The sequence below is a fragment of the Balaenoptera borealis genome, assembly GCF_965194805.1.
Source record: "Balaenoptera borealis genome assembly, chromosome: 3".
In the NCBI taxonomy this organism is placed as follows: Eukaryota; Metazoa; Chordata; class Mammalia; order Artiodactyla; family Balaenopteridae; genus Balaenoptera; species Balaenoptera borealis.
The window spans coordinates 27140342-27420249 of record NC_138866.1 but is presented as its reverse complement, the minus strand read 5'-3'; the positions used below and the strand labels follow the sequence as shown (position 1 = coordinate 27420249).

Sequence of the window (279908 nt, the reverse complement as noted above, 5' to 3'; positions counted from 1 at the left end):
AAATGTGGTATATTCATATATTGAATTAATATTATTATTCAGCATTTTAAAGGAATGAAACAGAACTAAATCTATGTGTACGAACATGCAAGACCTGAAAAACATATTGTTGAGTAAAGACAGTCAGTTCCTAAGAGCTACCTGCCATATGATGCCATTTATATTTATATATTTTTTTATTTATGTATTTATTTTTTATAAATTTATTTATTTATTTTTGGCTGCATTGGGTCTTCGTTGCTGCGTGTGGGCTTTCTCTAGTTGCGGCGAGCGGGGACTACTCTTTGTTGTAGTGCGCGGGTTTCTCACTGCGGTGGCTTCTCTTGTTGTGGAGCACGGGCTCTAGGTGGGCGGGCTTCAGTAGCTGTGGTGAATGAGCTCAGTAGTTGTGGTTCACGGGCTCTAGAGCGCAGGCTCGGTAGTTGTGGCGCACGGGCTTAGTTGCTCCGCGGCATGTGGGATCCTCCCGGAAGAGGGATTGAACCCATGTCCCCTGCATTGGCGGGTGGGCTCTTAACCACTGCGCCACCAGGAAAGTCCTATATTTTCAATATTTATTTTTTATTTATTTTATTTTTTTGGTTACGTGGGGTCTTAGTTGCAGCATGCAGGCTCTTCTTTGTGGCGCACGGGCTTCTCTCTAGTTGTGGCACGCAGGCTCCAGAGCTTGAGGGCTCTTCGTTGCAGCACGTGGGCTCCAGAGTGTGTGGGCTCAGTAGCTGTGGCACGCGGGCTTAGTTGCCCCACAGCATGTGGGATCTTAGTTCCCCGACCAGGGATCAAACCTGGGTCCCCTGCATTGGAAGGTGGACTCTTAACCACTGGACCACCAGGGAAGTCCCTATATTTATATTTTTAAACTACACACACAAAAATACTATATACGATCTATATATTATAGAGTATTAGGATTCTCCAGAAAAACAGAACCAATAGTTTGGATAAACAATAGATAGATAGATAGATAGATAGATAGATAGATAGATAGATAGATAATAGGTGATAGATTTCTTACCGTAAGAAACTGACTCGTGCAATTATGGAGGCTGAGACGTCCCATGATCTGCTGATCTGATGTCTGCAAGCTGTAGACCTAGACAAGGCTGGCATAGTTCCAGTCTGAGTCTGAAGGCCTGAGAACCAGGAACACTGGGCATAAGTCTCAGATCAGAGTCCCAGCTCAGTCAGGCAGAGAGAGTGAATTTTCCCCTCTTTCACTTTTTTGTTCTATTCAGGCCCTCAGTGGATTGAATGATGCTCATCCACATTGGGGAGGGCAATCTGCTTTACTGAATCTATCAATACAAATGCGAATCTCATCTGGAAACACTCTCACAGACACATCCAGAAATAATGTTTAACCAAATATCTGGGCACCCCATGACCCAGTCAAGCTGACACATAAAATTAACTATCACATACAGTAATAGCTAACATCTATTCAGCACTTACTATGAGCCTGGCACTATCCCAATCACTTAACATGGAACATCTCATATAAATCTTAATCCTACACTATTAATTACTCTTATTAATCCATAGCTTACAGATGATAGAACTGAAGCAGAGAAAGGTTAAGTAACTTGCTTAAGGTTACATAGGAAGTAGGAGCAAGCACTGGGACTCAAATCTTAGCAGTTTGGCTCCAGAACCCAACCTCTGAGCCACTATGCTGATCACAGTAAGCTCATAACAGTGGTGTTATCCAGGAAGTGGGGGAAGGCAGGGAGCGAGATTTGGGGGAGGATCTGGGTAGTGGTCAAATAAAGCTCTACAATACCTGTAATGGTCTATGTTTTTAAAGGGCAAAGTAAACTCGTATATTATTTGTGATAATAAATTAATTTTTAAAAATTACATATGAAATATATATATACATGAAATTATATAATTATTTTTCAGGATATAGTGATTAATGTTACAAGGAAGTAGACAGTGCTCCATAGCCTTTAATGGTGGGCTAGACCTAGTTGGATGGGGAGGGATGTTTGGGAAACTTTCCTGAGGAAGTGTCTTTGAGCTGAGTTGTGGATGATGCATGTGTATTAGTCAGCAAGGGTAAGGAGTTGGGCGTGGGAGGGTGGAAAGATTTCCTGGCAGAAAAAACAGCATGAGCAAAGGCCCTGAGGGGAGCACCACAAATTCCCAGAACTAAGAAAAGGTAAGTGTGTTAGGCTTTAGAGAAAGAGGGGACATGGCTTGAGATGAGGTTGGGGAGGTGGACAGGGGTCTGACCTCATGGAGGCTTGTAGGCTGAGGAAAGGACTGAGAGTTTAACTCTCAGAATATTGTGTGCTGTTGGGTCAGATGAAAACTGGACACGCTGGTTGGCACCACGGAAATCGCTGGAGTCACTTTCGCAGGGCTGTGTTATGATAGTGAGTAGAAATGCCAAGAAAGAGACTGAAAATATAGACAAATCTCAAAACACATGGTTCTGAAGCACAACTCTGGGATAGGGAGGCCCCTGGAGGGTGAATGTGCCATTGAAGTCTGGGTTTAATTCCGGCTGCTGTTGTTATTTTTATGATGGGAAAGATTTTACACACAAAGACATATCCACAAGGACGTTCATCATAGCATTGTTTATTACAACAACAACAAAGAGAAACTAAATATCCAGCAACAGATCAAGTAATCAAATTACGGGATATCCAAGTGACGCAAAGCAATTCAGTGCTTAAAAAAGTATATCGTAGAAGAATATCTATTGTTGTGGGGAATGTCTACAACATATTAAGTTTAAGAAGCAAGTGATAACATAATGAGTATATTACGATCTCATTTTGGTATCAGAATGTCTCCTCCACCTCCTCCTTTCTCCCTGTCTTCATGCTTGGTGGTGGGAGGAGGAGGGGGTCTTTTGACATAATGCAACATGCCAAAAATTATGCCAAGGGAAGTGATCCACTTTATCAAAAGAGAGGTTCATTTGTCTTGTGGATGCTCGATGTGGGTCCAGGATGGAGCTGGAATGTTGGGGGAGGGCAGAGGGATAAGAAGGAAGGCACTTCTGGTCCCAGCTTCGGCCAAATTTATACCAAAGCTGAAAAAAATGTATTGCTCGTTCTCTGGATTTTGGAGGAATTTGTGATAGGTTATAGGAAATACCTGGGCGGGGGGCAAAGTTTTAAAGGAAGATGTGACCGCTCACTAACAGAAACAAGAGTCTTGAGTGTACTGCTTGCTTAAGAGAGCTGTACCTGCAAAGCCATCTCTGAGTAAGTCGGAGAGGTAATCTCATATAGGCTTTGGGGAAGCGTGGAGTTCAGCAATGGGTCAACTCTCAGAGTGTTTAGGAATGGTCGACCTTTGGCTCTAGAAGCACCGCCAATGGAGTGAGGCCACTGCTGACTGGTTATTCTCTGAAGGGCGGGCTATGACTGATGGAGCGCGTGGTTCCAGGAGCATGGTTACTGAAACAAGTGGTCATAGAAGCCGGGTGGATAACTGGTGCTAAGAGTTACTTGTTACTCTAGCCACATAACAATCCATCTTTTCCTAAGAGGATGGGAAGAGAAAGAAAGAGAAGGGAAGAGATGGCAGGGCATTCTACACATACATGAAGATGAAGGGTCTCAGTGAAACAGCCCAGGTGGAGCCTTTGTGCTGGAGCTAATCCTGATTGGCCAGGACTGGTTTCTAAAGAAGGATCCCAAAGGCACCCAGAGTTTCCTGGATTTGGACTCAGGACTTGGTTGTGAGAGAAGAGTCCTATCCTCTCCTTACCTCCGCAGGTCTGGTGAGAAGTTGTATTCCCAGTTGAGCCGGGGCGGGGGAGGCATAGCTCCCGGGCGCCCCCCTACCCTCAGGTTCCCCCCTACCCTCTGGTTCCGACTGGGCCCTCCCTCTTGAGTGATGACCTCCATGACCCCAAAGGGCTGGCCCGGGGTCCACGAGCCGATCAGAGCCTGCGAGGCCTCAGCTTCTGCCTCGCTGTGTGGCAGCCGCGGCCAGCTGTCAGCCCCCTGGACCCTCCAGAGACTCTGGGGCTGGAATTCCTCGGGCAGATTTCTCACCCTCTCAGTACTTCCTTCCAGCTTGTCTGGCAAATGAAAAGACTTCACAGGCTTCCAGAGAGGACTGTGGCAGGGACAGCTTTGGGAGGGATAAAGAGCTCAAGGAGGGGCGGATATTACCATCGTTACAGTCTAAACCTCAGACCCCCGCTGGGGGCGTCAGGCGGTTACATGTCTGTAAACAACCGGGGCTGCTGGCCTGGCTGTGTGAGCACAGAGGCTCCCGTTGCTGAGTGGCCCACACGATGACTCATGGGGGGCCCGGGCTGACTGCTGGGGGGCGGGGGGAGCCGGGGCCTTAGATGGGAGAGAAGAAGGGGAAGACCTAGAGATGGGGGCTTGGCGGTGGGGGACTCTCCTCTTCTGAGTCCAGTGAGGATAGGGGCTGATTCTCCAAAGTGCCTCGACGGAAGGTCAGTATGGCCGCAGGGCCCTCTGCCCGTCACCCAGGTAACACCCTCTCCGTGGGAGGAATGCGAGTGGGAGGGTGCCCAGCTCCGTGGGGAAGCTGTCACCCTCCTCCCCGCCGGACTGTCCTGCCTGGTGGTTGCCATGGTAAAAAGCTACCTCAGGGGCTAGAAACACACTATCTTTTTGGCCTGGAGCCCCACGGCCTGTGAGGTGGGATCCACAGATGGCTGGCAGGGACCAGGCCCTCATCTGCCTCAGTCACAGCCAGCATCGGGGGAGGGAGAGCACTCCAGGCTTCCCTCAGGAAAGGGTCAGCCTTCTCTAGGAAAACAGCTGCTGGGCTCCGGTGCTGACAGAGCCGTCTTTCCACACCAAGGCTCTGTCCTGTCACCGCCCTGTCTGGAGCCTTCGTTTCCCACCAGAGTGTGCGGAGGGGCCGTTCTGTGGACCCACCACGCAGATGTCTGGCCTGTTTCTTAGGTTTGGAGCAGACACAGTTCTCCTCCCCTCCTCTCCTCTGCGCTCCAGCCTGAGAAGAGATAATGCAGTGAGGGGTAGAGAGCACGGGTTTTGGATTCAGATCTGGATTCAATTCCATTCCTGTCACTAACTGGTCACTTGTGAAATTCTGACTCACTTAACTTCCATGGCTTTGGACGCACCTGGCCCTCAGCTTCTTCATTTGCAAAATGAGGATGTGGAAATGGATTATTTGTAAATTTTCTTTCAGCCTGGAATTCCAAGATCATGTCACCCTCCTGCCTAAAACATCTCCGTGCCTCCCACTGCTTCGCAAAGTCCTGACTCCCGAGGATGGCGTCCGGGGCCCAGCCCACCTTCTGGCCTTATCCATCACTCCTCTGCTGCACCTGCCTTAAGCATCAGCCACACTGAACCACTGGAAACCCCCCGGCTTTTACACCTCTGGGTCTTTGTTAGTGGGTTGCCTCCACCTAGAACACCTTCCCCAGCCATCTCCCCACACTCAGGCTTGCCTATTCCTCAATGTCACTGACTTTGCAAAGCTGGCCCTGATTTTCTCCATGGGCAAATCAGCTCAGCTCAGATTTCTTTAGTAGTACTCCATCTGCCTTTGCTGAAGCTACGTGGCCTTCTTTCCTTCTGTTGTGATCACCTGTGCGTATCTGATTCCTTTGACGAGTTTTTCTAGGAGCAGAGACAATGTCTTAGTTATCTCTGTGTAATCCTAGCTAATCCAGGTGTTTCACTGGGTTTGGTTTCTGCCTAAGAACATTAGGGCCTTCAACATTAGGGAAGTGTAGCAACATTCCCCAAACCCTTCCTTCGCTCTCCATGCTGTCTTAAATCATCAGAAGCTCCAAACAGAGCACCAAGCTCTTTCTCTAGCTCTGGCCCTGACATCTTTTATTTCTCTCTCAGAATCGTGCCTTCTGTCTCTTAGTTCTCAGGTAGACAACTTAGCCTTTCCAGCTAAGACCTCTCTCTTTATCCTTATTTCTTCCAGAATGGGATTTTCTTTAGTAAGTGGGGACACTGGAAAGACCTTCATGTGCTAACATATTTTGCCCCTTCACACATGTATCTGTTACAAAAATGCCTGGCCCTAGTAGACTCAAAAAATGTTCATGAATGAATGAATGATCGGGGTAACGAGCCCACATGCATAATTAAGACCAAACTCTACTTCTCTCCATCCCATGTGTTTCTTCCTAGACAAAGCCACCATAATTGGTTGTCTGGATTTGCTATAGCCTTCTAGGTAGTATTTGTACCTCCGGTCTTGTGCCCTTAGAGTCCATTCTCCGCATGGAAGGCAGAGTGATCTTTCAAAAATGTATGTAATATCACTTCATTCCCCTGCTTGAAACCCTCCAATGGTTTCCCTCCACATTACAACAAAATTCAAACTCCTTACCCTGCAAAGCCCTTCAGGATCTGCCTACCTCTAACATCACATCTCCTGGCCCTTCCTTCCTTACTCATCACTCTCTAGCCACACTGGGATTCCTTCTAGGCTTTTGCATCAGCTGTGTTTTCGGTTCAAAGGGTTCTTGTCCTGTTTTGGATTGATCTTCACATGACCATAACTTCACCATAAATGTCACCTCCACAGAGAGGCTTTCCGTGACCTCCTGGTCTAGAGAACCTTCCCCAGACGCTATCTCATCACATTTCCTTATTTTCCATTCAGCACCTATTGCTGCATAGCAAACTGCCCCCAGACACTTTGTTTTTATTACATCTCATAATTCTACGGATTAGGAAATCAAACAGGGCACAGTGGGTACAGCTTATCTCTCTCTTCTCTATGGGGTCTGGGGCTTCAGCTGAGATGACTGTAATGCCTGAGAGCTGGAGCAACTGGAGGCTGGCTGATACCCCTGCCTACATATTTATACATATCTATACATATCTATACATATCTATATTGCTAGCTTGGGCTTCCTTCCAACATGGTGACCTCACAATAGTTGGACTGCTTACATGGCAGCCCAGGGTTCCAAGAGACCAAGGCAGAAGCTGCCAGTGTTCTTTAAAGGACTTGGAACGATTATAAAGTCCCTTCTGCTATACTCTATTGATCAAAGCAGACCCAAGTCAACTCAGATTCAAAGGAAGGGCCATCTCTATGCCAGAACCGTATTCTGGCAATAAGACATTTTCTCATTAATTTCTCTGTTTACATGTATAAATTGCTTATTGAGAAAACCGTGGGAGTACAAACAAACCAGTTTCTTTCTCTCAACATTGCTTCTAGATTAACTATGTTGATTCTCCTTTTCCTGTTTCTTAATAGCATCTTGGGCAGATCTTCTAATGTTCCTGTCACTTTAATTTATTAAAGGTCCCGCCCCATCTAGGCTGGTCCATCCAATTTAAGACTAACCTCTTTCTCTCCCCTGGGCAGGGCCTGGACTTGGCTCAAGAGAGCAGGAAGAGGCATAGTCTTCCCCTGTACTCCTCTCTATTTTCCTCGCCAAAGTCCCTTTCTCTTTTTTCACAGGGTCGGGAAGGAGAAATCAGGGGAAAGTTTCTCTTAGCTGTGGCCATTTCTTGTCCAGCTATGAATGTGCCTCGTATGACAGGCATCTAGATGCCAGCTCTCATGTGGGTGCGCTGAAGGGTTACCCCACGCACTGCTCCATAGTGTGTTCCCTTTCCAGATCTATACCCGACACCCCCACTCAGCTATTGTCCCAACCCTACGTCCACAGCCTTGAGCCTCTGGGGTTTCCTCATCTGCACGTATCCCTCTGGGGAGAACACGGGAAAGGCGGCTCATGGCCATTCACCTACCCCCATGTCCCCCTGGAAACTCCTGCTGGAGGTCCTGAGGTGTCCCCTCTCCCCATCCTCTGTCACTCACTATTCAGTTCTCCATTCCTCCAACTCCCAGCCAGCTAGCACATGGGCTAATCTGAATGACAAATCCAGCTCCAGGGAGAGGAGGAGAAGGGGCCAGCAACCCAGGTCTCTGGTGACCTCCCCTCCCTCTCTCTCCTTTCCCCCTCCCTGGTCCTCCGCTTATGGAGACTGAGGAAGGGGATGCTGGGTGATGTTTGAGCCTAGCAGGATTACTTCAGCCATCTCTTAATAAATCCTGTAGGCGGATGTGTCCAGCCCCAAATCGCTTCTTCTTTGTTTTAGAGTGTGGGATACTCAAGACCCCTTTTTCCTAAGTTATGGTCCAGTCTCCAATTTGAAAAAGAATAAAGTTCACCCAACATCCTTAACCCACGATTATGGTCTGTCTCTCCACTAAATGCAAGATCCATGAGAGCAGGTCCTGGGAGTTTTATTTCCCACTGAGTCCTTGGTGCCTAGGACAGTGTCAGGTACACAGGTGGGGCTCCACAAATATATAAAGAGCAAAAGAAAAGGGCCTTCTAGGTCCTAAATGATCTGAAAGGACGGCCAGTGTAGTCAGCTGGACCAGTCAGCTCCTTTCCTACTGACTCCTGCTGTGAGGCTCTGCCCATGGATGCAGATTTTTGCGTCTGGCCTCTGGATGCTCCCCGGGTCTCCGTCTAGTTCTCTACAGAGGTGGCTGGTCTGGGTGGGGAGGCAGACCTCCATGCGGGTGACTTGTGAATCTGAGAGCCTTGGAGATGCTGCAAGGGCTGCGGTCGGGTCCCTGGGGCCACATCAGAACCTAAGGGGGAAGGGTGCTCTTCTCAGTTCTCAGTCCCTCAGAGGCAACGGCTCAGAATGCGTACAGCCCAAGAGTGGAGAAGCTGGAGAGAAAGTGTGTTTCTTCTGCAAAGCGTGTCCCCCGGGGCTGGCCCACCCCTACTCTGTGATCACCAGCCAGAAGCACATTCTGACCAGACTGTCCTAAAGGGGGGCCCAGGCCTCGGTGAACAGACCACCAAGGGCCTCAGCAGGGCCTCCCCACCCCACCTACCTCACTGGACCGTCCATGGCTTCCTTCCAAAGCCTGGGGCGGGCCCCTGCCCCCGGGCCTTGTGGCTTTGTCTGACCAGCCTGCAATTAGAGAGAACAGGGAGCTCCCCTTCCCAAAACACAGCGGGAAAACGAACACATCTTGTGGGTCAAAGGCAGAAGGGAATCAGAGAGTAAGTGTATGGGATTGAAAAAAGAAAAAAAAGCATTTTTTTCTCATTTCATGCCAAGGTGTTCAGGAGGAAGACAGAGAAAGACAGGAGGTCAAAGGAGGAAGAGATCAGGCGGCATCTGCCAATCCCTGCATTCAGCAGCCAGAGTGGTTTGGAGGTGGTGCAGTTCAGTCTCCCGGGGCCACAATCTGTGGCACCTGGGAGCCCCCATTCACTCAAGGTCCTGAGGGCCGGGCACTGGGCTGGGTATAGGGTGGCCCTGGGGGGAGAGGAAGGGGACTGGGCTCTAGAATTTGAGGGTGATCGGGGGGGCTGGGGTCAGGGCCTCCCAAGTTTGGGGCCAAGCCTCCATCCTGGGAACCCCTCATTATGGGAGGAGCGGGCCTCAGGGTTGTGCCTAAAGCACCTGGGAGAAGATGCCCAGGTTGCTGCAGGAGCAGGCTGGAGCTACCCCCGGGCAGCCTTGGAGCCCACGGTCCCTTTTACTTCTGTCCTGCTTCCATTTCCTGCTATTGCCCGCTGCTCTGGCAGACACACTCCCCTGGAAAGCTGTTTCCAGACTAGAATACTTTATTCAAGAGAATCTGGCTTGGCGGTCAAACAGCCACGCGGGGGCAGCTTGCTCCATGTCCAGCCTGGGGCCACTCTTGGCCTGTGTCCCTGGGAGGGGCAGGATGGTGACGCCTTAGCCGTAAAGAACAATGTCCCAGCACAAGCAGTGGCAAGATGTGAGGCCAGACCTAGGGGACAAGGAGTGGCCAAGGCCCCCAGGCAACCACTGTTCTCCAGAGCTGAACGTTCTGATCTCCAGGGGCAGAGCTGCTGCCTGCTCACCCTCCCAGCAGGGCCACTGGGAGCAAGCTCCCCCACTCCCACCCCGGCCGGGAGCGCCCCCAGCAAGGGCTGCTGGTCCGTGCAGAGCCCAAGGCCGGGGGGCAGGCGGTGGGTCTCCAGTCCTTCCCTCTCCAGCCCCCTGGAGACCCCCAGAGCCTCTGGGGCCTGGCCTGCCCCTCACAAAGCCACACATCTTGCTTCTTCCCAAGCTGAAGCCACATGGGTCTGTCTTCTGTCTTTCTCTCACGTTCTGTTTAAGGCACTGAATTCCTGAGGGTCCTGTCCCTCCCTGCCCCTCCTCTTGGAGGGAGTGAGTCATTCAGCAGGGATACAATTGGCTAATAAATAGAGGGCAGGTGCCAGCAGGGAGGTAACTGAGAGTGTGACGGTAATAAATACACGAGCCGGGTGTGGGGTCTCTCTCCTCCGAGGGGCTGGTTACCTCCGGGGAACAGCATCGCCGCACCTGCCAGAGACCAAACACAGAAAGGGGGTATCAGCCCAGTGTGGAGAGTGGGGTCCCTCCTATGGGAGGGGGGACAAACCCAGAGGGGAAGCTTGGACAGGGAGCACGGGAAGCTTGGACAGGGAGCACGAGAAGCCTGGATCTCTGCTTGCACAAGGCCAAGAAGCAGCTAGGAGCTACCCTTCACCAAGCACGCACCCAGGTGCCCAGCCCCGCGCTAAGCACTCTCTCATTTACCCTTAACAATAGCCCATGAGTAAGGCACTATCATCCTTTTGCAGATGAGGAAACTGAGGCTCAGAGAGGTTAAGAAACTTGCCCAAGGTCACACAGCTAGTCAGAGACGAAGTCTACTTTGAACACAATTTGGCTCCATGCACCAATGCCTTTGCATACTCTGGGACAGCAGTCTTCAAACGAGGATATGGGAACCCCTAGGTGTACATGAAGATTGTCCAAGGTGTATGTACTGATGGTTTTAAAGGAATTCGTTTTCAGCCTTCCCAAGTACTCTGCCTGAAAACTGTCTGCATGAGAGGTCTGCTTCCCCCATCTTCCCCACCTGAGGTCTGCTTCCCACCATCTTGTTCCCAGTTGCCCTTCTCCCTTAGGAAGGAAGGAAGCATCTTGTCCATTCTAAATCCTGTTACAGTAGTTTTCCCCAAGGTAAAAAGGATTCGAGGGGACACTGAATAAAATAACCATCTGAGACATTGTTGTAGGCGTTGAGAAAGGAAATATGGTGACTGGCTGGGTAACCAAGCGTGTTGCAAGTGGGGTGGTTTCCAAGTCTGCTTTCAACAAAATTGAAGAACAGCTTAACCGAATTGTCAGTTAATCTGTCATGAGAAGTAATTTTCGCAGCAGATCACCTTGAGGTTTTTGGCAAACAACTTGGAAGGAGTTCAAGTGATTGAGTGACATCCAGTCCCATTTACGTGTTTATGTGAACATGGTTTTTCAGTCTTTTCATCTATAAAAAACGATGCACAGGAATGGAATTACTATTGAATCCTGCCTCAGTCTGGCAGGAGGTAACATTCGTTACTGAGTTCATTAACTAATTGGAAAGAAATAGCTGCATCCATCTCATTGAGATGCATTCCCAGTAAGATTGATTGTACTTTTGCGTTTAGCATCTAGTAAAATATGATGTATTTGTGCTGTTTTGATCAATTGTTACTACTAATAATTATTGTGATAATTCATTCCAAGAGAAAATTTAATTTCGAGTTTTCTGCTCACAGGAAATTTAAAATAATTCAAACTTATATACCATTGTTGTGGCAGATAAATATGACAAGGTGATACATAAAAGACGTTTGAATATTTAAAAAATACTACATTAGGCTGAAATTCTGTGGGGAAAGTAAAATGGAAAGACAAGTTCAAGGAAAAAAGAAGCAATGGAAATATTCAACTATTAAAGGAGAGTGTTTTTTGTTGCTGTTGTTGTTGCCGTTGTTCATGTTTTTAAGAGTGGATGATGGTGAGTATTAAATTAGGATGGCTTATTCCACGGGATACATTTGGAGAGTGATATAATGGCTTTATATTAAAATATTAATATTCATGATAGGCCAGAAGTTACATCCTTTGCAACTATTTACAATTTTGATGAAAAAGTTCAATGTCAACTTAAAAGTGAACAAGGGAGCGCATGAGTTTTTGAATTTCTTTCAAGAGATTCCCGAATGAGACGTTTGAAGACTGCTGCCCTAGCAGATAGAGGACAGGACCCTTTCCATCTGGGGCTGCCCAGCTGGGGAGCCCCTCACTGACTTCACTGTCAGCTCCTCCCCCAGTCGCTGCTTGGGCCCAGAGGAGAAATTAGGGCCACGTGCCTGCAGGGGACCCACCCAGAATCCTCCCCAGCATTCCTATCTTCACAGAGTGGGGTGGAGGTCTCCGCTCGTGCAGGGGTGGGCTCATGGGGTAGGACTTGGTCAGCCCCAGTCCCATGGCATGAAATGATTTCCTGAGTCCTGTTGCTGGAAGGAGACAGGCCCTGAAGGAGAACCGTGGTGTGACTGAGTTACTGTGCATGTGGAATACTTTATTTTCACTCTTTACTCTCACAGATTTGGGTTTTCCCTTCTCTAATCCTGCTCTCCCAGCACTCAGGCTTGGACTCCAGCCTAGTCCTCCAGATGTGAAGCCAAATGGGCAGGTAACAAGGAGAGGGAAAGGGAAGCGAGTGGACCCCAAGGCTCCCTGGGAGGGTGGAAGAAATATTGGTCTGGGAGCCGGTGAGGGGCTACACCTTCCCCCGGGCCACCAGGAGGTAGCCCTGGCTGAGTTTTTGGACATTTTAGCACTAGAATGTAAGCCCTGTAAGAGCAGGAATCTTGTTGGTTTGCCCACTGACGTACCTGGCACACAGTAAGTGCTTAGTAAATGTAGACTGACTGAATGCTTGGTGGACCCCCCTGACCCCTCATTCTACACACAGAGAAAAACTTGGCTCAGAGAGGTGACGTGACCTGCTCAAGGCCACACAGAGACTTAGAGCTGAGCCAGGACGAGAAGCAAGGCTTCCTGGTTCTTGCCCTGGTTCACCTGAGGCTTCCTAGGCCCTAGAATCTCTAGGTTGTGGCCCCCGACCACTGGCTTTGTCCCTCCCCGACCACTGACCCTGCTGGCAGGGCTGGGCTCCCCTCTGGCCCAGCCTCCTTGCCATCCCTGGGCCCCCCGCGCACTCACAGGTGGCAGTCTGTGTGTCTCTGCTTCTCTCTCTTCCTCTTCCCCCTGCCCTTGGGTCTCCTCCTGTAATAAGCCAAAAGCGTCAGGACAGAGTGGCTGGGGGCCCCCATGCTAGGACAGGGGCTGGCAGGCCTGAGAACAGCCCGGTGCCCCAGCCAGGCTGCTTACCTTTCTGGCTTCATCTTCTCCCGCAGAGGCCTGGGAAAACAGAGAGGAGCAGGGGAGAATCAGGAAAGCAGTAAGCGGGGGCTCCCTGCCCGCCTAAGCCCCCCTCGGACATCACTGGCGTTGGTCCTGTAGTTGGCGCTGAAGCCACTAGGGGGTAGCATGGAGCTAGTTAGGGAGAGATGCCCAGAGGCCTGGGGGCTTCCGCTCCCACGCTAGCCTCTGGTGACCCCACCAAGAGAGGTGTGAATGCCCTCTTGGGGGTCCTCTCCACACCCTCTGCTCTCCTCTGCCTCTTGGCATCAAATCTGGGGAATGAGTCTGCTCTCTGCTGCCTTTCTCTGTTCACTTCCTTCCCTCACACCTGCCCTTCCTCCCAGGGTGCCCTCTGGGAGTTTCCTCGCTGACAGTGAATGAGGGGCAAGGCCACCTGTCAGATGGACATCGTGCCACCCCCCACCCTGGGGATGTGTGACGGTGTAGGCAACAGCAGGGGGCCAGGGTGAAGGGTGGGGTGAGGGGAGCTGATTGAAAGCCCCCCAGTCACCAGGCTTGTCCTGGCTCTGCCTCCGGAGGCTGTGGCTGTTGACCCAGAAGAGAGAAGAAAGGTGGCCCTGTTGCCCAGCCCTCTGGAAGGGGACAGGGCCTCAGTCTCCCCTGGGAGCCAGAGTGGGGGCATGGGGCAGCGCGGTGACAGCAAGCTTTGAGGTCCGGGAAGGCTCCCTAGGCTGGCCATCTCCCTTGGGAGCCAGGGCAGCGTACCAGCGCCTCCTGGGACTGCCTGCTCGTGTCTCTGCCATCTGGGACCAGTCAGAGACACTCTTGGACCCTCAGTCTTCTCATCTGCCTGCCCCAACAGAGAGGCTGTGAGGGCAAAGGTGATGTGGAAGGTGAAAGGTCACTCTCAAGCACTGTGCCCGTGAGGGTTTGTTACTGAACTGTTGTTATATGGCCAAGCCCTGGCAAGGGGGGACAGGAGGAAACAGATTGGGGCAGGGCCTCTAACAGTGGTACAGGTCCAAGAGGGGTGGCCAGAGCCCAGGACACTAGGAAGGACCAAGCCCAGGGCAGTACTGGGGCTCCTGGAGAGTGTGGTAACGGCCACGAGAGGTAGCAAGAAAAAGGGCAAGCTTAGGGGTTAGACAGGCTGGGGTCCACTCACTAGCTGTGGCAAATCACGTAACCATAGCAAGCCTCAGTTTCCTCATCCGTAAAATGGGATGACAATGGTACCTATCTCCTAGGGTTGTTAGGCGAGCTGGGACTTGGTCTATCTTGCTCACCACTGTATCCCAAGTATCTGGGACAGTGCCTAGCATACAGTTGGTGCTCAATGGATGTTTATTGAATAAATGAGAAAACACAGTCAGGTGCCTAGTGCGCGGCGAGGCACAGAGGAGATGCACCATAAATGGTGGTCCTCCCCCTCTTCCTGCCCCAGGACAGGGCTCAGGACCTCTTGCCTGGTGCCTTCGTCTATGGCCCAGGGGTACCAGGAGAGCACCTAAGCCCATTTCTCTCTTCCCTGAGCCTGGTTGGCAGTGCCAGGCCTGCTGCTCCTGGTAACTAATGCTCAGAGTGCCCTGGGCACCAGCAGCAAGATGTGCTGGTGACAGGCTCTGCCAGGTGGGGGAGCGACTTTAAAGAAAGCTCCTTCCCTCTGCCCCTTCCCTCCCACCAGGGCTTGTCCGTCTCTGCGCGCCTCAGCCAGTTGACCCCTCCCGTGGGCACCAGCCTGGCCTATAACTAAGTCCAGTCACTTCTTCCACGGCCGTGGCAGCTGCCTCCCAGTTTGAGGAGGGAGATGGCGTGCCCTGAGCCTGGCAAGTTTGGGAGAGACCCTGGCTCCCTCCATCCCTGTGGTTTCTCAGCAGCTGTGCTCCAGCTGCTGGGGCCAGCTCCCTGGGCAAAACCGGCTGATGGGGAGACACAAGCAGCCGCCACTGGTCGCCGATTTCCCTGGTCTCCCTCAACTAGGAAGCAGGGAAGGGCAGCCCCTGGCTGAAGCTGCCAGGCTCGTGGGGGCTGTCCCTGCCACACCCGAGGACCCACCTGCACTCGCAGCGCACATGCTGAGAGAACGTCAGCTCCACGTAGGAGGGCCGGTCCCCGGAGCGGATCTTCAGGAGCTGCGGGGAGAGGAAGGTTGGGTGACTGGATTGGGGGTGGCCTGTGGGTTTCCAATACTCCCTCCAGCCTTCCCTTGGATGAGGACCAGGCTCCCTACTTCCCACCAGCCTTTGGACTACACACCCTAATTCCGCTTTGAGTGTGGGGCAAATAGCCCTCCCGCCTCCATGTGGAGCTGAGGGAGGCCCCTGTCCCTCCCGTCCCAGGGCCACCAGCATAGCAATAGTGTAGGAAGGGGGCCCCTGCTCTGGAGGCAGCGAGATCTATGTTCAAAGCTTGGCTCTTGGGCTTCCCTGGTGGCGCAGTGGTTGAGAATCTGCCTGCCAATGCAGGGGACACGGGTTCGAGCCCTGGTCTGGGAAGATCCCACATGCCGCGGAGCAACTGGGCCCGTGAGCCACAACTACTGAGCCTGAGCGTCTGGAGCCTCTGCTCCGCAACAAGAGAGGCCGCGATAGTGACAGGCCCGCGCACCGCGATGAAGAGTGGCTCCCACTCGCCGCAACTGGAGAAAGCCCTCACACAGAAACGAAGACCCAACACAGCCAGAAATAAACATAATAAATAAATAATAAAAATTTAAAAAAAAAAAAAAAAAAAAAAAAAAAAAAGCTTGGCTCTTCCACCTGCTGAGCAAGTGAAATAACATCTCTGAACCTCAAGTTCCTCATCTGTGAAATGGGAATATCACTTGGCTCCAAGGATTGAATGTTGAGGTAACATTTCTGAAGCACCTAGCATAGTGCTTGGCATTATTCAACTAGTGCTCAAAAAACCATTGTGGGTGCGAGTGTGTAAGAAAGCTCAGGGCACCAAATTCTCCTGGTATAAACAGGGACATCTTGAATCCGAACAGATTTCTTTTCCAACCTCAACCAGATATCCTGGGTCCTGGGGCAGGGCTAAGCCAGAGGCTGAGAAAGCTGGTAAGAGAGGAGGTGAGGGGGCTCAAAGCTGGGGCAGGGGTTCAGGAAGGAGGGGCACTGTGGCAAGAGGATGGGCCTGGGCATAAGTTCCGGTCCTGTGACCCTGGCCTGCCCTCCTTCCCTCTCCAGGTCCCCACTCGGGGGCAGGGTCTGTGGCCCTCTGAGCAGCGCGTGGACAGAGGGGCAGGCCCGGACACGCGGAGGAGAGCCTCCTTACCTGCATGGTGACGTTGACCGTCTCCACTGGCACACAGTGCAGGTTCTCATCGCCACAGCAGCCCGTGCAGCGCAGCAGGGAGACGCAGGACGGGCTGAACATGTGCTCCACCTCGCTGGGGTACTCGGACACGATGTCCACCAGCCTCTCCAGGGCCCGGCAGTAGCTTCTGCCCCACACTTCCTGGAAGGGCACCACTGCGAGGAGGCACAGACAGGTGCGTCAGGCCAGGAGGGGCCTGCTCCTTGAAGCCCAGGCCCTGCAGGTCCTCCCAGGTTCAGCCCACACCGCCTCCTCCAGGAAGCCCCCAGCCTATGTGAGCTCCCCCTGCTCTGAACTCCTGATGTGATCCCTCTGGGATGACAGCTGGACCTCCAACTCGTCTGCCGGATGGAAATCCCAGTGGAACGGAATTTCTCAGTGTCTTGAGCTCTCAGCTCTATTCTCAACTCAGGGACCCGCATCTGCCTGGGTGCCTTGAAGCTTCAAGGAGTGTGCTCTGGCAGCTCCCCAGGCCCTCTGGATCTTTCTTAGCCCTGACCTGGTGCTTCCTCAGTCTTGGGGAATCGGCAGAAAACAGTCAGTTCTGCAAGTTCTGCGAGATTGGCTTGCAGAGTCCCACAGGGAGGGTTAGCCTTCCCCTTAGTCCTTGTTTCCTGCCCCACTCTGGGCCAGCTCCTCTGCCTGGTGGCCAAGACTGCAGCCAGCAACGTGCCCCATCCCCGTGCTCCATTTCGGTCAGGCCACCCTCGTGAGAGCTCGGGGCCGCATCACCCGAATTCCCACTTAAGGTCCATGCTCCTTGCCCCCTTCTCGTTTCTAACCAAATAAAGCCCACTACCCACTTCCCCAGGCCCGCCTCCCTTCCTCCTCTCCGAAGCCTTCTCCTACTTGTCCAGCATGAACAGATGTTCCTTTTTTGAGCATAACTCAGCCCCAAGGGCTTGCCTTATCTCCGTCACTGGTGGCTCTTATCTTTTTTACAAGCAAGTTGAGGCTCCTTGAAGACACGGACCCAAGCACCCAGTAAACACAGGCTAAGTAATTACTGATTGATTAGATGATAGTTCGCTGAAGATTATCAGGGACATCCCTGACCCCCACGATGTCCTGGTGGTCTTGACCAGGATCTTCTGGGGGCTGATCTGGAGTCTCTCAAAAGACGTTGCTCCTTCAGGGGAGGGCCTGGGGCCTGGCCCCAAACAGAGGCTCACAGGAAGTGAGTAGCCAGAGCCAGGAGACCTGGCTCCTAGTCCTGGCCCTACACTGGCTGTGTGACCTTGGGGAGGTCACTTCACCTTTCTGGGTATATCAGTTTCCTCAGCTGGGGAAAAAGAAGAAGGTTGGGAATAGATGGTTGCTAAGGACTCTCCCAGCTCTGACAGGCAGTCTGTGATTCTGTGCACACAACCCAGCCCAGCTGTGAGACCGTGAGCAGAGACACATCTCCAGTCCTGGGTCATCCTGCCCTGTACCTGATGGTCGTCCTCAGCTGGTGGGGGAGGACAGGGAAGCTGGGCCACCTGGGGACCCTGCAGCCTCTGCCCTAGAGCAATGGCCTCTCCTAGCAGCCTCTCACTACCTTCCATGTCCCTTCCTAGGAGGCAGAAGGGGCTGAAGTCCATTCTACTGAGCCTACGAGGACGTGAGTCTCAGGGTAATCTCAGAGGAAAAATAAACTTCAGCCCTAGCAGAGGCCCTCGGGAAAGGCTGCAAGCTGGTGGAAAATACCCAAGAGGCAGTGTGTCCACGTGGAGCTGGCTGAGGCGGCAACAGAGCAATAAACTGTGCTTATCTGGGCGTCTGCTGCTCCATTCTGCCCTGTCTGCTTAGGGGGCACTAGGGCTGGGCCCAGGGATGGGAGGGAGACCAGAGACCTCCCTGATCCTACCTCTCCAGGCCACTGGGTCACTCTCCCTGGACCCAAGTGGGAAACAAGGCCCTCTCCTCCAGGCAGCCCAAAGCCCCAGGGAAGCCAGCCTTTGCAGGGAGAGGTCAGAGGAGCACCTCCCTATTGTAACTCTGTGAGTGCATGTTTAGTCTAAAATCTTCATAAGCACTACACAACTCTGAACATTTAATCTCTGCCTTGGAAAACATAAATAACAGCAGAGGGATAGCCAGCTGCCAAAGTGCCACAGAAGGTTCAGGGTCCTGCCCCGGGACCAGCCATCAGGGAGGGGGAGAGCAGCAGAGAAGGGGCACCCCGTCCCCCTACCATCCCGCAAGCAAACTCCACCCAGCTGGGCCATGGGGCCACCGCCAGGTTAAGCAGAGCCGCAGGGAGGCAGAAGGGATTTCCTTTCCCCTCACCCACCATGCAGACTGCGGCAACAGGACCCAGGCTCCAGGGCCCTGAAGCCCACCGCTTTCTGGGCCTCATGGCGGACGGTGTGGGAGAGGGCTGAGAAGGAGGTGGGCTGGGCCTGGCTTACCTGGCAGCCACCAGGAAAGGGGGCAGCTCATTCCTGGGGCTGCTGTCGGGGCTTGTGGGAGAAACAAAGGGGGCTGGGCGAGGGGCTGGCTGAGGGAGTGCTGTGACCGCTCCCAGCTGTGGGCTGAGCCCCTCAGCAAAGAGCTCTGCTCAGCGGCTCCTGAGAGCACTTCCTTTGGCCCCAGACCTGCTCAGAGGCCGGGGTGGGGGGAGAGGAACGGGAGGCTGTGGCCGAGGCAGGCGCCTGGCCGCTCCCGGGGCCAAAAGTGGGCTCTCGGCTCTCTTGCCAGCCCTTGGGCGAGCCTCCCGTCTGGCTCCAGCTGCCTACCACCCAGGACAGAGGAGACCCCAGATGGGAAGTGTTTCATCCTGAGAGCAAGCTCCTGGGGGGGCCACTGGGAGGGTGGGGGGACCGGGCTGGGCAGAGCCACTGGCCACCAGCCCGAGCCCAGCAGGTATCCTCTTGGTGGTCACCGGCGGGGCACACACCCAGCCTGCGGCAGGGGACACCCTGCTCAACGCCTGCTCAGCTGTGAGCCGTGGGGAGGCTCGGTGCCACGCGCCCCAGCTCTGCCACATGTACTGAAGCGTGTCCAAGGCTTTAGGTGATCCCAAGGGCCTCTCTGAGCCTCAGAGCCTTCATCTATAAAACGTGGAGAATACGAGTGCCTTCCTAGTTCACAGCTTGTGGTCAGCACAGAGTTATAGTAAATGCCTGATAATATTACCATGAATAGTAATAGTAAAAAATCAACGTCTGTGGCTGCAAAGCACAGACCATTCTGTCTCTTGTCTGGTGTTAGGAGGGGATGGCATTTGCAGGATTTTGATAACTGGGGTCCAAAGCTCTTTCCCTGGTCATGATACAGGCTCCCTAGTTGATCAGGATGACAGGTGAGCTGCCCTAATGGATCGACACTTCCCGGGTCCCTCCTCACCCGGGTCCCTGGGCGATATATACTCCTGTGTCTCCTCCATGGAGTCAGAGAATCCTACAATCTGAGAAAAAGAACCTTAGATATCATGTAGTTTAATGCTCCCATTTTATAGATGATGAAACTGAGGCTCAGACTTCTTTGATAGCTGTTATCTGAAATATACTAAAAGCATCAAAAAGGCCATGGGGTGGAGATAGGTGATGGGTCTCTCTCCAAATCCCAGAGAGCATAATATTGTGCCAATCCCAGAGGGCAAGCAGGGGGAGGGAGAGGATATCAATGAAATCGATGTCTGCTACCACCCCCACCTTCTCAGTGCCCAAGGGGCCTGGGACTCAGCCGTCAGAGCATGGCCAGGCCCAGGAGAGGCTGGCTACGAGGCAGTAGAGGGAGGGTGTTCCCGGCTCACAGAGGTCACCACGCGTGTGCGTGTGCACGTCCCTACATGCTCCCTTTCTTCCGTGGGAAGTGGTGTGTGGCCTGGCTGCACGTCTCGGAGAGGCAGGGAGGGAGGAGCAAGGCAGGGGGCCTGGCATGGGCCTCCTGCCTTCTGCACGTATGTCTCTTTGGCAAATTGTCTCTCCCTTTGAAGATTCCCTCTTGATGCAACCCTGGGTGGGGAGTGGAGGGGCCAGGGAAGGCACAACTCATTCTGTCTGTTTATAATCAATGGAAAGGCCTCGTCAGATCCCTGAAGCTCCTCCAGGGCTGGCTGCTGGGAAGGTCCTCGTGCCCCTCCCTGGTCCTCCTGACTGCTGGCCTACTGCATCCAGCTCATAGACCCCCAGTCTGGCCCTTGGCACTCATTGCCTGCACTGCCCTCCAAGACCCCATCTGCCCCCTTACATCATGCTGGGAAGGGGCTCTGATGAACACCAACCTGACGAATCCTGGGTAGACGGGCCCCAGCCCTGCTCTCTGTGTGCCGGGTGACCCTGGCCCAGGAAGACACCTCTCTAGGCCTCTGGGTCACAATGAGGGGATCTCTCAGGCCCTGTCAACTCTGTCGGCCAGGGCATCAGCCAGCTTGCAGACTCTCCCCAACTTAGTATCAGCCTGCACCCACCTTTCATGCCAACCCTTCCCATCCTCTGCAGAGGCCCAGGAGGTGAGGACTGGGCGAGCCACGCACCCGCCCCTCCAGCCCCGCCCCCGCCCCCTGGGCCCAGGCAGCTTACCTTCCACCTCTGAGGAGCCGTTCGCAGCAGACAAGGCCCACTGCTGTGGACAGAAAGGTGCAGAGATGAGGGGACCACCTTGGGCCTCTGTGCTCTGGGGCCCAGTGTGTCGGTAAGATCACAGAGGCCCCTCTGACTCTGAGCTCCTTCCCACCCGCTGCACACACGCTGCCCTGTCTCAGAGCTGGCTCCTTCCAGGTGCAACGAAAAACTCAGGGGACCCTGGGTGGGCCCCACGTGGGCCCCACCCCCTCTCTGGCCTCAGTTTCCTCATTTGGAAAGGGTGGGAGGCTGGAAGCTTTTGGAGACCCTTTGTCTGCTCTGTCCCAAAGATCTGGCGATCCTTTGGGGTCTCCCTTCTACCCAGCCCCCGGGCAGCCCTGCTGGGCCCTGTGCAGCTCGCCTTGGCTGGGTGCCAGAGCCCAGGGGCAGGCGATCAGCTGGTGAGAGCCGAGGCGCTGGAGCGGGTAGCGCCAGGAGCCGGTGCTGCCGGTAAAGTGACACCTCTGACCAGCCCTGCAGCAGGCAAGCGGGCGGCGGGTGGTATGGCCCTTCCGCCCCGTGGAACTGCCCAGCCCACCCACTTCTGGGCTGGGGCTCGGGACTCCCAGGGCAGTGGGACAGCACAGTGGGAAGGGAGTTCATTGGCTTTGTCAGGATTTCACTGCCCAAGCTGGCTCACAGCCAGACTCACCCAGCTCCTGGGAAAAGGGCCCTGCTCACTTCCCCAGGCCCTGCACTCAGGACCTCCGGCTGCCCATCCGGGAAAGAGGGCACAGTGGGACCCTTGTCTTGCCCCCAGCCCACCCAGGAGCCCTGGGCTCAGCCTGGAGCCTCGGGAGGGCCCAGCCTCCCCACCAATAGTCTTTTCAGCCGGCTTTCCCTCCACCAGGCCAGGTCAGAGGTCCTGGGGACGCCTGCCTGGTCACAGGGCCTCGACCCTGACCACAAGGCCAGGGACCCGCCTGGGATTAGTGGAGAGATGCTTTTAGCAAAGCCACCAGGGCTCCAGGGGCCAGACAGGAAACCTCCCTCCCTTCCCTGTGGCTTCCCTGCCCCCGCCAAGACAGACCCCGGAGCTGAGGTCTGGGACAGCCCAGCCTGTGGACTCCTCCCAGACGACGTGGTCCAGCCTGGCTCCTGGGAAGTGTGTGGACATCCTTGGAGGTGCTGCTCCCGGGAGTGGGTCTGTGATTTCAGAGCCCCCTGTTCCCAGTGCTGGGGGTGGGAAGATCAGGGAAGCCAGGCTGGGGGGTGGGGGGTCTTACCTGGGGGGGCACAGCAGGCAGCGCCAGCCCAGCCAGGAGCTGCAGGAAGCAAGTGAACAGCCTCATGGCAGGCATCTTCTCAGACGTACCAAGCCAGGGGGCTCCAAGGGAAAACCACCATGCTCGTACCCGGGGGGAGCCCCTGGCACAGGAGGACAGGAGCTGAATGGGGGGCTGCGTGCCCCCCTCACTGCTGCCCCGAGGTCCCTGTCGGTGGCCCGAGCATCCTCTGGAAGCCCTGGGGATTCTGGAGCCCGCAGGTAAGGCTGCGGCTGGGGAACCTGGTGCGGAGGGCCCGGCAGGGCCGGGCGGCGTGGGGCAGGCGGGTCCCTGAGGAGGGTCCGTCGGGCGCCCAGCGCGACCCCAGGTCCTCTCGTGGCTGGCGAGTGAAGATGCAGTTTCTTCCTCAGACAGCAGCTCCCTTCTGGGACTGAAGCTTGTCGGCCGCTGGGTTTCAGGGGCCGCGAGTGGGGGCGGGGCTGCAGGCCCGCCCCGCCCACCGCCGACGAGGCTCCAGACCCGAGTCCTAGGGAGCGGCCGGGCGCCGAGCGGGGCCAGAGGCCGGCCGGGCGGCGCGGACCTGAGCGAGCTCGGCCGGCAGTGCGTGGAAGGGGCCCTCCCGACGCGGGCTTCACCGCCCGGCGGAGCCCAGCCCGCAGCTTCTCCCGGGACGCTCGGAGCCTGCTGCCCGGGGCGCCGGCTGAGCCAGGCAGCACCCAGTGCTGGCCCAGGATAGGGGCCCCCACCTTGGCTCCCGCTCTTCCAGGCCGGCCACCTTGGGCGGGGACAGCCAGGTGTGGAGCCCAACGCCTGCGAACAAGGCTCCTGACGTTAGGCCTCTGCAGAGATGCAGCTCCAGACCCCCAGGAAGGCAGCGATTTGGTCTGGTACTTCACAGTGCCACCTTATGCCATCCCCATAATCCTCAAGGGTGAAAGAATTATCAGCCCTATTCTATAGATGAAGAAACTGAGGTTCCAAGAGTGCCCCTCCCTGTATATGTTGTACATACATACATATGTACTCCTGAAAAGTGTGTGTGTGTGTGTGTGTGTGTGTGTGTGTGTTTAACTTACAGAGACAAAACCCATGCCATGTGGCTGTGTCTTCAGCCCATGCACCATCCTCCTGGCCAGGCACTCGGACGGCAGGCACCTGGCTGGGGCTTCAGCACTATTTCCTCTTGTGGCAAGCAGTTTTCCAGGCCCTGCCTGCAAGCCGGCCACATGTGGCTTGGAGAGTGGCCTACTAGTGCAGCATTTCCTCCTGGTCCCGGGAGGAGGAGGAAGTGCTCCAACATGGCAGGGGTCTGCCGGAAGGGGTCTGTGTGTGCGTGTCTCTGTGCCTGTGTGTGGGCATTTGTGTGTGGTTGTGAAGATCCACGTGTGCTATCAGTCTCTGTGTGGTCTGAATGTCTGTGTGCATCTGCTGTATGTGCAAATGTCGCTTTGTGAGCGTCTGGTCTCTCGGTATCTCTGTACGCCTGTGTGATTATGTGTGTGTGTGTATGTGTCTGATTTTTCTTCTGTTTGGAAGTGTGTCTGAATGTGCATTTCAGTGGGATTGTGAACTTGTATGCCTGCCTGTGTCTTTGTGTGTGTGTCTTCGTGGGGGAATATCTGGGCCAGCTTCTGTGTGTGACTGTGCATCTCTGTGTTATTTGTGTATGCCTCCCACGATCCTCAAGTGTTCATCACCACCACCACCCTCCGCGCACACTTCCTGGCTACAAGAACCTGGCAGGATTTGGGGTCATGGGTTTGCCTGGGCCTGGGGCTGGTGGGCGGCTGTGGGAGAGGAGGGGGGCCTGAGAGGCGGCCCCTACATCTCACATTCCAGCCAGGAAAAGAGAGGCCAGGGCAGCCCCAGCTCTCACCCCAGTGACCTCTGCGTCCGTTGCCTGCCCGCCCACCCACGAGGGGCTGCCGGAGATGCTGCCTCCTGCCTGGCCGGCCCCAAACCCGGAGGTCCAGGAGCCAGGGGCCAGTCACCAGCCAGCTAAGGGGTGGGCTGCAAAGAACTTTCTGACGAGCTCCAGCATGCTAAGGCTCATGGAGCAGACAGATGCCTTCCTGGGCCCAGGGTCTTGGTGGAGGATGTCTGGGCATCGCTGGGGTGAGTAGATGTGTGTTTGTGCATATCTGGATCATATATGCTTGCCCATGATATCTGTGTATACATATGCATGTGTTTATGTGTGTCTTTGTTTTGGATTTGGATTTGTGAATGTGGACATGGGTGTGTTTTGTGTATGAGTGTGTGTGTTTAAGTATCTGTTTTGTATATGCTTGTCTATAACTGAGTGTTTTGAGCACTTATGCATTGGGCACCTTTGCCTATAACAACTGTGTATGTATAAGGGTGCATAGACTGTGCATGTTGTGTGTGTTTGTTTTCATTTATCTGTCCTTTCATGCAACATGTATTGCTTCAGCCCTACTATGTTCTAGGCACTGGGCATGTGGTGTGGTGGTTCCCTTGAAGTTTACATTCACAGCCAGGGCCAAGGAGGGAGGTGGTGGGTAGGTACAGATGGGTGGGAATGCTGCAGCTCCCTTTCTACTCTCGGGAGTGAGCTTGATGCCTGGGCAGTGTCTGCGATTCCTACAAGTGCACCTCAGTCTTTTTGTCACTAAACTGGAGACCATATCCTTCTAAACTTGGCTTCTTGGGTTGTGAGATGAATTAGCTAGGGTAGGCTAGGGGAAACCAATTAGACTTTCAAAATGTCCGTGAGTCAGATAGAGGTTTACTGTTGCTCACATCCAGTCCAGGGCAGGTGTGCTGGGGCTCTGCTGTCCTGGATTGTGACTCCAGTCCTTACCAGCTGTATAACTTCAAGTAACTTCCTTTACTTCTCAGAGCCCAGACTTCCTCCATCTAAAGTGGGAATAATAACAGTGCTTACCTCATAGGTGAGGACTGCTAAAGCACCTGGGGTACAGGAAATGGTAGCTGTTAGGCATGATTTCTAATTCAACTTTAGATTCTTATTAGAGATATAAAGACATTGCAGAGTAGAGTCCTCACCATCCTGGACATGAGACAGAAAACGAAGAATCTTATGCTTCTGCCAAATGCAGAGGAGAAAAAGGATGCAGGGATTTGCGTGCGCGCGGATGTGCATGTGTGTATGCATGTACACACGCGCGCACACACAGACACACAGACACACACATGCAACTTCTCACCATCACCATCCAGGCAATCAGGCCCCAGCTGTCCCTGACACCTTCTGAGTAGATCCAGGTGCTGAGCAGATCCACTGGTAGCGTCAGTGTTCACAACTCAACATTTAGCTGTAGCATGGTGATCATTTGTTGTTGTTTCAGGGAGAGAACAAGTATTTTTTGAGCACTTATTATGTGTCAAGCAGTGTGCCTGGCGCTTTTAGCACTTCAACTCATTGAATTCTCCTAACAACCCTATGAGGTAGGTTTTAATTATTCCCATTTTGAAGATGGGAAAATGGAGGTGCAGGGAGTTTGAGTAATTGGCCCATAGACATTTTTTAAAAATTAATTTATTTATTTTTGGCTGTGTTGGGTCTTCGTTTCTGTGCAAGAGCTTTCTCCAGTTGCGGCCAGCGGGGGCCACTCTTCATCGCGGTGCGCGGGCCTCTCACTGTCGTGGCGTCTCCCGTTGCGGAGCACAGGCTCCAGACGCGCAGGCTCAGTAGTTGTGGCTCACGGGCCTAGCCGCTCCGCGGCATGTGGGATCTTCCCGGACCGGGGCACGAACCCATGTCCCCTGCATTGGCAGGCGGATTCCTAACCACTGCACCACCAGGGAAGCCCCTGGCCCATAGACATTTAGCTACCAGGGAAGGAACAGAGATGGGGATCAAGCTTAGGTCTTTCTCCAGAGCTCTTTCCAGTGAGCACAAGCTCTCTCTGCAAGCAGATAGCAAATACCTTGAAGGCAGAGCTGGTGTCCCAAAGCTTTTCTGGATCTTCCCTTTGCTGGAGCAGAGTGGCTGCTTGACAAGCTCTGAAGGTTGGTGTGTGGGAGAGAGAAACTGTCATCCCGGGCCTGGAATTGACCCTGTCACAGGTAAATACAGGTAAACACAAGGGTCTAGGCCATAGAGACACTGATTGGACCATGACAGTAGTCATCCTGAGCAGCCATGGGTTCTAGTTCTGCATGCTGGGCTGCCTTCCGAGGCTGCCCTAAAACACAGGGCTTCCCACACCTTGCATTAGTCATGGTCTTAGCCTGAAATACTTGCCTCAACCCATCCCTATTTCTTGGCTTTTAGCTTCCTGACTCACTTTCTTATTTTGGCCTGGCCTCTTCATAGTCTTGACCCTCTGATCTATTTCCCAACTATGATCTCTTCCTTCTGCCTTGATGACATTGAGCATCAGCCTCTGGAGTGGTATCTCAGGTGGCGCTAGAGAAGCACACTCCCTCTGACCTTGTCCCTGAGCCCCAGATCTGGATGTGGCCAGAGGTGGGTGAGAAGCAGAGCATGCAAGGACTAGAATCTCCTGTTTCCTGGCTGGCAGCGGGCAGCGTGGGCTGAAGGCCTTTCCGCTATAGGCTGGACATGCTGCAGCCACCAGCTAGCCAAAGTCACCAGCAAGGAGATGGCTGGTTGGCCTCTCTGCCTTCTCCTCCTGCCTTCTGGGCTGGGATTTCCTCAGCCTCAACCCTGAGCCTCTCTCCTTCTTTCCATGCACTTCATCCAGGCTCCAATGGCCTCCCTGGCTGCCACCACTGGGTGAGACACTCCTCACCTAGGCTCCCCCAGCACTTGGAATTTCCCTCCCATCACGGTGCCTGGCCCTCAGCATCATCACTGCCCAGATGCTGGTCTGTCTTTCCTCAGTCTGTAAGATCCGAGAGGGCAGACACTGGTTCACCCTTGGATCCCCAGCACCTTGTGCAGTGCCCGGCACACAGTAGGGGCTTACTTGTTGCTTGTTGAGGTGGGCCCATCCTCAGAGTGCTCTCTCCTCTCTCCACGGGGAAAACGTCCCGAGCCTGCTCATTCTTTACGCAGATGCCCTTCAGTCCCCAGAGGTGGCCCTTCTGGACCCCATGCTCAAGACAACTTGTGTGGGCCTCTCTGGTGGGGTAAGTGTGGGAAAACAACTTCCCGTTGCCATGTAATCACGCCCTGGGCTGGTCACCACAGCCCCGCCAGCCCCCAGGGGACAAGGCTCACGCCTCGGCCCAGACACCAGAACCCGGTGGGAGGCCTAGGGCGGGTCCGAGTTGGAAGGGAGACAAAAGCAGAGCCCACGGGAGACCCAGTGGTTCCCAGGGCTGGAGACTAAGATGGCACCCACCACGAGGCTGCGAACAAGGGCGGCCAGGCAAGGTGCCTGCGGCCTTGTCCCAGGCCTTTGGGGCAACGTGTCGTCACCAAAGGATCAGAAACCCGTACTTTGGGAACTTGGCAGCCGGGCCTGGGTTTTTTGTGTTTTCTGTAATTATTTCCCTCTTGTTCCCCCTTAGTATTTAGTAAAGCCCTTTGTGAAAATGCCAGCTGGTCTCAGCTGTGCTAAGTGGAATGACAAAGGGATACTCAGTGCATGCTTAGCCCTCTGCTTTCACGGAGGGATGTAGCTTAGTGGCGGCAGCAAAGTCAAGGGACACCAGGGGCACAGGGAGGCTCTGGGGCCACAGCCAGCACCTCGTGTCCAGCAGCCACACTGACACTGAACTTCCTTCCAGGCTCTTCCAGACTGGAAGAGCTTTATTGAAACCAGACGGGCTGGAGGGCCGGCCAGCTGCTTTGAGGGAGGGCATTTGTTCAGATCCCAGGGTGTCCACAGCTCTCGAGAAATCCAGAGGCGGGGCACCTGCTGTGCTCCGGCTACCCAATCAGGGGCTGTCCTCCCAAGCTGGGGGTCCTTGGCAAGCTGCTTTCCAGGAACTGAGCCTCTGAGCTGGTGCCATAGCTGCTTCCCCTTTCTGCCCTCACAACTCAGGACCCTTGCTAAGCCTTGGTGCCCTGCCTGCCTGCTGCCTACCAGGGTGGACACAGTGGGTCCCTTCCCAACTGCTGGGACCCTCCACATCCTATTTCCTGTGACTATTCCCCCTTTCTCCTCCTAGCCCCTCCTCTCTTTCCCATTGTGTCTCCCAGCTGCCCTGGTGAGAGGGGCCAGGGAGACTGTCCTCCTCAGGAACAATCTCCCCTTTCTCTCTGTTGTGTAAGTGATACAGGAGGAGAGGAAGCAATTTGTAACTAATCGGCTGTGATGTGGAACAGAGCTTTCTGAGAACTGGAGAGTCTGTGACAGCCCCGGGCTGTCCTGCCTCTGCAACAGCTGGGTGGCTTGGGTGGCAGGTCAACCTTCTCCTCCCCCACTCCACCAAGGAGGCCTGAGGGATGATGGTGGGTAGTAGCTCCCGCCTGTGTAGTACCTCTTGTGTGCCAGGCAAGCAGCAGAAGGGAGAGGGATGGGCAAGGACTAGCTGAGGCTGTACAAGGAAGCAGTGTCAGGCAGGGATTAAGAGCCTGTCTCTTTCTAGCTATGTGACCTTGGGCAAGTCTTTTCAGCTTTCTAACCCCATCTCAGAGACTGGTTGTGTGGCTTAAGTGAGAAAGTGGAAGTCGATCACATAGCAGAGTGTCTGGTACACTGTGAGTGTTTAATAACTTCAGCTGCTATAATCATTTCCTGGGGAGAGGGGAACGAGGTGGGCCAGATTACCCCCACTGAGCTTCAAGCAGACCTTGCCATGGTCACCGTGGTTACCACAGATGGCAGGAAAGCCATCCCAGAGGAGGCAAGGCTTCTGGGTTATTCTTCTGCCCTTCAAGGGGTGGAGCCAACCTCAGAGACCTCCTTCTCCATAGAGTGGGAGAGGATGGGAGAGGAGAGAGCACCCACATCCATCGGGCCCCTTCTCTGTGCCATTCGTCTAAGAGAACAGAGATGCTCCCAGGTCATAGACAACCACAGTTAATTATGAATTGGCCTCTGTAGAACCAGAGTCAAGGTGCAAAGTGCTACGGGAGCAGAAAGAGCGGGGAGAAGGTTGCTGGTGTGTGTGCGTGTGTGTGTAGGGAATGGGGGATCGAAATCAATATTGGATCTCCCTGGCCTGAGAATCCTGACCGTCCCTTCCCCCAGAGGAGGCACCCACCCAGAAGCTGGAAGGGGAAGGGAGATGGGCCCTAGAACCAGGGCCTAATGCTTCCTGGGGAAGGAGGTCTTAATGCCCCAGCCACGTCGTCAAGGTGGCAGTGTGACAAAAGTCTTCTGCAGGGACTCCCCCAAAGGAAAAACGTCATGCCTGCTTTCTGGGTAGTAACTGAAGGACTTCCTAGCACCTGATGGGGGAGGGGGCACTTGGGGAGAGGTAGAAGAAAATAGCAACCAAAGGCCCCATCCCCACGCCTCACCCTCAGAGCACCATGTCCAGAGGCTGCGGAGTCTGGGCCACCAGTCTGTCCTCCGTTCGGCCTCCCAGAGCTGGCAGGGGACGAAGGACCCAGAGTCTTGGCTCGGTGTTTCCCCAGTGTCGGGAGCCCAGGGGGTGGCAAGGGGTTTCTGTTCTCATCAGGAATGACGTGGTCTCTGTTATGGGGCGAAAGGTCAGTGGAGACAGTATAGACTAAACATCTCATAATTGGAACGGCGTGGATCTGGGTGAGGATTGCTGTGAGGGCCCGTATCTGTTCCATTTTAATGTCATCCCTTAGAGTGTTAGTCCTTGGTCAAGCTGTCATTCTGCACTTCGGAGGGAGGGGGCCAGGCCGGTGAATCGGCAGGGCTCTGAGCTACAATGGGAGAGAGAAGGAGCTGCGTCTTCTGTGGGTCCTTCGCTCATTCAGCCCTACTCAGTGCCAGCCCCTGGGCTCACTGCTGGGGACACCAAGACAGCGATGGTGCTGGAGGAGCTTCTGGTCCAGTGGGAAGGGCTTAATAATGCTGTCTTAAACAATCCTAAGTCTGTGCAAAGCAAAGCCTCCAAGGCCACTGCTGCAGACCCATGGTAGCACGCGGGTGGGCAGCTCTGAACCTTAGATGGCCGTCCTCTCGAGGGCATTCAGACATGTGAGAGAGTGTTCCAGAGACTTTCCATGAGGTCCACAGAGGACAGAAGTAAGGCTTCACGTGGAGAAGGTAATGCTTGTGTAGCATCTCACAAGATGAATGGAAGTTTATCAGGAATCGAAGGGTGGAAAGAGCATTGTAGTCAAGGGGAGTACCTTGGTGGGGTGCGGATCATTTGAGGGACGTAGAGGAATCTGGTGGGGCCGGACTGTGTGCAGGGTGCGGAGGGTGTGCCTCTGTACCTGGAGATGAGGCTGGAAGGGAAGTCTGCAGTCAGACTGTGAAGAGCTTTGCAGGCCATACTGGGAGCTTGTAGTTTATTCCAAGGGCTTCAAGGAGCCACTGCAGGTTCTTGAGCAAGGGAGTGATATGGCCAGATGTGGAGGGTTGGCCTGGAGGCAGGAAGACCAGATCTGTGCTTATCATAGAGTTGAGAGAGGCCTGAATCAGGACAGTGGCTGTGTGAGGAGACGGGATGGGACCCAATGCCACCCAGATAAAAGAGGTCACTTCCCAGCCATCTCTGGAGCTGGCAATGACCTTATGACTAAGTTCTGGCAATCCTTGCCCCTTAGGGCTTCTTAGACTTTTGGGTGTACGTGGAAGTTTGGGGTTTGACCTTTGGAAAGTCTCCTTAAAGGAAGAAGCATGTCTTACTTCTCTATCTGCCAAGCTTTTGCCTGGAACTTGAATACGATGGTAGGAGCCCTTGCAGTCATCTTGCACCTTGAAGATGAGTTGGAAGGAAACTGGGTCCCTGAAAGCTTTGCAGGGTCTTCATACCAGCCCTGGCCTATTTAACTCCAAAATTATTTCATGTGAGGAGAAAATAAATTTCCATCTTGTTTAAGTCACCATTATTTTGGAGTTTTCTGTTAACACATGTGCTATTCCACATTTTGCCTTATAAAGGTGAGAACATGAGTTCCACAGTTCTATATGAGTTCTGTGGAAAAAAGGCTGCTATCTTCCATGGCTTATCCTGGGGAGTGAGTCAGATCACTGCTTCCTGGGGAGAACTGGTGCTCTCCAATCCCCTCTCAGTTCGAAGCAGGAATGGGGAGGCCACGGTTAAGGATACAGATGTTGTGGGCCAGCTGAGCTGGACCTGCCTCCCCAGCCGCATCCCTCTTTTCCCAGCTCTCATCTTCTCCCAGAGAGCACAGGAAGGAAACTGTGCTGGGGGCAAGGGATGCAGAGGGGAGCCAGATTAGTTACTCTTATGGTTGGATTCCCAGGGGTAGAGGAGACAGAAAGTCTAGCAGAGCTTTCAGCAGACAAACAGTGGACCTCCAGCTGGCCCCTTGCGCCCCCGGCTCTCTTATGAGTCAAAGAACACTTGGCTGCTTCTCCAAAGATCCTCCTCTTCCTCCAGCTCCCCTCATCTTGGAGAATACCAGGGGCCTCGAATCTATAGCTCAAGAGACCCTAAGGGGCAGAATTGGCTCCTGCCTTGGGTGTTATGCAGTGAAGGTGGGAGATGGGAGTGGAGATGGAGCTGACAGCTGCACTTTTACTCTCTAACTTTCCAGCTCTAGCTTTAGACCAGAACAGCTTTGGGGAGTCCGATTCTCCCCAATTATGAATCAAATGATCCAGATAATGTCATATACTGTGAATCACTTCCTTATCTTTCTTCCAGGAACCTGCAGGAGTTCTCTGGAACCCACGTTTACTGAGCTTGCTATGTGTCGGGTCTCTTGTACACATGTGCGATCTCACTCCATCCTCACAATAGTCCTGAGAGTTGGCATTGCCCCGTTTTAGCGATGAGAATGATGAGGCACCAACAGGTTAAGTAACTTGCCTTAGGTCACCTAGCCAGTAAGTGACGGAGCTGGAACCTGTCATGTGATACTAGACACGTGGCTCCAAAGACCAGGGTTTTTGTGCTGGACAGTGCTGGAGAGCCCCAGTGGCAGGGAGGCCTATGCTCAAAGTCACAGAGGGCAGTTTCCAGGTATTCCCAGACCTAGATCAGGGTGTGAAGAAGGGTCCTTGGCATCCTCCCTTTCCAGCCCTCCTGCCTCTCACCCCATCTTACCACCCTCTTTTCCTCCAGGCTCATCTTCACGTCTCGTTTTCTGTATGCAAAAGGTTTTGAATGACACTGGATTTGTGATTCGGCCAATAATACTACTAATGAACCTTATGGAGATTTCCTGATTTCAAACCCCTTTCACATACTTAGTGTGCTGAAAACACTCCGTGAAGCAGCCAGATGAGGAGATGGAAGGGACTTGTCCAGGGCCACACAGCTATGAGCGTAGGGGTAAGGACCAGAACTCAGTTTCCCAGCTCCCAGTTGGTACTTGGATATGGCAAATACCATATGCCATATGCTCTGACCTCAGACCTCTTAGCCCTTTTTGAATGACATCTATCCTATTCCAGGCCCTGTACTAGGTAGTACTGGGGGAGATTCCGAGAACTAAGACACTTTCAGCCCCTGTGATGTTCAAAACCAGCACTAGGAGGAAAAGCTGAGGAGTCGCCCCTAAGACCAGAGCCAGTATAAGCAGCGATGGGTGAGGGGGTCTCAGAAGAGTCAATTGGAAGGATCACTCTCCGCAAGTGTGCCGTATCCCTCCAGGGACCAAAAATCTTCATAACCATGTGCCGCACTCTTGAAGCTTGCTGTATCCTAATACCACCTACACTAGTATTTGTTTGTTTAGATTGATTTTTTTAACTTAAAAAATTTTAAAAGGAAACTTTATATCACTACCTTAAATAGCAAAGTAATTGTAAAAATAAATTAAATTATAGCTGAATAATGCCAGTGAAGACTCTGAGCCTAAGGTCTGCTCTTTTTTGTTAAAAAGGACATTTAGCACGTGTTAATGAGGTGTTAGAGACACATTAGCCCCTAACTGAGGCTTTCTTTTTAACTCATTAGATGGATGGAAAGAGAATTGGAAAGGGGACAATTTTCTTACTCCATGACTCCGTACTATTAAAGGCTAGCTAAAATCATCTCAAACACACCCCAGATCATCTCATATGCTGTCTATACTTTGAGAACCAGTGGCATAGAAAAATGAACATTCCAATATCATAGTCAGGGTAGGTGTAATGTCTGGGGAGCAGATTCTCACTGGCAAGGAAGGCTCAAGTCATGTTCTCTCTGAAAAATAACAAAAAGGATAGGCAGGCTTCTCAGTTTGGGTACATGTTTTTCCAACTTGCAAAGAGTTGTGTGTTGTTTTTTTGTCTTTCCCCAAGCATATGAAGCTCACAGCCTTATGCAGCCCAAAAGATCTTTGGGTAATTTTCCTCTCTATTATGGCTGAGAAAACTCATGTAGAGAAGGTCACTGGGCCCATGCAAGGTCATCCAGCAGGTTACCCCACAAAATACTTTACAAATGCTTGATGGTCCTCTCTAGTCACCCCATCCTCAGGTAGGTGAACACAGCATCACTTTGTGTGGGAAGCCTGTCCTGCATTGTAGCAAACCCAGACCTTCAGAGGCTGGTCCTGGAAGAAGAGCTTCTGGAAGAGCCATCCTGTGAGTCTGATCTCTGCCCTGAAACAGGATTCACCTTCTCATGGGGGTCTCTCTGTTCCTGATGCCCTCTGCTCCCACCCTGTTGGTCCCAGTGGGTACTCAGGGGAAGGAAGGACAAAGGAGGTACAAACACTGAAAGAAGGGGAATGGGTCACTGTCCAGAGCCTGAGATGTCTGCCCTCCAGTGTCAATGGCCTGGGATGGGGGCCTCAGTTCCTGGCCTGCACCTGCCTCCATGAGGACAGCTCATCTGCAAGCCTACCACCTAGGGTTCCTCCTACACTTGCAGTCTCTCCCTGGTCCAGGTCCAAAGAACCCCATTCCCAGGCCTCTGCCTGGCCAGGCCTTTCAGCTCAGGGTTGGCTCTTGCACCAAGGGATGCAATTTTCATAACTGGTCTCAGCAATGCTTTCCCTTCCATTGAGACTCACCTCTTACATTCAGGGTGTGACCTAGGGGTATAAACAGTCACTTTGTTTTAATTAAACAGTATACAGTCAGCCCTCTGCATCTGAGGGTTCTGAATCCAAGGATTCAAATAACCACGGATTGAAAATATTCAGTAAAAAAAAATTCCAGAAAGTTCCAAAAAGCAAACTTGGGTTTGCTGCATACTGACAACTATTTACATAGCGTTTACATTGTATTAGGTATTGTAAGTAATCTAGTATTAGATAAAGTATATGGGAGGATGTGCGTAGGTTATATGCAAATACTATGCCATTTTATTTTATTTTATTTTTAAAAATATTCATTTATTTATTTTATTTATTTGGCTGCATGAGCCGGGTCTTAGTTGCGGCACGTGGGATATTCGTTGCCCCATGCGGGATCTTTTAGTTGCATCTTTTAGTTGCGGCATGGGGGCTCTCAGCTGAGGCATGCGGGATAGTTCCCTGACCAGGGATCGAACCTGGGCCTTGCACTGGAAGGGTGGAGTCTTAACCACTGGACCACCAGGGAAGCCATTTTATATAAGGGACTTGAGCATCTTCGGGGGGGTCCTGGAACCAATGCCTGGCAGATACCAAGAGATGACCATATATCCATTGTAGAAAATACGAATTAACATAAAGAATAAAATAAAAATCACCCAACCGCGTCACCCAGAGAAAACCTCTATTAACATTTTGTTTTATATTCTTCTAGATTTTTTTTCTATGCACGCATGTCTTTTATAAAAATGGCATCATATTGTTTGTAGCATGCTATTCTTCATTTTATCATACTTTGGTAATGTCTTTTCATATTAAAAATTCTTTTCATAAATAAAAATTCTACAGCCTTGCTGCTTGAAGTGTGGTCCAGGGACCAGCAACATCAGCGTCCCCTGGGAGCTTGTTGGAAATGCAGAATTTCAGGTATCACCCCAGACCTGTTGAATCAAAATATTCATTTTAACAAGATCCCAGGGATATTCTTGTGCACGTGAAAGTTTGAGAGCGCTGCTACTTGGCGTCATTTTTAATGGTTGTGGTCCCAGGGAAGACTTATCGCTGCGTGATTAAATTTTTCTTTTCAAATCTACCTATAGTTGGGCATTTAGGTAATATCAATGTTTTCTCCATTATTAACAGTGCTACAAGGAGCATGTCTACACATATTTGTTGCTCGCATCCCTTAAATTCCTAGAATTTCTGGGTCAAAGCCTTCTCTTTTTTTTTTAATTTTATTATTTTATTATTTATTTATTTATGGCTACATTGGGTCTTCGTTACTGCGCGCAGGCTTTCTCTAGTTGCGGCGAGCAGGGGCTACTCTTTGTTGCGGTGCACGGGCTTCTCATTGTGGTGGCTTCTCTTGTTGTGGAGCATGGGCTCTAGGCACGCGGGCTTCAGTAGTTGTGGCACGAGGGCTCAGTAGTTGTGGCTCGCGGGCTCTAGAGCACAGGCACAGTAGTTGTGGCGCACGGGCTTAGTTGCTGCACGGCATGTGGGATCTTCCCGGACCAGGGCTCGAACCCGTGTCCCCTGCACTGGCAGGCGGATTCCTAACCACTGTGCCACTAGGGAAGCCCTGGGTCAAAGCCTTCTGATGCTTATTGTCGAGTTCCAGTAAAGCTGTTCCATTCCTCCCTGCAATGTCCAGGATGATGAGACCCCTACACCTTGGCAGTCCTCAGTATCACCATTCTTTTACACCTTTACCATCAGATCTGAGAAAGTCATGTCTCAGGTTTGTTCTGGATACATTTCCTTGGTTACTGGGCAGTCGAGTGAGTTCTCCAAGTGAGTATTGGCTGTTTGCATTTGTTCTGGCTGAGTGTCTGCTGGGGTTTTTTATACCTCAAGCCCACCGAGATAGTGAGAGATGTTGCCAGTAAGGGCTGCAGGGACAGTGGCCCAAGTCCAGTCCTGGTGTAAAGTCCTGTGCGGACACTCCTGTTGCTGTTGCTAGAGAGCACAGTGGGCTAGGGCCAAACTCAGACCCCGCCTGGCTCTCCTGTGGGCCCCAGCCTCATGCTGTGTCCAGACCCCAGAGCAAATGCCCAGCCAAGCCCCTGCCTCCTGGCCTGGTGCGGGCTGGGGACTGGCTGCCACCCAGGATGATGTTCTCAGGCCTGGCTGGGCGCCCCACAGTTCCCCAGGCAGGCAGGCCTGCCAGGTGTGTGCTGGGGGGAGCCGGCGGCCAAGACAATTCAGGGAAGTGACCCTGCCGCGTTGCTGAGCGCCTGCCCCAGCAAGCATTGTGAGCCGCCCTCTGGCCACCATTGCTGAAGCTGCTGACGGGGGCAGCAGGAAATGGCGCTTACTCAGCCCCGGCTGCACGTTTGCTGCCTCCCTCCGCCCAGCCTTCCTCCCAGGCACAGCCTGCCCAGCCAACAGCTGGGGGAAGCAGGGCGTGGGGAGGAAGCTGGAGGGACCACCCCCCCGCCCCCCAGGCGGAGCACCTGCACTCTGCCGGCCCTGCCACCTGTTGCCTGGCTGGGCATGAGGCCTGCCTGGGGGCCTCTGTGGCCAGTCAGGCTCGGGGCTGGGACATAGGGTGGGTCCTGGCCCCGGGGCAGGCAAGCTTAGAGTGGGACCCCGCCTTGACATCTACTCACTCACTCCCCACAGCCACTGGGATGCATGTATTATTATTTCGCTCTGACAAACAAGGAAATCAGGCTCAGAAAATGAGAGTAACAATAGCCTAACCTAGAGATCGCTTGTTCGGTGCCAGAAACTCTGCTGAACACTTTGCAAATGTTAACTCATTCCATTCTCTCAAGAATCACGGGTACAACAGCAGACCCATTTTCACTGAGGAAAACGAGGCGTGGAGAGGTGAAGGCGCTTGCTCTAGGTCACATAGCCTGTGAATGCCAGATCTAAGTGTCTCACTCCAAAGCGCACACCCTTCACCACCCTAACCACCTGCCCACCAGGTGACCCCGCCGGAGCTCCAGACCTGGCGGTCAGTAGCAGTGGGGAAGCTGGGAGGGGCCAGCCCTTAATTAGATTGTTTCAGCACTGGCCCCGCCCCCCCACGGGAGCACCCACGAAGACCCTCATGTGGGCTGCTTAGTGGGAGTCGCCTGACCCTGGGCCTCTGTCTCGCCATCCTCTTCTGTGTCTTCTTCTGTCACCAGATGTCCTCAGGGACCGTCTCAGTGGCTGTGTCCTCTGGCTGTCTCTATCCTGCTTCTTGACCCTGACTCTGCGTTCATCTGGCTCCTCTCTCTGCAAAAGGAGCAGAGAGGGAATATGCATGGAACGTTGCAGACCAATTGTGGCACCAGATGCCATGGGCATCAGAAAAGCATCTGGCTGGGAGCTGAATGGATGGAGGATAAAGCAGAGGGAAGGGAGCGCAGAGCCTGCTCAGGGGCTGGGGACCCACGGGGCAGGTGTCTGGAGGATGAGAGGTGCCGGCTCCCCAGAACTAAGGAGGGTGCCGCAGCCCTGCACCGCACACGCCCAACCTCCTTTCACCTTCAGCAGGGGTGGTGGTGGCCCCAGGCTGCCCCGAGGGCTGCAGCAGCTGTTGCTGCTGATGCTGTCTGTTGGCTGAGGGTGGGGGTGGGAGATATGGAGGGCCAGGAGGAAGGAGGGAGTTGTTCTCAGAGTGAGGGTCTCTGCATAAGCCTGTTGACAAGCTTTCAAATCTGCAAGATGGGACTCTGGGTTCTCAACCAGATTCACTTCTGTCCCAAGTGGGGCTTAAAGACAGACCTCCAGGCCTTTGGCAATCAGGGTGGGGTCCAACCACCCGCTGTTATGGTAACCTGTATCACTTAGGACTGCGCAGAAAGGCCTAAAGCCTGCAGTCAGGGGGCCAGCAGCTCAGAAGTACGTGGCAATGGGCAAGCCCATGGGCGTGCCAGGGAGAACCCTACGGGGTAGGGCCCAGAAAGGGTTTGGCCCTGCAGCTTCCTTCCAGCCCTTGCCTCTTCCCAGCAGTGTCGCCTGGATCTGGCCTAAGTTGGATTTCAGCCAAGCTGGCTGGCCTCCAGGTGGATTTGGGTCAGACAGCTGGGATGTGGTGTTTCCCGCTCTGAAGAGATGGAGGCTGGAAATGGGGCCATGGTGGGGTTGGAGCCTGGAGTGCTGAGCCTCTCAGCCACAGATCTCAGCAGGATGGCGGGGTAACTGGTGGGTGGAGGTTGGCTAGAATGTCTGTAGCGAGGTTTCCAAGGGAGGGGACGTGTCAAAGGATCAGAGCCAGGTGGTCCCTATAACTCTACCCATTCTTTATCCGGATGACCCTGAGACATGAGTGGTCCCTTGGGAAGGCCAGCCAGCTGGCCCTGAAGGCTCCTCCTGTGTCCTCAACCCATGGCTCTCCCTCATTCAGGAGAATACTTCCTCTCCTCTCTGAGGTCAGGTCAGCCTGCCCCAGGGTAGCATCAGGCACTGTTCACTGGCCTCACTTTGCATGTCCCAGTAGACTTGGTCATAGCTGCCTGGACTCCTGATTCCAGCATAGATGGAATAGCTCAGTTCCTCAAGACAATCTGTGCTTGGCTCTACGGGGTGCATGTGAATAAGAGCACAGCCCTTCCCCCACCCCCAGCTGCCAGGTTCAGCTTCAGGCCTTCTTCCTGTCCTTCCTTGTCTGGATGACTGCTGTCCATCCTTGGAGGCCCATGCCAGATGTGAAGCTGTTCCTGCGCCTCCCCATCGGTACCAGGCAGAATCGCTCATCTCCCCACTCTGGGCTCCCACAGCACAAAGCACTGACTGAATGAAGCTACCTAAGGAGCCGCTCTGATCTTGATACTCTCCAGCTCAAACATTTGCCATGGCTCCCTGTTACAAAAGGCCTTTTGCACTTTTTGGCTGCATCATCCCCTAAGATGAACCCTCCAGAGAACCCTTCACTCCAATCAAGCCATCCCCAAGCCTTGCCCCAAACTTGGCCTGAAACTCCCCCTTCTCTACTCCCCTGCTCAGGCCAGACCCTCTTCCTGGTACACAGCTCCATGCCTACCTACTGAAATTCTACCCACTCTGCAAGGCCTGGGGTCTCCTGGTGCCCTGGGAGGCTGATGGCTCCCAAACGGGCATGAGAGAAACTTCCCTTGGGGGCCCAGGGTTCCTCTTCTACCCCCTCCCATGCTCTCCCGAGCCAATGGCTTTTGAACAACTTCCATCATATATTCCATAATGTAAATCAAGCAGCAGCTGAAAACCTTCCATTAATGTCCCATGTGAGTACACATGAAATATGTCATTGTATGCAGATGAATATACGTACATTCATGGGAAGATATAAGGCAGCATGTGCATGGGGAGCTGTGTGTGGGTTTGGAAATGTGTGGGAATGAATGTGCCTCTGCTTGTGTGAAAGTGGGTGTGTACAGGTGCGTGAACGTGTGTGCACATGAGCCTGTGCAGGAGACCTTGTGCTCATGTGCCAAAGCATGTGCTTTGTGGGTGTGTGTGTGTACAAGGCATGTGCTCACATCTGCAGGAGAATCTGTCTGTGCATGCAGGTGTCCGTGTCCTGGTGTGCTTCCTTCTGCCCTGCCCACGGGTACCGGGGAAGGCCAAGGCCAGGCAGTGTGCCTTCCACGCACCACCCACCCCCAACTTCCAGGGGCACGAGGAGGGGGCTGCACACCGCATCCTGACTTTTGACAGAGATAAATGAAGCATTCCTGTGCGGTTGCCCAGCCATAGCAATGAGCAGCTGTGAGTGGCAGGGGTCTGGCCCCATGGTGATCTGGCCCCTGGCCTCCAGCCCTCAGGAACCCCTGTCCCCCACATAGCCAGTAACCAGGACTAGGAGGGCTCAGGAAGGGTCCAGCAAGAGGTAATGGCTCTGTCCTTGTCCCAGGCAATGGGAACCCTCCCTGGGCCTGTGAGGAGCGGCATATATTGGATACTGGAGGTGGGGACAGTGACAGGGCCAGAGTACCCGGAGAATGCCAGGGCTATGGTCCTCTTTCCTCTGGGGAGTGAACTTTAGAGGAACGACGCAACAGGTTAATAATGCTGAGGGAGGGTCCATCTGTGTGAACCCACTTTAGGTGGAACGAGGAGCTACAGGTTTAAAATGCAGCAAGGAAGCTTAGGCTAGACCGAAAGAAAGAGCATCCTTCATTGACCAAGGCCACAAAATCTACGTCTGCAAAGATCCCCCAAACAGGATCCATATCCATCCACGGGGTGGTGGAGGGGATGGGAGGCAGGAGACTGGCCGGGTGTCCTCTGCAGCTCTGAGGGGGCCCAGAGGGGAGTGTGGGGAGAGGATAAGCCAGGCGCGCTTCTGGACACTGCCCCTGAGATCTCTCCCCTCCCCTTCTCCCGCCAAAACCTTCTTATCCTCCACTTCCTGTTGGCCTCCTCTCACCTCCAAGTGGCTGCCCCAGCCTTGCCCCCAGAGTGGCTTCCTCACCCCCTCCCTGCTGCTCCAGAATTCGGGAAACAAGCCACAGATTCTCCCAGCAGACCACCCCCAAAGGCCCAGCCCAGTCCCGCCTGCCTGGTCCCTGGAGTGTAGCCCTGGGCCTCCACCCACAGGAATAGTGTTTAGAGGCCCAAACTGGGAGGGGTGCCGCGGGAAGTCAGGGCGCCTTGGGAGGGCAGGGAGAGGGCAGGCGTCGGTGGGCACAGGCTCCCACCAGGGTGGTCCTGAGGGAGCCAAAGCCAACTGAACGTGAGGGTGTGCCCTGGGCCACCACTTCTGTGCTGGGTCCCCCTCCTCTGAGGGGCTTTGGGGCCCCTGCCTTGCCTTTCCTGGTGGCTTCCTCTTGCTCCTGAGGGAGTGGCTGTGGGACAGGACACGCAGAGGTGCTGGGGAGGGTGTGGAAGGAGGGTGAGTGCCCGCTACACCCTGGGCTCCCCCCTCCTCCTTCTGGAGCCCCCATGCTTTCCCTGGGAGGTCTGACCCAGGCGAGCTCAGGGATGTGGGGAGGAGGTCATTCATCATCGTTATTTATTATTTCTTATGTAACGGGTGTTATGAAACATGGGACCTTGTACCAGGCACGACTGGGAATGTGCGAAAGATGGTCCCTACCAATAAGAGCTCCCCGTGGGAATGAACAGGTGGGCCAGGAGCCATCAAGCTGGTTCCTACAGACCAGCCTGGAACAAGCGGCAGAGGCTGGGCTGGACTCAGGCAGGAGGTGGTCAGCCTGCCGTGATTGCCTGCTACCTCTGGGAGCCTCGAGGTAGGAAGGGAGCTGGGTTTGGGGCCCCCTGCACCACAGCAGGCTCGGATCAGCTCTGGCTCCAGGGTGGCCTGGGTCACAGCTGGAGTTGTCACAATATTGACCCAGGAGGAGATAACATCCAAAGGGCTTGGAGTCCCAGTCGGATAAGGAGGGGGATGTCGCCGGAAAAGATCCCTGGCCCCCAGGGGATCAAACTAAATGGGGCTTTAATAGGTCTCTTCCAGCTCAGATTTCATGGGTAATTGGAAGCAGGTCTTGAGTTGAGCAGAGTGGGCTGGCCTAGTGGCCTGCCGGGCGGGTGCCGCCTCCATGTCACCCCACACATCCCACTGAGGCCTCACTAGGGGCTTCTGGACTCCGTTTACTCTGCTTTGGAAGTGCTGCTGTTTTAACCCCTTCAGGAAAAGAAGGTGGATAAGTGGGGAGTCTGAGTTGGCTTGGCGGATGTGGGGGTGGGAGAAGCAGGTCCTGAGCCAGACACGCACCAGGCCTTCACCCATCATTCATTCATTCAACAAACGTACATTAACATTTAAAGCTGGCAATAGCCCTTTAAGTTAGAACCCTTACATTTTTTAATTACAAAAGAGGTACATACGTGGGGACTTCCCTGGCAGTCCAGTGGTTAAGACTCCGCGCTTCCACTGCAGGGGCCACAGGTTCGATCCCTGGTTGGAGAACTAAGATCCCCCATGCCATGTGGCATGGCCAGAAAAAAAAAAAAAAAAAAGAGGTACATACTTGTTGAAATAAAATTCAAGTAATATCAAGGTATATTAAGTAAAAATCGCACACTCACTGCTCTGTCCCTCCCTTAACTCCCACACTCCTGGATAACCTCTGTCTACAATTTATTGGATGTTCTTCCAGACCGTTTTCAATGCATTCTGTGCTACATCCTGCTGTTTTCATTCAACAATGCATCGTCAATATCCCTCTAAGGCAGTAAATACAGTGTGGATATTCCTCACTCCCATTTTAAAGATGAGAAAACTGAGGTCCAGAACAGTTTAATGGCTGTCCCAGGCTGCACAGCCAGGCCTCATTCTCATCCTGCCACAGCTTCCAGCCCCTTCACTGCAGAGAATGGATATGATGGAGCAGAGAGACTGGAAAACCCCTGAGGAAGGGCTGGGGTGGGAGAAAGGGGCTGGAGAATGAGAAGGAAGCAGCAGGCTAGGGAGGGGTACGGGGTCAGCTTGGAGTGCTGTGGTGCCTCTCCTCCAGTGTCCCCCAGGAGCCCATGCTGTACCCATGCTCAGGGTCTTGGGGTGCTGGAGGCCTGGGCTGGGCAGGGCTGGTCACCTGGCTGGGAAGGGGTTTTCAAACCAAACCTAGCAAGAGGGAAGGAAGGATTGTATTTCAGCCCCCAGTGTGCCTGGGGCACATACATTCCTAGGCTTGAAGGGACACTTCTCACCTGACACCATCGGTGGGTGCTGGCCACTGCCCCTGCCCACCGGTGCTGACCTGATGGGCCTCCCTCTAGGGCTCCAGCTACCTGGCCTCCAGCATATCGTCCCGTGGAGAGGGGGCTGCCCCTTATCCCAGCCAAGGCCCTGAGCAGCCAGGACCAGCTCCTACTCACAGATGGCTTGGGGCACCCCTCAGGGAGGGGACTGAGGGGACAGGCAGGTGGGAGGCCAGCCTGGCCTGTGCCTCAGGCTGAAGTGTAAATAAGACAGGCTCTGAAAAGGTCATGACCCAGAGGCCTCCACACCAGACACCTAGCTTTCCTCCTCCTTGCCTGGGACCTCCAAGGGAGGGAACACAGAGGATGTACAGGAAAGAAAATATCCAGTGTTCCTCCAGGGCAGCACACATACTCTCCCCCAGCCATATGCATGGACGTGCACACTTGTGCACACACACACTAATGCAAAAAGGAAGAACTTGGCCGAAGTGTAGCACAACGGCCCATCAGAGATGGCTTAAGGGATGCTGCCTGTAGAAGCAGGGGCAGGGCCGCTGGCCCAAGAGCTCTCTATTCCTCAGACTGTCTGGAAAAATGCTCCCACAAGGACCACCCAGACCTTGAAGGGGATCACATAGATTCTCCCACAAGGCGCTCAGACCAACTGGGGAAGAGGACACCGATCCACTCACTTTGCCAATATCCTTGGCAAACTTACTCTGTGCCAGGCACCATGCTGGGCCTGGGAGTGCAGAATGCACCTGCAAGGCTCGACTGGTACCAGGCACCAGTGGGCATATGGGGATGAGGGGCCCTACCAGCAAGAGATGAGCAGATCTCTCCACACGGGGTTGGCTGAGCAGTCACTGAGGGGCTGCAGAATACTCTTTGGCCAAGCTGAGGCCATACCTAGGATGCGGACCCTCGCCCTGCACCCTGCCCCAGCTGGTGCCTGAGTAAAAAGAGCTCCGGAAGACCCATGTCTCCTCCCTGTCCGCAACCCACCCACCCCCACAGTTCTGGCCCTGGCTGGGGCCCCAGAAAGAAAATCACCGAGGAGGATTGAATGTCAATTCACAAACTAATCCGATCAGTGCAAACAGCTATAGCACATGCTGTTCCCTGCGCCGTGGCCCCATCCCCTGCTCTGCAGACCCTGGCGGCTGCTGGCTGACAGGCCCGGCCCCTGCCTGGCTGCGAGGCCAATTACAGCAGCCTTAATCACCATGGTGGCGGTGCGTTAACAACTGTCTGCCCATCAGTCTCCTTCCCAGGGCGTCGAGGAGGGGGTGACCCCTCACAGCTCTCCTCGAAGGAGCAGGAGTGTGAAACTGGATCCCAGCAAGCCGGTGGCCGCCGTCCAGGGTAACGCCTGACTCCTCTCACTGTTTGCTGGTCTCCTGTGTGTTTGCCTGGCTCCTCCTGGCCCCGGGGTGGAGGGCCCACCAGGACAGGCCTGGAGACTGTGCATCCCCTGAGCACTAACGCCATCGCTCCCTCCCAGTCCCAGTGGTGCTGGGGAGGCGGGCGGTCCCAGCCAACCAGCGCAAATTAGGTGCCTGGACATTGAGGTCTGCTTGGCATTTCCTGTGTTGGCTTTGGCTGGTGAGGCCAGGCCAGTGGGCCGCCCTCTTGACCTGAGCCGAGTCAAACAGGCACGTCCGGAACTCTAGAGCCTACTGACTTCTGCTCTGCGCCCCACAGGGAATCCTGTTCCGGAAACAAAAGATCACCCCTCCCCGCCTGAGTTCCCACTGAGCTGCCTTCCCTTGCCTTGTAGGGTGCTGTGACCGCCCGAGGCCTGGCCGGCCCCCAACCGGCCTCATCTCAGTGCATGTTCCTCAGGCTGAGGGATGGAGCCCAGGGAATCTGTGGATCTCTGAGCCTTTTCCAGTGCCTCCTGGATGTGGTGAGGCCCCTCTGCCTGCAGGCCAAGGTTGGGGTTCAGTGGGGGGCTCCAAGCACCTCAGATCTCCTGCTCCCATCTGTCCGTGGAATAATTAATTTGCTTAGCTCAAGGCTTGTCCTTTGACTGGACCGCAAGGAGCCTGCTCTGGGTGTCAGCACCCAGGTTCCATCTTGAGAACCCGCAGGAGCTCCCTTGTCCAACCCCGGAAGGGCCAGCTTCACCTGCAGGCTTCAGCATTGCTGGCTCCGGTTCTTCAGTCCATGTTTTCTTTGGCTTTGGGTCTCTGGGACACCAGATTGTACAAAACAAGATGACTTCGTGATACTCATTTTCCCAAACAACAGAGGCTGCAACACAATCAGGTTCTTTGTGTGCAGTGTGGTCCCCAGCTGCTCCCTCTCCACTTGCCCCCATCCCTGCCCCACCCAGGTTCCCTTGGGGCATAGAGCACTCCCCATTCCCAGTGGCCAGGGGTCTCTGGTCTAGGATTTGACCAGGCTGGGCAGAGAGGGCAGACCCAAATCCCACCCACATAGACCATCACTGGTCCACAGCCCTTCCCTCTCTCTTCCTTTGGGTGCCAGCAGAGCCCTTGTGAGAAGAAGCAGGAAATGGGAATAGTCCAGAGCAGCGGTCCCCAACCTTTTTGGCACCAGGGACCAGTTTCGTGGAAGGCAATTTTTCTATGGACTGGTGGCGGGTTGGGGGGGGTTGGTTCAGGCGGTAATGTGAGCGATGGGCAGCAGCAGATGAAGTTTCCCTCGCTCACTGCTCACCTCCTGCCGTGCGGCCTGGTTCCTAACAGGCCGTGGACCGGTACCGGTCCATGGCCCGGGGGTTGGGGACCCCTGGTCTAGAGCACAGGGTCTAGAGTTAGACACCTGAGTACAAATCCCAGCTGTACTACACACCAGCTGTGTGCCCTGAACAAGGTACCAAATGACTGTGGAACTCACTTGCCTTGTCAGTAAAATGGAGACAATAGAGGTACCTATTGCCTAGGGTTTGTGAGAGGAGTCATTGGGCGTAGCCTATAGTAATCCCTCAGTAAATGGTTATCCTTTTGCGTGGGATTGGCTGAGCAGTCACTAAGGGGTCTGCCAAGTGGTCCTGGGCCAAACTTAGGCCACACCTAGGATGGAGACCCTGAACCCCTACCCCGTAGATGCTTCCTTGTTCCCAGGCCGGCTCTGCACTGCAGTCTCTCTGACTAGGCTCCAGACCTAGGCTGGCTCTCTCCTGAGTCACTCTACTGCATGGCCATTAACGACTTGTCACCTCAACTGGACAGACCAGCCCAGAGGGCACTCAAAGATGGTTGGGTACATGAATCCCTGCTAGTGGAGGCCTCCACCTTCCTCTAGGGCAAGAGGAGTCATGGACAAGCAGCCTTGGCTCCTCAGGGCCAGGCACATGAGTGCTCAGAAATGTGCTAAATGTGTGGTGAAGGAAGGAAAAGGCTCTGGACTTCCTACACTGCTCATGGGACAGAAAATAGAATGGTTGCCAGGGGCTGGGGGGAGTGGACAGTTAATGTCTAATGGTGCAGAGTTTCGATGTGAGAAGATAAAAAGTTCTGGAGATGGTAATGGTTGCACAAGAATATGAATATAGCGATTTCCTTGGTGGTGCAGTGGTTAAGAATCTGCTGCCAATGCAGGGGACACGGATTTGAGCCCTGGTCCAGGAAGATCCCACATGCCGCAGAGCAACAAAGCCCATACGCCACAACTACTGAGCCTGTGCTCTAGAGCCCGTGAGCCACAACTACTGAGCCTGTGCTCTAGAGCTCACGTGCCACAACTACTGAGCCTGTGAGCCACAACTAGTGAAGCCCGCGCACCTAGAGCCCGTGCTCCGCAACAAGAGAAGCCACTGCAGTGAGGCGCCTGCGCACCTCAACGAAGAGTAGGCCCCACTCGCCGCAACTGGAGAAAGCCTGCGCGCAACAGCAAAGACCCAATGAAAGCCAAAAATAAATAAATAAATAATTTTATAAATAAATAAATAAATTTATTTTTAAAAAGAATATGAATATACATTTAAAAACAAACTGTACTTTAAAAAATGGTTAAAATGGTGAATTTTATGTTATGTATATTTTACCACAATTAAAAAAAAAAAGAGGTCATAGGAAAATACATCAAAATGTTCTTAATAAATTTTTTTTTTTTTTTTTTTAATGAATATTTTTGAGTGAAGGGATTACGGGTTGATCTTTATTCTTTTTAGTTTCCGACATTTTGCCCCTAGTAAATGAGATTTTTTGTTTGTTTGCTGTTTGTTTTAAGGAAGCTTGCTCCAGCATCTGCCAGATGTGTGCGGGGGTGGGGTGGGGGAGAGGCTTGGTCCAGCTGCAGTTGGAAAAAATGAGGGGAGAAGCACAGCCTGCTGGGCGAGGGCTGGCTCAGAGAAGGCCCGGGGTCTCCCCTAAGCTCTTGCTCCCCCCGGGCTGGCCTCTTTCTCTGCCTTCCCTTCACACTCTGAGCCTTGCCCAGGGGCCTCTCTGTAGGAACAGTACAGTTGCTAGCCTGAAGGGGCTGTCCCAGCCCTAGTGGGAATGCGGGCTTGGGGCTTTCTCAGATGGTCGGTACCCGCGAAGCCTTCCCCGCTGCTGCTCCGCCCCAGCCCAGCTGCAAAAACAACAGCCCATACCCAAAGTTCTGTTATTGCAGCCCAGAGTGTTGCTTCAGTGTGCAGCAGCAGGAGTAGGGATGGGGCCAGTCAGCCCTAAAGAGACCTAGGGAGATGGGAGGTTCCCCTCCTGCTCCGCTGCGGGAAACCTGGCTCCAAGGTGTAGGGGGAAAGGGCTTTGGGAGGCCTGGGGACTGAGAGCCAACTCTGCCAGTGGCTTCCCTGGCCCCCTGGGGGCTGTGAGGGGTGGTGGTGGAGGGGGGCAGGAAGTCAAGCCACTTGGGAACCCGCTGAGCCAAGCCGTGGGCAGAAGGCGGCACCACCGTGGCTCCCAGGCAGGCCAGGGCCAAGGCTTTCCCACGGGGTGCGACTGGCCACTGGGCTCCAAGGCTGCATCCACCCCAGGCTAGGCTTGTGAGCCCTGGGAGGTTTCCATTCAGGTTTCCCTTCAGCGGGTAGGGGCTGGCAGGGAGATTCCCTTCCCCACCCCCAGCGCTCTCAGGTGTGCGCAGGGCGTCCTAGCAAGGCTGGGGCACAGCTCTCAGAGCACTGCCACTCAGCCTTCTCAGCATCAGCTCCGGTCTCATCCTTTGGCTCCTTATTCATGCGACAGGGTAGGGACACAGAGCTTTATATCCCCAACATCCTGAAGACCTCAGGGACTGGTGGGAGTCTGGCCCATTTGACCCGTAAAGACCATTCCTCCCACTAACATGAAGGGTATAGACGTTGTGGAATTAGGAGGCACTGTGGAAGTCACTGGAGAAGACAAACCTGGGTTAGAACCTAAGCTCTGTCTCATTGGCTATATGCCTGGGCATGGCATTTAACCTCTCTGAGCCTTGGTGCCCTCCAGTGTAAAATGAAGAAGTTAACATTTACCTTGTAGAGACTTGGACGGTTTCGTTGTAATTAATACATAGCCTCTGGCACAATGTAGGTGCTTAGTAAGTGGAGGACACTGTGATTCTTATTACTCAAGCCCTAAGAAGTGAAATTAGCTGAGATTAGAAAGAACTTTCTGGGACTTCCCTGGCAGTCCAGTGGTTAAGAATCCGCCTTCCAATGCAGGGGATGCGGGTTCGATCCCTGGTCAAGGAGCTAAGATCCCACATGCTGCGGGGCAACTAAGCCTGCGTGCCACAACTACTGAGCCCACGCGCCTCAACTAGAGAGCCCACGTGCCACAAACAACAGAGCCTGTGCGCCACAACTAGAGAGAAGCCAGAGTGTCACAAGAAGATCCCGCGTGCTGCAACTACGACCCGATGCAGCCAAAAATAAATAAATATTTTAAAAATAATAATTAAAAAAAAAAGAAAGAACCTTCTGATCTCAGTACTCAGTTCAGTTCCCCCATCTGCCACGTTCTGCACAATGTAGACAGCATGCTTGAGAAACCTCCTTGCCTCTCCTTTTTCCACTCTGGTCAGGAACCAGTTAATCAAACTACCCTCTGCAGTTAGACAATCACTGTCTGTTGTTAAGGATGTTCCTGGCCACAGGCCTCAAACCAGGGATAGAAACTATTCCAGGGAAAGAAGGAGGGGAGCCAGATGGGAGACGGTGGGCCTTGGGCCCCTGCAAGCCACCAGCAGCCTCTGCCCGTAGGTTAGTTGCTAAGTGTCATTTATGCCCCAAAAGTGGTAGGAAGTGCTGGCACCCAGGACCCAGGCTTCCTGACTGGGCTGCCCCATCATGCAAGGTCTGTAGCTGTTCTGAAATACTCTCAGGTAGTTACACTAACTGATTCATTCTTGAAGACAGGAGTTATAGAAATAAAAGCTAGCGTTATTTTTGTCTGGACTATCTGGTCTTCAAAATTCTAAGTACATCAGAATCACGTTTTACTGGAGATTTTAAAAAATTCTCTTGATTATGGGTATGGGTATCCAGACCTACTGCTTTAAAGATCAATAGTAGTACAATGTCTCTAAATCTTTAAGATCACTACCCTTTATCAAACGTCACTGTTATTATCATCTCCACTGACAGATAACATCACTCAGTTTGGGAGGGGCAGACCTAAGATTTCAACTGAGATTTACATGACTTCCAAGCCCAAGCATTTAAACATTTAACATTCCATTACGCTGCTACCATAGCTAAGAGGATAACTGTGGGCCTTGGTCTCCACATTTTTTCCCCCAGGATCACAGACTATTTGTTTTTGTCTATCTATGTGCTTGGTACAATTCTCACTTAGGATGGACCTGTCAATTGCGGAATAACTGATCTCTTGGCCAGAGCCAGCCCACTTCATAGGGCTCTTTAGAGACCAAAAGAGATAAGGAATACAAGTATCTTTAACTAAAAGGCAAGATCCTCTAAGTGTAAGGGATGCTGCTGCTTATTGAGTCTCCCCTGCTACAGGGGCTATTTTCCAATATGCAATTTGGTGCTTATATTTATTTATATGCTCAATAAAATTTGTTGCCTATTGAATATGTTGTTCTATGAAGAGCAAATGTTAATACAGTCTTAATAACAATAGTGGTAGTAGTTTTTTCTAATCACATGCTCTGGGACTACCACTGTGTCTGTCAGTAGAATTTCCCTCCAAATTCCTAGCAACGAACCACATTTAAGTGCCAGGGAATCTCAAGAACAGAGCCAGTTTCCAAAAAATATAAATCCACATTTAGACCAAGATTAGCTTCTAGTCTAGCAGAATCAATCAAATAATAATAAACTCCTACCTTAGCTGAGAATAGGGTTGGGTCCCTTGGAGGACAAAAGAGAAACATAGTCAAGGCTCTAGCAACTCAACAATTTAAGCCAAAGGGGAATGTGTTGAGAAGTCCAAGGGTGGCTCCACCTTCACGCTCCATTTGCTCTTTCCCCTCTCGCTCTAGGACTTGGCTCTGCTTGCTTCTGCTTCTCCTGGAGCAGCTGCCTGACTTTCTCCTTCAGACAAGCTTTTCTCCATGACGCAGGAAAGCTGGCCACACTGATAGTCCAAGCCAACTTCCCTAGAGCAGATGAGGAGGAGAGAAACCTGCTCTCTTCCAGGTCTGTATAGCAAATCACAGGGAAGAACTGAATGGCTTTGCAAAACCAGCCATCATGGAAGTGGGTGACTGACCAGACCTGGGTGGTGTGCCATCCCTGCGGTGAGGGGCCATGCTGGGCACCAGGAGACCCTGGGATTGACAGTTTCACCTGAATGACATGGGATGAGGAGGCGCAGTTCCCAAAGGAAAGGGGGTGCAGGGCAGACAAAAACAACAGGTGTCCACTACAATAGCACTTGTTCTCAGGTTGCGTAGAGACATGACTTATCCACCAAAACAATCAGAGAGGGATAAAAACAGTAGTGCATTCACATGCCCAAGCCTTGAGTCAAAGCCCTTCAGGAAAAGGAAGTGATCTGATGGCCTAAAGGAGATTCTTTAGAATAGGAGGAGAAAGACACAAATATTTTGGTCGGCTTCCCTCCCCCTTCTTGAGAATTATCATCATAATCACCTTATTCTCCAAATTAAGTTTGGAAACTGTGATTTGATAATTATGCAGACAATTAGCCAGAATGTTTGAGATTGGGATCCTTTGGGAAAACCTGGAAGATTTGGTCAACATAATCATACTCATTGAGAGAATGGGCCTGATGAAGGATTTTTTTTCTTTTTCTTACAAATAACTTTTCTTTCTGATTATAAATGGGTGTGTTTATTGCAGAAATTTTGGAAAATACAGAACAGTACACAATGAAAATAAAAACCACTCTTGTATTTGTTAGGACTGGGTGTGACTGCAAGTGAGAGGAACCCCAAGATAACAATGGCTTAAACAGGAGTGAAGTTTATTTTGCTCAAAGCTACATGAAGTCCAAAAGTCCAGGCTGGCATGGGAGTTCTGCTCCACAGAGGCCTCAGGATGCCCAGGCTCCTTCCAGTTCACTACTCTGCCATCCCTGCAGCGAGGCCTGCATCCTCATAATCTAAGCTAGCAGAGCAGAAAGGCAGCAAGAAGAGAAAAGGATAAAGAGGCCAAGGACCCATGATGGCTATCTCCTAGGGAAGGTTCTCAGAAGTAGCAACACAACACGTCCATACCATCCCATTGGTAAGAATGTAGTCACATGGCCACATCTACCTGCTGGGAAGACTGGGAAATGTAGTCTTTTTTCTGGGTGGCTATTTGCCCAGGTAAAACCCTATTACCATAGAACAATGGCTTTTGAGGCAACTAGGGGTCTCTGATAAACCTGTAACCATAATACCCAGAGATAACCACTGTTAACATCTTGGTATACGTCATTTATACACACATACAAAAACACACACACACCTGCATATAGAAAAATAGATATAGGTATATGTAGACATGTAGATAATGATACTTGGTGTATATGTGTGTGTGTGTGTATAGGTGTGTGTGTGTGTGTGTAAGTATATATGTGTGTGTATTTTTATAATTTATATGAATAACATATATAAATATTTTAAATGAAATTGAGATCCCACCAATTATACTATTTTCTCATCCCGCTTTTCTGAAAAATTGCAGACCTTAAATAAAGTCTCTTTTATTATCTATTTTAGCACTGAGTCATTTAACAATTAGAGTAATGTAATGCTTTATGATTTTCTTTTAAATACCTGTTTTTCCTTTATAAATCCTGGTTCATGAAGTTTTCGTTTATTTATTTTGAAATCACTGTAGATGCACAGGAGGTTGAAAGCAAGGTACACCAAGGCACATGCATTCTTCCCTTGCCTCCTCCAATGGTAACATCTTATACAGCAGTGGTACAGTATCAAAACCAAGATATTGACACTGGTACAGTCCATAGAGCTTATTTAGATTTCACTAGTTATACATGGACTCATGTGTAGCCTTACATAACCATCGCCACAATCAAGAAACTCAGTTCTACTATCCTTTGTGTCATGCCTTCAGAGCCACTCCCATCCCCCCACTCATCCCTAACTCTTGGCAACCATGAATCCACTCTTTATCTCCATAATTATGTTTTTTCATTAATGTTTCATTAATGTTACGCAAATGGAATTAGGTAGCATGTATACTTTTGAGATTGGCTTTTTTCACTCAGTGTAATTGTCTAGAGGTTCATCTAAGTTGTTGCATACACCAATAGTTCCTTTTTACTGCTGAGCTGTATTCCACGGTATGGATGTACTGCAGTTTGTTTAAACATTAACCAATCGGAGAACATTTATTTGGGTAGTTTTCAGTTCGGGGCTATCATGAATAAAGCTGCTAAGAACATTCATGTACAACTTCCTATTTGGACATAAGTGCTCATTTCTCTGGGATAAATGACCAAGAGTGTAATTGCTGGGTTGCATTATAAGTCCATTTTCAGTTTTGAAAGGAACTGCCAAACTATTTTCCAGAGTGACTGGAAACGTAACAATATGTTGTCAACAATTCTCCTTATCATTAAGCACTTCCTATGTCATTAAATATTCTTCTAAAACATGATATTCCATTGTATGGCCATACTATAATTTCCAAACAAGTTCCTAATTTTGAATTTTAGGAATATTCTTATTTTTGTGTTATAAATAATAAAGTGAAAAATATTGTGGATAAATCTTTGTGCCTTTCCTTAGGATAAATTTTTAGACATAAATATGCTGGTTTAAAGGGTATGAAAAAACATTTTAAAGTCTTTTGCTTTTTTTTTTTTTTTCAAACTGTCCTATTAAAGGTTTCAATTTACAATCCCACAGCAATATATGAGAATTGGGCAAAGTTTCTAAAAATACTAATATTTCAACATAAATTGCAGTCAAACAGTTGGTATCCTTAATATATAAATAGATCTTATAAGTCAACTAGAAAAAATAAATACCCAAAATCAAGATGCTTTGGGCTGCAAATGACAGAAAATTCCAATTAAAATTATATAAGCAATAGAGAAATTTATCACTTCATATAATAAGAAGTCTAAAGGCAGGGCAACTTCTGAATTTGTCGATTTCACACAACTTTAAAAAAAAAGGCACCACGATATATAGACTAATGGTGCAGGCTCTGAAGCTAGATTGTTGGGTTTACATCCCAACCCTTCCATTTACTGAGTGTGTGACACTGAGCAAGTTACTTATCTTATTTATGCCTTAGGTTCCTCTTTTGATAATGGTTATATTAATAGTATCTGTCTCAAAGGATTGTTTTAAGGATGAAGAGTTAATATATGTAAACTATCCATTAAGTATTGACATTATCAAGAGTCTAGGCTCTTTCTGTTTTTCTGTTCTGAAATCCTCAGAATGTTAACATTATCCTCAGTCTTAAGACCTCGTGGTCACAAGATAGCTGCATTAACTCTAGGAATCTCATCCAAGGAGTCCAGAAATAGAAGAGACTACGTAGTCTTCTCTGTTTCTTTCTTAAGAACAGGGAAACCTTTCCAGGAAGTCCTAAACAGATTTTCCTTACATCTCACTGACTAGAAAATGGGTTATTCTACACCAATCTGTAAAAAAAAAAGTAGAATGGAATTACTATGATTGGCTTAGACCAATCAGGATTTATTCATAAGCTAAAACCACCTTCCCTGTGGGTAGAAACCAAACAAAATCAGTTCTTTTTAACAAGGAAGAGAAAAAAGGATATTGAATGAACAACCAGAATGTCTGCTATACATCATATTAGAAAAATGGGCAAACCAAATGCACCAGTAATTCATAAGAGAAGCAATGCAAATGGTAAATAAACATGAAAAAGGCTCATCTTGATTAATGAGCAAAGGAATGAAAATTAAAAGGAGCTTCTGTATTTTCTCTATCAATTTGGCAATGATGAAAAAGAATGATAATCATCTACAATAGTGACAAATATATAAGATGCCTAGGAATAAATTTTATACACAAGATGTGCAAGACCTAAATGGAGAAAATTATAAAATTTTACTGGACAACATTAAAGAAGACCTAAATAAGAAGAGATATACACCATGTTCATGGATAGTAAGACTCAGTATCTTAAAGATGTCAATTGTCCTCAAATTGATATAGAGATTTAAAGCAATGTCTATCAAAATCTCAATAGAGTGGATTTTTTTTGAGAAATAGACAATTTATTTCTAAAATATATATGAAAGAGCAAAGGCCCAAAACTAGTCAGGACACTCTTAAAGAAAGGAATATGGTAAGGGAGTTTTTCTTACCAGAGAGCAAGACTTTTAAAAAAATAAGACAGTAGTAATTAAGATAATGTAATACTGGCTCAGGGATAAGCAAATTTAGCAATGGAACAAAATAGAGGGCCCCAAAACAGACTCACACAATATACAAACTTCACATAGTACAATGGTAGCACTGGAAATCACTGAAGAAAGAATGGAAAAAGAAAATAAAATTGGATCCCAGCTCTTACCCTACATAGAAAGTAATTCAAAATTATATGTAAAGGCAATTTTTAAAATACAGGAGATTATCTTTATGCCTTTAGATTAGGGAAGGATTTTCTAAATAAAACACAAAAAGCATTAACTATAAAAGACAAGATTGATACATTTAATCACATTAAAATCAAGAACTCTGTTCAAAGACATCTCAAAGTGAGTAAAAAGACAAGCCATAAACTAAGAAAAAAATTAGTATTCAGAATATATAAGGAACGCCTAAAAATCTATTAGAAAAAGTTTTTTTTTTTTAACCAAAAGAAAGTAGGTAAAAGACACAAGTAGATATTTCACAAAGGAGAAAAAACACACGGCCAATAAACATATGGAAAAAAAAAAAAGAACAACCTCATTAGTAATCAGGAAAACAAATTAAGATTCCAATGATATATCCTTTTATATCCACCTGATTCCACCCCTACCCCCCAAAATAGTTGATAATACCAAGTGTTGGTAAGCTAGAACTCTTTAAGCCCTACTGGAGGGAGCATACATTGATTTAACCACTTTGGAATACTAGCACTATTTGTAAAGTTGAATATTCACATAGCCTATGACCCAGCTGTTCCACTTGTAGGTATGCCAAGATATACAAAAGAATATTTATAGTTTATATTCTCTCACCCCCCAAAAAGATTGGAAACAACCCAAATATCTGTTGAAGGAAAATGAATACATAAATTGTGGTATAGTCACATGATGGAACATTACACAGCAGTGCAAACAAGAGAACTACAGATACATATAACAACATGGATAAATTTTAGCAATATCATACTAAGTAAAAAAAAGCAACTTGTAGAAGATTACATTATAATACCATTTGTAAAAAAACTCCAAAACAAGCAAAATTAATTACTATGTTGTTCAGGGATTGTAAATATAAATTATTTTTTCATAAAGCAAAGGAATATCAATCAAAATTTAGTTTAGTGGTTATCCTTGGGTGTGGTAGAAGGCAGGGAAATGGGTTAGGAGAATAGCACACACATTGATGTGATGGTACTGGCAGTATTCTAGGTGTTTTTTTAAAATATCACAAATTATTTTTTAAAATTGTGGTAAAATACACGCAACATAAAATTTACCATTTTAACCCTTAAGTGTGCAGTTCAGTGGCATTAAATGCACTTACATTGTTGTACAATATAAATGCACATCCATCATCAACCATTCATTTCTAGAATTCCTTTCATCTTGTACAACTGAAACTCTGAACATTAAACAATAAATAATCCCTCCCTCAAGCCTCTGACAACCACCATTCTATTTTCTGTGTCTATGAATTTGAGATTTTTAGTTTTCAAGTTGACAGATGGGCCCATGGGTGTTCATTTTGTTGTCAAGTTTCATAACTTGCATATACATACTATATACACATGCGCACATATTCTTTTGCATGTTTAAAATAGTACGTACCTTATTTTTTAATGGCTTTATACCTGGAAAAATAATGACAATATCCAAAATTGGCCAGAACATAAGTGCCAGCAAGCATGTAAACTCATAGAATTTTTTGGACATTTTAAACTTAACACACAGTAAAATTGACAAATATTTTATGGTTGGGAGCTACTATGTTTTCAATTTTGGTTTCTGATTATTCATCAATAGTATACAGAAATATGATAAATTTTTGTGTGTTGACCTTGTATCCTTGCTAAATTCACATATGAGTTCTAGGAGGTATTTTCTTATTATTGTTGATTCTTTGGGAATTTCTATGTAGACAATGATGTTTTCGGTTAATAAGGACAGTTTTCTTTCTTTCCAGTCTGTATGTTTTTAAAATTTCTTTTTCTTGCCTTATTGCACTGGCTAGATCTTTTGAGTATAATATTAAATAGGAGTAGTGACAGTGGACATCCTTGCCTTGTTCCTGATCTTAGAGAGAAAGTAGTCTTTCACCATAAAGTATGATGTTAGGTATAGGATTTTGTAGATGCCCCTTATCATGCTGAAGAATTTCCTTTCTACTGCTAGTTGTCTGAGAGGTTTTGTGTGTTTTTTTTTAATTCAATGGCTGTTGATTTTTGTCAAATGCTTCTTGCATCAATTGATATGATCCTGTGGTTTTACTTTTCAGAATATTAATATGGTTTCTCAAATTGATTTTCAAATACTGAAACAGCTTTGCATTCCAGGTTTAAATTCTACTTGATAATTATACATTAATCTTTTATGTACTGATGGATTTGGTTTGCTAATAATTTGTTGCAGATCTTTGTATCTGCATTCATGAGGGACAATGGTCTGTAATTTTCTTTTCTTGTACTATCTTTGTCTGATTTTCATATTGATATATTTTTTTGGAGGGCAATTTGTCAACTGTAACAACAGTCTTAGAAATGTGTGTGCCCAAGGACTTCACTTCTAAGGATTTATCTTAAGGAAATACTTAGAGATTCTCATTACACACAGACTTTGGGTTCAGACACACCTGGATTTAAATATAAACGCATCCCCTTACTAACTGCTTAAGTTCTGTGGCTCTGTTTCCTGATCTGTAAAATGAGGATAAGAGGACCTACCTCACAGAGATGCATTAGATGAGACAATTCACACACAGTGTGCAACACCTAGTAAGCTTTAAGTAAATGGTAGCTCTTGGTGTTATGTTATACTCTCTAGTCTCTGTAATCTGTCCAGATGGAAGGACATCATCTTTGCTCCCATATTAACTCCCACTTTGAATCTCCTTATTGGTGGGTATTCGATCTCCTCATCCCCGATTCCTCCGTCGTATATTATGCGTGCTAGATGTTGAAAAGGAAAAGGCAAACAAACAAAATATATATATATATTGTCCCTGCCTTCAGGGAGCTCAATCTATTAGAGAGACAGAGGCGCAAGCGAACCAGTAACACGCAGTGTAACAGCACTATAACGGGGCGTCGGCCCATGGGGTAGCTGACCCTGGACGCACACTCTGAGCGTCTGTGTCTGGAGGCTGGGCCGTCACCGGAGCTGAGGGAACGGGAAGGAGGGCGGCAACTTCTCCAGCGTAGCCTCGGGTAGTGGTGGGGGACGTTCAGACTGGCTGTTTCCACAACAACTGGTCTAGCCACCCTCCTGAGGCCTCACTTGCGAGGTCTTCTGCGTCTGAGGAGGCAGGAACGGTCACTTCCGCTCCTCCAACCTCGGAGGCGCCCGGGCGCTCGGCCGTAACTGAACAAATCGAGCTCCAAGTCTCTGATTGGCTCTGGCAGGTGGCGGGGCGGGATGTGGCAGCGAGGGGCGTGGCCCTGCCTTCTCCCAAATTGGAGTCTTCCTCCCAGAGCGGAAGCCGACCTCTCCTGCCCCGGAAGTGCAAGCCTGGAGGTCGTGCAGGTGTGGATTCCGCCGGCGAGGCGGCTCCTTTCGAGATGCCGGGGGCTGAGGCCAAGGACTCGGAGTTGTCCGAGAGGATCGAGAGTTTCGTGGAGGCACTGAAGCGGGGCGGCGGGCGGCACAGCTCCGAGGACATGGCCCGGGAGACCCTGGGGCTGCTGCGCCGGATCATCACGGACCACCGCTGGAGCAATGCAGGTGAGGCAGGCCTAGCTCCATCGCCTCCCTCGCCACTTTCCGTTTTCGATCCTCGGGCGGAAAGTCGCCCAGGCCCTACCGCGCCCTTGCCGCGCTTACCCTCTCTCTTTGGACGACAGGGGAGCTGATGGAATTGATCCGCAGAGAAGGCCGGCGGATGACGGCCGCTCAACCCTCGGAGACCACCGTGGGCAACATGGTGCGGAGAGTGCTCAGGATCATCCGGGAGGAGTATGGCAGGTCAGGCCCACGTCCTGGGCCGGGGGTTGGACCCAGTGACGCTTTTTGCATGGAGCCTTTATTGGAGCTGAGCAGCTGTTGTTGCCTTAATGACCACATCTCTTCCCCACCTCCCTCTTTGGGTCTTGTTGCCTCCATAGACTCCACGGACGCAGCGACGAGAGCGATCAGCAGGAGTCCCTGCACAAACTCTTGACATCCGGGGGCCTGAGCGAGGATTTCCGCTCCCATTATGCTCAACTCCAGTCCAACATCATTGAAGCAATTAATGAGCTGCTTGTGGAACTGGGTGAGTCCTGATCCCTAGGTGGACAGGACAGGTGGCAGGCAGATGAGGGAACAGAAGACCCTGGAAGTTGTTCATCAGCAGAGATGGGAGATAACCAGTCCTCTGGTTCTCGGAAGTTTGCCCTCATCCTGATTAGGAAGGGTTGGAATAGGTGGCAGACTAAGATAACCCTCTTTACATTTCCTTACAGACTAACCCCTTATCGACTGCAAATCCGCTGTGGCAGAGACTCTATTTGGGAAGAGCTTTATTTTTATTTTAAAGAAGATGAACCCCCGAAAACCACAGTTGATAGACTCTCCTTCACTAAACTTCCTCTTGAATTTTTATACAGACACACATACACATATACATATACATACACATACACACAGGCCACCTCCATCCCCCTTGTCTCTGTGACCCGGGAGAACTGCAGATACTTATTGCAATCAGCGTTCCCAGGGGAGGAAGAAGCCGGGTCTGTCTGTGCACTGAGCTGCTGCTTCCAAATTCCCCCCCCCCCCCAATTTTTCTGCCATGGCCTCCCTGTCAGGTGGAGGTGTTGTGGCCACCTTTTGGAGGAGTTCTTTTAGGGGGAAGCTCTGTTTACCCCATGCTCAGCACTTTAGAATTTGCCAAATTGGACCATTTCTTGCCTAAATTCATTGTCTTCAAAGTCAATTGTAAAGAGCTGGTGTTGGGACCCGGCAGGGGCGAGGGGAGTAAGTTGATGAATAGGGGTGCTGCTGGGCAAGAGGGTAGACTGAGAACTTGGGAGGTGGAAGATCATGGAGGAGCAGGGCTTTTAAGGAAAGGTGACATTCTACATTAAGTCCATTGACCACATGTTACCAGGGTCTGCTAGGTGGGCAGTCTAGAGAAGGGCGTACATCCCTTTCTGTTTTCTGACGTGTCTGTCTGTGTTGTAGCATGGCAGTGTCATATTTTCCTTGAAAAACTGGCTTCTTGCAGAAGGGACAACGGAGAACATCGCAGCCCAGGCTCTGGAGCACATCCACTCCAATGAGGTGATCATGACCATTGGCTTCTCCCGAACAGTGGAGGCCTTCCTCAAAGAGGCTGCCCGAAAGAGGAAATTCCATGTCATCGTGGCAGAGTGTGCGCCTTTTTGTCAGGTACGGGGACTGCTGGAGTTGCTAAGAAAAATTTAAAATGAGAGAATAAAGGAGGCGTAGGTGGGCTCCATGCCATCTTTGAATTGATAAGCAAGGCATAGTGAGAAGACAAAGTAAAACACTAAGGGAATTTTCAAGTTGTTCATCCTGTTAACATTCTTAAACATTGGTTTAGGAAAGTTAGGTGACATATTTTTCATACCATATAAAGAATGAAACCTTTGTTTTTAACCTTCAAGACCCAGTTTAGATATCATCTCCTCTGGGAAACTGTTTTTCACGGCTATTCTTCTCCCCCTTCTCCCCAACCCTTCCAATCGAAAATGAATCAATTCTAGCTCTATACTACTTCCTACTTCAGTACCTCTATTATTATATCTATTACTGAATGTTAGAGTTTTATATATATGCCTCTCCTAAAAACTCCTTGAGAGAGTCAGTGGTATTCACTTCTGTAAAATAAAGGCTCAATAAATGTTTTCATAGAACTGGGTAAAAAAAGAAAAAGAAAAAAAAGAAAGTTGGGTGAGCTGCTAGGCCCAAGAAAAGATAAATATTGGTTGTTTTAGGCATCAAAATAGGGTAAATTACCTGGAGGATGACTGATGCTTGGTCTAACCTCACTCAATCTTTAGGTAAATAGTAGGTCTCCAAAAAAGGAAATATGTAAGGATGCAAGGATGTTGTAAAATAATGAGCTAGGATCTGTCTTGTCAGCTCTGCTGGATTATGCAAGCAAGTCATATTTCCAGTTTTGTGGCTGTCCTAGTGCTGCTGGGGAGTAATAAACATTTATTAGAGTCCCCTGGGCTTCCTCCCGCTTCCCAGAGAATACCTACCAGATGAGTTAGTTATCTGTTGGAAGTTGCGCATTGGATATGTCCAGTATCACAGAATCCCCCAGAGCTCTTTCATTCTCTCTCACTCTTCCTCCCAGCATCAGCCTTTCTCTCCTATTGCAGGGTCATGAGATGGCAGTCAATTTGTCCAAAACAGGTATTGAGACAACTGTCATGACGGATGCTGCCATTTTTGCTGTTATGTCAAGAGTCAACAAGGTGGGTGTATTTGGGTTATAGTATGTCGAATTCATGAAGATTATACTTCTAAAATGTTGGTTCTCCACCCCCACCCCACCCCCAATATCCATGAGAAGAGAGGAAAGTTTCTAGCACCTTTTAAAAATACATACATGGGCCTTTTTAATCTATTAACTGATTTTGTTTCCCCCTTTATCTGAGTCATTGTTCCTCACTTGGAGGAGCCTCATTTTGGTTAAAGCATTGAAAAGAAATAAGTGGGACTAAGTTAAGTGTGTCAGCTGCTAGGGATCTGGTAAAGGGCTGCTCACTTCTGCTCAGAGAGCTTGGCGCTGGTGGATGGTGGAAGAAAGGCTCCCCGCTTCTCAGGAGGTATGACAGATAGATTTCCAGGAAAGACAGGGCTAATAACAGTAGATATTGCAGTTTCCTGTCCTGTACTATGTTCATTCTTCCCTTGCAAACCCACTTTTATGCTAGAACTTGTGGTCTGAGCCTAGACTCCCTTTCCCTTGGGTGTACCAGTGTGTGACCCCCCCAGTACACCAAGACTGAGGCTGAGCATTCAGGCTCTTGTGCCCAATGGCCTGTTTAAGGCTCTATTCCCAGGATGGCTCACATTTTCTTTCCTGTCCCAAAGGTGATCATTGGCACAAAGACCATCCTGGCCAACGGTGCCCTGAGAGCTGTGACAGGAACTCATACTCTAGCACTGGCAGCAAAACACCATTCCACCCCACTCATCGTCTGTGCACCTATGTTCAAGCTTTCCCCACAGGTATGTCTGTCCGTCTCCAGCTGGTCTCTCGTCTGTCTCTAGCCAACAGAAGGAAGTCAAGGTGTAGGTCTGAACTCTGGGCCTTCAACCTTCTCACTCTGGGGCTTCTCTTTGTCTGCATTTACTCAATGGATTAGACCCAGTTGAGGCTGGAAAAAGCCACAGAAGTCTTGATCCAGGAAAAGCCATTGATAGTTACAACCTGTGAGCTTCAGTAAGTCAAAATTGTAAGGTCAGGACAATACGCAGTTGGGGAAGGCCCTTTGTTTACATTGCCACCACTTGCTGACACCATTTCTGAAAGTGCCAAGTAAGTTGAAACTAGAAACATAGAATTGGTTTTATTTGTTCCAGGGACTGTCCTCTGTAGCCTGAATACAAGAAGTTACTAAGGTGAAAAGCAATTTCACCAGTGATAGAAGCTACTTGCTTTGAACATATCAGCCTATCTATAGGTGTTTACTTTTTTAAAAATTGAGGTGAAATTCACATAACATACAATTAACCATTTAAAATTGTATAGTTCAGTGGCATTTACTACATTCACAGCATTGTGCAACTACCACTCTCTAGCTTCAAAACTTTTTCATCATCCCAGAAAAACACTCTGTACCTATTGAGTAATCACTCCCTATTCCTCCTTCTCCCCCATCTCCTAGTAATTGCTAATCTGCTTTCTGTCTCTATGGATTTGCTTATTTTTGATATTTCACATAAAAGGAGTCATACAATATGGACCCTTTTGTTTCTGATTTCTTTCACTTAGCATAATGTTTTGGGGCGTCATCCGAGTTGTAGCACAGTACTTTGTTCCTTTTCGTGGCTGAATAGTATTCCATTGCATGGATATACTGCAATTTAATTATCCATTCATCTGTTGATAAGCATCTGCGTTATTTGTACCTTTTGGCTTTTGTGAGTAATGCTGCTGTAAGCCTTTGTAATCAAACGTCTGTGGATGTATGTTTTTTATTTCTCTTGGGTGTATACCTAAAAGTGGAAGTGTCAGATCTCTCTCTCTTTTTTTTTCTTTTTCCCTAATTCTTTTCCAGTTCCCCAATGAAGAAGATTCATTTCACAAGTTTGTGGCTCCTGAAGAAGTCCTGCCTTTCACAGAAGGTACAGAAGTTGCTTGAATGTATGTGGCACATGCGCTTGTGTGTTTTGGGTTTTTGTGTATGTGTGTTTCGGTTTTTGGTTTTGGTTTTGGTGGCCAATGGGATTGAATGCCGTCAGGTTATGTTTTTTTTTTATCATACTTCTTGTGGGGACTGTTCTCTTTAGCAGCTTAGAGTGCTTGGGGTCCTGATCTAATCCATGTTCATTTTCTTCTAAAACTAATATATTTTAGCTGAGTTATTGGGGCCATGGCGGGTTGGATCACCCAGCACTGACTGGGTTTGGCCTTGAAAGTTGTTTCAGACACAGGCGACAACCCAATGATAAAATGTTCTTGTTTTCGGCTGCTGCAGGGAGTCATTTTGGTACCGTAAGGTGACTGCCAAAGAAAGCAGGCTGTGAAATGTTACTTCTGAAACTCGCCTGTAGCCTGGACACCTTTGTGTGTTGGGGTCCATTTCTCTCACATATTCTGAAGGCAGCTTTGCTCAAAGAGCCTGCTGCCTCATCAACAGTTCGCATGGGCTTTAACACCCTCTTGGAGCAAAGCATAGTACTCGGGGTGCTGATTCTTCTTGGAAATTGAATAACTTCACCATTTATCCAAACATTCATTCTTTCAAGAAATATTTATGACTATTGAGTACCCACTGTGTATCCAACACTATTTCAGGCACTAGGGATATAACAGTGAATAACATAGATAGGCCCTGCTCCCCCAGAGTTTACATTATGTTTCAAAAGACAGACAAGAATATGTCAGGTCATGGGATGTTTTAGGAAGAAAACAAATACGAAGGATGAGCAAGAGAGAGAGTAATATGAACTATAATTAGTGTAGTGCGGTGGCGAGAGGCCAGATCTTGAAGGTTGCAATCCCAAATTTGAATATTACTCTAAGGGTTATCTATGGAAAGGCATTAGAGAGTTATAAGCATAGGGTGTATCATGATCTGAAGTCATCTCTTCTGGTTTGCATGTTGCTGCAGTTTCCCTTCCTTGGGGTGGCGAGTATACTTGCATTACTGAGCCTAGAATCTATAAGATATTTAATTATTAGAACAGGAGCCTTGGTTTTATCTTTTGCTCGTGTGATTACCTTTCAGGGGACATCTTGGAGAAGGTCAGTGTTCATTGCCCTGTGTTTGACTACGTCCCCCCAGAGCTCATTACCCTCTTTATCTCCAACATTGGTGGGAATGCACCTTCCTACATCTATCGCCTGATGAGTGAACTCTACCATCCTGATGATCATGTCCTATGACCACCACGCGTCCTAAGCAGAAGCTGCTTAGGCACACACAGAATGGAGTGGAGACTTCAGTGCCACGGCTGAAACACATCTTCCTTGTAATGGGGGAGTGATCTGGAGTCAAGCTGAGAAAACTTGATACTGATAATGTTCCCTGCCGTTTCAGTCATCCTATAACCAGGACGCACATCCAGGACTATTTTTTGCCTTTCAGGTCTCAGCAGAGCAGCAGGTCCAGGACTATTTTTTGCCTTTCTTGACCTATTGATTTTGGAGCCTCTTAGTGACTTGGGGCGTCTGTTTCAGGAACTTAAACTTTCTGGTTCAGTGGTGTGTTAAACACAACACTGAAGACCTTGCTGGGCTACAGCTTTTTGCTCAGAAATGACTGCCACGCCTTTTCTGAGGCTGTGCCAATAAAAGCTGCTCGAAGGTTCCTGAGTTGGTTTATTTATTGTCCTACTCTGACTGAAGTGCCTGCAACAGCAGCAGCAGAGCCCTTTGGTGTTTTCATAGCGGGCAATAATCAGAGGTAACAGCCTAAAACAGAAATGCAGATGAAAGTATTTATGATTCCTTTATAATTGACTGGAATTCATCCCAAACAACTTGTTAATAATCCAAGACAATGATTCCAAAATCACTGATCATCAGAATCATCTGGGAGTTTAAGAAAATATACAATCCCAGACCTACTGCATCTGATCTCTGGGATGGCACGTGGGAATCTGCTTAGAGTGCCCCAGAAAAGGACCCCCTCATGTACTGTTAATAGGATTGTAAATTGGTACAACCTTTTCCAGGGCAATTTTGAGTCTTCTAGAATTATTTTGATAAGCACACAAAGACACAGACAAGAGTATCCATTGTAGCAGCTGTAACGTCACAGCCTAAGTGTCCAGCAATATAGCATTTTGTATTCTGTTAGTTAAAAACAAGACAGGTGTTAAAATAAGTATGATGTACCATGGAACATTATGTATACACTGCAACAGAGGTTTCAAAGGGCGGCTTGAGACCAGTGTCCGGATTAGACATTTTGGCTGCTTCATCTAGTATTTAATTTGAATTATTTACCAGTATTTTAAAATCTGGAGGTTACACATTAAACAAATTCAGATTTCTTGCTTCTGAAGATTTGGCAACTCTGGGCCCACATTCCCAAATGGCAGCATTTGGCTATAGTTGAGTAGCTTCTAATTCCATTAAATGGAAAACCCCCAGTTTTCTGCAGTTCCAAGCCATGTCCACTAAACTCATTTATGTTGTCTGCCGAACCCTTGTAGGCATCTGAGTGGTGACCCTTGTGTTAATGAATGGGATAGATTTGTAAGCAAGTCTATTTTATATTCTGTATAAAACCAAAATCAAGCTGGGAAAACAAGATGCAGAGCAATCTGCATGACATGACCCTAACTTCCTTAAAACAAAATATATGCATGCATAGGATAAAAGTCTGGAAGAATAACACCAAACGGCAAGAAGGAGGACAGCTTCTAATTTTATTTAGTGTGTTTGTATATTGTTTCTCTTTTTTATGTGTACTACTTTAGTAATTCTGTTTTCAAAAAGTCTCCCCAGGTTATCGAGATTATCTGGATGCCATGTTTGGGAAGTTTGGTCCAAAACAGGGGTCCAAGGTCCACTGAGTGTGCAGGGGGAACCCCCTGGGATGCTTGTCACAAAGCCGGCCTCCTGCCTCTTGTAGCAGTGTCTATGAGGTACGGGAGGAAGTTCTAGGAATCTGCATGTTTAACAAGCAACCCAAGGGACTTTAACAGGGCATTTGATAACCTTGTTTTGATAAACACTGGCCAGAGGTAGACGATGAGGGAAAGGCCTCCACTCTCTGTTAGCTACTTGACATGGGCAGATCTTTTCCTTAGGACTCTTATCTTCCCTGAGACAGGGAAAAGGCAAGACTGAAGAGGGTCAGTCTAAAGGACTGACCTAAAAGCTCTCTGACACAGAAGAGCCTGGCTCACTTAGGTCTCTGTCAATTATTTCTTAAAGCATCTAAGACCCCACGCTTTCTCAGTGAAGTGGCTTATAGCTACCAATTTCGAGCGATTGTCTCCTCTGAAGGCACCAGTTCTTAACGGCAGCTCACTTGGGTACGACCATGTGCTCTGGAGTAAGAGCAGCAGTGAGTCAAGGAACTTAAATCTGTTTCTGGCTCCAAAAGTGCTTTATGATGCTTGTCCTTTGTGCATCTTGGTCTCTGGGTCTAAAATTAGCACCAACATCCTGCCCAGGCAGAACTGAGATGGACGAAGTTTACCAGGGTAGAGGCTGTCTCTTTGGTCAACACTACAGTGCCTAGAACAGAACTGCACAAATGCGTACTCTTTAGAACCTCAGTCAAGTAAATCCCACAAAGCTGTTTATATGTCTAGTTTTTCTATTTCTCTCTCTCCCTTTTCCCAGTTGAGGAAGAGTAAATATTGGAAAGGGAGAACCTGTTCTGAACAGGGAGAAGCTAAGGAGTTTGTGTCAGCTTCCTACCTTATCAGCCTTTGTTTGGGCTTACCTCCCACCCCTGCTTTTGCAGCAGAATCCAGAAGCTCATTTAAAAACTGTTGTAGCTTGGAGAATTAATAGAGGATTCCATGGATGTGGAGGTCTTCCTGAATATGCTAAATAAACCAAGTTAGATCACTTACTCAATACAGTTGTAAAGACACTTTTTCCCACGGTTTATGTCTTCCAATTTGGACGGAGGGCAGGAAAGGCACAATTCCTGGAACTCAAATAAGGAATAGAAATTCCCAACATAGCCTCTTAAGAGAAGTCTCTGAAAAATACTTTACCAAGAAAAACTGAAGTGTAAAGTGATACCTCAAAGAAAAAAATGCTGGTACTCGCAAGATCATAAGTTTCACAGCTGTGCTTCAAAACCACTTCTCAAAGTAATCTGTTGCAGCAGTCTTTGGGTTTATGAAGGCTGCCAGGCTCACAGTTCCACCATTGAGCTCCATGACTCTGTAATACCGCATATGTAGAACTCGGTACATCAGAATGCTTTGCCATAAAGATAGTACCAGATGGTGATGTAATTATTGTACAGGCCGTACACTATCCACCTGTCCTTGCAAAAACTCCCTCTGCAGACATGCATCTAGTTGACACAAAGGAGCTATTTTGAAATGTGGTTTGGAAGTGTTTTTTTATCTCGTCTACTTTGCTTTGGATTATCCTTTCATTCACCAAACAGTTGTTCCAGGATGTTGTGCAATGGCTAAGCGATTACAACCAATAAAGAGCTATAGTCTAAGCTTTCAGTCTTCACAACACACAGCAGAGGGCTGCCTTCAAGCCTAACCACACTTGAAACGACGATCGCCTAATGTTTAAATTAAATATTGTGCTGACGAGAAGAGGCCTTTCAGTAGTGTTTTTGCAGGCATGTTAGTTACATTTATTTATTTATTTTATAAATTTATTTATTATTTATTTTTGGCTGTGTTGGGTCTTCGTTGCTGTGCGTGGGCTTTCTCTAGTTGCAGCGAGCGGGGGCTACTCTTCATTGCAGTGCGCGGGCTTCTCATTGTGGTGGCTTCTCTTGGGGATCAAGGCTCTAGGCACGCGGGTTTCAGTAGTTGTGGCACGTGGGCTCAGTAGTTGTGGTGCACGGGCTCTAGAGTGCAGGCTCAGTAGTTGTGGCGCACGGGCTTAGTTGCTCCGCGTCACGTGGGATCTTCCTGGACCAGGGCTCGAACCCGTGTCTCCTACATTGGCAGGCGGATTCTTAACCACTGCACCACCAGGGAAGTCCCTAGTTACAGTTAGAATTAAGACCTGCCTAGAGAAGAAGGAAACTACTTAAAAACTTGACAAGGTTCCAAAGATTCATAATTTATATGTAAAATTCTGCAGCTAACTCCAAACTACCTTTTTTTTTTTTTTTTTGATCATGATTGGATGCTCCTTAGAGCAAGTTGTTTAGTCAGGCAAGTTGTACAGGGAAAGTCTGGCCAAATCCAGCTTCTTCACACCTCTACTTGAGTCATGCTAGCTTGCTGGCTCGATAGATTGCAATATGTAAGACACTCAGATTCCCACAGGCTTTGATCAGGTTGCCTGAACTTTATCAGATGTTTCTGGATAAGATTGAGTGCTCTATGACAAATGGGCATGGGATGAAAGTGATTCAAGGGCTTGAAAAATCCTAAACCATAAGATAACTTCTTTTTTCTTTATCTCTTCCACAGTTTCTGCCTCAATACATTTAGAAGGGACTCACTAAATGTTACTGAATGATAAATAAATGAATAAATGGAGAGATAGAAGGAAGGAAGGGTTTATTTGGTGCAGATTATCCAGATTTTTGGTTTCCCAGGCTTGCTTTTCCTCTCTTCTGAGCCCACCTTTTTGCCATCTCACTGTTGATGAGCAACTTCAGCTGAGAAGGGGTGAAAATTGGCACGATATACAGTGGCAAACATACCAGTCAGTTCTCATTGTTAACCTGCTTTTGTGAAGGGTTTTGATGGAAGGAGGTGCACTTCAGTGGAAAACAGGTAGGGAGAGTCTGGTTCTTTGTGCCAGAAACTGCTCTTCCCTTCCTTCAGATATGCCGGTACTGGCCCCCACCTGAAGCTCCGGCTGAGCCTGGTTGTCAGTGCCGTCTAGGAACTGATGGGCTGCATCTGTTCTTGCTTGGCATGGCTTCCGCAGCCCCCTGCACATCTCTAGAACTTGGCCTTGGGCCCCTTCCTGCTCTGACCTGTTTTGGTTGCCTTGTTCTTTTTACTATCTGTTAGGCTCAGATCCCAGCTGTTCATTTGTGTCTGACCTTTTGCCTTGCTCTGACGTCTGATTGCTAGACCCTCTCCGTTCTCAACTACTCATGGCGTTCCAGATCCCCAGGTGGGTTCTGGACTTTGCCCTAGCCCCCTCCCCAGACTCTCCTTTTCCTTCTAGCCTACACTCTAAGCTTTGCCTTAAGCTTTTCTGATACTAGCTCCTATTGCCATCTATATAGTCTTAATTCTGATGGTAGAATTGTTAATTTCCATTTATTTCAGTAATAAAGACATAGCTGTAACTCAGGGTGATTCCTACACTAGAGGAAGTTACCTAGTCTATCATTAGTTTCCTTGTCTCTCTCCCTGACTGAAGCTAAGCTTCTTGACGGTATGCACCTTTATTTCTCAATACAATTCTGATGAGTGTTTCTGACAAAGGAACTTGTTAAGAATGGCTTCATTACACATCTCATCTCTCAAGTTTTACTCTCAAGTTAACAAAGCCTCCGCTAACCAGAATCAAGTACAGTTAAACCACTAAGTTTACAAACTGATAAATCCCTAATAAATTAAAAAGATATAGGGCAGTGTGGGTAATAATGGGAATGTGTGCAGTGTGAAGTCCTACAGACCTGGGCTGGAATTCTCCCTCTCAGCAAACCGGTTAACATCTCTGAGGTTTAGTAGTCTAACGGCAAGAGAGAGATACTAGTTTCCTAAGAGAACTGTTGTAAGGATTAGAGATCATGTATACAAAGCATTTGGTATACAGTGAGCCCTCAGTAAATGGAAGCTAGTATCGGGACTTCCCTGGTGGTCCAGTGGTTAAGAATCCACCTTCCAATGCGGGGGACGCAGGTTCGATCCCTGGTCAGGAAACTAAGATCCCACATGGCGCGGGGCAATGGAGCCCATGTGCCGTGACCACTGAGCCTGCACGTTCTGGAGCCCACATGCCACAACTAGAGGAGCTCACGACGAAGAGCCCGTGTGCCACAACCCGGACCCGACACAGCCAAAGAAATAAATAAATATTAAAAATAAAATAAAATAAAATCTTAAAAAAAAATGGTAGCTAGTATTCTTGTTCTTGGAGCCAGAAAACTTGGATACCACTCTCCGCTTTACTTATTAGCTACGTGATCTTAGAGAATATTTTTCAGACTTACTTTCCCACTTTGTAAAATGGGGAGAATAATACCGCCTTATCTCATGGGTTGCCAAGAAATTCAAATAAGTTATGCAAATATTATTTGTAAACCTTAAAACACCATATAGGTGTTAATGATTACCGTCATGTGTTTGAAGATTAAATGTATCTCTGCTCTTATGGCACCTGAGTTAAAAAACAAAACAGAATGAAACAGAACCCTAACAGGCAATAAAGATAATGTTAGATATTTCTGGCTAATTGGTTGGTTTTATGCTGATACATGCTACTGAGTTCATAAATTATTAAGATAGGATAATTATCTCTTGCATTGCTAGAGTCAGGCTGGGCAGGATGATTGGTTACATGATTTCTGGAGAACTTTTTCTAGTCCTCTGCTGTTCTCAAGAACACAGGGGTTTGAGATTATTAGCAAGACCTTGTGAAATCGCACCCCATCACCCTAATATAAGAAGTATCGTAATGCTTTTTTTTAATCGTACAGATTGGTCTGACCTAAAAAGATTTTTAAAACTCCCAGGACAGGGCTTCCCTAGTGGTGCAGTGGTTGAGAATCAGCCTGCCAATGCAGGGGACACGGGTTCGAGCCCTGGTCTGGGAAGATCCCACATGCCACGGAGCAGCTGGGCCCGTGAGCCACAATTTCTGAGCCTGCGCGTCTGGAGCCTGTGCTCTGCAACAAGAGAGGCCGCAATAGTGAGAGGCCCGCGCACCGCGATGAAGAGTGGCCCCCGCTCGCCGCAACTGGAGAAAGCCCTCGCACAGAAACGAAGACCCAACACAGCAATAAATAAACAAACAAACAAACAAACAAACCTCCCAGGACAGCTGACCTCCATGTAGCTCTGGAGAGGGGAGACAGAGGTCCAGAGGCCACGGCACCCCACCGGGCCTGGAGGCTGAGCCCCTGAAAATACCCTCCTTTCTAAGGCTAGACCTCCCAGTCTATGAAACCACTTATACGTATTTAGAAGAATAAAGGCCAGTGGTGCCTATTCTTCAGCGTTCCAATTACGTAATTCTACAAGGATCTACGAGGCTCCCCTTGAAAACTAGTGAAGGCTTTCCCTAAACCTTCTGTGGATGCACTACTTCATCACTCCCGTAAGATTCACTGCAGGGCTGCCGGCAAACGAATTTTTCTCCCGTAAGCACAAATTTGTTTCCTGTATTAAAAAACGAAGAAAATCATTCCATTTGCTACAAAGGCCAGTGGGAGCAGGCTGGTCAGGAAATACAGAAGTAGATATTCTCATTGCAACATCTTTCTCATTGTATGGCATCCCAGATGCAAAAAACATTACCAGCTGTTTTTTTGCTTTTTCTTTTTTTCTTTTATAGGACTTCAGTCTTTTGAGTCTTATTAACCAGAAATCAAGTCATCTAAAAAGGTGGGGGAAGTACGGATTAAGAGTGGCATAACAAGCATCTGCAGAAAGATCAGTCCTGGTCCCAAATGAAATTACGAGGCCATTAGTTAGGCATATGTAATGAAACCAAGATACAATTGGAAAGGGACCAAAATAACATTTATCTCCTGAAAAAGTGTAGAGAATATATCTGGCTAGGTTGAAAGAATAAATGCTGCATTTTTGATATGAAGATTGCTTTCACATAGAGATACTTAAGTACAAAAAAATGTTTTCTAAAACAAGTGCATAGTACTTTCACCATTTTACTGGTTTGGGATATGAACAATATGTCTCTGAAAGGGGGTTTATTTTTTTGTCTTACATTCTTTTATTTTTTATATATATGCAAATATGTTTTATGTACAATAATTGGTTCTATCAAATGATCAGACCAAGACATTCTATTGGAAATCTTCCCCAAAATAGATTCAGGTGAAATCAGATATTTGTGCACTTCGTGGACTACCAGAACTTGAGACTTCATTATTGATTTCAGTTTTGAGATCACATACATAATTCAAAATATACATGAACTGGGTTAAGGTGATAAATGTGGGCTGAAAGAAACCACAGGATTCAGAACAATTAAACTGTGTATTTTGCTGGCATTTGAGCCACACTCTGAACAGAACACGTGGGTATCCCATAGCTCTTTTACTGTGGGAGAGGGGAAGCAAACAGCTGATACGACCTGGCAGAGGCTTCTTCGCCAAGGGCTCCTTTCTTCTCCGCCTCTGCCCCCTTGGGTTCTTGTTTCCCTGTGTCATTCTCCAGGGCGGCCTGGGCTGCACCTTCAGCCAGCAGGGAACAGTGCAGCCACAGGAGGAAGGAGAGTTCCTTGGCTATGCCCGTGGGTTTTTTTTTTTTTTAATTTATTTATTTATCTTATTTATTTAGTTTTGGTTGCGTTGGGTCTTTGTTGCTGCGCATGGGCTTTCTCTAGTTGCGGCGAGCGGGGGCTACTCTTCGTTGCCATTGCAGTGGCTTCTCTGGTTGCAGAGCACGGGCTCTAGGCGCACAGGCTTCAGTAGTTGTGGCTCGCGGGCTCTAGAGCGCAGGCTCAGTAGTTGTGGCGCACGGGCTTAGCTGCTCCGCGGCATGTGGGATCTTCCTGGACCAGGGCTCGAACCCGTGTCCCCTGCGTTGGCAGGTGGATTCTCAACCACTGCGCCACCAGGGAAGTCCCTATGTCCGTGTTTTGATGGTCAAGTCTTCCTCTGCCGGTTCCCTTTTACCCACGGGGTGGCTCACCGGCTGGAGGCAATTGGAACCACAGCCAAATCTTAAACCTGGTGTCCACGTTCATCCCCTTTTCATCCACTTGAATCTGGAATTTCATTATGTCACCACGTGTACAGCCCCCACAAATCCAGTCCCGACATGTTTAGATGTCTTGCCGAGGGACCCGTTTCTAGAATTTTCATATGATCAACACGCTTGTGACAGAGCGGGGCTGGAGCTGACAGCTCCCCTCTTGGGCAGGCGGAGGCTCCGGAGCTGTGGGCTGCCTGGGGCGCCAGCTCCAGCCACCGCCCCTTGTGGGCTTGCGCCTGCCTGAAGGGTTTTAAGGAGGCAATAAAACAAAGAACGAGGAGCAGTGCTTTACAGTTGCTCTATTCCATCCTGGTCCTTGCTTCTCTTTATCAGTCGTTTTTATCCTTAAAATAATCCAACTATAGGCCTGGTGGAAGACTACCCGGCACGTTTTTAATGAGCGTGGAGAAACTCTTTAAGGCTGAGATACAGAATGTAAAGCAGCAGCAGAGGGAAGTGGAGGAGGCTGGGGGGGAGGAGGGGCTGAGGGAGCAGGCTGTGGGAGGTCTAGGAAGGCAGGCTTGACCCCTGGGAGTTCAGCATCAGGTAGATCACATCAGCGCAAACTATGAGGCTGGAAAAAAATTGCAAAACAAAACCAAAAACCCCCATCCCACCCCCCAAAAACCCCACAAACAACCAGACAATCAGACAATTAATCATTAGATTTTATCCCCAAATAAATTACAAAAAGTAGATATTATAGGGCAACCTCCAGTGTCCATGGATGCCAATGAATGAACTGTCTTTAGGCTTGAATTCCATCTGGCTACTTAACTGGAGGGATCATCTGCTCAAGGAAGACGGAGATGCTGATTGGTGCCCTGGGCCCATTCAGTCAAGACCCTGCCAGTGCCTGCTGCTCACACTCTGCCCAGAGGCCTACAGCCAGCATCCCTTCGGTTCCTTAGAGACAATAATTCTGTTCTCATGGCAGCTCACAAGGAGGCGCGGATGCCTGCAGGCTTTGCCCTGTGTCACATCCTTCTGCTTTTCCAAAGAGATGCCAGGCCTGAGCCATTCTGCGAAGTTTAGCAAGATTGGGTTTAATCTATGGGAAGAAAGAGAATAACTCCAATTAGCAGTATGAAAAGCCAAGGAGCATATAAGTATTTCCTAATTATGGCTACTCAAATCAGTTTTGATTTCTAATTTCTGGATTCGGAAAAGATTATAGATTTCCTTAGGATAACTGGGACTGAAAACTCAGTCTAGGGGCACATCTGTTCGGGAATGGAAACAAAACTTTTTTCATTTTTTTCACTGTCATATGAAACAAAAAGTTCTTAATGGAGTAAAATGTACTAGATGAGTCAGAAAACATTAGTACCTAAAAACTCCATGCAAGAAAAGACTTTGTAGCCCTTGACAGGAAAGGTAAGCAAAATAAAAGATTTTGGAAAGCGGCAACGTAGACATTCCTATTATGCTCTCACGTTCTGTTTCATTTAAGATTATAACAAGGACAGAAAATGCTCTTTAGTTTAAACCACTCGGTGCCTTTATTGCATTATCCACATCATTGTTCCTGGACTGCTGAGCAATCAGGGTCAAAGCATAATGTGAAAATGTCCTAAGCTTGGTTTCCTGCCTGAAGGTCCTCAAATCATTACTCTAGAGATCCCTGGAGATGGCTACCATTTCCAGTAAGTACTATCAAGCAACTGGCTGTTTTGGCTACATTTGCCAGCAGTGAATTTGCTGTGTTTCTACCAACCTTCTGTGGCCCCAGAGAGAACTTCTGCATCTTATCAAACCTAGAGCCCGTAGGCAACAAATGTTCAGGATACATCAGTCTGTACATGTGGTAAACTTAAAAAATACAAAGGCATCATATGTAAAATGAGATAGTTCAGCCTAAAGTCCATTTTGAATTTGAGCTAGAAGATGAAATGGTGAGACTTCCAAGAAAACTTCCAATGCATATTTTCAAAACTCTCGTAATTGGGAAAGGATTAAGACAGATTACATCTGGTTAATAGGAACTAGTCTCCTGTTAGTCATTGCTCTACCTGTTTTTCCTGCTCCAAGTGGTCAATGTCAGCTAACGGCAGCATGGAGGGCCTGCCATGAGCACACTGGAACGGCAGCTGGCACCAGGACAGAGCTTCAATAAGGCGACAGCTCTCCTCTAGGCTCAGGTCATCATTAAACTTAATGGCCCCTAAACAAAAGACAGAAACAAGAGGGTATGGTGTGTATGGTGGGAAACCGGTGTTGGCCCTGGGTCAGAGCCAAATATCTGGGAAGAGCAACGTGGTTCTGAGGCTTCTTTCATGTGACTTTAATACTGCTTGAAATTGGCTTCAGGACCAGCCTGCACTCAGCTTTTCCTTATGGAGTCACTGTCTGTCTAATCCCTGTAGCAGGCATTCCTTAACTTGTTAGGATTTTGCCTTCAGAGTTTTTTCAAAGAGGCAAGAGCAATATTTTTGCCTACTTCTTAGGTTTGTGAAATCAAGGTCATCTTTCATCCAGAGCCAATCTATCACCAAGATCTCTAATTGTTTCCCTACAGTGTCCATTTTATTTGCTGGTTTTTTCTATTTCTAGCATAACTTCCTACTCTAAACTCTCATATTGTCAGAAACTGCCTTTATGCATACATTAATTCACTCAGTCAACAAATATTTATTAAGTATATACTCCGTGTTGGAGCTACGCCAGGCAGTGAATGAGATGGACGCCCTCCACCCTCATGATGCTGACAATCTAACAGGTGAGACAAACATTTAACAAATAGTTACACAAGAGTTTAAATTATAAGTACTATAAAATATAGAATATCAAAGAATATATAACTGGAAGGCCAAACCCAGTTTAGGAGGGTCAGGGAAGCCTTTCTTGACAAAATGATATTTAATCTGAGATCTTAGGTTAAGAAAAACATGGCTAATTGAAGAATGAGCAGAAGGGCATTTCAGACAGAGGAGAAAGGCAAGCGCAGAACTTAGCACACAAGACCAAGACCAAGGAAGCAGGCTGGAATGTGCAGGGCAAGGTGGAGAGTGATGTGAGAAGAAACTGGAGAGGCAGGCAGAGGCTGGACCATGAAGACCCCTGCAGGCCATGGTAAAGAATAAAATGTTCATCCTAAGAGCAATGGGTAGTCATTGTCAGGTTTTTGGTAGAAGAATGACATGCTCAGAGGAATGTTTCAAAAAGATTCCTCTGGGTGTTGAGGGAAGAATGGCTTGAAGGGGAGCCAGAATAGATGTGGGGAGACTAAGTCAGAGGACTCAACAGTGGCAAGAACTAGGGAGGCAGCAGTAGAAACTGATCACATCGGAGACATTTAAGATACACTCTGAAGGCAGAGATGATGAAATTGGGGATGGAGTAATACGAGGAGTAAAGATAGGATGAAGGGGGGAAGGAGTTTGTGATATTTATAGGAGACAAATTAATGAGGGACTGAGGTTACAAAGCCAGAAAAGACAGGAAGTGAAGAGAGGAGAAGGTTGATGGGGAGAGATCAAATGGAGGGAGGGTGTCTGGAGTGGACACCCCACCATGGTCAAATGATAGTTGCAGGGGATTCTTTGGCTGTCATGATCCCTGAAGTAAGTTCCTACAATACCCTTTTCTATATTTTATCATATTGCGCTACTCAAGAACCTTCAATGATTCTTGCCCTCTGTATAAAGTCTAAAGGCTTTGCTGTGACCTTCTAGGTTTCTATGCTTCCTCACCAGCTTAATTTCCTGATATTCTTTGCTGCTCCTCATATAACTAATTTGTTTCTGCCTTTGGATCTCTGCACAGGCTATTTCCTCCCCTGTAGTAAACTCTCCCTTCCTCTGAATCCATGTCCCTCAGCTCATTCAAAACTTGACTCAAAATGCAGTTACTCCTCCACTCATATAAGTCAGTCTGCATTATGGTCCAATATATATGGTGGTATTTTGCTTTGTAAAAGTAATTTTTTAGGGTTCATTTTTAGTGTATTGTTTCCTGATCTAAACTGAACCTGCCAAGAGGCAGGTGGTAATTGTGTCTTCTACTTCTTTCATAAATGCTGAACCCTGCCAGCGCACAGCATGCAAAGGCACTCGATAGCTGGTGTGTCGAGAGTCTTACCATGGCAGGCTTGGGATGCCAACACCTTCTGGACAGTCAGTGGCAAAGTCCCTTGGATGCCTCCTGTGGTCTGGAGTAGCTAATGCATAAACACATCCTTTGTTAATGGAAAAGCAAATGGGACAATGGAGCCTTCTGTGTGCGGTGTCTCTGTGTGAAACCCCAAAATAAGAGAAAAGCTTACCTCCACTTGTTCTTGAATAAATTCCTACAAGGAGAAAAAGGAAAACAGGCATTAATCGATTGCTATGTTATAATTGCCCTTTGATAATTTACAAAATATTCCAATTTTCTTCTTTAAAATATGCCTCTTGAAGAAAAGAGTTCCAGCAATATAGCACTTAGGTGCAAATAATTTATTTGTTGTAAGGCACTTTGAATACGAAATACCAAGACAACTGAAAGAATTCTTACTGAATGGAGAATGTATTTAGCTACTGAAGCTTTCTCCAGAGATAGCTCATCAACTCATGAGGTTATATAACTGGTAGCCTAATGCCTCAACTGAATATCAGGGAGGTTTCTCACTAAGAGGCTGTCTGTTTGCATTTATAATCTTAGCTAGAACATGTTTAATACTGCACATAAACAGAATAAATACACAACAATCGTCAATACAACTATGCACTCAGTAAAACACTTGTTTAAATATCATAAAAATAAGTAGTCACTTAGTTCCCACAGGCATTTTTTGTGTGTGACAATTCCCTTCAGGTCAAAAAGCTTACTCTCTGAGGCATTTTGTTGAGAAATTTCTCCTCCTTTGCATATCTCTGTCCCTAGGGTAGCCTTTTCAATAGTAACATCCCTGCAGATGTTAATATTTACAAAAGCACTAAAGAAATTTAAAGCAGACACTATTTCATGCTACTAATTTGTTTACCCTCTGGAGGTTAAAAACTGTTTTGAGATATGGCACATTTAATAATTTCTTTATAAGAAAACACAGGATTTCTTTACTCCTAGAAATGGCTATGTATAAATTAGCTTCCTGGGAATTCCCTCGTGGTCCAATGGTTAGGACTCAGAGCTTTCACTGCTGGGACCCGGATTCAATCCCTGGTTGGGGAACTAAGATCCCACAAGCCAAGCAGTGTGGAAAAAAAAAAAAAAAAAAAAAATTAGCTTCCTAAGATTACAACATGATAGACTTTTTTTAAACCACACTCAGAAAGTTCTCTTCCCGAAAACTTAGGAAAAACACTCTGACATAAACCACAGCAAGATCTCTTTTGACCCACCTCCTAGAGTAATGAAAATAAAAACAAAAATAAACAAATGAGACCTAATTAAACTTAAAAGCTTTTGTACAGCAAAGGAAACCATAAACAAGACAAAAAGACAACCCTCAGAATGGGAGAAAATATTTGCAAATGAAGCAACAGACAAAGGATTAATCTCCAAAATATACAGATAGCTCATGGAGCTCAGTATCAAAAAACAAACAACCCAATCAAAAAATGGGCAGAAGACCTAAATAGACATGCCACCAAAGAAGACATACAGATGGCCAAGAGGCACGTGAAAAGCTGCTCAACATCACTAATCATGAGAGAAATGCAAATCAAAACTACAATGAGGGACTTCCCCAGTGGCGCAGTGGTTAAGAATCCACCTGCCAATGCAGGGGACACAGGTTGGAGCCCTGGTCCGGTAAAATCCCACATGCCGTGGAGCAGCTAAGCCCATGTGCCACAACTACCGAGCCTGCACTCTAGAGCCCACAAGCCACAACTACTGAAGCCCGCATGCCTAGAGCCCATGCTCCACAACTAGAGAAGCCACTGCAGTGAGAAGCCTGCGCACCGCAACGAAGAGTATCCCCTGCTCGCCGCAATTAGAGAAAGCCTGCACGCAGCAACAAAGACCCAATGCAGCCAAAAATTAATAAATAAAAGTAAATTTAAAAAACTACAATGAGGTATCACTTTACACCAGTCAGAATGGCCATCATCAAAAAATCTACAAACAATTAATTCTGGAGAGGGTGTGGAGAAAAGGGAACCCTCTTGTACTGTTGGTGGGAATGTAAATTGATACAGCCACTATAGAGAACAGTATGGAGGTTCCTTAAAAAACTAAAAATAGAATCACCATATGACCCAGCAATCCCACTGCTGGGCATGTACCCTGAGAAACATAATTCAAAATGGGCAGGGTGGGATAGGGAGGGTGGGAGGGAGGCTCAAGAGGAAGGGGTTATGAGGATATGGGGATATATGTATACATATAGCTGATTCACTTTGTTATTCAGCAGAAACTAACACAACATTGTAAAGCTATTATACTCCAATAAAGATGTTTTAAAAAAAAAAAAAAGGACACATGTAACCCGAAGTTCATTGCAGCACTATTTACCATAGCCAGGACATGGAAACAACCGAAATGTCCAACAACAGATGAATGGATAAGGAAGATGTGGTATATATATACAATGGAATATTACTCAGCCATAAAAAGGAACGAAATTGGGTCATTTGTAGAGATATGGATGGACCTAAAGTCTGTCATACAGAGTGAAGTAAGCCAGAAAGAGAAAAACAAATATCGTATATTAACACATATATGTGGAATCTAGAAAAATGGTACAGATGAATCTATCTGCAGGGCAGGAATCGAGACACAGATGTAGAGAACGGACATATGGACACAGGGGGTGGGAAGGGGAGGGTGGGACAAACTGGGAGATTAGGATTGACATATATACACTGCCATGCATAAAATAGATAGCTAGTGGGAACATGCTATAAAGCACAGGAAGCTCAGCTTGGTGCTCTGTGATGACCTAGATGGGGGAGGGGGGTGGGAGGGAGGTCCAAGAGGGAGGGGATATAGGTATACATATAGCTGATTCATTTCATTGTACAGCAGAATACAACATTGTAAAGCAGTTATATTCAGATAAAAAAATAAAAATAAAAAATAAAAAGAATTTAAAAGTTTAAAACTTCAAAAAAAAAAAGAAAATTCTCTTCTCTGCCTCATTTACAGACGAGTCCACCATACTTATAAATGAGCACAGTTACCAAGAGCTAGTTGGTAGATACTATGTAGTTTTTAAAAGCCACATATTTCCCCAAACAAACCTAAATAGAAAGATGTCTCATAATACCTGACCCACTAACAAAGTTTAGTGTGGATACAGATCAAACCTAACTTCTTTGCTATTCTCTCTTGTGCTTATATATCTGGGACTTGTAAAACATCAGTCTGTAAGCATGCAGAAGGGGAAACGGATCTTATTCTCTATTCATTTCAAATTTCAAATTGAACATTAATGCTAGATAATTTAATATTTAAAAGGCTCATTCATTAGGCTAGAGGATAGAACTTCATAGAAAGATGTCTTAGTGATCTTTCAACTGCTAGATCCAAGTAACCACCTCTTCTTCAAGATACCAGAACTGTTCCAGCTTCTTTCAGAATCAACAAAATCTCTCCTGATCAGCCTGACTTAACATAATCAAGACTTGCTGAAACCATAAGCCTTGTTTCAGTTTGAGGTAAACTTCTTGCCAGTACTCTTTGAAGTCACTTTAGGAAAAGTTTTCATTATAATTTTCTCGTTAAATACTTAAGGATTGAATTACTATAAAAGATTCTAACAGATCCTATCTCTTGGATTTAAGACAATTTGGAGGAGGAGCCTTGGAGAAAATAAGCTCTGTTGGGAGAAAAGAGCGCTGCTGAAAGCCAAGCAGAGGTGGTCTGATCAAAGGGCAATTCTGGGAAGGGTAAAGTCAAGATGATCCCAAAGCTGGCACGTTAGCTGCCTCTTCCTCTCAAATGTCTTCTCACACTTAGACTACAAACATGCTCAAGTCTCTCCCATCTGAAAAGAAACAAAAACCTTTCCTCCACCTGTGTCCTGCCCCATACTTCCTGACACCCTTAACCTTTAGCTGTCGCCCCCATCTCTTCGGTATGTAGCCGAAGTCTGGGAAAGAGAGGGCTCCTTAGCTCCCCTTTCTCCCTTCCTGCATTCCTGACGCCCTGCCCACCCCTAGGAACAGATTCCACAAGGCAGGCAGTGTCCTCCCGACAGTCAAATCCAACTCCTCAGGCTTTACTCTCCGGCCACTGTTGACCATTCCCTTCTTGCTTAAAACTTCCCTTGGCTGTGGCAATATTACCTTTCCCTGCTTTTCCTCCTCCTTCTCTGACCAAATATTTTCAATCATCCTTTACAGTCTCTTCTTCTCAGCAGTAGCTTTCCGGACCTTTGCCAAAACATATACACCCTGAATGCTGGTGTTCCACAGCCTCCATGCTTGGCTCTCTTTTTATCCTCATATTCTCCCTGAACAATCGCACGTCTGTTAGACCCTTCTCCAGCTTCTGATATTATCAAAATATATACAGTTGACCCCTGAACAACACAGGAGTTAGGGACACCAACCCTCTGTGCGGTAGAAAATCTTTGTATAACCTTACAGTCAGCCCTCTGTAGACGCGGTTCCACATCTGGGAATTCAAACAATCGCAGATCCTGTAGTAGTGTAGTGTGTATTTTTTGAAAAAAATTCGAGTATAATTGGACCCGCACAGTTCAAACCCATGTTGTTCAAGGGCCAACTGTATACTGTTAACCCCCAAATAGATACTACAGCCCTGACTTCTTTCCCAAGTGCTAGATCTCAAAGTCTGTCCATCCACTGGACATCTCCATTTGAAGGCACATTCAATGTGTCTAACCTAAGGCTCATAATCTCACTCCCTAGCCAGGTGTACTTCTCCTCCTCTGTTTCCTTTTTCTGTCAACAGCACAATCCCTCTAAGTCATCTGAGTGAGAACCCTCAGAATCATTACTTATCTTTTCTCCTTTATCTCTTTTATATTCTCTTGCTCACCAGGTCCTCTTGATTCTACCTTCCAGATTATGTTTCAAATATGTCCCTCCTCTCCATTCCCACTGCTACTGACTTAGTCAAATCTTCATCCTGTCTTACTTGCACCAGTGCACTAGCCTCTCAACTGCTCTCTACCTCAAATCTTTCCTATATCCATGTATCCCACACTTTATCCACTAAATCTATCTTCTACTTTTTATTTTTAAATATTACTAAAGTAATTCAGATTTCTGGAAAAAATGATAGACTGAGTTGATGTGGATTTTCCTGTGCTCCAAACAGAAAGAGCTAAAGAAGGAGTTAAGAAACCACAATGAATAAAAAAGGACACCATGAAAAAAGAACAGATAGATCTGAGAAAGAGCCAAATAAAATTTCTGGAAAAAATAATAGTCATTGAAATAAAAAACCCAGTGGACAAGTTAAACAACTAATTAAATAGTAGATGAAGAGTGAACTTAGTTTACTGGAAGATAAATGAGGAAATTTCCCAGAATACATCACAGAGAGATAAAACCATGGGAAACATGAAAGAGAAGGCAAAAGACATGGAGAATAGAATGATAAGGTCCAGTAGACATCTGATAGCATTTCTAGGAGGCAAGAGAGAGAAGGGGGGAAGAAGCAATGTTTGAAGTGATAATAACTATATTTTCCAAACTGAATACGTAAGATGAATCTCAAGAAGGAAATCAAAATAAATCCACACAAAGATATATCATAGGGAAATGGCAGAACACCGAAGACAGAGAAATCTTAAAAGCAACCAGAGACAAAATCAGGTTACCTACAAAGTAATGATAATAAAATTGACAATGGACTTCAGTAGCAAAAATAGAATGTCAGAAGTAACAGAATATTTTTGAAATGCTTGAGGGATAAATAAGAATATGGAATTCTATTTTTAGCTAGACAATCATGCAAATGTGAAGGTGGAATAAAGATGTTTTCAAAGATATTTTATTCCTGGACTCTTAACAAAAGAACTTTTAAGAGATTTACTTCAGTGAAAAGAAAACTGAACACAAAGAATAAGTAGGATGCAAGAAGCAATAGTAAACAAAGAATGGAAAACATTTTGGTTAAGCTAAATAAACATTTACTATAAAATTAAGGTCTACCAGGGGGATTAAAGACAAGGTGGAATTAAAATAGGCAACAAAATGGAAGATGGGAGAAAAGTGGTACAAGAGAAAGGGTGGTAAGGTTTGTGTACGGTTTATGAAGAGAACAGAAGAACAAATTACCTTTAAACTGTGTTATATATGCAAGCTAAAATTCCCCTTCTAAACCAGTAGAGGGGAAAAAAAGAGAAATAAAGAAAACTCTAATAGAAAACAGGAAAGGAGGAAAGAAAAGACAACAAATACAAAATAAATTGTTTTAAAAAAATGAAACACGTAAGTAAAGTATTTAAAATGCAGTGCTAAAGTGTATTTTGCTCTTCTTCATTGGCTGCCTACAGGATGAAATGCAAACTATTCAGCTGAATATGCTAAATCCCTTTATGAGTTGGCCTTAACCACCTATCTAGCCTCATCTAGGCCCACCACTACCTTGTGTGTATCTTAATTCGAGCCATGTGTATTGGTAGTTCCCTAAGCACGGGATCTGCTTCAAGTCTCTGATATCTGTTATTCTGTCTAGAATGACCTTATCCCCTCTTCTGTACTTGGCAGGCTCCTACTGTTCTACAAGACTTTTCCTGAAACAAACAAACAAAAAAACAAATGCTTTTCTGTGATAGTTTCCATGACCTCCACCCTCCTGGGCACAGTAAATATTCTGTATTTCCATAGCACTTTTGAACATACCTCTGCTGGCCAAATTTCATTATAGTATAATTATTTAAATGTCCTTCTCCCTCACCTTGAGCTAATTCATCTTTGAATCTCTGGCACCTGGCACACAGCAGGTTATTTCATAAATGCTTGTTGAATAAAAGATGAATATAGAGAATTTCTAAACAAAGTAGGAGGTTATTAGCACTCAGCAGTTTTCTCAGCTTTTGCAGCTGTCTTACCTCCACAATGCTCTTGGTCACAGTAGATCTCCCTCTTCGAAGTTCACTGGCTTCTCTTTCCACAAAACAGAGTGGTACTTTTCCTACAAGGACCAGAGAATCACTAGTGTCTGGAAATATAATTTCAAGGCCCAGATCTTCCAGATTTTTGTGGTAACACCTAAAGAGATAACCTCAAATGTAAAAGAATTACTTCATTCACATTTCAGTATCAGTTCCAAATACTTGATAGTTTCTCAAAAGCTGCCACAAGCTTTAAAACTTACACTATTTTTCTCACACTTATGGTTGTTTATTTAGATTTTATTATCAAATTTCCTTTTTGATTTACAGTAACCTTTTTTTTCCCCCTCTTTTCCATTGAGAGAATCAATTTGTTTCTATGTCTTGTTCTTAAATTTTTTATTCTTCACTGAGGAATTGCTAACTTCTCCTTGCTGGCACTTAAAGAAGTCTGGCACAAATAAAAGGGCTAAGAATGTTTTGAATCAGCATTAAAAGCAGGGAGATAATTAACAGCCGGAGGAACTGAGAAGTGCTGATTAACGGGATGTAAATAAATGGATCTGCCTCTAATATAAATTATACCCTAGGGAAAATGATTTATTGGCAGTGGCATATTCCCAAACCTTAAATAAATTTAGAGACAATTCTCTCTTTTTTATTTCCAATAATTTGTGCCACCCCGAAGTAGGAAAATGTCCTATCATCTTGTGACTCATTATATGATTTGCCCCCTCCTTGTGGCCCGGTGTTTTACTTTCTTCCCAGTATGATTATGGTAACAAAAACTAAGAATCTAGAATGTACCAAGGCAAAGCAGAATGGAAGCAATTACTGCAGTAACTTCACTTTCAGAAACAGCACAGCATAAATATTGACCATTCCAAGAAATGGTAAGAGTACTCTAAGCCAACTGCTGGAAAAAATTATCAGGGAAACTCTATCCTATACTCAATAGCTGTGATATAGTGGAAAGAACAGCATTTGGAGTCAGACGACCTGCATCTGAGTGCCTGCTCCACCACTTAAAACTTGTTATGACCTTGAACAAGTCATGTAACCTCTCTTGGTCTCAGTGCCTCAACTGAGATAAGGAACAATGGTTATGCTTATACCCTAGCCAGAGAATGTACATTAGCAACATCACAACCTCATGGTGGTACTAACGATAAGAGTCTCCTTTGTTCCTCTGTCACTGTTATCTCTAGTGGAGGACTTATAGTGGAAGACAGTAATTTTTTTCGACCAGAGCCTTGTGGCTGTTGCTTCTCATAGGAACCTATTGAGAGAAAGATGAATGGGTTAAGAGCAGGAAGTGAAGTCTTCCAGATTCAGATAAAAATGAAGACACAGTCATGGAATTATTATAATGCTTAGCAGCATGTTCAATGTTCAGTTTTAGGCTTTGAATTTCCATTATTAAAGTCAAACTAGTAAATATCTAGTTTGTTTATTCATTTTAGCAGTATTTTCTTAAATAAGAAATATAAGACTTAATCTTACATTCAAATGAACAATGCGATGTTCCTGTAGATAGTCAACAAATGTGGTTTCAGTAACAGAGGCTGACTAATATGGATTACTGGGGAGATAAAAGGGGTTTACTTCACAACCCAGTGGCTCAAGAAGGCTCCCTCATTCTTCCAAAAGGATTTCCCAGGCTCTGAAGAGAATCAGTCAGTACTATTCTCAAATGGTCCAGGGCCTAGAGCAAGAAAGTTTTTCTAACACTTTTTATTGTATCTTTCCCAACTCTTAGGTCTTCATTTTATAAGGAAAAGTGAACATGGAAGTAACATCACTGCCATTCGTCCATGAAATACCTCCCTAGGTCCTCACCTAACTCTACAACATTTGGGGTTTTTATTACGTGACCACAGGAGTAAAGATTTTCCTGGTATTTTACACCTTGGGGAACAGACTGCCTCATATGAGAAAAATGGGTAGCAAAGATTAAAAAGCACATATTGACTTCGGAAGAATCCATAACACATTAGTGATACAGGTTGCCTCTGGGGAGAGAAACTAGGTTGGATGAAGGGCAAGGGTAGAAAAGAGACCTTATTTTATTCCCTTTTGTACCTTTCAGACTTGAGCCTATTGGATTATACTACCTATTCAAAAACAAATTAAATTTTAAAATAAAAACAATATATTGGGCCTTCTGAGCTGCTTGGTAGTCTCTGCCTGATGAACTGTGAAGGTAAACCAAGATCACATGGGCATGTGGAGGGGCATATCTTTGTGCTGAAAGTTGTAATAAAGTCGCCTAATCTTTAGGGTTGATGATAAGGATACAGCAAATATGCCTTTGACCATGTGTTAAGACCCACATCTTTGAATTAGTAAAGTGAACTACTACATTCTTTCAATTATAAAAGAAGCCATACCAGCAGGCTTCAGCTTCATTTTTTTTTTTAATAGTTTTTTTTTTTTCAGCTTCATTTTTTAAAACGTACAATTCATCTTTTTTCACAACAGTCACAGCTAGAAAAACTCTTTCAGGTGCATTAATTCTGCTGGGGAGTCTCGAATCGTTCCTAGTCCTCAGCAGATCCTTACCAATGGTCAGCTGCTCCAATCGGATGCGCTCGTGGGCAGCATGCTGGTCCACCAAGACTAGCAGGTTTCCACCTAGAAGACCAGCAAGCACCACCGGGTTTCAAATTCTCAGGTCAAGATTAAAATAATCATGTTGTGTTGAGGGAGAAAAAGCTTAATTCAAACTATTTAACAACGTGAGCGTAAGAGAAGCATACAAACTGAGCAGTAACAACTGTATCTTTGATATCCTAAAAAGTTAAAGTTATGGGAAAAACTACAACAAATGTATCCCTGATGAGAAACTCTTTAGTTCATTAGTATTTCATTTCTAAAACATGGTGAAAGCCCTACATTCTTAATGTTTAAATACTGATTTTGCTTTATTAATTCAAATTTGATACAATGAAGGATCATTAAACCACACATTTTATAATCAGCCGACCTTGATTTGCAAGCTACCCCAGAACCCATGAAGCATTCTACTACACTTTAGATCAGAGGTCAGCAATATTTTTCTGTGAAAGGCCAGACAGTAAATATTTTAGGCTTTTGGGACACATGGGTTTCTGTCACAACTACTCAAATATTCATTCTGAACCAAAGCTGCCATAGACATGTGAATATTGTAGCTGTGTTCCAATAAACTTTTTACAGACACTGAAATATTAATTTCATATAATTTTAATGTGTCGAAAAATATAACTCTTCCTTTGCTTTTTTTTTACTATTTAAAAATGTAGTATACCTGAAACTAATGTAACACAGTAAATTAACTACACATCAATTAAAAAAAAAAGTAAAAACCATTCTTATCTCCCTGGCTGTACAAAAACAGGTTATGGCTGGATCCGGCCCCCAGGCCACAGTTTGCCTTGCTTTAGACTCAGGCTTCGCAAACTTTGAACAGCAGACAAATCACCTGGGGATCTTTTTTTTTTTTTTTTTTTGTGATAACTTCTCAATTATATATATATATATATATTTTTTAACATCTTTAATGGAGTATAATTGCTTTACAATGGTGTGTTAGTTTCTGCTTTATAACAAAGTGAATCAGTTATACATATACATATGTTCCCATATCTCTTCCCTCTTGCATCTCCCTCCCTCCCGCCCTCCCTATCCCACATCTCTAGGTGGTCACAAAGCACAGAGCTGATCTCCCTGTGCTATGCAGTTGCTTCCCACTAGCTATTTTACGTTTGGTAGTGTATATATGTCCATGCCACTCTCCCTGGGGATCTTATAAAGATGCAGATTCTGATTCAGTAGGTTAGGGGTGGGACACAAGATTGTGCAAGTCTAACAAACTCCCAGGTGATGTTATTTACAGACCTTGATTTTGAGTAGCAAGGCTTTACACTCTCAGGTGCAAGAGAGAAGCAGAATGTCCTGACCCCAAAGCCAAACCTACAGGGAAATAAATCCCTTTCTCACTGACAGAAGGACTGATTCTCAATTACATTCGTACATCTTTTTAGCTTGTAATTTTATTACTTTTGGCCAAGGGGTTGAGGTTTATTGTTACTGATTATATTGAAATAAAAGTTCTCCTCTTGAATTTGATCAAACTAGATAATGCCTGTTTTTCCTATTTCTACGAAAGATTAAAAAAATTGTTTGTATGACACCATCAAATTCATGGCGTTAAGAGCTACTGACTTGAAAAATAAAAAGATTATAATTTTTCTGACAGCATGTTCAACCGCAGAACAGGCCCCAAAATGTTGAATTTTAAACTCCTTTGAGGATAGGAGGAGTTGCAGCTGGTTGTGATGAATACTGAACATCCTGTATTGGGCAGAACAATGGAATAAATAATAAATTATGAGGGAGTAACCTCAAACTCAAAACCTGAGCCAATGTGAATTACCAAGAGTCAGGGACCCTACGAAATCAATCCTGCACCTGACTCTGGAGGAATGATTTATAGTCTACAAAATGTTCATGACATTTTCCATTCCTTGAATGAAGCAGAATATATGAAGGTAATTTACTCATGTCAGAGCTGTATTTTTGATATTCCAAAATAACAGAATAGAAGCTTCATCAGGGCAAGGATTTTTGTCTGTTATATTCCTGGCATGTATAATAGCACCAGGCACATAACAGGCACTCAATAAATATTTACAGAATAAATGAATGAATCGTTATTCTTTTTTTTTTTTTAAATGTTAGGTTAATGCTTTTTTTTTTTTTTTTTTTGGCTGTGTTGGGTCTTCGTTTCTGTGTGAGGGCTTTCTCTAGTTGCGGCGAGCGGGGGCCACTCTTCATCACGGTGCGCGGGCCTCTCACTATCACGGCCTCTCTTGTTGCGGAGCACAGGCGCCAGATGCGCAGGCTCAGTAATTGTGGCTCACGGGCCCAGTTGCTCCGCGGCATGTGGGATCTTCCCAGACCAGGGCTTGAACCCGTGTCCCCTGCGTTGGCAGGCAGATTCTCAACCACTGCGCCACCAGGGAAGCCCTGAATCCTTATTCTTTAGAGGATCATAACTGAACAACTGAATTTTATTATAGGTGGAAACATGCAATAAAAAATGCCATTATATGGCATTAATTTCACAATAATTTAAAACAATAATATATTTAACCATTAAAAAAGATGTGCAAATATTAAAATAAAAGTAAGTCAATTATAGGAATAGGTTGCTTTTGGTATTTGTGAGCAACAATAAAAATACTTATATTTTGATTTAGAAAAAATTTTTTATATAAAAATACTCCTTGGTGGCAGCTAACCAATACAGTGACAATCCAGAATCCCAAGAGAAATTTAAATATCTGGAGATTTTGTGGCTACACCCATCTCAGGTGCCATTGGTAGAGATTTTGGTATTAAACAACAAAGAATTCCAGGTAATCAAAACTTTAGAAAACAATCTATTCACTTTCTAGTAGTAAGACTACTAGAATTTGACCTTCACTAATTCTATATTTATGATAATTACGACAAAACTTTTGGTTACTTTACCTTTGATCTGTGATGACATTTACTAAATAAACTTATACTGTAAACAAGATAAAAAAGAATATTTTAAAATACAAAGAGAATGAACTGCTTTCAAACTTTAGAAGCTCTCGTCTGCAGGTCTACCCATCGGGAACCAACTCCTCCAGTGGTGCTCAGGACTCAGCCACTCAGGCCTTTTCCAGAACCTGACAGGATCAAGCATTCCTTGTAAATGGCTCGAGAGTCTTCCAGTTAAAAAAAAAAAAAAAAAAAAGCCTTCTCGCACCCTCACTCTCCTTAGTCCCTCTTCCATGTCACAGATTTTGGAGTCTCTCCTGTCCTATGTCTTCTCTGAAACAGCTCTCATTTGAAGTCCCTGACCTCCACTGTCTGGAAATCTAACAGATATTTTTGGTCCTCATCTTAACCTCTCGGCAGCACTTAGTACAAAGTCTTGGCTTTGCAACACAACCTTTGCTTGTTTTCTTCCTATTTCTGTTCCTTCATAATCTCTCTTGCTGGTTCACCCTTTTCTACCCAGCTATTAAATGGCGGAATTACTCTAGATTCAGAATATCTCTTCCCCTCCTCACTCTTCACTCTTCTTCTAGGTGATAAAATTTATACACACGACTTCAGTGACCGACTTTATGCTGACAACTCAGATTTAGATCTCCATGTCAGAATGCTTCTCGCATCCTAGACCTGTAATATTCCTGACACATTCTTGAACATTTCAAAGGGATTTCAGACTGAACTCATGATTTTCACCCTTCTTGCCTGCTTCTTCTCCAGCCTCGTCCTGCAACATCATCCACTCAGTTACATAGGTCAGAAAACCAGGAGTCATCTATGATATACCTTCCCCATATCCAATCCATCACCAAGTCCTGCTGACTTCATCTCCTAAATATCTTTCTCTCTAGGTCACCCTGATCCCAGCTACCCATCATTTCTTAGATATTGCACCATCCTCCTAACAGTCTCTCTGCAGTTACTGGGACTCCATCTCCACACCCGCTCTAGGCTCCACACTGCAGCCAGAGCAGTATTTTCAAAATGCAAATGTGATGGGACTTGTGCCGCTGCGAAAACAAACAATACAAAAGAAAACAAAAAGCCTTCAGTTGTTTCCAATTGGTGCTGGGACGAAGACAAAGCTTGTAACTGGTCTTTAAGATCCGGCTGCAACCTACTTGTCTAGCCTGTCTCCTGCTCTCACAGAAGGAAGGGCTTGCCCTGCTTCCTATCACTGAAGGAGAGGAAAGCACAAATTGCATATTATTCCCTCTGCCCAGAATACTCCTCCCTCCTTTCCTTACCTAGTTAACTTATACTACATATCTCACTTTACCCACAAAACCTTCCCTGACCTCCCTACTAAATCAAATCTCCCAATATAGATTCTTACAGCATCTTGTTTCTCTCCTCCATAACACTAGAGTTAAAATTTTGTTTGTGTAACTATCTGTTTCTCTTGCATGTATATTTTCTCCCACCATTGTATCCCTAGCACAGTCCCTGGCATGCAATAGGCACTCAATCAATATTTGTTGAATGAGTTAATGTTATTATTTACAAATTGTTGTTGTTTTATTAAAGCAGGTCACCAAGAGGTTACATGTAACTCTTGATAAATCTATCAGAGTTCATCATATAAACTTTCTATTATTATAAAGGGAACACATTAAAACATTATTAAAAAGTCAAAGACTATAAAATATTTTAAAGAGTAAAAGATGAAATTTCCCCTCTGCCCATTTCCATTCTCACTCCCAAGGTAACCACTCTTAATAGTTTAACATGTATATACATGTCTATGTGTATGTATATAAAACTAAATGTACTTTAAAAGTGTTGTTTCATAATATTAATTTAGATTGGTTTTCCCTAATCTGTCCAAATCATTGAAACTGTATCGTATATAAAAAAATAACCTTAAAAGGAGGCTGTCAGAAGACCAGCTGGGGCTTCCCTGGTGGTGCAGTGGTTAAGAATCTGCCTGCCAATGCAAGGAACACGGGTTCGCGCTCTGGCCTGGGAAGATCCCACATGCCGTGGAGCAACTAAGCCCGTGCGCCACAACTACTGAGCCTGCGCTCAAGAGACCGCAAGCCACAACTATTGAGCCCATGTGCCACAACTACTGAAGCCCGCGCGCCTAGAGCCCGTGCTCCACTACAAGAGAAGCCACTGCAATGAGAAGCCCACACACCACAACGAAGAGTAGCCCCTGCTCACCACAACTAGAGAAAGCCTGCGCACAGCAACGAAGACCCAATGCAGCCAAAAATAAAAAAACCAAACAAATAAATAAATAAATTAAAAAAAAAAAAAAAAAAGAAGACCAGCTGGTTACTGAGGCTAAACCTCATTCTTACCTGCCTCACCATTCTCTTCAGTCTTAGTGCTCATTACACAGGCAATAAACTTGTTATCCACTTGCTGGAGAACCTGCCATACATTCAAATAAGTGATACAATACTAAATAAAGATTAACAAAGGCATATCTGCATAGAGAGAGACAAAACTGTACTTAATTTAAAGTTGTTTGCATTATAACATTCATATCTAAGACTGAGGACAGGTGCGGATGAACCTGAGGGAGTCATTAGGAAGGAAAAAAGAATAGGCAAGTAGAGTGATCAGAAGACAAAAGAAGAGACTACAAGGAAACAGATAATATGACCAGAGATTGCTAACAAATAGGTCTGAAAAAAATTTGGAAAATGTATGCAAAAGCAAGGAAACCCATTTTGTAGGAGCTAGTCCGTTAAAGCAGTAAGTTAAAAGCCACCGGTGGCTTCAGACCTTGGTGGCTCTGCTCTGCCTAGATCGGTCTAACCTCCTAATTTGTTTCCATACTGAAAATAAGGAGATGAAGACAGCCTGAGTGGTGTAGAGAGAGGGCAAACTAGAAAAGCAGATGAGAGAAGGGGTCGCTTCTGTTAATGGAACTCCTCAATCTGGGGTCTCCTAAGCCATATCATTTGTAGCCTCATACAATAGAGGGTCATTTAAAAAGGGGCATTGTTGCACAGTTAAGGACAATGTCTCTACATTACTTAGTCGATTTACAAATTATTGTCAATATAGAAAGTCAATATACAATCCTTGAAACTGTGAGCCTGAATCCATAATTCATCCCTCCAAACCTGCTCACACTAAAAAGGACACTTTTTTCTTTGAAATTATAATTAATCCTTCGCTTTTTCTTCTGATGATAAAAGTTTCAGAAAGATTAAAAAGAACACATGTGCCTTGACCAGGATGGTCTATATCATCAAATAAATCCAATTTCACAAGAGTTAGTCTAGCTTAGGTCTTTTATATATATATATATATATATTTTTTTTTTTTTTTTTTTAATGAGATTTTAAAGTCAATCTTTTACCTGCATCGAGTGAATCATTTCTTTGGTGAAACGGTAAGGATACAAGATGTTGTGAATTTTAACTGCTAGGCTCTCAGCCTGGCCGCTGCTAACGTCAACAGCAACCTAGAAAGACCCAGAACAAACGTCATTTACATTGTAATCTTTTATGTCTGCAGAACTGTTTTACCAAAGATCTCAAAGTGCTTTACAAACATTCATTTTCACAGAACCTATTAGAGGTGGGTTGAATTCAGGGAACTGATAAAAATTCAAAGGCTTTATGAATTATTACTCTTAAATAATAATTTTTGTTTATACACAAAATTACTGACAAACACCAATACTTTCAGAATAACAATTTGCCTGCGCTTCATGAGCAAGTCCTTAAAGACATCTTAACTGATGAATCAGTAACAAATGCTCATATACTCTACACCCGTATTACAACACACAAAGCACATTGTGTGATAACCCACTGAGGAGAGGATGCACACTCAGGTCCAATGGCGAACTGTTCCTCTAGCAGAAGATTCACTGCTTTATCTAATGATAACAGTTTTTATTACCACCACCCTAAATACTTTGCCAAAGCTGCAAGTCAGGGTTTCTGAGAGTGGTAAACACATTCACTATTCACACGGTGGTTACACATGTCTAATCCAAAGTGTCCGAGCTTCCAAACTGCTATGAATTCTGATTCCTCCTCTCTACAGTAAGTATTAATTTCCAAATAAATTATTTGGAAACATGCTCACTTGCCATTCATAATTACAAATGAATATAGTCATTCATGCCCATACCCAATTTAAATGAAATTCAAATTTTTAAATAACAAGCAAAGAAGAATTGCTGCAGACCTACCTCTGGATAACGGGCAAATACTGGGTTGTCCCATTCTGAGAACAAAGACTGAAGCGATTCGGGACCAACAGCATCGTCCCCAGTAGCTACAGCAAAAGGGGACAAGTAAAGTTGGCATCAAGAGCCTCAGAGAAGAGGGTGAATGGTGAATGGTGTCTCATGCTTGGTGTGGTGCAGCCTCAAGACCAAAGATCAGACACATTGTTCCCACATTCTGCAAATGTGCAGTGTTTGCTGTATCTCTAAGTTGTTTTGATCTGTTACTTTTTAAATGAAACTTGATGACTGTATCTTCTGGTATTATAGCTTTTTCTCCAAACTATTTTCACCAGATATTTCAGAATACAAGTCCAGAAGAAAAACCAGTTCAAATTAGTAGCCTCACTTCTTTTAGGTAAAAATATACCTTATCTATTTTTAGAAATGAAGAAAAGAAAAATGATAAATGTCTGTAGCTTTTTTCGCAGATCAGAATTTTGCTTATATAAAACTAATGCAATATGGACTCAGCTCCAATCTTTAAAAATAAGAAACATTTTCTCAATCACAAGACACCACAGACTGCATGATCACACAGTACTGACCTCCTCTGGAAAAGTAATTTCTGATCTAAATGCACGCACTGAATTACTTAGTTCTGCTGTTAAATAGGACCGTGGGGAATTCCTGGTTCCAGGAAGGCACAGCTGGCACTGATCAAGCTCAATAACACAACCATGCTTTGTTTTCTTTAAGCTAGGTGGCACAGTATGTACTAGGTGTTCTGGCAATCTCTGTTAATGCCCCTACCTCTGTTATTCTGTCTCATCACAGTCCTCTCTTCCCGAGCTCTAGGAAGGAAAGGAAGAACAAGGTCGCTTCTAAAAGGATGACACCTGTACTGAGATCCTAAATATAAAAAAGAAAAATCTAGACATTTGAATTCAAAAAATAAACTATTAAAAAATTAAGTTACGTAAAATCTCTTTCTGCACAAACTGAATTAAGACATAAGGCAGACTACTAAACAACAGATTGAGTCAGAAGTTCTTTAATGAAATTATTCTGCTAATTTAGGAATCTGCACTAATGCTTAGTCCTATTATCCATCTATACCAGACAGAATGAGGAAGAATAGATCCCCAATTTACATGCCTCTTATTCCCAATATATGTGTCTCTCTATATGTGTGTGTGCCCAGTATGTGTCTAACATTTATCTCATCATATTACAATTGTTTAGATGGCTGTCCTCTCTAATAGACTGTGGACTCTTGAAAGCAAAGCCAGTTAATCTGCAATGTGGCAGCTCCAAGCACAGTGTGAATGATCAGCAAATGAGTGAATAAATGAATAGATGAATGAATGAAAGGTTCTCAACTTAAATTCCAAAGTCCAGTAAGATCTGGCCCAAATTCTACCCTCCTATCTGAAGGATGATAAGATTTTTTGAGTTTTAGGAACAATGCTGAATTTGACAGTTTTGAACGGGGGCAAAACATGATGAAACCATTATTTCAAAAAGATAAATCTGTTGGACAAAAACTGGAGAGAGATAAATTCAGAAGGATAAAAGTAAAGTGTGAGGTGAAATAAGGTTGTGTCACTATTAACAGAAAGGACAGCGTTAAAGACATTTTAAAGAAAAAAACTACCAGGGCTTGGAGACTTGACACTATTCCTTAAAATTACCTTTATAGATCCTCTCCTCTGTGCAATTAAATTTACCTCTTAACAGTTCATCTCATGTGATGTTTTATGTGTGGTTCAACAAGTCCTATTGTTCTGCTACGCAACAGCCATTTCCAGAAAGGTAACTCTCCCTGTGAATGGAGGGTGCTCAGAAGCCATCTTTTCTTCGAACTAGTTTCTAGACCCTAACTACTTAATTTGTCATTATGAATCTCTGACTTAACATGACTCTCAAAAGTTCACCACAAGACTTGCTAACGCAGACGTTAAGCAGGTAGAAGTGTTTTACACATCTAGATTTGTTTAACAGGAGCAGGTGTTTAGGTTGAGTATGGCAGCCAAGATTGCCCCCCTTTGTTTTAGCAACAACCATCTCAGTTTAATGTGATCCAGTTATTTTTTGTCACCATATCAGAAGCAGTTGCGTTTCAGGAAGACGAGGTGCCAGTGCCTTAGATTTACCTCCGATAAGCATTCACTATAAATCAGGACACAAAACTACATACGTTGAAAAACACGTGTGTCTTTACGAGCCGCCTGCTAGTCTCAGGAGCAGTACTGAAGAAAAGGGTTTTCTTCTATTTAATACTTTGAAAGTTACTACAGTGATTATTTTTTTTCACAAGGAAAAAAACTGGAAACCAGTGAAAAATAAAAGTCTTATTTAACCTTAAATAAATCAGAGCCTCCTGTTAGAGATACTTATCCTAGGAAGAAATTACAAGTTAATTTGCAATTACCTTCATACTATTTACATTCTTTTGCAACATTCAAGACTTTTAATACAGATGAACATTTAATGTTTATCATCCTGATGCAAAACCAAGATTATTGCCAGATGGAAATCAGTTTTACCATCTCCCAACATCTGGCTCTCAACACGCTGCCAAAACAATGTCACTTTTAATGCTGACTGAGACCTGGGAACTCAGAGTCCTAGCCTAGGCTCCAATGTGGCCTTATGGTCTGATCTAAAAGCCACATTACTGTCTTTCTGAATAACAGCCACTTATACAGATGAAGATTATTAGCATATGTATTATAATAAAGTACATTTGAAAAGTATGATTATAAAAATACATACTTAAACTATATTCCCCAAAATTTACGGTCAAGTTTTTTTCTTTAAAAAAAAAAAGTTTATAAATATACTACTGTACTGAGCCATAGATTTTCCTGGGAAACCTAGGATGATTACAGGATCATTCTGGCCCTTTACCTGGGAGCTGCAGAGAGCAACTTCCAGAAAAATACCACGCTGGCATTGCAGGTGCCTTTAAAGACAAATTTCTTAGACAGCTGTGTGTTTGGGAGAGGGGAAAGTGGGGTAGGGAAACACTGTAGATCTTCTCAACGATCAATAGCACCATTTTCATTAAAAACTGTCTCACCGACAGTGGCATGGACATATATACACTACCAAATGTAAAACAGATAGCTAGTGGGAAGCAGCCGCATAGCACAGGGAGATCAGCTTGGTGCTTTGTGGCCACCTAGAGGGGTGGGATGGGGAGGGTGGGAGGGAGGGAGATGCAAGAGGGAAGAGATATGGGAACATATGTATATGTATAACTGATTCACTTTGTTATAAAGCAGAAACTAACACACCATTGTAAAGCAATTATACTCCAATAAAGATGTTTAAAAGAAAAAAAAAAAAAACTGTCTCACCCTCTTGCACATACCTACACCCATAGACACATATACATACACTTCCATTCTGTATCATTCTTTCACTGTATTTTTATGTTTAAATAATAATAGACCTGGAGAATTTTCACATACATTTTATAATTAAACTTCAAAATGTTCTATCTGCTGAGATAATCTCTTTGAACATGATTATCTTACTCCTCAGCCATTATTCCCACCTTCCAAAGCATCCATGCCAGTGAACACCATATACTTACCATTCTCAAGTAGAACATCCACAGCCATAGTTGTCAGGTCTTTAGTACAAGCAGCCCGAACATCCTCAGTAGGAGCAGTGAATGTGCTAAGTCCTGTTAGCTTGTTGATGTAAACCATTCTTCCCAGGGCTACATCAAAATGCTGCTGCCAATCCAAAGAACATGTGTTCGACTCTTCATTTTCAGAACAAGTTCTTGCTATAGACTCCTCACTCTGACAACAAGTTCCATTTTGGCCAGCTGTGGAATCTTCTCCGTGACTCACTAACATTCTACTCGGAGAGTCAGGACTTCCAATCTGTTGTTCTGAAGCCGTAAGAACATCTGAATCCCTACCGATAACTGTAGAATGATCATAGGGCAGTACTAAAGGAGTTTCTGACATCACAGAGTTCTCTGTTGTATTGTTGTTAGAATATGTTTCACTGTCTTTATTGAAGGGATTACCCTGTGTGACAGAGTCCGACATTGGGATGTTGCCACTTTCTGGTTTTTTATGCTCATTTTTAAATAACTTACAAGAATCTAGCGTTAACCCACTGGACAAGTCACTGTCTTTCCTACTGGAATCTGATTGTGGAAGTTCATTAAAATGACTCGTCATCTCCATTGTTTGAGTCTCTCTTTCGGAGCCTTTCAATCTGGATAATTTAGAGGCTAGTGATTCAGGTGACTTCTCAACATCCAAAGGCTTTCTGTTAAAATGAGATAACTCCTGTAGAGTCATAGGGCTTTCTCTTAAGCAAGGCATCTGTTCTTCCAAACAACTGTCTTCCTTGGAGAATGGTAACTTTTCTGAATAAAACATGTGACTTACTGGTTGACAACTACTATTTGAATCATCATGTTTCACAGTAGTGAGTTTACAAATACCAGAGTTGTCTAAGTGGTTTTTGTCTTTCCACAGAATGTCAGGTTCAACCTGAGGATTGAGATTGGTAGTGATTTCTAAAGTGATACTTTCCTCCACTTCTGTATTCAGAGGATTTTTAACCTTCCCATATTGCCTCTTAAACTTCTCTAAAGATCCTAGTTGTGAACTTAAGCTTAGCTTCTTATGAACTATGGGTTTGGCAGAACAAATCAACTTACCTGTTTTCTTAGTACCATTTGAAACATGTCTACCCCAAGAGAAAGAGGATGCGTCAGGTAGTAAGCAACCTGTGTGTGATTTTTTACTACTTTCCTGAAAAACAGCAAAATTTTTATAAGTTGCTATAGGTTTGTTCTCTAGCCCATAACTTATATTTGTTCTGCACAATCTTTTGTTGGGCAGTTGAGCAAATTCTTTACTTAAAGTGATGGTTAAATCTTTGGTGTTTGGAGTCTCAAATGAATGGCGTGTTCTATTTCCAAATGTTTCTTTGGCACTCACAGGACCAGGTTGAACATAATTTTTAAATAAATGTTCTGTTTCAGTTGATTTAGTTTGCTCATTTTGTACCACATGAGTTATGAAGCCAGTGGAACATAATTTAACTTGCCCATAACTAAAAACATTTATTCTTCCACAATTACTAGGTTCTTTTTTTCTTTTCTCTTCTTCTCTCTGAGCACCATGTGCTCCCGATAATGTCGTCTCAACAGGCAGAGGTTGGCATCCCATTTCAGTAGCATCTTTAAATCTCTCTGGTTGATTCTGAATTCTATTATTTTTCAGGATGTTGGCAGCCATGCCATCAGCAGTAGTACTTACTTTCTGTATTTCTAGACCTTCTCCACTCCCCTCAAAGTGATAAAGTGTCTGAAAAGGGCTTGCAAACATTTCTGAACTGGTTCCACATGGATTTTCTGAAGAGTTAAGTTCCAAGCAAGATTTTTTATGTTTCTCATTTGCTCCTGATTCTGATGCTTCAGCTGTCTCTTGTTCTAAGATCCTTGACTCTGAGCAAGCGCTAGCTTCGTTTTGTAAAGATGACTCCATTTTACTATGGGCTGGCCCATCGGATTTGTAAGTGTACAAAAATGAATCATTTGTCTTTTTTCTGATACCTTCTGAATCCCTAGAATTCTGTATGTTTATGTTTTCTACAGGAGCTTTTCTTTTCACAGCTTTTGATTGCAAATTAAACATTTCACAGGAATCCAAAATATTATTACATGCTTCTTGGAAATTGACCTGGTCACACTTCTCATCAGAGGACACTTGCTTCTGAAGAGTGGCACTAAATAAACTAAAATCATTTTCTTCACTAAATTCCTTAAGGTCTTCACTTGATAATTCCACAAATAATTTTTCTTTCTTTAAAAACATTTTTACTCCTTCCTGAATGCAAACCAGAACAGTATCCCAGTTCTGAAACTCAATCAGAGTTTTTGCTGGCTCCAGGCACACGTCATACTCACAGAAGTGGCACTGCATATTGATTACATATATACCATGGAGTTCTGGGTTAGACCGATGCCGAGGACTTGAATTCGTTTGCCTACTGGCAGAGCCGTTCTTTGGCTTGCATATAATGCTTTCTTTCCTTAATAAAAAGTCAATGAGTTTATGCAACTTTGTCCTTAAAACTAGCCTCTTGTTCACAAACAAAAACTGCATATTCTTATTATAATGTGCTTCAGAGCTGATATAGCCACTAAGCTCAAACTCCTTATATTTAAAATCTATTTCTCTTAACTTTTGGGACTTACCCAGTCCATAAATTTGACAAAATCGGGAACATATGTCTTTGGTTTTAGGGAGCTGAAGAACCATGGAACCAGAAACATCATTTCTCAAAGAGAAAGAAATGGAAGGGTGCATGAGTGAGAGAGCTTCTATCCTCTGCCTAACCTTCTCAAACTCCAGTCTAGGATCCATGCATTTCCTCCTTACAGGTAACTGATAAAATAGGTTATATACGGTGACTGTTGTCCCAGCACTTGGTCGAGTCAAGTCAGCTTCACAAGCTTTCAGGACTTTTCCATTCTGAAACAGCTTCACAAAAGTTTTCATTGACTTGTTTTTCTTGGATGAAATTTCCACAGCACTGGCCATGTCAGCTATACTGGCCAAGGCCTCCCCTCGGAAACCATAAAACCTTGGGTTCTCCAAGTCCTGTACAGAGTTGCATTTACTAGTGAAATAACGATTTCCCACATTGTCTACATCATCACTCCCCATCCCAAATCCATTGTCTATCACCTGAACTTGGAAGGTTTCCATGTTTACCCTGACAGCCACACATTTTGCTTCAGCATCAATACTATTGAGGGCAAGCTCCTCAACACATTGGCCTAAGGAGCATATAGCCAAACCAGAACGCAACCTGGCTTGTACTTCAACTGACAAGCACTTGATCATGGCAGGTAGAAAGCTGGTGAGAAAGCCAGGCACTGGTTCCCTTTTCTGACTGGAAATAATTGCCTATGGGAGGAAAAACAAAACAAAACACACACACACACATTTAAAGCTTCGGAGTTACACGCATCAACCATTTCTCTCAAGCTTTATAAAGAAATATTTGAGGTAAATGAAATCTCTTACTAAACCACATTGTAAAACAAAACAAAACAAATTATAGCTCTGATCTCTAGGCAGATCACACAGCTCTTGTTTGGTGCAGTGGATTTAACATCCAAAACAGCATTCATAATTTCATAATTTTTACTGCTCCTCTCTAAATCCCATATGCCCTAAAGTGAAATCAGAATCACACTTGAAGTTGACCTGCAAAGACATGTTCAAAATGCTAATCACTTCACCAAGAACAGATGCCTAAATTCCGCTAAGAAACATTAGCTAGAAATTACTCATGAAAAAAAAGTCCAAGCTAGTTTCATAACATTTATACATTACACAATAACCATGACTTTTAGAAAAAACTTATAATGAAGTGTTAAGACACTGTAATAACTAGGGTGAAGGAACAAGAGAAAATAAAATCAAATTATGTCAAGAAGAGATTAATAATTATTATTATTGGCTAAATGTAGTTATCTCAGGGGAAACAGACTAAGAATGGGAAAGGATAGGGCAGGAAAATTCCTTGTCATTATAAGCCGTTCTGCATTTGATTTTTAAATCTTGTTCATGTATTACTTTGGTAAGTTTTCAGAAGGCCCGTACTATTATTTTGTATTTTGGTCTTCACAGATGGCTTCAAACTACCTTGGCAATAATCATGATGGCAAGGGGCTGTTTAAACTTGATTTTAAGTTTTCTGGCAGGTAAAAAAAATAAGATTATAGTGCAATTAAAGGTCACCTCCCTTCACAGCTGAGAGCAGCATGGCGGGGGGAAACCTCTCGCAAGTGGTAGGGCTAGTTTTTCAAACCCGGTAAAATCAGAGCGATAATTGCCGATCTGATGATTTCTAACATCATGAACTTTGCAGCCGGCAAAAAATGAGAGGTAAACGTTTAATAAGTATTCCGACTGCTACCCAACTCAACGATTTCCTGATTATATCCCAGTCCTTTCAGGGCTCCTGGGACAAACGGGACGACTCCATCCGGGTTCTGAGCTAATAAGAAAGCTTCGGGGAGCAGGGCGGAGGCCGCCTACCCCGCCAGACCCAAGTTCCACCCCCATCCCCTCCCCCAGCTGGCAACCAGAAACCCCAGCCTGCCCAGGCTCGGGCGCCCAGCTGTAGGCAGGCCAGAGGGCCTCCCGGAGCCCCTGCGCAGCCGGTCCGTAAAGTTAGCCCGCAGCGGTCGCCAGGGCCCTTCTAGTGGTAGAAGAGCTCCCGGAATCATCCTTCCGTCGCGTGCTTTTCCCCAAGTCACCTCGTATGGCGCCTCAACAACTCCCTGACACCAACCGCCTCGGACGCCGGACGCGCGCACGTTGGCTCGCAAGGCTCGTGCACGCGAGGCTCATGCACGCGCGAGCCCGCGAGCATGCGCTTCTCAGCTACCCCGCCAAGAACACCCGCTCGTCCCTGACACCCCAATGCGCATGCGCACCAGGTGTTCCCGGCTTCGGTACTCATGTGTGCCGAGGTCTCTTCTCACTAGTACCCCGAATTCTCAATCCTTATCCCGTTTTAGCATGGCGTGAAAAGCTGTTTCTAGCAATTTTTACTTGTTTTTTCTTCTTTCCCCTTCTCTCATCTCTCCTTTGCACGTACTACCATTTAATTCAATATATATTTTATTTGCTTATCGTCTATCTTCTCTCACTAGAATGTAAGCTATATGAAGGTATGGATTTTGTCTATTTTTGTTTGCTGCTGTATCCCCATGGCAAGAACAGTGCCTGGCTTATGTTAGGTACTCAATTAATTAAAAATCCAAAGCCTTCCATTAGAGATCTATAGTATTATTTCAGAGCTGGAAAAGACCGAGAAACTATATAGCTCTATTCTTAATTTACAGATGAGGACAAGACTCCCTTCACTGACTTTTTTGGTATCTTCCCAATACCACCGCAGCTGTCTTTTCTAGTGGAACGAGAGTGGAACTCTAAGGGCATTGTGAGAATAGGTGTTTTGGGACTCGTTAACCAACCTTCAGTTTTTGCTTTGTCCTGTTTTCATTGAAACCTTGTATTTAAAAAAATTGGAATTTATGACAAACTTGTCAAACCCAATAAGCATTTGATATATACTTTTTTTAATGGCTGACTAAACCAAATCAGGAGATTATCTAAGTCTGATGAAGTAAAATGCTTATTGCTTGTATTAGTTTGCTAAGGCTGCCATATCAAAGTACCAAACTGGGTGGCTTGAACAACAGAAATTTATTTTGTCACAGTTCTGGAGGCTAGAAATCTGAGATCAAAGTGTTGAAATGATGATTTCTTCTGGGGCCTCTGTCCTTGGCTGGTAAAATTGCTGTCTTCTCCCTCTGTCTTCACACATGTTCTTTCCTCTGTGCACACAGGGCTGTGTCCAAATTTCCTCTTCTTATAAGAACACTGGGGCATAGTGGATTAGGGCCCACCCTAATGACCTCATTTAACCTTAATTACCTCTATAAAAGCCCTGTCTCCAAGTGTAGTCCCATACTGAGGTATCCAGAGTTAGGACTCAACATATGAATTTGGGGGGGGGGTGGATAATTTAGCCCATAACATCAATTTATGTGAATTCCTTACACAGAGGACAGGAATGACAGCAGAAACTCCAGAAAATGAAAAACAATTAGTCCAAAATATCATCTGAACAGCTAACAAATTGAACTTGTGGTATTTGTTCTTATTAGGTGCAATTTCCTGAAGAAAAGCTCATGGAAACTATTAAAAAGAAATGATTAAAAGTAACTGCTTTTTCTTTCAGACTTCTTTAAATTACCTCAAAATTCTCTTCCCAAAGATGTTTATTAAGTAAATACCTCTTATTTTGCCCACAATGAAGTTTACCAAAAAGAAAATAAGTATCCTACATGGAAGGTTCTGTGTTTTTATTGATTAGAATTGTGTACAGTTGTAATCCTTCCATCATACACATAATATACAGTAACTATCAAATATCTGATACTAAAATAACTTACTGACAAATTCTAATATTGAACACAATAATTCTATCTCTATTAAAAATAAAAAAACAAAACCACTGAGTATCTTGGAAAATTTAAATTCAGACCGTTATTTAACAATTTGGAAATCTGAGTAATCCAACTTTAAGATGACTTTCTCATTGTTGAAGCTTGCTCTGTCAATGTGTGATTTGGGACTTCCTCTTGTCTCAAGCCATTCCTGCATATGACGTACTTTGGAGGTGGGACCTTGCAATTGTCCTTGCACTGTGCCCTGGTCAGTGTTCTGGACCCAGCCTACTAATCCGAGCTTTTTACCCTCAGCCTAAGGGAAAGAAAAAGACAAGAGAGAGAAATCCAGTGAGATTGAACAAAACAAAATTAGACTACAATCTCTTGCCAGAATCTTGGCCTAGAATCAAGCCACTGAAACTAATTTGATATTGTCCAGAACAGTCAAAACAGAACTACAGCAAGGAAAATCTCATTGCTGATCTTAACATGCAGTGTTGACCACTTGACTCCATTTCCTTCTTCCACCCTATAAAACCAGAATTTTTCACTATGTCGTCAATCTGGTTAAGTACTAAAGATTTAAGACCAAATCAGATGCTTTCAAAATGATTCCCTAAGGCTGATTGTTGTTAGGATACTGGAGTATATCTTGTTCATTTTCCATCTCCTAATCAAGAATCTACTGGGTATATTAAATAGAAAAAGCATGAAGCTATTTGATCCTTCTTTTTTTCTTTAACCAAGACCACACCTAAATAAATCCAGATGATTAAGTGTCCAATATCTCTTTAAAGATCATTAGAGACTATTTTACAATTTCCTGGGCAACGCAATCCATTGTTCTCACTGTAAAGAAACTGTCTAACCCAAGGTCTTTATGTTGCATCCAAAGCCCACTTTCTCTCATCCTCCTAGAGAAGGAAAAAGCAGCTGGTGATCAGCCTCTAAACACCAAAGTTTCATGAGACTACATTAACTATTGTTTTCACTTGACTTTCTTCTGTCTAAATAATCACAATGTCTTTAATGTTGCATGAGTTTATGAAAATCATCTAATCACTGTAGTTGCTCTTTTCTTAGACTTTCCAATGTTCTTTCCTTTAAATCATTAACTGTGGAATGACTGAAAATTGGGGAAAGGTAGCAATGTTTTAGAAGCAATTTTATTTTTGTAAAATTTCCAATTAAGGATATTATAAAAGTTATTGATTGTTACATTCTATCTAAGGAGAAGGGGTTAGATTACAAAACAAAACTGGAGTTAACTTGATTACATGTCCAAATGCCAGACTAGTGACCTAGTAAATATGGGAAATTGCTGGAGTTGGCCAAAGAAAATGTTACGCATAGCAAAATTTGTTTGATGAGGAACTGAAGTATTCATCAAATCAGTTACGTTCAAAGCAAAGACATGTTTGCATAATGAACAAAAGAGACTTTGGTCAAATAAATAACAATTTAAAGGATACAGAGGAAATTAAGGAATGAAGAAAAATAAGAGATACCTACAGCATGATTGAGTGTTGTAGATTGTGGCATTAAAAAAGAACGCAGAGAATGGATTTGAATAAGACTCCACATCCAGCTGACTTTGTGTAACAACTGCACTCTTCTACTTCATATTAACCTAGGGGAATGGGCTATCCCTAGTTCTTAGTTACCTTATATGGTAAATAGCTATAGGAATGATTGTGTTGAGTTTTGAGCAGGAGGTTATAACAGTACTGCTCAAAACTAATTTATTTAAATTTTAAATTGCAATGTGATTTATCTGAACTCTGAGAGTGAACAAAACACTCCCAACTTTGGTGTTGAGAATGGGGATTTCCTATGGGTTTTATTTGTGCACTCGATTCTGTTATTTTATATATATATACACACACATATATATGTATATTTATTTATTTATTTGGTTGCACCAGGTCTTAGTTGTGGCAGGTGCGCTCCTTAGTTGCAGCTCACCAGCTCCTTAGTTGTGGCATGCGAACTCTTAGTTGTAGCATTAATGTGGGATCTAGTTTCCTGACCAGGGATCGAACCCAGGCCCCTTGTATTGGGAGCATGGAGTCTTATCCACTGTGCCATCAGGGAAGTCCCTGTTTTTATTTTTAAATGATAACATAATGTTGCTGAGTCACGTTCAGTTTTGAATATATATCTAAACAAGTAAGCAGTGTTTTCTCCTAAGAAAATTCCAAAAAGCTAATTCTCCTTCATAATAATATTTCTGCTTGGATGGTCATCTGGAAACATTTTAAAGAATATAATCACCAACTCTAGTCTCAATCTAAAAGGAAAGTACCCTCAAACTAATAACCTAGACTTCCACCTTAGGAAACTAGAAAGAGAAGAGCAAACCGAATCCAAAACAAGCAGAAAAAAGGAAATAATAAAGATTAGAGCAGGAGTTAATAGAGATAGAAAAAAGAAAGAAAAAAAGAAAGGAAGGAAGGAAGGAAAGCAGGAAGAAAGAAAAAATAAATGAAACCAAAAGTTGATTCTTTAAAAAGACCAACAAAGTTGTCAAAATTTAAGCTAGCCTGATCAATAAAAAAAAGAGAGAAGGCTCAAAGTAGTAAAATCAGAAATGAAAGAGGGGACATTACCACCAACCTTACAAAAAAAAAAAAGGATAATAAGGGAATAATATGAACAGTTGTATTCTAACAAATTAGATAACTTAGATTAAAAGAGCAGATACCTAGAAAGACTCAAAAACTACAGGAACTGAATTAAGAAGAAATAGAAAATCTGAATAGACCTATAACAAGAGATTGAATTAGTAATCAAAAACTGCCCATGATATGTCAATGGACATTTAGGTTGGTTCCATGTCCTGGCTATTGTAAATAGTGCTGCAATGAACACTGTGGTGCACGTCTCTTTTTGAATTATGGTTTTCTCAGGGTATATGCCCAGTAGTGGGATTGCTGGGTCATATGGTAGTTCTATTTTCAGTTTTTTAAGAACCTCCATACTGTTTTCCATAGATATGGCACATATATACAATGGAATATTACTCAGCCATAAAAAGAAATGAAATTGAGTTATTTGTAGTGAGGTGGATGGACCTAGAGTCTGCCATACAGAGTGAAGTAAATCAGAATGAGAAAAACAAATACCGTATGCTAATGCATATAGATGGAATCTAAAAAAACAATGGTACTGATGAACCTAGTTGCAGGACAGGAATAAAGAGGTAGGCATAGAGAATGGACTTGATGACATGGGATGGGAGGGCAAAGCTGGGGTGAAGTGAGAGTAGCATCGACGTATATACACTACGGAATGTTAAATAGTTGGCTGGTGGGAAGCAGCAGCATAGCACAGGGAGATCAGCTCAGTGCTTTGCGATGACCTAGAGGGTTGGGATAGGGAGGCTGGGAGGGAGGCTCAAGAGGGAGGGGATGTGGGGACGTGTGTATGGGTGTGGCTGATTCGCTTTGTTGTGCAAATGAAACTAACACGGTATTGTGAAGCAATTATATTCCAATAAAGATAGTATTAAAGGGCTTCCCTAGTGGTGCAGTGGTTAAGAATCCGCCTGCCAATGTAGGGGACACGGGTTCGAGCCCTGGTCTGGGAAGATCCCACATGCTGCGGAGCCCATGCGCCACAACTACTGAAGCCCACGTGCCACAACTACTGAAGCCCGTGCACCTAGAGCCTGTGCTCCGCAACAAGAAAAGCCACTGCAATGAGAAGCCCGTGCACCACAACAAAGAGTAGCCCCTGCTCACCACAGCTAGAGAAAGCCCACGTGCAGCAACTAAGACCCAAAGCAGCCAAAAATAAATAAATAAATTTATATTAAAAAAAAATGGGTAAAGGATTTGGAGACATTTCTCCAAAGAAGAAATATCTTCTTTCATGTGCCAATAAGCACATGAAAAGATGTTCAACATCATTAATCATTAGAAGACAAACAAAACCACAATGAGGGTATACACATACACCAGAATATTACAGAGCCTTAAAAAGGAAGGAAATTTGAACAGATGCTACAACATGGATGACTCTTAAGGATGTTATGCTAGCGAAATAAGCAAGTCAGGAAAAAAACCGAGTACTATATGATTCTACTTATATGAGTTACCTAGAGTAGTCAGATTCATAGAGACAGAAAGTAGAACTGTAACTGCCAGGGGCTAGGGGAGGGGGAATCAGGAGTTATTGTTTAATGAATACAGAGTTTCAGCTTTGCAAGATGAAAAGAGTTCTGTGGATGGATGATGGTGATGGTACCACAACAATATGAATGTACTTAAGGTCACTGAACTGTACACTCAAAATGGTTAAAATGGCAAATTTTACATTATTTTACCACAATTAAACAAAATGTGTTCTATAGTTTCCAAATATTTGGGAATTTTCCAGTTTTCTGTTATTGATGGCAGTTTAGTTTCATTATGGTCATAGGAGAACATGCTTTATATGACTGAAATCCTTTTAAATTCATTGATACCTCAAAACAAAACAACAAAAAACCACAATGAGATACCACTTCACACTCACCAGGATGGCTATAATAAAGAAGACAGACAATAACAATTGTTGACAATTCGGAGAAATTGGAATTCTCATGCATTGATAGTGGGACTGTAAAATGGTGCAGCTGCTTTGGAAAACTGCTTTGGCAGTTCCTCAAAAAGTTATACATGGAGTTATCATGTGACCCAGCAATCTACTCCTAGGTATCTATACCCAAGGGAATTGAAAACAATGTTTACATAAAAACAGGTACATAAATGTTCACAGCATCATTATTTATAACAGCTAAAAAGTAGAAACAACCTAAATGTCCATGAATTGATGACTGGATATATACAATGTGTTATATCCATACAGTGGAATATTTTTTAAACAATTATTTTATTATTTATTTATTTGGCCACACTGCAAGGCTTGTGGGATCTTAGTTCCCCAACCAGGGATTGAACCCAGGCCCTGGCAGTGAAAGTGCCGAGTCCTAACCACTGGACCGCCAGGGAATTCCCTATACAATGGAATATTACCCAGCCATAAAAAGAAATGAAGTACTGATATAAGCTACAACATGGATAAATCTTGAAAACATGTCAAGTGAAAGAAGCCAAACACAAAAGGCCACATATTGTATGATTCCATTTATATTAAATGTCCAGAATAGGCAAATCCATAGTGATAGAAATGAGGTTAGTGGTTGCCAGGGGCTGGGGGGATGAAGAGTGAGTTCTAATGGGTGTGGGGTTTCTTTTTGGGGTGATAAAATGTTCTGGAATTAGTGTACATCTTTATGAATACTAAAAAACCACTGTATTATACACTTTAAAAAAAATAAGTTTATTTATTATTTATTTATTTATTATTATTTCTGGCTGCGTTGGGTCTTCGGTGCTGTGTGTGGGCTTTCTCTAGTTGCAGCGAGCAGGGGCTACTCTTTGCTGCGGTGCGCAGGCTTCTCATTGCAGTGGCTTCTCCTGTTGTGGAGCACGGGCTCTAGGCACGCGGGCTTTGGTAGTTGTGGCTCGTGGGCTCTAGAGCACAGCCTCAGTAGTTGCAGTGCACAGGCTTAGTTGCTCTGCAGCATGTGGGATCTTCCCGGACCAGGGCTCGAACCTGTGTCCCCTGAATTGGCAGGTGGATTCTTAACCACTGCACCACCAGGGAAGACCTGTATTATACACTTTAAAAGGGTGAATTTTTAAAAAATATTTATTTATTTAATTAATTAATTAATTTATTTTTGGCTGCGTTGGGTCTTAGCTGCCTTAAGCGGGATCTTCGTTGCAGCGCAGGGGCTCTTCGTTGCGGTGCGCGGGCTTCTCTTTAGTTGTGGCGTGCGGGCTCCAGAGCACGTGGGCTCTGTAGTTGTGGTGCACGGGCTCAGTAGTTGCGGCGAGTGGGCTTAGTTGCCCCGCGGCATGTGGGATCTTAGTTCCCCGACCAGGGATCGAACCCATGTCTCCTGCATTGGAAGGTGGATTCTTAAACACTGGACCACCAGGGAAGTCCCAAAAGGGTGAATTTTATGGAATGTGAATTATATTCCAACTTTTTAAAAAAATCCCTTTAAGTATTCTCATCACTCATTCTAGGAGTGATGGAATTTAATTAAGAGGCTAGACGATATCAACACATAAAAAGACTGTAGCAGGGGCTTCCCTGGTGGCGCAGTGGTTGAGAATCTGCCTGCTAATGCAGGGGACACGGGTTCGAGCCCTGGTCTGGGAAGATCCCACATGCGGCGGAGCAACTAGGCCCGTGAGCCACAACTACTGAGCCTGCGCGTCTGGAGCCTGTGCTCCGCAACAAGAGAGGCCACGATAGTGAGAGGCCCGCGCACCCCGATGACGAGTGGCCCCCGCTTGCCGCAACTAGAGAGAGCCCTAGCACAGAAACGAAGACCCAACATAGCAATCAATCAATAAATAAATCTTAAAAAAAAAAAAAAGACTGTAGCAAAACAAAATAATTGTTAAAATGAACACATATAATAAAATGATTATAAGTAGTCAAGAATAAGCTACAAGTCTAATTAAGGGGAAAAAAGGATGACATTTTCCTTGCAGTTTTCCAAATCAATATTTGTTTTTCTGCATTCTTTTATTCTCTCTTTAAATTGAGGGGTGGGAGGCGCAGTAGAGAAAGATGGAGTATACTGCCATCTGGTCCTTTTCGCTCAACAACTTTAATTAATCTTTGAGGCTGCCACCTCCATTTACTAAATCACAGGAACTTACCATACATAATTGGTAGCAAAGCTAATTGGAACATAGCTCTTGCTATGACTTTCAGTAATTCTTTTTTTCCAACAGGCACTTTATATATGAGCATGAAACAGGAGGAAATGATTTGCAAGTAACTGCAAAAAGAGATAGTGATATTTAACATTCATATTTCAAAGATTCAGGTTTGAATTTTAAGTACCACAGTCCCAGGAATGTGACACGTGGCAAGTTCTGCAGTCTTAACTCAGTATCTTTGGGGTTGGAGATACATTGGGAAGGCAATAGCCTGATATCCCTCTATAGAAGACAGAAGGCAAACTGAGATTGCATCTGTGTGTGCCCACTGAGGGAGGATTAGTGATATTAAGACAGAGGCTGTCAATAGTTTGTTCATCCCCTCAACTACTCCCTAATATCAAATAGGAATACCAGGCTCCATGTTTAATGTTACCATTACTTACCCTGGAATGGATAAAGTATTTTCATTAGAAAAGCTTCACTTGGAAAAGGTAATTGTTCTTTAAAAGCTAAAATGAGTGGAAAGGAATTACATAGGGGAATGGGAGAGGTTGAAAAAGGAAAGAGGTCTGAAGAAAATGCAGCAGCTGCAGAGCAAGCAATTAAATGTCACAGGTTCACTTAAATGCCATCTCTTTGATCAATGTTAACTTTCCTACAAGAATTGTGACTTGGTTTGATGATGCCACAACAGGGAGAACTGGGGAAGCCCTCTATTCCCCTTTGGAAAAGAGAAGCTCATCCATATGTGTCTAGGTACTCAAGTACCACTGTTAGAAAAGACCAATAGTAACAGTAGACAAATTTTCCATTTGCATTGTGTTTTACCCACTGCAAAGCATTTTCATACCCATTGTTTTACAAACCACCTCTTTGCCAGCCAGCTACCAAATAGAAAGCTTCTCCAATGCATATTTTTCAGGAACATGTCTCTTGTTCCCATGCTCATAACCTAGGTATGTCCCCAAAGCCTGTAAGCCACATACCTGAGTGTACTTGCGGAAAAACACACCTTGCACTTTCCCAAAAACTTCATAATCCACTGATATCAGGGTGTCCCCTTCTGCCATACTCATGCTCAGACCTGTCAGAGACCATGAAAGCAGAAAAGTAAAGGGCTCATTATCCTATTCCCGGGCCCCCAATCCTGAGGCAGAAAGGGTCACACACACACCTCTCCATCGTTAACCACTGTGACCTCTCCCTGCCTGACCTTAAGGTGCCAGTACTTCGAAGTAAGCGGTCACGTGTAAGCGCGGGTGTGTGAAGTTAACAGGAAGACACCCGGGCAAGGGAGCCCACAGAGGCCTCTTTTGGGGCAATTACCTGCTTATCCAGTTACATCCCTACACCCATCCCCGGTCCCGCTCCCTCTCCATCCCTCCCTCTTCCCACGCGAACCTGGCTTCCGCGCCCCTACCAGAATGCCCTCCTATTAATATTTTAGGGCTAATCGAACTGATGGGCACGCCCCGGGGCCCTGTCCCAGGCTCACCCTCCTCGTCCTCCTCTCCGGTGGACTACCCCGGAGACCACCAGGCCAACGGTGCCCCCGGTTGCGTAACCGCCGCGCCCGGTAGCTTAGAACGCGGCTCCTCCTTCGCTGTCTCTCATGCCCATCACCTCCGCCGGCCAATCACGCACGGAGCGCTCAGCCCAGAGCCCGCCCAGAGGGTGGGATTTCGGGACGCCAGTGTCTAGTAGCTCCAGAGCCTCCGATTGGCAGGGGGGCGGGATCTGTCCAGGGTCTCGGCTATGGTACTGCAGACCGAGCCCTCACCCCACCTCGGTCACTAAGCGCACGCCTTTTTTCATTTTCTCGCGGGGATAAAGACAAAGACGAAGAAACACTTGAGATAAATCCAATCATTCTGTAAATATTTACTGAGAGCCTCTGTGTGCCAGGCACAGTTCTAGGTGGTTGACATACGTTAATGAACAAAAAGGATCCCTGGACCGGAGGAGATTAAATTCTGGAGACAGATGATAAACACTAAACATCATAAACAAACAAACAAACAAACAAATTAAATAGAAGACATACAACTTTTCTGCCCTTTTTCTCAGTTCGCCTCCAATTCTGAGTCATGCCTAAGTCTGGAATTGGTAGCAGCGGAGATAAGTGTATAGGAGGTCCCAGTGGAGGTTATTTCTCCCTTTGTGATTCTGGAAGCGGCCCACCAGAGTCTACATTACTAAGAAAACTACAAACAATGCTTATCTAAAGCAATCAATCCATCAATCACAAGCACAAGCAAAATAACCCATAATCACAACTGAATCAGTCAATCTAAGCCAAGTGACCAAGTTGCATGAATTTCTTTTGGGAGAAGGGAATTGTCAAGGGGAGTTGTGGGTGATGATTGTTAAAAATAGGGTCACCTTGCACCTATGGTCAACTAATCTATGACAAAGGAGGCAAAGATATACAATGGAGAAAACACAGTCTCTTCAATAAGTGGTGCTGGGAAAACTGGACAGCTACATGTAAAACAATGAAATTAGAACACTCCTTAACACCATACACAAAAATGAACTCAAAATGGATTCGAGACCTAAATGTAAGACCAGACACTATAAAACTCTTAGAGGAAAACATAGGAAGAACACTCTTTGACATAAATCACAGCAAGATCTTTTTCCATCCACCTCCTAGAGTAATGGAAATAAAAACAAAAATAAACAAATGGGACCTAATGAAACTTCAAAGCCTTTGCACAGCAAAGGAAACCATAAACAAGACGAAAAGACAACCCTCAGAATGGGAGAAAATATTTGCAAATGAATCAACGGACAAAGGATTAATCTCCAAAATATATAAACAGCTCATTCAGCTCAATATTAAAGAAACAAACAACCCAATCCAAAAATGGGCAGAAGACCTAAATAGACACTTCTCCAAAGAAGACATACAGATGGCCAAGAAGCACATGAAAAGATGCTCAACATCACTAATTATTAGAGAAATGCAAATCAAAACTACGAGGTATCACCTCACACCAATTAGAATGGGCATCATCAGAAAATCTACAAACAACAAATGCTGGAGAGGGTGTGGAGAAAAGGGAACCCTCTTGCACTGTTGGTAGGAATGTAAATTGATACAGCCACTATGGAGAACAATATGGAGGTTCCTTAAAAAACTAAAAATAGATTTACCATATGATCCAGCAATCCCACTTCTGGGTGTATACCCAGAGAAAACCATAATTCAAAAAGACACATGCACCCCAATGTTCATTGCAGCACTATTTACAATAGCCAGGACATGGATACAGAAGTTGTGGTACATATATACAATGGAATATTACTCAGCCATAAAAAGGAACGAAATTGAGTCATTTGTTGAGATGTGGATGGATCTAGAGACTGTCGTACAGAGTGAAGTGGGTCGGAGGGAGAGAAACAAATATCGTATATTAACGCATGTGTGTGGAACCTAGAAGAATGGTACAGATGAGCCGGTTTGCAGGGCAGAGGTTGAGACACAGATGTGGAGAGCGGACATATGGACACCAAGGGGGGAAAACTGCGGTGGGGTGGGGATGGTGGTGTGCTGAATTGGGTGATGGGGATTGACATGTATACACTGATTTGTATGGGATTGATGATTAATAAGAACCTGCAGTATAAAAAAACAAACAAACAAAACAACTAATACTAAACTTTCATTGGGTTACCTGTATGGAAATATGTTAATATAAATGTTTCAGACATTATGTGAAATTTCTAAAAATCTTATATGTTCTGGTATAATGTTATAAGTCATAATTCTAGTATTACTTTAAAATGTATATCTCAGAAAAAACTAAATTTCCTTGTCAATTGCAAAAAAAAAAAAAAAATAGGGTCACCTTATAGATAACTAATGAGAACATACTGTATAGCACAGCATGTATAGCACAGGGAACTCTACTTAATGCACTGTGGTGACCTAAATGGGAAGGAAATCCAAAAAAAGAGGGGACATATGTATATGTATAGCTGATTCATTTTGCTGTACAGTAGAAACTAACACAACACTGGAAAGCAACTATACTCCAATAAAAATTAATTTAAAAAAAAAGTAGGGTCACCTTGAAGGCATTTGAATACAGATACCCTTAAGATTAAGAATGTGTATGAAGGAAAACTGTGGTGTTTATTGTTGCTCTTTGGAGTGCTTGTGTACCTTACATCCCTTCATAACATAAGACTCCATTTGTGAATATGCCAGGTTGGCAGACTTGGCAAGGTGAGATGGCTTTGCAATGGAAGCCATGGAGATTCATTATTCCATTAGTTCCCCACTACAAAGTGAGGATCCAGATCCTGGAGAATCATATAACCTCAGTGCTGGCATTGGGGTGGGAGTGGGGTGGGAAGCTGAACTGAATTGTTACGCTTGGTAATATTTGAAAATAATGCTGAACAGAGTAACTGGCTGATGTTATTTAAAATTTATTTTTTAAAAACTAGTTTCTCTGTAGAATTAACCTATTGAGTATCTACTATGTATATACACTGCAGGATATACAAAGATGGATGGTATATCATCTTTGCCCTCAAAGAGTTTTTTATTTAGTGTAAGGGACAAATACGCGTGCAAATGATGACAATACAATGCACAACATGCTAATTCAATTCCACAAGCATCCATTGAGAGCTCATCATGAGCCAGCCCTGTGCTATAACAAGGACAGAAAATATTATGAGAACACAAAGGAGCAAAGAGATTCATTCTGGCTGGGAAGACTGGGAAAGCATTCTTGGAGGAACCAACATATTACCCAAGGTTACACAGCCACAAACAGTAAGTGATGGAGCTGGGATTTAGCTCCAAGCAGTCTGAGTACAGAACCTACTCCCATGAATGCTATGCTCCGCCACCTCCCAGTACGTGGAGCTTGGAGTAAGGCCACTGAGGTAAGAAAGAGCAAGTAGTCAGGTGTGGCTGGACCAGGGTTTCTCAACCCTGGCTGCACATTAGGACCTTGGGGAAAGCTTTGTAAAATACTGATACCCAGGCCTCACTCCCAGAAATTGCTTTCCAGGTAGTCCTAAAGCACAGCCAAGGTTCAGATGCCCTGGGCTAGCCTCTGGGGAGGCAAGACTGGAAAGGTAGGCTGGACCTAATCTGGCAAGCTGAAATACCATGCTAAGTTACCCTTTTCAACTTTATCCTATAGGTAAAGAAGAAGCCACTGGGTAGGAGAATTATGGGGTCAGAAGTATTCAGGATAATTATTCTGGCAGCAGCCAGAAGGATAGGTTTGGGGAGCAGATGAATAGCAGTTAGGAGAGTGGTGCCATCCCAGTGAGAAGTGAGGAAGAAACTCACCTAGGGTTGTAGAAATGTAAAGGAGGGGACATATATGAGACATCGCAGAGCAACTTCAACAGAGCCTGCTGACCAGTTAGAGAGAGGGGGTGACAAAGTGGGAGGAGTAGAAGATAACTGATGCTTTCAGCATGAGAGGGAACACTGGAGAAGTAGATTGGGGAATGCGGAGGTGTTCACAACTTCGTTTTCAGTCATATTGAGTTTGAGGTTCCTGAGGAACATTCATGTGCAAGTGCTACATGGGAATTTGGAAATTTGAGTCCGTAATTAAGGAGAGAGAACTAAGCTAGATATCATTTAAACATAGGTGAGACCTGAAATTTCAGCATTTGGCTGAAATCATTAAGGAAGAGAATGTCTGAAACTACATTTATATGAGAAATACGAGGGCCTTGGAGAACATCTACATTTGGGGGGCAGGTGAGGAAAAGACATAAATGCAAGGACATGAAAGAAGAAACCAAGAAGGCACACAGGAGCAAGTGAGAAGAGAGTTCCAACAGAGAGAAAAATCAATGTCAAATGAGTAGGCCGAAGAAATAGCAGTTTTTGTCTTTAGGGTCATTGGAAGGTCACTGGTAGCCTAGCAGTTAAATAAAGCGGACAGAGGGGAACCAGACCACAATGGACTGGACAATGAGGGGGAGTCGAGGAAGTGGGGGCAGGAAATGTACAGTTTTCTATTAAGAAGTGGAGAAGAGGAGAAAGGAATGGGACCCTAAGGTGAAAGATGTGGTCAAGGGAAATGAGGTTTTTTTTGCAGGGCAAAGTTAAGCATATTTTAAAACCACAGAAGAGTGTGTGGATAGATATAACTTGAAGTTATCAAGATGCAGGGGTAAAGTGAGTCAATTCCTGGAGGGTACTGAAAGGGACTAAGTCAAGAGAACTCAAGGAAAGACAAAGATTCTTCTTCCTCATAAAAAAGAGGGAAAGAAGTCAAGACGGAGGGAGGCACCCTGGGAAATTCTGCCAGGCTGGAGGGGAGCTTCTGGAGTTGATGACAGGCAAGCCCCATGCTGAGATAATTGGGACCTTGAGAAGAGTGGGAAATGTCTGGAAATGCATACATAGAGAAGGCAGTGGAGAGTCAACTAGGAAAGAAAACAAGGCATAAAAGGACTGCCTTGGAGCACCACCAAGGCATTTCTTTATAACATGTAAAAGCTGTATTATGACATGTTGAAGTATTAACACCGACCACTGCTGTCTGTATTATTTTCCATGTGCATGAATCTTTTAAGTAGTTACAGGGAAAAAAGTAAGTTGCCTGTTCCAAAGAGCTTACACAAATGAATTTAAGTATGAAGACAAACTCTCTTCTGATGTTAGCAAGTTATGGAGTATCTTTAGCGCTGAAACCAGGCTATACTGAGCATTTTCTATCTGGTAGTGAACTTTATTATCATTACACTTGTCTGAGTCATTCTTGGGCCCTAAGAAGAGAGGGCCAGAGCTACCACGTGAGAGTAAAACATTATATCAAAATAATTAGATTGGCTACAAAAACTTCCCCCCTTCTGCGTAGCAAAACCTAGCCGAGTTGCTAAAATTTGACGCAAGCTACAAACTATTTGCGACGAAAAGCATGGAGAGATAGTATACAGCCGTACCTGGGGCCCGTACAAGGCAGCCGAACGTGCTAAGAAAGGCTATCAGCAGGCCCACTCCCGCTAAGGGGGCAGACACCGGAATCCTGCGGCAGAATGACTTGAGGGCACATCTAGGCGCTCCGTCTTTTGCCAGAGAAGGGCACACCCCAGGATCTGAGACCATCGCTCTGAGAAAAATCCAAGCTCTTTGATGGAGCCCCAGAAAAGCCTCTCCCACCCCATTCCCCCGTCCCCTAAGGGAAGAGCTGGACGGAGCTGCAGAGTTGGCGGGACACCGGGTCAAGCGACACTCTGGTCGACCGCGCCCGCGCCCGGGGCGGCGCCCGGTGGTGTGCGGACTGCGCTTGCGCACGCCTCACCCACCCACCCACCGTGGAATTCGCGGCGAGGCGGGGCTGGGCGCCCACGCTCTCCCGTCTCCAGGCAACCGAAAAAACAGAGGCTGAGAGCGCCTGCGCGGCCGTCGGTGGAGGTAGGGTGTGTGGTCAGGACAACTAAGTCCTGGGGTTTCCCCTGAGTAGGAGCTGTCCTCGAGAGCCTCAGGTACGCGGAAGGGCGGGAAGACATGGGGTCAGCAGCTCGACCTCCCAAGGGCCCGACAGACTGAAGAGCGAGGGCTTGTCCCCAAAGCGGAGTCTCCAGTAGAGGCTTCCCGGCTGAGCCCTCCGGGACAGAATGCGACTTAGGCGTTCCGGATCTAAAACCCGTGGCGGCCAGATCAGGTGGTCCCCGCCTCTCAGATTACAGACCTTCTGCCATCTGTGCCGCGGGGACTCCTTGGGTGAGGGTTTGCCAGCCAGGCACCTGCTGCAGGCCCTGAGCTGCAGCAGCTGTGCTCTTTGGGGTCAAGCATTGTTCCAGCAGGAGGGAAGCCCCGAGAACTCTTTGTGCCAGTCACTTACCAATGGGCCGCAGTTTTCTCACCTATAAAATGATGGGGCTAGACTCGGAGTCCTAAGGTCCCTAAATTCGAGTCCTGTAACTCTGAGAGAACCCCTCAGTTTACGGGTGAAGTAACTGGAGCCAGCGAGGGGAAGCTGCTTGTCCTGTGTCACAGGCCTAAAAACTGACTTTCAGTCCAATAGCTCTTTCCACCTGCTACGGAGTATGCTGTGTATGGCAGAGGCTGGTACTGATGCAAAGGAAAGCCAGGTGACAGGAACACCTGTATCACATTCCTTTTTCTATCCTCAGGACCTAATAAGCACCCGCAAGACATAATAAGTGTTCACCAAATGTTTATTGAGTGAAAGCTCTGGCAGACCCAGCACCACTGTCCCTAAAAAGTCTAAGGGAAAATGTGGGTAGGACAAATGTAGTAACAGTTTACTTTAGCAGCCGAGGTGAACCTCAGACAAACTCCTCACATATGTCTGGTTTAAATCTCCCCTAGGCTTCAGTCCATGCCCTGAATGGCTGGTCTCCAGTTGGCACTGCCTCTGCCTGTGGGCATTATGCTCCCACATAATAAAACGGAAGCTCCAGAGCTCCACTCAGCTAAGCAAGACCCCTCTGAAAAAGGTGACTCTTCCCAGCGGTCCTCTATGGGGCACCCGAGGAACAATTTCCAGCAGAAGCTTTTGAGCAACCAAGAGCTGATGCTGGATAATCTCTACACTCACCCCAAATGGAACACCTGCACGAAAGCCCGGAGCTACTCCTATCCCCGCTGTGCTGGAATCAGCCAGCAAGATTCAAGAAGCAATCCCCAGGGCCAAGCAAAGTGTTTGTTTTACTCACCAGGCCCTCAATCCCGGTATCCCAAAGCAAATAACCAGGAATTCATCTCCTTTACGAAGAAGCGAGTTGGGGTGGACCGGGCATACCCACTGAAACCTGTGTTTCATAGGAAGCCCCATAGTACAGGTGAGGCTGGCACTGATGGGAACCAGAATGTCTCTCCAAGACCCCCTGAGCCAAGAAAGTTTTCATACAGTAGCTTTGGTTCAAGGAACTGGGTGAATTCATCTGTGGTTGGTACAGTTGCTGCCAGTCAGGAGGACAGGGTCATGGCAAACCCCAACAGGATGGAGTGGACGCAGATCCAAAGACTAGAAGCTGCAGGGGAGAGTTTAGAGGAGGAAATCCGCAGAAAACAGACTCTTCTGAGGGAAAAGCTGAAGAAGACAGAGGAGGAACTCCGAAGGATCCAGAAGGAAAAAGAACAGGCTGAGGAAAACGAAAAAAGAGAGCTACAGAGAATGGTACTCCCCAGGAGGAGAGTTAAAGGCAACAGCAATACCACATACAAACCTATCTTCTCCCCAGAATTCATGTCTGAGGAGGTCTTCAGTAGAGACACGGGAGAGGATGAAACTTGGGGACGGTCTCAAGAAAATTCTAGTCCATTCCAGTTCTCTGATTATGGAATTCAGAAGCTCAGAAGGGAAAGACTGGTGGCAAGCAATAACAACATCCGAGACCGATTCTCAGGGCGATTGAAGGAGACGTTTTCTCAAGCTTCAGAAGCGCCACTCAGTGCTTTGCGGAGGTCCACCAGCAATTCTAGCTCGTCTAGGGCACCACACTCCTCGGGCTCCAGCTGTTCCACTGAAGAGCCAGAACTGGGCGAGTGCAGCCACTGTGGCCGAAAGTTTCTCTTGCTCAGGCTGGAGAGACACTCCAACGTCTGCCGCAGGATGCAGAGTTCCAAGAGGAAAGTGTTTGATTCCTCCAGGGCCCGGGCCAAGGGCACAGAACTAGAGCAGTACTTGAACTGGAAGGGACCAGCCTCAGTCAAGGTAACAAGGGCCTTATGGATTTGCCTTGAGTGGGGATCATTTTAAGAGCCTCTTATATCCTCATCCATTTTCTTTAAAAAAATTTCATGTGTCATATAGGGAGAAAGTGAGAATTAACGTTTGATTTATTGATTACTACTGTGTGCCAGTCACAGTGATGGGAGCTTTTCATATGATCCTCACCACAACCCTGTGAAGATTTCATTATCTTTTATCAGTTCAAAAATCAAGTGTCAGAGAGGTTAACTTGCTTGAGATCACAAAGTCTTAAATGACAGTCAGCATATAAATCTGGGTCAGAATTACTCCAAAAATCTAGACTTAAAAAATATATGTCCTTTTGATTATAAAAGTAATAAACACTTACTTTAGAAAATTTAAGAGAATGAAAAATATAAAGAAAAATATTATGAAGCATTTCACTACCCTGAGAGAATTCTTCGCTCTCTGCAATATATTCTGCTACCTCCCAAGATTAGGACTTGCTACCACTCCTATAACTGTATCTATTTTTTCAAGATTGGCTAATTTTGATATACCTTCTTAGTAAATACATGAAACACAATTGTTTGGAATTCTTTTTCTCCCCATTTAGAGCGTAAACACCTTAAAGTTAGAGGACTTTATTTTTTAAATAATTTTTATTGGAGTATAGTTGATTTACAATGTTGTGTTCATTTCAGGTGTACAGCAAAGTGGATCAGTTATACGTATATATATATATATCCACTCTTTTTTAGATTCTTTTCCCATATAGGTCATCACAGAATATTGAGTAGAGTTCCCTGTGCTATACAGTAGGTCCTTGTTAGCTATCTATTTTATTTTTTATTTTTTAAAATTTATTTTTGGCTGCGTTGGGTCCTCATTGCTGCGCACGGGCTTTCTCTAGTTGTGGCGAGCAGGGGATACTCTTCGTTGCGGTGCGCAGGCTTCTCATTGCAGTGGCTTCTCATTGCGGAGCACGGGCTCTAGGCACGCGGGCTTCAGTAGTTGTGGCACGTGGGCTCAGTAGTTGTGGCTCGTGGGCTCTAGAGCGCAGGCTCAGTAGTTGTGGTGCATGGGCTTAGCTGCTCCGTGGCATGTGGGATCTTCCTGGAGCAGGACCCGAACCCGTGTCCCCTGCATTGGCAGGAGGATTCTTAACCACTGCACCACCAAGGAAGTCCAGTTATCTATCTTATATACAGTAGTGTATATATCTCAATCCCAATCTCCCAATTTATTCCCCCCCAGCACTCCCTCCTGGCAACCACAAGTCAGTTCCCTACGTCTGTGACTCTATTTCTGTTCTGGAAACAAGCTCATTTGTACCATTTTTTTTTTTTTTTAGATTCCACATATAAGTGATATCACGATATTTGTCTTTCTCCGTCTGACTTACTTCACTCAGTATGACAATCTCCAGGTCCATCCATGTTGCTGCAAATGGCATTATTTCATTCTTTTTTATGGCTGAGTAGTATTCTATTTGTGTATATATACACCACATCTTCTTTATCCATTCATCTGTCAATGGAAATTTAGGTTGTTTCCATGTCTTGGCTACTGTAAATAGTGCTGCTATGAACACTGGGGTGCATGTATCTTTTTGAATTATGGTTTTCTCCAGATATATGCTCAGAAGTGGGATTGCTGGATTAGAGGACTTCATCTTTGGTGAACATTCCTAGATGCAGAAAAATGTTGTAAAAAGTGACTTTGAGACACTTCCATACATTTGGGGGAACTTCATAGGCACATTTGGACAGTCAGATCTGGAGAAGATTGTCTGGTGAAGCTTCTACCACCTTGTCAAGGTTATAACACTGGGGTTGTAAATGAGTGTTTCTCAAAGTGTGGCATGCTGACATGCATTTTTTATTTCAGTAATTGTAATGTGTATTAGAAAAGTAAAACATAGTAAGCCCTTGATTTCTAGGAATCATGAATTTAAAGAAAAATAGTAAGGGGGATGAAGTGAAAGTGGTATGCAAATGATCAAAATGTGGGAAAGCCTAGACCACATGATCTCAGAGCCCCGTCCAGCTCTGAGTCTCGTAAACTATGAGAGTGTTATTCTATTTTCATTTCCTTCCAACCCTCCCACTGCCACGCTAGCACCTCTTGTCCGTTAGCACTTTACAGTTTACGTGTGTATTTGCGGGGCCTTTAAAAACTCACGCTTATGTGGTGGCTGTTAAGAGAAGTCTTTTGCAGTTAGTTATTTCTTTCAGTACGATATGGGAGATCACTACAAGAAAGTCCTTTCCATGTTTAGCGACCCTCTCCCTGAAATCCGGTTTCCAACGAGAAGTCAACATTTTGCCCTTGCAGATAATGAGATGATCATCAGTTTCTGTTCTTTCCTGTTTTCTTTCTGGTCAACCCAATAATCCACTGGGGTATTCTCTGTCCCACTATAGTGGTTTATTTCTGGCCAGAACCTAAAAGAATCTTGTGTTTCTTAAATTCCCAAATACAGTAGCAATAAAGCAAAAAAAAAAAAAAAAAGAAAGAAAGGGTTTCTGAGATCAGATGCCCTAGCTTTGTGGAAACTAGTTTGAGGAAATATGTTGCATTGAGGACATCAAGGCAGAAAGGATCTGGATTGAGATGGACTCCTCTCCTTGGACTGTCCCAAGTTCTATTCCAAAGCTTTGTGCCTTTGTAAACTGAGTGGTTTGTGTCTCTCTGTTATTCCTTCAGTGTACTTGCAAGAACAGGTGATTTTTCTTTTATCCTTTAATATTCACATAACTTCCAGCAGACTCATACTCTTGTCTCTCTACTAGACCTTATGTATTTGAGCATAGAGACTATATCTTTGTGCTTTGTGATTAATAAGTGTTAATTGAATAAACTTCAATACAATGAAGAATTAAAGTATAAGTATCATATAGTTGAGGAACTTTCCCCTAATTCAATTCTAAAGGTTCCTAGATACCATCTCTAACACTCTGATTCTCTTGCCTTGTCTGTTTCAGTAAGATTTTCCTGATGGATCCTTCCTTTTCCTTTGATAACAACTCTTCCTATATTCATCACCAAGCAGCTACTTGCTTGCTTTCTTTTTTCTTCTTTATAAAATTAATTTTATTTTCATCTAAGCAGTATTTGAATACATTTAAAAAATCATGTAGTACTAAGTGACCTGTAATGCAGATCAACAGTATTTTGCCTCATCCCTCTCTGGCCCCTCATCTAGCTCCCACAGGCAGTTCTGATAGATGACTCTTCTGGTATGCATTTCCATATTTCTAAATAATATACTTATTTGCTTGATTTATCAATTTTGCACATTATCCGTTGACCTCCTCTTATGGACACTCTGGGTTCATATCCCCTCTCCTCCCACTTTTCTCCTTCCCTTATCCTTCCATTGTAGTGAAATCACAGTTTTGGGTTAAACCAGTAGTCAGCTATTTATGTGATAATAACCACATAAATTTTGTTCACTGCTGAGTGAACAGATTCTGCCCCTGCCCACATGCGCCCAGAGTTAATAATTGACCCATGTTTTAATTTGCTTGGTTTCCTACATACCTAACTCTATTTTTTTTCCCCTGAATGATCTGCCCAGTATCAGACACCTGTTAATGTTTTTCTATCAGTTTGACTTTTTTTTATTCTGGAAACTCCATCCCACCATTCTTTTTCTTCCTGCTCCAGTCCAGACTGGTTCTTCTCCAGGCCTGGTGCAGACCTGTTGTTTGGAACTTCTCTCTGCTTCTCTCCTGTTTCCAGCATCCTGTGTCTTCCTTTTTCTTGCTTTACTCTTTGCTTTGCTGAAGCTTTATTAAGAAAGGTGCATGGGAGGCATATTTTTTGTCTTGGGATGAATTAAAATATCTATATAATAGCTTTATTTTTGATTGATGAATTGGCCAGGTAGAGAATTCTAGCTGGAAAATTATTTTCTGTTAGAACTTTTATGGCATTTCCCCACTAGCTTTTAGCATCCAATGTTACTGTTGAGAAATCTAATACCATTTTGATTTCTGCTCCATTATATGAAACCTATAGATTTTTTTCGTTTTCTTAAAGCTTATAGGATTCTCTCTTTATTCTGAAATTCTACAATGATCGTGTTGGATAGTGGGTAGGCCATTTCAATCTCAAGGGTAGTGATATTTATTTCTAGGAATGTTTATTGTCTTCTTTCTTTAATAATTTCCTCCTTGTGCTTTCTGTTTTTGGAACTCCTGTTAGTCAGTGTTGGACTTTCTAGATTGACTTCCTAATTTTCTAATCTTTTCTACTTTCCATCTTGATCCTTTTTCCCATTCTACGTAACTTTTCCGACATTATTTTACAACAGTTCTATTTTTATTTTTAGCTATCACAGTATTAATTTATAATAGTTCTTTCTGGTTCTCTCATTCCTTTTTCATAGTATACATATTCTTGTTCCATAGATAAAATCTCTTCTAACACTCCTTGTTGATATTATGATTTTCTGTAAAAAAATTTCTTCTGCTACCTGCCTTGTTGCTACTTCCTGAGTGTGTATGCATGTGTGTTCATGTACTTGTTTGGTCTCTTCCTTGTTAGAGCTTTACTGACTGTCCGTTCATATTTAAGCTTAAGTGGGGCTTGTTGACTGAGGGCTTTCGTATTAGGGTTATCAAACAGTGAGCCTTTTAATTGGGGTCCCTCAGAATCAGCATCTCACCTTTTCTCTCAACTGCTTGGTGCATCCAGAGAACTCTTGCCTCCTATGAGGGTACCTGTGTCTGGTACTCTGGGAGCTGAGTCGGGGAAGGAAGCTGACAGTTAATTCCACAATACATTGTGTACACTTGCCCTTAATCTCCATTTTCAGCCCCTAGATTAACCCTGTTCTCCACTGTGCCTGGATGTCCTGAGTCTGAAACCTGTCTGGTTCAATTTCTCCAGAGAGGGTGCTGGAAGTGTTGGACACTTGGATGTGCAAGGTGGAGAGGAGCCCTGGGAGCCAACCTGTTCTCCGCCCTGTACCTCCCCCTTCCCACTACCTGTATTTCCAAGCACTGAGCCTCTCAGGGGTTCTGCTGGGAAATACAGCTTGCCTCTCAGTACTATCCGCCCTTGCAGGCCCTTAGTTTAAGTCAGCGGTCCCCAGACTTTTTGGCACCAGGGACCGGTTTCGTGGAAGACAATTTTTCCACGGATGGGGCAGGGAGGGGGATGGTTCAGGCGGTAATGCGAGTGATGGGGTAGCAGCAGATGCAGCTCCGCTTGCTCGCTCGCCCGCCGCTCACCTCCTCCTGTGTGGCCCGGTTCCTAACAGACAGCGGTCCAGAACCAGTCTGCAGCCCCGGCGGGGGGGGGGTTGGGTGTTGGCTGGTTTAAGTGCCTCCACTCTGGCAAGTCAGTTATCATTGTTGCTTCTTTCCTGTTCTCTTTGACCTTAATTTCCTGTCATTCTAACGGAGACTCAGGAAGGGGATGAGATAGACACCAAGTTAAATGATCAGTCTTCCTTCAATTTACAGGCTGAACCTCCTTGGAAGAGCAACTGGAAACAGAAGCACGAATCTTTCATCCGTACCCTCCGTCAGGCTCGAGAGGTCCAGCAGGTAATTGCCAAGGGTGGAAACCCCTCCGACCTGCCTCCCATCCTGCCTGCAGAAAATCCAGACTATATTCAGTGTCCTCACTGTAGCCGCCACTTTGCTCCCAAGGTGGCAGAGTGGCACATTCCTAAGTGTAAGACCATCAAGAACCGCCCTCTGCCTCCAAGGAAGCACTGCAGTTGAGCAGACAGCAGTGGAAACCTCCTCGATAGTCCAGAAGGCTCTGCTTCTCTTCAGCAGTAAATGGGAGTAGACTAATTTGATGCAGAGCAGAAAGAACTACAACTTTTACATCTCCCAGGTCTGCCTGCAGAGCTGAAATCGGTGAAGAGAGAGAGCCCCATTGCTAAGCTGCAGGAGGCAACAGGAAGCCTCAGCTTCCCACTAAATCACCGCCTCCGGCTGGTGTGCCTCATGTTATTGCCCTAAGAACTGATGGGTGAGAACACGTAAGAGTAGCGAGTAGGCTACATTAAAGCTCTCTTCTTGCAAGCCTGATTGTGGTTTGTGCTAGTTAAGTGCCTGCATTTGCTGTGCCTTCTTGCCGCTGCCTCTACATGTATGTCTATGGCTTCTGTTAACTCCTCTTGTTCTTGCAAGAAGTTGGCTCGTTGGTATCAGAGGATCATGGTATCTTATAAAAAATACAGTTTTGCTGTAAGGCAAATGACCTCCCCAATACATGGTCCTGGCCAAAAGTCAATACAAGTATGGAAGGTTCAGGCGCCAGTATGTCCTAAACCCTCCCCACGTTGTACTGTGTAATAAAGGGAACCTCATCTTTATGTACAATACTTTACAGGGTAGGGATGGGGGAAAGCACACTATGTCTCTGTAGTTGTTCCTTCCTAATGGATTTCATATGTCCAAAAAAAAAAAAAAAAAAAAAGGAAGGAAGGAACTTCAGTTTCAGCTATTGCTAGCACTCTGCTTTCAAATCAGGTTGGTTTAACGACTTTTAAAATGAAGCAGCAAAATGTACCATCAAAGCAACCTGGGACATTCTGGTGTCACATGTCCCTGCTGATCACATCACAGTAAACTTCTATTCTAGAAACTAAACTTTAAAGGAAAAGATACCAGATCTAAAATTTTCTCTGGGCAGAATCGTGCCTACTGCAAGTAACCTTCATAATTAGGCCTTCAATAAATGGGTTTGGGGAATTTAAAATTAAACAAATAATAAAATGAGTGAGTCTTAGACTTGTCAAACGGGAGAAGTGATGTGATAAGGTAATGTCTGATGGGGGAGATATCAGTTCAGGTAGGATGAAGCTAACACAACAGATCTGAAATACTATTAAGATTACTGTCCTGAGAGCATCACTCAAATTGTTAGTTTAAAACACTGGAGAAAAATCACCTAACCTGACCTGGGCAAAGGGGACTGTGCAGACCACAAAACCACATTTACTAAACTACAGATGGCCACTCACTCTTGTTCCGTTTCCTCTGCAGCTTCTGCTCAGTGGCTGGGCTAACAGATCAGACCAATTTGATATGCAAGTTTAAGGCTTTAGCTGTGAAGCTGCTAGACACTAGGCTAAAAAAAATCATATGTTTCAAAAAACAGCATATATTGCTTTATGCTCTTCATAACTGTTACAAAGAAAGAGAGGTATCACATAATAGGGCTTTTGGCTGGTCATTTAAAGAAAACTCAGAGAGACACTGGATATTTAACCCAATATATACATTCTCCAGTCAAGTTTAATGAGGTACCCACTTTAAGTTTCACACTTGATGGTAAAAGCAATAGGTGACTAGAATGAGTGGTGGCCAAGGTCACACGGTGGTAGCCTGTGGACTGCTTTGCCCCGCAGGTATGTTTTATTTGACTGACATAGTATTAAAAATATAATCCGACATTAAAAAATTGGGATATGGAGCATCTTTTGAAAAACTGCAAGTTCTGGAAACCCTGGGCCTGCAACCCTATATAGCACCAACTGAGTGGGGTTTAGAATCAGTTGCTCCTTCCAGATGGGGGGGAGCACGCAGATCACCACAGCCCCGCCTGGCGTGCTTCACTTATTTGCCTTGCCTGCCTGGTCTGGAACCCCTGGATGGTTATAAAGGTCACAGACCAGGGGCCTCCAGGGAGAACAATTGTTGTGTGTGTGAGGAGTGCTTTCTTATGCTGCTAGAGGAACAAACGTCAATGCCATAGTGTTCCCTTTGATCTCAACATGTTTAGGCCTTTGATTATATCAGGAATATCTATTAGCCTTTTAAATTTAGCTTGATCGGATCTTTGGGAAGAAGAACCTTTTTCTATCTACGTCTCTTCCTAGATAGCAGAGGATGACAGAGAATAAATAAATGCTGCTTGTTAATGTCCGTGTGTTATACTACTTTATCCAAGAACCTTTAGTGCAAGTAGATGCTATAAATTTTAAAGTTCAAAAGGTTAAGCAATGAAAAAAAATCTTACGGTGAAACTCACTTCGTTAAAAAGTATATGCAGTGTATTGAATGCAGCACAGCACCTTTGGCCAACATTTGCTTTAGGTCATCAGTTTGTCACTTTTCACAACTACACAGGAGGTAGCAGAGATGTGATAGTGTCTTTCTCCCTAATGTTCGTAATTCTGTGAGGTTTAGTGATCAGCATGTTTATTTCCATAGTTAATCATTGAAGCAATAAATGATTTTTTTGCTTTGTGGCAGGAAGGAACTTGTTTCGTAGTCCTGACTACAGCCCACTCTGCCCTGACACTATCATGAATAATATTTCTTTGGAGGCCCAAGGATGCTCATTTGAAATAATTCATTTACAATACATCCTTGCACCAGAGTTGTTCTATTATGAATGTTTCCAAATATACGGCAAAATCAAATGAAATGTGAGTTAAGTCTGCTCTTGCTCTAAACTTCAGTGAAATGTTCAGCCAAGAGAAGTTACAACTTGGCTATGCCAGGGAGACCAAATACAGTTCAGCCTTTGTGAGGGAAAACAGTTTTACAAACATAAACTGGCAGTATCACTTGAAAAAGCCCACTGTGGCGATAAGTACAAGACATGACCCTTCCTCTTTTAATGGCTCATCTTTTTCTCCTTCTGCATTTTAAGCACTATATTTTAGAAGTTTTGGGGGGAAAAAAGTTGTAGCAGCAAAAATGATTCTATTAGTAAGAAAAAGAAACTGGCAAGAAGCAAAGATTATTTCTGTGCAAATGTCCCTTGCATTGTTTCTGTTACAAGACCATTTATTTCTTTATTTATATAAAGACCCACTGAATCAAAAATTCACGAAGGCCTAGAGTCTGCGTGTTTTATCCCCAGTGACTAAGGTCCATGCGTAGGCTCACTGAGGCATAGCACTGATTGAGAGTTTAAATGTTTATTTAAAACAGAAATGTCAAACCACTCCACCCTCAACCTTTCAAACATCTGGCTAACAATAAGCTAATTCTTCAGCAACAATGTCAGAGCAGAGGGGTAACTCGGGTTATACTATAACTCAAAAGCAATACTACTGGAAAACTTAAAACACCTAGCACTACATAAAGAAAAGTAGGACGCAATTTAAGAGAATTAGCTACAGAAAACCATTCAAAGGCATTTCTGCTGCCTCACCTTTTACTTTTTATCTGATGCATGGCTACCACCTTTGAACTGGTTTCTGTTTGCGTAGCTTTTTGGTGGGAAAAATCATATGGCTATCCCAGGCACAATTTGGGAAAGTGCAAATTGTCTCTAAGGCACAGAACTTAGATTCTCAGCCAGATTAACAGCAAACCTAGACTTCCCAAGGGAACATGCTAGAGAAAACGACCCCAGCGTTCCACTGCTAGAGAGTGACTTCCCCTCCGGACCAAGAGCCCAGCTCTCACCCTCCCTTCAGTGCTCACTTTCATCCCATAGTCTCAGCAACGTGCCCATGTTCCTCGGTTCCATGGCAGAAGCAATACTCATGATTAACACCCAAAATGACCCTGCCTCTCAGGCCTGCTGAGATGGTGAGCATGAGGGATACAGGAACGTGAAAGGCCAGTCAGTCCTTAAAAAAAAAAAAAAATCAAAGTTGCATTTACATGATGAATCAAAACCCATTGTTAGGGTTTGTTGCAAACCCCAAGTCCCCAGAACTTGCAACTTTAATCCAGGGTTGGCCCCTTCCCTTATTTTAAGAAAAGGCTTCAGTGATTACATTAGTACCATTGTACTAGGCTTCCCAGAATTGAGAAAACAATGGGAATATTAAACCAAAGAAGATCCCATTGAATAGAGTTGCCCATCCCCAGCTGAGGGGTTTTCCCGGAGCAGCAGCCTTTACACCACCAGTTTTAGGGAAATGGCAAAATTTCCATTGCACAGGTCCTTCCAAAATATTAAATAGATATCAAACATTCATTTTTTGGTTGGGGAAAATGAAACAAAAATTAATTTAGCTCTTTCTAGGGAGGTAGAATATGAGACTCATCAAGGCAGCTCCTGTGACTCAAAATACTAAAGGCTAGGTGGAAACACAATGCTCACATCCTTAGGTAAAGCCATCAAACGTTTCTAGGACACTTTCTCTCTCTGGGAAAGCTAGCTTGCTCCTGTCTACAAGGACATGAAGACACGGGGATCGGAAGGGAGCTCTCAGCCAAATTCCTCTCACTTGGCAGGCTCCTCCTGTTCTGCTAGGCTTCAGGGACTGCCTGGTCTGGGGGCTGGCTTTGGGCCGCTCAAGTAGGAAAGATGATACAGATTCACTGATATGGCTTCATAAAACATCAAAAGGGGAAACATACTGACTAGACATACAGAAAGGGAGCGGTTGGGGCTGCTGATGTCAAGATTAGAACCCTAAGAGCCATGAAGGCAGAGGCACAAGAAGTCTTCTCAGGGGCAGAAGACTCAGTCACTCTTGGCCCTCTCGAAGACACCGAGTAGAGGCAGCTGAAGCAGGACCTCCCCTCACGGTTTCCTCTGAAGTCCATTCCTACTGCCCCACAGACTCAATTCTCTACGAGATGCCTCATCTCTCAGAGGAACCTTCCAAAGCTAGGAAATCCCACCCTGCGTTGGCCACAGCCTGACACTCCTGCTGTGTGACGAGGAGGGACCTACCCTTCTTTCTCTACTCCTCACTGAAGAAGTCTCACTCAACCCTCAGAGGAAAAGCAATCTAAGCCCACTGCTCCTCCTCAAGCATTTAGCTGCACAAAATAATTGAACTTTCTGAAAACAAGCCGGAGATTGACTCCACCAGACATACTTTCCTGGACTAAGGCTCCTGAGAGGGCTTAGAACACTTCACCACTCTCCAGATGACCCTGGATGGGCCACACCTGGTTCCAGCCCACTCCAGCTTTACACTTTAACCTCCTCCACCCAGAGGTGCAATGCCTCGTGTTGAATTCCCAAGGCAGCTTCCAATTAATGGTGAAAATGGTAAGTGGGATGTAAGCTGCTACCAGCAAAATTAAGGTAAGCATTGTGTCTCCTCTTCAAAGGTGGGATCACCAGATGAGGTACAGAGCTGCTGTTGCTATGGCAGTCACTGAGGACAAAGCCAGGGCCATGGGGCCCTTCCATTCTCCAACACAAAACCACTCCTAGATCCTATCTAATAGGCAATGCTACTCTCCAAGTGTACATGGAAAGTGCTTCAGAGCCTCCGCCGCCCGCTCCTTGTCTGCAAGTGAACGAAGCCAGGAAAGCGCTCTCTGCGTTCAGTAAGTGTGCTGTGAAGGTCTTTGGATTCCAGTTTCCTGGAGGCTATACAGGCTCAGGAGACTAGAGGCTGGGTCTACAGGAGTCTGTTCCCAGGAGGCACCAGGAATCTGAATCTAAATCAGGCTTTGGATCCATTTCCATCTCTTCCTTTGCTGTCTGAGTTCCTTTGGAATGCATCCCCACCTGTCCAGATAAAACACAGGTCCAGGTTAACAACATTGCTATCTAGTTACAGCATTTCAGGACTAGATTTTCAATGCCGACCTCTAAGAATGTGTAGCCATGGTTTTGTGAGGAGCTCATACTACTACCTTAATAATAGGACCTTAGATAAAGTCCACACTTGTACATTTGTTGCAGGTAGGGTGACCAAGTGTCGTGGTTTGCCCAGGACTGCAGGATTTTCTGGGATGCAGAACTCTTCAGTTTTAGAACTCAAACAGCCCTAGGCAAAACAATCCTCCTCCCTCCTACAGCTGCCAATCACTCCATGCTTACTTCAAGTGTGTATATTACTTTCCAAAGTACTTTCATAGACATTATTTCATTTAATCCTCAAAACAACCATACAACAACTATTTTCTTCTTTCAGGTGAGAACCAGGGCTCAGAGAAACGAAGTAATTTGTCCAAACACATAAACCTGGTAAATGGCAAAGCCAAGGTTGACAGTATTTCCCTAAGCTAGTTCACTCTATATAGAGCAATACTATGGCCCTTTAAAAACGACGCAAGCAGCATCACCGGTGAAGTATTTTTACCAAAAATGTTTAACTTGAACCTAATCAAGCCTTAAGTCTAACTTCCAGTTCACAGAAATGACAGAGTGACAGAAGAATAAGATAAGCAATGTCTCAGGAAAATAAGGCAAATCCAGAATGTAGGACATTCTGTTAAACTGACCCTGTTTCTTCAACAAACCAATGCCATGGAAATTTTTTTAAAAAACGGGGGTAGATGACAACAACAATAATCCAAAAAGAAATGCACAAGACTTCTAAGAAATGATAAAACTTTATGTAAGAACATAAAGGAAGACTTGAATAAATAACTATTCAAGGCTGGGAAGACTCAGCATTACAGACATGTCAACTCTACTCAAATAAAGATACAATTCAAAGCAAATCTAATAAATTCCAATATAAATACCAAAGGGAGTTTTGAGAAACTTCACTTTTGAGGAATTCTAAGATTCATATAGAAGAAGCAATGTGCAAAAATAGCCAATGTAACCCCGGAAAAGAACAAAAAGGAGCACAGGACTTTCCTTACTGGGAATCAAGACATTCAATACTCTAGTATTTTAAATAGGACTAATTAAATAGCTCAAAGCAACAGAGAGCCTAAAAATGAACCCGTGTGTATTTGGATATTTACAATATATTAAATGTGATCTTTCAAATCAGTGAGGGAAGTATGGATCACTGAATAAAATAATTTTAAAATGTTAAAAAAAAAGGGGGGGTAGGAGTGGTGATGGAGGGAATTGTTCTAGATTAAAAGAAATGAGAAACATAATAGTGTAAAAAGGGGTTCTTGACTGGTTTCTGGTCTAATAAAAACAGTTATAAAGGACATTTTTATGGGAAAACTGGGAAAATTTGAGTATCAACAGGGTACTAGATGAGAATTGAGAATACTAGTGTTATTTTTGTTAACTGTGATAATAGTACTGTGGTTCTCCAGAAGAATGACATCTTTATTTTTAGATATGTGTAATAAAGTATTTAGGGAGGCTATGTCATGACTTTCATAATTTACTTGAAAATGGTTTAGCAAAAAAAGAAAAAGGAAAAAAAATACACGCACATACACACACTCATATTTCAAATACACAGATAAATACCTACACATATTTTAAACATACACACATACACAGACACAAACACATTTGAAATAATTACAGCAACATGTTAACAACGGTTGAACCTAGATGGTGGATGTATGGGTGTCCACTGAACTGTAATGTTTAAAGTTTTTCATAATAAGTAGAAGAAAAAACAAAGGTAACAAAAATACAATGGAAGTTAGGTGATGAAATGATTCAATCCAGGTGCCTGAAGAAGGACCAAGCATCTGGGATTAATTACAAACGTTACATCATCAAAAGGTAAGTACTTGCAAAGAAGTAAGCCTATTTCAGGCATTGGTGTTTTGTTTCTGTGATTCTTCAAAACAGAATTAGAAATTCAATTATTCTTTTAATGCTCTCACCTGCTGCCCTCCTTCTAATTTCTTGTTCAGCTTCTGTAGCTGGGTAAAAATCTGAAGGTTTTCTTGCTGTAACTTCTGTTGTTCAGCCAGACACTTCAACACCAGACCCTGCAGTCGCTCAACCTCCACCTGCAGAGTGCTGCATGCACAGGTAGGAGTCAAGGGTGTCCCCTTCCCAGCGCATGTTCCTGCAGGGTTCAGCCGAGGTGGCTAGAGAGACAGGAGAAAAGGGTCATAGGAGGTTCTGCCCGGATGCTACAGCTCCCCAATCCAAATGTCCCCTAAGTGCTACCAGATTTTACTTTTAAAGTAACAATATAAAACACATACACATGAAGTAAATGGAAGAGAAACAGAAAACTGCTGGGATTACAATAGAACCTGGCTCTAACACAACAGAGCAAGAGAACTCTCAGTGCCTCAGTCTGCATTATGGTAAGGTAAAAGAATAATCATCTATTTTGGAGAACTTTGTGAAAAATTTTAAAGTCATTGATATCTTCCGATTTAAAATGCTGAAGTGAGAGAATGCACAATTTGGTTTGGAACAAGTCTTTCTTTTTTTTTTTTTTTTTTGCACGCGAGCTTTCTCTAGTTGTGGCAAGCGGGGGCTACTCTTCGTTGTGGTGCGCGGGCTTCTCATTGCGGTGGCTTCTCTTGTTGCGGAGCATGGGCTCTAGACGTGCGGGCTTCAGTAGTTGTGGCACACAGGCTCAGTAGTTGTGGCTCACGGGCTCTAGAGCGCAGGCTCAGTAGTTGTGGCGCACTCTACTCTATGTGCTCCACGGCATGCGGGATCTTCCCAGATGGAACAAGTCTTTCTGATCACAGTGAGGACACCATGATTCAAAGGGTCAATATTCATGAAATGTAGTGGATCACACTTTAGAAGAGATTTAAGAGGTGTTCACTAAACAGGATCGCCAAAACAATTCAAGACGGCTAACTGACAGAGGAATTAAAATGTTTACCTTGAAGTTTCAAAGGCTTTATTTCCTCTTCTGGGAAGCTTTTCAATTATCCTAGCCTGGATTTTTCTCCCTTCTTCTACTGTACTTTGTTTATAGGAAGGGTCAACAAATGATAGCCCACGGGCCAAATCCAGCCTACTGCTTGTTTTTGTAAATAAAGTTTTATTGGAACATAAGCATGCCCATTCATTATGCATTATTTTTGGCTGCTTTTGTGCTACGATATCAGTATTGAATGGTTGCAAGAGACTGTATGGTCCACATAGCCTAAAATAATTACTATGTAGCCCTTTAGAAAAAGTTTGATGATCCCTGGTTTACAGTTTTATTGAGATATTTACCACAATTTGATTTCTACCAAAGTTAGGTATACATGCATTGCTCCCCCAGCAGACTACAAGTATTATTTCTTACTTACATTTAGAACCTCCAACCTACCCCAGCAGTGTCATGAAAAATTGGATTTGAATTTTGGAATTTCAGTTTTGGTACTTCTGAGGCAGAGAGAAAAGAAAGACAATCATCTGGTATAGAAAGATGTGGGCCTGTCAGAAATGTGAAATGTGTCAGAAATCAGTTTAGCCTTGCGTAGAGGCTTTGAGCACTACTGAACAGACAGTATGAGTTGATGCTGGGCAGCTGGGAAACCAATGAAACTAGAGGGGAAGACAGTGAGGCCAGGAGAACTGGGCAGAGCTTACAGCCACTGTTTACCTAGTTGTGATTTAAAGGCAAAAGCTCAGTTACCCAGGCTCCTGCTGGGGGCTTGTGTTCCAAAGGAGCTTCAGAGCCCACCTTGAGTCCTTGTAGCTCTTCGTAGGGCAGAGTATCTTTCTCAGATTCTGAAAAAGCTGCACTTAGGGGGGATGGGCTGTCAGGCATAGGGATGAATTCTGCATTTTCCAGCTCCTATGTATAAGAGAAAGAATCTCATCAGTTCTGTTTGAGCCATTTACTTTCGCCCAAATTCTCTTCTTGCTATAGCTTTCACTCTGTCGTGACATCAGCACCCTCTAGTGGAGCAGGACAGTTGTGGTTACAACATAGCTCGCCCTACCCGTCAACATCCTGCCATTCCTTCCTTCCTCTGAGGAGTGAATAGTGAAGCGAATTCAAACTCAAATCCAAGAACATTTTGGAGTGTCTGACATGTTTCTCTAACACACTCAGTCTACACAGGCTGTTCAGTAAGTTGGGAAGCTCTAAGGTGATGGCAGTGAGGCCAACTGCCAGGTTGCTAAAGGCTGAGGCTAAAGCTTTAGATAGAACCGTGTGCTGCTTCCTCCATTCATATTCCTATGTAGCTATCAAGTTTAATCTTATTATAGAGGGAGGTTTAAATCTACAGGTTCTCTCTTTGGTGCGGGGGGGGTAAAAAATTTAAAATTTCTCTAACTATAAATGTTGACTGTAGAAAATGTGAAAATACAGATGGGCAAAGGGAGATGATAAAAATCACCAGTAATTCCATCACTCATAGATAACCACTGTTAAAGCATTTCTATACCATAAGGCATTCCAATTGCCCCAATATTCTACTTCTACGAACCACAGTACAAAATCTAGAAGCTTAATCTTTGCATGCATGCATTATAAAAACTGCCTTCAAGGAAGGTTGCATTAACTTCCATTCATTTAAGTAATACAGGTATGAGCACATCTTATATCTTTTCTTGTCAGGAAGAAAAAGGATTAGAGATTTGGTGATTTTGGTTCAGGTAGAAATCAGAAACCTAGATGCCTGCTGCAAAACGCTTGGATAGGACACGGGAAACAGATCCTTTCTAGTCCCTACAGAGGTACCTCTACCAAAGGAATTACCTTTCGAAGCCAGCCAGGACAGGAGCTGCTGGCCCCACTACCGATCCTCACGGCCTCCGTGGGACTGACTAAACCTTCCATTCCTCGGTCTGCTTCCATTGTTCCTCGGAAGCCTCCACTTGGATCAGGAGTTTCAGATTCCTGCTGACTGTCCTCCTCTTCTCCCCTACCGCCACCGCTGCCACCTCCTGGGCTAGAGCTCTGAACCACTGACAGATACACAGCACAGAAATAGAAAGCTTTGCTATGCAGCAAGATTTACCATCTGATAGCCCCACCGACCCCTGGAGAGGTTCCTAGAGTTGCGTGAAGCAGAACAGCAACAGTGTAAGTCAGATACTTGGGACTAAATTTTTAGTTTTATACAAGGTACTGTGTATCAGTATCTTTATAGCAATATTCACTTCTACTTTCCAAACTTGCTTATCCTTATGTCCACAGCAGATTATCAATGTTCTACAGCATTACTGAATACTCACCCCAACCACAGCATCCATGCCTTAACAGATATACCCAGACTCCAACATCCTCCACAGAGGTTCATCTTATATACAAAGCTTTTTCACATTTGAGCCAAACACCTCTTAAAGTTGCCAGATAAACTCACCATTAACTCCCTTTACGGGGAAACACCTGAATGGAGAAGTCCTCAACCGTTAAATTCATTAAATTCTTTAATGACTATTCGTAAGAATTTAAAAAATATGATGGCTGGTTCTTTAAATATCATGCAGCATATTCCAAGTTACATTTAATGAAGATGAGTTGATGTACAGTCAGGAAATGAAACTGAGTTTTAATATGGACCAAAGAAAAATATAACTAAGAAAGTAATTTGCCAAAGCTAAAAAAAAAAAAAAATTGCGTGGTATATTCTAAAGTTAAATGTAAAAGCTTATTTATGATCACCAGCTAACCTGGCTTGAGGACTGACTATGCCACACTGTGATCCTACCGAAGCAGCAGAACTGTAGATGCCAAAATAACCTTTCAAGCTTGCTTTTTTGTTTTAAATGGCTTTTAAAAATTATGTTACATTTGACATACACATTAAGACTATTTTTAACGTATGTGTAAGGTTTGATGCCTAACAAAATAACCATACATGCATCTACTACATGAAAGTACAATTAGTTTCCAATACGGTAGCCATTAGCCAAATATGGTTATTTAAATTTAAACAGAATCAAAAATTCAGTTCCTCAGTCGCAAGAGCCACTTTTCAACTACTCAACAGCCACATGTGGCTGGTGGCTATTATACTGGACAGCACAGACATAGAACATTTCCATTATTGCAGAAAGAGCGATGGGACAGGGCTGAACAAGAATATTACCTGTATTGCTCCATCTGCCTTGTGAATTCCTTCCTTCTCTGGCCTCCTACCTACATATAACTACTCTGATTAATTTTGTATTTTTCATTTCTTCTTGCAAAAAAAAAAAACCTTTATCACATACTTAGGTATCCTTAAGCAATATATTATTTATTTTGCTTGTTTTTGAACTTTATAAAAAGGCATGTAGTCTGCTGCAACTTTCTTTTTACATTTCACATTATGGAAATATTTGTACATGTTGTTCATTTTAACACATACAACATTCCACTGGATGGTTATAACATATTCAACCAACAAATATTTATTGAGCATTTACCATGTGCCAGGCATTCTTCTAGGCAATGTGGATAAAATTATTGAATAAAAAAGACAAAAATCGTTGCCCTTACAGAGTTTATATTTTCCAGACAATGGACACGTGCTTTTAATCTTATGTTTTTCCTTTAAATACTGTTCCAGTAAAACGGAGCTGTAATATAACAGCTGTGCTTAGCAAAAAGGTATTTTATCACTTGTGACAGATATTAATATGCACAAACAGATGCTGAGCAATGGATTACTAAAGGAAACTAATAAAAGGTATGATGTGTGTTTGTGTAAACTAGAGCTCAACAAGTCTAGATCAGATTTTCAACTGCCTTTTTGGAGGATTAGTCTGCTTTCATTCTGGGTCTTCATCTGTTTTGATTGCACAAAATATCAGAATCCAGTTCTGAGACATCAAAGACTACAGGTACTCTAGCAAATGGAAAACCAAAAGGAACACAGATTCAATTTCCTAGCATGGCCCCAAATAAGAGAACCATGAAGAAAGCAGCCAAAGGAAAAGTATTAGAGAGGTTTGGGCTGATTTTCCCAACTACATTGAAAGTTTAGCCAACTTTTAATTCTAAGGGCTTATTCTGAAGGACTACTTCTATAGATTGGAATACCCCTGGGAACACTATGGAAGTAAAGGGTAGACAGAACCCATAGCCCCTAGCATTGTAAGAAAAGAAACAGTACGTAAGTCACAATACAATGTTGGGCAAGCCACATAATTACTCCCACATGTGTGGTGGCAAAGATGTACTCTCCCTCTGACCGCAATGTAAAAGTCATGACTTACTGTGAAATCTACCAAACTATGACCTTCCCTCTTGATCACTGTATTCCTCATTTCCCAAAGATATTTCCTATTTCCTTTTTTGGGAGGCTGCACGGAATTCAACCCAAAGACTCACACCTCAGAAAACCACTGGTACTTGAGATACTACTACTTACCAGTTCCGATGGATAAACCACTGCTATTCGAACGGATGGTCTTAGAATTCAATACTTTCTCTGAGGAAAAATATTCAGTAGGTAAGCATTGTTTACAGCCAGAGACAGGAAAAGTGACAGCCTAGGACAGGGAGTTAATCTAGGAGATAACTGCTATCTCTCATACCAGATATAAATATTATAAGCCAAGCACCAATAGCTACTCTAACTATATTCAACTATGTAGCAATTCTCCACCTTAACTATTCTTTGGAATCACCTGGGAAGCTTTAGAAAGTAGAAATGCCTAGGTCCCACCCCAGAGGTTCTGATTTAATTGGTCAGGACAATGGGATTTCTAAACTCCTCAAGGGATTCTAACGCGCAGCCAAGATTGTGAACCACTGACCTAAAGAATGAACTTCTAAACCTTCACACAGACCTTTATAATTTGTTCATAACAAAGGAATCTGTATGCAGGAAGCAGTTATGATTCAGTTTCTTTTTAAAGGTGTACTGTATGTTTCTCACAAAAGCATGAGCACAGATAAACTAATTAGTGGACTACTAGAAGTAACAAATTCTACAGCGAGGGGGGCAGAGCCTGAAGTTATCATAAGACAGCAAACGACAATGTTCTATTCCTACCACTAGATATGGTATCAATGACAATTATGAAGACTTACACGAGTAGCTTCTTTTCTTCAGGACACTTCTGTTTGCCAGAATGTGACCACCAGTAACTTAGATGTGGGTCTATCCTCTGTCAAAGCCATCCTAACCAACACATATGGACCCTTACCAACAATGAGAATGGTGTGCCAGCCTCGGCAAGATAAGTCTGGGACGTGATGCAGAGATCCAAAGATAGGCCGAGGCCATGAAGTGCAGATATCAGAGCCATGTGGTCTCTCTGTGGGGGTCATTGCCAGGCGACCATTACCACCATTGCCCCAGGCAAAAATGTGATTATCTAGACAAAAAAAATTAAACAGCAGACAATTGAACAGAACACTGGCTTCCCCACTCTTCTGGGTTCCCCATCTTTATGCCCTGGAGCTAAAAAGATTTTCCACCATGTATAAAACAAGGGAAAGCTATTTATTCCCCTATATAAAGCCTAAACAACTCCTGATGCCACCCAGGTAAAAATGACCACCGCTCCTACATACTGCTATCCATTCATTCACTCATTCAACATTTTTGGTCATTCATTCAAATAATTATTGGGCATCTACTTCATGACAGGCACTGCTGGAAGTGCTAGGAAGAGAGCAGAGAACAAAACAAAGTTGCTGCCCTTGTGGAACTGACATTCTAGTGGGGAGAGACTGATAAATAAATTACTTCAGGTAGCATTAAGTGCTAAGAAGGAAGATAAACAATAAAGAAAAGTGGAAATAAACAATAATAGTAGGGTATCATTACTTTAGACAGGGTAGTCAGAGAAGTACTTGTTGATACTTGAGCAGAGACCTGATTGAAGTGAGAGAGAACCAGGTGGATATTTAGGGGAAGAGCTTTCTAGGCAGAGGGAATAGCAAAGTGCAAAGTATGTATCACAAACACAACACAGAAGTCCTCTGCAGCTGGAGCAAAGTAAAGGAGGGGACGGTGGCCACAGAAGAGGTCAGGGGGTGACTGAAGTCTGGGTCATGCAGGCCATTCCAATGACTTTGGTTTTTACTGTTTGAGATAGGAAACTAGTAGAGATTCTGAACAGTAGGTATTTAAAAGGATCCCCCAGGCTACCATGAGGAGAACTGACTGCAGGGGCCCAAGGACGGAAGCAGGGAGATCAGTTGTAATAGTGAAGATGGTAAAAAGTGGTTGGATATATTCTGAAGATAATCTATAGAATTTGCTAATGGATGGGATGTGGGGTGTAGGATAGAGCTGCCATTTTCTGAAACAGGAAGGCTGCAGGAGGAACAGGTTTGAACAGAAGATCGGAAATTTGATTTTGAATACAGTAAGTTTGTTTGAGACGCCCATTACCTCTTATCCAAATCAGGGCATTTTTTAATGAAAAGGGGGTGCTATTAATGATTAAGCCCGGACAGTAGGCATGAATCAGGACCAACCTGGGAAGACTGGGCTATAAAGCCACTTTATCTTTAGACATCCAAATCAAGGGACTGTTGAACCAGTGAGTCTAGAAGTCAGGTACGGTAATTAAAGCTATCAGTGCTCAGGGAGGATTTAAGGTAATAAGCTCACTTAGAAAATAAAGGGAGAGGGACTTCCCTGGTGGCACAGTGGATAAGACTCTGCGCTCCCAATGCAGGGGGCCCGGGTGTGATCCCTGGTCAGGGAACTAGATCCCACATGCATGCCACAACTAAGAGTTCACATGCCGCAACTAAGGAGCCCGGGAACTGCAACTAAGGAGCCCACCTGCTGCAACTAAGACCTGGTGTAAACAAATAAATGAATAAATAAATATTAAAAAAAAAAAAAAGAAAGGGAGAGAAGGATTGAGCCCTGGACACTCCAGGCTTTAGACTTGGATACTACAATCATGGCACTGAACCTACCTGACTACACTAATCTGTTTATACGTATGTCTCCCCTACCCTACTAGACTGTGAGTTCCCTGAGGACAGGGGCTTTCTGAAACTCACTTTTTTTTTTTTAATTTGAAGTATAGTTGATTTATAATATTATATTAGTTTCAGGTATACAACATAGTGATTAAATATTTTTATAGATTATATTCCATTTCAAGTTATTATAAAAGAATGGCTATATTTTCCTGTGCTGTTCAATATATTCTTGGTGCTTATTTATGGTATACATAGTAGTTTGTATCTTTTAACCCCATACTCCTATCTTGCCCCTCCCCACTTCTTCTTCCCCACTGGTAACTACTAGTTTGTTCTCACTCTCTCTGTACGTCTGTTTCTGTTTTGTCATACTTATCCATTTGTTTTATTTTTTAGATTCCACATATAAGTGATAACATAGAGTATTTGCCATCCTCTGACTTATTTCACTAAACATAATACCCTCTAGGTCCATACACATTGTTGCAAATGGCAGAATTTCATTCTTTGTAATGGCTGGGTAATATCCCATTCATTGTATATATGCACCACATCTTCTTTATCCAGTCATCTGTTGATGGACACTTAGGTTGCTTCCATGTCTTGGCTATTGTAAATAGTGCTGCTATGAATACTGGGGTGCCTGTATCTTTTCACATTAGTGTTTTCCTTTTCTTCGAATATATGCCCAGGAGTGGAATTGCTGGATCATATGATGGTTCTATCTTTACTGAGACTCACTTCTACAGTCCCAGAGCCTAAAGGAGGACCTGGAGCATAGCAGGCACTCAGTTTATGTCTGCCATGTGAATGAGGTGATCAAGTACAGTTCAGAGGAGTAGAGGAACATTTATCAACAGGTAATATGCCCAGACACAGAGTCTAACTCTATACTCGTCATTCTGAAGTTTAACTTGAGAAGTACACAGATACTGAAGAAACATTACCTCTCTGAGGCCCTGTCAGAAAGTGCTACTGAACTTGCTATACTATTTTTAATCCTCAGTGACATCCTGATTCTGTCTTTCTAGGTACCATTTCCATTTATCTAGCCTGAACTAACCAGTCTGTTCCCTAAAACCACTTGTTTTGGGACAAGCAGGGAAGGTTAATGTGCTACTCTGAAGGCTGGTTCACTTAATTAAATATGGTAACAGATCACTTATCTGACACTATCGCTGGACCTCTCTTGTGTAAGTGACAGGCACAGACTGAAAGAAAACAAAGACATCCCAGAGCATGAGCAATAACAAAAAAAGCCAAAATGAGTCAAAAGATAAGAAGATGAAATATGTTTTTTTGTTGTTCACTAGTCACAAGAAAGAAGTGGCTACAAAAATCAAGAGAGTTTAGAAGGTGATACAGGAAGAGAGAAAAAAGAAAAAAAGAAAGCACAAGAAAGAGGAAAGGGAGTGAAGGCTAGCAGAAGCTGCAGAAAAGAAGTGGTGATAGGAGCAGGATGCTGAGGAGAAGAAATAGCTGAGAGGAAAGAGAGAAGAAAATTCCATTAGACCAATTCAGAAAGTTGAGAAACACATGGTATATAGCCCTTCAAGCCTTAGCAGTCCCTAAAGACATCACTGCAGTGCAGCTGACCCCAACCAAGGAGCAAGGTTAAATTATGTTGTTCTCCTCTCTAGCCACCCAACATTTATTGGAACCAACACGGTACTGGGCAAGGTATATGTATAAGTATTTAATAATTCTTAAAACATTGTACAAAAAAAGTTAAAGTAAAAAAAGTAGGGATTTAAGAGTACTAACTTGCCATTTTCTAGAAATCTGACCTTTTTACAGCAATCACTATGTTGGACACATGAAAAGTTAATGAAGCTCCACAGGTATAAAAATTGGCCACCAATTTAACACAGATAAAAAAGTAAACATATGATCCAGCTACACAAATAACCAGTCCACCTCTTTTGCAAGCAAAAATTAAAATTTAGCCATCTATCCAGAAAGCCTGAAATAACTGAAATAACATGTACAGACTCACCATCAGTGGCAGCAATGGTAAACTCATCACCGCAGGAGACTCTGATCACCTGCTTTCCACCTAGGGGGCCCCCCAACAGGTTGATTCCTAGACGCTTCTTATAATTTCCAACGCCCAGCTGTCCACACTTGTTGCAGCCAAAGGTCAGCAGCCGGCCTCGCTCTGAGACAGAAGCAAAAATAAATAACCAGGTACAAATGGGTCATGAAACAGAGGGAAAATGCAGACAATGTAGAGTCCCATAGACCAGCTTCTGGTTGTTAGAGTATACAAATATAAAGCTAGCTACACAATCCTGGACCTAGGGCAGCTAGGGCATCTAGAACTATGACCAATTAGACCCAGGAAGTGACTCAATATTATATATTCTATTTTAAATGTGGAAAATGGGTACTATTTAACTTAGAAAACTTATAGATGGTGCTAATTACAAATAGCAGTTGCCAGAAATTATAGGTATGGTATTCTCATTAAGGAATGTATTGATTATATACTTATAATGATTACCAACAAAATATTTATTCGAATGCCCAATTTGTTAATAAGATAATACTGGATGATGTGGGGAAATCAGGAGAATGTACATATAGTTAAGAAGAGCTACTACTTGATAGAATAAAAGAACCTGAAATACTAAGGCCTGTGTACACAGTCGTACATCAACTCACCATCAATAGCAGCAGTGTGAGTCTTGCCTGGGGCAATTGTACGGATCTTATAAAAGGACAACTGTTTGGCCAAGGTAAAGGAGGTTGTGTAGGGGACTTCGTGGTATGCCTGAAACAAGGTAGAACACAAAGCAAAGACTCATGAAGTAAAAAATGGAGGGGAAACAGGCTGAAAATGTTGTCGTGGTAACCAAAAGGCCTTTCAAGCGAATATGTTATTAAGAAGGTGCCAGGTAGCTTTTCATCTCCAATAGATTAAAGAAGAAATAAGCTCAATATGTAATTGGAGAATTTAGTATGAGGCAGGACTTTCTGACCACAAAAGTCTTAAGATTCCTAAATAAGGGTATGCAAAACATGAACTCTCCATCCCAGAAGGCATCTATATAAGGATAGAATCATTGACTTTTGTCTTGGTTATACACTCTACATACCTAACAAAAGCAGGGGAAGGAATTAAAATCCTGAAGACTCTGTCCAGCCCATCAGTTTACTGTGATCTAATTTTACCTACAATATTCTCAACTTGTTAAAACCCACGTTCCCTTTAGATTAGCATAAAAATAAATCTTCCCATGTAAGTTTAAAATTTCACAACAAACACAATGTTATAACAAAACCCAAATCAAGTAATGGTAATTCTGAATATGCCTTTTCAAACTACATGGACACCCTCCCCAGACCTGCTCCAAATTTGCACTCTCCCATTTCACAATCACTACTTTAGAGATTGCTTAAAAATTCTTACCTTTTCCATTGAGACAGCAAACTTGTCTCAATACGACTCTTTAGAAAATGACAAAAACTCATCATACTAACACAAAGAGGGGACTAGTACTTAATATCAGTGGCGAATTTATGACATCCTTGAAGGAGGTGAATGGTAATTACATTTAATAAGCCTGTATAGGATCAGTGATTTGAGAGTAATCATAAAAACTCCCTAGAGAGGTGGTACATGGAAAAATGTTTCTTTTCATAATGTTAATTTTCTTGTACCTACTTCAGTGATAAGGTAGAATCTGAATTCCATCACTGATTGTTTGTAGTCAATTTATTTATTGAGGTATAACGTACTATACAATATTGTACAGCTTGATACATTTTTCTAAAGGTATATAAATGTAAAACTACCATCCAGATCAAGATATAGACCATTTCCATCACCCTAGGGTCCCTCCTACCCTTTCTGTTAACACCTATGCCCCTCTTCCCAGAAGTAACCACTGTTTTGACTTTTGCCATCATAAGTTAATTTTGCCTGTTCTTAAACTTCATATGATGGGCATCATATAGTATGTACACTTTTGTGGCTGGCTACTTTACTGGACATAATGTCTGTGAGATCGTCACTTTATTCTTAAGTCAAATTCCACGGTCACAAACCAATAATAGCATTTCCAAAGAAATTCCAACCTAGAGAAGTTCTGATGATGTACTTAGGATACCAAGCGGGGTACTCACTTCATGATTGATGATTCCAGACATGCACTGATTCAGACCCAGTTTGTTGAACTCATTGAGTCCACAGGCCAGCACTTTGCCTGACTGGGTCAGCAGAAATGTCCCATCACAGCCACATTGAACTGCGACAATAATCAAGGCCTTGGGAACATCCACCTGCAAGAAAAAAAAAAAAATCAGAAAATCTCCCAAACATAACTTGTATTAGGGAAAAACCCTCAAATTCTTTAAAAAATGATGCTCTGCATTTAGCAGAATGACTACAAGGAAATAAAGGTTGCTCTATTTTCTTCAGATTTGCCCAGCAGCTTAGAGGCTACTGTTTTCAACAAGGAGCTCAAGTTTTATAATAAAGTAAAAGAAGGCAATTCCAGGTCAGCTAAAAGTTTTAGCAATAGGTCCTACTTAGGAAGACTTCTCAGAAAACACTGGGAAAAGAGAAGCTTCGATCTATTACTGATTTAGCCCTCTGAGATGCAGAGATCCCATGATAGTTACAGAAGAAGCTCAGTAGCCCTGTGGGGTGCCAGTCTGGTCATATAATAAGTGAGGTGACCAAGGATTGAGGCAGCAGCCAAGACTTCTGAAGGCTCACATCCCTCTGCAGCTAACTAGACAGGGCTGAAGAATGGTGGGGGGACATGATGGATGTCTGTGAAACCTGAAAACTCAAACCTCAAACCTTCTCCTATAGTCTTTTCAGGAGAAGAGGAATAGCTGTGAATCCTATTGATTGAGAATGGTCCCACAGATATATGTTAATTTTTAAAATGTAAATAAACATTGTTAATAGTGAACAGTGGGTGAGCCTGTGTCCTACGGTGCATGTGACCGTGCTCTCTCTGCTTGTTTCAGCTCCCGTGCCAGCTCTTTCAGTGCCAGCTCTTGCAGTACTGAGAGGAATTAGATATTACATTTCATACAATATGACCCCTAAATACAAACAACTACTTCATTTGGTATCCAACTGTGGAAAGGGGAAGGGAAATGGCTGTGCTGGGTTAAGGGATACTCTATTGCTTTCCAATATTTCCCATCCAGGGTGTGTTTAGCTTGATGTGACTTCTTCATTATACATTCTGATTTTAGCGCTCATCCCCAATCAAGATGTGACTCCAGAGTGTCCACAGTGGCTGCATCTTCTTTCGCAACTTTTGATGATTTAGTCAGATGACAAGACCACATAGTGCTAAATTAGGAATCCTGGATTGTCAGGCTCCCAGATAGGAAATATTTCAGGGATAAACACCTTGATATGAGGAGTCAGGTAAAGAGGACATATTACTGGAGTCTGTGTGACCTAGATAGGCTCTAGGAAGAAGTTGCCTCTGATTTTACCTTTTGTGGTGTATAATAATCCTCTTCTGAATCCAAACCCAGCCTTCCTGAGACACACATAAGAAAGAAAATCATTAAAATGAGGGCTTCCAGGGACTTCCCTGGTGGTGCAGTGGATAAGACTCTGCGCTCCCAATGCAGGGGGCCCGGCTTGGATCCCTGGTCAGGGAACTAGATCCCACGTGCATGCTGCAACTTGGAGTTCGCATGCCACAACTACGGAGCTGGTGAGCTACAACTAAGGAGCCCGCGAGCTGCAAATAAGGAGCCCACGTGTTGCAGCTAAGGAGCCGGCAAGTGGCAACTAAGGAGCCCGCTTGCTGCATCTAAGACCTGGTGCAACCAAATAAATAAATAAATAAAAAAGAAATAAAATAAAATAAAATCTACTATACCTCTCAACTTAAAAAATAAAATAAAATAAAATGAGTGCTTCCTTCCCAATGAAAATATTCTATAAGATTCTCTTTTACTGGACTTCCCTGGTGGCACAGTGGTTAAGAATCTGCCTGCCAATGCAGGGGACATGGGTTTGAGCCCTGGTCCGGGAAGATCCCACATGCCACGGAGCAACTAAGCCCGTGCGCCACAACTACTGAGCCCATGTGCCACAACTACTGAAGCCTACACACCTAGAGCCCGTGCTCTGCAACAAGAGAAGCCACTGTAATCAGAAGCTCACGCACCGCAACGAAGAGTAGACCCCACTCGCCGTAACTAGAGAAAGCCCGCGCGCAGCAACAAAGACCCAACGCAGCCAAAAATAAATAAAAAAAAAAAAAGATTCTCTTTTACTGAATTAACACTTCTTAAATAGAGGCTGCATGATGTGTTTAGAGGCACACAAGCATGAGGTCAGGTTGTCCGCCTGGGAATAAGTGGACAGAGTCAAGGCTACACCTACCATATTCACCACAGCCCCAAGAGTAGACTTCTTTGTTTCGTGTCAAAACCACCACATGATTATCTCCACAGGAGACCTGCTCCACTGGATTGTTTAGGAAGAAGTCCAGCTGCATGGGTTCTAATAGTTCAGGGCCAGCAATCTTGTCCATGCCCATGCAGCCATAATAGTCAGATCCAAACGCATAGAGCTGACCTTCATCTGTGAAAGGAAGGAAAGCAGAACCCATCAAAGGAATGACTTATTTTGTCTAATCAGAAAGCTGGGCAGGGCTGGAATGAGGATGACCTCAGCCAATGAGCTCACATGGGATGATTATATCAGAGAAATCTGATAGACTGTCTATCAAACCTAGAGTTGTTGGTATTTAGGGGGTCATGTGTACTGTTACAGTAACAGTTAAAAAAAGAATGGTGGGATGATATATTAAAGAGGCTTAAAATTTTACCGGGGCCATCTCTATTTTACAGAGAAAAAGGGAAGCACCAAGGAATCATAAAGCGAGTACTGGCAAGACCCAAACTAAATTTGAGCTCCCAATTCCTGATTCAGCGTTATCTACACCTGACTAGGTAGTGAGGTTATTTCTGCTCCCCCCACAACTGGGACATATGATATATTTCTCCTAATCCCACCTCTTCTCTGTTATCCATCTGCCTTCTCCTTGCTCATCACTACTCTAATGCTATAGCAAGTTGGGCATGTTGTTATTAATGTGTATAATATTTGCTCACTGTCTTTGGTTCTTTGGATACTGTCTTTTGTTGTAAAATCCCAACTAAAACTGCATAGAATTAAGTAAAATACCCCACATTAAATGCAGCTGGGTGCTTTCTGCTGCTGGCTTACCTGTTACACAGACAGTGAAATCATCGCCACATGACACCTGATGGATAGCTTTGCCTTGCAACTTTTCCACGTGCTTTGGCTGTCGGTAGGAGGCTTTGTCTCCATGGCCCAGCTGACCATGGAGTTTAGTACCCCCTTGCATGTTCTGTGAAATAAATAGGTCTTGTGAAGTTTTAAACTTTTCACGCCAAATCTTTAATCTAGTCTGTAATATCACTTCTTATTAAGAAAAACAGTAGGAAAAAAATCAGTTGGAAATATAGAAACGGGGAAAAAAAAAGGTAAGAGGATTAAACCTTTTAATGGTAGATAGTAAAAAACCCCTGCCAACAGATAAAGATTATTAAAGTATCCAGACTGATATCCATCGGGCCTTAAAAGGACCCATTCTCAATTTTGTCTTTCTTCTTCAAGTCTAAGGTGAACTGTCTATTTAATTATGGGTGATGATGAAAAAACTCTTTATGCAGTCTAATTTGATTGTTTTTTTACAGGAGTACAGCCTCTTGGAAATCCTTATAAAAGTTTTACAAATTTTGGTCACAGTTTCCCTGAAATACGTAACCGTCATAAGGAATCTGGTTACATCAAAGACGCTGCTATAAAGCACTGAGAATAGTCCTACATGACTTTTCAACAGTTTTAAAGACATAAGTAATTCTTCCCATTCAATAACTCAACTGTAAGTCCTTACACAAATGTTTTTTAAGGCACTAATTTCAATCCACCTCTGGCAGCCCCCCAGAAACTAGTTCTTTAAGTGAGAGGATTTTAGGAAATAACAGCAAGTTAAAACTCTATAACAGAGGCCAAATCACTCATTCTTTCTCTCAATCCAATAGTTGAGTGTCTACTCTGTCACACACTGGGGATAAAGCCTGTCCTTATGGAGAAGTTATCTGAAACTACTGGAAAAAATGAGCTCCCTCAGGAAGGAGGAAGAGTGGGAAGAACCGGGAACCTAAGATAAGACAAGGTCGGGTAAAGAAAAAGCAGCCTGAAGTGAGCCTGAGAAGGCACAGCGGAAGAGACAGGAGCAAAGTCAAGAGAACATGCTCTTGCGGCAGCCAAGGGAAGACCAGGCTTCAAGAAGGAGGGAGTGACCAACAATGTCAAATACTACAGGAGATCAAGCAAGGACTCAAATGTACCTATCTGTTTTATTTTCACAATTTATAGGTCATTTTGTCAAGAGTAGTTTCAATTGAGCGGAGGGATAGAAGCTGCACTGTAGGTGAATGAGGAATGAGTGGGAGATAAGAAAAGAGACAACAAATAGAGGCAGTTTGTTCGAAGTGAGAGAGAGGATAGAATCTAGAGGTGAACAAAGGAAAATTCTACTCAAGATATTCCACCTTCAATCACTGACGGAGGTCTTAGAATTTTCCTGACATGGTACACTGCTTCATTTGTTTACAAAGCTATTTCACAGGTATGAGTTGCTCTGAAATGCATGGTAATAGAACAGAGTAATTAAGTGACCTTCTGAAATCACCCAGTGGTAAATGAGAATCCAATCTCCTGAGTCCAAGCCTTTTAATTCTTTCTCTCCTTCTTTCTCTCTCTTTCATTCATTCATTCAAAAAACATTTATAAGCGACTTAACATGTACCAGGTATTGGGGATACATCAGTGAACTAAACAGACAAAATCCCTACTCTCAAAAGAGCTTACATCCCATCATCCCATGCTGCCACTTCTGCAGCACATGTTCAACCAACAAAATTCTTAGACATCCTGGGCCCAGTAAACAATGAGGCGCACGTCACTGTTCTAAAGTACGTAGCTTTCACTTACCACCCAGGTGTATAGTTCCTTCTCCACTGTGACCACAGCAAAGTGGGTATTCCCTGCACACACCTGCCGGGCACTACAGCCACTCTTGATGACATCCAGTTTCTGGGGAGTGGATTTCCCACCACCCCAAACATAGACTTCACTGGTTCGGGATGTTACCACAGCAATGGGTGCTTCAGTCACAGTGCTTGACCTGCCGACAACCCCCAGAACAAAGGAACATTTAACATAAAAATTATATCAAAGAAAAATGCTTCCAGTCTTTTCCCTGAGAACTGCCAATTATGGTATGAGAAAGTATGTTCTTTCTCGACAACTTATTTCAACCCTCTATCATAGCAGGCTTTGCAATTCCTGCCTTAAGGCTTCATCACAGCTCAGCCAGATCAGATAGCAGTCTGATTCATAACACCTACACTTTTCAACTTTTCAACATTCATCATGATAATGATGTCCACTTTAGCATGAGGGTAAAATTATAGCTTTCTTTTTCTCTGACATGACTATTTGACATTTAAGCAGATGTTGCCTTCTGAAAGGATGCCAAAGGCTTCTTACTGGGATCAAACAATGTCCAGACCCAAGAAAGAAAGACCCCCTGGTGGTAATTTAAGATATATTACTTTTCAAGAGTCTCTTGAGCATTACCTTGGTCTCTTTGTAGGTGCATTAAGCAGTGTGACTTTTTCCTCCATCTCTCTACCAAAAGAAAAGCAAAGATACATGAGAGAAATAATAGGTTCCTATATTGCACTAGTGTCTCTTTAAAACCTTTCACAGACTTAATCTTCTATAAACCATATGCCTCCCACAATGTTACAATACTTTTAGGAAAGTACTTCGATACAACTGAAACAGTTCTATAGGCCTAGCATTAGACAATTCATTAAATACAAGGGGGCCAGTAGTCTGGGGCCATTTGTTTTCTGTCTCTGAGAAATGTTCCAGGCCGGACCAGAGAGCCTTGAGAACCTCTGATGCCCATTTTAGGAACCTGCTGACATCTTCCTTTAGTCTGCTCACTGACTCCCTAAACTCAACATCTCTAAAGCTCAGCTCATTATCTTTTTCCAATACAGCTTTTCTTTCTGACTCTCCTAATTCTATAGCGGGCACCCTCTATTCTCCCAGTGAACTAGGTTTAAAACTTCAGTGGTTTTGGACTCAGCTGTCTTCCTTTCTTCAATATTCAAGTTTTATAGATTCTACTTATACAATGCCCTTTTACTCACGTCTCCTTCCCAGTCTCACCACCTTGGTTCTGGGCAGCTTTACTTCCCAACTGGGCTGTGGTAGCACCTAATTGGTCTCACCACAGTTTTAATCCACTTTAATCAGTCCTATACTGATTTAACACTGATATTAGTACTGCTAAATAACTCTTCCTAAGGCGCATCTCTCATCACATGAACTGCCCTCTCATAAATATCCAACACTTCCGTACTATTCCTTGAATAAAGCACAGATTCCTTCATCTGGCATTCAACATTCTCTGCCTACCCTTCCAGCCTTCCTTCCCTGTATCCACTCCCATGTTCTAACTCAGGGTTCTCATTCTGCCTAAATCAATTATAGCTGAAGACCTGGGGTGGTGCTTAAGAACCAGCATTTTCTTTAAATTTCCTGAGGTGTTGCTATTGAGAACGCCAGGTCTAGAACCTCTAGCCAAACAGGACTTAGTGTGCTTCCTGAATACTTCCACAATTCCCTGTGTCTGTGCTCTATCTGGAAAGCTCTTTGTCTTCTGTTTTTCCATCAAAGAACAAAGTTCTAACAAAGTACTACATGTAAATCTCCAACTCTCTCAATAAAAATTGCATTATCAATGGAAATATTTAAATAAGAGATTTAAACAGTGATTATATTGTTGGAAAATAAGCCAGATAAAGAATTAGAATATGCTTAACCAGCCCTAGAGGGTGATATTGCCTGAATACGAATAGAACATAAATGCAAGGTTACAGTGCTGCATCTGGAGTATTATACATAATTCTATGCACTAAAACACTGGCTGGAGATCAACTGGAGAACCAGAAAAGATTAATTTAATACAACAGAATAAAGGTTACTGACCAAACAGCAGAGATTATGGAATTAGGTATACACTTAATGCATCTAAGGGCAACACTTGAAAAAGAGCACAGTACATGTTTGAATATTGGGAAGACTCAAAAACAAAGAACTGGTAGAGGAGGAAGAAGGGTTGTTAGGCAAAAATAGTATAATAGGATGAAACAGAGACTAGAGCATTTAAGAAGGATGAAGAACACCTCTTCCTTTGAGTTAGGGTTTGAAGCCTCCTACAAAAAGTGAGGGATAAAGGACCTTCTTCCTACCTCTAGAGACCTTTAACACTAAATAAACCTCAGGAAATAACCTGTCAGGAATCAATCAACCTCGACTACAGGAAACGGGCAAAAGGTATCTGAAGAGGACCCATCCAACTGCAATCTACCATCTAAACAAATGCACTAAAAAGCAAAGGCCTGGTCCAAACCCACACTACTATCCAACAATTGTTGAGCACCTTGTGCCAGGCCCTGGGCTGAGCACTTTATATGCATTACCTCCTTTAATCCTCACCCTACCTCACTTTATAGAGAAAACTAAGGGACAGAGATGTTAAATAACTTGACAAAGATAATGACACAACTCAGATACAAACATAAGGATGTCTGAGTCCAGAGCCCTCCTCTCTTAATTACTACACTCTAGTGCCCAAACTCTAGATTAGAACTCACAGAAGATGGGGAGGAGTGAAGGGCTCTAGGGTCTCATCAGTATCAATTTAGAACAAAGTAGCACAGGTTAAGGAGGTGAAAGTCAGGAACTACATCAAGCAATGAAAGCAGAGATGTTGGAAGAAAATAGCAGCAGAGTGGCAAAGTCAGGAAACACCACCCTCTCTTTGTAGTACTCTGGTCAGGCTTCTAATAGTCAGTCAGCCATCTACAGAAAGAAAATGAAGCAACTTCTTTGTTCTTTACCTTCTGCGTTTCCTGAGAAGAGGGCGATCCAGAAGTTCATCTGCAGTGGGTCTCTGCTCAGGATCCTAAAAAGTATCAGTGGGTTAGTTTTAACTTAAAGGGAATGCGCAAGGGACTTCCTGGTGGTCCAGTGGGTAAGACTCCATGCTCCCAATGCAGGGGACCGGGTTTGATCCCTGGTTGGGGAACTAGATCCTGCATGCATGCTGCAACTAAGAAGTGTGCATGCCGCAACTAAGAGTACATGTGCCCCAACTAAGCCCACATGCCGCAATGAAGATCCCGTACGTCACAATGAAGACCTGGTGCAGCCAAAATAAATAAATAAATAAATATTTAGATAAATAAATAAATAAATAAATAAATAAATGGGCAAAATGGGATCTAAAGACACATTTACTTCCTCTTAGAAGGCTGTAGGTTTGTTATTCAAAGATCACTGTATATCATCCTTCTGTTTCAAAAAACCTATTTCTTATGTCACATTCTATGCTTCATGCTCACTATCATCAACACTTATACGTGAATGAGAATGCACCTTCCTCACTTGTTTTAACTGTTAGGGCAGTGGTTCTCAAATTTCAGTATACATAGTACATAAGAATCTGCTGGAGTACCTGTTACAAATAAAGATTTCTGGGCTTTATCCACAGAGGTTCTGATCCAGTCAGTCTGGAGTGGGGCCCAGGAATCTTCATTTTCTTCTTGTAAAAATCCCCCATCCCCTGGCGATTCTAATGCCTGTGGCTCCTGGACCACCTTTGAATAATACTGACCTAGAACTGCACTGCAAGGCAACTGTGACATTTAGAACTGTATACATTCTGCACATTAGGAATTCTAAATTACCTCTAACTATTATTTTATAAAATCAATTTTAAAAAATTAATCTTGATCATAAAAAATGGAGCACAATTTAGATGGTAAATTCATTTCGCAAATTAGTAAAGGAAGAATTTGTTGGCTGAAGCACACAACTATCATGAACTGCCAATGCCTATTCTCCCGGATATAGCCACAAATACATCCTACCCTGGGGAAGTGGACGTGGTTTTGTGCAGGTTCATCTATGCCATACTCCAAACACTGAGGCTGGAAGGGAAAGCACTGAACTGAAATCAATATGTTAAGTCACGCTTACCTGGTCAAGGCATGCATGGACCATTTGGATCAGTTCCAAAGAGTACTGGCTAGAATCAACTTCCATGGCCCGGATTCCTTGTACAATCTTCACACACAAGTTGAGTGGGTTCTATGAGAAAATGATTATTGTATTGTCCTTGGTGGTTATATAAAGATGACATTATAATCTACTAGTAGGGGCTTTGAGATGTCTGTGACTATCATGTAAAGAAATGGCAATAGTTCTGAATTGGGTCTGACCTCTTTTTACAACTGTTGGTACACATCAGCAAGAAATGGTTAGGGATGCACTACTGCTGTCAGATAATGAAGCCAACTGGCCAACATGGGGTATGACTATGTGACCAATAGAATAATACTCAGAGTATATTATAATCTGACCCTTCAACTGAATCCTAAGAAAAAGGAAAGCAAGGTTAGCTATGCTTCTTGGCTTTAAGTATGTCCTTTGCCAACTAATTTGCCTCCTAATTTATATATCCTAATAATGGTTATACAGGTGATACTCAGCTGTAACAGACAAGGCAATGAATAATAAGTTCATAATGATAAGAAATTATTATAACAGTGCCACCACACCTTTACTGAGACCAACAGAAACATAAGTTGCACATATAATGTTTTTTAACCCTTGCAAACAACATGCAGGATTATCATTACCAATTCAGAGACGTAAAGTAACTTGCCCAAGACTACACGGATAGTAAAAAATGGAGCCATAATTTCAACCAAAGTCTATCTGACTCCAAAACTCATTTTCCTTCCACTATGTTATTTAAGAGAACTAGATGACAGATCAGAATAAACTTCAGGACTTAGAAAAATAAACAGGTCTCATAAAAGGCCAAAGAATTCTGCATTATCTTACATTTGTATTTTCATATCCATTAGCAGAGCATCTCTATGAGAGGAATATGTATTTTTTCCCTTGTTATAGCTAATGAAATAGAGGATGAAAGAGATGAAGTGATTTGCCTAAGTTCTCACATCTGGCTTGCAGAGGATATTGGATGTGAATCCACTTGTGCTACTCAGATTGTGATCCATGGACGAGTAGCGTCAGCATCATCTGGGAGTCTGTCAGAAATGCAGAATCTCAGGCCTCGCTCCAGATACACTAAAACAGAGTCTGCATTTTAACAAGATGCCCAGGTGATTTCCTATGTATATTAAAGTTTGAGAAGCACTGCTTTATACTGGGCTTTACTTAAGAAGAAAAGAGACTTAAAGGGATTTGTTGTTTATAAAACAGTAGCAATCTTTAGTAAGAGTCAGGATGTAACTTTTCATAAAAAAGATCAAAACACTTTAATGAGTATTATATAACTTGCCTTAGCTTTTATAAAACGATGTAGCTGAAGTGTAAGAAATGAAATGGCTTATCTAAATTGCTGCATCACACAGTCGATCCTAGAGCCAGTTTTAAAATTACAGTCAACGGATTCAAGGACCGTGCTCAAACTACTTGATTATGATTATTTCAGTGGGGAATTCAAGTTGGAAATAAATCTTGTCTATAGAATTTTAGTAATACACTACTAAGCCAGTACCTGAATACTGGTTATTTTTCCTATAGCTGATTTCTGTTCAAGAAATCAGAAGCTCAGGAATAAAGTTGATTCTCTCAACCAAGCTGTACCATTTGCAAGGACAATGCAGGGATAATACATCAACTTACTGTAGCATCAAACGTTCTCTTTAGCGTAAGCAGTTCAAAAATGACACAGCCCACTGCCCAGATATCAGACTTGAAATTGTATTTAACTCCTTGGCAGAGCTCTGGAGACATGTAATATGGAGTTCCCACAAGCTGAACAACAAAGAAAGCAATCAAAAAATGACTTCTTTTCTGAGGTAACTATATTAATATTTCAACAACTAAATTAAATTTCCTAGAACTAGTGATAACCATTACAAAACATTCATCAGCATATCCCAAAATGGTTTTTATGAGATGATGCCACTATGAGGAGAAATCTTATTCATATCAGATCTCTTGGCCCAATTATAAAGGGACAATCTCTGTGGTAAAGACCTATGGTAATTTGGGAGACAGAAAAGCTCCGTGATTCCTGGATCACAGAGGATTTAGGCATTCAAGACCCACTGAAGACTTCACAGACTTTGTAAAAAGCATACTTGGTAAAAGTTCACTAATAGAGAAAAAAAAACTGGTAGTGGGGAGATGATAATTGAATAAACGGGTTAAAAGTTCTAATTGAAATGCATAGTAGTGAAACTTTGTAAATGGCTCAATTTAACATTTGTAATACTAACACAGCTAGTCAATTTCTTACAAATTTAAAAAGACCTTCTGAGTTCAAGAATGTGTTGGAAGGAAAAAAAAATGCCCTGAATGGAGGTCAGGCCTCTCCCAAGATGACAGACAATGAGTACCCTGGAAATTCTAGTAAAACTGATAGCCATCCTTCATCAGCAAGGCAAAGCAGTTTTTCAGATGGCTTACATGGCATTTATAAATTTTCATATCGTTCCTTCTTTGCATTTAACTGGCTTAAAAAAGTTAAATCTTGGTTTTATCAGATTACTCTTGATGAGAAAAATCCATGCAACAACATGACTACTTCCTCAGAAACTCAATATGGCACCGTCATACAAGCAAACTGAGTCCCTGAAGCCGACTCCCAACCTTGGCTATCAGTATCCTTGGATGTTTCTAGATTGCTTGCAGGCACATCCCAACATTATCAAAAATAATCATCAGGACAAAATTAATTTACATTTTCAAGTTCTTTTAAAGACAAAGCATTGTGAAACCAGAAGAGTAATAATTGGGTTTTATAAGTCCTAGAAGGATCAGATCACTGTCTTTAAAGATCAGCTTATGTCTACTCTTTACAAATGGTCTTTCATAGGATTAGGTAAGAAGGGAGCTCTGCGGTTCAGACTGTGTATCATATTAAAGATGAGATTGTTCCCTGGGCATCAGCCTTTATTTGTAATATAGGGTTTCTGAGCCAGAAAAAACTCAAAGGAAACACAAGAGATGTCTAACACCCTAAGAACAAACATTAAATGAGAGATAAAGTGAAATCTACTAAAGATCCTAGGCTGGAAAAAATGGTAAAGTATTTTATTGCTTTTAGAAAAGTCTCTAGTCAGTGTTGGAAAGGGCAATGATGTCAGAGCTGTTATGTGGACAATGGCTCTTGAAAAAACACCTGAGCATGTAAATGACTGTTAGTGGGTCCAGGAAAAAGACTCCTGAAGACTTGCTTTATAAGTATGGAGAACTTGCAAAAATATTGAGAAAAGTGTGCAAAATTTAGGGGGTATAGTTATATCTCACAGTGCAGGAAAGGAACAGAAAAAAACTACATTGCGGGGAATTCCCTGGCGGTCCAGTGGTTAGGACTTTGCTTAAGATCCCACATGCCGCGTAGCGCCACCAAAAAACAAAACAAAACCAACCAAGTCAAGGATAACACATACTTACCGTCTCAGCCATGGAATACTCAGAATTAAGTTTCTTTGCTAGGCCATAATCTCCAAGTTTTATCAGGTTTGCTTTGGTCAGAAAAATATTTAATGTCTTTATATCTCTGAAAAAAAAAGATGCTGTATATTAAACCCATATACTCAACTATTTTATCTCATCCCCCTTCCCGCCCAAAATTAGTACAAAATAAAAAAGAGTGTGTTACCACTGCTCAGGCTGTTACGGGATCCCAAAGAGTGGTCATCACTTTCTCATACATTTTAACATTGAGAAGGGGACTTGGGGGAGTGGAGGCAGAGAATTAACTTCATCCTCCATGGCTTTGCAGCACAGGCATGTCCCCCAAAACACTGAAGTCTTTAGGAAAAGTTGAGAGGGTCAGACCAAAAAAAAAATGGTGCCCTAGGTAATCATAATTCCTATAAGGTGTACTGCCTCTTCAATTAACACTTGTGCCTTGAAATAAGTGATTATCAAGGCAATTTTAACACTTGGTTGGTGCCAAAGTTTCAAATTTGTTAACGCAAGAGAACAGAAGAGACAGCACATCCCAGCAGCAAAATGATTAGGCTATGTAGGTCATCTAAATAAAATCACTGTCTATCTCTGACCATAAGTAACACAAATAAACTGTGTCTAGTTCATACTCTGGCTTCCTTTACTGAAAGATGTGAAAAAAACAGAACAATATTCTTTGTCAAAAAGAAAGTAACAATACACAACTGTAGCCACTTGACAGCTATCAAGAAATATATGGTAACTGAATGGACAAACCAATAAAAAGGGAAATGCTACTGTATTAACATTAATCTCTAACAATGATCCATGACTCACTTAAGCAGGGTATAATGACGTGGAAATGTTCTTATAATGGTTCTCTCCTATAGCTAGAAGTGAATAGAAAGCTGTTTCCCCTGGCCAAAGCTCTGGTAAAACTGCATAATTAATTGTACAAAATGAATAAGCTTTTTACTTAAATTATTTATTTACTTATTTATTTATTTTTGGCTGCATTGTGTCTTCGTTGCTGCATGCGAGCTTTCTCTAGTTGTGGTGAGCGAGGGCTACTCTTTGTTGCGGTGTGCAGGCTTCTCATTGCGGTGGCTTCTCTTGTTGTGAAGCACGGGCTCTAGGCGCATGGGCTTCAGTAGTTGTGGCATGTGGGCTCAGCAGTTGTGGCTCACGGGCTCCAGAGCGCAGGCTCAGTAGTTGTGGCACACGGGCTTAGTTGCTCCGTGGCATGTGGGATCTTCCCGGACCACGGCTTGAACCCGTGTCCCCAGCATTGGCAGGCGGATTCTTAACCGCTGAGCCACCAGGGAAGCCCTTTTTACTTAAATTAAAAGACTTAATTATAAAATTAAAAACAATTGCCCATTTTATTGCTCAGAGAAAACATTTACTATGAGTTCCAACCAATCTAATACCACTTTTATAGTGGCTTTCTAGGCTTTACTGATGAATTAATGAACTCACCTCTAAAATACTTCTTAAAGAGATGACTGAGCAGTACTTAGTTATTGAGGAGGTTCTTCCTAGATCACAAACAGTTTAACTTTAGGAAGTGAAGATAACGCCCCTCATTACTCACTGTTTCCTTCCTAAATTATATCAACGGAAAAGCCTTGACTGCTTAATCAAGAAAATAATAGTGCTGATGGGAGGTACCCAAGGTGAGGGTTGGATTGGTGGAAAGGAATACATCCCACATTCTTTCACTCATTACCTATGAAGGATTCCAGCTTTATGGATACAGCTCACTGCTGAAACAATCTGAAATAGGTACCATACCACCATCTGCAGAGAAAAAATAAATTATACTTGGACTGGAAACAAACCAAAAAAAACATATAAATAAACACACACACTCGAACACACAAAACAAATGAAGCTGCAACCAAGGTTATGATTCAACATGACTTGACATTTCTTGCTTGTAGGTTGAGTAGGCAAAGAAAAGTGGTAGGGGTTTAAAAAAAAAAAAAAAAGCAGATCATTATAAAATAGTTCCAATACTGTTATATAGTATGATGAAGCAGACTTGTGGAAAGAAATCCAGGAAGAATGCAAAGGTACAGAAAACTGGGCATACCAGTATGCAGTAATAGAACCAGGAAAGAAAGCTCATAGAGAATCATGATGTGGAGGTAAACCATTTAGGAAGCAGCTATAGACAGCTTCCTTGTTAGAGGTTTCCTTTCTCATGAATATCAATCAGAGCCTGGAAGGAGTCTGAATAAAAGGAAAAAAACACTCTTCATTGTTGTAAGAGTAAATACAGAACTAGAATGCAAGAATCACAACATTACAATTCTAGCTTCTTTCCACAGAAATATGAATTACCTCTTCCTCAAACAACTTGTCCTTCTGACGAAGGATTTTGTCATATAGGTTCCCTCCTGCAATAAACAAGAAACAGGTTTGAATTGCTTAATAGAGATCAACGCTCCTAGGGTTTTAACAGGTGCCACAGTAAGTGAAGGATTCTGCTTCCTCTTCAAAGATTCCCCTTCTTCCTTCTCAGCTCTTGGGTACATGGGTACAAAATTCTTCCCATCTGTCAAGGACTATATCTGAAATATTCTTCAGAGATTCCCCTCCCTAACAGAAGAGACTCAATACGAAAACGGGAAGTACAGCATTTTTAGAAACGATGAGAGTAAAGACACTTTCTATAGTACCCTAATTTATAAAATTACTTTGAAAGTCTTCAAAATCAGATGATTTTCTTTTCCAAAACTCCTTTTAAAGGAATCTGCAATATTTTGGTAACAACTCTCTCAGTGTGACTATTAGAACATTTGGGTTATAGCTGTGATGTGATGTTTTGTATATATAGGTGTATATCATCAACTTCTTTTTCTTTCCACTTCACGCTGAAAAGGTTTCCCAAAATTTAGGGTAGACTCTAGATTGTTTCCAATCATTACTCCCTTTACTAACTCCTTCCTGCAGAGTAAGTCTGAATTTGCTTCTCCCTTTCATTATCAAGTAATACAGACTGCAAATGATGATGGTTCATTTTATTTCCTACCTGCAGCTGCAACTTACACTGTAGTCCTGGTTCAGTTTCACAACTTTTTTTCCCCTTGCAATTTAGTAACTCAGAGTTTCAATAAATACACCATTCGTTCTAGTTCCTCCTAACCACAAAGGAAGTTAGCTACTTGAGGCTTCTGCTACTTCAAAAATTTCTAATATAATCTCATACATTTAGGGTTGAACAAAGGAACAATCATGGTACACAAGAATCCAGTAAGAAAGTTAGAAGTCTAGGAGCTTTCTCTTAAGAGATTTAAGTCAAGAATATGCTGGGACCTCTTTAGCATGCAGCTCAAGAAAGGGCTTTGGGGGTTCTCTTACGTAATAAGGATAATAGCTTGTACAGTATTTATCAAAAATTTGCTACATATCAAGTACTATGCTAGGAGCTTTACATATTCATTTCATACAACAACCCTAGGAGGTAACTATTGCTTATCAACAAGCTCACTTAAGATAAGGAGGCTGAGGCACAGAGAGGTTAAGTTGCTCATGCAAGATAACAGAGCTAAAAAGTAGTGAAGCTTAGGATATGGGTTCAGGGTCTATTTTCTTACCAAACAGGCTATACTGCTATTTTACAAGCAAAAGGGTTCAAAGAAATCATTTTCATTTTCAGTCAGCTATGATCTTTGAACCACTTTTCCATAGGATGGCTTTAGCTGAAGTCAATATAAATAAATATTACCTACAAGATTTCATTATATATCAAGTCATTTCATTATATATTATATCAAGTGTCAAACCATGCTATGTCTCTAATGCCTGACTAATGTCATTTCATAAGGAAAAAAACCTTGAAAAATGAATGTAAAATTCAACTGAACAAGTAATTTGAAGATGGAATTATCATCACAAAGGAGAATTTGAGTATGCAGGGGAAAAATTCCTCCCCTCATTTTGTAGATCATTTCAAAACTCTCCAGGGCCCGAACTATTTCTCTTAAACTCTAGAAATCCATTTAAAGTTCTTATTCTTTGTATATGTATCTTCTTTTTCTCTCCCCCTTAAGGTAAGTATAAGCACAAGAATGTCTCACTGGAGGAAGTCCCACTGAATTCTACCTTACCATTACAATATTCCAGCTCAATCAGCAGGGTGGTGTTGTCCATGAAGTGATTGTAGTAGGCAATAATGTTGTCATGCTGCAGCAGCGCCAGAATAACAATCTCATTCAAGGCATCACGACGTTCCTTCTCAGACAGTCGGGTCAAATCAACTTCCTTCCACACGACCAATGAGTCATCCTGTAACACAGTAATAGAGCTATCATGTTTTCCTCGCACCTGGCAGAGAATGAATCCACACCCAGATCTGTAAGCCTAGAAAGAAAACTTCCTAGACTGACTCCTTTTTTTCCATTAAACATGAACAGACTTTAAAAGGTTCTGCATACAACCAAGCAACATAATTTACTGCAGGCCTGGGAAAGCATTAAGATGCTGTTACATTGTTTCTACACTTAATTTACACGATGTCAATTCCAGGTAAAAAACATGGGATGGAGGTAGGTCTCAAAGATTCTATTGAGGGACATTATGAAAGACTGCTAGTCATGATGAGGATTGTATTGGAGAAATAGAGAACAGGAAAATGGTTACCTATGGCTGACCACAGTTTCTTGTAAAATAGAAATGTTAAAATTGCCTCTAATTTTATAAATTTAGATTTCTCTAGTGACTGTCATTTATCCTTTCTGGATAAGAATAAGCCAGGTCTAAGGGCTCTGAGTTCAGTTTCCTCACCCTGTCCCATTCTGCAACTCTGTTTCTACTGTCACTTTTATGTTATCATGTTTTCCTCTATTCATGAAGACTTACCTGTGGCTCCCAATATTCACTCCGTTTTATAATATCTCTAATTATTTACAGATACTGCTCCCCAGCCCGCGAGCACCCCGACCTAAATAACCCTCCCTATCCTTTAGAATGGCTTCGTTAGGCCTTTGAAACTTTGGGGGAAGATCAATGAACCTTCTACTGGGCATTTCCTTAATTTTCAGAGCTCATACACTAAAATATTTGTCCATTCTTTTCCCCTTATATACACATACAACTTAAATGCTATTTGTCACTAACAAGACTAACATGTCTTCCCAATGAAATACACGCTTCTTGAGGGAAAGGGCTGCTTCTAATTATACCCCTGTAAATTCACAGATGTAATAAACATTTGGTGTTAGGGATAATACGTGCAATTTTAGGGAAAGTGCAATCAAACTTAAAACAACCTCGGTAATCAAGTTCAACATGATAATAATGGAAAGGCATGCACAAGGAGATGTGAAACGCCATTCTAGCCCAGGATTTGCTTCTAATTTAAGCGGGCAAGTCCTTAAATATACTATCTTAGTTTCTTTAACTATAAAATAGGAATACCAAAGCTCATCTCCTCATTCCCGTATTTTGAGTACAAATAAGAAAACAGAATACTAACAGTAACTCTAACATTATACATTAATCTTGCAACCACCTCTCTCCTCCTCCATCTTTTAGCCTTAAAAGTACCTTGGAACACACACCAGAACTGCAGACAGATAGATCACTGATAGATCAATCACCTTCAGCAACCCCAGCAAGTTCTCATTGATGCTTACCTATTCTAAAACTAGTTTTAAGACTTTAGTGATCAAACCCTGTTATGATTAGTTTTTGGAAGTAGACTCCCCAGTATAGGGTTTTAATCAGTATACATTCTGAACTTGAGGGTCAGTAATCCACGAATCTCTTCAAAGGACTTGTATGTGTGCAGTAGTGGACTGGGGGGAGGGCATGTTTACATTAGATTCTCAAAGGAGTCCTTAGCCCTCCCAAAGTTAAGAACTAATGGCTTAGAATATACCAAAATAAAAAAGTATTTCCCACGCATAAACGCTGCTGGATAATCACTGAAGAAACTAACACGTTACAATCTTCCCCATGATCTTCAAGAAAAATCTCCAACTGAGTGTTCATATCTGAACATAAAGATATGGCAAAGGCAGGGGAGCTGCCACGGATGTGGGAATTTTGAAGCTATCCCCTCCTCTCCACCTCGACCTTGGAGAGCTGTACAGCACAATAGGAAGGAAGTTTTGACAATACCTCACATTCATAAACTACTTTAATTTACAGTTTGCAAAGTATCTTTGTTCGATTCTCAAAATAACCTTAAAAAATAAATATTACGTTTAAAGTACGTAGCTATCACTAACTCCAATTTACAGATGGGAAAACTAAGGCTCAGAGAAGGTTCAATGACTTGCTCAGTTGCCTGATTTAAACAAAAACGACCAGTCAGTAAAACCAATGCTCTAACGAACTCCTAGTGCAGGAGAGTTGAACGAGTGATAAAGACCCCGAGACAAATACCCTGCGGGGCCCTAACACTAAGCGAGGACGACGAGCAGGGAGAGCAGGGCCGCGCAGGCGGGGCGGGGGCGACCGGAGCCGGGGGCCGCTACCTCGGTGCGGCGGTACAGCGTGGCCTCCCCGAAGGCGCCGCGGCCCAGGATGCGGATGGGGATGTAATGCAGCTCCTCCTGCTCCGCCGCGCCGCCGCCGGCTCGGGGCCCCGGACCAGCGCTGGGCCCCGGGCCCGAGTCCCCGCCACCCACGGACTCGCTCCCAAAGTCCGAGTTGAGGGAATCGCAGTGTCGCTCGTACTCGCCCAGCACCGACATGGCGGCGGCCGCGGGACCCGCCTGCGTGTCCCGGGCGGCGCTGACGGCGCTGCGCCTCTCCCGCTTCAGACGCCAGCCCGCGGCCCCGTCAGCCCAGCCACCCCGCCACCCAGCCAGGGTCCATGGTGGCTCCTTCCCCCTTGACCCGGAAGCAGTTCTGGGTGCTTCCGGCCCGGCGGGGTTTCCTCCGCTTTCGCTGGTCGCTCGTTTAGCATAGCGGCAAGGCTGCTTTTCCTCCAGGCCGGCTGGGAAAGCGAGGCCTCGGGCGGGGTTGGCGGCGCCTGGTGGAGACCGCGTGGAGTCCAGTGGCTCTGGCGGGGGCAAGGGCGTCATCGACGGGTCTGCAGACCCCTCCCCTGATTGCTGGCCAGGTCCCCAGACAGTTTTGTTTTTTTTTAATAGATCTTCATTGGAGTATAACTGCTTCACAATACTGCGCTAGCCTCTGTCGCACAACAAAGTGAATCAGCCACATGCACACATACATCCCCAGGTCCCCTCCCTCTTGATCCTCCCTCCCACCCTCCCTATCCCCCACCTCTAGATCGTCGCAAAGCACCCAACTGATCTCCCTGTGCTATGCAGCTGCTTCCCACTAGCTATCTATTTTACATTTGGTTGTGTATATATGTCCATGCTACTTACCCTCCTCCTACGTCCTCAAGTCCATTCTCTACGTCTACGTCTTTATTCCTGCCCTGCCACTAGTTTCATCAGTACCATTTTTTTTTTTTACATTCCATATATATGCATTAGCATATGGTATTTGGTATTTGTTTTTCTCTTTCTGACTTCACTCTGTATGACAGACTCTAGGCTCAGACAGTTTCGATGTCCAGAGGTCATCCAGTCTCAGATGGGCGCCAGGCCTATCTCAAGGGCAGTGACGGGGGAAACAGTCCCTTCCAACATCGCACAGTGCTCTTTGTTTAGTAAGCAATTTATACCTTTTCCCCTCAATTTATACCTCCCCCCCCCCCCCAGCGGAAATACTTGCCTCCTGTCATCTCAATCAGTGGGCCCAGCTGTTTCTTCCAGAACTACCCAGGACTACGCTGGGTCCCTCCATCTTCCACATAACTTCAAGAATATTTTGTCAACTCCCCTGACACTCCTTCCAGATTTCACATTCTCCTTCCACGTGTCTTTCCAAATCTTTGACCAACTGACCTCATGCAACATTCTTTGAGCACTAAGTGCCAGATACTGTATTTGGAGGTGGGGAATCTGCAAAGGTGCTCCCTGCCCTCAAGTCACTAAAAGAATTGCAATACAGTGGAAAAACATGTTCCATCAGTTATGCGACCTTGGGCAACTTTACATCTCCAAGGTTACTTTTTTTTTTTTAATTAATTAATTTATTTTGGCTGCATTGGGTTTTCGTTGCTGCGCGGGGCTTTCTCTAGTTGCGGTGAGCGGGGGCTACTCTTCGTTGCGTTGCACGGGCTTCTCATTACAGTGGCTTCTCTTGTTGTGTGCAGAGCACAGGCTCTAGGCGCATGGGCTTCCGTAGTTATGGCATGCAGGCTCAGTAGTTGTGGCTCGCGGGCTCTAGAGCGCAGTCTCAGTAGTTGTGGCGCACGGGCTTAGTTGCTCCGAGGCATGTGGGATCTTCCTGGACCAGGGCTCGAACCTGAGTCCCCTGCATTGGCAGGCGGATTCTTAACCACTGCGCCACCAGGGAAGCCCCAAGGTTACTTTTTAATCGTAAAATTGTGGGAATATGTCCTACAGAGATAACAACTAACATTTATTGTTATGTTCCTGGCACTATGCTAAAGGTTTTCTTGGGACTTCCCTGGTGGTCCAGTGGGTAAAACTCCCCGCTCACAATGCAGGGGGCTTGGGTTCAATCCCTGGTGGGGGAACTAGATGCCACATGCATGCTGCAACTAAGAAGCCCACGTGCTGCAACTAAAAAAGATCCAACATGCCACAACTAAAACATGCTGCAACAAAGATCCCACGTGCTGCAACTAAGACCCGGACCCAGCCTAAATAAATATTAAAAAAAAAATAAAGGTTTTCTATGTATAATCCCATTTAATCCTCATAGTATTCCCATTCTACAGAAGGAACTGAGAGAGAAGGGTTAAGTAACCTGCTCTGTGTTACATAGGTAGTGAGGGGAGCTGGGAGCCAAACCCAGCAACATGGCTCCAGCTCTCTTTCAGAGAGCAGGATGTTTGGGGGCTAAGAGAAGGTAGTGTGGCCGGAGGCCATGGCATAGGTGGGGTAGAAGCAGAAGACAAGGCCTCAAACGTTTATTTAGAGAATTTGGCTTTTCCTGTGGGCAATGGAAAATATTGGAGATTTTTAAGCAGGGGAGTATATGATTTGTGTGACTATATGTCCTGATTTGCTGGGGGATGTCCCAATTTATACCTCCCCCCCCACCGCATAATTAGTAAGTCTTCTTTTGCTCATGTGCCCAGCACAGACAAAAACCAATATGATCACCTTACATAGACCAAAGCTATACTTTACAAAGAACTCTCATGACAATATGGAAGACAAAGACTGGAGGCCGGGAGACAAGCGCTGAGGTACTATCACTGAGAGTGGAAAAGGGGCCCAGATTTAAGAAATCCATCTGAGGAACATTTAGAACTTTGTGCTCAGTTAGGATATGGTTGGTGAGGCAAATCTGAGTCCGGGAGACTCACATCTAGGTTTTTAGGTGGATAGTGACAGCAAATACAGGAGGAAGAGAATTGGTAGAATGGGGTGAAGGGCATGAGAGCTAATGAGCTCACATTCCCCTGACCTTTCTAGAGTTCATCAATGTTCCTTTTAAAGTATGATATCCTACACTCTGCATAACCTTCCACTTTGGGTCTGAATAGGAGGGTACAAGGGACTTCTGTCCTCCTTGATCTGGATCCATTTTTTCTATTATTGTACCAGACTTCATGATGATCTACGTACGCTGTGCTTGTATTTAACTAATCGTCTATCTCTTTTTCACAGCCAATCTGATGCAAAGTAACACAGCTCTCCCACCAGATCACATCACTCCTTATTTTCTTCACAATGTTTATCTATAAAATTGATGTCTTATTTGTTTACTTTATTGATTATCTCCATTCATTGGAATATAAGCTCCATGAGAGCCTGGATTTTGCCCTCTTGTTCACAACTATGTATCATCAGTGCCTAGAAAAGTGCTTGATATTATAGGCCTAAAAATTATTTGTTGAAAGAATATCAGGTCGTTATTATTTCATACATATATAACATTTTTTAAACCAAAATGCAAGACTGACTGACTGATAACCCCTCTTAAAATTTTTGTTGGTTTCATTCTGGGGTTCTTAGATTGTACAGATAGGTTTCAACTTTCAATTCATTCATCCAACAAACACTGAGTACCAACTTGCGCCAGGTGCTGGGTTACAAGAGAACAAAATAAACATGGTTCCTACTCTCCTGGAGCTTACAATCCATATAACAGACAAATAAACAGGCAATTACAACCGTATATAAGTGCTATTATAAGGAAAGTACAATCTTCTAGAAAGGCATTTAGGAGGGGCACCCATCCAAGCCAAACTAGCTGGGTTAGTGAAGGCTTCCTGGAGGAATGTCCAAAATGTTAAGTCAGTGGTGGCTAAAGAAAGTAGGGAGATCATGCTGGAGAGAGGACATTCCATCTACCTCCTCCTATTAATTAGAAGGCACTTTGAGTGAGGATAGGTATTGCTTATTCATCTGGGTCTACTCCAGAGTTTAGTTCAGCACATTAAATAGAACAGATGATCAATAAATGATTTTTGAGTTGAATGGAAAAAACAATCACTTATAGCTAGAAGTGCTGACTTTCATTCAGAGAAGCTGAGTAGGTTTCAGCCAAAGCTTGAAAATTCACTTTTCTGGCATCTTTGCAATATGGAACTAGACAGTTTTCTATAACTTGTTTAGCCTGATATTATGTTCTAGTTATAATGCATAGATAAAAAGCTTAACAAATGTCCTGTTCCATCTTAGAGAATACAAAACAGAAACTCAAGTTCAGTACTTCATTGTACTAGATATAAATGAAACTAAATATCTGACTTTTGAATATTCATAAGTCCAGAAATACTCACCATTTTAAAGGTATAACTGATTTTAAAGTGCTTCCGGTAAAAAACAGTATTTCCATTTTATATTTTAACAAGTGAATAATTAGGATGCTATATAGCAGAAGTTCTAACTTGTGAATGGATGATTTCCAGGGGCCATAGAGTTATTGGTGATATTAAAGAAACTACCAAAGTACTTAGCAAAGTCTATAGCTTCACTGTCCAATGTGGTAGCCACTAGCTACACGAAACTACTGAGCACTTGAATTGTGGCTAGTCTGAAGTAAGATGTGTTGTAGCTGTAAAATGCAAACCAGATTTCAAAGAATTTATATGGAACAAAGATTGTTAGATATCTCAGTCATTTTTACATTTTTATACTGACATTGTTGACATTCTATTTTGGATATATTAAACTTAATGTATTATTAAAATTAATTTCACAATATTTACAATAACCAGGACATGGAAGCAACCTAAATGTCCATTAACAGATGAATGGATGAAGAAGATGTGGTACCATATATACAATGGAATATTACTCAGCCATCAAAAAGAACGAAATAATGCCATTTGCAGTGACATGGATGGACCTAGAGATTGTCATACTTTAAAAAATATTTATTTATTTATTTAGGCCACGCCAGGTCTTAGTTGCGGCATGTGGACTCTTAGTTGCAGCATGCATGTGGGATCTAGTTCCCTGACCAGGGATCGAACCCGGGCCCCCTGCATTGGGAGCACAGTCTTACCCACTGGACCACCAGGGAAGTCCTGAGATTGTCATACTGAGTGAAGTAAGTCAGACAGAGAAAGATAAATATCATATGATATCGCTTATATGTGGAATCTAAAAAAAAAAAGGTACAAATGAACCTATTTACAAAACGGAAATAGAGTCACAGATGTAGAAAACAAACTTATGGTTACCAAGGGGGAAAGGGATAAATTGGGAGATTGGGATTGACATGTATACACTACTATATATAAAATATCAATATATAACTAATGAGAACCTACTGTATAGCACAGGGAACTCTACTCAATACTCTGTAATGACATATATGGGAATAGAAGCTAAAAAAGAATGGATATATGTACGGGTATAACTGATTAACTTTGTTGTACAGCAGAAAAACACAATATTGTAAATCAACCATACTCCAATAAAAATTATTAAAAAAATAAAAGAAAATAAATTTCAACTTTTTTTTTTTACTTTTTAAATGTGGTACTAGAAAAATTCATATTATTCATGGGGCTCATGCTATATGAGATACCACTGTAGCAGACTGAATAGCTAATAGTTTGTAGAACATGTACAACCATTTAACATATATACTGTTGAGACAATTAAATTTACATTCACTTACACATTTTGCTGAATTCATTCATTATTTATGTTCTCTAAAATATCAGTAAGAAATAAGACATTTTTGATGTTAAAGTATTTACACTTAAATGTTGGGAACCACTACTTTATAAACTACAGATTCACTGACATAATTTATTAACTGTTTTTTGGGGGAATGGAGGTAGAGGGTAAATAAGAGGCCAGATAGTCAATGTGTAAATCACTTCAGGTTGACTCTTAAAAAGAAGCTTTATGGGGTTTCCTTGGAGGCGCAGTGGTTAAGAACCTGCCTGCCAATGCAGGGCACACGGGTTCGAGCCCTGGTCCGGGAAGATCCCACATGCCGCGGAGCAACTAAGCCCGTGTGCCACAACTACTGAGCCTGTGTGCCGCAACTACTGAAGCCCGCGTGCCTAGAGCCTGTGCTCCGCAACAAGAGAAGCCACCATGAGAAGCCCATGCACCGCAACCAAGAGTAGCCCCCTCTCGCCACAAACAGAGAAAGGCTGCGTGCAGCAACGAAGACCCAATGCAGCCAAAACTAAAAATAAAATTAAAAATTAAAAAAAAAAAGAAGCTTTATGGAAAAGATTCAACTGCAAGTAAAAGGAACGGAGAAAATGGCCTTTACCTGCTGGAGTGGGGTTTTGCATAGATGTGATGGGTCAAAAAAGCAAGTCCTGGGGGGGGGGTTCTAAATTGGGAGGGGTATTTTAAGAATTGAGGGAAAGGGAGAAGACCCTCTGTAGGAATAATTCCACTAGCAGTTTCTAAAACAGAGAAGCTACAGAGAATTCCTGGCTTACAGAACCCTATTTGATCTTTCTGAACATGTATAATTAAGTATTATTATTTTAATATAGATATTATATACAGTTTATACATTTATATATAAAGTATAATAAACTTTTACTAGCTCACATAAACTTTATCCATCTGGAGTAAATTACAAACATTTTTTCTCTAATTCGTCACATATAATTTGCCATACTTTAATACTGAGGAATATGGAGGAATTATTGCCAATCCAGACAAAGAGATACTCAAGAGTAACAGAAAAATACACCTAAAATAGTTTCTGCTAGCCTTTATTTGAGAAAATTTACACAAAAATCCCCAATCCAACACTTACAAGTGAATCTGTATAAATCCATAAATCCCACATGCCTCTTTCCATTAAACAAACAGAAAAACAGCTTATGACAGGGGTTTATGACAATGGTATAACAAAGCTTACTTAAAACTATCATTTTCATCAATAATTTACAGGCTTTGTTGAATAACAGGTTCAAAAATGGAGGAAAGCAGATAACATATTCGTTTTTAAAGCTGATTTGCTCTTGCACTAGTCTTTTATCAAAGGCAAATAATTTTACTTTTTAGATAAAATCAAATTGTGATATCAATGAACTTTAAACCAAAAGCACAAATTCCAAGTTTGTAGTCTTGGCATGAGTAAAAGGAAAGGACAGGAAAGAATTTCAGTTTCACAAAGTCACATTTGGGAACAAAACATCAGCAAAATAAAATATTTTCCTCTCCTATCTTCTTCTTTGACATTTTGTCAGAACAGAAGACTATAACCAACTGAGTAGCTTTCATTGTTTCTAAAAAGGGGAAAGGCACCAGTCAGAAATATGAAAGAGTTTCTTGTTAGGCTAATGGTACAGAACAGTATTTCACCTTTAAACGTCTAAGGATGGATCTTAACTCACAAATTTGGTTATTCTCTTCCCTGCTTGGATGTATCCTCTGTTGTTTAGTATATGTAATACCACAGATAGACTTTCTCAACATCTGCTGCCCTTATGGTGAGATTTGGCTGCCAGGTTCTCAGAAACAGTATCTATCAATTCTTAACAGCAGATGGCAATGTTGCACAAATTAATGAAAGAACTACTTTTATGCCACACCAGAGGAATGCATACAGGGAGTCAAAAGAGGGGGAAAAAAGGCTTTTGGGTTCACAATAGCTGGAACATTTACAGAACAGCCTGAGAGTTTAACAACATAACTCACTCCCTCTTTCCCCTTTGTACTTTATCCAGGTCATGACAGCACCGTTCTCTGTTAATTCCAACATGCTGCTTCTTAACTGCAAGCTGCAGAGCCCTAAGTCCTGTAATGCTTGTCACTGGGATGGGACAAGCCCTGTAACAGTCAGTAGGGTTAAAAAAAAAGAGATTACAGAAAGGACAAACTCTCACCCACTTTATTGGGAGAAGTGGGGAAAATATCAAGTGATGTTATTTTTCACTGTTGTTTATGAACATGGTCATTCGTGTCCACACTTTCTCTTATTTACCTTAGTATTGGCCTTTAGGCACCTCATATTCCCAAAGTGATTACTGGATTTGCTTTTATAACATACATTTTCAGGTATTTACTCGATTCATGATCCTTCCAGATGTGTTACTTTTTAATACTTCATATGTCCTAATTCTCTAGATGGAATACATAAGAACAGAAATTAAGTCAGTGACTTGCCATGTAAAGTCTTCATAAATTTTACTTATTTTTTTCCTTTGTAGAAGTTATGTTAAAAATTTAAGCAACCACATAACTGACAACGGACTTGTATCTAGGATATATAAGGACTCCTCAAACTCAATAGTATAAATCAACTATACTTCAATTAAAAAAAAAAATCTCAGTAGTAAAAAGAACACACAATCTAATCATAAAATGGGCAAAGGAACAGATATTTCACCGAGGAAGATATACAGATGGCAAATAAACACATGAAAGGATGTTCAACACCATTTACTAATAGGAAAATGCAAATTAAAACCACAATGAATATCATTACACATGCCTCTCAGAATGACTAAAAAAATTTTTAAAAAAATAGCAAATACTGGTGAGGATGTGGAGAAACTGGATTGGTCATACATTGCTAGTGGGAACGTAAAATGACACAGTCATTCCGAAAAAAGAGCAGGACAGTTTCTTACAAAAATAAACATGTGTTTACCATATAACCCAGCAACTGCTCTATTGGGCACTTATCCCGGAGAAATGAAAATTTATGTTCACATAAAAACCTGTACATGAATGTTCACAGCAGCTTTATTAGTAATGGCCCAAAACTGAAAACAAGAGCGATGTCCTTCAGTGGGTGACTGGTTAAACTGTGGTACATCCACACCATGAAGTGCTAATGAGCAATAAAGAGGAACAAACTAGTGATATATGCAACAACTTGGATGGATTTCAAGGGCACTATGCTGAGTGAAAAAAGTCAATCTCAAAAGGTTATATACTATGTGATTCCATTTATATAACATTCTTGAAATGACAAAATTAGAGAGATGGAGAACAGATTAGTGGTGCCAGAGGTTGGGGCTTGGGGTTAAGGAAGGAGGTGACTGTGGCTATAAAAGGGTACCCCAAGGGATCCATGTGATGAAACGGTTCTGCATCTTGTGGTGGTGGTCACACATCCATACATGTGATAAAACTGCATGGAACTAAACACACATAAATACACAAAAAGAAAAAGTTCAAGCGGCTGAGCACAAGTATTTTAATTCTCTAAAATGAAATTTTCTTTAAGAGTAATCTACAGTTCAAAGCTCAGTTCTATGAGGTGTCACATCCATTACACTTTCAAGAGACATAGAATTATGAAAGGGTATCACCAGAAGCTATCTAAACATTTCAGCTAAGGGTCAAGAGAAAGTTAATAGTGTTGTCACACAGAAATCCAAAGAGGACAATCAGAATGAAACAAGTTCAACATGGTCATACAAATGTTGGTAAAAGAACTAGAGTGGAAGCCCAAGCTGGTGAGCAAGTGGGAGAAGGAAAGAAAACATGGTTCAAACAGATCATACGAGGAAACCCAGTACAAATGCTGGCTTTGGCATTATCTAGGTAACCCCTATTTTTTGTCATAGGTGACTCTTATAATAGTCTTATTGTTGCAAAACCAGTCCAAATCCTACCAAGTTAAAAAGAAGTCCCTCTTTGACTTATTGGGTGTAGGTGGTAACCCACGTCCTCCCACACCAAAAGACATCAGTTCTAGCAAGAAAGCTCCAACGTGCCTTGATGGTGCTGCTGGTAGGATGCCTTAGGCCACGCACATCCCAGCGATGTTCTGCTGGCTAAGATACAAGGTGGGAGGAGACTGGGCTTTATTACTCAATCAACTTCTTGGCCTTGAAGAAGCGACGCAGGTAGAAGACCTGCCAGGTGGCTAGACCAATGAGGCAGAACATTGAAAAGATGCTGAAGTACAGGACCCGAGTGTTTGTGGACTCTAAAAAAAAAAACAAAAGCAGTGTAAATGTAATGAAGTGAGGCTCAGTAGGTTAAAACGGCCAGGGGGAAAAGGCAATTAATTAGCTTCACTCTGCCCCTAGGCCTTACAGTAGGACTTCAGATAAGTTTTTTTCTTAAATTTTTATTATTCTATACATAAATGTTAAAAATTACAAAGATTAGTACTATTAGTTTGATACACTAAAAGCTGACTGAGAATATGGTCAACTGCTTATCACAGAAAAAACTGCTATTCCCTTGAAAATCTAACAAGGCTCATTTACCTGTAGAGCAACAACACCGAAGTAAGCAATTATCCTTCCACACAACTCCCTCTGGCAAAACTGAGAAAAAGGTACACCAGAATTTAAAGTTTGGGGATCTATCTCCTTTACGGTGCACGTACTGAGAAACAAGAGCTTCCCTCCCCTCACCATTGGTATCACGCATCTCTTCCTCTCGCTTCTTCATATAGGCAAAATCATTAACAATGGATTCTGAAAGGTCTTCTAGGCGTCGTAGCTCTACCTCCAAAGGTTTGAGCTTCTCAACTTTTGCAATCTGGAAAAGAAAGGAATTATGAACACACTCCCTGAAAAAGCTGCTCCAGTCAAGAACACAACATAACAGAGGAGTCTTTTTAAAAGTTTCGCCAAACTTAAAATTTCTTCTGTCATCATTCTAACACATTTTAAAATTTGGGCTTCTTCCCTTCCCTACTGTCTATATGTTTCCATCTCAGACTTTTTTTATACTTTAATTTTGATTAAAACCTCCTTAGTAGTCCTATAATATGGTAGCCTATAAAATAAGATATATTATTTTTCCAAGATTTCTGACTTTAATAAAGCATTTTACTTTGCCTTTCCACTTTTGTCTAAGAAATAAGCAATATTATTAGCATAAGTGTGAGCGCCATAGTATTAGTCAAATGTGGTTTTGAGAAGAAAACACACCAAATTCCCAATAGGGAATGCACAGGAATGAGAGAGTACATATAACTATAACATTAAGATAGTAACTCAAGATGCAAAATTAGAGAATTCTGGTTTGCTCATTTAAATCCCACAACAGCTTTAAGGTTTGTAACAGAGCTCTAGAACCCAGATGAATCCTAGCTCTCTGCTTAAAAAAAAAAAAAAAAAAAAAATTGCACTGCGTGTTTTTTTGTTTTTGTTTTTTAACATCTTTATTGGAGTATAATTGCTTTACAATGTTGTGTTAGCTTCTGCTGTATAACAAAGTGAATCAGCTATATGTATACATATATCCCCATATCCCCACTTGTTTTTAAATTACATAGCCAGTTATCAAAATAAGTCTCCAAGGACATCGCTGTGTGCTAAGGAATGAAGGGTATGAGAAATAAACTGTCTTCCTTTTTCACCCCAGACCACTGTTAAACCTCCAAGAGTATCTAGTAACTAAAGGCATATATGATCAGAGAGAGGATTTCATTATTCTATTTGTTTTTTCTTTATCAATCTTAGATTATGATTTGTATTAAAATGGGGATATAACACCAGAGTTTTCCAGATCTTAAAACTCATATACCAGTTGCTTTTAAATTTTTTCCACAGAGAACTCTTCAAAAAATATTTCTACATCTGCTTCTTTACTCCCTATACATTCTCTATATAACTCCCTACTTTTTCTTCTCTTCTGTCCAATTCACCTTCCTTGTTCTTTTTCTCTGTTAAATGTTAATAGCAGTTAATGTGGGATGAATGGGAATAGTTTGAGGGTGTTCTTGTGTTCTCTTCACTAAACTATATTCTTCATTGAACCTGTGAAGAACAAGACAAAGTTATTTAAAATAAAAGAAAACTAAAAACTGCTGTTAAGATAGGGATATAAAACTTGAGTTTATATTTCAGGTACCTAAAATATGGTGATGGATTTGCAATGATCCACCTAAGTTTTCTTTCACTGGATGTACATTTTCTTACAATTGTAAAATGTTGAATACAGTTAATAGCTTGACTGACAGCTAGCTACAGAACAGAATAAAGCTAACTGGGTATAAGATTTACAATGGTTAGTTAATACACTGAGCTAACACTCTTAGCTGAATACCTAAACACCAGGTTTTGCCATTAACCTACAATATATATCTGTTAATTGATTTCATATAGAGGTGCAGAGCATAGAAATCCCCCCAGGAAAAAGATACAAGACATATATGATAAGCTGAACCTTAGGCTGTTTAACATTTTCCCTCCTGGTATATGCTTTCCCCTCCAAAGCTTCTTGAATGAGATAGTATGAAGGCAACAGCATGATACATCTTTAGAGATAAGTGCTTTAAGGCTCCTTAAATAGAAACTTATAAAAGGAACTGGAAGTGAAACTATGGCTGTACCCTCTCTCTGCCAGCTGAAAATAATATTCTTAAAAATTACTTTGAAGACTACTTCTAACTCCCCACCCTTTTTTTGGTTAAATGACAATAGTCCAAAGGCCTAAAACCCCAAAAAGGAGCTTGGAATGAAAATAAATTTGGTACTGAGAATAGCCTTTGTAGAATATAGTCCCCCAAACCTGTTCCCAATCCTTTTCCTTTCCGGTGTTTCATTTATTTTTTAGCTGTACAAGAAACATATAAATATGTCCCCTTACTAAAGAATTTAAATTATTCAGAAGCAAAGGAAACAAAAACAAAAGGCCCATCTTCATAGCTCCTCAATCCCCACATCCACACATTTCTTCCCAGAGGTGGTTATGAACTTGGTGTACATCTTTCTAGACCTTGTCAGAAGATAACACACTATTTACGCCTTTGTATGTATATAAATGTACATAGGAAAATATAATTAAAAACATACTTATAAATGCGATCATAATGTATATGTTGTTCTATGGCTTCCTTCTTTTCATTTAATAAAATCTTTCCAAAAACTTCAGTGCTTGTAGATTCACCTCATACTTCTTAACTGCTACATAGTATTCCATATGGCATATGGGCCACTGTTTACTTAATCATTCAATTTCCTAACCCCTTTTCTAGTACAGGACCTACTCTAGACTCTATACTTCTATTCATAACATATCATCCAAGTCGATTTCATTTTCTCAATGAAATCCCTACTCAATCCTGTCCTTAATTCAGTAAATTATTTGCAGACTTCTTGAGTGGGATGAAGGTCTCTTTCCCTAAAAAACATCTCTGCCTGATAACTACCTTTATTCTTGATACTAGTTTAAAATCTAGCAAACTTAAAGAATTGCCAAAAGACTAAAACAATATTGAAAACCAACTTGCTATTTCAACCATCTAACACATCATGGATACTCAGTGGAAATAACAAAAATAATGAATATATTTCTACATTTAATCTAAACCTAGAAATCAATACAAATGTAAAAAGGTTTTTCTGTTTTGTTTTTTAACATTTTAATACCCTAACAATGTTTTTTTGAGTGCTTATTATGTGCAAGGCACCAAGATAAATTATCATCTCTGCTCCTAAGAAGCTCAGTCTCGTGGAGAGGCTCACCTAAAAAGCTACAACCATAATATAAAGCACTATGTATTAACTTCTACAACAAAGGTACACATTGGAAGTGGAATGGAAAGAAAGTAGCATGAACTTAATTACAATTGGAAGAATAAAGGAAAGCTTAACAGGAAGTAGGGGAGTTGGGTCATACAAGTTGTACAGGATTTTAAGAGATGGGAGAGACAGATATGGGAAGAAAGTGCAGGCCCTGCTTAGGAGGACATGAGTAGCCTAGTTATAAGTAGGCAGATGTACACGTGTGTGTGTGCACGCGTGCTTGGGGGTGGGTGGTGGGTAATAGCAAATATAAGGCTCAAAAGTTAGGCTGGAGCTAAATTGAGGATGAGGATGAAGAAGGTAATATAATGAATTAGACCTATTACTATATACCCAGAATGTGATCCGTATTTTATATCTTATACTCTCACTTAATCCTCATAACATAATCCTATATGTGGTGAATATTATTATTCCTAAATTTCTCAGATGAGGAAATTAAGGCTCAGAGTGTTAAATAACTTGCCCAAGGTCTCAGAGCTTGGTTGAGCTAGAATTGCAATCCAAGTCTGAGTTTATATTTTATTCTGTAGGTACAAAAATTTGGTGAAGAAAACCAGATGACTAGACTAAGTTTTATCTGGATCAAAAGTGAAGTGGGGCTTCCCTGGTGGCGCAGTGGTTGAGAATCTGCCTGCCAATGCAGGGCACACGGGTTCGAGCCCTGGTCTGGGAAGATCCCACATGCCGCGGAGCAACTAGGCCCGTGAGCCACAACTACTGAGCCTGCGCGACTGGAGCCTGTGCTCCGCAACAAGAGAGGCCGCGATAGTGAGAGGCCCGCGCACCGCGATGAAGAGAGTGGCCCCCGCTTGCCACAACTAGAGAAGGCCCTCGCACAGAAACGAAGACCCAACACAGCCAATAAATAAATAAATAAATAAATAATAAAAAAGTGTTTTAAAAAAAAAAAAAAAGTGAAGTGAATGAGCTATAGTAGGCCACAAAGATCTGGGTAAGTTGTCCAGGTTATCAGTCAAACTTCATAGGTTTCATACTGCATTACTCTAATTTTTATAACTAATAGAATAAAATTTTAAAACAAATTATCCTAAGTATTTTAAAGTAGACCCTCTTCGCTTGCCCAGGACTAAGCATTCAAAGAGTATCATCAAGGGACTTCCCTGGTGGTCCAGTGGTTAAGAATGCGCCTTCCAATGCAGGGGACGCAGGTTCAATCCCTGGTTGGGGAACTAAGATCCCACATGCTGCGGGGCAACTAAGCCCGTGCACCACAACTACTGAGCCTGCGCACCACAACTAGAGAGCCCACGTGCTGCAACTACCGAGCCCATGCACTCTGGAGCCTGCACACAACTAGAGAGAAGCCTGAGCGTCACAACGAAGATCCCACGTGCTGCAACTAAGACTCAATGCAGCCAAATAAATAATTAATAAGAAGAAGAAGAAAAGAAGAGTATCATCAAGACTTTACATCAGTCAGTACAAAAAGCTAACAAGAAAACCTCTATCAATATCCCCACTGACTGTTGTTCTGCTATTCAAAACATCTGATTCAATGTTCAAAGCGTCTGTAAGAATGTGAAATTATACATTTCACGAAGGCAGGCCATTATTCTAGTCTACTTTTCTCTTCCACGGTTGGAAGGATGATGTGTGTTTTGCCAACAGTCTGATAAAAGCAAACCCTATCTGACAATGTGTACCATAGGTTCTCCACTAGGAGGTAGCATTCCCCTTGTAGACTGCATTTAACCATTAAATAATCAAAAATATCAGAGCTACAAGAGACTTCATTTTACAAATGAGGAAACTCATGATTCCATAAAGTTATTCAGTCCTTTGAGGGGAAGACCAAGACTAGCAGTACCACGGTCTCTTGACTCCCTACCCAGGGTCACCAAAGCATTTATTTAGCATCAAAACTGCAAAGCGGGCTTCCCTGGTGGCGCAGTGGTTGAGAAGCTGCCTGCCAATGCAGGGGACACGGGTTCGAGCCCTGGTCTGGAAAGATCCCACATGCCGCGGAGCAACTAGGCCCGTGAGCCACAACTACTGAGCCTGCGCGTCTGGAGTCTGTGCTCCGCAACAAGAGAGACCGCAATAGTGAGAGGCCCGCGCACCGCGATGAAGAGTGGCCCCCGCTTGCCCCAACTAGAGAAAGCCCTTGCACAGAAACGAAGACCCAACACAGCCAAAAATAAATAAATTAATAAATTAATTTTAAAAAACAACAGGGCTTCCCCGGTGGCGCAGTGGTTGGGAGTCCGCCTGCCAATGCAGGGGACACGGGTTCGTGTCCCGGTCTGGGAAGATCCCACATGCCGCGGAGCGGCTGGGCCCGTGAGCCACAACTGCTGAGCCTGCGCGTCTGGAGCCTGTGCTCTGCAATGGGAGAGGCCGCGACAGTGAGAGGCCCGCGCACCGCGATGAAGAGTGGCCCCCGCTCGCCGCAACTGGAGAAAGCCCTCGCACAGAAACGAAGACCCAACACAGCCAAAATAAATAAATAAATAAATAAATTTAAAGTCCCCCACTAAAAAAATAAATAAATAAAAATAAAAAACAACAACAAAACAACTGCAAAGCTCTGCTGTAAAATGTAAGCAAAAATGAATCCCTGACTTCCAAAAGCATACACACTCAGTGTATCCAAATCGTACCTATCTTTCCAGCCTTAACCATGAAGCCTCCTTTAACCACTACTGTTAACACTGATTCCCTCTTCCCTAATGCCCTACAACACTTAGACTGTGTCACACAATTAACACTCAATCATATATTGTCATATTCACATTGTTTTTGCTTTTTATCCTTTTCCCCCACACTAGTTTGGATCTTGAACTCAACAGAGTTAGAATGATATATACTTTGTGTAGTCCCACATGCCTGATACATGGTACACACTTGTAGCTAACCCATTAGGTCCATTCTATGCCTTCTTTAAGGAGCCAACTTTCTCATAGCAGATATGTGCTGCTGGTCCCCTGAAGCACACACTCCCTGTATGTTAAGAGCACTCTGCATTTACTTTCACTCAGCATTCATCTTCACCAGGCCCACTGCCTAGGAAAAAGTTCTCTCTACCACAATATCTATCACTCTTCATCTGTAATGGTAGGTACTGTTTGGAAAAGCTTTCCCTGTGTATCTACGACACCTCCAAAATAACTGTAAAATTACTCTTCTTAAACCATATCCAAATCTTCCATTCCTCTAATGATGATGTGAATCTAAAGAGTTCAGAGTTCTATGTAATTGTACCAAGGAAAGGTATTAAATCTGAAAGACTGCTTCTTAAAACACACATGTGAAACCAGCCTCTAGAGAATCACTAGATTCTTCCCCTTGGTGGAACACTGAGAAACTCAAGAGAGAAGCTTCTTGAGGAGAGCCAGATTCAGACAAATGACTCTGTTATCTCCACACCCCACTCCACAGCCCCTGCAAATTTTAGAAGCATAGCAATAAAAGTGGAGACCATCCAGTCTAACACAATCAAGATAATGAAGACAGTTGTACACCCAAAGGCAAGTCTACTTATGCATGGGGGCATGTGAATCACAGGCTTCTTCAATGAAGGTCAAAAGGTCAACAATGTGCCAAAATAAGTCCAGCTAATACTGCCAACCTTAGGGCTAAATGAATGAAATTTAGAAAGATCCTATTTACTCTGTCATAGCCATTTGGCAGTTTCTAGAAAGGGTAGGAGAAGGGAACTAAAATCTACTGAACTGATCACCTATGTGTCAGGTGCCTCCCATGTTATTTCATTTAACTTATGTCAAGAAAGGGATTTTGGATCAAGTATATAAAACCAGAGTTCCTCCTTCATGAGGGCGTTCAGAGAAACAGAACCTTTGGAAAGCCTTCAGCTGTTGCTCCAACAACTGCAACTGTGTTTTTGGTGTATTTGTTGGTAGCAAATGGCATACTAATAGAACCACTAGGCAAAACATGACTTTAGCTGAGTTGAAAATGCTGACATCCAAGCAAGAGGGGACATACACAGCCCAAGAGTTAGAGGATATGTCAGACAGCTCCTTCTTGGTGGAATAATTGCCTTCATTCCCACAACTGTAAGATTAGACAGTAAGTCCCTCCAAACCGCTGTTCTAGTTCACAGACCACAGACTAAAAAGAAATGGCTCAATTCACATACTGATTCTACAAAAATGCCACCCTCTGAGGGGCAAATGCCACCCTCTGATAGTGGTGAGAGGTCCTTAAAATACAACGGAGGGAATCAAAAGTGCTTTATTTCTGAGGAAATACACATTCTTTCTCTTTAAAGAATGCAAACTACAAGACTATGGTTCTTTACAAAATGGCAACCATTCTGCCTTCAAATAATGTCACCTTACATTTGTATCATGTTTACATAGCAATTCACATGCATTAACTAATCCTCCATAACAATTTAGTAGGTAGTGTGGTACTCTGTCCAGCTATTTAGACAGCGATTACTACTGAATCTTACAGGACCACATGGGATTTCAGAATTAGGAAGTCTGCAAATGTGAGGGAGAGCTGTGATGTGAAAAAAACACTAAAAGAAATGTGCCACCTTCCTGAATCTAAATACTGATGCTGAAGGGCCGCAATCCTCTGGAGATAAAGTCTCTCCCTTGCCTCAAGGGCCTGAAATTAAATGCCTCAAAACCTCTACATATGCTCACTGCTCTCTGGTAATTAACCACTCAACAAGTGCTTTTACTATCTATGTTCTTGTCACAGGCATTAGCCCAGAGACAACTAATAGCTATTTCTGAGCAAGGTTTAAGGCAGCCTAGCCACAGACTGAGAAAAGGGCTAGTCTTTGGCCTGTGTAATAACCACTTGTCCTCCTCTGTCTCAGTCTAATCTGCTTTTTGGGGGGTGGGGGAGTGGGGAGGTAGACCACCGAAGAAAGCAGTGGGAGGAGTTTCTTGGTTAAGAAAGAGAATTTAGAGTTGTGTTGCAACCATGTGCGTAAAGAAAGGCTTAGGACATGCCAGACTTCCGAAGCAGGAAGCAGGCAAAGGAAGCACTGTGGTTTCCTTTCTGCTAGGGATTCCCCTCTTGGGTAAGTAAAAGGTCATGAAAGATAAAGGCCCTTTCCCAGTGTCAACAAAGTCCAAGGATGATGGAAATTCCAGGAGGTATGGGGATTCTAAAATGCCACATGGCGGGGGGGGGGGGCCGAGTCAAGATGGCAGTGTGGAAAGATGTGGAGTCTGCGTCTCCCCACAACTAGGGCGCCTGCAGGATGCTGGTGGGGGACCTCCACGCCCAAGGTGACGGGAGGAAACCCCAAGTTAACTGGTAGGATGTGGGGGGACTGAGAGGGGAGGAGAAGTGGAGGCCAGATAGGACCAGCGCTTCTGAGGGGTGGCTGAGGGTGGGAGGGTTTCCCATGCCTGCAGGGACCCTTGGGGGCTCGGATCGGGGGGAGCATGCTATCCCCTGCCCAATCGGCCGGAGAAGTCTGCCTGGCTCTCGGGCTGGGTCCTACGCCCTCAGAGGCCCCCTTGGGGCCACGTGGGTCCTGGGGGCATAGGAGGGAGGCCAGGGAGAACAGGAGAGGCGGGTGGGAGGGGGCCCTCTGGGATGGCCCTGCCCACTTGAGCCCGGAGACCTGCTGAGCTCCCAGGTGGGGTCCCCCACCCTCTGAGCCCCTTCTGTTCCTTGAGCCTAAGCCCCACCCCCCACCCCCACCCCCGGGCCTTTTCCAGCCCTAAGCATAAGTCCTAAGCATAGGTCCCACCCACCACCCAAACCCCGCCCCTGCTTAGGTCCCGCCCTCCACAGCCAAGGCCTTTCCCACCTTTTATTTTTTTTCCTCTCCTCCTCTTTCTTACTACTGTGGTTCTGTTTTACCTTCTGGTTGTTGTTTCATCTATATTTTTATTTTTATATTCTTTCTAACATATCTGCTAGTTTCCTAGTCTAATTTTATTTTTTTCTTTGTTATCGTTCTCCCCCTCCCCCCTTTTTTTGCCGCTCCGCGTAGCTTGCAGGATCTTGGTTCACTAGCCAAGGGTCAGGTCAAAGCTCCTGTGGTGGGAACTCCAAGTCCGAACCACCAAACTAACAGAGAACCTCAGACCCCAGGGAATATTCATCGGAGTGAGGTCTCCCAGAGGTCCTCATCTCAGCACCAAGACCCAACTCTACCCAACAGTGTACAAACTCCAGTGCTGAAAGCCTCAAGCCAAACAACCAGTAAGACAGGAACACAATCCCACTCATCAAAAAAAAAAAAGGAAACAGCAAAAAAATATGTCACAGATGAATGATCAAGGTAGAAGCCTAAAAGATCAAATAAATGAAGAGGAAATAGGCAATCTATCTGAAAAAGAATTCAGAGTAATGATAGTAAAGATGATCCAGAATCTTGGAAATAAGATGGAAGCACAGATTGAGAAAATACAAGAAATGTTTAACAAAGACCTAGAAGAACTAAAGAACAAACAGAGTTGAACAACACAATAACTGAAATGAAAAATACAGTAGAAGGAATCAATAACAGAATAACTGAGGCAGAAGAACGAATAAGTGAGCTGGAAGACATAATCGTGGAAATAACTGCCGAGGGGCAGAATAAAGAAAAAAGAATGAAAAGAACTGAAGACAATCTCAGAGACCTCTGGGACAACACTAAATGCAACAACATTCGAATTATAGGGGTCCCAGAAGAAGAAGAGAAAAAGAAAGGGTCTGAGAAAATATCTGAAGAGATTACAGTGGAAAACTTCCCTAACATGGGAAAGGAAATAGTCACCAAGTCCAGGAAGCAGACAGTCCCATCCAGGATAAACCCCAGGAGAAACAGACCAAGACACATATTAATCAAACTAACAAAAATTAAATTCAAAGAAAAAATGTTAAAAGCAGCGAGGGAAAAACAAAAAATAACATACAAAGGACACCCCATATCAGCTGTTATCAGCTGACTTTTCAGCAGAAACTCTGCAGGCCAGAAGGGAGTGGCAGGATATACTTAAAGTGATGAAAGAGAAAAACCTACAACCAAGATTACTCTACCTAGCAAGGATCTCATTCAGATTCTACGGAGAAATCAAAAGCTTTTCAGACAAGCAAAAGCTAAGAGAATTCAGCATCACCAAACCAGCTTTACAACAAATGCTAAAGAAACTTCTCTAGGTGGGAAACACAGAGAAGAAAAAGACCCACAAAAACAAACCAAACAAACCCAAAACAATTAGGAAAATGGTAATAGGAACATACATATCAATAATAACCTTGAATGTAAAATGGATTAAATGCCTCAACCAAAAGACACAAACTGGCCGAATGGATACAAAAACAAGACCCATATATATGCTGTCAACAAGAGACCCACTTCAGACCAAGGGACACATACAGACTGAAAATGAAGGGGTGGAAAAAGATATTCCATGCAAATGGAAATCAAAAGAAAGCTGGAGTAGCAATACTCATATCAGATAAAATAGACTTTAAAATAAAGACTGTTACAAGAGATAAGGAAGGACACTACATAATGATCAAGGGATCAATCCAAGAAGAAGATATAACAATTATAAATGTTTATGCACCCAACATAGGAGCACCTCAATATATAAGGCAAATGCTAACAACCATGAAAGGGGAAACTGACAGTAACACAATAATAGCAGGGGACTTTAACACCCCACTTATACCAATGGACAGATCATCCAAACAGAAAATAAATAAGGAAACACAAGCTTTAAATGACACAACAGACCAGATAGATTTAATTGATATTTATAGAACATTCCACCCGAAAGTGGCAGAATACACTTTCTTCTCAAGTGCACACAGATTATTCTGCAGGATAGATCACATCTTGGGTCACAAATCAAGCCTTGGAAAATTTAAGAAAACTGAAATCGTATCAAGCATCTTTTCTGACCACAATGCCATGAGATTGGAAATCAATTACAGGAAAAAAACTGTAAAAAACACAAATAAAGGGATTTCCTGGTGGCGCAGTGGTTAAGAATCCGCCTGCCAATGCAGGAGACACGGGTTCGAGCCCTGGTCCAGGAAGATCCCACATGCCGTGGAGCAATTAAGCCCGTGTGCCACAACTACTGAGCCTGCGCTCTAGAGCCCATGAGCCACAACTACTGAGCCCTCGTGCCACAACTACTGAAGCCTGCCTGTGCTCCGCAACAAGAGAAGCCACCACAATGAGAAGCCCGCACACTGCAACGAAGAGTAGCCCCTGCTCGTTGCAACTAGAGAAAGCCTGCACACAGCAACAAAGACCCAATGCAGCCAAAAAAAAAAAAAAAAAAAAAAAAAACCCACAAATACACGGAGGCTATACAGTGCACTACTAAACAACCAAGAGATCACAGAAGAAATCAAAGAAGAAATAAAAAAATACCTAGAAACAAATGACAATGAAAACACGACAACCTAAAACCTATGGGATGCAGCAGAAGCAGTTCTAAGAGGGAAGTTTATCGCAATTCAATCTCACCTCAAGAAACAAGAGAAATCGCATATAAACAATCTAACCCTACACCTAAAGCAACTAGAGAAAGAAGAACAAAGAAAACCCAAAGTCAGTAGAAGGAAAGAAATCATAAAGATCAGAGCAGAAATAAATAAAATAGAAACGAAGAAAACAATAGCAAAGATCAATAAAACTAAAAACTGGTTCTTTGAGAAGATAAGCAAAATGGATAAACCCTTAGCCAGACTCATCAAGAAAAAAAGGGAGAGGACACAAATGAATAAAATTAGAAATGAAAAAGGAGAAATCACAACCGACACTGCAGAAATACAAAGGATTATAAGAGACTACTACAAACAACTATATGCCAATAAAATGGACAACTACGAAGAAATGGACAAATTCTTGGAAAGGTGCAATTTTCCAAGACTGAACCAGGAAGAATTAGAAAATATAAACAGACTTATCACAAGCAATGAAATTGAAACTGTAATTTTTTGTTGTTGTTTATTTATTTATTTTTTCTTATTAGTCATCCATTTTATACACATCAGTGTATACATGTCAATCCCAATCTCCCAATTGAAACTGTAATTAAAAATCTTCCAACAAACAAAAGTCCAGAACCAGATGGCTTCACAGGCAAATTCTATCAAACATTTAGAGAAGAGCTAACACCGATCCTTCTCAAACTCTTCCAAAAAATTGCAGAGGGAGGAACACTCCCAAATCCATTCTACGAAGCCACCATCACCCTGATACCAAGACCAGAAAAAGATATCACAAAAAAAGAAAATTGGAGACCAATATCACTGATGAACAGAGATGCAAAATTCCTGAACAAAATACTAGCAAACAGAATCCAACAACATATCAAATGGATCATACACCATGATCGAGTGGGATTTATCCCAGGGATGCAAGGATTCTTCAATATACGCAAATCAATGTGATACACCACATTAACAAATTAAGGAATAAAAACCATATGATCATCTCAATAGATGCAGAAAAAGCTTTTGACAAAATTCAACACCCATTTATGATAAAAACTCTTCAGAAAATGGGCATAGAGGGAACCTACCTCAACATAATAAAGGCCTTATATGACAAATCCACAGCAAACATCATACTCAATGGTGAAAAACTGAAAGCATTTCCACTAAGATCAGGAACAAGACAAGGGTGTCCACTCTCGCCACTCTTACTCAACATAGTTTTGGAAATCCTAGCCACGGCAATCATAGAAGAAAAAGAAATAAAAGGAATACAGATTGGAAAAGAAGAAGTAAAACTGTTACTATTTGCAGATGACATGATACTATACATAGAAAATCCTAAAGATGCCACCAGAAAACTACTAGAACTAATCAATGAATTTGGTAAGGTTGCAGGATATAAAATTAATGCACAGAAATCTCTTGCATTCCTATACACTAACAACAAAAAATCAGAAAGAGAAATTAAGGAAACAATCCCATTTACCATCACAACAAAAAGAATAAAATACCTAGGAATAAACCTATCTAAGGAGGTGAAAGACGTGTAGTCAGAAAACTATAAAACACTGATGAAAGAAATCAAAGATGACATAAACATATGAAGAGATATACAATGTTCCTGGATTGGAAGACTCAATATTGTGGAAATGACTATACTACCCAAAGCAACCTACAGATTCAATGCAATCCCTATCAAATTACCAGTGGCATTCTTCACAGAATTAGAAAAAAATTTTTTCAATTCATATGGAAACACACAAGACCCCGAATAGCTAAAGCAATCTTGAGAAAGAAAAATGGAGCTGGAGGAATCAGGCTCCCCAACTTCAAACTATACTACAAAGCTACAGTATTCAAGACAGTATGAACCGGTTTGCAGGGCAGAAATAGAGACACAGATATAGAGAACAAACGTATGGACACCAAGGGGGGAAAGTGGCGGGTGTGGTGGTGGTGGTGGTGTGATGAATTGGGAGATTGGGATTCACATATATACACTAATATGTATAAAATGGATAACTAATAAGAATCTGCTGTATTAAAAAAAAAAAAAGACAGTATGGTACTGGCACGAAAACAGAAATATAGATCAATGGTACAAGATAGAAAGCCCAGAGATAAACCCATGCACATATGGCCACCTAATTTACAACAAAGGAGGCAAGAACATACAATGGAGAAAAGACAGCCTCTTCGATAACTGGTGCTGGGAAAACTGGACAGCTACATGTAAAAGAATGAATTTAGAACACTACCTAACACCATACACAAAAATAAACTCAAAATGGAATAAAGACCTAAATGTAAGACCAGACACTATAAAACTTTTAGAAGAAAACATAGGAAAAACACTCTTTGACATAAACCACAGCAAGGTCTTTTTTGACCCACCTCCTAGAGTAATGCAAATAAAAACAAAAATAGACAAATGGGACCTAATGAAACTTAAAAGCTTTTGCACAGCAAAGGAAACCATAAACAAGACGAAAAGACAACCCTCAGAATGGCAGAAAATATGTGCAAATGAAACAACGGACAAAGGATTAATCTCCAAAATATACAAACAGCTCATGGAGCTCAATATCAAAAAAACAAACAATCCAATTAAAAAATGGGTGGAAGACCTAAATAGACATTTCACCAAAGAAGACATACAGATGGCCAAGAGGCACATGAAAAGATGCTCAACATCACTAATTATTAGAGAAATGCAAATCAAAACTACAATGAGGTATCACCTCACAACGGTCAGAACGGCCAGCATCAAAAAAACCTACAAACAATAAATGCTGGAAAGGGTGTGGTAAAAAGGGAACCCTCCTGCACTGTTGGTGGGAATGTAAATTGATACAACCACTATGGCGAACAGTATGGAGGTTTTTTAAAAAACTAAAAATAGAACTACCATATGACCCAGCAATCCCACTACTGGGCATATACCCTAAGAAAACCATAATTCACAAAAAGACATGTAACACAATGTTCGTTGCAGCACTATTTACAATAGCCAGGACATGGAAGCAACCTAAATGTGCATCGACAGATGAATGGATAAAGAAGATGTGGCACATATATACAATGGAATATTACTCAGCCATAAAAGAAATGAAACTGAGTTATTTGTAGTGAGGTGGATGGACCTAGAGTCTGTCATACAGAGTGAAGTAAGTCAGAAAGAGAAAAACAAATACCGTATGCTAACGCATATATACGGAATCTAAAAAAAAATGGTACTAATGAACCTAGTGGCAGGGCAGGAATAAAGACGGAGACATAGAGAATGGACTTGAGGACACGGGGTGGAGGGGGAAGCTGGGGCGAAGTGAGAGTAGCATCGACATATATACACTACCGAATGTAAAATAGCTAGTGGGAAGCAGTTAGTTGCATAGCACAGGGAGATCATCTCGGTTTTGCAATGACCTAGAGGGGCGGGATAGGGAGGGTGGGAGGGAGGCTCAAGAGGGTGGGGACATGGGGATGTATGTGTGCATGTGGCTGATTCACTCTGTTGTGCGACAGAGGCTAGTGCAGTATTGTCAAGCAGCTATACTCCAATAAAGATATATTAAAAAAATAATTTAAAAAAATGCCATACGATAGTGACGTCCACATCATTCTATACGTAAACTCACAATAATACCATCTGTTTTAGAGAAAAACAAGCTATGTCTAATAGCCAATCTGAGGTTGAGAATATAGCAGCAGTACTCAAAAACTGAAAATCATTTTACCTACTCTTCTACCGCATGATAATACAACATTTTTCTTAGTGTTTTATACCGTACAACAGTGCTTTAACTTACATGCTCTTATTTAGATATAATTAGGATTCTTGGATTTTTCAGTTTACTCTTAAGTTCATCAAACAAAGAAGCTCTTGCTTTATTTCTTTTACTTAAACTAGCCTGGAGACAGAAACAAGCAAATCAAAGTCTCACTAGGAATTGTCTTCCATTCACAACTGCATCACTTGCTCCTGTTTATTCCCTACAAATAACTCAGTCTAGTTTTGTTCAATTGAACACACACATGAACTAGGAAAAAAGAGGAAAGACCTGGAAAGCTGCAATCATTGTAGTACTACTTCCTGTTGTAGAACCAGCCAGTCGCTTCCAATCTTCCATTTTAGGATATTTCCCTTCCAAGTTCTGACCAAAGATAGAACAACTTCTCCTGTTTCATCATTCCTAGAAAATTCTCTTAAATCACTTAAAACAACTTTCCTTTGTTTATTCAGTTTACATTCTTCAAAAGCCATTTACATTTCCTGTACCCCACCTCTTCTTCATGCCTTCAGGTACTGCTGTAAAAAGACTGATCTCAGTACAAACACTCTTATCTTTCTGTAAAGATCAATCCTCCAGTCTTAAATAGTTCTTGTGGTTTTTCAAAGGTGCTCTTCATTTGAAGAACCATTTTGTGCTGCCCCCAGAGTCTCTCACAATAATTGAGATTAAAAGGGCTTGGTCTCCCTTCCCCTAATTCTATGCACATTTCCACCTCCCTACCACCCAAATAAATGCCTATGTTTATTCTCTACAATACTTCCTGTCAGCAAAACTCCTAGTCTCTTGCAGTTTTTTCTTCCATCTTGCTCTCTCTTTGAAAAACTTGAAATTATTTTAACTAAAAGCTACTTTTGATTATTGTGTTTCTCAAAGACAGCACAACTGTTCAAGTCTAAAACAGCACTGAATCTATGCCCTAGCTATATATATAGCTGTCAGTCTGGGAATAAAAGCCATAGGAATTTTTTTAAAAATCATTTTTCTTAACCTTGAACATTAACATAAATGAATTCCAGCTTTTAAAAATTGTAAATATATATCTGGTTTCAGACACCTCAAGAGTACTAATGGCATAGGCTTGAGTTTTATCACATCAACATTTCTATGGGACAGTTGGTCCAGTCATTTGGCTGACAGCACAGCCAGAATTATTGTTCAAGGCTGTTAACACAACTTTTTATATCAAGCTGGTTATCACATGACTGCTGAGAAAACCACAGCCTTCTGGGCAAAGCACAGCCTGTTGGCCTGACTAGGTCACAGAAACCTCACAGAACAGCAAGCTACTGCCTCTACTGGCTGTTACAGCAGGACGTACCTCTTCGTAATTTTTCGCCTCCACTCCATGCTTCATGTCTAGGATCACAAGTTGGTCAGGTATCCGCCCTGTTCCTGAGAAAGAAATCAAAGGATTCATTGTGCGGAATATTTAAAATTCCGGGAAATCACCCACCCTCCCTCCCTCTCCCTAAGCCCTACCCTCTCAATAGAGGGAAACAGCGGCAACTCCTCCCCCTACTCAGCTGCAGAAAATTCCTGGCTCTGGCTAAAAATCACAAGCATTCCAGACAAAGCCTCTATCTGTGTGGGGTGCCAGAAAGTGACAAGAACATGCTGCTGGCAAACATCTCTGAGGGAGCAGGACACAAGATACTGCAGCTGGTACTACAGAGGAACAGAACAGGGGAAGAGGAAACACACAGGCTCACTGGACTAGGAAATAAAAGTCACAACAGCATACAACTGAGTGGCCTATAGACCAATAGGTAGTGGGCACCAACTTAGGCTGAAAAGGCACATTGCCACATCTGAAAAGGTTGACCTGTGAAATTTTGAGAGAAGGATTACTGGGTATATGCTAAGCTTGAATTTACTTAATACAAATATGAGTACTGAAAAGTACACAGGATTTGTCTACTATTCCACTTATTTCAAACATTTTGGTCAATGTAAGGCCATTTCGATAGGTAAATAAAGTGTTACGGGACTATTCCCACAAAGCCTTTAGAAGAGCCCAAGAAGAAACTTAACAGTAAGAGTAAAATTCTCAGGGATACTTCTTACAAACAGAAAAGTCTATTTGGGATAGTAGGACCAACAGAGCAATGTTCATATTAGAAAAGATAATCTGATTCAGCTTGATCAAAAGGAATCCTATTCTTAAATCATCAAGTAGGAGAAAGGGAAAGATTCAAAACAGGCCCAGAAAACTGCTCAGTCTCAATCTCCTGGAATTCACCTGATTACTTGTATAATTAAACACTGCCTGCATGAAATAAGGAGTTTTGGGAAATACTGCCAGTTAAGCATCGTGGTTCCTGAGACCATAAGCCATAGAGAATGGTACTGTACCCTGAGAAACACTGGAGATTTTCTGAAATGTCAGTTCAAAAACTACTCATTGAGAAGGTGCTAGAACAAGGTGCTAGAACCGTGCTGGAGATTGCAATCTCTGCCTTCAAATAATTCTATGGGCATCTAAGACATAAATATGCATACCAGCTACAGTGAAAATGCAAAGCATATAAAACTTTAAGGAAAAAACAAAAATGGTTCAGGCAATCCCAGCTATGGAGCAAAGGTTAGAAGAGGGAAGAGATTAGTTGTGGACAGACTTCACTTGAGAGGGAGCACCTGACGGCAGACAAAGTATCTGGACAGAAGGGAACACATGAACAAAGACTCAGCTATTGAAAGGATTGTGGCATGTTTAAAAGACAGTAAAGAAGTTCTTTTGGATAGACTAGAAAGATCAGTTTGAAAGCAATAAAATAAGACTGAATAGGTAGGATCAAGAAACTAAGCCAAGGACTTCCCTGGTGGCGCAGTGGTTAAGCATCCGCCTGCCAATGCAGGGGACCACCGGTTCGAGCCCTGGTCTGGGAAGATCCCACATGCCGCGGAGCAACTAAGCCCGTGCGCCCCAACTACTGAAGCCCGCGTGCCTAGAGCCCGTGCTCTGCAACAAAGAGAAGCCACCACAATGAGAAGCCTGCACACGCAACAAAGGGCAGCCCCCGTCTGCTGCAACTAGAGAAAGCCCGCATGCAGCAATGGAAACCCAACACAGCCAAAAATAAATAAATAAATAAATAAATACATTTATTAAAAAAAAAGAAAAAGAAAAAGAAAGAAACTAAGCCAAGTCACAGATACCTTCTGAGCATTAAACCAATTAGGTTTCCAAAACAAAAGAAAGCAAAACAAAAAGTGACACCCAGAGAGGTCTCTTCTCCCAAATCCAATGTGCAATCCTGATCACAGCACTGCCCATAAGAGATTCAATGCAAATATTTGTTTCTCCTTCCTCACTTAAAAAGTTGTGAAATCCAAGCAGCTCACAGCTCCGCCTGGTCCGAATGATCAAGATATTCTCTTCCTAACAGACTCTTCCCACTATCTCTGTTTGCCACAGCACAGCTTTAGCATTATTCAAACACGAATGAAACCACAAAACCACAGACCATCTGAGTCCAGACCATACAATTTCTTGCACAGAACAGCCAGCCTATCCCCATAGCTGACATCATGACCATAAAGGGTCTCCCTTGTAAAAAGACCCTTTGAAATTTCTCTCTGCATTTGCCTGACAAATAGACAATCTTTTAAAAGGTGCTCCAAAGACTACAAGGTATCAGGTCTTCATAACAGAATAAACAGCTGAATAAACACAAATGAAACTAGAAATTGAGTGCTGGCTATAACGTGTGTTTACACATACATTTATACATATATACACACACATTTTTGAACTAGTTCCTAGGCATTTACATGCACAGCATCAGCATATAAGAAATTCAGAACAAAAGATAATCTGTGCCTTCAAAGAGTTCAAAATTGGGAATGTAAGATATACACATGAGACACTTAAACAACACAAGGCTGTGTGTGTGAGAGATATATATATATTCAAATACTTAAATAAACAATCCAATCAGTAAGTGATGCACTATTCAGAGGAAGCCACACTGACCTCCTTGCTGTTTCTGAGACATGCTCAGCATCTTAAGGTGTTTGCTTTTTCTCCAAAGCCCTCATTACCATCTGACTTTTTAAAAAAAATAATAAATAAATAAATAAATAAATCTATTTATTTACGGCTGCATTGGGTCTTCGTTGCTGCACGCGGGCTTTTCTCTAGTTGAGGCAAGCAAGGGCTACTCTTTGTTGTGGTGCGCAGGCTTCTCTTATTGCAGAGCATGTGCTCTAGGTGCACAGGCTTCAGTAGTTGTGGCTCGCGGGCTCTAGAGCGCAGGCTCAGTAATTGTGGCACGGGGGCTTAGTTGCTCCGCGGCATGTGGGAGCTTCCTGGACCAGGGCTCGAACCTGTGTCTCCCGCATTGGCAGGTGGATTCTTAACCACTGCACCACCAGGGAAGCCCCCAGTTGACTTATATTTGTCTATTGTCTGCTTGCTCCAATGAAAATGTAAGCTCCACTGAGAACAGAGACTTCTGTTTTATTCACTGCTATATCCCCAACACCTAGAACAGTGATGGATGAATCAATCAACTGATTGAGATATCAAGCAGACTAGAACGGCTGAGGAATGCATTCTAAAAGAACTAAAGGTAGGGACTTCCCTTTGGTCCAGTGGGTAAGACTCCATGCTCCCCGTGCAGGGGGCCTGGGTTCGACCCCTGGTAGGGGAACTAGGTCCCACATGCATGCCTCAACTAAGAGTCCGCATGCTGCAACTAAGAAGTCTGCATGCCACAACTAAACACGCCGCAACAAAGATCCCGCGTGGGGCAACTAAGACTTGGCACAGCCGAAACAAATAAATAAATATTAAAAAAGAAAAACAAAAAAAACCCAAAACTAAAGGTAAATCTATGTTCATATGGGAAGAGAGCATTCCAACAAATGAATAAATGTGACATGTTTAGAAGGCAGAGCAAACCAGAATGACTGGGGCCTGATGGGCAGAGGAAGATAAGGTTGGATGGAGCAAGAGTATAAAGACTATTAAAAGCCATGATGCCTAAAATCCCTTCTAGCTTGAAAATTTCATGATTCTGTGTTTCATTCTATAGAACAGGAATATTACTGCCACTACAAAGAAGGGAAAGCTTTTGAAAAAGGACTGACATAATGAAAGATGTGTTTTAGGAGATATATCTGGTGGCAGTATTTGGATATATTAAAAGCAGGGATATCAGTTAGAAGGCTAATGACATAATCCATGATTTGAAAGATTAGAGTTCAGATCTGTGTGGTGGCAGATACAGGAGGTATTTTGAAAGAAGTATCAGCATAACTCGATGACAGACTGGAAAAGATAAAAGTATGTAATTTCAAATATGTGAGCCCAAGTAACTGGAAGGATGAGTGAGGGGAACTAATTTGAAAGAGTAGGTCATGAATACAGTCTTAGATGTCTGAGTTTTGAGGTAAGAATAGCACAACTATGTGGAAATGTCTAGAATACTGTTGAGACATCCTGGAACTGGCAGGGGTGGGGGCAGGGAGAAGGGTATCAGTCATGATTACAGTCTTTTAATTTTCTATTCTTAATCTATTATTCCATTTACTTCAGGCAAACTCCCTTAGCTTTTAGGCTAAATTGACCCACTTTAGATCAGGGGTCAATTTCTGGTTAACTGTTGAAAGCAGCTGGTTCTTTTGTTATTCCTGGGAATATGTTGGAGGTGTTGGCAAAGGTGCTTGCTTTTCTTCTAGGATCGTATGTTCTGAACATTCTATAAATGTAAAATTGCCAGGAGTCCTTTTGCTACCATACAGAGAAAGCCTGAGAATAAAGTCAAATGGAGGCAAAAAGAGGAAGCACTAAAAACAATGTAAGGTTCCAATGATACCGTTAAAACCCCAAGATACAGCCCTGCCTGAAGTCAGTACCACACTGTAGACTTCCCGGTTCAGAGAGTCACATGGTCTTTCTCTTCTTCCTCTTTAAGCCAGTTTGAGTTATGTTTTTGTGTCCTGCAGCCCCAAAGGGTCCCAAGTAATATAACAGGTATAAATGCATACAGCTTTTAGAGTCTAGTGTCCTTGAAGCTGAAGAATAGGGAGTGAAAAGGCATCTGCTTTTTCCCCAACCACTGAGCACAGAAGCCATCAGGTAATCAATCAGCCTAAAAGTTACTAAGGACTCTTGGCCTTGAGATGCACAGAAGAAGCCACAGCAAGTTATCAGGACTAGGAAACAGCGAGTGCCCTGGAGATTGAAACTGCTTCTGACGATACATTATTTGTCAGACAGACCCTACTTCTAATCCCAAAGAAAACATGTCACTAGTATATAAATGCACTATTTTCTAGCATCTATACCAAATTCAACTCTATCATTCAAGCCAAGTATATCACAGCATTCAAGAAATGCCTACTCCTGCACATGAAGAACTCTACCAATTTGCCAACTTTCACTTATATGTGTGTGCACTCCAGCAAATGCAGTTTTCATTTCCTCTTCCTGCCCAGACCAAGAGAGAAAGTTCATGCTCTAACTTGCTTAGAAGATGATGCTTAATTCAGGGAAAATACTCTGATTTACTTACCCTTGCTCTCAAAACACACTTCAAACATGTCATAATCTTCAGTGGTAAAGGCAAATTTCCCCTTGGTTGCATCCTCCTTGGAGTACAGAATATGGCCAGCAGAATCTGTAATCTAAAAGTAAAAAGTAAGTAAGAACAGGCAGCAAATAATACTCGGGAAGAGAACTTATAGAAACTGGAGAAATGGAAAGTAACACTGTCTATCAAAGACAGTCTAGGGCTTCCCTGGTGGCGCAGTGGTTAAGAATCCGCCTGCCAATGCAGGGGACACGGGTTCGAGCCCTGGTCCGGGAAGCTCCCACATGCCGTGGAGCAACTAAGCCCGTGCACCACAACTACTGAGCCTGCGCTCTAGAGCCCGCGAGCCACAACTACTGAAGCCCGCGTGCCACAACTACTGAAGCCTGCGCACCTAGAGCTCGTGCTCCGCAACAAGAGAAACCACGACAATTAGAAGCCCACGCACCACGAAGAAGAGTAGCCCCCGTTCGCCGCAACTAGAGAAAGCCCGCACGCAGCAACAAAGACCCAACGCAGCCAAAAATAAATAAATAAAATAAATAAATGTATCAAAAAAAAAAAAAGACAGTCTGTTATGATCACTATGGTCCAACCATTCCCAAAGACAGGAATTGGATTAGAAGGTGAAACCCAAATACAGCAAATTTCACACAGTCGATATAGTTGATATAAAGTGGGTTTATTAGCAGAAGTTCACTTTATAGAACGTAGACCAGTATCATTTCCTAGAAAGGGAAAATGGAAGTGGACAATTACCGAAAAAATATACTACAAAAAGGAGAAAGATATATAAGAACACATTTCCTGTATAAAACAAATCTTGACACGCGGGGCGGGGCGGGGGGGGTGGTGGTGGGTGGAGAGTGGAAATGGAGCACCTGACACAAGGAGCGAAGGAAAAGAAGGCATGCCTGGAGGAAAAATCTGGGAGAGCTATTCCTGCAGATTTTATGTGGATTATGTCAATGGCTACAAGGGGTGGGGGAAGGCAGGGGGATAAACAAGAAGTTACTCCTAAAAAAAGACATCTTTGGCTTCTACAAATGATAATTCCCGTCTTCCAGGTTGTTGGCTCTAGTTTTCCAAACTTAAACCGCTCCATTCCTACAGAATGGCCTGTAAGCACAGACGAAGCGGCATATATTGGTAAGTGAACGGTCGCATATAAAGCAAGGCCTTGACACAGTAATATGACAGACTGGGTCTCAGGCTTCTTTTCTAGAGCACATGGTTGTCTTGGCAGAAGGCACATTTCATGACCTAAGACACGAAGCTACTTGAAATGTAGAACACAAAAATAGTGGATTCATTATATTAAACTTGACGTTCTAATGCTGTTTGTAAAACAGGATTCAATTATAGATGAGATTTTAAATACAAAAATTGAGTAGTATACATATAAACCTATATATTTAAAGCACTTTAATAACACTAGTTATTTCTGAGTAGTGAGATTTCTTTATAATTTTTTTTCTACAAAGGTATGTATCACTTATGGTCAGAAATAAAGTTATTTCAGTTTTGGGAAGAAAAACATAATGAAAGAATAGTTATCACTGCTAGACAAATTTGAAATGATGGGTTAATAAAAAAGGTTTTATGGCACATCTAAATTCCCTAAGAGTAACAGCAGTAATATTAACCAAGTATCTTCTGCCATGAATGATGTTGATCATTCATTAATTTGTCAAACATTTAAGATGCCTGGATCTGCACTGGTCACTGGAGAAATAGGATGTGGAAGATGGTTCCCATCTTCGAAGGGCTTAAGAGTATAAATAGGAGAAGAATAAGAAATGAGACAACTTCACTGCAGTGTGGAGAGCGCGTCTGTGCCATGGGATTATGGAGGGTCACAGAGTGTATCGTGGACGAGGTGACACAGGAGCTGAGTCATGAAGGATGAGTTGCAATCAAGGGAAGAATAGGAGTAAAGACATTCAGGGTAGAAGAGACAGCAAATATGAAGGCTTAGGTCCAGAAAAACAAAACAGAACAAAAACATGGTATCATCATAACACTAATAGCTAATATTTATTAAGCACTTACTAAATGCTGAGTACTGTGCCAAGGGCTTTATATGCATTTTTAACTTGATCTTCACTATAACCCTACAGGTAAGGAGTATTTTTTCTCCCATGTTCCACAGGAGGAAACTGAGGCACAGAGAGGTTAAGTGGCTGGAGAGATACTAGCCAGATCATGTAGAACTACAACATCATGCTAAGGCATTTATTGCGCACAAAGTGGAAAGGCAATGAAGAATTTGAAACCAGAGTGATGTGATTCAACTTGCAGTTTATAAAGATAAATCTGATAACACTGTGAAGACAGACTCAAGAGGGACAATACTAGAGATAAGAAGATGTGTTAGGACACTAACCCAGTACTCCAGGTTAGAGATGATGAAGGCTTTGTGTATGGAGAGAAGGGGCCACATTTGAGGAATTTTAAAAATGGAGAAAAAATAAATAAATAAAAATAAATAAATAAATAAAATAAAAACGGAGAGCCCGGGGACTTCCTTGGTGATTCAGTGGGTAAGACTCTGTGCCCCTAATGCAGGGGCCCGGGTTTGATCCCTGGTCGGGGAACTAGATCCCGCAAGCATGCCGCAAGGAAGATCCCGCACGCCTCAACTAAGACCCGGTGCAAGCTAAATAAATAAATAAATATTTAAAAACAAACAAACAAAAAAACCAGAGAGCCCACAGGACAAGACCAAAAAGTGAATGCCCACAACGACCAAGCAAGCAGCATAAACTGAGTCTAATGGGCCAGCACAAGTCCACGGGGTGTGGTGAACAATGTGGCAAACAGGAGACAGGCCTGTCTCAAGGGAGAAACCAATTACTACCATGGCACGCCAGCTTTTCAGACAATCTAATTCTCCAAACGAACCTAAACATTTTAACTGCTATTTGAAATCTCCTAGTTTTTAAATCCTCACAACCAATCCCAACATTTGAAAAACTATCTCAAGGCCAAACAAAAAATGTCTATAGAACCAACTTCTGGGCCACCAATATCTGACCTCTGCATAGGACAGGAAGAAAGCTGGCTAAAATCACACGAAAGAACTGTTGGGCAGCACTGAGGTGAGAGCTGAGATCAGGGACCATGGATTTCTAGTGGCTGCACCTAGCAGCCAGGATGCAGGAGCAAAGAAAAGTATTATATGATTTAGGTCTGGGGTCTACAATTGAGTGGTTTGGAAGGATGAGGGGATAAAGGAATTATGTTATAGGAATTATGTTATAAACTTTACCTACATAGTCTTTAATCCTCACAACAATCCCAGAGAGGCCAGTCTTATTATCCCTATTTTACTGAGGCAGAAACTTAGTAACTTGTTCATTATCACAGAGCTAATAAATTGTGTATGTAGATTTGAAGACAGGGTCTAAAACCTATGCTCTTTCCAAATTCCATGTTGCAGCCCCAAAGCAGGAATGGCTGAAAGAAGTGGAATGCACAGAAGCCAAGAAAGACTAACAGAATCTGATGGATTCTTTGGGTTGGTGCAAGTCAGAGAGTCTGAGAGTCCTCTTGAGTGGGACATGGCACTGTTCAGTCTGCATTCTCCACCTTAGAGGGATTAGCAGGCGGCCACAAGGTAGAGGCCTTGAAGTCAGCAATAAATAAACAATCTGCATGGGAATATTTGGCCCTGAAAATTCCTAAAGGCCTCTTGTTCATGTGATACTTTTCCTGAATTATCAACTAAAAGAAAAAGCCAAACAAAGGGCAATTCAACTTAATCAGACTTACAAGACTTGGCATAAATTTGCCCAACCAGGTTATTTCCTAGAAGAATAGCTTATGATCTCTTTGCATTCTCCTAAGATTTTAAAAGGGTTCTTCAAAAAAGATTATTTAGGCTTCCCTGGTGGCGCAGTGGTTAAGAATCTGCCTGCCAATGCAGGGGACACGGGTTCGTGCCCTGGTCTGGGAAGATCCCACATGCCGCGGAGCAACTAAGCCCGTGAGCCACAACTACTGAGCCTGCGCATCTGAAGCCTGTGCTCCGCAATGGGAGAGGCCGCGACAGTGAGAGGCCCGCGCACCGCGATGAAGAGTGGCCCCCGCTCGCCGCAACTGGAGAAAGCCCTCGCACAGAAACGAAGACCCAACACAGTCAAAAAAATAAATAAATAAAAAATAATTAAAAAAGAAAAAAAGATTATTTAAGGACAGGAGCCTCTTTAGATGACAAAGGATCCTAGGTACAGGTCAGAAAACTCTTATTAAGCAGTGGCAAAAATCTTTCATTGAGTACTTTGCAAAATGAATTAAGAAGTCTGCCATGTTCTTCTGAAAGACTCGAATACAATCCACACTTCCAACTGGTTCTCGGAAGGAGTAAAAATTGTTTAAATTGTCTTCTTCTACACTGTACTGAGGAACTACAATCATGGTAGAACCACTTGCATTGTTGGTTCTTTCTATGACATCTGAAAATATACTAAAGACGCAAATATTTTACAAGAGGCTGAAGGCAAAGCACCCATCATTGCCTATACCATTTATCAGCATGAAATTTACCTCCTGGAAAGAGTGTGTGATAATGATCACATTTCCATCAGTGTCTCCACGTTTCTATACTCCCTATGACCTTCAGTTGACACAACTATATAAAGGTATCTATCCAGATATTTGGAAATCCAGACAGGCAACTTGATAATTTAACCTTCAAGTTAGGCTCTTATAGACTGTTGGGGATTCTAACAGATCGCAGAATTTTTCTGAAAATCAGGTTTCCCAAGTAGTTCATAACTTTGCAGCTATTAAGGGGCCAAGCCACTGACCTTAAGAAAGAAAGAAAAAAATCACATGCCCTAACCCCAGCATAATTACATAAATCAGCAGGTAGCTAAAATCAGGGAATAGAAAACTGGGCAAATCTCAGTGACTAGCCAGAGCCAGCAAAGTCTAATAGGCCGAAATGATGGTTTTAAATTTCTTTCATTAAAATGCTCTGATTACGGATCACTTTAAAAGATCATCTGGTTTCTCAAAAATTGAGAGATTTTATTTTTTCTTCTTAAATTCTACTACAGAACCACCTTGGGAATATGATAACTGCCACTTTCACCTACTATAACAGCAAACCCTTAAAGGATTCCCCCTTAACAATAAAAAACACATAAAATTTACTGTAAAGTTCTTAAACAAAGGTAATATCAAGGCATAAAATTTGCCCATATGACATCAAGGAATGGGAAGTAATAAAGATCTGTTTCTAGATAACACCTTCTGAAGAAAAGCAAACCAAAGTTCACAACTTATAAAGTAGGGAAGAAAGTGTTAACTGTATATGCACAGTAGCTGATGTCAAGAATATGTGAATACTCACACCAAAACCATCAAATATGTGAGAATACAGGTCCACTGGGAAAACAGACTCATTCAGAATTGGATTTTCTTGGACGATTCTAGGCAGTGGCCAGAGAAAACAGGTTCTTGAGCAGTTCTTCTGCTCCTGAAGCGTGCCCCCCTTCCTTGACCACACATTCAAGATAATACCCTGCCTACTTCAAAAGGATCTTTAAGTAGCTTAGGCCCAAACACTAGGCAAATAAAGCAATTAGGAATTAAGGAATAGAGTTCACCTGGAGGAAGAAACTAATAGGCACTATCAAGAACCTGAACTAAGCAAATGGTATCTGGATAATAAATTTGGCTCTCAGTTTTCTGGAAGCCAAGATTAAGAGAGAAACAAGTTGGGTTACACATCATTTGTTTTCTGATGAAAGCTCACAAATTTATCTTCAGAGATAATTTTCCTGGAACTAAACAAGAACAATTTATCAGGAAGGTTCTTGTGAAAGGACTGTGACCAATATTAGACTCTCCACTTTCAACCACGGCCTTGCTAAAGACAGAAATACAATTCAGATGGATGCCTTTAGTGACCCTCCATAACAATCTGCCTGACCTAATGCAGAGGTGGGACCTGAAGGAACTGGATGAATGCTCGCGAACCCCGGGCCTCTGCTCTTTAGCACCACCACCTCTCTCCCCATCCTAGCTCCTCTTGCTGCTCAGGGAATTCTCAGCCTTACTCTAAAGTTGCAAGAAGGCTGGGACTACTTTTGGCCACTTGCTGCTACCACAAGCCTGTTTGGAAAAAAAAAAAAAAGTGTCAGGAAAAGATACCTTAAAAATAATACTACCCATCCAGATCTTGGTTTCTAATACCATTCTCCAATAAAAGGGAACCAGGGCTCCTTGGAGAAATGGCTGACCCCAGGACTGGGACAAGAAATACACAAGATGAGCCTGGAGCATCTTGTAATGCCAGAAAGTAAAGAAGCGCTCGAAAACAAAACAAGACAAAAAACAACAGGGGTTTGTCAAAGGGACACAGGAGCCAAATGAAAGAGCTCCCAACAGCCAAAGCTGTAACGATTTGAGCAACAAAATAAAGCAGTGTTGGATTGTAATCCAAAATATAAAATAAACACCCAGGAATCCATAATGATATAAATGACTAAACAAGCAAACAAACAAGCAAGCTGGGGAGAAGAGAAAAATCTCCCATGCAGAACACTCTCAGATAATTTATGTAGAAACAGCACCCTCAAGGAGGTCAAGCATAACTCCCCACTCAAGTGTGGGCTGCACATAGTGACTTCCTTCCAAAGAGCACAGCACAGAAAGGGGAGGGGGGGCGGGGGGGAAGTAACTTTACAGCAGAGACACCTGACAAACACCACCTCTGCCAGATGATCAAGGTCAATATAACAGTGATAATTCATGCTGACAATATGCTCCCTTGATATGATATGATGAAAATGACCCTTTACCTTTGTGGTCTTCCTCCCCAAAACCCTTAATACCAGTTTCATCATGAGGAAAACATCACATGAATCCCAATAGAGGGGTATCCTACAAAATACTTGACCAGTACTCCTCAAAATTCAAACGGCTGTCAAAAACAAGGAAAATCTGAGAAACTGTCATAATCTAGAGGAGCCCAAAGAAATACGACTAAATGTAATATATCCAGGATGGGATCCTGGGACAGGAAAAAAGGACATTAGGTAAAAACTAAGGAAATCTGAATAAAGTATAGAATTTAGTTAATAATAATGTATAAATACTTGTTCATTGTGACAGACAAAATGTATCATACTAACATAAGATATTAACAAGAGGGGAAACTGGGTGTGGGGTATATGGGAACTGTATTATCTTCACTGTTCTTCTGTAAATCTAAAACTGTTCTAAGATAAAAAGCTTATGTAAAAAAATTACTATTCAGAAAGATGAAGTCAAACACATACATACACATACATACACACACACATACACATACACCTCCAGATTCTCAAGAAATTTATAATCAAAGCCAAGCAAGTAAACAAACATTTTCATATACTTTTTATGTTGTAAATACAAATAGTTAATTTGGACAAGTCTATACCTACCCTTGTAAAATGACATATGATGTATGGGGGAGGTGGCAAGTCTGTGTCTTCCTAATGGCACAGGTCACACATTGCTTTCATTTGCTGAAGCAGCTCCATACCCCACCAGTCCAAGAATATGTTAAAAACCAAAAGCCAAATCCACGTCTTTCCGGGCGTGCTACCATAGCAGCAGAGGTCAATCAGCTTGCAGCTTTAGTGTAGTTGGTGAAACTCTGAAGATGTAATTTCCTTCACATAGGCTCCTACCTGCACTCTGTCTTCCTCAGGTTTATGACCAGTCTGGGGTATAATACTGAGTATACAATGTGTACATATTATTTTAAGGCTAACCATCAACCTTGTAGCTCCTGAATGACTAACTCAGGAATTCAGAAACAGCCAAGTCCCTTGGAGAAGCTCTATACATTGAACAAAAATGAGCCAAAACAGAAACACCTACCCTTTTCTCCTTTTGAGAGACAGTACAGCATAGTAGTTAGACTGACGGTTCTAGAGTCAGGCCTCAGGTTGGTGTTCAAATCACAGTTGTGCCACTTACTAGCTGTAAGGCCTTGGATATGTTCCTTAACCTCTCTGTGCCTCATATGTAAAATAAGAACAAGAGTATGTACTTTACGAGGTTACTGTGAAAATTAAATTTAATATAGGTAAAGTGCCTAGAACAGTGTTTGGCAGTTGGCAAGCACTCAGTAAGTGTTATTATTATCATTGTCGTTGTTACTGTTAGCATTTTTGCTATTATGGTAACTGCTTGTTAGTGATAACTCAGAACTCCACAAACAATTAGGTCACTAACCATACTTTCAATCTGAAAGTGCTAACGGATGGCAAACTAGATAAAGCAGTCTGCATCGACTAAACCCAGGGATGACTAGGGCCTAAATGGTTGTTGCATGGAGATAGGAAAAGACAGATAGGTAAACCTCAAGGAAGCAGCAGTAAGATTTAGAAACTGAAGAGATACAAAATGCCTAGGCTTCCCTGGTGGCGCAGTGGTTGAGAATCTGCCTGCCAATGCAGGGGACAAGGGTTCAAGCCCTGGTCTGGGAAGATCCCACATGCCGCGGAGCAACTAGGCCCGTGAGCCACAACTACTGAGCGAGCCATAACTACTGAGCCTGCGCGTCTGGAGCCTGTGCTCCGCAGCAAGAGAGGCCGCAACAGTGAGAGGCCCGCGCACCGCGATGAAGAGTGAGAGGTCCGAGGTCAGCGCACCGCGATGAAGAGTGGCTCCCACTCTCTGCAACTAGAGAAAGCCCTCGCACAGAAACGAAGACCCAACACAGCCAAAAATAAATAAATAAATTAAAAAAAAAAAAAAAGCCTAACAAAGCTGGTATTCAACGAATCATTTTAGCTGCTAACAGGGGATAGAAAGAAATACCAGATGACTTCAGCAATTCCTGCAAGTGTTCTACCCAATAAATAATAAACTACATGAAGGACCCAATAACATTAAGTGTGGGGAGAGGAGAAGAGAGGACTGTGGGTGCATATATAATGATCAGGGCTTGTGGGTCTATACGCTTCATTTGCTAAGAGTTCACGATGACTCTTAAACTGTGGGGTCTATTACTCCAATCAGAAAGAACACCAAATCACTGAAGATGCTGCAGTTTTACACTAGAAAAATAGTATCAGAAATACTTTCAAGAGACTACCACAAGTACTACACACTAAGAACATGGACGACTCTGTCAGCCCAGAAGCTATATTTAATGGGCAGAAAACAAATTTACTCTGATCTTTCAAACAAGAGCAAGTACCAAGTCTACCAACAGCATCCCTGAAATCAAAGGATCACATCTAGATTTTACCCAGAACAAAGTCAAACTTAGAAAGGCCATAAGCAGCATTTAGCAACACTAAATTCTTTCAAATTTCCAACACGATTCAGCAATGGCAGAGCACAGCACAGAAGTAGTTTAAGAAGGCTTATAGAAGTACTGAAAACTAGACATGGAAAATTTCCAGGCACTGGTATGATAATGGATAGATGCTCTCCTGCTTCTATCAGCATTTACGACATTAACTCAACATAGGCAATACGTCATACTTGACTAGGGGGGTGGGAATTGGGGGGTTGCGGGGGTGGGCGGGGGGAGAAAGCTGGAGAAAGAGAGGGAGGAAGGGAGGGGAATGAGAAGGAAAGACCAGTTGCTGCCCTAACAATACTGCTGCGGGGGTGAAGCCAGATCAAATGTTTTTTTTCATACTGTTCCAAAGTTATTTACGGTAAAAACCTCCAGCGTGACCCTTTCAGGCACAAACAAAGCCTTGTTCTTTCTTAACAACTAGTCCCTTGATTTCCCACACGTTGTGTTGAACAATGAGGTTGGGGGCACAGGATAAAGCAGATGACATCAATCTCCCTCAAGTCGGAGGCTTGTTTCGGAGCCCAAATTCTGGTCTGTGGCCAGCTGGCTGATTTCACAGAGGGCTCTACTGTCCAGGATGCCAGGCTGCGTATGCATTTGGGGGCCATGGCTCAGGATCAACCACCAGTTAGCAATTCACACAAGAAACAACACAGAAGTCACTGCACCTCACTAGATTACCTTTATAAATCTGTTCCCTTTTCCTAGAAACTAGGCTCAGTCTTCAGAAGTCATCATAAAGATATGGTATAGCAATTTCAAATTCTAAGCAGCCCCCTTCTCTAGACCAGTTGAAAAGAGAGAAGGCTGGGGACAACTGTTGAACAAGAGAAATTTAAATGAAGTAACAGAGGCAGGTTCAGTCGTTTGCCAGTGGCCAGGGGGGTGGGCTGTGCCATGGGCTCCAGTTCCCTCCCCCTTTCCCTCTAAGGATCCATAAGGAGCCTGTCTATGCGTGGCCCTACGGCCAGCAGATGGCTCAGTCTGGCCTCAACACCCTGCCCCAGAGAGTCCTCCGGAAGGAGCCTGTCACCCCATCTGCACTTGTCCTCATGAGCTGCTCCAATGCCCAGCCCACAGTGCCCCTGTCCAGAAGGTGGTGGAGAACAGCAGTGGGACCCCCAGCTTCTCAATCTGTTCCTTCCCAGTTGACGACTTTGAGATTGGGCGTCTTCTGGGCAAAGGCAAGTTTGGAAATGTGTACTGGGCTTGGGAGAAGAAAAGCCATTTCATCGTGGCACTCCAAGTCCTCTTCAAGTCTCAGATAGAGAAGGAGGGTGTGGAGCACCAGCTGCGCAGGGAGACTGAAACCCAGGCCCATCTGCAGCATCCCAACATCTTGCATCTCCACAGCTACTTCTATGACCGGCAAAGGATCTACTTGATTCTGGAGTATGCCCTCCCAGTGGGAGCTCTATAAGAACCTGCAGAAAAGCCGCACTTTTGACGAGAAGCGAACAGCCACGATCATGGAGGAGCTGGCAGATGCTCTGATATACTGCCACGGGAAGAAGGTGATTCACAGAGATGTAAAGCCAGAGAATCTGCTCTTGGGGCTCCAGGGAGAGCCGAAGATTGCCGACTTCGGCTGGTCTGTGCACGCCCCCTCCCTGAGGAGGAAGACGATGTGTGGCACTCTGGACTACATGCCCCCAGAGATGATTGAGGGGCGCACGCACAACGAGAAGGTGGATCTGTGGTGCATCAGAGTGCTCTGCTATGAGCTGCTGGTGGGAAACGCCCCCCTTCAAGAGTGCTTCCCAAAGCAAGACGCAACGGTGCATCGTCAAGGTGGACCTGAGGTTCCCCCCTTCCATGCCCGCAGGAGCCCAGGAGCTCATCTCCAAGCTGCTCAAGCATAACCTCTCAGAACGCCTACCGCTGGCCCAGGTCTCAGCCCACCCTTGGGTTCGGGCCCACTCTCGGAGGGTGCTGTTTCCCTCTGCCCTTCAGTCTGTCCCCTGAATTGTCCCTGTCATTTTCTCAGTTGTGTCTGTATGTCTGCATATGTGTAGTTAGGAGGAGGGGATCCTGGCCTGTTCCCACATCTATCTTCTACCTCCTCTTTATTTAATAAACACTGAAACAGAGAGGAACCAAGATGGCGGAATAGAAGGAAGTGCTCTCACTCCCTCTTGCGAGAACACCAGAATCACAACTAGCTGCTGGACAATCATTGACAGGAAGACACTGGAACTCACCAAAAAAGATACCCCACATCCAAAAACAAAGAAGAAGCCACAATGAGACGGTAGGAGGAGCACAATCAGAGTAAAATCAAATCCCATAACTGTAGGTGGGTGACTCACAAACTGGAGAACACTTATACCACAGAAGTCCACCCAGCGGAGTGAAGGTCGTGAGCCCCACATCAGGCTTCCCAACCTGGGGGTCCGGCAACAGGAGAAGGAATTCATAGAGAATCAGACTTTGAAGCCTAGTGCGAATTGATTGCAGGACTTCAACAGGACTGGGGGAAACAGAGACCCCACTCTTGGAGGGCGCACACAAAATAGTGTGTGCATTGGGACCCAGGGGAAGGAGCAGTGACCCTGGGGGAGACTGAACCAGACCTACCTGCTAGTGTTGGAAGGTCTCCTGCAGAGGCGGGGGGTGGCTCTGTTTCACCGTGGGGACAAGGACACTGGCAGCGGAGGTTCTGGGAAGTGCTCCTTGGCGTGAGCCACCCCCCCCAGTCTGTCATTAGCCCCACCAAAGAGCCCAGGTAGGCTCCAGTGTTGGGTTGCCTCAGGCAAAACAACCAACAGGGAGGGAACCCAGCCCCACCCATCAACAGTCAAGTGGATTAAAGTTTTACTGAGCTCTGACCGCCACAGCAACAGTCAGCTCTACCCACCATCAGAGCCTCCCATCAAGCCTCTTAGATAGCCTCAACCACCAGAGGGCAGACAGGAGAAGCAAGAAAAACTACAATCCTGCAGCCTGTGGAACAAAAACCACATTCACAGAAAGATAGACAAGATGAAAAGGCAGAGGGCTATATAACAGATGAAGGAACAAGATAAAACTCCAGAAAAACAACTAAATGAAGTGGAGATAGGCAACCTTCCACAAAAAGGATTCATAATAATGATAGTGAAGATGATCCAGGACCTCGGAATAAGAATGGAGGCAAAGATCGAGAAGATGCAAGAAATGTTTAACAAAGACCTAGAAGAATTAAAGAACAAACAAACAGAGATGAACAATACAATAACTGAAATGAAAACTACACTAGAAGGAATCAATAGCAGAATAACTGAGGCAGAAGAACGGATAAGTGACCTGGAAGACAGAATGGTGGACTTCACTGCTGCGGAACAGACTAAAGAAAAAAGAATGAAAAGAAATGAAGACAGCCTAGGAGACCTCTGGGACAACATTAAACGCAACAACATTCGCATTATAGGGGTCCCAGAAGGAGAAGAGAGAGAGAAAGGACCAGAGAAAATATTTGAAGAGATTATAGTCGAAAACTTCCCTAACATGGGAAAGGAAATAGCCACCCAAGTCCAGGAAGCACAGAGAGTGCCATACAGGATAAACCCAAGGAGAAACATGCCAAGACGCATAGTAATCAAATTGGCAAATATTAAAGACAAAGAAAAATTATTGAAAGCAGCAAGAGAAAAAAGACAAATAACATACAAGGGAACTCCCATAAGGTTAACAGCTGATTTCTCAGCAAACTCTACAAGCCAGAAGGGAGTGGCATGATATACTTAAAATGATGAAAGGGAAGAACCTACAACCAAGATTACTCTACCCCCCAAGGACCTCATTTAGATTTGATGGAGAAATCAAAAGCTTTACAGACAAGCAAAAGCTAAGAGAATTCAGCACCACCAAACCAGCTCTACAACAAATGCTAAAGGAACTTCTCTAAGTGGGAAACACAAGAGAAGAAAAGGACCTACAAAAACAAACCCCAAACAATTAAGAAAATGGTCATAGGAACATACATATCAATAATTACCTTAAATGTGAATGGATTAAATGCTCCAACCAAAAGACACAGGCTTGCTGAATGGATACAAAAATAAGACCCATATATATGCTGTCTACAAGAGACCCACTTCAGACCTAGGGACACATACAGACAGAAAGTGAGGGGATGGAAAAAGATATTCCATGCAAATTAAAATCAAAAGAAAGCTGGAGTAGCTATACTCATATCAGATAAAATAGACTTTAAAATAAAGAATGCTACAAGAGACAAGGAACAACACTACATAATGATCGAGGGATCAATCCAAAAAGAAGATATAACAATTATAAATATACATGCACCCAACATAGGAGCACCTCAATACATAAGGCAACTGCTAACAGCTATAAAAGAGGAAATTGACAGTAACACAGTCATAGTGGGGGACTTTAACAGCTCACTTACACCAATGGACAGATCATCCAAAATGAAAATAAACAAGGAAACAGAAGCTTTAAATGACACAATAGACCAGATAGATTTAATTGATATTTATAGGACATTCCATCCAAAAACAGCAGATTACACTTTCTTCTCAAGTGCGCACAGAACATTCTCCAGGATAGATCACATCTTGGGTCACAAATCAAGCCCCAGTAAATTTAAGAAAACTGAAATCATATCAAGCATCTAGTCTGACCACAACGCTATGAGATTAGAAATGAATTACAGGGAGAAAAACGTAAAAAACACAAACACATGGAGGCTAAACAATACGTTGCTAAATAACCAACAGATCACTGAAGAAATCAAAGAGGAAATCAAAAAATACCTAGAGACAAATGACAATGAAAACACGACGATCCAAAACCTATGGGATGCAGCAAAAGCAGTTCTAAGAGGGAAGTTTATAGCTATACAAGCCTATCTAAAATAACAAGAAAAATCTCAAGTAAACAATCTAACCTTATATCTAAAGGATCTAGAGAAAGAAGAACAAACAAAACCCAAAGTTAGCAGAAGGAAAGAAATCATAAAGATCAGAGCGGAAATAAATGAAATAGAAACAAAGAAAACAATAGCAAAGACCAATAAAACTAAAAGCTGGTTCTTTGAGAAGATAAACAAAATTGATAAGCCATTAGCCAGACTCATCAAGAAAAAGAGGGAGAGGACTCAAATTAATAAAATTAGAAATGAAAAAGGAGAAGTTACAACAGACACTGCAAAAATACAAAGCATCCTAAGAGACTACTACAAGCAACTCTATGCCAATAAAATGGACAACCTGGAAGAAATGGACAAATTCTTAGAAAGGTATAACCTTCCAAGACTGAACCAGGAAGAAATAGAAAATATGAACAGACCAATCACAAGTAATGAAATTGAAACTGTGATTAAAAACCTTCCAACAAACAAAAGTCCAGGACCAGATGGCTTCACAGGTGAATTCTATCAAACATTTAGAGAAGAGCTAACACCCATCCTTCTCAAACTCTTCCAAAAAATTGCAGAGGAAGGAACACTCCCAAACTCATTCTACAAGGCCACCATCACCCTGATACCAAAACCAGACAAACATACTACAAAAAAAGAAAATTACAGACCAATACCACTGATGAATATAGATGCAAAAATCCTCAACAAAATACTAGCAAACAGAATCCAACAACACATTAAAAGGATCATACACCATGATCAAGTGGGATTTATCCCAGGGATGCAAGGATTCTTCAATATACGCAATATACGCAAATCAATGTGATACACCATACTAACAAATTGAAGAATAAAAACCATATGATCATTTCAATAGATGCAGAAAAAGCTTTTGACAAATTTCAACACCCATTTATGATAAAAACTCTCCAGAAAGTGAGCATAAAGGGAACCTACCTCAACATAATAAAGGCCATATACGACAAACCCACAGCAAACATCATTCTCAACGGTGAAAAACTGAAAGCATTTCCTCTAAGATCAGGAACGAGACAAGGATGTCCACTCTCACCACTATTATTCAACATAGTTTTGGAAGTCTTAGCCATGGCAATCAGAGAAGAAAAAGAAATAAAAGGAATACAAATTGGAAAAGAAGAAGTAAAACTGTCACTGTTTGCAGATGACATGATACTATACATAGAGAATCCTAAAACTGCCACCAGAAAACTACTAGGGCTAATTAATGAATTTGGTAAAGTTGCAGGATACAAAATTAATGCACAGAAATCTCTTGCATTCCTATACACTAATGATGAAAAATCTGAAAGAGAAATTATGGAAACACTACCATTTACCATTGCAACAAAAAGAATAAAATACCTAGGAATAAACCTACCTAAGGAGACAAAAGATCTGTATGCAGAAAACTATAAGATACTGATGAAAGAAATTAAAGATGATACCAACAGATGGAGAGATATACCATGTTCTTGGATTGGAAGAATCAATATTGTGAAAATGACTATATTACCCAAAGCAATCTACAGATTCAATGCAATCCCTATCAAACTACCAATGGCATTTTTTACGGAACTAGAACAAATCATCTTAAAATTTGTATGGAGGCACAAAAGACCCCGAATAGCCAAAGCAGTCTTGAGGGAAAAAAACAGAGCTGGAGGAATCAGACTCCCTGACTTCAGACTATACTACAAAGCTACAGTAATCAAGACAATATGGTACTGGCACAAAAACAGAAACATAGATCAATGGAACAAGATAGAAAGCCCAGAGATAAACCCACACACCTATGGTCAACTAATCTATGACAAAGGAGGCAAAGATATACAATGGAGAAAAGACAGTCTCTTCAATAAGTGGTGCTGGGAAAACTGGACAGCTACATGTAAAACAATGAAATTAGAATACTCCCTAACACCATACACAAAAATAAACTCAAAATGGATTCGAGACCTAAATGTAAGACCGGACACTATAAAACTCTTAGAGGAAAACATAGGAAGAAAACTCTTTGACATAAATCACAGCAAGATCTTTTTTGATCCACCTCTTAGAGTAATGGAAATAAAAACAAAAATAAACAAATGGGACCTAATGAAACTTCAAAGCTTTTGCACAGCAAAGGAAACCATAAACAAGATGAAAGACAACCCTCAGAATGGGAGAAAATATTTGCAAACGAATCAACGGACAAAGGATTAATCTCGAAAATATATAAACAGCTCATTCAGCTCAATATTAAAGAAACAAACAACCCAATCCAAAAACGGGCAGAAGACCTAAATAGACATTTCTCCAAAGAAGACATACAGATGTCCAAGAAGCACATGAAAAGATGCTCAACATCGCTAATTATTAGAGAAATGCAAATCAAAACTACAATGAGGTATCACCTCACACCACTTAGAATGGGCATCATCAGAAAATCTACAAGCAAATGCTGGAGAGGGTGTGGAGAAAAGGGAACCCTCTTGCACTGTTGGTGGGAATGTAAATTGATACAGCCACTATGGAGAACAATATGGAGGTTCCTTAAAAAACTAAAAATAGAATTACCATATGACCCAGCAATCCCACTACTGGGCATATACCCAGAGAAAACTGTAATTCAAAAAGACACATGCACCCGAATGTTCATTGCAGCACTATTTACAATAGCCAGGTCATGGAAGCAACCTAAATGCCCATCGACAAACGAATGGATAAAGAAGTTGTGGTACATATATACAATGGAATATTACACAGCTATAAATAGGAATGAAACTGAGTCATTTGTTGAGACGTGGATGGATCTAGAGACTGTCATACAGAGTGAAGTAAGTCAGAAAGAGAAAAACAAATATCGTATATTAACGCATGTATGTGGAACCTAGAAAAATGGTACAGATGAACCAGTTTGCAGGGCAGAAGTTGAGACACAGATGTAGAGAACAAACGTATGGACACCAAGGGAGGAAAACCGCGGTGGGGTGGGGATGGTGGTGTGCTTAATTGGGCGATTGGGATTGACATGTATACACTGATGTGTATAAAACTGATGACTGATTTAAAAAAAAAAAAAGCTGAAGCTTTTTGTACTAAATAAATAAATAAATAAATAAGTAACACATTGTTTAACTTTTATGGAGAAGGAAACACAGAGTCAGGTTTTAATTTAAAGCTAGAAAGCTGTATATAATACAAAAATAAACTAGATTTTAATATTATTAAATTTTAATGTACCAATTAGCCTTCTGTACTAAACCATCTATTTATTGACCTGTTTCTAACCCACTGGACAACAGTCACATCAAACGTAAATTTGAAAGAGACATATTTTTCCCAACAGAAAAAGATCAGCCCTCAGTACAGACAACAGTAATCATGAGCTGAAGTGTAACTGTTCCAAATAAAATCAATTAAAGCTATAACATAGGGACTTCCCTGGTGGCGCAGTGGTTAAGAATTCGCCTGCCAATGCAGGGGACACGGGTTCAATCCCTGGTCCGGGAAGATCCCACATGCCACAGAACAACTAAGCCCGTGTACCACAACTACTGAGCCTGTGCTCTAGAGCCCGCGAGCCACAACTACTGAGCCCGCGTGCCACAACTACTGAAGCCCATGTACCTAGAGGCCGTGCTCCACAACAAGAGAAGCTACCACAATGAGAAGCCCGCTCGCCGCAACTAAAGAAAGCCCGCGTGCAGCAACAAAGACCCAATGCAGCCAAAAATAAGTAAATAAATAAATAAATTTATATTAAAAAAAAAAAGCTATAGCATACACACACACACACACTCTTTTCATACAGCTTTTAGTGGGAAAAAATGTTATAAGCCAATGGTTTCCCAACTGCCAAGATGCTTCTTGGTAATTTTTATGCTTAAATTGTGATAAGCCTACGACTCAAGGCTGAACTCTCCAAATGATCTTGTTTGGCTTTCTCATCTGTAAGCTAGTTGGGAAACACTGGGACCATAACTGAGTGTAATATCCAAATAAAAGATAATCTCATTTAGCAAAATGAATTATTAATAGCAACAGCACTCTTGAAAAATGACAATGAAAAAAACCCTTAGACCAATTAGATTATTTGGAAGAGGTTAAAAAAAAGTATAAGTGATCTAATTTACCAGTAGGCTCTTCTTTCTTTCCAGTGATGATTATGACATCTCCTCACAATTGCTTTCTCTCTTTCTGTATTTCCAAAATATAAATCACCCTTAGGCAATAACTAACTCATCTCATCCCCTAAAATTAATTCATCCTCCAATTTTCACCATTAACAAGGATTCTAAATAATAAATGGTACTGGAACCTATTAAATTATTATGGTATCATCTAGTCTTTATGAAAATGTGGTTTTCAATTCACAGATTCTGAGTCCCTACAACGGGCTTTTATTATGGACCTGAAGTAATGAGAAAACTTCTATATTCACTATGAATGATGAGTTGGTACTTCCTGTTTCAATTCTGTGCAGCAGTCTTTAAATCTGAAACTATTTAGCCTGGTTTAGCCTCATTTTATGAAATGAGTAGGGAAGGGATAACCTCAATTGGAAATCTTAACACAAAACACATCCCAACATGGGCCTGAAGGAGAAATCTTTGCAAAAGAGTCCCACCCATCATTTCAATCCACTTCTCTCTCTATTCAGAAAGGCCTTCCGCTGGCCACTTAAATACTCTACCCCATTAATCACGCCTTACCACCTACTGCTTGATTTTTCATTATAGTACTTATCACTACCTGACATTGTATTTTTTTTAACTTGTATTTTGTCTTTGTTCTCCACTAGAGCTCAAGGACCTTGTCTGCAATTCATTCCTATAACCCCAGGTATGTCTGGCATATACTAAGTATTAAATAAATATTTATTGAATGAATGGGAGAAACACAAAAACTCAGAATTCCTCTCATTAAAATATTCTTTATCTGGTCACTGCAATGACATAGGGCGGGTGAGTCAGATAAGCAATTCAATTTTCATTCACTAGACAGGAAAGAAAAGTACCAACATCTATGGCCCACCACAATGGGCCCTGAACAATTAAAGAAACCATCTCCATTAGCCCTTCTAACAATTCTATGAAGTCTATCATCCCTATCTTACATATAAGAGACCCAAAGAGAAAGGTTAAGTAATTCCCCTAAGACCATACACCCTTTAAATGGTGGAGCTGATGGGATCTGAACCCAAATCTGTCTGACTCCAGGTCCAGGCTCAATAAGACTAAGATATTTAACTCAGTTGTACAACAATGCCTACATAGTATCCTAAACCGAAGACACAAAGATGAATAAAACAACAAGGAGTTCACAAAGTAAGCCGTGTCAAACAGGATGTAATGGAAGCATACAAGAGGGGTATACAGGCAAAGACTGGTCCAGGTTAAGAGAACACTGCGTTCAAAGAACTGCAAGGTATTCAGAACAGCTAGAGTCAGGAGTAGGAGGAGAGAGGTGAAGAGGAAGGAAGAGGTAACGATCAGAGATGAGGCTAGGACAGTGCCAATTCATTTGTTCATTCATTCCTTAAGTTGAAGTCCTACTATGTACCAGGCACTGTATTAGACACAGGCATTTCAATGATGATTGAGACACAGCCTCTGCTCAAGGAGCTTAAAGTCTACCTGAGGAGATGGGTAAACACAAGACTACAACACAGAGCGATACATGATAACACTGATGTATTCATTGGACATTAAGGTGCTCCTTGACAGGAAGATGATGAACGAGACAGGTCTATCAAGGCACTACATTCACAAAGATCCTTCTAAGAGAGACTGCCTCAATTAGAGCAATAACTAAATGCCAAGCCCAGTTGGCCAAGTTTTGCACTTCAGAAAGCATCCAGTTCTCCAAACCTCAATCCAAACCACGGCTGCTTAAACCAGGGGTGGATATATGACCAAAGAGAAGATAATCAACAGGCTGTTCAGAGACTTAGATATAAAAAAAGAGCTGAACCAATCAGATCCTTGCACTCTGGAGTCACACCTCAGAAGCTGAAATGATGCATAGAGAGAATCCTTGAGGCAGAGTCTGGGTCACGAGTGGTCAAAATTTAAGACAAAGCAGAACTAAGTGGGCAGAGGCTATGAAAAATGTTGCAAACTGTGCTAAGGAGTGGGATCAAACCACAGATAGGTTCTGTGGCCTGCACAATATATTAAACTGTTAAAAATGACACCCAACTTATGGTCTCTAAAATACCATTTCTCACAAAAAGGAACCACAACTTCTTGGAGGAATAGCTGCATCCAGGTCAGGGGTTTGACATACAAAAGATGAGCCTAGGGCACCTAGTTGTTCCACACAACAGGGCAGCTATCAAAGTCTAATAGGATTGTGTCAAAAGGATACAGGAGCCAAAGAGACAAGTGAGCATAGAGAACGAATGCAACTGACTAAAACAATGACTCCAAAAATCGAAATAAACAACAATAAAAAATGATCTCAGTATAATACTTAAAACAACAACAACAACCTTCTTCAGACTACACTGGAAATGACAAGGGCAACTTCCTTACTCTGAAAACTGTCAATAAGAAGGAATAAACTCTGCACTTACCCTGACTTTCCTTCCTGAATTATAAATTTTAGGGTAACCAAATGGCCTCAAGTGATGAATTCTTTAATAATTCCAGCTAATAAATATGAAAGGAACAACAATTAGAAAATCATCATTTCACAACCTTAATGAAACAATTAATTTACATAAGTCATCAATGGCTTCCTAAGTGAAAGATTAATTGGAAGTTTTACATTGGAGGCTCCGGGCTGTTACCACCTTGGTAGGCAGGATAATGTCCCCACCCCCCAAGAGATGTCCATAACCTAATTTCCAGAACCTGTGAATATGTTATCCTACGTGGCAAAAGGGGTTTTGCAGATGTGGATTAAATTAAGGGTCCTTATAAGGGAAAGAGGGAAGCAGTAGAGTCAGAGGAGATGAGATGATGGAAGCTGAGGAGGGAGACAGGTTTGGGTGGGAGAAAGGAAGAGAGAGAAAGTTTTGGAGATACTATGCTGCTGGCTTTCAAGACGGAAGAAGGGGTCACCAGCCAAAGAATGCAGGTGGTCTCTAGAAGTTGGAAAAGGCAAGTAAATGGATTCTCCCCTAGAATCTTCAGAAGGAACACAGTCTTGCGGACACCTTGATTTTAGGACTTTTGACCTCTAGAACTGTAAGACAAATGTGTGTTGTGAGCCACTAAGTTCATGGTAATTTGTTATAGCAGCAGTTGGACACTAATACACCCAATTGAACCCACTGATCTATCTTAGCAGCACTAAGGGGCACAAAAAGTACTGTGTGCTCTGCCATGATGCCACATGAGGTACACAAAACCACCCTTAAAGTAACCTCACCAAAAGATAAACCTGAATCTAGTTACATCTTTACAGCTGATTCCTTTTACAAGAAATATGGGGGAAAGAACTCGTTAAGTGACACCTCAAGGAAGCAGAGACAAATCCAAAATGTAGGACATGATTTACGGATCTCTGACTCCAACAATACAATTTCAAGCATATAAAAAAGGCGGGGGCAGGGAGGGAGAGTGGACTGCTATAGATTAAAGAGACTTGAGTGATACAACAAATTAATTTTAAATAGATATTTTTGAGACAAGTGGAGAAATTTGAATATGAATTGGGTATTATTAGATAGCATTATGGAATTATTGTTAACTTTGCGAGGTATGATTATAGCCGCATAACATTGTGATTAAGTTCATAATTTTTAAGAGATTCATCCTGAAGTATGAAGGACTGAAATACCATGATATCTAGGATTTACTTTAAAACAGTTCAGCATAAAATGAGAAGGGAGAAACAGTTAAGATGAAACAAGTGTGACAAGATCCTGATAACTGTTGAATCTGGGTAATGTGTACATAGTGGACTGACTGTACTCTTCTCTATAAAACTGAAAATAAACAAATGCCAAAACTGATTTGAATTAGTTGGTGACATTTTAAAATCAGGAGCTTTCACATGAAAATCTGGATTTCTGACTTCATTTGAAAAATCAGATGTGGCAACAGGCCCACATCAAGAGATGAGTACTGGCTACTCCATACTGACAGTTTCCACTACTCCCAATTATCTCCCATTTAACATCACTGCTGTTTTTCTTACAGCTGGCCCAATTCCTTCATTTACATTACCTACTTGGTGTTTATGTCAAGGACCCCAGGAGTAGTCCGATTAAGCTGGCTAGTAGCAAGAGAACAGAGCAGACATGGGGAGAGCAACTGTGTGATGGTAAAATGCTAGTGTGTAGATGCACAGACTCCTGCTGTCGAGGTCCCTTCAGCAGCCTTGGATAGAGATGTAATTCCCATAAGACTATGCTACACTATATGCTTCCTGTATTCAGTGCTTACTAGAAGCAAGGCAGTATGCTTGACATTCTGGAAAATACAAACATGAAAATAATTCCTGCCCTCAGGATACTAACAGTCTAATGAGGAAGACAAGCTATAAATATAAGTAATTACAATATAAGACGAAAATAAGTGAGTTTAGGGTACTGTTCAGGGTGGTTCATATGTAAAATGCAAAGTGGGGAGTGACAAAGCATATAAAGCTTCAGGAACAGGTCATGAAGAATGCTACAGAGTATGCTGGGAAATTTACACTTTACCAGATGAAGAATAGTGAGCCATGGGAGGGTTTTAAAACCTAAGTACAAATCAGAGGGGGCAACACTAAAGATGAGAGTAAACTCTCATTGCTCAAATTCTCTCACTCTATGCACTACACATCCTTTGAAGAGCCAGAAGCACGACCCCCAAAATGTTGTATCTAAGCATATAAAATTATGCCATCATCTCTTTCTTGGCCAAAGGAGTTTGGTACCTGACGAGAATAATAAAAGGCTGGCTCATTGTGCAACAGCACTGAAAATAGTTTATATCTCTCAAATAAAGTTTATATAAACTGCATCTGTTACCACTACTGGGTTCCAATACCTTAAAAATAAATTATGGTCTTCTTATACCTGAAGCTCTATTAGAATGTAAAAATGTTTCTTCCTGTTTAGTTCAAGACCCATTCTGTTAAAAACAAAAACCACATGCTTATAGTGAATGAATAAAATTACCTAAAATACAATCGAATCTTGACAGATATCAAATTATATTAACGTTTCAAAGATCAGGCCCGGTCATCCTAAATGTAATATGGGACCAAACGGCACTATAGTAGTAGTTGTCACCATCCAAGAGTATCACCGAAATTTACTGAAAACTTGGCTAAGTCCAGACTCTGGGGTACCAGAAAGGAAAGGACTAGAGACTGAAACCGTCTTGTGACCAATAATCGACTTTAATCAATCACAGGAATTACAAATAAAAAACAAGAAGAGAATAAGATTGCAGCACTTTTCTGTCACCTTACTTAACTCCCAAACTAAAAATCAGTTCCAGCTCTGACACCAGTATGTTCTACTACCTCTCTGAGGCTCAGTTTCCTCATGTGTATAATGAGGCTAACAGTACCTACTTCGTAGGGTAGTGTACGAACTAAATGGTAATACGTGTACAGTAGCACAGGACCTGACACACAGCTGATGCTCAAGGAATAACAGCTTTTTGTTATTCACAGTAAGCTTCAGTGCTTCCGTCGTTTTCCTGCAGGTATCGATGTGTCTTAAGATGCCGGTCCCTACACATAATCAGCATCCAAAGACTTCTCTGGAGACCCTAGTTACAGTTCAAGGTACCTAAGACCAAAACAAGTATAGGACCGCGACAAGGTCCCAAAGTCAAGGCCGTCGCCGCTCAGCTGTCACCACATCCGCCAAGGCCGGGAGGCCCTTCAATGGGTTCCCGGCTTTGGCGCCCAGCCCCGCCCCGCGACAGCCAACGAGCGGGGTGAGGGGGCGGTCTCGACGGCTCGCCCTTCGCGCTCCGGGAGGCCAGGCCGCCCTCCAGGCCTCCGCCCGCCGGACTCTCGGATCCTCAGCTACCTCGCCGACGCCTTCGGTCTTCTCTCCCCGCCCCACCCAGTACCTCACCTTAAGATGGGTGCGTAGGCCGCCGGCGCCCCCAGACTGGTCGGTGATCTCGTACGCGCCCGTCACCAGCAGGTCCTTGTGGATCTCTTCGCGGAGGCACTTGCGGGAGTTAACGGGCAGATGGAAGGAGATGGCGAGGACCGAGGTGGGGCCAAGCAGGAGTAAAAGCAGCAACGCTAACGGGCAAGGGCCACGCTGGGCCTGTGGGCCAGAGAAACCAGACATCGTGCCGGAGACTGTTCACCTCCCTGGGCCTCTATCGCGCCGGAACCGGGAGGGATCACGTAGCTCACCTCTGACCTTCCAATGCCGCCGGCGCCATTTTGGAGGCTGGCAAATAGATGAAAAATGTATAGTGAATTTTTTTAAAGGGAAGAAGGCATATGATACCACGTAATGCCTTCAAATTAAAGTGGTTAAATGAGGTTTTCTAGAAGCTTCCGGAAAAAGTTTCATTTTTGTTAAGCTCTGTGACCGCTCAGTCGACCATAGCAAGTACGGGCAGCCCAGGAAGCAATTCTCCTTGAACATCCGGAAGTAGCGCCCGCGAGTTTTAAGGTCGGTGATACCATAGCAACCAAGCCCCAATAGGAAACAGCCACAAAGCCCATCGCTGGGTCCGCCCACCAACCTCCCAGGCGCACCGGACGTGCGGCAGAGGCAGAGGGTGCGCTGTCCCAGCGCCTTGGTGAATTGGGACATTGAGCACTTGAGAGGAAGACTTCGAGTGGCTGAGAAAAGATTCTTATTTGGCTATTAGGCGAGCGGGGGCCAGAACCTCAGAGAAGGGGTAGAGGTCACCTGGTGAATGTGAGCTGGAGGTGTCCAGTTCATGCTCCTGAGCCGGGTATTTGGGCTGGAATAACTGATTTCTGAATGTGCATCTTAGTTAGCAAACATTGAGCACCTACTCTGCTAGGTACTATTCAAGCTAAATTTGGATTCTGTATTTAAATTGAATAAAACCTTGTTTTAGCCCACTGTGGGAGATGAACCTAATGCAGTTTACCAGATAAGCGTTATACAGGGGAAGCAAGTATTGGTGTGTTTTAAATGTTTAAATTACTTTAGGGATCAAATTGGCTAGTCTGTAGTAGGAAAATTTACATGGTAATCATTCATGCTTTCATTTAACACATATTTACTGACTACCTACTGTGTGCCAGACACTATAGCATGCATGCATACCGACATGTTTATTGATTTAACAAACCATTATGGGGATGCTATCAAATATTCAGGGCTGAAGAAAATAGGAAGATGAAAAAGGAGTACTCCACAGCCTATGTTTAGAATTATCTACTTCGATTCATGTTTATTGAGCATCTACAGAAATACCCAGAAGATGGACTGTCTGCTCTTAGTAAATTAAATAATTGTTCTGTATTTATAACTTCTTTCAGTCTTTTCCTGGAACTGAAGTCCCACAAACAAAACAAGAACGAACATAAAGGAGCTGTAAAGCATTTTAAAATTTGACAAATGTCATATAATAATTACTTTATGAGGTGTCTACTTAGGAACATTTAGTTTGATTATTTTATCCCTGATCTAAGATATGATTGCTCATCTACTCACTACATCCTGATAATCTGCACTGGCCTTTTCCCTGCCAGTGCAGGGAATCAGAACCAAGCCGTTATCGAATTCATTGTTTACTCTCAGTCCTGAGGCTCTGCTGACTATCAGCAAGAGATCTGCAACCCATAAAATACCTGTGTGTGTGTTTTCTTTAAATTTCTTACATTTAAATAATAGCTTATATGTTTTAAAATATTTTCACAAATATTAATGATCTCATTTGGCATTTTCAAAACCCACGGTACATAGGCTGGGGAAATCTGTTGATTTTACAGATGAGGAAACTGAGGTTCTGAGAAGCCAGAGAACTTTTGTACCCAAAGTCCTATAGTTTAAAAGTGACAAAGTCAGTCTGAGGGCCTGAACCATCTTCAGAAAGGTGCTATTACATATTGTTTTACAGGTGAAGAAACTGAGACTTAGGGAAATTGAGTTACTTTCCTCAGTCACAGCTCTTAAGTCCTTTCCTGTTCTGTATTCTCGCTTATCCTGGCCCCCAGCTCTTTCCTGTTCCCCATTCCCTCCTTTATATTTTTCTCCTTAGTACTCATCACTATCTAGTTTCTGCATACATTTTACTTATTTACCACACTTATTGATCTGTCTCTCTAACTAGGATATCTGTTTTGTCAGGGGCAGGAATTTTTGTCTATTTTATTCATTGCTTTATTTCCTGAATCTAAAATAGTGCCTGGCACTTAGAAGGCACAATAAATAATGGTTCAATGAATGCAAGATTAATTCCTTAGCTCCTAGCAGAAAGTCTAACAGCAAATTTCTTCCATTATTCCTTAGCTGTTTTCAAACAAATTTATTTAATCCATAATGTATCCAAAATGTAGGTACTATTTCAGTTTCACCAACAATGAGCATATCTTTTTTTTTTTAATAAATTTTTTAATTTTTATTTATTTTTGGCTGCGTTGGGTCTTCATTGCTGCGTGCGGGCTTTCTCTAGTTGCGGTGAGCGGAGGCTACTCTTTGTTGCCGTGCACGGGCTTCTCCTTGCGGTGGCTTCTCTTTGTTGTGGAGCAAGGGCTCTAGGCACACGCGCTTCAGTAGTTGCAGCACGTGGGCTCAGTAGTTGTGGCTCGTGGGTTCTAGAGTGCAGGCTCAGTAGTTGTGGCACACAGGCTTAGTTGCTCCACGGCATGTGGGATCTTCCCGGACTAGGGCTCGAACCCGTGTGCCCTGCATTGGCAGGCAGATTCTTAACCACTGCGCCACCAGGGAAGTCCGCATATCTTTTTTTTTTTTAATTGAAAAATGTGATCTTGTTTCCATATAAGGACAGAGGGGAAAAAAAAATCTACCCTCTGTGCTGTGTAACTAGAGGGCAGAGTAGATATTCCTAGGGAACTAGAATTTTTTTTTTTAATTATTATTAATTTATGTATTTATTTGGCTGTGTTGGGTCTTCGTTTCTGTGCAAGGGCTTCCTCTAGTTGCGGCAAGCAGGGGCCACTCTTCATTGCGGTGCGCGGGCCTCTCACCATCGTGGCCTCTCTTGTTGCAGAGCACAGGCTCCAGACGCACAGGCTCAGTAGTTGTGGCTCACGGGCCTAGTTGCTCCGTGGCATGTGGGATCTTCCCAGACCAGGGCTCGAACCCGTGTCCCCTGCATTAGCAGGCAGATTCTCAACCACTGCGCCACCAGGGAAGCCCGGGAACTAGAATTTTTGAACTCTGCATCAGCGCTAAACAAGGTACAATTTTACATTTGTTTGGGGAAAAGGCCTCATTCTGAATTGGAGAGCAAATGGAAAGTGTCCCACACCTAGAGAAACTGTTTTTTCCTGGCCTAACAGTCCTCTGCCATCCCATCATCCTGAAACTTCCCCAGCCAGTCTCACCTAAGATTCCTGAACCCCCCCCCACCCCACCCCCCAGACTCTGGAGATGAAGAGATGTCACTAGGACACACCCTCCACCCAGTCTATCCTTAAGCCACAGGTTTCGCAAACTTTTGTTTGTATGAGAGGGAGTTTGTTTAAAACACACCTCACTCCAGACAGTGAATCAGAAGCTCTTATTAAAAATCTGCATTTGTAATAACCTTGTTGGGCAATTCTGTGGTTGGAAGTCCCTGGAAGAGCTATGGCCCTTTGATGCCTCCTTTAACCAGCCTAATCCTCTGGTGTGGCTTGAGGATCCCCAGCTCCAACGCAAAAGCTGTCAAGGATTCCTAACTCCAGTGCCCCCGCCCATTCGTTTGTACAGTCCCACTCACAGGGTGTATTTGAATAGCTAAAACAAGATGCGTTCTGTGAAGAGGCAAAAGACCCTTTTGGAAAACAATTTGTCATGTGTCATACTCTTTGACCCAGAGAGTGGTTCCAAGGACCTTTTCTATGGGTCCTCTAAGTTATAGAGTCCCCCAGGAGCTGGTCCTGGAACCTCTGCACTGCACTCTGTGACTTTAAATGCATCCATAGACTGATAACTACCAAATGTGAATATCCAGCCCTGACCTCTCCCCTAAACTCCAGAGTCTATATGAGGCTCCCTACTTGACATCTCCACTTGAATGACTAATAGGCAACTCATACTTAACTCTTGATATCCCCTCTCCCCCTATTCCCAAATCTGCTGCTTCCCCATCTTAGTAAATGACACCACTTTCTACTTCTTCACTGAGGCCATCCTTGTTTCCTCTTTCTCTTAACCCTACCCCGCACAGAGCCAGTTCATCAGCAAGTCCTACCAGTTCTGTGTCCTAAATATATGCTGATCAGTTTCTACTTCTCTCTAAGCTAGGGGTCGGCATACTACTGCCCAGCTGGTCAGGCCTAATCCAGCAGGCAACCTCCTGTTTTTGTATCACCCAAGAGCCAAGAATGGTTTCTACATTTGTAGAGGGTTGTTAGAAAAGAAGGAGGCGGAGGATCAGGAGAGTGAGGGGGAGAAACGGAATGTGTGCAAGAGAGCTTAACATATTTACCATCTGACCCTTTACAGAAAAGTTTCTTCTCTCACCTAGATAAGACAACAGCCTCCCTACTGTTGTCTCTGCTTCCATTCTTGCACCACTACAATCATGTTCCTTAATACACCTCAAGTGATTTTCTTTAAAAAATATAAATCAGGCCAATCAGAATAAAGCTCAAATACCTTTCCACAGCCCCAAAGCCACTGCAGTCGGGCTCCTGCCTACCTCTCTAATCTCATCTTACCCAGTGATCACTTCTTCCTACCACCCACCCTTTCACTCTCCTACAGTCACCTGGCCTTCCAAACAATGTAAGCTCCTACCTGCATCAGGCCTTTGCACTTAATGCCTACCTGGAACTCTCTTCTCCACATCTTGTCCCATGGACTCTGGGCTCTGCAAGCTGCTCCTGCTGTTCAGGTCCCAATTCCAATGTCACCTCCCACCTTACATAAGTAACCCTGTCCCCAGGTTACTTTCTATCACATGATCTGGTGTTATTATCTATATAGCACTTGCGACTATTTGAGAGTATCTTGTCCTTCCTTTCTTTCTTTCTTTCTTTCTTTCTTTCTTTCTTTCTTTCTTTCTTTCTTTCTTTCTTTCTTTCTTTCTTTCTTTCTCTTTCTTTCCTTCTTTCTTTCTTTCTTTCCTTCTTTCTTCCTTTCTTTCTTTCTTTTTCATTTATTATCACCCAACCCAAATGGAACTTAAGCTCTAAGGGAGCAAGGTCTTTGCTTTGTTCCCTGAGGCCAGGCACAATGTCCTGTACACACTGGGTGGTCAACAAATATTTGCTTAATGAAATACTGCAACATAATATAAAGCACTTAGCACATTGACATAGAGCAGTTGCTCCATAAATGCTAGTTCCTCTATCTAGTATTTTAATTGTCATTTTTTCAACTGGAGAAGCTGAGGTCCAAAGTTGTTTAGTGACTTGCTTCAAACCATATGATGAGTCAGTGTTAGAGCTGAGAATAGAAATGAGAGCTCCTAACTGCAGACTGGTTTTCAGACATAATTACATTTGATAAAACATGATCTTTATTATTTAGTTCCCACTCTACTAAGAAGTTTTAGATTCTTCTGGGTTCTCTTTTTCTACCCTCACTTATATTCAAAATACAACTTTTGTGGGGTTTAAGTAAATTTAAGTCTTTCAGAAAATCCATAAAGATGTTAATAGTTAATGCAAAACTTGTAGCATCAATTAGCGTCTCCCCTCAATTCACTTTGTTTGAATAAACAAGATTTATCTTCCTCTCCAGATTCCCATGATGCTGAATTTTTATCTTCCTAGTAGGAAGCATGACCTCCTCACCAACCCTCCATCACAATTAATGCCCTTCATCAGTGTTGTCTCTAGAACATTGTCGAGTTAAACTATCAGGACCCAGCCTTTAAGTCACAGCCTGTAAATCCTTATTGCCAGGATCAAAGTTCTTCCAGTGATATATATGAGCTGAGAACACTAAGTCTGGATTTAACAAAAAATTACTAGGAAGAATTTTAGAAATGATGTAAGCAAAAGATAAAAAATATGTCCCCAAAGAAGAAGTTTCAGAAAACATAAGAACCATGACATGAACTGTCACCACTACCCACATGTCTTGAAAGCAAACCAAAGCTGAAAAGAACAGGAGTAGAAGGGAGGTGTCGCCTCTGCGCCATCAGCACTGTTTGCTTATGGAGAATACCAGCCCCAGAGCCCAGGGCAGAGAGATGAAGTCCTGGAGGCCAGGAAGGCAGAATCCCAAGACAAGAATGAGATGAAAAGAAATCCACTGGACCAGTTGGAGTGGAAGAACCTAGGGACAAAAAAAGAAGAGCTGTGAAAATGAGACTCTAGTCGGGGAAGGAGGTAGGGTCAGGGAGGTAAGATGGGAACTGTAGGGACCCCATGTTTACCTTATGTCTGTAGCCACTTATGCTTCTAAGAAGAAATAAAAGTATTGAGAAGGAAAGAAAGAAATGGGGAAATTGCTCAGTGCTTTGTGGAAGTAGCCCCAGAGTTGAGGCACTCCAAAGGAGGATTAATAGAGAGCCGAATGGCATCTACCCCCAAACCCCTGGAAACAGCCATACCTGAAGCCTGTACACATGCAGATCCTAAGAGCACTTGGGATTACTTTAAAACTGTTTTGAGACCTTAAAGCTTGGTGACATAGAGCAGAGGATTACACCGTTTTTGGCCTTCACTCCTGGTTCTAAGGAAATTTTGTTTTCTCTCCAACGCATTTTCCTTGATAGGCTACTAAGTGGTCAGCATCTGGTGTCTACCATCACCAGCTGTCTCTGAAATCCACCAAAACTCATTCTCCCTCCACAAAAGCTCCATCCTGTGAGCGATACAGACCATATAGATGGGAAAAGACCACCAGCTGTGGGCATCTTGATAATGCCCACCTGCCTTTCCCTTTATTATTTACTTGAATCAACTTTGCACACTGAAATCACCTGGCAGCTTTTTAAAGACTGCCAGTGCCTAGGACCCACCTAGGACCCAATGCAGACCACTGAAAACAGAATATCTGGGTCTTGTCCAGGGCAATAGCATATTTCAGTGGTTCCCTAACTTTGCTGCACACTGGAACCATCTGGGGATCTTTATTAAATACTGATGCCTGACTACTTCCACTACACCCCCCAGACATTCTGATGTAAATGGTATGGGTGCAACCTGGGCATTTGGATTTTTTAAAACTTCCCTGTGATCCAACATGCATCCAGAGTTGAAAACTAATGCTCCACCTAACCCGTGGCCATTCCTATTTCAATACCTAACCTTTCCACACCTTCCAAGCAGCATGCACTCAATAAATATTTCTCAGTCTGATTTACATCCTTGTTTCTCCTGCTCAAGCACTGCTGCCTTTTCTCCTGGAACACGACACGAAATTAGACCTCTGGTAAGGAGAGTAGTATCTGGAACACCAGCTTGGGGACAAGGTTCATTCCTGGGCCAGCCACGTTCTGCCAGCTCAAGTGTTAGCAAAGAGGGAGGAATGGGAAGCCAGGGCTTCAGATGAGGAGGAAGCTCTCTCCGCAGGCACATGAGGGAGGCTTTTTTTTTTTTCTTTCTTGCAGAAAATCATTGTGGCACGTGGGCAAAGGAAGTATTAATAACCTTTCTAAAGAGGTACTTCTCCAAGATTTGGTGTTTCACAGACCACAACCAGTGCTGTCAGTTCTACAGATGTCCAACTTCTGCATTTCAGATAGCGGCTTCCGAAGATAGCTCAACTTGCATCCCTAAAGCAGAAGACCCAGCTGTGTGGAAGGGAACCATCAGAGTCTCTAAGCCAGAGGTCAAAAGCCACTACCCACATGTTGGTCAGGGGCAAAGAGACTGACCACCAAACAAAATCATTAGAGAGTATCGACTCTTTTGGAGTGAAATTAAAGTAACAACATTCCAGCATTACAATAACCAGGGCTTCCTGGCAAGCCCACACTGAGAGCCATGAACTGGGCTTCCCACAGGAGGTGGGAAGGACCTCTAGACAGGGGTCCTGGCTCTGCCCTGCCACCCACTCACTGGGTGACCTTGGGCTAGAAATTACGCCATCTAGGTGTTGACTTCATCCTTTGTAAAATGTGAAGCCGGAGGCTGAGAACAGAGCCTTTCTTTGACTTCTTATAAGCATGCATCCAAAACATAGTGGAGAAATCGCAGGCTCGCAAAGGTGAAGCCACCACTTCACTCACTGCACTGTCTATGTGTTCTCTTCCCACCTCTAGACCACCTGCATCAGAATCACCTATGGAGCTGATTAAAAATACAAATTTCTGTGCTCCCTTGCCCCAGCTCTACCATTCTCACTGCTGCCAGAGTCAGGTTTTCTGGGCATGGCGCCCCAGCGTGCGCATTTTAGGTCACCTCCCTGGGAGATTCTGACACAGCAGAGGTTTGAGAAGCCCCATGCCATGCTGTGTACTCCATGACCAGTTGTCTGCTGTATCTCTAGATGTCTTACATTTATTTAAGCAGATGAGAGGCAGGATGTAAGTGTGTGGTCCTGGAATCAGAATTCCCAAGTTACCCACTAACTGTGTGACTTCAGTCTAGTTACCCAAACTCTCTGTGCTTCTGCTTCCTCACGTAAATGAGGAAAATTATAGTGTCTATCTCCTAAGCCTGTGATGAGGATTAAATGAAATAAAATATTTACAGCATTGAGAATAGTTTCTGGCACATAGTATGCACTCAGTAAATTTAAGTTGTCATGAAACAGAACAGGCTGGCAGTGGCTTATTTTTTCACTGTATTCCTAGATCCCTCCCTCCCAGGAACATACCTCACCATCACCAACTACTGCTAACATTTATTGAATCTTTTTCTTTTCTGGGCACAGTGCTAAGCTCAGTACATATTTTATCTCATTTTACCCTCTCAGCAATGGTATAAGGCAGATGGTACTATTATCTCCCATTTTATGGATAAGGAAACTGAGGGTCAGGCAGGTTATGTAACTTGCCCGAAGTCCCACAGTCAGTGAACGGTGAGGCCAGGATGTGCAGCATCTGCTTGGGTCCCCACTCCCTCTGCTCCCCTGCACCTCTACTTCCGTGGTCCCCCCGAAGGCACGCCCTGTGCCCTCGTCAGGCCCAGCCATCTCTCGGAACCAGCTTCCTCACATCAAGCTCCGCCTTTTCTGATCCCTCCAAACCATGGTTTTCCATGCTTTGCCTCCTTGGTCTGGGGTCCTCCAAGAAAATGTCTTCTCCTCAGAGGTGTTGAATCAAACCATATTTCTCCTGCATCTTCCTGGGGAGTACCTTCAAAGCATATATCTGCCCCCAGGGGCTCCCAAACCCAAATCCCTTGCCTCGCACACAGCCACTCCGTCAACCCCCAGGTGGCCCTGGTGTCCACTGAGAGCATGCCTCCCTCTTCCCTCCCTGTCTCTGTAGCCCCTTTAGGTGGTGGAAACCTGTAGGCCTGGACGCCAGGGAAGCAAAGCCAGTCAATCTGCTCCCATCCTCCACTAGATCCTAGGTCTCAGGCCTCCCCCCCCAGGACTCCCTTCCGCCGCTGTCAGGGAGGCGCCTCTGACCAGGCTCCAGTCTGCTGCCCACCCGCCCACTTCTTGTCCCTGGCCCAGGGCCTGGGGCTACCATCAGGCACACAGGCCTTATCACTACACAAACACTTCCTCGTTCTCCCAATACTGTTTCTCACACAATAGGTAATCAGGGTAAACTTCCGCTGACAATTTACTGAGCAAACACTCACTATGTCCCTGCTCTACGCTAAGGCTTGTGGGGAACCCCAACCTGGTCTCCACCTTGAAGAGCCTTGAATCTGGTCAAGATGAAGCACACACAGGAGCGTCAGGCGCCCTGACACTTTGTGGCCCAGCACACCTGGATTCTGATCCCTTTTCTGCTCTTGACTAGCTGTCCTTACGTACCTTGGAGCAAGTTACTTACCCTTTGTGAACCTGAGTTTTCTTAGCTGTGAAATGGGAATAATGCTGCCTAGGTTGGCTGTGGGAATTAACTAAGATAAGATTCGTAAAGGGCCCGGCAGAGCCCCTGAGATAATGACGTTAGCTCCTGAGTTCCTGGGGGAGGTGGCGAGGCTCTGCCAGGAGCTGGAGGAGGCTTCCTTCAGGTGGGAGAGGATCGTGGTTATAGGAATGGCTTCCTCCAGAGACTGAGTTCTGCGTTGAAAGCAAAACAGCATAAAGAATGGCTTCTTTCTCTAGTCCCTGCTCTTTTGAGGTCTAGGAATAGGTGTGGTGCCATCTTTCAGGTTTCAGTTGAGTGGTCCCGGCATACAGATCAGCCAATCAGTTAGTCAGCAAGAACTCACTAGTAACTCAGATGTTGGGGAACACAGATGTAGTATAGAACGTACTCCTGCAGTTTAACAAGAGTTGGTGGCAGTGGTTGGTCATAACATGTCCATATGCAACAACAAGAGAACATTACAGGGGAGGCTTCCCTGGTGGCGCAGTGGTTAAGAATCCGCCTGCCAATGCAGGGGACACGGGTTCGAGCCCTGGTCTTGGAAGATCCCACATGCTGTGGAGCAACAAAGCCCGTGCGCCGCAACTACTGAGCCTGCGCTATAGAGCCCGAGAGCCACAACTACTGAGCCCGCATGCCACAACTACTGAAGCCCACACGCCTAGAGCCCGTGATCCACAACAAGAGAAGCCACCGCAATGAGAAGACCGCACACCACAACAAAGAGTAGCCTCCGCTCGCTGCAACTAGAGAAAGCCAGCGTGCAGCAACGAAGACTCAACGCAGCCAAAAATAAATAAATTAAATAAATAAATTTAAAAAAAGAAAGAGAACATTACAGGATAAGCTGATTTCCTAGGTAAGTGCTAATACTGTGGGCAGAGCCTTTAAAGGAGAGATCATCGGAGGCCTGGAGCAGCTGGGAAATTTCCCACGGCTGAGGAGTCAGCATGCAAAATCATAGCAATGCTGGTAAAGCGATAGGCTACATGTCAAAAGAGGAGTGAAAGCGGTTCCCTCCCTAAGCCCTTGCATCAAAACATGCAAGCAAAATGGACAACCTTTCAACCTCCATGTTTGGTTTTTTTCTGAATACTTTAGGGTTTCTTCGTGCTCTGGAAATATGGTTGAGGAAGAGAAAAGAGAGGCCAGAAGAGGCTGGGCACTGGTAGAGGGCACCCAGGGGGCAGAGGCCACAGAGTGATGGGCAATGGGTAGCAGGAATTGGAGAGCTGGCTCCTGGCCTCAAATGGGGTGACTTGGGGAAAAGGTGATGCTGATTATCCCTCTACTGAAGGAAGATTCTAGAGAAGGACACCAAGAGGGAGCATGGTACAGTGGTAGATGAAGGTTGAGCCCTGGGCACTGATCTGCTGTGTGACCTTGGCCAAGTTACTTTACCTCTTTGAACCTCAGTTGCCTAATCTCTCAATGAGAAGAACAGCATCTGTTCTGTGGAGCTTTTGTGAGGACTGTAAATTATAGAACACAAAGCCTGCCAGAATGTAGTTGATCAAGTTCCCTTCCCCCTTCTCAAGCTTCTAGGAATGCCCCAGAAATACAAAACTGACTATATTTAGTGTCTGGCTCCCTCCCCCGCCCACCCATAGTTAAGTTAGAATTAAGCTACTTATGCTAAAGCCCCTTCCAGTTCTCAAATTCTCTGGTAGCACGTGTGGACTGGGTGGGAGAGGACAGTCATCAGTTCACCTCCTGGTCACGTGTTGGCCACTGCTGCCACAAAGCTGGGCTCTGAGCAGCCTACACAGTGTCCTTGGGTGCAAGAGCCTGTTAGATGGGGCCCTGCAGGGGTGGGAAGGGAGGGTGCCCAGAAGCCTGACAACTCCTTCTTTCCTATCCAACGTTTCCATATTTCCTTCATTCCCCTATGCCAAAATTTGCCTTGGGTGATGGTGGGTGTGGTGTGCAACAATGGGGGTGAAGGTGGGGGTTGGGTAGAAGAAAGAGAGTTGCTGACTGGCCCCCCAAGAGTGGGTGTACAGGGAAGCTACCCAGGGGCTGATTTTTAGCCCGCTCTGAAAAAGAACATCGTAGTAATGGGACGTCCAACACTGGAAAGGTGTCTCAGGGAGCAGAGAGAGCTTGGGCCCTGGAGAGTTCACCCAGCCACAATGATTCTCAACTCTGAATATATCCCGGGGAGTTTTGATTAAAAAAAAAAAAAAAAAATCCCATTAACCTGACCCCATCTTTGAGATTCTGATTCTCTTGGCCTGTGGTGGTGGCTGTGGATCCTTGAAGTTTTGTTAGTAATGCCCCCAGCTGATTGTGCAGGTGGGGATGAGGACCTGTGTTCCCCAGGCTGGTGACCCCCCTAGGCATTCCTGCATATGCATCTCTGGGCCAGAGCTCCTCTGCCCTCCTTTCTAACTCTGGGAGTCCACATGTCTGGGGTGATGTGTTGTAGTCACGTGGACTTGCTTCCATCCTGGTCTCTTGTAATCCACTGAGACACAGCAGCCAGAGTGATACTTTTTAAACATAAAATCGGATCCTATTCCTTTCCCACTTCAACATCTCTGCCCTCTGCCTGGGGTGCTCTTACCTGGTCTGGTTCCAGGTTGACTCCTCCTTGTCCTCTGGATCTCACAGGCCCCCTCTTCAGAGAAGTCTTCCCTCACCTGCCCAGTCCACGTGGCACTCCTCCGCCACACCTATGCCTCCCTGTCACATCACTCCCCTACTAGAAAGTAGGACCCATGAGAAAAGTGAACTTGTCTAACTGGTTTAATCACAGTGCATGGCGCAAATGGATTCTCAATAACTATTTGTTGAACAAATGAATGAATATGTAGATAGAATACGTTTATATATTAAAATCACTTGGTTTTATGTACATGTACCAGTATATAATGTGATTAGAGGTCTGGAGTGGAAATTAACAGATGTTACTAGGGAAGAGGACATTGGAGGAGAAGGGAAAGGAACATTTATGGAGCACAGACTCAGAACAAGGCACTGGGCTTGGCTTTTCATACATTTGATCCTCATAGCAAAATTCCAATGATCCACAGCCACCACGGACCAACAGAATCAGAATCTTGGAGATGGGGGACAGTGTTATTGTCCCCATTCCACAGATAAAGAAACTGAGACTAAGGGAGGGAAAATAACTTGCTTGAAGTTAAACTACTAACAAGTGCCAGAGTAGGACATAAACCCCAGTTTATTGGACTCCAAGGTTGTCTTGTTCATTGCATCATTCTTGAAGGAGCAATTACCTTAATCATTACCTCTCTCCACTATCAGGGAATATAAAATCTCTGGTGAATGTGGCCCCAGATAGCAATGGCTAGTTGGTGACTGGAGCTAATAATGTTAGCAGAGGGAGCAGGACAGATAAGGAGGGGAAAGAGAATTTACTGATAGTCTTGCCACCAGTTAAGTTATTTTTTGTTAAGATCAGTTAAGAATTTTTTGTTTAAAAAAAAATTATAGACTTCTTGATTTAAGTTCCCAGAACTGAGCACTTATGAGTAAGGTTTCGTGGGTCATCAGGATGTCTTGATGGTACAAATAACCTTTCTGAACACCCAAAGGCATAACTCAGAGGATTATAATATATAAATCCAGGAGCATTTGGCCTCATTGAGCATCAGTTGGGCCCTCTATCTTAAACTTCCAAAGCTAATTTCTAGCCAAAGGAATAGGATATGTCCTTTAGTATATACTTTTACAAATATCCCCAGAACTTGGTTGATACCCAGATTCTCTGTAATCTTAGTCTCTGGGAAGTATTTCTGCTCTGAGCCACAGGATGCCTTTTCTTACTTTTAAATGTCAGAGCTAGTTCTCAATTAAATCTGATCGAAATACATCAAGCCATCTGGCATAGGACACAAATGAGTTAGACCTCGTTCTTGCCCATAAAATGCCAACAGTCACATAGCTAGCTCCCAGGGGGTTGTTACACAGGGGCTTAAGCTTAGTTAGGGAAGGGCCATTAAGTGAGATATAAACACAATGTGGAGAATCTGTAACACAGGATGAGAAGTTAACCTGCTTCATTCTGTAGATGATGGGGAGCTGTATCATTTAGGGCTCTTTAGTTTCAGAAGACTCTAGGTTAGCTGAAATGAAAAAGAGGACAATCTATTGGAAGGACATTGGAAAGTTTACAGAATTGAAGGAAGAGCTGACCAAGCGAGAGGGGATCTCCAGAGGATGAATCTATGACTCAACTTCAAACCTCTCATCCCTGAATCCCCACTCAAAGTTTAAATTCCCAGGACAGAGTCTGATTGGCTTAGCTTGGGTCATGTGCTCACCACAGAGGCTTTGGGACTGACTGTGCTACAGAATCCTGCAGAACAGGGAAAGGGAGAGATGGAAGAGATGCCAAAGGAAGAGATGCCAGCCTGACAGACCAGACAAGACATGTAGGCTCCAGTAGCCATTGAGTGCTTCTGAGCACAGAAATAATGTGATTAACTTAGATTGCATGTCACTAGGTGTTTGAATCAATAGTTTTGTTTGATCCTCATAACAACCCAGTAATGTGGGCACATTTATTAACCCCTATTTTTAAAGATGAGGAAAAGTGCAGTTTTGAGAGGTTACATGATGACTTTTCCCAAGAAGGAAAGCTCTTTTTGGACACTAAATCCTATTTCTCTTTACTGTATGATTTTCCTGTCCTTTGGAGTCATTGGTTTGGCTCTAAAGTGTTTTAAGATAAGAGAGAGGCACGAAATGTGTTAGCGAGCTTTCAGTGTCAACCAACATGGAAGAAGTGAACCAGGCTGGGCCCATGGGGAATGAAAGGAAGCAACGAGACACGAGTCACAAGGTCTCAAAAAGTAGTTTGAAAAGTTGACTGAACATTGGAATTGTCAAGGCAGCTTGTTAAAAACACCAATCCCGAGAGTCCAACTCTGACCTGAACCAGAATGCTCTCTGGGTGGTGACTGGGAATCTACAATCTTAAAGCACCCACCTATCCTATGGTGGTTATCATTCTGCCATATGTAAGTATATAAATGAACATGTTGCACACCTTCAATGTACACAATGTTATATGTCAATTATATCTCAATAAAGCTGGAAAAAAATTTGAAACACGCATCTATCCCCCATTTAGGTGATCATTCTGTAGCCAGCTGGACACTGGTCTATAGACCAGCATTTAGAAATCACTGACCTATTAGACCCTGTTTTCTAAATGTCCTGTAATCCAGTTTCTTGTCTTATCTCTCTGCTGCTGCAGTTAAGCTTTATCAAGGTATAGCTTTTGAGTAGTTGCAATTTGTACTCATTACATTTAGCGTCATACATATCTGCAGTATCTGAGGTCTGAGGGATGAAAACAAGGACAGAGAAGTAGGGTGGCTCCTGGCTGTCCCCTTATTTTGTTAGTGTGTCTGGGGTTTGTGGCTTTTGACAGGGACCCTTGGGAGATTACTTTGCCAGCTTTCCCTTTGAGAATAATCCTGGGTTCTTACCCTCCCTCTCACTGTAGTAAGTCTCCATAACAAACACACCCAAGTCTGGTATTTCTGAACTTATGGTTCTGTGCTGAATACATGCTGTTCCTGGAGCCAGGTTCATTCTGCAATCTCTCCTCCCCACCCCACCCTTTGGTTCCACTGATGGGCTGATCCAGCCTTGACGTGTGATAACCTGAAGGTTCTGGGTGTTCTCTCTGTGACGTTCCAGAGGAATATAGACTTTCCAGCATATCTGGAGTGAAAAAGAATGGTGATCTTTGGGATGGGGCCTGGTACAGGTTGGAGCACAGGATTTATGGTCTCAAGTTGCTTCCCCTCATTCATACAGTGAGGGGACTCAAGAAAGAGCTACTAGGAAAGGGTTTTCCAAACCTGAGTCGCTTGAATACCATCTCCGTGGTTTTTGCCAAATCTGTGTGCCATCTACCTATTATTTCCTTCCTATTTTTCATTAAATTAAGTAACATATTTTGCTGGAGTGCTCACAATCCACTCTAGCCTTCCCATAAGCAATATATTCATGAAGTCACTGATTCATGAAATCAGGTTTGATATGCTACCTGTCCATTTTCTTCTAGAACATTTTAAAATAAATATGCATCCATTAAAACTGTGTAAATGTTCACTCATGTACTATCTAAAATCCTCCCATAGAGGGAGGTATACGTATCATTAGAGGTATATGCATCACACCTTGGGAACATTATCCTAGAAAAGCCCATGTGCTAAGAGGCATGTAGTTCCAGACCCCTCAATTCAACACAGTTTGGACGTCAACCCTAAGAATATTTTTTGAGAGTCTATCTAGTGAAAAACTATGCTTTTATATCCTCTTGCTGCAGAAGTTAAGGTTCAGAACAAGAAACAGAAGCCACTCAAGGTATTTTAAACCAGAAGAAAATTAATAATTTTATAATTTTCTGAAGGGTTAGAGGACTGAGCTCCCTCTTGGAATGAAAACCAGAGCACAGCAGAACTGACCTGCCAGGGGAACCATGACTCCTCCATAACCAGAAGGCTACTAATGAGACTGCTCGATTTAAGAATTCACCACCATGGCTGTAATCCAGGGATCAGGTACCATCTCTGCCACCTCTGCCCCAAGTTCCACTTGACACTCATGGATCTGGAAATTGAACACTGGACTGCTGCTGCTGTAGATGTCCACATGGCTTTGACATTGCTCTTCAGCAGACATAACCAAAGCATCAGAAAGGTGCCCCCTGACTCTCTTCTGCCATTTAAATCTCTCACGAGTGCACTTAATGGATGGAGCCTAATGTGCATCATCCAGAACCCTAGCCACGAGGGATTTGGAGAAACAAAGTTTATAGCTCTCTCGCTTTTAAGAAGACCCAGTAAAAAGTGGAACTGGATGCTGCAAGCCAATTAATCTCACCTAATACATTACCTGTCAGTGGCAGCTCTGCTGCTGATTCCCAGTGAACTAAGGAATCACTGAGCCAAAGGAAAAAAACCAAGATCAATGTAGGTTGTTAACCAACAGTTGCTCTTTTGTGAATTGGAGGTGTCTCTGTGTGTGTGTGTGTGTGTGTGTGTGTGTGTAAAGGCGGGTTTTGTGTAATCTGAAAGTATACATTTGCAAACGTACTGGCTAAGTCAATAAAAAGTGACCTTGGTAGCACAAATTGACATGCCATGCCGAAAACCTCAATGGCTACTCACCGCCTGTGGAAGGGAAGTCCGGTAATTGCCTCCTGTTCTATGCCTTTTATCAGTTGGCCTTGACACCCAGCATGTTCTGAGACAGGACTCGACTCTAGTCGAAAAGGTCTGGTAATTGACAACAAGCCCCAAACCGTCCTCCTCCCTGCCTTTCCTGTCAACAGGGCTCTGCTTGGAAAGCAGTTTCTTCTTCTCTACTTACCTGAATCTTAATCTTCCTTCAAGGTCCAGTTCTGTGCTTCTTCGCTTTCTAAAACAGGCTTTGCTCTCTCACTCTCTGCTCCCTCTTTAGTAAAAACTATTCCCCTCAGTTGGGACCTGATTTCCACCCTCCTAGGCTCCCTTTCTGGTCTTCCCCTCCCTGTAACCCACTAGGGGAAGTGCTGCAACCCTGTGCTCTCCCTATGCTTGGCAAATCCACCCACAGCATGTGAAACCACCTCGCATTTCACTGCCCTGGAAAGAAAAAGACTTGGGAGGAGGGTGGTCTTGAGTTAAGGACTGAATCTGGTAGATCCTTACAAGTGGTGACACCAAAGCTTTAGCCAAATCATCAGCTGTGCAAAAGAAAACCTGGAGCTGTTGAAAATGGAATTGCTCTGCATATGATAAAGGGAGACATGGGGTTGGCTTCTGAGAGGCAGGAAGAGGTAAAGTAGTGCAGGATGGGAGCTGGAGAGAGGAGAGAGAGCCAATCATCATGAAGGACCTCTAAGGAAAGAAATGCTTAGTGCTCTTGGGGGGATGATAGGGTGCATGTCTCAAACCTTGGTAAGGCCTCCTGCTCCCACCAAGGCCACAGTGAGTGGCTTTTTGGGCCAAGACTGAAATGGGAGTGAGCTCCAGATCTGGGCTGTCATGGAACAGAACAGAGACCCTTCACAGGGATGGCAAGAAGATTCACAGACTGACTTAGTTCAGGGGAAGGAGGAGCTTGGCCCCAGAAGTAACCATGACCACCAGAATCCTTCAAGAGATCAGATAAACCATGGGGTTTATGTGTGTGCAATCGCTGACTGTGTGCAATCAGAATGGTGCAAGGGCACACCTCCCGGGAGCTCATCAGAAGGCAGACTCCACTTCCACACTCAGCATAAGCCTCATGTGGAACCAATACCTGCCAGTTAGGATTCCAAAACTCCATCTGATTCCTAGCTCCTGTAGTAGACAGAATTTCTAAAATGGTCCCTGACCCCACCTCCACCCCCCACAGAGAGCCTAATCTCTGCCTATGATGAGACATGACTCCTGTGATTATGGCATGTTATATGGCACAGTTGACCTTAAGACAGAGAGATTATCCAGGTGGGCCTGATCTAATCACATGGTCCCTTAGGAGCAGAGAGTTTTCTCGGCTGGCAGCAGAAGAGGATGTTGGAAATTCAGGGCATGAGGGAGATTTGATACACTGTTGATGGCGCTGAAGATATAAGGGACCACTTGAGAAAGAATGTGGGTGGTGTCTAGGAGCAGAGAGTGGTCGACCCTGGCTGGCAGCCAGCAAGGAAACTGGGACCTCAGTTCTACAGCCACAAGGAACTGGATTTTGCCAATACCTGGATGAATTTGGAAGTGGGTTCCTCCCGAGGGCCTCCAGATAAGAGCCCAGCTTGGTTGATACCTTAACCTCAGCCTTGCGAGAACCTAAGCAGAGAGCCCAACCAAGCCTGCTGGGCTTCTGACCTACAGAACTGTCAGCTAATACATGGGTTTCATTTTGAGCCACTAAGTATGTGGTGATTTGTTATGCAGCAGTAAAAAATGAATACACTCCCTGTCCCCTGCCTAGTGTTGACCTCGGCATCACCTTCTGGCCCTATGGGCCTCATGCATCCTTTTATTATAGGATGATTTAGTTGGGACCCCTTTTCTTACCCACTCAATATTTGTCACACTCTGCTGACCCTATGTGAAAGCAGGTCTAGCCTCCCTTGGACTGTTCCATCTGGGGGATCCTTGAGCTGTACCTGCAAGGCCTCTGGTGTACTGTGCACCTTTTTCCCTCCAGTTGTTTAGGTAATTGCAACATTTGACTGACCTGGACTAGAGTCCCATATCTAATGGGACCATGATATTTATTACCTATATGCCCAACACCTAGCACAGTGCCTAGCACATAGTTGGTGCTCAATAATATTGTTGATGATGCTGGTGAATACAGAGAGAAGGAAATCTCTGGATCATCCCCATCACACATTCCCAGTGTTGGCATTTGGTGCTCCAGCCATGTTGCACTATGTGCAGTTCCCAGGAGACACCATGGTCTCGCTTGCCTCTGAGTTCCTCCACCCCTAACCTGATTTTCCTCTGCCCTCACCCCCTGTACCTTCCTCCCTCTTTCAACTGGCTAACTCTTCTTATTTTTCAGCTCTCAGCTTAAATATGACATTGTAATTGTCATTTGGCTTGTCTTAAATCCCTACTAGGTGGTCGTATGTTCTATGATGGTGAGATATGCTTCCCTTTTTCTTTTGTGACTCCAGCACGTTTATAGTGTAGGTTCTCAGTAAACATTTGTGGAATGGCCATGCCTCTTCATCACCTGGGAATCCTGTTACAGTGCAGATTCTGATTCTTATATGTGGGTGGGGCCTGAGATTCTGTATTTCTAACAAACTCCAGGTGATACTGATGCTGCTGGTCCATGGACCACACTTTGAGTAGCAAGGTAATAAATAGGGTAGAGACTCCCACCATTACCCCATTGAGGCAAAAAGTGTGCATTTGAGAGAAGCTGAACAAGGTTTAGGGTGCAAATAATAGCCACAGGACAAAATTTCCCCTGTCATTGCTAAGCCGGCTGACTCATTGACAGAGATGGAGCCAATAACCTTGGCCTTATTAACAACTGAGCTAACTGCCACAGACCAATAAATAACAACATTTGGCTGATTTGCATTTCAAAATTGTTTCCTTCCCTTGTTCACACTCTACAGCAGGTGCTAATGAACCATGAAATGTCTGAAGCATTGGTAGCAAGGAAGAAAAGAGGCAGAGTTGACCCATGCCTAACAAATAATGATCCTTAAAAAACAAGAGCTACAAAATTCAATGTGGTATTCTGGATTGGATCCTGGAACAGAAAAAAGATATTAGCAGAAAAACTGGTGAAATCAGAATAAAGTAGGGAGTTTAGTTAATAGTAATGTACCAGTGTTAGTTTCTTAGTTCTGACAAATGTACTGTTAGGAGAAACTGGGCAAGGGATATATAGAAACTCTCTGTATTATCTATGCAAGTTTTCTGTAAATCAAAAATTAGTCAAAAATAGCGTCTCGCGCGGGGCAGGAGTTGACAGACGGTCTCTGGCTGGATTTCGGCGGCCCGGGACCGCGGAAGAGGCTCCCGAGGGCGGCCGCGATGCCGAGCCCGCAGAGGATGCCTTTGGTGCTTCATGAAGAATATTTCTAGATATATCACAGACGTTAAGCCTTTGCCACCCAACATAAAAGATAGACTGTTCAAAATAATGAGCGTGCAGGGGCAGATAACAAATTCAAATATCAGTGAGATTTTACATCCTGAGTCCAAACTCTAGATCTACGAAGCTGTGATATTTCAGATACTGCTCTCCTGCACATATGTAACTGCAGAAAACTGAAGAAGTTAAATTTAAATTCCTCAAAAGAAAACAGAATTTCCATAACTTCAAAAGGAATAAAAGCTGTGGATTCACCTTGTTCTTACCTGCACGAAGCTTCTTTGAAAAGATGCTTCAATCTCACTGATGAAGGAGTCCTTGCTCTTGCACTCAATTGCCGGCTGCTAAAGTTAGGGACTTCCCTCGTGGCGCAGCGGTTAAGAATCTGCCTGCCAGTGCAGGGGACGCGGGTTCGAGCCCTGGTCCGGGGGAGATCCCACATGCCGCGGAGCAACTAAGCCCGTGCGCAGCAACTACTGAGCCCGCACTCTAGAGCCCGTGAGCCACAACTACTGAGCCCGCGTGCTGCAACTACTGAAGCCTGCACGCCTGAGCCCGCGCTCTGCAACAAGAGAAGCCACCGCAATGAGAAGCCCGCGCACCGCAACGAAGAGTAGCCCCCGCTCGCAGCAACTAGAGAAAGCCCGCACAGAGCAACGAAGACCCAATGCAGCCAAAAATAAATAAACGAAATTAAAAAAAAAAAAAAAGATCATTGATTTAGGTGGCTGCTTAGATATTACTGATGTGTCCTTGCAGACATTAGGAGAAAGCTGCCCATTTTTGCAGAGATGATTTTTCAGCTACTCAGGTATCTCACAGTGGTGTGGTTGTGCTTGTTAGTGGACCTAGTGCCAAGAAATTAGAGGAAACTCATATGGGGTATTGTGTGAATGTGACTGATGAGGCTGTAGAAGCTGTCCTTACTTGCTGTCCTCAGATATGTATATTACTCTTCCACGGATGCCCCCTGATAACAGACCATTCGCGAGAAGTCTTGGAGCAATTAGTAGGTCCAAACAAACTAAAGCAAGTGATGTGGACTGTATATTGATGCTTATTGAAGCTTATCAAAGCTATGATCTTCATACTACTTTCCCAGGAAACAATGATGTAGAGATTGGCTTTCCAATAATATGATTTATGCTTTGAAGTTAACCAGACTCTTAAACATTTTAATAGTGCTATTATTTCTAAGTTTGTTTGAGGAGTGATAGTTCTTGAAATGGCAATCCTAGCATGCCCTCTGATGTATTTGGGGAGGGTAATGTGTTTGTTTCTTAAATAACAAAGTTTTAAATTACCTGTTTTTCCTGGAAATTTCCTTCTCCTATCTAGATATTTGAACTGCTATAAGAGAAGTTTACCAATATGGATAAACATTAGGAGAATTCTAAGTAAAGGTATTTTTAAAAGCAAAAAAAAAAAAGTCAAAAATAAAAAGTTTATTAAAAGAATCAAGAGCTAGACTGTATTGGTTTTCTTTACTTTGCATAATGGTATTATAAGTTTCTGAAAATGTAAAAAAATTGCCATTGACTTAATAAAAAATTGGAAATGTGTGCTCATGGGAAAAAATCTCCAACTAAAACTCAGTAGCAATCAAGGAAAGAGTTAGAGGATGGCTGGTCCCAACGGCACACCTGCAAGGTAGCATACCAGTGATACCTACACTCCAAATTGCTTTGCCATACGTCATGACTCCAAGATATTCTGACTGCTGTTTTCTCCTGATTCCCACCTTCATTTATTCAGCATATCAGGAGTTTCTTCCATTCTTGAGAATCTCTTGATTCTACACTCAGGATTCAGGGTATCTTTGTTTGTTTGTGTAACAATATTATCTTAAAGACTTGGTCATGGTGTCACATTTTACCTCAACTGTGTTTGCTTATATACCAGAGATTCTAAGCCTGGTGAGGCCATGGACTTGAACTGATCCATCATTGCATGTCCAGCACCTGACTCTTAACTGGGCAAATAATTATTTGTTGGATGGATGAATAAAGGAGATGCTTCAGCATTTGAAGTGAATTCTTGCCTGAAAAACACAAATTTTCCAATGATATTTCATTATGTAAATATATCCCTTTGATGGAACTTGATGAAATTTGCAAGGCCTTCAGGTCTTGTAAAGAAACATCATCAGGCCTTTTTCCAACTCTGGTGAATTCATGGAAAGTCATGAAGATCCTATTAACTCTTATGGAAACTATGGCTTTAACTAAAACAGTGTAGAATGAGTGTGCTCTGGTCTCAAGGGGCTGCTCCCTGGGATCTGCACTGAGGCCCAGGGTCTGAGCTGGCCACAGAGGTATGGTCAGTTGCTGTGCTGTCTAAGGTTTATGTATGCATTGCTTTGTCTGTCCTGCAGTACCTGCTTCCCTAAGTAAGCTGCTCTGCTCCCACTCCAATGTGCTAGGAAAGGAACTCACAGTTCGTCTGTCTCCCTGGTAGGCCTGTGGCCCCTGCCAGGCCAATCAGAGACTTCTCTGAGGTTTTTAAAGCTTGAAGCTGGAGGAGAATTGACCTTTGCCTTTTAGAGCATGGAATTGGGAGGAGGTGATGCAAGGGCAGGTGTCAGCCTCCTTCCCTGTCACATGGAGAAAATCTACAGAAGGATAGAGGGGCCTCACAAGATACAGGAATGCAAAGAGAAAAAGAAACCTAATATCCACGGTTAAGGGTCTGAGTCCAATTGCACTTTAGGCCACCTCATTCCCTGAACTTCCCGGTTATGAGAGGCAACAAATGCCCTTTTTCCTTAGGCAGATTTGGGTTTTTGTCAGTTGCCATGGAGAGTTCTGCCATGGAGAGTTCTATAATCGTGGAGAAACGTGTGCAATTTCCTTCCCACACTTAATGGGGACTAGTACCAGCTCAGCCAGGGAAACAGCTCTGTGGGCCTCTGCTTGGACAGAGTGCTGTGGCAGAGAAGGCCAGTTGCCCTCCCCAAACTCAGGCTCTCCCTTCCCTTGCAGACACTGTCACTGGGGGATTGGCACCTCACACCCAGACTCTACTTCCCATCTCCTCCTACGTTTAGGTGGGAACGCATGGTAAGCTCTCACCAAGGGAATGTGAGGGGAAGTGACATGTGTCAATTCCAGGCTGGAAGGCAGTGAAGAAGCAGGGGTTCCTCACCATTCTCTCCTTTTTGCTGCCCATTAGCTGGATAAAGAGGGTTCTGAGACCTTCAAGGATAGCAGAGCCACAGTTGGAAGGAGGCTTGGTCCTGCCTTAAGGCCAGGAAAACTCCCCTTTGACTGTTATGTGAGTGAGAAATAAACTTTTATGGTGTAAGCCACTGAAATGTTGGGGATTTGTTTGATACAGCAGCTAGCACCACTCTAATACATTTCCAAGAGCTGGCTGGCGCTGGGTTTAGTTGAAGATTCTGTAAGTACGAAGATTCACAGACAAAGCTTAAGAGAGAGAGGCCCAGAGGTGAAACAAGAGCTGAATTCTATGGTCAAGTCCAAGGGATGATTTCAAGGATGGAAACAGAAGACAAAGTCGGATGGTCAGCTACCAGGTTGGCCCTGAAAGAAGTAGTGAGTGGGGAATTAGAGCAGGGGCAGATACGAGGTGAGAGCCAACCAAGCGGGATGCCTCTGGCTTGGTTTTTGTGGCTGCCAGCAGCGTGGAACATGGGTGGGTCTTCCTGGTGTAGAGGGCCAGGGGCGGGGTGGGCAGGAAGCACAGGTAGCCTGAGGGAATGGTGCCAGGTGTCAAACCAGAGGGATGAGTAGAATCCACAAACAGGAAGTCAGTCATGACATCAGAACCTTCAAGTCCTGGGAACATGTCGGGATGCAGAACAGGAAGCAGGTCAAGGCAAGTGGTTTAGAACTAATGACAGAGCTATTTTGGAAGCCTCGTTCTCCGTGGAGTCTTGGGATGGGCCTGGTAGGTAAAGGAAAGGGAGGTAGCAGGCCAGGTGGGGATGGGGCCAAAGGACGAGCACACACCCTATCCAAAGGGGGCAGCTGTTGCTCAGCTCCTGCAGATCATTGCAGTGTGGACGTGCAACCCAGTGTCTTCAGATCCTCCAATTTTTCAAGAAAAGCAGGAAATCCGGATTTTTTTTTTCTTTTTGGTGGGGCAGGGGGGGGAGTGAAATCTCCTGATTTTTAAATGCTGGCAACTAATTCAAAAATTTGAAAAACAGCCTGTAGGCCAAAGAAAACACATTCACAGTCTGAATTGGCTCACAGGCTGCCAGCTTTGGGCCTCCGGCTTAAAGGAAATGGGCAGAAACAAAAACATGTAAAAAACAAAACCAGAAAACATAAAAATCATTCATAGTTTCCCCTGATTTCCAAACACCACAAGATACTACTAGAAGAAGAGCTTTGCTACCACCGCTCACAAAACCACAATATGTTTGGCCTTCAGAAAAGCTATGGGCTTCTGGAAAGCTATGGGCTTCTGCCAGAGAAGTACCTTGTAGTTCCCCAAATCTGTTGCAGTTTTCTCAAAATTTGACCTATAGCTTTGATGGAGTGAGCTAATTTTCTTTCATCTTTCTCTCAGGCACACCAGGTTTTCTTTTGTTGTTTGTTTGTTTGTTTTGGTATATCAGTTTTTAGGTTGACTTTCTTTTCTGAAAGGCCATCTACTCTATCTTGACAGCTGTGTTTCCAGTAAGAGCAATTACCTGAGTGAAGGCAATTTAGAGAAACAGTACGTGAGCCAAATAAGAGTTTGGCTAACTAAATTTTATGATAGGAAATGCTTCCAGGCCAAAAACCTCAAAAAGTGATCAAAGGTTTTCAAAGACTGGATCTAACTAGTTCAGTTTATTAACCTTGGCCTGTGTCCGAGCCAGGGTTTTTAGAGGATGTGGCAAATACAGAATCTGATTTTTTTAAGATGTGGTCTCTTAGGGGGTATGTGTCTACGTGACTGGCTGCTGAACTCTTCATTTTTGGTGCCCCAACTTAGTATCTAGCTTAAGGCTTTGTACATCCCAACTGTCATATTTGCCCAGGACTGAGATGTTTTTCCTGGGATGTAGAACTTTCAGTACTAAAACTGGGACAGCTTTGGGCAAACTAGGACAGCTGGTCACCCTACACCCCAAGGTCCTTTTCTCAGGGTTCATACTGTGAAGTTCTGACACCTTTTGACTGTCCCTTAAAAAAATAATAAAAAACAAAAAACCAACTACAACAGTGCTGCACTCTCCTGGTTTTCTTCCTGTTTCTCTAATTGCTCTTACTCATCTTCTTTGCTGCATTCTCTTCCTCCCCTTCCCCCTCAACTATGAATTGCACCTCAAGGTCCAGCCCTTGGGCTTCTGTTCTATTTTCTGCCCATGAGTCTCAGTGGACTCATATTTACATGGAAGATTTCCACATTTAGATCTTGAGCTCATAGTCCTACTTGAGATCCAACCCTCCAGCTCCAACAATTTCACGAATAATTTCCATTGGGATGTCCTTGATCATCTTCGAGCCCCATCCAGCTTGCACTCACTCACCTAGTATCCTCTTCTATTAGAAGCAACAGCGTCCTTGTCCTTTGCTGGGTGATGGGTACATTGTTATTTTCATGTGCTGTATATGTCTGAAACTGTCGACAGTAAATTGTTTTTAACAATCAAAAAAAAAAAAAGAGGAAGAAGAAGAAGAAGAAGCAACAGGAGAGCACAGCACTGTTGTAGTTGGTTTTTTGTTTTTTATTGTTTTTTTAAGGGACAGTCAAAAGGTGTCAAAACTTCTTTTGAAGCCTTCAGTCTCAAATCCTAAAGATGCTAATCCCAAATTAGCATCCATGCATTGTATTATGTAACCACAGCAGCTACTATACTGCCAGGCACATTGAAGGGACTCAGTAAATGCTTGGTGAGCCAAATCATATCTTGGGAAAGGAGTCCAAGGAGGAGGACATGTCATAGCATCCAACCAGAGGCTCAAGACATCCAAGGAAGTACCCAAGATTTCCAGAGAGAAGCCAAGCAAAGATCTGGCAGATCTGGCAGATCTTGCAGATCTGGCAGATCTGGCAGTTCTGGTCCCTGCAGACATAGTAAATTCAAATCTTCGCTGAGGCAACTTCAACGACAGACATTTGACCACCTATTAATTAAGTTAACTCAAGTGCTATTAAATTTCTAGTTCACTTTGTATTATGTTGATATATATTTCAGGGGCATTCAAAGATATTTCCAAGGTTCCAGACAATGATAAATGTTAACATGACACATATGGATTCTATTCTTTTGCTTTACTTGCTGGGTTCCTGACAAAGAAGTCTGTCTTTAATTACCAAATGCTCAGAACCAGAGGAAGTTAGTGGCCGGAATCTAGGTCTTTCTCTTTCGTCCTCTGCTCTTTCCCACATTCTTTTTTCTTCTTAAAAAAAAAAAAGTATTTATAAGGTAATAATTTATTTTTTTGTTATAATTTCATGTTTTTTGATAATCTTTTTTATTGAAATATAGTTGATTTACAATGATGTGTTAATTTCTGCTGTACAGCAAAGTGATTCTGTTATACATACATATACATATATATATATACATATATATATATATTCTTTTTTTAATATTCTTTTCCATTCTGGTTTATCACAGGGTATTGAATATAGTTCCCTGTGTTATATAGTAGGACCTTGTTGTTTATCCATTCTGTATACAATAGTTTGCATCTACTAACCCCAAACTCCCAATTTATCCCTCCCCCACCTCTTCTCCCCTTGGCAACCGCAAGTCTGTTCTTTATGTCTGTGAGTCTGTTTCTGTTTTGTAGATAAGTTCATTTGTGTTATATTTTTAGGTTTCACATATAAGTGATATCATATGGTATTTGTCTTTCTCTTCCTGACTTACTTCACTTAGTATGATAATCTCTAGGTTCATCCATGTTGCTGCAAAAGGCATTATTTCATTCTTTTTTATGGCTGAGTAGTATTCTGTTCTATATATGTACCACATCTTCTCTATCCATTCAAGACAATCATTTATTTAAAACATACTTTTGAAATAGAGCTATACCATATTTTGAGGGGGGCCAACAGCTTGGAAACATTGCTCTTATCTTTAGGAAAATCCTCCTCTCAGTGGGTCTTCGTTTTCCCCAAGTCCGGGGATTCTCCAGAGTCCTTTTTCTTTGCATCTATAACTCAGATAACACCCCTCAGACTCGAATTTCCCAAGCTTGGCACTATTGACATTTGGGGATGGATAATTCTCTGATGGGGGAGGGTGCTATTCTGTGCATTCTGAGATTCTCAGCAACATCCCAGGCCTCTACCCTCCAGATGTCAGGAACACACACACACAAACACACACACACACACACACACACACACACACACGTGCACCTTCCAGTTGTGACAACCAAAATTGTCACCAGACATTGCCAATATCTCCTGGGGGCAAGCTGCCTATGGTTGAGGATCACTTTCCTTGATTCTTTTACTCAGAAATGAAAGCAGGGCCCGTTAGCCTGCACCCTGCAATGTCTCTTTCCCTTCGGGCCAGCTCCCAGCCAGCTGTGTTCCCAGAGCTGGGAGGAGAGGATTTTCTGCAGGCAAGGCTCAAGGCTAGACTTGACAGGCCTGTCAATCTAGGAGGCTCTGATTGGACCCATTATCTGAGCAAATTCTCCTTTGTAAGATCACCCCACTCCACGTGCCTCTAGAATAATTTGCCTTTCCTTAGGGGGATGGGATGGAGTGGGGTGCTGGAGAAGGACTGGGGTCTGAGACGCCGTCAGAATGGGTGGCCTGAGTCAGTGGAGCTGCTCTGGGCCTCGGGGATTTCCAGGGGGAACTGGGTGCGCAGAATTCCCCTTGGATGATGGTCTAGACAGGGCTCACGCTTCCCTCTGCTCACCAGGAGCTTCTGCTTCCCCTTTAGGAAGAGGAAACACCCTGGCTGTTTATTTTGAGACTAAGGATCTGTTGTGAATAAGCCCCAGGATGGGCAGCAGGACAAGTCTTCCCTCACGTGGGGCATCTCAGGAAATAGGCTTGTCACAGCGCTCCAGGGGGACCATTGATCATCTAGGAAAATAAAGGAAGGACAATGCCTGAGATTAAATCCAGTAAATAAGAAAAAGTAATTTAAAAACCGATTAGAATTCTTGCTAATTTGCCCCATCCTAAAACCAATCTATTTTTATTAAAAAAAAAAAAAAAATCCCACAGCCATTGACAGCCATTATTGAAGTACCTTCCATGAGCAAATTTTTTTAAAAAAATAAATTTATTTATTTACTTTTGGCTGTTTTGAGTCTTTGTTGCTGCACGGGCTTTCTCTAGTTGCAGCGAGCGGGGGCTACTCTTGGTTGTCGTGCGCGGGCTTCTCATCGCAGTGGCTTCTCTTGTGGAGCACGGGCTCTAGGCGCGCGGGCTTCAGTAGTTGTGGCTCGCGGGCTCTAGAGTGCAGGCTCAGTAGTTGTGGTGCACGGGCTTAGTTGCTCCGCTGCATATGGGATCTTCCTGGACCAGGGCTCGAACCCAGGTCCCCTGCATTGGCAGGTGGATTCTTAACCACTGCGTCACCAAGGAAGCCCCTTCCATGAGCAAATTAACATAAAGAGCTGGGCTCATATTATACATACTATTACCTAATTTTTTCCCACTGAAAAATATGTCTTCTAAACACTATTTCATGTTAATAATTATGTATGTTCTTTTTCATTTTTTAAAGACTAAAAAATTCATTTCTATGGTACAAATATGCCATAACTATTTTAAGTAAAATCTATACCTAAACATTTTAGTTGTTCACGTTTTTGCCATTTTAAAGTATGCCTGAAACAAAAGTATTTGTCCATTCTTATGCTTTTCCCAACTGCCTTCTGTAAAACTTTTTTTTTGGCCGTGCCACGTGGCATGTGGGATCTTAATTCCCCGACTAGGGATCGAATCTGCGCCCTCCGCATTGTAAGCACCGAGCCTTATCCGCTGGACTGCCAGGGAAGTCCCTGCCTTTTGTAAAACGTTTAATTGATTTTCTTTCTTCTTTTTTCCACCTTCCTTCTCTCTTTCCTGCACCCTCCTCCACCCAAATGAATGTTGACAGCATGGTATATATTTTTCTACACCTTTCTCTATGCCCAAGCAACGATGTACAGCCTACATACACAGAGAAGGATGATTCGTTTGGCCACTTGTTTGTGAGTAATGGGATGCTGCTCCGTATTCTTAGTGACTTGGTTTCTCTCCTGATGAGAAACCCTCTATCTCTACCCACAGGTTGTTTCCCAGATGCGAGCACCCATGGTGTCAGGAGATCTGAAAAATGTCTCTTTCCGTGTCTTCCACTGCTACTTGGAGGCCTTGGATAGAAGCCACTATCTCCTCAGACGTTTAGTTTCCCTGCCTATGAGATGGGAGCTGCTACTGCCCCATTTACTTCACAGGATTACTCTGAGCAAAACTTTTGAGTGTATAAAATAAGTCTTTACTTGTTAGCCATCGGTGGTCAAGACACACTGTGTGCTTCATTTGCTAATTTTGAAACATCCCTGATCCTTTGCTGCCTCTGTGCTTTTGCTTATGCCATTCACCTTGCCTGGAATATCCTACTACCTGCTCCCCTTATCCCAGTCTGACCCACCCCTTAAGGCCCAGTTCAAACCCCATTTCTTGCATTGCCTCTGGTGGGAAGCAAGTCATCTCATCCTCCTCAGGACCCTTTATTTTCTGCATTACACACTCATTTCCTTGGAGTATTCTGCTTTAAGTTTTTTTGGGTTTTTTTTTAACATCTTTATTGGAGTATAATTGCTTTACAGTGGTGTGTTAATTTCTGCTTTATAACAAAGTGAATCAGCTATACATATGCATATATCCCCATATCCCCTCTTTCTTGCGTTTCCCTCTCACCTTCCCTATCCCACCCCTCTAGGTGGTCACAAAGTGCTTTAAGTTTTTAAAATCTGAATTTAAAAGCTCCTGAGGACAGGAATTGTATCTTATATGTCTGCTATTATCATAGGGTCCAGCAATCATACCCATTATGCACTCAAATATTTGTCAAATAAAAGAATGAATGAATTGAATGAGTGAGTGAATGAATGTTCTCTGTCACTCCTGCACAAGCAGTCCCCTTGTCCGTGGTTTCAGGAACAGACTAGAATCGTGAAAGATATTTTAGAGATTCTTTATAATATTTTGCCCTTGTTGGAAAACACTGCATGGTGGAAAATACAAAAAAGCACAAAGATAAAATTGAAAATCACTCATAGTTTAGCCACCCAGAGAAAATACATCTTTAATATTTTAATGTATATCTTTTTAGTCTTTCTATGCATATACATACTTATAAAATATGACATATATGCATTTATGTATATATACTCCCCCCCACACATAGATATATAACTTGAAAAAAAAATGAGCATTTGTGCTCTGTGGGGGAGGAGGAGATGGGAGGAGCGACTCTTGGATGTCCTGGGCACTACTCAAAGGTTCTGGTTGAGAGGTCCAGAAGTATTTCCAGTAAAGGCAAGTTGAGGCAAGTTCCTGGGGCCCTTTGTGCTCACTGAGTCATTGATGGGTGGGGAGGGACCCTGAGCAAAGAACTGTGAGTCCCTGGGGTCCTGCGACACTGGGTCCCACGTAGGACAGAGGAACAGAGCCTACAGTCTCCCCCTCTTACTCCTCCCTCTCATTCTTACCCCTCTAGGGGGAAGTCCAGGTCCCCCAGGACTTCTGGGTCTCACTCATCCGGAGAAAACCTTAGCCCTGAGGTGACAATTTCCCTGCTGTCTGCCCCAGCCCTTCCTACCGGAAGCATAAAAAGTACAGGAATTACCCAAGAAGTGAGTGGGTGAATGGGTTCTCCCTGGGAATTGGGACACTCCCAGAGGAGGGAGGGATGTACACCCACTCCTCAGGAGGGAGCCTCAGACAGATTGGCTGGTGGGTTGGGTGTGTCATTGGTGGGGCAGTAGATAGAACTCTCATTCATTGTGCCTTGACTCTGTGCCAGACACTGCTGGCCCTTTACACACTTTCTCATTTAACCTTCAAAAGAAACCCTCAAGATTGTATCAACATGCCCATAGGACGGAAGAGGAAACTGAGGCTGATGCTGGAGACTCTAAAATGAACTGTGTTAGCAAACCTGACTCCACCTGGTGTCACGTATGAGCGTACTGCTATGCACCCGCTGGAACTTCCTGACCACCTCTCCCCTGCCACGGCCGCCCTCATCCAGTAAGAGTGACCTTTTTCCTCCCAGGAGGGTCCCTGACCCCCTCAACTCCACCTCCAGGCCTTCAGCAAGGCCTGTGGACTCTGGCTCCAAAGCATCTCCCGTGTCTTCCACATCCTTCCATCTTCACTGCTCCCAAAACACCCCCATTCTCTCCTAAACGATTGCAGTAGCCCTGCTGCCTGAAGGTTTATTCTCCACACCACGGCCAAAACTATCTTTTAACCAGATCATATCACCCTGCTTAAAAGCCTCTAATAGGCTCCCAACAAACCTTCAACAAAGTCCAAACTCCTTGCCTTGGCTTATAAAGCCCGACAGGATGTAGCTTGCTTGCTCCTGCCACACAGCCCATCTCCCCGTTCCTCCAGCAGCCTAGCCGGCTCCCTTTTCAGGGACACTACGGTTGTTTCTGTTCACATCTGGACCTCTGGACTCTTTCTCCCCTCAGCTGCCCATGCGACTGGTTCCTTCCTGTCACGCAAGACTCAGCTTAAAGGTCACTTCCTCTGGAGAGGTTCTGCCCAACCACCTGTTCTAAGTAGCCATTTAATCATTTGCTATCACATCATTCTGTGTTAATGATCTGCATAGTACCTACCACTCTGGGGTCCTTTAAAAATTTCATTCATTCATTCATTCCCCGTGTCCTCCCAATTAGAATCTGTCCCCAGTGCCAACAGTGCCTGGCATATAGTGGTTGCTCAATTAGTCTTTGTTCAATAAATTTGTGAACGAATGAATGACATTCTCCTCTAATTAATTAATGAAATGAACACTTATCATCTGTTAGGGGCCAGATGCTTAGCTAAGGACGATGTGAAAAGTAAAGATGAACAAAGGACTTCCCCGGTGGCGTGGCACAGTGCTTAAGAATCCGCCTGCCAATGCAGGGGACATGGGTTCGAGCCCTGGTCTGGGAAGATCCCACGTGCCGCGGAGCAACGAAGCCCGTGCGCCACAACTACTGAGCCTGCACTTTAGAGCCCGCGAGCCACAACTACTGAGCCCATGCGCCGCAACTACTGAAGCCCGCGCGCCTGGAGTCTGTGCTCTGCAGCAAGGCAAGCCTCCGCAATGAGAAGTCCGCGCACTGCCACAAAGAGTAGTGCCCCGTGCATAGCAGCAAAGACCCAACACAGCCAAAAAAAAAAAAAAAAAAAAAAAATTACAATAAAAGTAAAGATGAACAAGACACATCAACCCTCAAGAAGTGTTTGATTTATGATGCTTGTCTGAGATGTACCTTCAAATAATCTGGGCAGGGGGGGGAAGAGGGAGAACGAATGAAACAAAGCCTGCCTAATGTTGATGACTGTTGAGGCAGCATGAAGGGAAAAGGGGGGTTATTATATTATTCTCTTGACTTTTGTTTATCTTTGAAGATGTCCAAAATAAGAAGGGTTTGGTTTGGTTTGGTTTTTTAAAGAAACTATGATCAAATGGGAGAAGTGTACACAAATAACTACTTTGCTGCAGACTGCTGAGAATTGGATACATGAGGGAGTTTGTTAGTGGATGAACACTTATTACATTGACCAAGCATCTAGTGTGTGCCAGGCCCTGTGCTAAGCGCCAGGGATATAATAATAAATGAGACACGTGGGGCCTGCTTTCATGCAGCACACAGTCTAGTCTACAGACATGGGGACAGGACCTGCATAAAAGGACAAACACAGTGTGCGGGGAGAGTGTGTAACAGGGAGCACTCACTTGGGGTTCAGGAAATTGAGGGCAGGGACAGCCTCTCAGGCAGAGGGAACAGTTTACACGATGGCTCAGCAGTGTGAGAGAGCGTGGCTCATCCCAGGAACCAGGGAAGGCCAGCAGTCTAGAGCAGAGCACGGAGGCAAGTGGAAAGAAAGAAGGCTGGACCAGTGAGCAGGGACCAGACCCCACAGGGATATGAGGGTCCTGTTGAACATTTGGGACTTTTTCCTCCACCACTGAAGGAGCATGCAGGAAGGTTTCTTGAAGTAGGGGACCTATGAACTAGGCTTTGAAGCCTGCGAACAATTGCAACAGGCAAAGGTAGCCCCAAAAGGCATTCCTGGTGAAGGTAACAGAGTGAACTCTGATCCAGAGGGAAAGAGTTCAAGGTACTGAGGAAATAGTGGGTAGCCTGGCATGGGAGGGGCACAGGTGCATGCAGGGGTGTAGAGGGCAATAAGCCTAGGCAGGAAGGTCAGAGACAAGTGCCAGACATGGTAGGCAAAGGAATTTGGACTTTATTCCTCAGACCATGGGGAGCTGTGGAAGATGTTTTTGATTATCGGACGGATATGATCAGAGCTACCCTTGGGAAGGATGGATTTGATGGGGAAAGCAGGCGAGAGATTATTGATGTGATAGGCAATGTGGGTCCAGCTTTAACACTCAACAATTTATTGAGCATGTACTACGTGTCAGTCATCAAACTGAAAGCTGGAGATGCAAAGAGGACAAAAGGATTGCCTCTGTCCTGCCCCACCGAGTTCATAGATGGGTAAAGGGACAATGATAATACATAGTGACACAGTGACCTGACCAGTCTGTTACAGGAACCCTTAAGAAAGGGGAACACTGAACTCTGCCTGAAGTGGGGGCAGTGGTCAGGAAAGGCTCTCAGGACCACATGAAGCCTCGCTGAGTCTTTCTAGAGGGATGAGTTACTGGAAAAGTATGGAAAGCAGCGTTTCAGGCCGGAGTGGCAGCACAGCATACAGCTTTAAGAGCAGAATGCCTGCAGACTTGGGCTGAGGATGGGGAAGCTGGTGCTGGGTCTAGAGAGAAGGTCAGGGAGATGAGAGGGAGAAAGGGTGAGGGCTTTGCATATCAAACTAGTTTGTTTCTTATCATTACGATAATGGAAATTGATTATCCCATATTCTTCCCTTTGTTCCCACAGCTCTGGGGGTGGGCGGTATCTCCTTCCCTAGAGTTGCTGCCTCAGTGATACCTTGACTTTCTCTCTGTCTTTTCAGTTGACAACTTTAGACTTAGTGAACAATTGATTTGAAATTAATCTTCAATCTTAAATGAGCTCTGTTAGAATAGCTGGTGTGATTTCAGTTCCCTGGCTGGACCCTGACTGATAGAGAGGGCTTGAGGGATTTTAAGAAGAGATTTACATTTTAGAAAGACCTCTCTAGGGACAATTACGGAGAATGAAGCCTGAAGGCAGGGGGCCCTATCAGGCAGCTGCTGCAGTATTGCAGGGGGGATAGACTTAGGCTGCTGAATGCAGACGGAAAGGAGGGGATACAGTCAAGAGAGACTTAGAAAATAGAATTAACAGAAGATGGACATCAATTAGGAGATCTGCTTAGGCTTCTGGGTTCGTGTGGTGTGCCATTTACTGGGGCACAAAATATAGAAGAGTCAGGTGGGTACTGAGGAGATTGATTCCGAGGGGCTGTAGAACCACCTGGTAGAAATGGTCCACAGGCAGCTGTATATACAGATCTGTAGTCAGGAGAGGAGCCTGAGCCTAACAGATGGGTTAGGAAATGACAAGGTACTGTGTGGTTGAGGCCCTGGATGAGCTCATGCACGGAGCATGTGGAGGAGGATGAGAGAAGAGGGCTGAGGGGGGAACCCCTGGAATCCCAACACGTAAGAAATGAACTGAGGAAGAGGAACCCACAGAAAATCCTGAAGAGAAGCCTGGGAACCACAAAGATAGTGGAGGGAGGACCAGGCGGGGCATTCATAAGGAGGATGGAGCCTCCACACCCTAAGGAAGTAGGCTTGGCAAGGGGTGTGTGTTATAGGCACGCAGATACATATGCATTTTTAAAGTAATTGCTTCCCATACATTTGGAATATTAAGCAGAAAGTTTTTCACATCAATCCTGAGGCCACCGGTAACCTGGCCCAACACTTCACCATTGTCCATGTGCACAGAGCTTTCAACATTGTACGTGTTTCTCAATGTACCTGCCATTGTCGTCTTAACTGTTATTTGTTTTTTGCTGCTTTTATGTTTGTCACTTTTTATTTCAATTTCACTTATTGCTAATCAGCCTACAAAATATACATATAAATGTGATTATTTACTCTGATTCTTATTTCCACTTATTAAATGGACTTTGAGACAATAAATATATCTTCACCCACCCACAGAGACAAACGTGTGCCAATAGTTAAACAAAACTTGCTATCGTCCATAAACATCAATTGCACTTCTATATACTAACAACAACATATGGAAACTGAAATTAAAGATATAAGACCATTTACAATCACTCTAAAGAAATGAAATGGTTAGGTATAAGCTTAACAAAACATATACAGAATCTGTATGCTGAAAAATACAAAATGCTAATGAAAGAAATCAAAGAAGACCTAAATAAATGTAGAGACTGTTGTGTTCGTGGATTGTAAGACTCAATAAAGATGTCAATTCTCCCCAAACTCATCTATGGGTTTACTATAATTCCTATCACAATCGCAGCAATGCTTTTTTGTAGACAGAAACAAGCTTGTTCTAAAATTTATACAAAGGCAAAAGTTCTAGAATGGCTAAAACAACCTTTTTTAAGAAAAAGTGTTAAGTGGAAGGAATCACCCCTACCTGATACTAAGGCTTAATATATAGATATAGTAATCAAGACAGTGTGGTATTGATGAAGGGATAGAGGCATAAATCAACAGGATAGAAGAGAGATCCCCCAAAATAGAGCCACACTTTTATTATGCAAAAGTTTCCTTTATTCTGTCAAAATATAGCATTTTTGTCCTTGTCACTTTTTTTAAGTCTACCTTATCCCCTTTTAGATGTTATAAATATGCTGTTCTATTTTCTTCTAGATTTTGTTGATATTTTTATTTTCATATTTAATTCTAACCCACCCAGAATTTTTTTGTAGGGTCTGGTGTGAGATACAAATCCAAGTTAATTCAAATAGTTTTTCCCTTATATGTTATTTGGTTATCTTGACTTGTCATGGGTTAAGTTCTCACAGTGTTTCAAATCGCTTTCTAGAATTTTTCCTATTCAGTTGCGTCAGGAGAAGCCACCTGGCAGGAAGGAGCCAGGTGGAGCTGAGAGTCTTATAGTCAATAACCGGTGATAAGGCCAAATGTGTGGCAATATCAAATAATCAAGAACCAGCGTCATCCCAGCTAGCAGGTAGGAGTCAACTGTCTTCAGCCAGGAAACAAGGAAGGGGTGGAGGGGTGTCCCAGATGCCTGGGAGGGGAAGTGGGAGGGAGCACACATTTATGGATGGGGCAGGCTCTGTGCTAGGCTCTTTGCATGTTATCTCAATTAACCCTCCCAGAGCCCTACCCCTTTCAAAGATAAGGAAGCTGAGGCTCAGAGAGGTTGAATAATGTGCCCAGGGTCACATAATAACTGGGTGATCTAAGATTTGAACCCAGAAGGCCAAAGCCTGTGCTGTTTCAAATGAGCCCTTGGTCTCCAACTAAATCTATTCCTCTAGTGACCTGAAGGGCCAAGTTCTTTCATATTGGAGACACTGATACAAACCTTCCCGTTGAAGCTTGAGCTGAATGATGGCTCAGCGCCCGATCAGCGGCCTGAGGTCGGTGTTCTACATGAGTGGTTCACTGCTGGCGCTTGCTTCCAAACCAGACTTCCTGTTTCATCATTCACACCTATTGTCTCACTCCTGGGTTTCTTGCCAAATGCCTTCCTTGCCACTCCCAGTTTGAGGGCGAGGTGACTGGGGAACAGGCTGTCGTGAGAAGCCTGTCAAACCTACTTACCTTCCAGAGACCTGCTGAGCAACCAGCGGCTCTGGGGGCAGGCCTTCCACCCAATTTGTTAGACCCTGAAAGATGCCCTTTGAGCTTGATTACCAATCAAATCATGATAATAGCTAAAGGGCACTGGGTGGCTTTCTATGTGCCAAGATGTGAGCTGTGTGTCTTACATGTATTGTTTCATATGATCCTTAAAACAACCCCATGAGGTAAGTATGATTATTACATCCTTTTGCACGCAGGTGAGCAGGCTCAGAGAAAGGTGTGTACACCCAGTAAGCATCAGGAATGTCTGAATCAAAGGCACAGAGAGGTGCCTGACCCGCCACCCTCACTTCCTCTTCTGTCCCTGCCCCCAAGGCCCCTGGCTTAGATTCCCTCATCCATGAGAAATCTCTCCTCCTTTTTTTCTAAGGCCAAGGAATGCTGGCCAGTGGTGCAAAATGGCGGCAAAGGAAATGTGTGCCTTGGGTGTGCCCAGAGTCCCATTCAGGAGCTTTTACTCCATAAATCTTTTTATACAGAGAGAAATAAAAAGCTCTGTGCCCTGCTACAGGTATTTGATATTATCAGTGGAGCCAATGAAGAAGGGGTGTGTGTGCATGCAGGTCTGGGTCTGTGCATGCACACACACATGTATATGAGGGTGGGGTAGCATTTAGGCAAACCAACCTCATAGAACTGTCCCGTGTTTCTTTGGTCGTATGTGGCTTCAGTGACTGCATTTTCTAAACCAAAAGTCAGAACGTATGGACCGGCTGGTATAATTGTCTCTGAGGGGAAAACACAGCAACACTGAAACTGGTACCATCCGCATGATATATATAGGATGTTGGCTAACAGTTCAGCAGAGATGCTCTGGTGTGTTTGGGGGATGTCCTAGAGGCCTCTGGGAGAGACAAGATTTGACTAAGGGTTGAGACCTGGATATATGTAAGTATAGGCTCTCTAGCAGCTCACAGCCCCCTAAGGGTCAGCATTATTATATGTGATTTTAAAGACGCTGTTATGGAGCATCTGATATTCCCAGAACATTGAAGAGAAACATTATAGCCTAAAGCTGGAGGGGAGATCTAAAACAATATCTTGTTTTAGGGGTATTATGGGATGCATTCCATTAATAATTGCATCTATTTATATACATACAAAATGTCATGGAGAATTGAGGCAGCCCTGCCCACAATGAGGCAAAAAAGATTACCTCTACTTAAAATAGCCAGTGAGTGGAGATAAAAGTGATTTTTGTTTTTGCATGACATGAATTCAACAAACGTATTACTTCCTACTGTCACTACCTATTGGATTCCAGATACTGGGTGTCAGGCCCAGAGAAGACTGGGACTAAGATTTCAATGATAATGGGATGGCAGATGTGCAGGGGATAATTATGATATGGTGTGGGGAGGGTTATGATACTGGCAAGTATAATATGCTGTGGAGTCTGGAGGGTGATTAATTAGTTCATGGGTGGGGGCTGGTATTAGTTTTCTATTGTCACATAACAAATTCTCACCAACTTAGTGGCTTAAAACAACAAATATTTATTATCTCACAGTTTCTGTGCATATGTAGTCCTGGCATGGCTTAGCTGGGTTCTCTGCTCAGGCTCTCATCAGGCTGTAATCAAGGTGTCTTTTGGGCTGCATTCCTTCCTGGAGCTTGCGTCCTCTTCTAAGCACACTTGCTTGTTGGTAGAATTTAGTTCCTGTGTCTGTATGATTGAAGTCCCTGTTTTCTTTGTAGCTGTCATCGAGGACCATTCTCAGCAACAAGAGGCTGCCCTTAAGACCTTGCCAAATGGCTCCTTCCACAGGTTCTCTCACAACGTGGCAGCTTACTTCTTCAAGGTCAGCAGGAGAATCTCTCTGATTTCAGGGAGGGTCCCAGTCCCTCTTTTGAAGGACTCACCTGATTCGGTCACCTACCCAGGATATTCTCTATTTTGATTAACTCAGAATCAACTGATTAGGGACCTTAATGACATCTGCAAAATCCCTTTGGTTGTAATCAAGGAGGTGATATTACATCATCTTTATAGATCCTACCCACACTCAAGGGTATACAAAGGTATACAAGGCATGTACACCACAGGGTGGGAATCTTGGGGGTTATCTCAGAATTCTGCCTACCAAAGGTGGGGGAGGGGGAAGGAAGAGGGAAGTGCCAGGATAGGTAACCTTAGAGCTGAGTGTTGAAGAATGAATCTGAGTGCTCTAGGCTGCCAAGGAAGGGAGGGAAGCAGGAAGGGTGGAAAGGGCATTATGGAATGACAGAAGACCACAGCCTTGAAGAAACCTGTTCAGTGGCAATGGAATTGTTCAGTGGGGCCATAGATTGGGGGTGTGTGTGCTGGGGATTGAGAAAAGGTAGACAGAATATTAAGTCATGAAGACCCTGTTCTTTCAATGAGTTCTTGGCCTCAATTCCTGGTGACTGTACAGGGTAGGCAAGAGACAAAACTGTCAAACAACAAAAATTTCACTTTGAAGCTCCCTCCACTTGCATTTCTCCATCTCCACCATCCCATCTCCTTTAGAAAAGTCCTTTCCCCAGAGGTCTCTCTCCAGGGATTCCTGATCTCCCCCATCAGTGCACCACAGTTCTGTTGGTCTAATAAGATGAATAGCCACACTCCTCCCAGACCCATATGTCCAGACTTCCAAGGGGGAACAGATTCTTGCTTACTGGGTCAGCTTCTGTATGCTCCTTTTCTGTGGAGAAGCCAAACAGTGGGCAGACTGGAGAGGTCTAGAAGAAGTCAGAGACGCTAGTCAATCTACACCAAAATAAAGAGTTAAGAGAGAAGAAGCTGGGAGAGGGTGAGAAATATCCATGAGGGCTGGGTGTCTGGAAGTTTTAGGGGGCTCAGAGCAGCCATAACATTTAAGAAGGAGAAGAAAGTTTCAGAAGGGTGGCTATGTTTACTGATTAGATCCTTCTTTTTTTTTTTTTTTTGTCTTCTCAGTATTTAAATAAAATGGGAATTAATTTTAAAATTAGTTTTTAATTAGTTTAGATTATTTCTCCTGTGTATGTATGTGTGGTTTTGTTTTGGAAGATGATACTGTGCAGAGCCTGGGCCACATGGGAGCTCAGGATTTATCTGGGTTACCTTAAAAGGAAAGGGATCTGGGAATTCCATGCTTCCACTGCAGGGGGCACTGGTTCAATCCCTGGCAGGGGAACTAAGATCCCACAAGCTGCACTGTGCAGCCAAAAAACAGGAAAGGAAAGGGATCTGATAAATTATTGATACCTCCTTGTGAAATAGCTTAATATGTTACCACTCTGTGAAGTATTTACTTAAAAGAGAACTCCAAGGACAGAAAACTATCCCCCCGCCACCCCTAGGAAATGAATGTGTACTAGTAGAATTTCAGAGGTAATGGTATAGGATGATGACTCTTTCTTCAAAAAAATACACTGGGTTTCATGCTGTCTCATCTGTACTATCCATGTAATTTCTCTGGTCTCTGGTTCTTGGGGTCAGCTGTGCTTCCTCCCTTGGAGTTTATGTCTGGTACTCAGTGATCAAGACAACAAACGTATAACTATGTGCTGGTGTTGTTGTTGTTGAAATGAATCTTTTGCCCTGCCTTCCCTCAAGCAAAAAAGAAAACAAATCACCCAGCTGTCTTAGCTGGACAGCATTTCTACCCACTACAACTGTGAGCAGTGATCATGGCTTCCATACCAGGTCAAGACCCCGAGGTCTACAGAACGGTCAACTGGATCTACCCAGCCTTGTCCCTCCTTTGATTTCTTGGTACAACCTTTTAATATCCAGGTGTGTGTGTTTGATTGGGCTTAAATAAACACAGTGGGATTTGGTTTTTGTTTTTGTTTGTTTTGAAAAGTGGGGTTCTAAGCGGGGGCGGGGGAGGCATTCCAGTCAACCTTGACCTCATATAGGTCAGAGAGAAGTGGTATGGAAGGAAGTGAAGAGGAACTGGGAGGTAAAATGGGGTCTGATGTGGGAACTGACTTCCTCCGGAAAAGCCTGGAACATACTTCTCAAAGCCCAGCACAGCCAAGCTCCTTGCACTAGCTCTCGGCCACTCCTTTGAAATGTTCTCCTCAGAGCAGGGATCCACGTGGTGCACACCTACAACCCGTGCACAGGAACACACACACACACACACACACACACACCCCTTTGTCTGGTGATAGACTGGGCCCAAAGAATCTGGCAGTCTGCGTGGCCGATGGCAGAGTGTCGAGCCTGTTCCCACTGTTTCCCTGGAGTCCCAGTGCAGACGCAGGTGCGCGTCAGTGCCGGCTCTAATTTTATCCCTGGTTGTTGGAGGAGACTAACTGAGCAGCAGGGAGGCTGCTATTTTGGGTCTCTCCGTGGCTCTGGGTTATATAAAGCCCATTGCTGTGACCTGCATTGCTTTGTGGCTGTGCCTCACTCTTGCGCGTTCTGTCACAATATGTCATCAGTTCAGACATTCACACACACCCCCCGGAGCTCTTGGGGAATGAGAAGGGAGGTGTGTGCTGGAGGAGTGTGTGTGTGTGTGTGTGTGTGTGTGTGTGTGTGTGTGTGTGTGCACGCTCCTGCCAGCTCACTGGGGGAGGAGGCCTGCTTATACGCCTGGGAGGGCGGATTGTACATGAAGGAGGTTTGTTTTCGAAGGAAACGGAAAGATCTTTCTGATGGAGGAACGTGAGTTCTCTGTGCTTTGGGCTTTAGGACAGCGTGTTTGTGAGATGATGTTGTGGGTCTGCTGTTGGCATGGTGATAAGAATAGCTTCTATTTCAGTAACTCTTTTCATTTTGAAGGAACCCAAGAGTTTCATAAATTATACACAAACTGTTCTGCCGCTGAATGGCAGGGATTTTTTTTCCTCTGGAATTAGGAGCAAGCAGCTAGACGAACAAACGTGAGAGCCCGAGTTTAGGGATGGGTTGATGGCAGAAGATGGCATTTCCTGCATCACTGGGTACAAATCTTACTGGGAAAATTTTCCTTATAGATCAAAAAACCCTTATAGTGCCAGTCCGGGGACTACTGTGTAAAGATAGGTGCTGGCTAATTGAGTCATGTATGATATCTAATTTATCTTTGTATCCCTCGGTATTGAATCTTAATAAATATTTTTAAAAATGTAAATTTTGATGGATGAACATACTACAGCTCATTAGTCTACGGATATGAAAGAACCAGGTTTCGCAAAATAAAATTATCCACCCAGAACAAGCCTAACAGAGCCTGATGAGCTTGTCACACAGGTATTTGTCCTGCCCCTCAATAAAGCAGGGGAAAGGAGATGTATTTTACTTGGTGAACTGCGTGTTTCCCGAATATAATCTCAGGGTATATTCTGGCTGACATGATGGAGCCCAAAAGGCATCCACTCCCCGGGGGAGAGAAGATTTGACATGGATACAGCTTGGCTCTTGGAGCCCAACAGAATGTGAGGTCTCAGGCTGGCGCTCGTGTTTCTGATTTGGGTTTTTCCATCACCGGCAGCCACCACAGCAGATGGGGCTCCCATTACTAGTAATTTGATTGCGACACTGTTTCTTAGCTGCTCTTTGAAAGGCATTGAAGACCCTTCTCTGCCACCGGCCAAGGCCCTTCTAAGGGATTTTAGAGAGAACTCGGGAGCTCTCCATGAAGAAAACCAGAAGAATCTAGAAGCCTGCTAGCATGGGCTGAAGAGAACCGGCACCTCAGAGCCTTCCAGAGAAGGGAAGCAGGAAAGGGAACCCAACCAGAATCAAAGACAGGGCTTGTAGGGGCCGGATGGGGAAATGAAGCTAGGAATGGGGAAGGTATAAATGAATCACTGTGTGTCTAGTTTATTCATAATTGACTTAAGCAGAGTCTCGGCACTCATGCCCCTCCTCCCACCCCTGGCTGGGAGTATGAGCTCACTACTCTGGCTCCTTGGTGGTCTCCTCGATGACCTCCAACTCCCCCTACCCGCCCCCCACCTCCCCCGCAACTGGTGTCAAAGTGACCTTTCTAAAACACAAATCTGGTCACCCAGCTGGGTAAACTTCTTCAAAGACTCTTTATTTCTCTCTCCAGAGAAAACCCAAATGCATGAGCACACCAACCTGGGGCCTGGTTATCTCTCTGGCTTAGGTCACATAGCAACCCTCTCAACCCTCCCCGAAGTGGTCCTCCCCCCGCAACCTCATTCCACTCCCTGACCCCTTAAACCTTACGGAAACACTTCTAATCCCCTGAATGTGCTAAACCCTCTTGACTTCTATGTGTTAGCATGGACTGTTCCATCTACCTGGAATGCCCTTCCAGTCATTTTTTTCCCCCTGAGCTTCCCTCAGGCCTCAACTCAAGCATCAACTTCTCCAGAAAGTTGTGTTAACCCCTCCATGCCTGGATCAATTGCCTCTCCTCTGGCATTTTGCTCACCTCTACCCTAGTACTTAAATGCTCTGCAGTCTGTCCTGCCTAGACTATGGGTTTCTAGAGGACAAGGACGCTGCAGCTCCTGACCTGGCCTGCGACTCTGTCTTCAACAGTGTTTGTTGAATGAACTACTGAATTTGAGCAGAAGCCACATTTCAGAATTAAAAGTTCCTCAAACATCATGAGAGACAAAGTTGGTGGGAAATGCCGATGAAGTTGAAGAGGAAAGGCCAGGTCCTGGGAAATCTGACCATGAACAATACCAGTGAGCCTACAATTGTCTCTGAAGCCTAAGACAGAGGACTGCCCTGCCCCACTGCTGTGTCAGGCAGGTAGGACTGTTGCTAGGGGGTAGAACAGTTAGTGTGATGCCGGTGCCCCCATGATGATCGGCCATCACTGATCAGCATCTCTCCCACGGTCTACACAGGGTCTGCTTTTTCTGCCATGCATCTGTGGGGGGGGGAGGGGACTTGCATATGGACCTCGGTGACCCTCATGGAGGAACACAGGCCTCCAGCCACGCCCTCCCGGTGGACACGCCAAGAACTATCGAGGCAGCTGTGATTCCACCACAACCACCGGAACCTCACGGCTCCACCCCACTGGACTGGGTGCTCCTTCTGCTGTGTCACACCCTGGAGAGGCTGGTCTGGGACATAGGAGAGAAGCCAGCATGCTGAGCACCTCGCACTTGACCAAATTAGATGATGAGAAACTGGAGACAAGTTTGGAGGTGGCCGCATACTATAAATCAGATCTCAAATGCACTGAGGCAGGCTCTTTAATTAAATCCCTGATTCAGCCTTCACGTAGGAAGTACTTTTTAAAAAGATGGTTAATCACCACTTAATTCATCTGTTTCAATATTCCCATTTTCGTTTATTGGGCTTTATGAGAGTCTACATTTTCTACATTCTCAAGGCATCACTGCCCCAAATATTTCCATTTAACACTGTATTGGAAGCTGCCTACTGATCTTCCAAAGACAATTCTGTATGTGTGTGCACACGCGTTGTCCTGAGTCCTTTGTCCCTGTTCTCAGAATTGCCTCATGATGATAGTGTAATAATGATGTGGACCCAGGAAGAAACTGGCGATGGGGAAGGTAGGAACATAACCTGCATTTTCTCGGAAAGTTTCAGAATTTTAAACAGTGCCCTTTTTTAGGCTCATGAATCCTGCCAGACAGTCACCCTGCTGTGACAGAGAAGGAGCGGAGAGAGCCTGGGTGAATGGGAGCCGGGGGAGTAGAGAGGAAAGGAGGGTGGCTGTGAGCATGCTCACAACTTTAGAACAGCTGTGGAGGTTAGAGTAGCTCCCCCTGAATGAGATGACGCTGGGCCACTTGGGAGAAAGGGAAAGAAAGAAGATTCTGCTGCTGATGACGGTGACAAGGAGAAGAGGGTACTTGGTTTACACAGTGGGTGGGTATTAAAGGATTATGTATATTAGGCACTATTCCCATCACCCAGAAAGGCCTGTGCTTTAACTGCCAAGAAACCAGTAATGAATGCAACACCTTCCAGGGATGAGAACAAATTAAAACAATGTATTCTGTGTTCAATATGTAAGATATTTAGAAATCGGTAGCACATTTGGTCTTATGGGGCATTTTGAGGGAGAAATTGTAGAGGATCTCATGTTTGTCATTTCTCTCTTTCTTTACCACACAGCTTGCAGGATCTTAGTTCCCCGACCAGGGACTGAACCTAAGCCCTCGGCAGTGAGAGTGCTGACTCCTAACCACTGGACCTCCAGGGAATTCCCTCTCATTTATTTTAGTTTCTATTTAAAAGTCACATAACAAGACTCTCCCTAGTGAAGATATTAGTTAATGTTTATTGAGTGCCAACTGCATGCTTGTTGCTCTTCTAAATGTTCTGCATGCATCAACTCAGGTAATCCTCACAACTTTATGAGCCGGGTACTCTTTTTTTAAAAATTTATTTATTTTTTATACAGCTGGTTATTATTAGTTATCTATTTTATACATATTAGTGTATGTATGTCAATCCCAATCTCCAGTTCATCCCACCTCCACCACCCCTCCCCGCTTTTCCCCCATTGGTGTCCATACGTTTGTTCTCTACATCTGTGTGTCTCTATTTCTGCCCTGCAAACCGGTTCATCTGTACCATTTTTCTAGATTCTATGTATATGCGTTAATATACGATATTTGTTTTTCTCTTTCTGACTTACTTCACTCTGTATGACAGTCTCTAGGTCCATCCACATCTCTACAAATGACCCAATTTCGTTCCTTTCTATGGCTGAGTAATATTCCATTGTATATATGTACCACACCTTCTTTATCCATTTGTCTGTTGGTGGGCATTTAGCTTGCTTCCATGACCTGGCTATTGTAAATAGTGCTGCAATGAACATGGGGTGCATGTGTCTTTTTGAATTATGGTTTTCTCAGGGTATATGCCCAGTAGTGGGATTGCTGGGTCATATGGTAATTCTATTTTTAGTTTTTTAAGGATCCTCCATACTGTTCTCCATAGTGGCTGTATCAATTTACATTCCCACCAACAGTGCAAGAGGGTTCCCTTTTCTCCACACCCTCTCCAGCATTTGTTGTCTGTAGATTTTCTGATGATGCCCATTCTAACTGGTGTGAGGTGATACCTCATTGTAGTTTTGATTTGCATTTCTCTAATAATTAGTGATGTTGAGCTGCTTTTCATGCGCCTCTTGGCCATCTGTATGTCTTCTTTGGAGAAATGTCTATTTAGGTCTTCTGCCCATTTTTTAATTGGGTTGTTTGTTTTTTTAATATTGAGTTACATGAGCTGTTTATATATTTTGGAGATCAATCCTTTGTCCATTGATTCGTTCACAAATATTTTCTCCCATTCTGAGGGTTGTCTTTTCGTCTTGTTTATAGTTTCATTTGCTGTGCAAAAGCTTTTAAGTTTCATTAGGTCCCATTTGTTTATTTTTGGTTTTTATTTTCATTACTAGGAGGTGGGTCAAAAAAGATCTTGCTGTGATTTATGTCAAAGAGTGTTCTTCCTATGTTTTCCTCGAAGAGTTTTATAGTGTCTGGTCTTACATTTAGGTCTTTAATCCATTTTGAGTTAATTTTTGTGTATGATGTTAAGGAGTGTTCTAATTTCATTCTTTTACATGTAGCTGTCCAGTTTTCCCAGCACCACTTATTGGAGAGACTGTCCTTTCTCCATGGTATATCCTCGCATCCCTTGTCATAGATTAGTTGACCATAGGTGTGTGGGTTTATCTCTGGGCTTTCTATCCTGTTCCACTGATCTATATTTCTGTTTTTGTGCCAGTACCATATTGTCTTGAGTACTGTAGCTTTGTAGTATAGTCTGAAGTCAGGGAGTCTGATTCATCCTGAGCTGGGTACTCTTAATATTCCCATTCTACAGATGGGGAAATAAAGCCACAGAGAGATTAAGTAATATGCCCAAGACCACAAAGCTAGTCAGTAGAAGAGCTAAGATGTGGACTTAGGCAGTCTGACTCCAGATCCCAAACTTATAACTGCTTTTTTTTTTTTTTGAATTTTATTTAATTTATTTTTTTATACAGCAGGTTCTTATTAGTTATCCATTTTATACACATCAGTGTATACATGTCAATACCAATCTCCCAATTCATCACACCACCACCCCCGCCCCCCGCTGCTTTCCCCCGTCGGTGTCCATACGTTTGTTCTCTATACCTGTGTCTCAGTTTCTGCCCTGCAATATAACTGCTCTTCTATACCATGTTTGTAATAGCTCATGTGCCCTTTTAAAACTGTTGATGGTATGCAAGGTGTGTGTTTTACCTCAGTGCAAAAGAATGTGAGAAACGGTGTGGAAATCTTGTATAGACGACAGCATGACATCATTATTAATAAATGCTTATGTATCCAGGTCAGTCACATCACCTTCAGGGCTTAGCAGCAACTCCACAGAGGACTCAAAGTGAGTCTTATTTCTAGATGCCCCGCCCCAAAGCATTCAACAAGTGATCCCTTTATCTATTCACTTAATAAAAGTTTATTTAGCAGACTGTACTAGGCTCTGGAAATAAAACTGGGACTAAGGCACAGTCCTTGCCCTCATGGAGCATGTAATACGTGAACATCTCTCAACCAATGGCCAATAGGTTAGAAGTGCAACAATATCCTAAGGGCTGATCCTGTTGTCCATTTGTTACTTGCCTCAGATGTGTGGATAATCCTTGTTTGCTGGAGGCCTTAGGGTCAGCTCAACCACCAGCCAAGTGGGCTGCCATCCCTGGAAGTCACTTGTGTCCAGAAATGTTTCCCCAGCCTTCTGCCAAGAACTTGAAGTTCCCATCAGGGAACTGACATGGAATGATGTCAAAGATGGTAGTCAAGACAGATGACTGAGAACAGAATGTGTGACATTGTGAATCCATTGTTTAAATAAAATATATAGAATAAATATATAGAAAGGTTTAGGACTAGTTTCTAGGGAGCAGCTCATGGAACTGAAAAGTCCAGAGGAGTCTGTGTCAGGCAAGGCTTCATCTAGGAGCTCTAGGACTCATCTGTGGAGTGAGAGGTAGAGTCAACTCCACTTAAAGCACAGGGATTGAGAGCGGGGAGGTGTGATTCCCTGGAGGAAAATGAGAGTTCAGCTGCCAGGAGAAGCAGGAATGAGTGTTGGGAGGCAAAACAAGAGGTCCACCACATGAACCGAGGAAGATGTACAGTTCAGAGGAAGATCTGATGGGGCCATATCACCTCAATTGATTTGTTGCCTTGAAAGTTTCCTTGTCAATACCTCTCACATCCAGACCTACCTTGGAGTGGAGCAAAGAAATGACACACTTGCCTTCTGTTCAGGCAAATGATGAACAACTGTCTAGATCTGGGGTAGCCAGCACTAGTGACCTGGAAATTAGGAGCCTCGGGCAGGGAGGAATAGGTAGAAGTGAAGGCTTGAATATACGGAAGGCCAAACTCAAGATGTCAGGAACCTATGAGACCTGTCTCCTCAGAGTGCCAGCTTTTTGACTGCCTTTCAGATACACAGGATGCAAGCCTGGAATCTCAAATGCCCCCGGGGCAGGCAGGTAAAACAAACCAGTGTGGTGGGCTACTGCATGGAACCAAAGACATGTGCACCCCTGAAGGGGGCAGCTGTCACCACTATCACCATTTTCCCCCCAAGGGAAGCTGTAAACCCAGACTGGACATGCATGTGCACACACGTGAGAACTATTTCTAAACATTGGCAAGGAAGCAAATTTAAAAATACATTATGTGGGCTGGAACAGAAAAACACATCCATAGGTCAGAATCTGCCTGTGGACCCCCAATTTGTGACATCTGATAGAGCCATAGTGTCAGAGAGCGAATGAAAATCCCTTCTCTGTTTGTGCAATATTGAATCTGTGTGTCAACCTATGCCCAAGTCAACAAATGCCCAGTGACAGCCCACTGCCCACAGTTCAGCCCTTTCATCTGCACTATCTAACTAAAATCTGAAAAACACCGTGTTGGCCACGAAAGGAGAGGGAACCTCACTGTGAGAACTGTACTTTCATTTCCTGGCGGGGGTGTGGTTACATTCACAACTTCAACGTGATACTAACGGTCGGAGGGTTTTACATTCGATTTCCTGTTTCCTTTTCTTAATAAAGGAAAAGCGGCCCCCGCAGCAACGGTAGGCTGCGTTCCATAGGAAGACACCATGGGGGTTCCGACTTGGCCACCAACAAAAACAAAACGTAACCCCCGAAACCCGGTAAATAGCAATATGCAGAAGAGCTGTGGGTCATATGGTTGCTTAGGATTGTTTTGATCACCTGCAGCAACTTTGCGCCTCACACTCATTAGACCAGTGACCAAAGTCCTCTATGTTCGAGTTGCTGGAAACATTTCAAAAGGTTTAGAAAATAATTAACGGTGATAATGATAATTATAATAGCTATGGTGTGCCAACGACTGTGAGAGTTTCCTCGCATGTCTCTAATGTCATATAAACTCTCCAAGAATTATCCCCATTTTACAGACAGGAAAAGTTGGAGGAGACTTGGAGGAGTTAAGATAATTTGCCCAAGTCACTCATAAGTGATGCAGCTGGAGTTTCATTCTTTCTTTCATTCCTTGAATATTTATTGGTCACCTATTTAGTGAGCCAGGCACTGCAAAAATATTTATGGCTAAAAGCAGCTAAGCTCAAAATGATTCTCACCTGCAGAAAAGGACCTCTGTGTAGAGGCCACATTTGGAATATTGATCTTGAGCTTTCTTTCATTTGTTCAGACACTTTGTGAATATCTACTGTGTCCAGATTTCTAGGCTGAGTGCTGGGGGAATACACTGACCTTGACTTTTGGAAGCTTGTACTTTAGTTGGGGAGACAGAGCCTAGGCAATAAAACTTTTGAATAATAATATAATGCATAATGAAGTGCCAAAGGAGATGGTCCAGATGAAAAAACTCAGAGGGATGAAAGACTACTTTGGGCTGGGATGGTTGGGGCAGTGGAACAGAGGAGAAGGTCTTTGAGGGATGGATAGAGTGGAGACGGACACAGTACACACAGGTGTGCGGTAGAAAAGGGCAAAGCACAGCATAAGTAAAGGAGGAAAGAATATGGTGATGCTGCATCCTTTGGCGTGTAAGTGCTCAGTTTTGGCAGTCACGTGATATGGTCTTGGGTGTGAAATCCAGAACTGACACCTTTCTACTTGTGTGATCCTGGATCAATTACTTTACTTGTATTGAGCTTCAGTTTCCTAACCTGTGAAGTGGGCATCGTGAATGAAGGAGGCAGGTAAAACAATGCCTGGCACCTGGCGAGCCCTCAGGGGCAGCTACTATTATGAATATGGTCTCTTGGTGGGGGTACCTTGCAGCCGTTCCATCTGAAGAGTGGAGAGAGATGTGTGGCCAACCCGAAACCGTAACGTAAGAGCTGAAAAGAGGACTGGAAACTCTACAGCCATGAACTGAAAGCAGCATGTATCAGCCCTAGAATCGGATAACACAACTAAACCACAAATGTGCTGCTCCGGGCTTTGAAGTTCTACAGCAGGGCGAGACCCACTGTAACTTACTCTGTGATGGAGTCAAACCACATTTTTTTTTTTTTTCTTTTTCTCATCAGATTTCACAGGAAATACACTCCTTTATTCAGATTTGAGATAAGGTACCCCTCCACCTTGACTCTCCTTTGTGGCATTAACTCACCCATTAAGTGGTTCACTTTCTATCCTGGGCCCATATCATCATCAGCTTATATTTAATAGGCACGTGGGTTTGTATTGCCCTTATGTTAGAAGTTAAATCTATTAAGACATGGTTTGTAGTCAGACTGAGATAATAATCTAAGAAAAGGAAGGTGAGAGTCTCCTGGGGACACAGCCAAGTTGGGGGGGTTAGATTTAAAAAAATATATATTCTTCCATCAGTAATCGCCCACATTGCTGTTGCTCAACAATTATTTTAGGCTTCATGACTTTCAGCCTAACCTCTGTGCCCAATAGGAAGAATCTATACCGAGGTGTTGGCAACAATTTCTCAGCAGCTGTTACAAATTAATAGCTTTGGCTGACTTCCCAAGTTGACCCATTAAAATCCTCAAGAAAATTGGCTTTAAGGAATTTCCCAAAGACCCCTGACCTAGTCTAAAGGGCTTTGCCCCTCATTCTAAGAGTACTCATTCCTGGATCTCTTCAGCAAGGGTAGGAGGGGTATAAACAATAGCTTAGTGAGTGATAGTTTAGTCAGTTTTCAACAAACATGTATCCAGAGAAAGAAGGATGCAAAGAAATAACAAACTATCACAACAATAATAATGCCTAACATTTAGTGAGCATTTGCCACACACTTTTATTATCTCAGTGTCCTCCCAACCACACTATAAGGAAGGTACTATTGTTATGCCCATTTTACAGGTAAGGAAACTGAGGCACAGAAAAATTAAGTATTTTGGAAGATAAATACTTTGCAAATGAGTGGCAGAACTAGGATTAGAACCCAGGGAGTCTGGCTCCAGGGCTGGTGTTTTTAAACGCTACCAAGGTGTGTGTGTTTTATTGGGAGGAGGTGGAGGGAGAGGAAGCGCTATAAAAATGCCGGGAATAGAAGGGTGACTTAGGGGCTTGGGAACAGATGGACAAGGGCATATTCAGACAAATACCCAGAGATATGACATAGTTTTGTACCTAGTCTCTGCCCCTATCCTTTTCTGCTCTTGTAGGGTCAGCCAGTTTCCAGCCCAGTTTTAGACTTTTAGCATGGGACCTAGTTAGCCTAAGGGAATTACTGGAGCTATCCCTGGCTCATGGAGCTCCAGAGAGGTTAGTGAGAGCCTGGGGGCTGGAATCAGATGACACTTCTTGAGGTGTGGACCTAGTGGTCCCGAGGATCCCCAGGTAAACCGGACTTTGGGGCTTTGAGCCCCCCAGTCCAATATGGAAATGTCTCAGAACTTCACCCTGGTCCCATGTCTCCACTGACTCTGAAGGAAGGACCTCCATTTTGCTTTGGGTAATTAAGAGTACGGTCTCAGGGGCTTCCCTGGTGGCGCAGTGGTTGAGAATCCGCCTGCCAATGCAGGGGACGCGGGTTCGAGCCCTGGTCTGGGAAGATCCCACATGCCGCGGAGCAACTGGGCCCGTGAGCCACAACTACTGAGCCTGAGCGTCTGCAGCCTCTGCTCCGCAACAAAAGAGGCCGCGATAGTGAGAGGCCCGCGCACCGCGATGAAGACTGGCCCCCACTTGCCGCAACTGGAGAAAGCCCTCGCACAGAAACGAAGACCCAACACAGCCAAAAATAAAAATAATAAATAAATAATAAATAAAAAATTAAAAAAAAAAAAAAAAAGAGTACGGTCTCAGAAGTCAGCCAACCTGGGTTTGAATTTCACTCACCACCTGTGCAGACTTGGGGACGTTAACTTCTCTGTGCCTACATTCTTTCATCTGTCAAATGGGGATGATAATAGAACCTACTTCATAGGGTTGTTACAAGGGTTAAATAAATGAATCCATATCAGCCACATAAAGCATGCTAAGCACTCAATAAATGTGGGCAATGGTAATTATCTACACCTTGTCTCCATTTAAGAAGTAATTCTGTCTCGAGCTCACAGTGTACATTATCACATCCTGCAGGGAGCAGCCTGGTGAACAAAGCCTGTGGTCTTGCCAGGCCCTGCAGCCATGTGCTTGGGGCTCTCTTGAAGAGGAAATGGTTTCATCACCCTCTGTCTAGGCCAGGGCCACTTTCTTCAGGGAAAGGCTCTGTGGCCTTGTCTGTTGGACAAGGTTGGTGCTTGGTTACGCCCAGCACCCTAGCCTGGCTCTGCCACGCCCCCCAGCCTGCGGAGAGGCACGCACCACCTGCCCAGTAGAATGCTCCTTCATGCCCGGCTCTCTGGGGCAGGTGAGGATCCTATGGAAGCTAGCGCACTTCTGTAGGTCCTTCTATGGACCTGGCTGGATGACCATGACTGTCACCTTCACCTAGGAAATGCCTGCATTCAACGAAAGACTATCTGAGGGTCCAGGGCAAGGGCAGTTTCTAGACTTGGTAGAAAGGCCCTTTTCAAGTTGACTTGGGAACCTCGAAAGTAAAGTGTGGAGATGACAGGGTGGGAACTGGGGACTATGTCTGTGTCTGTTCCCCATGGCATCTCTAGCCACTGGCATGGTGTTGGTTCTCTAGGAATGGCACTACCACACAGTGGTTAAGCACATCGGTTCTGGAGCCAGACTACCTGCGGTGGAATCCTGGCACTGTGTTATTAGCTGGGTGACCTCTGGCAATTTCCTTAACCTCTCTGTGCTTCTGTTTCTCATATGTAAAAAAGGATACTAATAATAATACTCACCTCCTCACCTCTTTAGGTTGTTTTGAAGCTTACATGAGTTTTCATAAAAATGCTTAGAACAGTGCCTGGCATGTAGTAGCATAAGTGTTAGCTGTTATTTCCCACATGCTAAAGATTTTAGTTCTAGATAGAGGCTCAGATAAGTAACAGGGCAAATCCAGAGTTCTAGACTAAGTCTGTTTATCTTGAAGCCCACTCTCTTTGAATGCTACCCCCGTGTATGAAAAGAATCCCTACTTTGGATGCTCTAAGAAAGTCCAGATTTCAACTTCAGGAATGTGAGTACCCCAAAGTAGAACACAATTGTCAGACCTTGGATTTTTGTTTTATATCCAGAAGTTAAAGTGCCTATGGGTTGTAGGGACTTGGGGTAATCCAGCCCAAAGGAACATGATCAACCATCCCCTGGTCCCGGATCCCAGGGCGACGGAAGTCTGGTAAGTCTGCCCTTTGACCTGAATCTGGGTGATGTTAGTAATACAGGAATAGGTGAAATGCCAGCCACACTTGGCTGGCCCATAAAAAGGAAATACTTCCCACACCTTGCTTTTGCAAACCGAAGGCCTCCAGGTAAAGGCATCCCCGCTGCAAGCCTCTGGCTTTAATGTCTGGGTGTGGCTGCAGGAACCACCCAGTACAAACGGGAGTGAACCTGCTGCCCTTTCCCTTCCCAGCTGCCAAGTCAAACAGAACACAGAGAACACAAATAGCATAGTCACAATAAACCGGTTGTTGGAGGGAGACACAGAAGAACCCACTCCCTGGCACTGCCGCCCCCTTCACGGGTCCAGACACGAGGTGCTCCAAGAGCTGAAGAAGGTGTGGCCCATGGGCATTCCTGTCCAGCAAGAAACCCTCTGGCTTGTCTGTCTCCCTGCCACCCGTGGGGATCCCTCCAGGAGCTGCTTGTCAAAATGGGAGGGAGTAGGGTCTCCCCCAAGCCCTAGACCAGGAAATGACCTTCCCACCCACTCGACCTGACAAATGTCAAGGAGGGAACTCTATAGACACTTTGAAATCCTAAAGGCATCTGAGGTTTGGAGGAATTCGTGCTGGAGGAGAGAGGGGAAGAAGGAGGGGCCAGGCCTAAGTGACAGCTTCAGATAAATCTGGGCAGAGCTCTCCAGGTGCTGGTGAACTCAGGTGGTGCCCTCCCTAACCTGGGGCAGGTCAGAGTCTCCCAGAACTTGCCCAAATCTTTCTGCTGTGTGTGCTCTGGGGCACGTCTCTCTTTGCCTCTTGGATTTTGAGCCAATGAGGAAACATAGGTAAAAAATATTGTAAAATATATTTTACAAAAATAAATTTTGTGAAAAGGGGCTAGAGCCTCCCCGTGGAAAGGTAAACTTGTGAAGCGACCCAGGTGGAGGTTTTCTGTGCATTTTACCTCATCTCATTGGGATGTAGGAAGAGCAGATACTCTGAAAATGGACACCTGAGTTGGAAACCTGGTTCTGTACCACATCCTTGGGCAAGTTGCTTAACTGCTTGAGCCTCAGTTCCTTTGATTGTCAAAATGGGCACAAGAAGACCTAGTTCATAGAGATGTTGGGAGGATAAAATGAGATCACATATATGAAAGCAAAGAACCTTCTATATAGTTTGGCACATCAAAGGACTAGATCAATCTTGCCTTCAGTTATTTTCTTCCCTCACTTCACACTCTCTGTCAGTGGCTTGCTAGGCTCTTATTTATTTATTTATTTTTAAAATATTTATTTATTTATTTATTTGGCTGCATTGGGTCTTAGTCGCAGCATGCAGGATCTTCGTTGAGGCACGCGGGATCCTTCGTTGCGGCGAGCAGTTTTCTCTCTAGTTGTGGTGCACGGGCTCCATAGCGCGCTGGCTCAGTAGTTGTGGCGCATGTCCCAGGACATGTGGGATCTTAGTTCCCTGACTGGGGACCAAATCTGCATCCCCTGCATTGGAAGGCGGATTCTTAACCACTGGACCACCAGGGAAGTCCCACTTGCCGGGTTCTTGATTGGCCTGAAGAATTGGAAAAGAGATCTAGAGATAGAATCTTACAGTAAACAAAACTGTCTTATTCTAACTTAACTCTGAGTTTAAAGTAGGGAAGATAAGAAGGACTGCTACACCACTTTCTTTCTAGAGGGTAAGATAGGTTATTTATACGTCTGGGGGTAAATCATATCAATGCTTTACTTTCCCTTCTGAAACAAAACACAAACCACTTCATTCCCACACCCAAACTGATTCAACCTAATCTACCCTCAAGTCGGGGCTTCCCATTAACCTAACTTGAGGTTTCTCCCTTTACCATATGCTTTATGCTCTAGGTGGAGTATTGCAGGGAGGTAGAGGGGAGTATAACTGATATTCACAAAGAGGTCTAGTTTGGCCATCGGTTGACAGAAAAAAGTAGAAACTATCATTACTTCCCTGAAAATGTCAGAATTAGTAAATTGCTGCCTTTCCCACATTCCTGCAACAAGCGGAATCTGCATAATGCTTGATTTTGTGTCATGGATCTCAACTATTATCTGGGGATTTTTTTTTTTAAAGTGAAGATGATGGCTTTGTTCAGTTCACTATGCCCTTCCTCCTGTGTTTAGCCTACATCTGCAAAAGGCTGCAGTCTTTTATTAAGTAAGGACCAGACAGGAAAAACATTATGGTGGAGATGGGTGGGTGGGACAAGGGTTTGGGGAGTGCTGGTCAACTGGGTACACAGCTGGGGAGAGGCAACAGAGCGCTAAGGGAATTGAGGGAGAACTGTTTAGAGAAGGGTGTCAGGGAAGTGAGTAATAGGTCAGAGGATGGGGCAAGGGAATGTTGAAAGGGAACAGATATGCTCTGTGGGCAGGTAGTAAGTATCTGAATGGGAGCCCAGGGAGGGCTAGCATGGAGTAACAGGGAGGGAACCCTGAGGTGCTGATTTGTCAGAGATGGAAAACGGGATTGGATGTGTGTTGGTGGAGGGATGGAGGAATCCCAGAACAACTCCAGACACCATTCATTTTAATGAAATCCTTCTTCTTTATGCTTCTGCCATCAGAAATAGATGCTATGTGTTCACCACCATGGCTTATTTTTAATTCCAGCAACTAATATCCTTTTTGCTTTCCCTCAAAAATAAAAGACATAGTTTAAATTCAGCTAAGCTTGAAGATTATGATATTTGGAGAAAATTCAAAGTCTTGGACCCTTCAGCTGTGCCATATCATTCAAAGTTTACTTTCTGTTCCGGGTGGTTGTCTTCACATGGTCATCTCAACCCTTCACTCCTCTGTTAGTTGATCTGGTTTTGTTAACCATTTGTTGCTGCAACATTCCTGTAACTGTTTCCAGAATTGTGTGAAGAATAAGGAGGCTGGCAGGCTATTTCTCACACTCAGCTATCTTGTCAGCTATAGTCAAGACAAAATTAAGCAATGTAGAAATCAAAGCTTCACTTCCTATTGACCTAGGTTTTTCAGGCCTTCCCACTTTTCAGTATCACAGTCCTCAGGGGCTTCTAAGTTTTCTGTCCGTTTGAGAAGAACTCTTCTTGAACAGGCACCCCTCCCTCAAGTTCTTCAACAAAGCTCTAAGGAATGAACGTCTAAAGTACTGCTGCTTATAAAGTATAAAAGATAAACCCAAACTTCTTTATAGTTCCCCTTGATTCGGGGGCTTACTCCAAGAGTGGGGAAGTTTTCTACACTGGGTTTTGTTCCTGTCTCCTGGGCAAGGCAGTTTGGTCAGTGGTTGTTCTGTGGGCTGCTGTCTGGAGGAGACGGCGGTTCCGGACGTCACCCTGACAATTATGGCCAACTAAGGGTGGAGGGCGTGGTCTGGGTTTGGCCCTCAGTCTGGAGTCGCAGGCGGCACAGAGAGATCTTGGCTCAGGACCTGGGGCTGAGGCGTGCTGGGACAGCCTAGGGGGTGTCCTGGCTTTCCAGGGTCTGGGGAACCCTCTCTGGCCCGGGGGCGGGAGACGCTGTTCCAGCATCAGTTCTGGCTACGCTGCCGCCTCAGCACTTTCTAATTCCAGCTCCAAACAACAACAGCCGCGGCTGCAGCCATAGCAACAGGCCCCGCCCACCCAGCCTGGCTCCCAGCATGGAGCACGTGACGGCGACGCCGGCGTCGCTCCCTCTGCCCCTGGCGCTGCGGGAGGGCGGGGAGACTTGGGCGGGGGGGGGGGGGAATGACGTTTACTTAGTCGTCTCCATGGATATAATGCATAGACGTCAACGTCGCCCAGTGTTTAGTGTGTAATGTTCCTCCGTCTCCATGGGAACGTCAGGCGGCCAAACACCGGCCCCAGCAACAGGCTTCTGATTGGCCAGGAGCTTCTAAAGGCGGAGCTTCATCTCCCGCTCCCGTTCTGCTGTGTTGCTGTTTTGGTTGTTGTCTCCCACTTGTTTATTTCTCTAACAGATCCTGGAGGCTGAGGTCTGGATCTGTCGCCAAGGATGGGATCCAGGAGAAAACGTGCTCAACGTGCAGCTTGCGCCTACCGATTACAACCCAACAGATGACATAGTTCCCTTATGACCAAGTCCCTTCTGGGAGTCCCGGCCCTCAGGCCCAGCGTCAGTCACAGCACAATACTTGGCGTTTCACCCTCTGACCCCCGCTGCTCCCCCCACCACCACCAGCATCATATCTGAGGCTATTACCCTTTCAGCCTCATGCCAGAGGCTGTGTTGCCTTCACACTTACATTTGTTTATGCTCGCAAACCCAGACGGTGGGCCTTTCATACATAATACCAGGATTCAGTGCTACTCCCTGCAGGATTTGGCTACATTTTCCCGTCTGGTCTTAATTCTGTTGAATAACATCATTTATCCGTATTCCCACCCATAGATGCCCAGATTTCCTGCAGCCTGAGCAGATACCAAAGGATCCCCAAAGACCTGGGTGGGTGCTTCAGTTCGTGGGCTAGTTGAATATTATGCTCTTCTCCCTGCCCATTTTAATTCAAAACAGGGGGCCATTTGACTTCTCCAAAAGAGAGAGAAGTAAATTGAGGACAGAGATGGGGGAGTGGGTGGGGGAGAATTCTGGTCTTAAAACCCCCAATTTCTTGATATATATTACCAGTATACTGATGGAGTTAAACATTCTGAGGCACAAATGTCTCCAGAAACAGTTTTAACCTACCCTGGGCTCCCATCAGTGAAACCAAGTTAACATCTGGCAAGAGATAGTGATCTAGCCTCAGGGTTTTCAGTCAAGCTGTGCCTAAAAGAATTCCTTAAAATCTTAAATTATGGTGTCAAATATAATAAATCTTCACCAGCTCATGCGCATACAAGTCTGAGATGTTTCATAAAAGGTTTAGATGACCTGATAATATGTTTTCAAAATCCAGAGAGAGAGAGAGAGAGAGAGAGAGATGCTGATGCAAACCTCAAGTTAAAAACAAGAAAGTAAAATTACTTTTGTAGATTGGAATTGATAAGGAGTAAGGAGAGTATCTATTCTCTCTCTTCTAATCTTAACCTACTACCTCCTTTTCCCCTTTATCTACTCTGGTGAATAGCCTTGCTAACTGTCCTCCCCCTACCCCTAGGCCAGCCTCATAGCCTATAATTTCCTTCAGAGATGT

At 43.8% G+C, this 279908-nt stretch overlaps 6 protein-coding genes, 2 long non-coding RNA genes and 2 pseudogenes across 37 annotated transcripts; 4 read left to right on the top strand and 6 right to left on the bottom strand.

The window, feature by feature from the left end:
• Nucleotides 1-9541: 9541 nt before the first annotated feature.
• Nucleotides 9542-22722, bottom strand: PGF (placental growth factor). 5 transcript variants are annotated; one of them, XM_082386313.1, is made up of 8 exons: nucleotides 22249-22722; nucleotides 20981-21020; nucleotides 16431-16627; nucleotides 15210-15286; nucleotides 13161-13190; nucleotides 12993-13055; nucleotides 12149-12297; nucleotides 9542-10289 (listed from the first exon to the last, which is right to left on the bottom strand). In XM_082386313.1, exons 1-8 carry the CDS (start codon nucleotides 22321-22323, stop codon nucleotides 10162-10164), a joined length of 759 nt encoding a protein of 252 aa, XP_082242439.1. In that variant the 5' UTR covers nucleotides 22324-22722; the 3' UTR covers nucleotides 9542-10161. The 5 variants fall into 5 exon arrangements, with proteins under 5 accessions (XP_082242439.1, XP_082242438.1, XP_082242441.1 ...); XM_082386312.1 differs by having other exon boundaries at nucleotides 20981-21023; nucleotides 22249-22721; XM_082386315.1 differs by lacking the exon at nucleotides 12149-12297.
• A 9102-nt stretch (nucleotides 22723-31824) lies between these two features.
• LOC309626637 lies at nucleotides 31825-46836 on the bottom strand. Its single transcript, XR_014243341.1, has 2 exons — nucleotides 41984-46836; nucleotides 31825-37444 (listed from the first exon to the last, which is right to left on the bottom strand). It is a non-coding gene; the product is annotated as an uncharacterized lncRNA (long non-coding RNA).
• An 11165-nt stretch (nucleotides 46837-58001) lies between these two features.
• On the top strand, nucleotides 58002-85851 carry EIF2B2 (eukaryotic translation initiation factor 2B subunit beta). Of its 6 annotated transcripts, XM_082387574.1 has the most exons (10): nucleotides 58002-58248; nucleotides 58368-58488; nucleotides 58629-58777; nucleotides 59732-59895; nucleotides 60858-60953; nucleotides 61576-61713; nucleotides 62766-62832; nucleotides 63939-63955; nucleotides 65657-65805; nucleotides 68848-70818. In XM_082387574.1, the coding sequence occupies exons 1-10, from the start codon at nucleotides 58086-58088 to the stop codon at nucleotides 68876-68878; spliced, it is 1095 nt and encodes a 364-aa protein (XP_082243700.1). In that variant the 5' UTR covers nucleotides 58002-58085; the 3' UTR covers nucleotides 68879-70818. The 6 variants fall into 6 exon arrangements, with proteins under 6 accessions (XP_082243700.1, XP_082243696.1, XP_082243697.1 ...); XM_082387570.1 differs by lacking the exons at nucleotides 65657-65805; nucleotides 68848-70818 and adding an exon at nucleotides 64299-64520 and having other exon boundaries at nucleotides 58004-58248; XM_082387573.1 differs by lacking the exons at nucleotides 65657-65805; nucleotides 68848-70818 and adding an exon at nucleotides 85446-85851 and having other exon boundaries at nucleotides 58005-58248.
• Nucleotides 73380-117413, bottom strand: LOC309626609 (acylphosphatase-1). Of its 18 annotated transcripts, XM_082387495.1 has the most exons (14): nucleotides 117084-117397; nucleotides 111134-111231; nucleotides 97000-100351; nucleotides 94209-94307; nucleotides 93420-93505; nucleotides 92577-92681; nucleotides 91564-91636; nucleotides 86249-86320; nucleotides 84854-84965; nucleotides 83684-83843; nucleotides 76994-77017; nucleotides 76810-76888; nucleotides 74742-74893; nucleotides 73380-73780 (listed from the first exon to the last, which is right to left on the bottom strand). In XM_082387495.1, the coding sequence occupies exons 1-14, from the start codon at nucleotides 117244-117246 to the stop codon at nucleotides 73658-73660; spliced, it is 4698 nt and encodes a 1565-aa protein (XP_082243621.1). In that variant the 5' UTR covers nucleotides 117247-117397; the 3' UTR covers nucleotides 73380-73657. The 18 variants fall into 18 exon arrangements, 14 of the variants coding, with proteins under 14 accessions (XP_082243621.1, XP_082243614.1, XP_082243622.1 ...); XM_082387488.1 differs by lacking the exons at nucleotides 111134-111231; nucleotides 117084-117397 and adding an exon at nucleotides 101713-101884; XM_082387496.1 differs by lacking the exons at nucleotides 91564-91636; nucleotides 111134-111231; nucleotides 117084-117397 and adding an exon at nucleotides 101713-103514 and having other exon boundaries at nucleotides 86249-86349; nucleotides 92620-92681.
• Nucleotides 117414-117508: 95 nt separating this feature from the next.
• Nucleotides 117509-125853, top strand: ZC2HC1C (zinc finger C2HC-type containing 1C). The gene is made up of 3 exons (XM_082387544.1): nucleotides 117509-117626; nucleotides 118477-119824; nucleotides 125281-125853. The coding sequence occupies exons 2-3, from the start codon at nucleotides 118496-118498 to the stop codon at nucleotides 125542-125544; spliced, it is 1593 nt and encodes a 530-aa protein (XP_082243670.1). The 5' UTR covers nucleotides 117509-117626; nucleotides 118477-118495; the 3' UTR covers nucleotides 125545-125853.
• LOC309626630 lies at nucleotides 121109-125274 on the bottom strand. The gene is made up of 2 exons (XR_014243328.1): nucleotides 125047-125274; nucleotides 121109-124554 (listed from the first exon to the last, which is right to left on the bottom strand). It is a non-coding gene; the product is annotated as an uncharacterized lncRNA (long non-coding RNA).
• Nucleotides 125854-128689: 2836 nt separating the features above from the next.
• On the bottom strand, nucleotides 128690-164634 carry NEK9 (NIMA related kinase 9). Of its 2 annotated transcripts, none has more exons than XM_082387538.1 (22): nucleotides 164256-164634; nucleotides 161883-162060; nucleotides 160114-160169; nucleotides 159497-159567; nucleotides 157768-157873; nucleotides 155989-156120; nucleotides 154309-154419; nucleotides 153168-153232; nucleotides 150829-150879; nucleotides 150181-150373; nucleotides 148384-148528; nucleotides 147535-147735; nucleotides 146631-146677; nucleotides 145293-145448; nucleotides 143829-143937; nucleotides 143161-143322; nucleotides 139421-139591; nucleotides 138640-138699; nucleotides 136038-136246; nucleotides 134964-135125; nucleotides 133246-133455; nucleotides 128690-131215 (listed from the first exon to the last, which is right to left on the bottom strand). In XM_082387538.1, the coding sequence occupies exons 1-22, from the start codon at nucleotides 164472-164474 to the stop codon at nucleotides 131093-131095; spliced, it is 2937 nt and encodes a 978-aa protein (XP_082243664.1). In that variant the 5' UTR covers nucleotides 164475-164634; the 3' UTR covers nucleotides 128690-131092. The 2 variants fall into 2 exon arrangements, with proteins under 2 accessions (XP_082243664.1, XP_082243665.1); XM_082387539.1 differs by having other exon boundaries at nucleotides 135012-135125; nucleotides 164256-164633.
• A 6330-nt stretch (nucleotides 164635-170964) lies between these two features.
• On the bottom strand, nucleotides 170965-221336 carry TMED10 (transmembrane p24 trafficking protein 10). Its single transcript, XM_082387585.1, has 5 exons — nucleotides 220674-221336; nucleotides 196437-196548; nucleotides 191237-191310; nucleotides 174593-174719; nucleotides 170965-174156 (listed from the first exon to the last, which is right to left on the bottom strand). Exons 1-5 carry the CDS (start codon nucleotides 220896-220898, stop codon nucleotides 174035-174037), a joined length of 660 nt encoding a protein of 219 aa, XP_082243711.1. The 5' UTR covers nucleotides 220899-221336; the 3' UTR covers nucleotides 170965-174034.
• LOC309625767 (aurora kinase B pseudogene) lies at nucleotides 205963-208792 on the top strand (annotated as a pseudogene). Its single transcript has one exon. The product of its transcript is annotated as an aurora kinase B pseudogene (transcript).
• An 11154-nt stretch (nucleotides 221337-232490) lies between the features above and the next one.
• Nucleotides 232491-242653, top strand: LOC309626627 (protein AMN1 homolog; annotated as a pseudogene). Its single transcript has 2 exons — nucleotides 232491-241586; nucleotides 241948-242653. The product of its transcript is annotated as a protein AMN1 homolog (transcript).
• The last annotated feature ends 37255 nt before the right edge of the window (nucleotides 242654-279908 follow it).

Excerpts from the sequence above, each read along its gene's own strand:
- ZC2HC1C (XM_082387544.1), top strand. The coding sequence starts at position 118,496 with ATGGCTGGTCTCCAGTTGGCACTGCCTCTGCCTGTGGGCATTATGCTC. Across the intron at positions 119,825-125,280 it reads AGGGACCAGCCTCAGTCAAG|GCTGAACCTCCTTGGAAGAG; the intron begins GTAACAAGGGCC and ends TTCAATTTACAG.
- EIF2B2 (XM_082387574.1), top strand. The coding sequence starts at position 58,086 with ATGCCGGGGGCTGAGGCCAAGGACTCGGAGTTGTCCGAGAGGATCGAG. Across the intron at positions 60,954-61,575 it reads TTATGTCAAGAGTCAACAAG|GTGATCATTGGCACAAAGAC; the intron begins GTGGGTGTATTT and ends CCTGTCCCAAAG. Across the intron at positions 65,806-68,847 it reads CTTGTAGCAGTGTCTATGAG|GCTCAGATCCCAGCTGTTCA; the intron begins GTACGGGAGGAA and ends ACTATCTGTTAG.
- TMED10 (XM_082387585.1), bottom strand. The coding sequence starts at position 220,898 with ATGTCTGGTTTCTCTGGCCCACAGGCCCAGCGTGGCCCTTGCCCGTTA. Across the intron at positions 174,720-191,236 it reads AGGCGAAAAATTACGAAGAG|ATTGCAAAAGTTGAGAAGCT; the intron begins GTACGTCCTGCT and ends TTTCTTTTCCAG. Across the intron at positions 174,157-174,592 it reads AGAGATGCGTGATACCAATG|AGTCCACAAACACTCGGGTC; the intron begins GTGAGGGGAGGG and ends TTTTTTTTTTAG.
- NEK9 (XM_082387538.1), bottom strand. The coding sequence starts at position 164,474 with ATGTCGGTGCTGGGCGAGTACGAGCGACACTGCGATTCCCTCAACTCG. Across the intron at positions 147,736-148,383 it reads TTTCACTGTCTGTGTAACAG|ATGAAGGTCAGCTCTATGCG; the intron begins GTAAGCCAGCAG and ends TTCCTTTCACAG. Across the intron at positions 138,700-139,420 it reads GCACACCATTCTCATTGTTG|AGAAAGTATTGAATTCTAAG; the intron begins GTAAGGGTCCAT and ends ATTTTTCCTCAG.
- PGF (XM_082386312.1), bottom strand. The coding sequence starts at position 22,323 with ATGCCTGCCATGAGGCTGTTCACTTGCTTCCTGCAGCTCCTGGCTGGG. Across the intron at positions 21,024-22,248 it reads TGCCTGCTGTGCCCCCCCAG|CAGTGGGCCTTGTCTGCTGC; the intron begins GTAAGACCCCCC and ends TTCTGTCCACAG. Across the intron at positions 12,298-12,992 it reads AGACACACAGACTGCCACCT|GGCCTGTCTCCTTCCAGCAA; the intron begins GTGAGTGCGCGG and ends GTTCTCCTTCAG.
- LOC309626609 (XM_082387495.1), bottom strand. The coding sequence starts at position 117,246 with ATGGTCTCAGATCCTGGGGTGTGCCCTTCTCTGGCAAAAGACGGAGCG. Across the intron at positions 93,506-94,208 it reads GATGAGACAGAATAACAGAG|CTACTGGGGACGATGCTGTT; the intron begins GTAGGGGCATTA and ends CTTTTGCTGTAG. Across the intron at positions 73,781-74,741 it reads ACTTGGAGCAGGAAAAACAG|ATTAAACCCAATCTTGCTAA; the intron begins GTAGAGCAATGA and ends TTCTTCCCATAG.